This window comes from Vanessa tameamea, chromosome 20, assembly GCF_037043105.1.
Source record: "Vanessa tameamea isolate UH-Manoa-2023 chromosome 20, ilVanTame1 primary haplotype, whole genome shotgun sequence".
In the NCBI taxonomy this organism is placed as follows: domain Eukaryota; kingdom Metazoa; phylum Arthropoda; class Insecta; order Lepidoptera; family Nymphalidae; genus Vanessa; species Vanessa tameamea.
Genome location: NC_087328.1, coordinates 1,086,889 through 1,375,246, shown reverse-complemented (window position 1 = coordinate 1,375,246; position 288,358 = coordinate 1,086,889). Strand labels below are relative to the sequence as shown.

The 288,358-nt window shown below is 33.2% G+C and overlaps 2 protein-coding genes and 1 long non-coding RNA gene across 5 annotated transcripts; 2 read left to right on the top strand and 1 right to left on the bottom strand.

The window, feature by feature from the left end:
- The first annotated feature begins 29,064 nt into the window (after nt 1-29,064).
- On the top strand, nt 29,065-49,943 carry LOC135193847 (chitinase A-like). 3 transcript variants are annotated; one of them, XM_064218016.1, is made up of 2 exons: nt 29,065-29,158; nt 48,161-49,943. In XM_064218016.1, exon 2 carries the CDS (start codon nt 48,169-48,171, stop codon nt 49,837-49,839), a length of 1,671 nt encoding a protein of 556 aa, XP_064074086.1. In that variant the 5' UTR covers nt 29,065-29,158; nt 48,161-48,168; the 3' UTR covers nt 49,840-49,943. The 3 variants fall into 3 exon arrangements, with proteins under 3 accessions (XP_064074086.1, XP_064074087.1, XP_064074088.1); XM_064218017.1 differs by having other exon boundaries at nt 29,087-29,217; XM_064218018.1 differs by lacking the exon at nt 29,065-29,158 and adding an exon at nt 47,127-47,207.
- A 14,138-nt stretch (nt 49,944-64,081) lies between these two features.
- On the top strand, nt 64,082-77,522 carry LOC113403794 (uncharacterized). The gene is made up of 2 exons (XR_010309473.1): nt 64,082-64,289; nt 77,264-77,522. It is a non-coding gene; the product is annotated as an uncharacterized LOC113403794 (long non-coding RNA).
- A 37,215-nt stretch (nt 77,523-114,737) lies between these two features.
- Nucleotides 114,738-284,017, bottom strand: LOC113403826 (hemicentin-2-like). Its single transcript, XM_026644442.2, has 18 exons — nt 283,864-284,017; nt 265,269-265,467; nt 203,345-203,492; nt 173,300-173,508; nt 169,604-169,714; nt 150,193-150,399; nt 149,272-149,417; nt 147,930-148,077; nt 146,803-146,933; nt 145,270-145,429; nt 144,283-144,444; nt 142,897-143,031; nt 129,598-129,771; nt 128,299-128,451; nt 126,606-126,711; nt 121,177-121,316; nt 118,149-118,264; nt 114,738-114,921 (listed from the first exon to the last, which is right to left on the bottom strand). Exons 2-18 carry the CDS (start codon nt 265,366-265,368, stop codon nt 114,907-114,909), a joined length of 2,361 nt encoding a protein of 786 aa, XP_026500227.1. The 5' UTR covers nt 265,369-265,467; nt 283,864-284,017; the 3' UTR covers nt 114,738-114,906.
- Nucleotides 284,018-288,358: the final 4,341 nt, after the last annotated feature.

The following is a 288,358-nucleotide window of genomic DNA, read 5'->3' as shown; positions in this document are numbered from 1 at the left end:
AATATTTATATTTCAAAGAAATTTTTGAATAACAACAATGATACTAGCCATTCAGGCACTGAAAATTGTACGAGTACATTGAAAATGCGTTACAAGTCCGGCGACGATGAATAGGAAAGTTCGCCAACTGATATTGATACTGCTTGAATTACCATATTGTTTATTTTCATAGTATATATTAGACTAGCACAACCTGCGGGTTTACCAGCGCGAAATTTATGAAACACAAACTTTCAACCCCCGTTTTATCTCCTTAGGGATATAATTTCGTAAAATATGTTCTTAGCGGATGTCTAAACCCGATAAGGAACCTATCTGCCAAATTTCAACTTTGTAGGTGCTATAGTTTCTGAGATTTCGTGATATATATAGATTTACATATAATATAATAACAAGCTGAACCTTGGCTTAAAGCGCCTTTACCCGCGCGAAATTCATAAATATATCCCGATGGTACACAAACCGTAACCCAATTTTACTCTCTCGAGGGGTGAATTAAAAAAAGTAACTTGTGTCCCCGGGACTCAAACTATCTCCACACGAAATTTGGTTTAAATCTGTTCAGCAATTTAAGCATATCAAACAGAGCTACAGAGAGAGTATTTATGATATTAGTATAATGATATATTATTTATTATAGAGTATATACCCATTTTATTAGCATTATATATGTTACTGTAAAACCTCGAACTAAGGTAAATTTTAAGATTTTCCAGTTTACCGAAATGAGTTGGTAAATGTAAGTATTTATTATAAAGACGACTTTTTCGGACTTTTACCATTCCAACCTAATCTAAACTAACATTTAAATCCTAAGATTTACCAAGTGAATGATGGTAAAAGTTTGAATCCCAAAGTTTTATGGACATTTACCATGCATAGTCAGTAAATCTTAGGTTTTACTGGAAAATCTTAAGATTTACCGTAGTTCGAGCTTTTACAGTAACATATATATTACTCCGGGGTAGCTGTAGACCACAAAACATGCGTTCTTCAAAATCGTTTTTGGGTGATACTGTAATCTCAAAGCTAAAGATTCAATACAGTATTTACCTCGAACGACGTTTAATTAGAGCCGTATTTTAAGTGTAATTTTAAGTGTAACTAATGTTGCGACTATGATTAATTGTTATTAGTATTTGCTTAGTATTAACAGAATATCAAATAGTTTCACTTCTGCTGTTGCCGGAATAAATCTACCGCGTTCCGATGCTACGTTTATTTCCATTTCAATGGAACGAGGAGCAAAATATATAAACAATTTTGACATTGAATTGACACAATGTAAATGGTCGATTTCTTGAACAAACTGTGATACATTATGGATTCAAGAAAGAATAGCATTTTGAATATCGGCGAAATAGTTATTGGGACTTTTATTCGGAAGTAAAATAAAGATATAAGATTTTTTATTATGCGATTTATTTTTTATGATATTAGTGGAAAACGAGCAGGACATGCTCCCCTGATGGAAGGTGAAATTCAGCAGCCGGGATTAATCCATACCATTTCTCGGAAAAATATAGTAAACGATGCAGAACCACTATGCGTTGAATACGGTCAACAGGAAGAAGCTGATACTAGAGAGCACCCGACCAAAGATGAGAACAGTACTCCATGTGAGACTGAATTTGCGACTTGTATAGTTTTAGGCAATAGGCCGACGTGAACTACCGTCTTGCCTTGCTGAGCACACCAAGCTTTTTTTGATGCAAATTTGACTGTACCTTCCAATTGACCGCGGAACTGAACGAGGTTTGAAACATCAACGCCAAGTATTCTGATACTAGCTGTGGCAGAAATTTTAAAAGCGAAAAACGATTATTAGGCGGTCGGGCAAATAGGCCACCTGATGGTAAGTGGTCACCACTCCCCATATAGATTGTTCCCAAAACAGTGTTAGTGTATAACATGCTTACCTTGTCTACCATATAGTTCAATGGCAGGACGACTTAAACTAACTAAATAAACATTTATGTATATATTCCATGTAACTTAGTAATAGTCTTGCGATTTTATTCACTACAAACAGTTATTGATTAAGACTAGACATTAATGTTAAACAATAATTTGTTCTTTGTGCATGCCTCTACTTTTAGGTAATATACATGCATATTCCACCGACAAGCTGCAACACTCAGCATAATCGTGTTTACGTCTGAAGGGCGAATGAGCCAATATAACTACAGGCCCAAGAGACAAAACATCTCACTCCCTGAGGTTGGTCGCAGATTGGCGATGTAAATATCCATCGTATATAAAATTTCTAACGGCATCTATGTGGGTAGTTGTGATCACGTATAACCAGGCAGCCCATTTGCCTGTCCACTGTTCTATATGACATAAAAAAAGTTACTAAGATTCGAAAAATTGTTACAAATAAGATGTTTAAAGTGACGCATTGGAAAAAAGCATGGGCTTGTGATAAATATTTGTTTGAGACGAACGTTGCTGGTTTTTTGAGGTTGCTGGTTTTGACCGTTTCTGTACGAGTGCGAACACAGCTTATGAACTTAATTTATGTTTATTAACATATCTTTTTTGACGTTAGAAAACATCTTGAGAAAGCCTACACGTATCAGATAAAATTCTACCACATTTGTATGTACCAATCTTCTTTGAAATGTTGCATCCAAACTTTCTTCTTAAAAGGGAATAAGGCCCAAAACCAGCATTAGGACATTTACATGCTGTCCTTATGATAAAATATATAGTTCACTGTAACTGGGTACGTTCAGAGTCAGAGATCGATAGTCGTGATAGTATTATACTATATTACACGTTACGCCCTCGCTTCGCTGGGCATAAGCTGCAACTCAATAAGTAACGAGTTCGTTTCAAGAGAATTACCCCATACAATGTTCTGAAGAATATAAAAGAACTCAATTTTCAAACAAATTTAAAAAACGAATGCATATTTAATTTATATTTTATTTTCGAAATTTTTGGATAAGAGAACGTTTAAAGAATCTCAAGCGTTTCGCACTTGCTTAATATGGTTTTGTAGTACGTTAGTGGTGGCGAATACGTCAAAAAAGATAATTCTGGAATGACTTTTATTTTTAATCTTTACACTCGTACTCTTTTAACCGTATTCTGCCATTTATAATTACAAATTTCCTCTCTCATACATCTCAATCACTTACAAAAAAATTCTGTCCCCACATACATTACAGTTTTTGACAAAATCTCCTTAAAATTATAGGTGATAACCACCTATATATAAAACTACCAAAAGCATAAGCTCTCCAATCAAAATAAATTTCCCTTTTACTCAACCACATGGATGTGTTGAAATTAGTTCTTTTACTAAAATGTATGTAATGTCTTTTACAGCATTTTGTGGCACTAGTTCACGACAACTTTTCATTTTAAAAAATAAAATTTTGAACGTAAATTGTAGGAATTACGAAATTTCTTTTTTATCGTAAAATTTATCGGAAAGGAGATATCGTCGAAAAATTGTTTTTGCGCGTCAATTTTCCTATATCAAGTTTCCTTGGAATGATCCACAGGATACTGTTTAATCCGGAAAAATAAAAGGTTTCGTGGTACAGTTTTGTAATTCCATATTCAAACTAATAAGAAGTGTGCCGTAATCCAAATATGTATGTATATTTGATATTTAGACACAGGTATTTCAAAACGCGGCTTGAAATACTTCGGATAGTCAAATAAATATAATTGCAGTTTTGGTTTTAGTAAACTAATATAGTAAATTTATAACAGACGCTGCCGTGAATTTGAATTTGGTTGAAAAAAAAAAAAAGGTATTCTTGAGATATATCTGAAGATACATCTTAATACATTCGTTCATACAAAATTTGCAGTTTTTTTTTAAATCGAAAAAATCACGTAACGTTCACTTACACGTAAAAGCAAATGTTATAAAATTAAATTATTAGTGATCATCGTTTAAATGCACATACCTTGTACGTGCGTGTATGTTTTAGTGAAACAGTGCAATGCTCAGTAGATATGAGGTTTTAGTTATTCTAGTTTATTGTAGAGTGGATATGATATTTGAAATATGGAGTCAATTCTCAGTATTTATTAGACTGCAGATTACGAGGTACTGTTGATAAATAATTGGATTTTTCTGAAGATAAATTTTCTTAGCAACTCGAAGTTTGGAACTGAAACTGAACCCTTTCCGACGAAACTGCTGAGACAGAATTTGTTTTATAAAAGTGAGAGAATAGAGCCAGTCAGCCTGTGCTTGTGAACTCACTTGTGCACTATATTATCTTCCCAAGCCATAGGCGGCCCCGTCTTAAGTGCAACGAGCGTCCAGTTGCGTGAAGTGGCCCTGTGATCTCCTCTCCCGACAAAAATATATTTATGGGACGTAAGATTACTTTTGGCACTCTTTGCATCGTCGATTAAGATAAGATTGGCTTGCAAAACCTGACCTCTATTTGACAGCCTTCTAATATGCCTTTTTCATGGTGACATTTGACAGTCATTTTTAAATAAAGTTTTTTCATACATAATAGTTATTCTAGTTATTCTAGCCGAAGCCGAGTTTGTATCTAGGGTTTCAATATCTGCAGGCCTATAAATGGGCCACCAGATAATTTTATTAACCGCAACTTGTTAGATCATAGAATCCAAATAGTTTGCATACTGCTGCGAAGATAGTTTAAGGGAGATCAATTCTGTCCTTTCCAAAAATATATTTAATGAATAGTAAAAACATCAAAATAGTCGAAACAACTTTTTCCGTCAATCAAGTGTGAAACATGAAAACACTTGCGAAAAAATCACTATTTGAGGCAATTTTTATTTAATAAATTCGTTTCAGTAATTGAAGGTATCCTATTGCGAATGTCTACCTTACGCAGTGTCGTTCAATTATAATTAATAAAAAACTAAAAGACTTTTATTGTATAAAAACCATATATACCATACTTGGCAGTAAATATTCTACCGCTAAACAGCAATATATATAAGTTAGTATTGCTGCTAGTGTTCTGGTTTGAAAGGTGAGTGGGCCGTTCTAAATACAGGCTAAATACAAGGGACATAACATCTTAGCTCCAAGGTTGGTGGTGCATTGGTGTAATGTAAGGAATGGTTATTATTTCTTACAGCGCAAATGTCTATAGGCGGTGGTGACCACTTACCATCAGGTGGTCTATTTGCTTGACCGCCTACCTGTTACATCAAATAAATAATAATATGTATATTCCTGTAACTTTGAGGTTTGGGAGTAAGTAGAATTTATTATTTTTTGTTTGAGTCGTGGACGCCTTTTTGAAATATTTTAGAATCCGAGACCGCATGCCTGTATGTTATTGTCGCTTATTAAAATATGATATATTATTAAAACATTTTTTCTTTAAGATAAATTACAGTTAAGGAAATTAAAAAGTAAATAATATACTGGTATAATTGCAGTCTTTGTAATTAACACGTCATTTATATAATTATTAAGTAATTAATTGATTACGTATTTACATGACAAATATGCAAAATGATTCCCACTATGCAACTATATTATTTTAATGATATTTATTTCTATCTGACGTTGGATGTGAACACTCCTGCGCTTCAGAAAGCAGGTAAAGCCGTTTATAATGCGCCAGTATTCTTTCCAGTCGTGTCTCCCAACGGATTATGAGAGTGAATATGTCCTGCGTATTTGGTTGATTTTTTTATCTCGCTGGAAAACCGCATTAAGCTTTTCCACACGTGCTTTTTTTATATGGAGACTCGCCGCTGACCACTTTACACTTAGTGCACCTTAGTACACTGGAATTCCCACTACAAAACCAGCTGAAATATCTCCGTCTTTTCAGGGGCGCCACGGGATCGCTTTCGCATGCTGCCGTGACGGAGATTGACATCTATTATTATTTAAAATACGGATTTAAATATTTTTGAGAGCGTATGAGCCAACTAAGATTTTGTATGGTAGTGGGAACTGATCAATCCGCTAAAGCATTTCTAGGGAGTTTTAGGTTAAAATGGTCATTTCCACTTGAATACAATCGAATACACTGTTAATTTATTTATACCCCAAATAAAGTGCAACCCATAAAAGGGTTTTATATTTTATAAAAGGGTATTATTTGAATAATTTAATTCTTCGTTCATTGTTTAATTACTTAGAAGTTTTCATATAATATAATAGTTTATTATTATTTCATAAATCAGCTAATAGCCATCTGCAAAACAAATAAAGGCTTATATTAGACAGAACATACACATCAAAGTCATAGGTTATAATGATAAATATATGTGTATGCAACTGCACCATATTATGGTCACCCTACATAGTATGATAGTTAAGGCAAATTCTCATTAATGCTGGCGTTATGTAGAGCAGTGTAGGCATCTAACGTTCGCAGTTCCGCCAATTCCTACTGCTTTTATGTAAACATACGGGTGAATATTTCGGGCGTGGACTACGTACGTGCATCTTGCATTGCAATTGTTTTAAATACACATCCTTTTAATATACTATCATGATTATAAATGTGTACTTATAGATATATTTTATGGGTAATATATAATAGAAATTAAAAGATAAAACTATAATAATTGTTTTTTTTTAATTATATAGTCACGCGGCCGTGCAAATGAGCCTAAGAACTTGGTATGTGGTCATTGACAATGGTACACTTGTCAGTCGCGTCGTCGGTATTGCAACTATTTCTTTATTAATGGGAAGAAAATAACTCGGCAAAATACTTCAACAAAATAAATTGTCTAAATATAATTAGGATTTAAAGTTATTATCAAATGTAGATGCCTTCTATCGCCTCTGGTATTGTATCAATTAATAATTACAATAAAACCAATTAGTTTAATCAAAATCAAAATATACTTTATTCAAGTAGGCTTTTACAAGCACTTTTGAATCGTCATTTAACAAACTTTTTAAAGTAAAGCTACCACCGGTTCGGAATGTAGATTCTACCAAGAAGAACCGGCAAGAAACTCAGTAGTTACTTTTTTTCAATATACAAAAATACAGTCATGTTAGTTAAATACAATTATACTAAATTTGTATATTGATAATTGCAAATATTCATCAATAATTTAACAAGCTATAACAATTCTACTATATCACAAAATTATATCGTACCTTAAATGTTAGCAGCAATTTGCTGGTCCTGGAACAAAGTAAAAAGTAAAAGTCGTATGTACCGAGCTTCTATCACTTATATAAGCCTCACTACAAATCACGTGACTCACAATAATGAACAGAAAAGTCAAAGTAGCCACTTATTTAATATCAATGTTATCATACAATTAAAAAATAACTTAAATTAAATTATTATTATTACAGAATTGATTAAAACATACAATACATAGTGTAAGCCTTGTTTGTAATTGTCTAATTATTTATTTATTTCTTACTTCTGACACGTGCATCTTAACCAATGATTTCGGGTTTGAACCGGTTCAAAACCAGGCAAGCACTACGGAATTTTCATGTGCATAGTTTGTGTTTATAATTAATCTCGTGCGCGCGGTGAAGGAAAACATCGTGAAGAAACCTACATGTGTCTAATTTCAACGAAATTATACCACATGTGTATTCCACCAACCCGCATTGAAGCAGCATCTAAACCTTCTCCTTACAGGGAGAGGAGACCTCAGCCCAGCAGTGGGAAATTTAGAGGCTGTTAATGTAAATGTTATTACCAAATAGCGTTGCCGATACATAGCGAGCGAGTGATATGAATTTAAAAATAGTTATGAAGCTAATGAAATATTAATTCGTTCAGTATGAACTGTTCTTAGTTTTATTTTATATTATGAACCGTTTATTAAAAGTCATAAAAGTATTTTCATTAATTTAAAAACGACGCTATTTTCAATGTTATAAGTCACTCAATGTTTTCACATACTTAACGTCAGTTACGACTATTTTGGGAACTGAATATTATCCGTTATGACCACAAAACTAAATTACTAATTATATTGTTTGAAACATTCGGCCAAAAGATAAGATTTCAGCGAATTAATTTTATGCTTTTCTATTTTAAAATTATGTGTTTATAAGGCAATACTTTTAGGTAGCAATACAAACTGGCTTTGCCTAAGCATACAATCAAGTTAGGTTAAATGTCTCATTGCTGCTAAAGCCTCATCTTATTTTTGTGGAGAATTTTTAAACTTACCCCACCACACTGCTCCAATGCGGATTGGTGGGTAAAAATTACACACTGATCAAATATCCTACCGCTAAATAGGATTAATTCTTATAGCTGTGATCCTATCTGTATGTTAAGTGTGCCAGTGTAATTATAGTTACAAGAGATATAACTTTTTAATATACAATATGAGTTCAATGACGTAGTAAGTACTGGTGTATATTGTTTTGCAAGTGTGTTTGGACACAGGTGACCACTTATCAGTTGGTGGTTCGTTTGGTCGTTTTCTTCGTAAAATATTAATCACGACACAAGCTATGTTAAATGCTCAATTCCTGCTATGTTGTGAAATCAAATGAAAGTGTTTTATGTATGTATTTTTTTTCTGTATATAAAAAAATTAGCTAATTAGTACAATATAATTATATATACATCATATTACCTAGTTATTTATTTTATTATTTCTGTCCGTATGTATATTTATGTATAGGAAATTCTAATTACACAATAAAAATATACACAATAAATTAATAGATTTTATTTCTTTTCCTTTAACACCTAAATTTGCACACCTAACAATCTTCGAGTAATGTATATTAATAAACAATGAAATATGCAAACGAATTCACGTGCAGAACTAGTATTTTTTATCACAATTCAAAATGAATTCTAGTCGTAGCAAAGCAATTCGATAAACACTTGTATTTAATAGCGCGGCGTTACATCTTCACTACGTGAACGAGATAAACAACTGGCTATGAAACTCGCAACTACTTTATGGTTCCCTGGTACTTCATATGTAATATAGAATTCTACATACTATATTTAATATGAAACAAGTATGTGTTTGTTATATCTAGATAATAAAAGAGGATAGAAGGTACATATATGAGTTTATTTATAGGTTTTTTTTTATTTAGTTTTTTTAAAGTTTCCAACACAGTTTACAGGTTTACAGTTCAGGGTTCAAGCTAAGGGCCTATAAAAATCGAAGTTAGGAAGCACGTAAAGCACCTGGCTGCTTTAATATGGACTGCGTAAGCTGCTATGGATATTACCATCATGGTTTTTTTTTTATTGTCAATTAAAGATAGTTCAAAAATAAATAATTATAAATTATTTTCAATAGTAGCTAAATACAAGTGCTCCATATTTTATACATTTTACAAGATATAGGTAGTTAATTACTTTTTGTGGTTAGCGGTGACAAAATTACAATATTAATGTCGGAAAATTTCACGATAATTAAATTAATACTGGATTAATAGTAGAAGCATTTAAGATAACACTTAGTTTGATTTATTATTAGTACAAAATAATATCAAATAAAAGCAGATATTGAATCTGTTATTATTTTACAAAAGAGTGCTGTTCGGTCTTTTTATAATTTTGAAACTAGATACTTCTTTCCAGATGTTTCTAACAAAGTAGGAATACTCACAGTAGGATTACAATATATTTACAACAATGTATGTATATTCACAGTAACATTGATCACTATGATAGAATCAGTGATAAACGTTGTATGCACACGAGACGTAAGTATAAGCTTATAAGGCCAAGCTCCACTTTTTCGAACTCAATTACTCTGCAAAGTCAATAAACCCTTCTTGGGGCAAGGTATTCTTTTCTATGATAAAATTCCGCAGATATTTTTAACTTTGCCGATTCATAAATTCAAATAATTTGTTAAATAAACTCTAATAAATAAAGAATTTCATTCAATACAAGATTATATAGATGACATGAAAGTGTGGACCTAATACTTGTTGACTTTGAGACAGGATATACAGGGTTATTGGTAATTCGACGTATTTCCGTTAGGAGGTGATTATTTGCGATAATTTTAACCCCCATATGCATTCACGCAAAAGTGAACCATTTTTGAGTTATCACGTTTTTTACATTTTTTCAAAAGAAGTCAAAAATGCAATTTCAAAAATTTATTTAATTTTTTTAATCTCAATTAAAATCTATTTTTGTAAATACAAATTTCTACCAGCGTCTTTTGTGGTAATTTTATTTCGGTTGTTTTGAAATAAGATCCTAGTTGTTATACATTTTTGGAGAGCTGATAAAACAGTTATGTTTTTAAAATAATCTGCAGGACAAGTTTCATAACGATTTTTTTTTGTTTTTAAGGCATTTTTGTGGATAAAAAAAATTGAAATAATAATAAATTAATTCCGTTTCGCATTTTTAAATTTGGACCGATAATTATTGTTTTAATATTGAAAAATAACCAGTGTTTATTCGTTTTTATAAATCAGAAGAAAAAACAGATTTTAAATAATGCGTCACATAAAAAAAAAAAAAATTAAATTGCAATTTTGACTTATTTTGAAAAAATCTAAAAAACGTGATAACTAAAAAACGGTTCACTTTTGCATCATGCATACGGGGGTTAAAATTATTGCAAATAATCACCCCTATCACCTCCTAACGGGAATACGTCGAATTACCAATAAACCTGTATATGTCGGAGGGAATGAGATCTATTGTTACTATTATTGTTCATCGTGTGGGCGTACAGTGGGCAATCGTGGAAATAATACACAGAACACTTAGTTAATATTTATTTTCACTTTATTACACTATTAGGTTAACACACAAAATAAGAATGATAACACTCAGCACTTCAGCAACGGTAAGACAGTTCCTTGACCTCACTCGGCTAATGCTTTGCAGTAAGTGCTAAAAGCCTACTTGAATATTTTGGTTCTGATTTTATTGAACGAATTTTGACAATATAGGATCATAGCGCATTCGTATGAGTAACTAAAAATGATAAAGATATCTCATAGTTTGATATTGTCACAGTATTAGTTATAAGTAAATATTTTTATGACAAAAATATAAAAAAAAAACAACATAAAAGATTAAGACCAGTGTGCAGCGTAGCACCACCTTGCTGCTTCAATACGGGGTGGTGGATACAAATGTGACAGAGTTTCTTTGAAATTAGACACGTGCAGGTTTCCAGGTGGGTACAATGTTTTCCTTCACCATCGAGCACGAGATGAATTATAAAAACAAATTAAGAACATGGAAATTCAATGGTGTTTGCCTGGGGGGTTTGAACCCGCAATCGGTTAAAATACACGCGTCCTAGCCACTGGCCAATCTCAGCTCATTACATTATCAGTACAGTATAGTTTAGCTACATTCCCACAAACGCATTACTAACAATTCCCCAGTCGTGTAAGTACATTTAATTGACACTCACAATATGGTATAACTCAATAACTCTCCGATCAAAGTTATGATTACGCGCGGTTGATCAAAAAACTTTTCTCATTACTCCATCGCTCATTTGACAAGTTAGATCCGTCGAGAACTTTATATAAAACGGGGTTCTAATTTCAGAAATTTTCAAGTGTATATAAAATATCTATGTGGTTTATTAACTTATATTTTTAGTGGTTATAGTCCAGGCTAATAGTCCAGTGAATTATCGTGAACATTAATATTGTTAATTTTGGTCTGTTTCTCAAAACTTATAAGCGAATCATCAGAGTGTTTAACAATCGAAAAAGCTCAATGCCTCTATCTAAATAAGTTTTACGCATTTCAGCTACTATTTTGATTATTATATTTCTTTTAAAAATCTTCGAATTAGTCTACTTATCTGAAGTCATGTGAAGAGAAAAAAATGTTTTATTTTTTTTTAAATATTTTTTTGTCAGAAATCGTATTTGTCAGTTGCGTTTAATTATAATTAATAAAATACTTGTATTGTATATATTAATATAAATTATATATTTTCTTTCGTATAATTTTGATCTTTGACGATAAATAACATAGTTATATTAATTTTTTTGATTCAATGAACGTTATGAGTCGAGGAATTTTCAAATTTCTTACATACTTTATTTTTAATTTTAGTACACTCTGACTTGTGGTCATCGCATACATATTGTTCTTGTAAAAAAAAAAATAACATGTCTTGTATCAACAGTGCTCCACAAACATACGTATAATATAAGATGTGTGTGCGGTGCCTAATTCTACCACCAAGTTCATCATTAAGTTTGTTCAAAACAATTAAAGAAATGATCCCATGATCCCATCGGAGTCGAAATACAAATATAAATATTTAGACGTCATTGTCAGTCTCGGCTCCAAATGAATTAAAGTGCTATTTATAATTCATGATTATAATTCATTTTGGTTTCGGTAGAGAAGATTAAAGCCGACTAATTTCCGTTGTCTATATTTATATAACCGATCGTTTTTGAATTCGGAATATCGAACTATTGAAGACGTTCAACTACGTCACACGCACGCGACTTCTAAATTTAAACGTTTAATATAGGGATGCTTTTAAACAACGTCTCGTTAACAATTCTACCGTCCGTAAGTGAAGTTATTCGTTTATTGAATATATTAAACGGATATAAGAGACTTTTGTGAAGCGCGTACTATCCAGCATATGCTGAGCCTCAACCAACTTTGTTAACCAGTAACCAACCTTCCAGCAAGCGTATTCTCAAGGCGGTTAGCGTTAGGCAGGCGGCCAACCGTAAAACTCTGCCAAGTTCGAAAGATACTTGTATCCTGAGGGGGAACAGGGTTATGTGAAACTTTCATATTTGTGCGTCTTTGACTAGCTCTTCATGTGTGTTTGTGTCTCTCTTTCATTTCACGTGTATCTGTGTGTGTTGTAAAGTGTAAACGACTTATTATATTTTGAACTTGGCTTTTATTTGTCTACAACACCAATTACAACAAGCAAAATATGCTCTTGTCATTCATCAGATAATATAATACCGTCAAAAAACAATATGTAGTATTGGTGTAATCCTGTTTGAAGGGTGAGTGAGCCAGTGTAACATGCCCAAAATACATAACATTTTAATTACCAAGTTTCGTAGCGTATTGGCGATGTATGGAATGGTAAATATTTCGTACAGCGCCAATACGATGGTGATCATACCACCAGTTTATATTATAAAAAAACTACTAATAAATTTAACATATCCTCGTTTGGTACTCATATATATAAGTCTAAAGAAACTCATTAATAACAAATTTAAACACATTTAAAATTCTATCTTAAATAGTATTAGTTATGAGCTTTATGTCCCGTACATAGTACATAATATAATTTATATAACAATACGATATGATGTATAATGGTATACCGTAAAGCAAAGCTAATAGCGTTAGATTGTATGATACAATTATACATAATTTGTGTTCATATTGCCTGCTATTTACCGTATATATGCAAAGTCTATTGTAACCAAATATTCATTCATAAATTACCGAGAAACCCGAATAACGCGTACACGAAATATGTGCTTATGAAACATAATTTATGATTATAATGAAATTTAATGACAACTCATAACTCCAACTAAAATATTATAATAGAACAATTCTTAAAACTTTTGTAGAGTTTTAAGAATTGTTCTATTATAATATTTTAGTCGGAGTTATGCGTAAATTAGAAGATTCAACATATTTTAATTTAAAAGTAAAATATTTAAAAAAAGTATAACGTCCGTGAATAGCCCACTTCTGGACTAACGCCTCCTATCCTTTTTGGGGAGAGGGTTTGGACGATGGTATACATGGCAGATCATCCATTTACCTTCACCACCGAACACTAGATCATCATTACATAGTATAAAACAAAGTCGCTCACCGCTGTCTGTCCTTTGTGTGCTTAGATCTTTTAAATTACGCAACGGATTTTGATGCGGTTTTTTTTTAATAGATAGAGTGATTCGAGCGTAAGGTTTTTGTATATAATATATGAACATTACAGAAAAGAAAAACTGATAATTTTACAAGTTTCTAATGTGATGTCGTAAACACATACTGAGTTTCTTGTTGGTTTTTCTAGGTAAAATCTACTTTCCTACCGATGGTAGCTTTACATTTCATTCAACACTTTAACAAGACGATTCAAAACTGCTTTTATGAGCCTACTTTGAAGAATATTTTTATTTTGAATTTGATTATGTTTGAATAATGAAATGCACGAATAGAATGATTTCTGATTCTTTCTTTTTCACTTTATCTATATATGAATAGACACACAGTTTAGTACCTTATCTCCTCTGTTTGACAGCCTATTGAAAACCAAAACTATTGACGAATACCAAAACAGCATGTAAATGTCACACTGCTGGGCTATGGAATCCTCTCCCTTTGAAGAGTGAAAAAAATCAAGAAATTTGATGTTCCTGGCTTTTTTCTGCTATAATATGAATGTTATGTACATATAAAGCTTTCTCTTGAATCACTCTGTTTATTGATGAAGACCGTATTAAAATCCGGTGCGTTTTTTAAAAGATCTATGTGTGCAGAGGGCGTGAAGCGACTTTGTTTTTAAATTGTGAACGTTTAAATTTGTGTGATTGTTTCGGTACTGATAAAAAAAGGAATTTACATTTGTCACAATAATAATAATAATTTTATTATTCATATATACATATATTATTTTATTGTGATTAATTATTATTTGCATAAAATAAAAAACAATTTTTATTACGCCGAAGAAGTAGAATACTATATCTATTACATTTTTTAAAAATATAAACTGTGTATAAACGACAGGACTGCAATATAAGTTTTTTATATTGTTTTTTTTTTAATTAAGACGTAAAACCCGTTTTGTATATTATCATCACATAATGGCAACATCGGGATGCTACGGCAGTGCTGATAAAAAGTGGTACGATTTGTTTCCCAGGGTTGTCATGATGTTTAAATGTTATATCAAGAAAATAGAGAAAATATTTTTTCCAAAACTTTTCTGGTGTTTTCATTTTTTGGAACCAAGTCCTTTAACACGGCTTTTTTATGCAAGAGATGGTAAAATATTTTAATTATTTATTAAAATTATTATACTACGTATTCGTAATTATTATTATAGTGATTCCATTCCCCCTGAAAAATGCGGTAGAAGATGCAGAGAGATCCAACATCTCTACGCAAAGTCAAAGGATCAAGCAGGTCGGAAGGACTTGATCGTCGATAATTCGAGCCGCCTTGCGTTGTATACGGTCAAATGGAAGAAGCTGATACTGGAGAGCACCCGCCCAGAGGTGATAGCAGTACTCCATGTGGGGTGTGTGTTTTATATTCTCAAATCCTGGAGATACGACAACTTGGCTTACAGTACAGAAACACAGGCAGAACTCGATACGTAATGAACAAGCGTTTTCAATCCCTTGCTTGGTCATGTTTGTCGTTTAAAGCGATTTTATTTAAACAGGATTTTTAATAACAATTTTATTTCATGAAGTCTATTACTTAATAAATAATATCTCGCGTAAGCAACTTCGTTCCAACCAGGTGTCCCGTGACGCCTTCGTTTTTTCACATAATGTATATTATGACAAAAGATCAACAGAAAAATGAATCACGGGTTTTCATTGAGAGAATTTATAATTAAAGAAAAATAATAAATGAAAACAGAGTTTCATTGATTAGCTTAAAATATTTTTCTTGTTATAGCGTCATGCCGTTCTAAGCCCAAGGCACGTCAAAAGACTTTTCACCGCAAATTTCACCCAACCCCTGTGGGGTTCTTATCGTTTATAGCGATCTCTTACAGGCGACCTTTAGTGGTTAAGAAGTTATTCAAGAGAGGAGATAAGTTCAGTCAAATTAGTAGGTCTTATAATAATATTAGTGAATAAATATCTTTTATTTCGGACCACACGAATTCGTCGTGGTCGTAATAAAAAATAAAAATCACCGTCTGGGTAGGTACCACCCACTCATTGGATATTCTACCGCCAAATAGGAGTACTCAGTATTGTTGTGTTCCGGTTTGAAGGGTGAGTGAGCCAGTGTAACTACAGGCGCAAGGGACGTAACATCTTAGTTCCCAAGGTTGGTGGCACATTGGTGATGTAAGGAATGGTTAATATTTCTTACAACGCCATAGTCTATGGGCGGTGGTGACCCCTTACCATCAAGTGGCCCATTTGCTCGTCCACCTACCGATATCAACAAAAAAAACCATTAAAATTAAAATGTTGTCATGTAAAAGGTTATTAATTCTTCGCCTGGATTGTGCGTGAATTATCTTAGCACCCCTAGTGGATGGTCCAGCTAAACAAGCCCGCCTGGATCCCACCTACACATTATTTATTCAATCCATAAACTTAACTATGTATAGACGTTCTGGTTTGAAGGGTGAGTGACCTATTACATGCACAAGAGGACGTCTTTAGCCCCGTGACTGACAGTGCATTGACACAGGATTTTATATATACGTGTATGTTTGTATGTATCTCAGAGATTAATAAACTTCAACACTGTTTGCCGATCACCATGAACGTAATATTTTTTCATTGATGTGTTGATGAACTTTGCATTTATAATTCGCCGCAAGATGGTGCTGAAGTACGTCAACTTTTTTATCATTCAAACGATCATCACAAATAATTATATGTTACTATAAACAGACAATACGTACATATACGTAAAGTAATAACGTCCTACAAGTTCTGCTAAAAGTTTTAATGCCTGTGGATCGTGGTGATCGTTCGCCATCTGATGTAGATAAAAAATATTATTTTTTTTGGTAACTCTAATTCTACCGAACTTTCTGTCGGTGCAACAACGGTCCGGTCGAATTATTAACAACTATCCGTTCGAATAAGTAATTTCGTAGGTTAGGAATCTAGTATAATATACCTAATTAAATGAGAAAAAAATAAGAAATAACAAAGTTTAAATGATCAACCAATAAAATCGTAAAATAAAATCTGCTAGATAGTATAGAATAGAATATATATATTGGTAAATAGTGTTAGAAATACTTATTTATGTAGTTACATTTATTCTATAATTATATATTTAATAAACTCATATTCTGTTATTGTATCCGATTTCATAAAAGTGTAATCGATTTCAGAACGTCATTCGTATGGCTTTAAAAAAAATAATACAAGATGTTTTCCCGCGCAAAACGATTATCAAAAAATCAAAAGAGAGTTGCGCATGGAATGAGAATGGGAGATTTTTGTGAATGTGGATATTTAACTTCAGGACTATAATATTTATATAAAAAAAACAAGTAATAAATAAATATTCTGTATACTGGTTTATTTATTAATAGATATATATAATCATTAGACTGTTTACTTTATTTAGCCACAAGGAAAGTCAATTGACAACCTTAGTTTAACCCCATGTTTTATAGTTAATGCTAGTTATGGGAACGGATGGAACATAAACGATGGATCGATGCTTGATGACCAGTTTAACATCAAACAAAAAATCATACATGTAATTTCTAAGTAACAAATGCGCTAGTTCTTACAAGTTACCATATATGTTGAATTTTAATTTTCTTTATTTTTTAACCATAGTGAAGAGACAGGCTTAAATAGTGAGCTGTATTGACTCAGCTTTACTTATTAAAAACTTTATTATTTAAAGGCGCAACATGGCCTCCAACTAAATTCATCATAGGTATTATGGAACATGTAAGCTATTAATAAAACGTATCCTTTACCAAAACAACGTATTACAATATTTCAGTATTTTATTAACAAATATATTGAATCAATATTCTAATAATTAAATAAAATGCTGCAAATTACCGCCATCATGGCGCCGTGGTGACATTCCCTAATCAAAATGGCCGCCTCGCTACCACAGATACGGTGCTCCGCTAGGTGTCAGTAAAAAGACACTTTTCATAGACACGCCGTCGTATCAATATTACCATAAAAAGCATTACTGTTTAAGAAATGTTAAATGCTAAGTTCTGTTTAGTTATATGTTAATCATAATCATAATTTTAAAAATAGACCATAAATACCATTGATATTATAAAATCTATTAACTAATCAATTAATGAATAAGCAATTAGTTAAAATCTATCAAATTAACGATCAATCAACAAATTAAAATTATAAAGTCAAATTTAAAATATGCGCAATTTACTAATATAATTTCAAAACACAATCATAATTAAATGTTAAAAAAAAAAATAAAAAAAAAAAATTTGACGTTAATAAAAAAAAATTGAAACTATAGCATTTAATCGTAAATTACATATATTAATTAAAAATTTAATAAATTACATAATTTTTTTAGTTTATTTACTATTAATAGCGCCAATGTTTTTTTGGTGTTTTATAGATGGCATTATAATTTAACATCAATCTATTCATCGGAGAAAAGATTTCTTGATGTGACCGTGTAGGTTTTTTAACAAATGGTATAAAGGAGGTTACTATATATATATATATTTCGAGCTAATAAATAGCTAACACGGCGGTAAAAGGAAATGGTTAATACTTTTTAACAGCGCCGATTTTTATGGTCAGTGGTGACCACTTACCATGAGGTTTCACTAACATCGTATTATACGACGTAAAAACTAATCTAACATGTTGATTAGCGTTCAAAAATTGATCATAAAGATACCAATAGATCTGGTCAAATGTCGCTAGTTCTCTTGGAAAGAGAATCGTACGCCATAGTACTATCATACTTTCCTTATAACTTTGTATAATTTAAGAATTACAGGCCGAAACCTTACGAGTAGTATTAAAATTCATAAAAAGGAAAAAAGTTTAATCGAACTGAGTTAAGCTTGAGCTATATCCATTGGTCCGAAGATTACGGATGGAAACTCGAGCGAGAAACTCTTTATTTATAATTCATCTTGTGCTTTGCGGTGAAGGAAAACCTGCAAATGTCGGATTAAATCTTCCACAAATGTATCTGACAGCTTGCGTTGAAGCAGCTTGATGAAGTAAGCTCAAAACCTTCTCCTCAAAAAGATAGAGGTCTTAGCCCAGCAGTTGAACATTTAATGGCTGTTTATTTATCTCTTTATGATATAGGTAGGCGGACGGACAAATAGCCTACCTGATTGTAATTGGTAGTCTTAGACATTGCCGCTGTAAAAAATATTAACCATTCTTTACATCGCCAATGCGATACCAACTTTGGGAACTAATATTAATGTGCCTTCTGCCAGTTGTTTATTTTGTAGGCTTTGTAATTAATTACATTATCAATTAAAATAGTATTATGGTTGTACATGACAGAATTAAAATCGGCAATACAATACCATGTACGCCTCGAGGCCATCAGATACAATTGCAAATACGTGACATACACTTCCTGGGTAACCAAGCGTCCTGATTTCTTAGGACTAATGCTTCGATGTTCTGAATTAGATCTGAAATACCCTTAATTCAATTGTATCTCATGATATTTGTTTGACTTTAAAATATAAGCTAGACTTAGCATTATATAAAACTAAATACCCGAAATAACGTTTTAAAATAACTCGGAAATAACGTGTTCTACCGCCACACAGCAATACTCAGTATTTTTGTGTTCCGGTTCGAAGGGTGTCTAAGCCAGTGTAACTACAAGCACAAGGTACTCAACGTCTAAGTTACCAAGGTTGGTGGCGAATAAATAAACAAATGCCAATCGTGTCATCTTCTAAATTCTTTGGTTGACATGGTTGAAATTTTTTTTTTTTTTCTGTATGCAACGTTTCTATAATGAACGTGTTCGACTCTAATTTTAACCTTCAGTTACGTATTGGAAAAAAATTTCTTATATACATATATTTATGTTAAATACTGTTTATCTGAGAAAACATGCTTCGTTTCCCAAAATAGTTTGGTCAGAGGTAAGCTCATTGTTTTACTTACTCCTAATTTATTTTACGGTATATTTTAGACCACGAAAAAGTGGTTAGAATTTGCATATAGAGTAAAATTAAATTGAATATACATTTTCCACTATGTAATAACATACGGTCTTACTTATAAACAATATTTAACGGATGAAGTTAAACAGGATTCTGTTTTTCTAGACCAAGAGCTGGTAGACATTTTTGGACAGGTATTTCAGGGTCTGTGAAAAATTATCTTAAAAATCATCTAGTGACATGAGTACGAAAATGCAGACCTGAGGGCGCGACCATTAATTTTTTAAATAAAATATATATTATTTTGGATTTTTTTAATAAATTAGGATTAAGTCCTTTAAAAATTGTATATTTGTTGCATGTACTTATGTCCGCGCGTGAGTAGTTATACTTCTTCGTAAATTATATGTCACCCTGTGCGCGCATCATAAAAAATCCATCTCATCAATTTTTCATAACGCGCCTAAAGAAATAATTTCAAATAATCGAAAAAATATATTTTAGGTAGTAGATATTTTTACAGCAATGTTTTAACATTCGAACGAAGAATATAACGTTATGTACCTAGTATCCGTTAATTTATTTATAATCTAAAAAAACATTTTTTTAAACTATTAAAACGCAAAATGAACCACAAACGCATACAATTTATACGTTACATAAAAAAATATGTATATATACTCAACAAAAATAATTTCAAATTACGAATTAGTGATCACGACCGCTTTTAGTTACTGGTTACGTATAAAATGTTAATAATTCCTTATATTTATCAATGCACCAGCAACCTTGGGATCGAAGATGTTATGTCCCTTGTGTCTGTAGTGATACTGGTTCATTCACCCTTAAAACAGGAATACAGCAATACTGTGTTTTGCTGTTTAACGGTAGAATAAGTTATGACTTGTGTGTTACAAATAAACCAACTTCAAGCTCTTAAGCATGTTATTTAATTACACGACTGCCCAAACGAGGAGTGTATTTTTTTCAGGGTTCATATATATATATGAGTTGTTTTATTTATATATAAATTTTAAATACCTGAATAGGTTTCGATGTATGGGGTATCGTTAGAATCCTTACATCGTCCTGAGTGACACTAGCTACAAAATAATCTATGCAATAATTCCAAACAGACGTGTTTTATTTTTTTAATTTTTTAAAGTAAGAAATTATCTTTTTGATGTAGATTGCATTCAGTATTCTTATTAGAATAGATAGATATGTTCTGGTTCTGATATGTTCTGGTCAGCCTTATGTAAAATTTCGACCCCGTGTGTTTCCTTTATCGATTATAGTAAAACGTTTTTTATTAAGCTATCTTCGGTATTATAGCTCTGTAACTTGGATGCCATATCCTCGTACCGTTTTATGTCATATAACATACCCAATACAAACATCTTAAAAGTAATCAAATATGTAACTATTTTCCATAAGGTTATGTAAGCTGTTTTAAATGGGCTTGGTGAAAATTTGTATTAAGCCGTGAAATCCTTTTTTTTTTGTTTTAGCGTATAAGAAAATAAATTATTCAGAATGGTATATTGGGGAGTACTTCAGATGGGGAAGCAAGAGCTTGCTTAACCTTTATAAAGAGAGATATTTTTGAAGATTGTTCTTTGGAAAATGGTTAGTCTAGGAAAAAATATCATGTTTGTATACAAATTATTATCAAAGTAGAATATCTTTTGCGTATTTTTTTATATAACCTTTGTTACATATACGAAGATCAGTGAAGAAGAACTTATAATACCAAGTTTCCGACGTCGCAGTCACCAGTCAATACAGCCTTTCAAGTTGTCGTTTCTATAATCAAATCGCACAGATAATTTAAAATGTCAATGTCAAAAAATCGTTGAATAAATATGGCGGAATATTGTTTACGAGATTATGTCGAGGATAAAGAAGCTTGGAATTAAGATTTATATATAATTGTAAATACATAATATTTAGTTTTTTGAATATTATTTTGGACAATATTTTACAAATTTGCTTGCATGAGGCTTAAAAAATAATTTTGTAAAAATTTAAACACCGGGATAAACACAGACACGTGCTTACCCCGGTGTAGATATTTTGTTAACAAAGCTAGTTTTGTAATTTTCGTTGAACAACCTAATTTTAATGTTTTAATTTTCAAAAAATATAACGCAACTATACAAATATTCAGCATCGATGTATCTGGTGGTGCCATACCAAGTATTTAGCACTTTTTTATTATTCTGATCTAGAGTTTGAACTCAAGATACTGGAATCTGCCGCCTTATAATCGGGCCACAAGACCAACTGTCAATTATAAACATATTGATTGTAAAAATCGGTGCCTTAAAATGTTTTCCTTTGTCATTCTTTGTAAACAATTATACGGAACAGAGATGAGCACAGTTCCGCGTAATGTTACGCGAGGCGCATGCTAACAGCTGACAGGGCAAGCACCTTATTGCGCGGCTCAATAGTTGTGGCGGAGCTTAAAAAATATTTATATAATATTCTATCAATATTATTAAAATTTGATCTTTTGTCAGTTTTTGTAAGGTATTTATATTTCTGGCTCGTATAACAAGTGTTATTCATTTTTAATTTATTGATTTAGTTTTTTTATGGCATTGGTAGGTCGGCTTGCAAATGGGCCACCTGATGGTAAGTAATCATGGTTTTCTATAGATAGTGGCGGTGTATTAAATTTTATTAATTTCTTCCATAACATTTGCGCCACCAACCGTGGGAACTGAGATGTTATGTCCCTTGTGCCTTTAAGTACACTGGCTTGTAGTTAAATTGTCCTTTATTATAATTTTGATTGTCTATGTGTCAGCTCTACGTATGTATTTAGTGATATAATAAATGGAAAGTAAATAGTACCTGTATTTAATTGATGCTAGGAACTGTTCAGGATGTGGAGCTCCAGAGTAAATAAATTCAGAGGTTTCAAAGCAAATGTGTTTACTACAAATACCATAAATGATTTCGATGGTATTATTTTTATTTATTTGAGTAAGTTCCTGGACGGGACCCGGTAGGTTACGCTGCGATCGGGAAGTAAATAATTTTTTTATTTCACTCGGACGAAGTTGAGGGCGTTATGGATTACTTACATTTTTTGGGGATTAAATTTTATATATTTTATAAGTATATATAAACATATACTTCATTGTGGGAGACTTTTGTAACAATGGTCATGAGGAGTGGTAACCACTTATCATCAGGAGGCTCCTCTTTTTTTGCCATTTCAACAACCAATATGACATAATAAAATTATAAAGAATAGACTTTGTGCAAGCTCGTCTGGGTAGGTACCACTCACTCATCAGATATTTTACGGCCAAGAAGCAGTAGGTACTCATTATTGTTATTTCGGTTTGAAGGGTGAGTGAGCCAGACACATATCATTTTAGTTCCCAAGATTGGTGGTGCATTGGTGATGTAAGGAATGGTTAATTTTTCTTACAGCGCCATTGCCTATAGGCGGTGGTGACACTACAGGTCGCCCATTTGCTCCGCCTACCGATAACATAAAAAAAATAGATGAAAATGCAATGGTGCTTGTACGGACTTAAACCCGCAACCTTTAATTATATTACACGAACACAAGACCATCTCGGTTCATACTATGCTACCCATATAAGTAAACCATTAAAATAAAAATTTAGTCACATTGGTGAAACATAAAATCTCATTAAACGCCTAAAAAAATAACAAAAGTTTTAATATTCATAACAATTTTTGTGAATAGAATAACTATTATTAAAAAACAGATTTAAACGTCAACACAGTTGAACTGCATTAATATATTAAAGAGAAATAGGTCAAATTATTCCAAAGTTGCCTCAGCTTGAAGTCTAAAGTCTAGACTGTTCAAATAAAACGATCAAATATCGTATTGTGGCTCTTGATCAAATCTGCAACGAAATTATGGTTTTGAATATATGGTATTATTATATTAAAGTTTTCAATTATTAATCAACCTGAGTATAATATTAATAGTTAACTATTTAACCACTGGGGACGTTTATATCTATGACGACGTGTATCTACAAAGGAAAATTCAACTAAAATGAAAATTGTACATTATTTATTTTAAGTAATTATATAAATAAATAAGTAAGTTAGTTACTCTTTTCCAACATTTGAAATACAAAGTTATGTCAATCAAATACAAATTCCACATTTTCTAATCTAATATGGCGAGTAGGATTGCGTTTGGTTTAAATTTAAATTTACATGGACTGGCAAATATGCCATCTAGTGGTAAGTGGTCAGCACTGCTCGTAGTCACTGGAATTATAAGATACATTAACCACCCTTACATCGCAAATGCGCCACCAACCCCGGGAACTAAGATGTTATGTCCCTCGTATTTGTAGTTATATTGGCTCATTCGCCCTTCAAACCGGAACACAACGATACTAATTAATTTGCTTGGTGATTGGTTACGTGATGAGTGGGTGGTACCTACCCAGATGGGAAAGCCAGACCTGTCCTAAAAACTTTCCGTTACAAACAACTTACGAAAGTTAGTAACTTTATGTTCTCATGACTACTGTTATACTGAACCCGGACTCCCCGTACCTGGTATTCTATATTAATAACGATTGAGGTTGTTGAATTTGTTACATGTACAAATTTAATAATTTAAAAATATGATTGTTACAATTCTTCGTTCCAGATATAATAAATATATTTTAATTAATTACTAAGTAGCGGCTTCGGCTGCATGGAAAACAAATTGTTACGAAAATCTTTAAAAAAAAAATAAACCTCAACTACGAGACAGTCTTCTGATATAACAGACACTTGAAGTTTGTCTATTTGTATCATAAAATATTGTGTGGGTAGAAATATTTTTGTTTGTCGACGTAAATATACATTTATAAAAGGCAATTTTATGACATTATTAACGCATCGCCGTGTTTATTATAGATCTATTCATTCCCGTAGGCGCCTCTCAAAGTTAACTTAATGTTTTTTAAATAAAATAAACTTGAGAAATGTAATGCAATTTGCATTTTTGCTATCTTTACTTTTAGTCTCACGCACACTAAGACATTCTATAAGCACGAGCGTCATTCACTCATGTAAACGCAAGCCCATAGCGATAAAGTGGAGGGGCGCGCCTTCTTGAGTGAGTGGATCTATTTAATATAATAAGTTACCATCATTTTGGTTCCCTAGGTTTGTGGCGTATCGATGATGTAAGGAATTGTGAATATATTTTATAGTCCCAATGTTTATGGAGATAGTGACAATTTCCCCTCAGATGGTACATTTGTCTGTCCGCTTATTACCTAAATAACTATATAACATACTTCGTATTTCACTCGGAATTTGTTAAACAGTATTTAAAATGATGAATGTAATAAAAATAGCATTTATTATTAAGATAGTGTTCTGTGATGAGTTTCGAGTTTTGAAGTGAATAATTTCGTATGGGATGGGTGAACCGCTTCGTTACGTAACGCGTTACGGTGCCAGTCTGTCTGGCTTCCCTTTCTCTTACGCATACGGCAGCTATTACTTTAAGTTTGCCACTTCTGTTGGTCGCTCCGAGACACACGCATTATGCCTTGTATAACTATTAAATATTATGTTAATAGTACATTCACAGGCTGTTATTTTTTTTTACTTTTATATTGTTTAATTTCCAAACAAATTAACAATAGGAATTACCATTATCTAAAATTAATCAAAATTACTGACGTAGGTACTTTCTAAACGCTTTCCAATATGTCATTTATTGTTTAGACCAGACTAGTAGCAGATGTCCGCGTCGAAGTGTTCTCGCGACACGCATACTAATTCAGTGGACAAAGATTTATATTGTGTCACAAAAGTTGTGGCGAATACATATTTATTCGATTAATAATTGATTTATTTGTATAGTCTGTTATGTTGGTTTCCGGCAGCCGCCTAATCTCAGCTCGAGTGTGACGTGAAAGCTGAATAATTTAATTTATAATATTGTATAATGTACGATTATTTGTATCAATAAAAAAAATGCGTCATCTTTTCATTTAAATAATTAAATCAAAGATAATAATTGATTTACATGTGTTCATCGTTGTTTTTTATTTACAAGTAGTACACGAGGCCACATCAATTTCACCAACATGATGGTAAGTGGTACCACTCGTATACATTGGCGGTATAAAAACTATTAATTTAGAGCCAATGCACCAAAAATGTTACGATTACGTTATTTATATCTGTCACCTGGTTAAACATCCTTCAAAGTGAAACACAGTCAAAAGAAATGATTACTGGAAGTACACGAGGAATAAATATATTTATCGTGTTTTTTTTATACATTTGTAAGATCTATGAATTTCCCAAGTATAGAGACTATAATATATTTATTACCTACAATTATCAGTGGATGCCTTGTTTGTTTATTTAAATCAACAACTTGATTGAAACTGCATAATACTATTTTATATATCTCAAATCTACATGAAATGTACATGTACATAACATCTTAGTTCTTAAAGTTGACGATGTAAGTGACCACTTCCTATAATAAAATCATTTTTAGTTTCCTAAATTAGCTCTCTCTCGTATCTGCTGCCCTGGTGAAACTATCCTACTTGCCTGTTGGTAAATGCGCCACTGTTTGAGGCATTTGACCCAAGATCCATAATAAGGATCACAATCCTCCAAACAGTCTTAGATGCATACTGTTTCTGAATTACGTTAGATGGTGTAACTGTTGTTTTTTCTTGTCATTTCTTCTAAATAAAATCTACATTCCGAAGCGGTTGTACATTCAAATGTCTCGAATCGTGTGCTATGAGTCCACTTAATTAAAAACAATTGAAAATGAGGATCGGTTGACGTTTAGCGAGAGAAGTCAATGGACGAATTTTATTAGATTTAGATTATTGTAAATTGATTTATTTCGATTTTAAAATGGTTCATATGTATAAACCTACTTGAATGTTTGGATGTTTTGGTTTGTGATGAGTTTTATTTTGTACTTGGTAGGGTTTCGTGCAAACCTCTATTTTTGTTCTTCTGGTTTGAAGAATGAGTGATATGCACATAATATTTCTTACAGTGCTAATGTGTAGACATTTACCAGACTACTTATCTATAATATTAAAAATGTACCATTTTTTGACGGATTGTCTTCCTTGTTGACCTTTCGATATACAGTCGACGATTGTTTGACGAGTAGTTAAAACGAAATTTACCCTAAACGGTCATTGACCCTACTTTATCAGTAGGGATACAACAGTACGACTTCATTCACAGTAAAGCTGGCTTTCCATTATAAAATACAATATACATTATATCTCAAGATATAAATAACATTTAATGGTATACGTAAGGGTATTCTTTTTAAATAGGGGTGAGCGATATTCATTTATAGCTTGGGATATAATAAATAATTAATCAGAACGTTTGGAGATTATTTGACCAAGCAGTTCCAATACCGGCTACTGATACTCATATACATGCAGTATTTAAAGATACTTCAAACAAATAAATAGCATATCAATTCCGTTGTATTTTATGTTTGCCTAATGATCTGATTTAGAAAATGATTTTTGTTTAAAAGGATATACTTTTTGCTTTATTTCATTTAAATTCGAATACAAAAACCAGCCTTGAGGGCTTAACATTACATGATTTTCGAAGGCTCGAATTTTATTTATAACTTATTTTCTCAGAACATTATTTGAAGTCGATATTCTTTTTCTATGGCAGAAATGGCAAACTTGCTGGATTTCGTCTCACCTAATGGGAAAGTGGCTAGCTACCACCTCCCATGGACGTCTGCGGACTTCTAGGCTTGCAGGTGCGTTGCCGGCTTTTAAGAAATTAGTTTGCTCTTTTCCTGAAGGTTCCCAACTCATACCGGTTCGATTATGCGAGGCAGAAAATGCTTTAAAAATCGTGTTGCTGTAGATTGCCGGACATCGAGGTGGTGTGAAAGAAACTTGGAATTCCGACGCGACGCCCAAAAAAGGATTAATCCAAACAATTCCTCGGAACATTCCCCGTGAAAGATCTGATAAATGTTTTTATTTGGTTACATATTATATAAAATAATTAATATCTTTTAAGTATAAGTATTCGTGTATGAAAAAGGTTATGGCTGCATTTATCCAGATTATGATTTAGAAATCTCTCTTAGTTTGGGTTATCTGGAAAAGATGCCTACTTAGCCTTAAGTCTGCTCGTTGTACAATACATCAATTCTTTTTTTACCCTTAAGACGTTTCAATAATTATTAGTTCCTTACCGCCAAAATATTTATTAGGTACGTGAAAATTCACTGATGCATGTCTGGTTTGAACCTGAAGTATTGTAATAAAATTAACTTGTTCTAAACATTGGATAAATATTATGGCACCATATTTATTATATCATATAGTGAAAATACGACTTAACTGGAGACTGCTATTTAAGTAATAGATATAACATTATATACTTCTGTTATAAATGTTTCTATTATATAAGTACATTGTTACACACACATGTGTGCTCGCGCGAACATTCAGAGCGAGTCGATATTAATCTGTAATGTGTTCCAAATATCATTAATAAGGTAATTATATACAAGCATTATAAACGTATTATCAACATGAAGTTATTGTTATAAATTTTATTGTTTCTGATTTGAATTTTCCTCCTTTGTTTTCTTTTTTTTTAAATAAAATTTTTTTGGAATAAAGTTCTTTTACGCGGCTGTATTTAGTTCGTACAGTGATTTCTGCTAGAAATGGCGTGACCATTGACATAAGAATTTTTTTTATTGTATATACAGTTTTATTTAAAGTTATGTTTTTTTATTATCTCAATTCACACAAGTTTTGATAAAAAAAATAAATTATCATTTCACTATTCTTCGGAGAATATTCGCCTAATTTTTGGAGTATCTCTTAGTATTTATATTTTTCTTAAACGAAATAAATGGCTGGTAAGAAGGTTTGGAGTGTAGGCTATATATATGCTAAGGTACTTCTAATTCTTATACTTGTCATTCAAACATTTCAAAATATTTACATTACACTCAAACTTGATCGTAAAATTGTACTATTACTCCAACGGGGGTGAATTTGAATAATGATGTATGTTGCTCCAAAATATAACGCTTATAATCATTGATCCTGAAGTCGAACAACATGATAAATTTATTTCTTTTTATATCTTAGATGAAGAATAAATGTATTCATAAATTCGCTCGTTTATTTTGTATATACAATTCAAAATTACCGAGCTCAGTTTTTTACGCCACGATTTTTGTACCAGAGAGCAAGGCATCCGCGGATTCTATGCGCGTACGCAATACAAATGCGAGCCCTTGGGAGTGATTCAGTGCAGTTTTCCTGGACACCATTGTGGTCATAGCTTTAGTAGCTGCGGGCCTGCGCACGCGCAACTACGACACTCATAGGTGACTATTGTGTTAAAATCGATTGTTCGACATAAGTGTTATTGTTTGTGCCTGGTTTTGTAAGTTTAACTGTTCTTTTTTAATCCGGTTTAAACTAGTTTATTGGTTATATTTTGAGTGTAATTATAGTTCGTTGAACATTTCGTTTGTATTAAGGATTTAGCTGACTTGTTGATGGTGATTGTTTGTTTTTTAAAACCCGTAATTTATTTAACGATAAAATTGCTTGATATAAGAATTAAATTGAAAGAATTTATTTCATCTTTCATACCGTTAAGATTACAGTTATTTGTCCCTTCGATTGGGAGCAAGAAGGGGCCAACTGCCTCTTAAATCTGATAAGCGTTTTGCTATTCAAAATTCAACTTTATTACCAAGCAGTAAAGGAAGCAAGTATTTTCTTATATATATAAATAAGTTTGCATATGTATCGTTTAGATACGAAGTGGTCATTGACCTCGAGTGAAAATAATTTCCGTATAAACATGCGTTTTTTACATGATAATATTTATTAAATAACCAAACAGATCTTTTGATAAATATAGCTTTTTGTAACCGTTATAATGTAAGCTTATGCACCTTGCCTCGTTTGTCGTTTTTTTTTATTATAGAGACCTCATTATATCTGAAGATACTCTTAATTCTTCATAAGAGGTTTAATTCTTAACGTTTACATAAAATATATACTAGATCTTAAGTTTTTGCGTGATATTAAAATAAATATATATTTTAAAGTTTTATAATAAAATATATTTACTACATAGACCCCAGTAAACATTTTTTGTTTTAAACTCTTAAATTCATATATTATTAAATTCCACTAGCTCTATATGAATTAAAACAAGAGGTTCATCTCAAAATTTGAAGTCTATATTTTTATTTTTAATTTGTTTATTGATAGTCATTTCAAACTTTTGATATAGGTCATAGGATTTACAGATTGTACGTAAAATTAAGTTAAATATTATATTTAATTAATTCAATATGTTTAATTAAAAAAACCTTTTTTGGGGGGGGAGGAAATTGAATAGGGATAGAATAGGAAAGGAACGACGGTGTTGTTGTCCGGGCCGGATCTACCGCATGGCTTTTTGGGCTTCAGCCCAGGGCCCCGTGGATTCACGGGCCTCCCCGCTAAGTCAAGTCAAAGTCCATCATTTTATTAAATTAAAGAGATCATATGGTTTGCACCCTGCGGATCCTGCAATTAATCAAACCCATTCAAATAATTTAATTCAAGTTTACGTTCAGGTGTGTCTTAAGTTGGGCCCCTAATGAGTATTAGTCCAGGGCTCCCTAAACTAACGGTCCGGCCCTGGTTATTGTTGTCATTTGGAAATGATTTTACTTGGTGGTAGGTCTAAGAGAAAAACCCTTTGGGGGCTCATCCGTTCATTATACATTCAACAGTCAAATAGCAATTCTTAGCATTGTTGTATTTAGGTTTGTAGGGTGAGTGAGCCAGTGTAACTACAGGCACGAAATGTATTATAAGTTACTTCCGAAGTTTAGTGGCAAGTACCATTAGCGGTGTAAGGTTTAATATTCCTCACATTGCCAACGTTTACTGGCAGTGATCACTTACCATCAATATAAAAGAAATACTATATTTTAGTTTGTGTAATAGTAACTATGCATATTTCTTAATTTTGTTTCCTAATTTAGATATTTCATGATTTACATATTGAATTACTTAAAAATATTTACAAGCAATTAGGTTCTGTTAAACTTAACCGACTGGACTCGTGACATGACATACTTTTAAAAACGTAAATAAAGAGCAAAAATAAACAAAGAGTCGACTCAACGCATAAACGCGACGAAAGTTAACCTTTTTCGTAAACAACGTATGTTTTGCGAACGTTACGTTTCAAAACAAAAATGCTAGTATATTTAAATATCGATATTTATATATTACAATTGTCCTGCCAATGTTGTTAGACTTGAAAATTACTTACAAGTACAGGCTATATTCATATCATACTATACAATTACATTGGCAGCCTGTAAATATCCCACTGTTGGGCTATAGCCTCCTCTCCCTTTGAGGAGAAGGCTTGGATCATATTCCACCACGCTGCTCCAATGCGGGTCGGTGGAATACACATGTGGCAGAATTTCGTTGAAATTAGACACATGCAGGTTTCCTCACGACGTTTTCCTTCACCGCCGAGCACGAGGTGAATTATAAACACAAATTAAGTACACGAAAATTCAGTGGTGTTGGCCTGGGTTTGAACCCGAAATCGTCGGTTAAGATGCACGCGTTATAACCACTGGGCCATCTCGGCTATACAATTAATTTATTAGATATATTCGTTTTATATTAAACTACACTAGTTTTCTCCTTTTCCTCGCATTAATTTTACGTGATAAAATGCCGATGACCTACAAACGATACGCAAAACAATCACGTCGATCTATTGTTTTCGAGCCGTGTGAAAAAAAATACATTAAACACACTTTCGATTTGATATTATGATTAAAGAATTTAAACGGTTAGTTAGTGTTGCAGTTAATTTAAAGCTGGTTATAAAATAATGACCTCAGTCAGTGAAGTGATGTTTTAATACACAAATTTTGTCTGTATCCTGAAAACATCAATCTTGCTTCATAACAAATTTTATCAAACTCAAAGTCAAATTCCTTTATTCAACATAGAAGCATTATTTCTTATTGATGGTCAAATTAAACACTACCACCGGTTCGGAAAAAGGAACATCCTGACCTGAGAAGAACCGGCGAAAGAAACTCAGCGGGTCTTTTTTTTTTGTCAAATTAATTACATACATAATTGTATATGAATAGAAACAGCCAGGAGGCGATCGTTTCATTCCCAAGCTGTGCTATCAAACATAAAATCACTAATTGTATAGTAACCTTTCGCACACAAGTGTTCCTTAACAATTTTTTTTAATTTGGCAACAGAAGCATTTTGAACGCTTTCTGGGATCCTGTTGTAAAACCGTATACATTGCCCCACAAAAGAGTTACTGACTCTATGCAGTCGAGTAACAGGAGTAACAAGTTTGTGTTTGTTCCTTGTACCAAACATCAAATTCGGTAAAGTAGTTTGGCCGTGAAAGAGCAACAGACAGACAGAGTCACTTACGCACTTATAATATTAGTAAAGATTAATTAGAAAAACGCTAAATTATAAAATATAATAATACAGTTATCCCTTGAAAATGGCCGCCGTCTAAAAAATAAGAATAAATGTCAGAGGGTTCATTATTTATTATCTTAACTGTGACATTGATGCCTCTAGTAATAATAATCAATTAATAGTTAAATTCTAATTATAGATTATAGATTTCATATATAGTAACTCTGTTTGTATGTCCGTTACGCTTCCGGTACCAAACCACTGAAGTGAAATTGATGAAGTTAGGTATAAAGGATGTTTGAACCACAAAGAAGAACTATTAACAATCAACCCCTAAAACGTCAGCGAAACGCGTGCGACAATTAGAATTATTCTATGAGTAGTTGCGTTTAGTTTCATACGCTTTAAATGAAGACTATTGACGTGACATGAGAATTTCATGTTCTTGCCAGTACTGAATTTATTTAATTAAATTACAACAGTAAAATTACTAATGAATATTATTCACAGTTAGTAATTAATTCGATTTTTGAATGTCATAAGTCAAAAGTGATATTTAATACGAACCAATTATTTAGTAAGTAGTTCTATGTATATAAAGTAACAAATTGATCGAAGTTTAATTAAACGTGTTAAATTACATAACCGAAATAATTCCATTGTATTGTAGGAAATTGAGATTGTTCAAATTTATTTATTATTAGATAAATTATATCACAAATCCATTGGCTTTTTGACGGTTGCACGTCTTTCGAATAAAACATTTATTGTATTCGCACGTGACATTGGCAAAATAATCTATGCCCCCTTGGCACAAAAAAAAAATATATTTGACATTTAAAGAAAAAAAACTAGTCAAGATTTTATCGCTAACTGAAATTAAACATTTTACTCGAAATAAAATCGTATTCTTAACAAAATTAAAAAATAATCAACTACTAACCAAGTATCTAAGTAGGTATATAAAAAACAATCCGATTGAAATTACTGCTCCTCTGTCCACGGGTTTGCTAGCCACTCGGATTCTTTCATCACTGCCACCCGGCGTGCAGACGAAAACGGTTCTGGAATTGTTAAGCCACTTGCATCAAATTCGTCTTCGTTGAGCCAGTCAGTATCCTCAGACTTTTCATAACGATGCACAATGCAGAGAAGCTCATTCGCCCCTCTGGTAGCAAGGCGCTGTGGCCGTACTCTAGTTGCACAATGGTCATGGCAGACAGTCTTGCCATGCACGTAACGACAGTGCATTTGAATGCTTTAGTGAGATGTGAAATATATCCCACAGGTTGGACAAAAATGACGACCAGACTAATACAATCGAGGGATTCCTCGTAAAACGTAATTAAAAGTAGTTGCCAATTTGGGAGTTTTGATTCCCTAATTTTTTATTTAAAAAAAAAAAACATTGTTACGTAACGTGTTGTAAGAAAGACCCCCTCCCGCCCCTGTAACGCATCGTAACGTTTTACGAGACACCCTCTCCCCCCCAAAATTGCGTTACGTAATATTTGAACGCCCCCTTTTATTATTTGTATGTCTAGATAAACTAAGAGGCCAATAGTTGGTCACTAAGTAACAAACGCACACTAGTAAAGTAGTATGAGACGACCTCCGTGGTCGAGCAGTGTGTACACTGGTTTTCATGAGTACGCCACTCCAATGTCCCGGGTTCGATTCCCGGCCGAGTCGATGTAGAAAAAGTTCATTAGTTTTCTATATTGTCTTGGGTCTGGGTGTATGTGGTACCGTCGTTACTTCTGATTTTCCATAACACAAGTGCTTTAGATACTTACATTGGGATCAGAGTAATGTATGTGATTTTATCCAATATTTGTTTATTTATTTATTTATATTTGGCGAGTGTCAATTGTAACTGCCCCGCACACCAAGATTGGCCAATAAAGTTGGCTCACTCTATCTATATATATAAATAATCTTCGTCTAACATAAACATCTTAACTATGTAGTATATGGCATTTTAATATTTGTTATAATTATTCAATAATATCTTGACATTAAATAAATATTTATTACGTACTTGTAAGTAATATTGTTTACATGGATGCGACTTGGTTGAATGATTATTACGATAATCATCAGTTTTTTTGTATTGTTTGTAATTCCATGTCGGCATTGAATTTTATGACTATTATATGTAAATAATTACATTATATGACGACCATACTTTGCTCGTTAATTATATTTACAAGTACATATATAATAAAAGTAATAAATCATATACTTCTTTACAACTACAACGTAAAGTCCTCTAGAGCCGTTTCCCAATTATATGTCCCCGGATCCCTAGGGGAAGGTATTCGATGTTATATATGTTAGATATTATTCATAACGATAGGAAATTCTTGCGGTTTTTTAGGATATATTGGATTATAACTTACATTTTAAAAATAGACAAAACTGTCCTTACTTTTTGACTGTTATAATTTATGTATTTACTAATAAAAGAGCATATCATTTATATACATTGTTATCATTTATGTAAAGCGCTTTTTTATCATTGCGAACTTTTTTGTAAACCTTTTTAAGATGTACAATACTGTAGCATCATTTTGATCTATCACGTAAGGTTCAGCCACCGTTTTCAATGTAAGCGCAAAAAAAATGTTTTTATTTACGACATAACATTAGAAACCACTAAAATTATTAGTATTTCTCTATTATATTATGTATATATTATACATATACACCTTGCACATGAATCACTCAATTAATTTAAAAAAAAAATCATCAAAATCCGTTGCGTAGTTTTAAACATAGAGACAGATAGACAGCGGGAAGCGACTTTGTTTTATACTATGTATTGATATTAGTATTCACTATGTGGTCGAAATTGAATTGGTCTTTTGATAGTATAGTCTGGAAATTGGAAGTGTACACTCTCGCGAAAAGTGCGCAGAGTGAGGGAATACAGAGTGCTTCCCTGTTTGAACACACACTTGTGAGCCGTAATATGTCCTGCGTGGTTATCTGGTACCCCTTGACGATATTACCGTCATCCTCATGTCTATTTATATATAGATCTTTTTGACATGACTTTTTATTTGTAAACACAAGTCACTCTGACACAATCAGGTATGGTTACAAAAACAGTAACAGCCTGTAAATTTCCCACTGCCGGGCTAAGGCCTTTTTTCTCCCTTTGAGAAGGAGATTGGTGGATACACGAGTGGTAGAATTTCGTTGAAATTAGACGCATGCAGGTTTCCTCACGGTCTTTTTGAACCCACGGTCATCATGGTTAATGTTATCAAATAGAAATATATGCAAGCAAGGTAGATATAAGACACGATGTAAATATATTTAAATAACTTTTACGTACAGACTCCATCAGCATCGAGCGATTTTATTCAATAAATGTATTCAAAGTAACATTCCTGTCGGTAAGATCTTTGCTGTTCTGAATGTCAAGTACAGACACATACACACATATATAGATATAGTATATTTATTTTAAATGTTTTGTTAACAAATATAATATTTTATAATTGTAAGTATAATATGTTTATAATTTAATTTGGATTTTTTTGCTATCATTACTTTTAGCTGTCTCACGCACACTAAGATATTCCGTAAGCGCGTGCGTCACTCACACATACTAATACACGTCCATAGTAATTTAACGTGGAGGGGCGCGCCTTTGTAAGTGAATAGATCTATACTTTGTAAATTGCGTTAAGTACCCGATAACATCTTGGTTCCCAAGGCTGGTGCATATTGGACAAGGAATGGTGAATATTCCTTACGCCAATGTCTTTAAATCTAGAGTCAAAATTGTCCGTCCGGATATTACATAGAATTTACTGCTGCTGAACTAGAATCTGCCAATAAAACATTTGTTATTCCACCACGCTGCTCTAGTGGGGCTTGGTGGTAGTCGAAGCAGATTTTTATCCTCAACGTAGGTTTCCTCACGATGTTTCCTTTCACGTGAATTTTTATTTGAACGAGCGTCATTTGTTTATGATATACTCGTAATGGTTAATTAGGCTATTATTGACTTTGTTATGCGTCTAAATTTTATAACATTGCGTCATTTGATAACATATAGCCAGTTCCAACCACAAAAGGACAAATCCCAAATAAACAACATTTAACATCAAATTGACGTGACATTATTGGTTGAGCGCGCGAATATTCTTTGATATGCATTATAGAACTTTGGAAGTAAAATTAAAGTGAAAATTAGTCGTTAAGTGTAATTGTATTGTATTATATACTAGCAATCCCCGCTGGCTTCGCACGGCTGCAATGCTGTTACTAAATATACTACAGAATATCTTACAACGTTCACAGTTTTTCAGTCATTAGACAATACAAACCGCTATGTCCCTGCGTTTTAAATCTGTAATATCTTCGAATATATTCATTTAATTTATGATATGCACAATGTATTTAATGTACTTAATTGGATAAGGATTATTGCTGTATTACTTAAAAACGACATCACTTTAGAAACCTCTAAAATTATCAGTGTTTCTCTACTATATTGTGTATGTATTATAGATATAAACATTCCTCATGAATCAATCTATCTACTTAAAAAAACCGCATTAAAATCTGTTGTGTAATTTTTAAGATCTAAGGATACACAGGGACAGACAGCGGTAAGCGACTTTGTTTTATACTAATTAATGATATTGATATATTAATCAAGAACTATTAGTAGTTCACAATATAGTTGAGTAACTAACAAATCGTAAAGAATACGTACGATTGGAATAGACTATATTATTGACACTGCTTTTAGCATGTAGTCTGGGTAGGTACCTCATTAGATATTCTACCGCCAAACAACAGTACTTAGTATTGTTGTGATCCAGTTTAAAGGGTGATTGAGCCAGTGTAACTACAGGCACAAGGGACATAAGTCTTAGTTCCCAAGGTTGGTGGCGTATTGGCGATGTAAGGAATGGTTTATATTTATTACAGCGTCATAAATATTAACCATTCCTTATATCAGATGGCCATTACGTTCGTCCGCCAACCTATACCATAAAAAGGGGGGAGTAGCACATACATTATTTTAAATTGTAAGACGTCCGTTAATTATTATTTATATGTGAACACATTATTAACCAAGCTAAAGACAACACGTGGTTCAAATCATTAAAACCCGCACATACTAAAATCAATCATAACACGTCAACAACATAGTTACATTATTTTGATTAATTTAAATTTAGATTTTTTGTTTTGTTTGTTTTAATAAATACCTTCGAAGTGTAATATTCTCTTCGCATTCATTGGGAAACGAGGCGATTGACCTGAGCAAAGACGCAAATGAAAAGATTTTGTTTTTATCTTAAAATAATAACGTAAAAATAAAAAAAACGGTAAAACGGCAGATCTTTTTGTTGATTGTAATTTATTTTAATTATTTTGATATTTATTAAGCTTAAACAATAAATAAATAAATAAATAAATATAAATATTGGACAACATCAGATACAATACTCTGATCCCAATGTAAGTAGCTAAAGCACTTGTGTTGTGGAAAATCAGAAGTAACGATGGTACCACAAACACCCAGAGCCAAGACAACATAGAACACTAATGAACTTTTTCTACATCGGCACGGCCGGGAATCGAACCCGGGACCTCGGAGTGGCGTACCCATGAAAATCGGTGTACACACTAGTCGACCACGGAGGTCGTCAATACATATACAACTATCAAGACTTACAAATATGTTTCAAATTTTATTTTCTTTAAACTGTAAAGTCAAAAATTACACGTTACATAATCCTCCAAATCAATCTATACTAATATTATAAGGAGGTATGGGTCTGTTTGTAGGGTGTAATCTCCAGAAATAATAAATAAAATTAAAAAAATATTTGTTACTGCTAGAAAGACAATTAAAATGAAAATATTCTTTATTCGAGTTCTTCATAAACGCACTTTTGAATCGGCACGTTACAGTGATGAATTAAATTCAAAATTACCACCGGTTCGGAAAGTAGATTCTACCGAGAAGAACCGACAAGAAACTCAGTACTAACTATTCCACCATTTCAATTAAAGTATGTCAGTAAAGAACAACAAAATTTTTATATATCCTGCTTAAAAACGAATAAACACTAAGGCCATACGTTTTTTAACTTTAATATATTGTAAGTATTCAGTATTTTCGTATTAGTTGAATTGAGTAATATGCCTTATCTATCAATGTTATTTTGACATTAGCTTTAAATTGGTTTATAAACAATCAATAAAATTATTAAACAATTGAGATAAATTAATTTAAAAGTTACCGGCGCAAGAGCGGTCTCCATATTTGTTTCCGCGTACCGACTCGACTCCCAATCGTCGCATTCACGGTTACAGGACGGCAATTGTCGCACGCGGCGCGGGCTTACTTAAACTGTGTAGAACTGGAGTATTTAACTAAACGGACTATTGATTCGTTGTAAATTTTTTTCACAAAATTCATATATATACAGTGTAAACTCCATACGTCACTCGAGTTAACGACAAACTCCCTAAAGCGTCGAAATCACTCGACTTTGGTTGGTTCAGCTTGTCTTCCATACAATGATAAACTCTATATAGCGTCATCCACTCTCAATAACGACAAGAAATAAATAATAAAAAGTTCTGGTTTAGTCGCCAAAATTAGTAAAAACTGCGTAGAAGTTCTTTTGTCGCTTTATTATCCTAGCCCGTAATAAACTGTCGGCATCACACATACCGAACTTTCTAAGGAATACATTATTTAGTTTACAAATTATGATTGCACCGATATGCATTAGTAAAAAAATACAATGACGTCAGACGAAAATAACAGACTATACGCAATAGCGTTCAAATAAGAATTATTTTTAATTTAATTTCTAACACTAGTAAGAACTTAACTTTAACTTTTTGTAATACAGTTTTTCTTCTCTCCATTTAACGACAACTCTGTATCACGTACAAAACATACAGTTCCTTGAGTGTCGTTATGTAGAGTTTACACTGTATATATATATCAAAAAACATCATATCATATTTTAAAACGACTTGGATATGTTTTTATATTGCCTTGTATATCACCCATGAAATGCATTTACGATTTTCTTCCAATGAAGTGGGACTCACCGGCGTCAAGTGATTAAAATACATCACCAAAAATCCACAAAAACCTAATCCGTCTATTCGGTGGACTCCAATACCTCAAAGAAACCATTTCTACCAAACAAGTTTTATTGAACTATCATAATTAATTAGGAAATAAAATCGTAGCCCCAAATAGCTGTTACGGTTAGCACGATAACAAATAGACCAACGATTGTTATCTTAAATGAAGACATTCGTATAATTCGAAACAACATTATTGATCTTAATGCGTAGTATTAGTGCAGGGATGGTATTAACAGTTAGCGACGTTCCAACGGTTGTTCTAAACTAGATCTGAACGTGTTAGGTCGCGTACATAATGGCAACCAGTTCTTAATATATATTAATAGTAGATATGTTTTTTTTTTATTAATGTCTAATTGAAATAACTACTAAATTTATGCTAGATGCAGCGTATTTCGGTTAAGGTTATTTAATAGTAATATATAAGTAAATAAGTAACAACCGATTCAAATTAGGAATATTGACGTGACGTACGTGATATGATCTCGTATTTTTATATGAAGTTTAAATAAATATTTGTATGTACATATTGAAGTCTTCAATTCTAATCTTTATCCTTATCGATATTATAAAAGGCGAAAGTTTGTATGTATGGATGCTTTTTCTCTTTCACGCAAAAACTAATGAATTGATTTTAATGAAACTTTAAAAGAATATAACTTATAGATTAGAATACACATTAGCTATAATTTATAAAGATATTGTGTGAATAATACCTTGTAAACGTGACCGAAGCAGGAGAAGACGAGTGGTCCTTATTTTTATCTTGGAATACGACGACTTTTAACGAAAATTATGAAAAATTAAATCGTGCCTTTTATGACAGTTTTAATATCGATAAACGATCGCGAGACAAATATTGATATGGTGTTGTATGTACATATATGAGTTTAATTAAATATATATGCCTACCGTTTGTTTATAATAATAAAATGAAAATATTTCTGGTCCTAACAAATATTTATAATGATCTCGTTCACTTGATTAGAAATAGGCCAGAATAACTCCGTTCATAAACATTCGAATTTCAATACCTATCAATAACGTACAGCAAATTCAGCGCTGCAAGCAGACAAAGGATAGAATTCAATGTCATTTTTGTCAAAGTACAGTCAATCACAGAATCTATAGCTGTTCATCACTTGTGTCAGTAATTATACTGGCTCATTCGCCATTCACACTCGAATACCAATATGAGTTCCGTACGTTTGGTCTATTCAAGTTGCGTGTCTATAACAGCTTAACATAGAAGTATGACTACAAAGTGTAATTAATCAGGACATACATCAATTTGAACGTTGTGTATGATGGTTAATATTACTTATTACTAACGAATTATTAAACATACGATTCGTTTTGTTTTCGTAAGCAAAACGTTAATGTTTTAATTCGTGTTAATTCGTATTGTAAAGTCTACGAGTAATAACACAAAATTGTCCCAATAATAAACGTTTCATAATTGTAAAAGTCGTAATTTTTTTTTTTAGTGTCATGCAGATAGGCGGACTGGCGAATATGCCATCTTAAGGGAAGTCATCCCTTCCCTTAGATATTGGTACTTTAAGAAATATTAATCATTACAAATGCACTATCACATGAACAGCTTGTAATTTTCCCACTGCTGGTCTAAGGCCTCCTCTCCCTTTGAGGAGAAGGTTAGGAGCATATTCTACCACGCTGCTCCAGTGCGGGTTGGTGGATTCACATGTGACAGAATTTCGTTGAAATTAGATACATGCAGGTTTCCTCGTGATGTTTTCCTTCAACGCCGAGGACGAGATGAATTATAAACACAAAATAAGCACATGAAATTTCAGTAGTTCTTGCCTGCGTTTCACCCACAATCATCGATTAAGATGCACACGTTCTAACCACTGGGCCATCTCGGCTCAATGCACTATCAACCTTGGGAAATAAGTCGTTATGTCCATTGTTAATTTAGTTACACTGGCTCACTCACCCTTAAAACGGGAACACAACAATAGTTGATGGTATCTACCCAGGCGAGCTTGTACAAAACCCTATCAATTGAAAGCCGCTACTCGTAACTCAAACACGAACGGTTAACGTTTAACGATTCGTTAAATATTGGAATCGGGCATAAATGTCATATAGTTTAAACTGAACGGATGTTGTCAGTTAATTAATCTACCGAACCATTGACACAAAACAATGGTTTACCAAAGGTCGGATAATCCTCGACATTAAGTGATATTTATGGAAAATAATAAATTATTTGTCAATATCATTATAATCACGACTCATGAATTTTGCTCTAACGAAATACCAGAAGTATTCTATAAGATGAAACTCGAAACTCACCGCATAATACGAACGTGAAAAGCCGGAATATGATTTTATTTTCATTAGGACAACCGACAGTCCATACAATATTACATCCAAAATAAAAGACTAAATTACATTTCAAAATTATCTAGGCAAAAGTTCTACTACTTACAGGTAGTCTCACCATGCAACATTACACAATGTATGTATGTATTGACTATAATAGTTACAATATTTATAGGAAACAAGTATCATAATGGTGTACCTTAAATAAATTGTCAACAATTCACGAGCGAGGCACGAAGTGAATTCTTACAGAATCGCACTGCAGACGACAAATGTGTTAAAGACGATATGTTACGGATTATCTTAAAGTATCCATCGTTTAAATATACAGCGCAAAAATTTGTCTTTGTGTTTTGATATTTGACGCCATTTTTTTTTAAGAAATTTTCTTGTATCGAACCTCATATAATTACGTATCAGGTAAAATTAGTTTGAATTTACTGTAATTTAGTGAATTTCATTCATTAACATACGGTACGTACCTACGTATTATATACTCATTTATAAAAAGTAGCCTATGTCCTTCCTTGGAGTTCAAGGTCACTTTAAACCAAATTTCATCAAATCGAGTGGTTTGGCTGTGAAAGAGCAACAAACAGTCAGACAGATTTTCATTATAATATTAGTATAGATAAAAACCGTGATCTATAATAATCTCAAAAGAGTTATTTGTCGGAATAGTAACAAAGTACCTGAAGACAATTAGAAAAAAAAAAAAAAAAAACAAATATCGAGCAAAGTAACGCGTCCTAACTTTCCCTGCACTTTGTCGACCTCGTTCGCGGGTCAACGACACGAACTTGAACACTACGCCCACCACGCATTGTGTGCTAATGCAGGACAACACGTCCTAAATATTCGTGTCACATTTCATTGAACGACATATCGGGTATACGCGATTAAAATCGAGAAAGTAATCTTAGGTTAAGCGATGTTTAGCGCAGTTGGTAAATGGATGGGTGACCAAGTTACAATAAATTTATATATTTTGATATTTCGTTGCTGTTTTCTTAAGCGCGTTATAAGCAAAACGCTAATAAAAAGATATTTCGCCAAATAAACATAATTATTTGAAGTATTTTGTATTACATATTCAATTCAATAAACACAACAAATTTAATAAACATAAATAAAGATAACTTTATCTTTTTGAAACGGTGTAACGGTTTTTGTTTAAAAAGGATTCGACAACACGTTAATACAAAAAAAAAAAAAAATTGAAACATACATTTTATCAGATCTTTAGTTAAATAAAAATATGTTTCTTGATTGAAACTTTAATTATTTTATAAACTTGGAAAAATGTGTCCCATCGTCGGGTAAAGGCCTTATCTTAAGAGAAGGCTTATCGCCTTTTCCACCATCACTAAGACGAGATACTATAAATTGGACATATCGATCACAAATGTTATACGATGTCTTCTAACACCACGCATCAAATGACATACACACATCAAGCACGTGAAAACTTATTGACGCTTGCTCGGACTCGAATCCGCAATCTTCAGTTAAGATTAATTTGATTTAACAACCCCCTGGGCTCAAATAAATATTTAACTAGCTGCTCGTTCCGGCTTCAAACGGGCAAAATCCATGCAAAGTTGCTCCTCGAATTTGCCTTAAAGTTGAAATTCCCGAAAATCATTTCTTATCGGATGTCTACGTTATAAAATAAACCTATATACCAAATTCAAGTTTACTAGACTAATTGTTAGTATTTTAACTGTGCGTTGATTTGTAAGCAAGGACAGACAATTTTATGTAGTATAGATTTTAATAAGGATTTACTTGGTGGTAGCTCTTTGTGCAAGCCTATCTTTGTCGGTTCCAACCACTCATCAGATATTCAAACGCCGAACAGTAATTCCTTCTATTGTGATCCGGTTTGAAGAGTGACGTAAATAACAAAAGATAAAAGGCATAACATCTTAGTTCTCAACGTTGGTAACGCATTGGGGATGTAAGGAATTGTTAATATATATTACAGAGCCAAGATACATTTGTCCGTCCGCCAACCTATACCAAAAAAAAGCATACAAAGTGACGCATGTAGTCACTGTCTGTGACTGTCACTTTGTAGACGTTGACACATTCCATAAAACCACATATTCATCCCCAAGTCCCAAACATGGAATGTAACTTTGCATATTAGTTTATTGTTCGTAAGCTTGTTTGTCCAAGTTCACAATGGTTCATATAGTTTGTACAGGATATTTTTCAATTGAGAATTAACCATAGTTATAATCTAACTAGTGTCCCGTGGAAGGAGGTCCAATAGTTAGGTGACTTATGTCCTTTTCGTTGGGTTCTTGGAACCCAACTTGGAAGCTGTATGGTACACCTTTAGGACACGTTAACTATCATTGTTTTGTTTTGTTATTGTTGTTTTTTTGTAGATTAAGTTAGTTAGTAGTTATAATTAGTTAATATGTTTTTTTATTTTTGTTTTTTTAATTTTTTATACTTTTTATAATTTTCTCAAACATTTCATAAACATTTCTTTTTTTTTTCTGTAACTTTGAAAACGTATATGAATTTCAATATGCAAGACAAATAAGCCCAGAGAAGCTGATTAGACTCGTGCGTTAATGATAAATCAGACGAGTTAAAAGATAGCAAAATCGTTTACTGATTTTAAAAATGTCAACAACTTGAGTCTATATATAGCTTTGGAATAAACAATAAACTCGTGCAAAAATCAAGAATTAAATTTAATTTCATCTTAATATAAATTTATTTTGCATAAGCAAGCAAATATCCACATTATATGTATATAAAACATGACCGTGCTTTGAATAATTACTCGTACATGCTTAATATGAAATACTCGCGAAGGCACGCGAGGGAGTATTTCATTAATTACTTTTTAATAAAATAAACTTATAACATAACATAATCAGCCTGTAAATTTCCCACTGCTGGGCTAAGGCCTCCTCTCCCGTTGAGGAGAAGGTATGGAGCATATTCGACCACGCTGCTCCAATGCGGGTTGGTGGAATACACATGTGGCAGAATTTCGTTGAAATTAGACACATGCAGGTTTCCTCACGATGTTTCCCTTCACCGCCGAGCACGAGATGAATTATAAACACAAATTAAGCACATGAAAATTCAGTGGTGCCTGCCTGGGTTTGAACCCGAAATCATCGGTTAAGATGCACGCGTTCTAACCACTGGGCCATCTCGGCTCAAAAACTTAAGAAGTATTATTTAATTGTTCTTTCCTTTTCTTCCTGCCTTTACTATTGTCCTATCTTGACTGTTAGTCATCTCACACACCTTGTAAGTACAAACGTCATTGACTCATACTAAAAACGCCGAAAATAATTTACTATGGAAGGGTGCGCCTTTGTAAGTCGTGATATGAATGTATGTATATAATATATGTTTCGGTTTTTGAAAATCGAGCGTGGAATTATATTTACACTAAACGGCCATGCCATATTTTGAGTGAGGTGTTGTTTGTGAAGTTAAGCTTGTAGAGTTAGAAGCTTCGCTCTCTAGAAGATTTGATAACTTTTGGACAGTACGAGTCATATAGTGTTGGCGACATTTTTTTTTTTTATGTATGAAAAACCGCCGGCCATAGCTGGTTCAGAGTGGTTGTGCGAGGCAGAAAACGTCTTAAAAATCGCGCTGTTGTGGATTTTCGGACATCTAGGTGGTGCGGGTGATATTTTGAATTTTGGCGAGATGTCCAAACATTTACGTGAAATTTTTTTTCATGGAATTTATATAAACCATAAAAATAAAAATAAGTTATTAGGAAAGAATATTGATAAAGAATATTTATTGCGGTTTTTGGTGAATATAATTTTGATTGATCTGTTGATTTTTGGACGAAATAATAATTTAATTGTGTTGATTTTGAATTTAAAATCTTTCTAGAAATTTTGCCTATATATTATGTAAAGACTAAATTTCACTTAGGTATGTCCCGTTTCCGCGACGCTTTATTCGAACCGGTCCGAATTTAAACTAGCTCATAGTTTGACCGTGAGAATGTGGTCAAGGACATATATAATTTCCTTCATCAACTTTAGGAGTTATTCGATAAAATTAAAAATACATCATATTCTACTAGGCACTTATTGGAACTTATGAATCGTCATCTTACAGGATTATATCGAATGAATTGTCAAAACTGTCAATAAAATATGAAACTAATTCGATGTCATTATGGATTTGCGAAAGTATGGCGTTTTGAAAGAACGAGCTGTTATCGGAGTTTTGAAAGTAAAATTCAAGTTGATATATTATTTAGGTGCAATAGTGTGTATCCACCAAGCCACATTGTTGCAGCGTGGTAGAATATGCTCCAAACCTTCTCCTCAAAGGTAGAGGCCTTAGTAGTGGGAAATTTACAGGCTGTTAATGTAAAAAAAATAATTGTGTTGTTTGTAAATAAAGATATGTTAATCAAAAACGTTTAATGGTGTACAATACAGCTGAGCTCACAGCAAATTGCGTGAAATACGTAAATCTAAGGTTTATATATATATATCTGATGGTAATCGACGCATAAAGACCCCACACCTTTTTATCATATTATATAGTTATATATAGAAGAATTCATTAATATAATTGCACTAATTCGGATACAAAAAACATTTTTTAAATAATGCTAATACATAAATTAAATTAAATATATTGGACAACATCACATACAGTAATCTGATCCCAATGTAAGTAGCTAAAGCACTTGTGTTATAGGAAATCAGAACCCGGGACCTCGGAGTGGCCTACACATGAAAACGTCTGTAAGTCTATAGGGTTTTGTTTTCGTAGAATGACTATCGATTTCTCTTTTCGTGTTTGCGAGTTTTGACAATGAGTTGAGCGCTTTATCGTTTAGCGGAAGTATTGAGTCACGGAATGTTATTTTTTAATAGTATTCGAATAAAGTTTGAAATGTTTCATTTTGTGGGTTTGTATTTCGAATGCAATATAATTTTTTTTTTTTTTATTATTACTTTTGTTTTGATAATGAACTTTTTGCTTTATAATATTATGTACATTGATATTAATTGTGACGAATACACGTAGATGTAAATAACACTTAAACTTTAATTTCGTCTTCATTATTCGTAAAGTTCGGATACATACAAGAAAAGAGGTTTCATAGTTTTGTTTAATGAACGAATTATAAATCAAATAGCAAAAAAAAAAATATATTATGACGACAGTTGCAAAAAAGTCGTAGTATTGTACAACATTAAATTAAATTAGTACAAAATACTTGAATCATACATCATGGGTGTTATATTCGAAATTTATTTTAATCTAATCGAATATGATAAAATAAATCAGTCAGTCGTGACAACAGTTCCCTAGTATCTTAACTTAACATTATTAAATATATATCAACACTTTCTATTGAAATAGTGTGATTTGTTTAACGAACATTTGAATTCTAATTATAAATATAGAAAAGTCGACTCGAAGGTGAGTTTTATTATAAATATAAACAAAAAACTGATTGTAAACATATTTGAATTAATGAAATAAATTATTACTTTTATAATAATTTGTCTGTCTGTTCTGTTAAAACAAATGGATATATTATGGTTCTATAAATAGATTAGTACCGGGAATTTCAATTACTAGCCAGGGATAGTCGATTAACTATCTTAAGTCCATGCTAACAAAGCTAATCTTAAATCATAATGATCAAAGACCCGTTCTTCTTTAAATATATACTTAATATTATATAGTATATAGACTTTAACGAAGCGTTTTTTCTGCTTATAAAATTACACGGATGCTAAACGGTATACGAGTTGATAAAATCTTAATAAACATATAACAGCAATGTGATCTTTATTGTTTAACCCGTTAAGGCGTTGTTTGTTTATTTACGTACTGTATTTAATACCTTTTATATATTTTAAGGTACAAAGCAGATTATGGTGATTAAATTAGCTCGGTTTATTGTTTGCTTTCTATAAAATGTAGAACTAATGTCTTTTGTTGTCGAGATGTTATTTTTTAAATTCATCTAGTCCAGATATATTTTTTATTTCTTTCAACGTTTGTACTTTGTACCGTTAAACAGTATACATGTAAGTTTTATCTCAAATAACAGTTGGTTTAGTCATAACGGACTCAGCTAATTGTCTCGGAAACCTCCGAAAATATATATCATTAGGTAAAACAATTAAAAACATATTTTTCACCTTGACCGACCCACTAACGTGACTGGGACGAGAAACTGTGTTAATGATTTTATTGCGCGTCTCAAAATCAGTATCGTTTCAATACAGGCTCCTCCGTGTTAGCGGTTGGCCTACAATACACTTCATATATAAAAGATACCACTGAGATGCGTGTTCAGTACAGAGTCAACGCTTAGATGTAAAGTTCGCGCCCAACTTTTAACTAAATTATTTTCTTTTTAGAACCGGTTATGTGGCAACAGGCGTTGACTTTCGCCTTAGCTGGCCTCTTCGTGATAGCGGAGTGCGGCCCCCCTGGGAAGCCGGCTCTAGGATGGGGAGAGCGTACCTTCGCAATCGTTGAAGTCAACCAGGCGGCCACAGCATACAACCAGCTTGTCACACGAAAAGAAGCCGCTGATGTCTCTGTTACATGGAACGTTTGGTCTGGAGATGCTGCTGACAGTGCCAAGGTTCTGCTTGACGGAAAACCGGTCTGGACTGGAGCGTCAGGCGCTGCTTCGTCAGCTACCTTCCCTGTTAAGAAAGGTGGTAGATACCAGATGCAAGTGCAACTTTGCAATTCGGACGGGTGCACTTCAAGCGATCCCACGGAGATTGTCGTAGCGGACACAGATGGAAGCCATCTTCCACCTTTAGATTACTCAATGGGAGAAAGAAACAAACCTTTTAAGCAGACTTCAGGAAAGGTGGTAGGTGCCTACTTTGTTGAGTGGGGCGTCTATCCTAGGAAATTCCCAGTTGATCGAGTACCAATCCCTAATTTAACTCATCTTTTATACGGTTTTATTCCAATCTGTGGTGGAGATGGTATTAACGACAGTTTAAAGGAAATCGAGGGCAGTTTTCAAGCGCTGCAGCGCTCTTGCAGCGGTCGCGAGGACTTCAAAGTTTCTATTCATGATCCTTGGGCAGCTTTACAAAAGCCCCAGAAAGGGTTATCATCTTGGAATGAACCTTACAAGGGCAACTTCGGTCAACTAATGTCCTTAAAACAAGCGAGACCCGAACTGAAAATCCTTCCATCTATTGGAGGATGGACATTAGCTGATCCCTTCTTCTTCTTTACCGACAAGACTAAGAGAACTCGTTTTGTTGACTCCGTTAAGGAATTCCTTCTAACATGGAAGTTCTTCGATGGTGTTGATATCGATTGGGAATTCCCTGGTGGTAAAGGCGCTAACCCTGATCTTGGTAGCCCAGAAGACGGTGACGTGTACGTTAGTCTTATGAAAGAACTGCGTGAAATGCTTGAAGAACTTTCAGCTTCAACTGGTAAGAAATATGAGCTGACATCAGCCATCAGCGCTGGTTGGGACAAGATTCAGGTAGTAGACTACAGCAAAGCTCAAAACTACATGGACCACATTTTCTTGATGAGTTACGACTTCAAAGGTGCTTGGTCTAACGATACTTTGGGCCACCAAACGCCACTGTACGCTCCACAATGGAATCCTAAAGAGACTTACACAACTGATTTCGGTGTAAAATACCTGTTGGCGCAAGGTGTGAACCCGAAGAAGATTATTGTTGGTGTTGCTATGTATGGCCGTGGCTGGACTGGTGTCAATGGGTACACAGACAACAATCCATTCACCGGCAACGCAACTGGAGCAGTCAAAGGCACTTGGCAAGACGGTGTCGTAGACTACAGAGAGATCGCGAATGAAATTGCACAGGGTAAATGGGAATTCCATTACGATAACGTCGCACAAGCACCATACGTGTTCAGACCTGCCACTGGGGACCTCGTAACTTACGACAACGCTAGATCCGTCATCGAAAAGGGGAAGTACGTGAGAAATAATAAACTTGGCGGTCTATTCGCTTGGGAAATCGATGCTGACAACGGAGATCTCTTGAACGCGATGAACATGGGTCTTGGTAACAGTGCAGCTTGAAGGTCTCGTTGTATATTAAATGTGATGCTATAATAAGTTCGTTTTAAGAGAGGTCTCAACTAGGTTTATCAATACGTATTTATATTAAAGACTGGTAAATTTAATTGCAGTTTTATTAAAAAATCCTTATTTTGAATCTAATTTGAAAAGGCTTACATATTTGATATATTTGATTAATATAATATTAATTTTTAATATGAAAAACTTAAAGAAAATAGCTGAAATCGTATTCAAACTTAAAATTAATGATTTTGTAAGTATAAATCATATGTTTAGACAAATTTGCGTAGTGATGTATGGACTTATTCTGTAAGTATAAACTCAAACTCGACTTGGAACTCGATCATGAAATATTTGAAAGTCACATGACACATAAATTAATATTATAATATTCACTACATTAGCTATAATACTGTTTAAATGAAACATCGAATAAATTAAAAATCAATGAATTAGGTACTTTTGTATATTCATGTTACAATATTAAATGAACTTAAGCTTCTATCGGTTCGATAAAGTTCACTTCGATCGAGAAGTATAGTCCAGAAACAGAAAACACTTTCATACCAAAAGTAAATTTAATACAAATAGATTTATAATATGATCTACATGAAAATCAATGGGTAGAGTATAAATGAAAGTCAAAATTTAACATGTTACAAGCATCAAGTATCGACTGTTGGTTTTTTTTCTTCCAGAATAGCTTCGCTGGCTCCGACTACTGCGATATTTTTGTTTAAACGACATCGTTAAATATTGTTTACACTATGTATGAATCGAGATATCAATGTTAGTGTGGAGCCACGAACCGTGCGAGTGTGTAATATACTTTAATATTGTACGCATTTGAAATGAAAGTTTTTTTTTTTAAATATCCGTATTACAGCTTTTTATTTAAATATTTCATTAAATGTGAATGTGATGTAAGAAATATTCTATATGTAAACTTGAATTCCTTTAATAGTAATTATGAATAGTCCTTTAATTGACTTTTAATTCTCTTTAATATAATTAAGAGTACATATATTTTTTTAAATTACAGAATAAGAAATAAAACTGACATGCAATTGTTCCATTCCAACAAAGTTTCCATTTTTACGTTTTTAATATGGAATAAACTTGACAACATTAGTAATTTAAAAGGGACAAAAAGAAATAAAAATGTGTAGATATACAGTGTCAACTCTATATAACGACACTCAAGGGACCGTGTGTATGTTAACGTTATGGAGAGTTGTCGTTAAATGGGGAGAAGAAAAATCTGTATTAGAAAAAGAAAGAGTTTATTTCCAACTAAAGTTAGTAATTAAATACAACAATTCTAATTTGAACGCGATTGCGTATAGTCTGTTATTTTCGTCTGACGTCTTTTGCTGCGCCAGTAATATTGTTTTATTTTTTACTTATCCATATCGGTGCGATATTGAGGCATCTTGGTGATAAAAAAGTACTTTTTCAATAATTTTGCTGCTTTCTTGCAGAGATTCTTTATGCGTGCAAGCATTATTATTCACAATTTGTAAACTAGAGAACGGATTTCTTAGAAAGTTTGGTATGTGTGATGCCGACAGATTATTACGGGCTAGGATAATAAAGCGACAAAAGAACTTCTACGCAGTTTTTACTAATTTTGGCGACTAAACCAGAACTTTTTATTATTTAATTCTTGTCGTTATTGAGAGTGGGTGTAACGCTATATAGAGTTTATCATTGTATGGAAGACAAGCTGAACCAATCAAAGTCGAATGATCTAGACGCTTTAGGGTTTGTCGTGAAATCGAGTGACTTTACATGGGAAATTTTCATAAACATTTTTAGGTTTTTGAAAATTTAATCAGGTTTACAACGTAAATAGCACTTGATATGCAAGAAAATATTACTATTTTTTTGTATTGGTATTTAGTTTGTTAGGTTGATGATAAGCTGTTATATTTGCCTATAGAAGTAGACGTTAGCACTGTGACAAACATAAACTACTCGTAATACTGTAAGTGCACGGCGGACTACTTCTACTAATTTTGACGATTACGATACGTTCCCGATTCTATACTGATTCACATTCGAACAAACCGTAACTCGATCCACTTGATCGTAGAATTAGTAGAATAAGAAAATGGTTAAAAATCAACAATTGCGTTTCGAATCATTGCGATAAAGTAACATATTATTAGTAGAATTAGCCCTCTGTCTGATCGTATCTGTTAATTAAATTAAATTTAGAATTTAATTTCTTACTGCTTAGTAAGGGTTGCTTTTGTATATTTAACATTAAATTAAGAATATATTTAAAATAAATGTCTACAAAAAATAGTCTAAAGTAGGACAAGACCTCTTCATTTGTTTATGAGAGATATTTAAATGTAACTCAATAAAAAAAAAAGAAACTGTAAAATGAATACGAAATATTTTTAAATTATAAGTGATGAAATCGATAACTTCGTGGCCACAAGTATGCAACAAGTTCCAGCGTGTGGAATAACGGAGCATTGAACACGATCGACCACTTCTGTTTACTTGATAAAGAATATTTGCGATGTAAATATGGCTAAACTTTCATTTAATTTTAGAAGGAATAAGTAAAGAGCTTTTTAATTAAATTACTAGCCATCACTTTAACACGGTGAGGATTGTTAGTCATCCCTGTGCTGTGCCCACCATGACATCTGATATATTATGTATTTTATGACAGTAACTACACTGGGTCACTTTTATTTCCAACTGGGAATCAGCGATAGAAGACTCATCTCTTGAGTGAGGGTAGTAGAAAATAGAAGCTCAATATTAAAATATGAAAAGATTATATTTCACCAAGTCGTTATAAGAAGAAGCAACAAAGTATTTTTGATGTTAAATAAAAATAAAACAAAGGTCAATGACCCAGCGAGTCTGTTACATATCAATATTTGTGTATAAAATCTTATTAATAAATGTAAACGTAGACTGAATTTATAAGAATATTGAGTTCTCATTTGTATAATTCATTTTGTGGTTATTGTGGTTTTGTATTCATTTTAATTTATTATTAAAAAAATACGTGTGCGTCTCCGTACGCCGATAGAAGTGATGACTTCAAAAATATCTATAGCCGAAATTCGGCTGGCACCGTGGGTTAGAGTGACATAGAAGGAGCCTGCCTAAGAGAAAGGGAAGGCAGACTGGCGCCGTAACGCGTTACGTAACGAAGCAGTTTATCCTCCCATAAGAAGTTATCACTTCAAAACAACAATAAAATGAGTTAACAACGTTTAAAAAAAATTAAATGACAAGTAATTGAACTGTTATTAAAATCCAGAGCGAATAAAAAAATAAATTAAAGCCGTATATAATCGAAAGAGACAGTTACAAAGAGAAAGAGAGGAAAAGATCGTCTGGAATACTGCTTTTTCCTTTTATGGTAATTTCTGATAGTTCACTATTCTGTAAGCCGCGTTAAAGAACTTCGTCCCTTAAAAAACTTGACGTAACCTATGCGAAGTCGGGACGAGTTTATAGTAACCTTATATAATAATGATGATAAACATTAACTCATTGACAGTTATCAGTTGAGTACGTTGTTGTTTTTTCCTGAGCGCACAAGTACTAATTGACCCAGTGCACAAAATAAACCAATTAACGTAAACTCCACTTTAAAGTCAAATATATTAGTCAGAAAGTCATAGCCGCAAATGACTTCAGCGTACTTGGTCACTTTAGCCCAAGGGGAATATAGACACTATAATATCCCATACTTTCAATAATCTCCTTGCCCGTTAAGTTTTAGGGTTGGATTTTGGATTTTCATATGGTACAATATCATTCAAAACTTGCGGGGTTTCCTGGAGATGTTTCCCTCCCATTAAGAAAGTGATTTATTAAAACACCAATTATCGGTACCAACCCACGATTGTCTTTTGATATACACTGGGTCAATTTAATTAACTGTATCTATATTTGATTATTCGGTAGGTATAAGAGACTTAGTTGAGAGGACTAAGCAACAAAACTTGAAGGCCCCTCATATTCTGTGTCACTCTGAAAATATTATATTGACATTTCTGAAATGTCACGTAAGGGCGACGTGACAACTTGAAGAGTAGTGTCAATTTGTATTCGTATTTATGTCTAAAATTCAGTAGCACGTTATCTATCTGTAAGATAATAATAAAATTACTTTAAGGACTATGTAATTACTTAATTAAAGTCAATAAAACTAGAACTATGATAACCTGTTTTTTTTGTTGCTGTTAAAACCTGCAGAAAGGAAAAACTCCTGTGGTCAAGAAATGGGTTACGTGTGATTATTTTCCACTAAAACCTCTGTGATGGCAGTTTTTATTCCGGATCGGAGAGGCTACGAGATCGTATTGAAAACATATTCACAGATGGATCCCATGCTGTGCTCCGCTCGTGCTCGGCAGAGCTCAACTCAGGGTAAGTTGGTCTTGAGGATCCTAAGGGTACAAAAGTGAACATGAAATTTTTCTGTCCGATGTCGGCTGTGGCGGCAATTCTTAAAAAAGTTCCTTAAAGTCTATTTCATTTTTGGTACAATCCAATGGGATTGCAAATCCGATATGATCAGAAAGAATTTAGTACTAGGACCAAAACCGTAACGTACTTTCCGACAGAATGGGTTGTCACTGCTAACTTCAAGACTCCAGGCTGCTACGAAAAATTCTGACCTTAAAAATCCCAATAACTATATAATAACCTAGTTCGGGATATGTTTTGCTATCATTTCAATCAGTCACATAACCATACATAACCATATTAACAAATAAAGTCGAAAAAGTAGTGTCACAATGGTTTTAGATTTTGATAAACATTATAAAAGTTTATAAAACTACATTAATAAAATCATTCTAAGCGTTTTTTTTCTCTTGTAAATGATATTATTCATCATCCTCCTGCCCTTATCCCAATTTACTTGAGGTCGGCGCAGCATGTCTTCTTCTTCCATACTTCTCTATATGACGTCATCTCACATGTAACATTATTTCCAGTCATATTTCACACAATTCATCCATCTTTTCATTGGTCTTCCCCTTGCTCTATTTCCATCCACGTTCATGCTCAAGACCTTCCTCGCAATATGTTCCTCATTCCTCCGCATAACATGACCATGATATTATTATTATAGTTTATACTTTGCAATGAGTCTAATTGTTTATAAGATAATAGACAATATGTGAAAAATACACAGCGAATAGACAATATAATATAATTTTACCTTTGCAACGTCAGGATGATAAATGTTTCATCATTGTAATAAATACAAAATAAATAAAATACTAATTCAAGTGTAAAAATTATGAAAGCAATAAATCATATCTGCGTTTTAATAGAATTATTTTGTAAGGCGTTTTATTAAAAATGGACTATACCGCAAACATATTAAATTATGGTGTATTAATTAAAATAGGAATTGATGAGTTTTCAATTGATTTAATATAAATCATTAGCACTGTGAAGCTCGGTAAAATAAATTTGTAAATTGACCAAGCGTATGTCTATTCGAGCGTTTAAAGCACCGTCTGTCGGGATAAATAACAGCCAAATCAATTAAAATACTGTGAAGTTAAAACATGAGTTGTCGTTATCGTATATATTTATTTATTTGACTGCTCGTTGGTGTAGTGGTTACCTCACAAGGTTTTGTGTTGTGTTTTGTCTCGGGCCGATACAAAGTATGTCTGTCAAAAAATCTTGGTAGCAGCCTAAACTTTGGAAAGTGAAGAATGATAGTCTCCTTTTGTGAGATTGTCATGGTTCAGCGGAACGGAACGGAAAAGGGCCGATCCTGCTGTTGTTATCGAGGACGGCCATCGCAGTGGCTTAGGGATAGGAATCCCACATAACCCGGTTTCCCCCGGAAACAGTTAATAAAGCACGCGGGTGTTTTTTCTATTGAATGGTATAAAAAAATTAAAAACCTATGAAAAACTCACTTTAAGACAAAAGCTCCTGTTATTTTTAGGAGAAGACAAGAACTTATTCCACCTAGTTACTCCACGGTGGTGACACATGTGGCAGATTTACATCATACATATGCAGGTTTCTCCACGATGCTTTCCTTCAACGCCTCGCACGAGATTAATTGTAAGGGCAAAGGAATGTGAATGTTATGCTTGCTCTGGTTAGTTTGTAGTTCAGTTACGATTTACGTGTTTTAACCATTGGACCATCTCGTCTCTTTATATTCTATAGCGAGAGATATTTTATCTTAAGATCAAACGTAATATCTTATGTGGTGCGCTCAATCAAATAAGAACTCGGATCACGTCAGTTCTGTTAATTCTCGTCATATTTGTATTTATTTGAGGAACGTTTGCTAATTAACGGCAAGGAGAGTTTAACTCTCGCGTCTCTAAATAAATATAACTTTAACGTAAATACTATTATATATATTTAAGAATCCGTCGAGTCTCGCCAATTTTAGGCAGAATTTAAAATAATAATAACGTCCACGTTCAGATAACTAATTTGTTTGTTTGTTTTAAATTCGTTTGATTAAATAAAAATATAAAGTGAGTATGTAATTTTGTGATAAAGTCACAGTCAGTCAGTTTTTTGGCGGTTCTCTTTAGTAAAATCCACATTCCCATCTGATGGTATAAAATACGATTGAAAATTCTTTGCGCGTGCTTGAATATACTTATACTTGATACACGAATAGGTTTCCTAACGATATTTCCTCTATAATTTTTACCGCCGTATTAATATATATAAAGCATGTGAAAATATACTTGCCTAGGTACTTGCTTAGGTTTAAACCAATTATCATCGTCGAGATGGCCCAGTGGAGAGCTGAGATGGTTAGAAGGCGTGCATCTTAAGCGATAATTTCGGGTTCAAACCCAGGCAGGCAACACTGACTTTTCATGTGCTTAATTAGTGTTTATAATTCATCTCGTGCTCGACGGTGAAGGAAAACATCGTGAGAAAACCTGCTTGTGTCTAATTTCAACGAAATTCTGTCACATGTGTTCCACCAACCCGCATTGGAGCAGCTAGGTGGAATATGCTCCAAACCATCTCCTCAAAGGGAGAGGAGGCCTTAGGCCCAGCAGTGGGAAATTTACAGGCTGCTAATGTATTTATGTATCATCGCCTTGGCACTCAACAAGCTAGACCTTTAGATAATACACGTGATATTCAGTATCAAAAAACACAATAAAATTAATAACATTCCATGCTATTAACTTCCCATTTGAGATTTGAAAGACGACATTAACCTATTCACTGTGTTTTTATTTTATTTTAATGATCTTAATGCAATATGTCAAATCAGCCGAATTTGTATGTATTTTTTTAAATTTATATTGATAAAGCAGACTTGCAAATGGCCACCGGATTGTAAGTGGTCATAGATATTAGCTATATAAGAAATATGAACCATCATTTATATGGTCAATCGTAATAAATCTTCTGGGCCCAGAATATTTATTGCAAGAACAGACTTTTTATACAGAACAAAAATATTATTACTGTCAGCTACATCACCTTAATAGTCTTTATCTTTTATCTTTAATTTTATTATATAAGGAAATAATGCGTTAACTCTAGATCCTCACCAATACCTTTAAACATATTAGGTCAAAGTAGGCTTTACAGTATGCACAGACAAACATATTATACGCAATTTTAATACTATAAGCTTTAACCTCCAGCTACTCAAACTCAAATTCCTTTATTAAATATAGAAGCATTACACTTACTTATTGATAGTCAAATTAAACACTACCACCGGTTCGGAAAAGGAAACACCCTGACCTGAGAAGACCGGCGAAAGAAACTCAGCGGGTGTTTTTTTTTTGTCAATCTAATCAAGTACATATATTTTATATGAATAGAAACAGCCAGGAGGCGATCGTTTCATTCCCTAGGTGTGCTATCAACAATAAACTTACTAATTGTATAGTAACCTTTCGCACACAAGCGGTCCTTAACATTTTTTTTTTAATTTGGCAACAGAAGCATTTTCAACGCCTTCTGGGATCCTGTTGTAGAACCGTATACATTGCCCCACAAAGGAGTTACTGACTATGCAGTCGAGTAACAGGAGTAACAAGTTTGTGTCTGTTCCTTGAACCAATGCTATGAGAATGACATTTTTGCATAAAATCGTTAATATTTTTCCGTACAAACAAAAAATTACAGAATATATATTGGGAAGCAACAGTTAATATCTTATAAGGTTATTTTTATTACTATCAGTATTTAAAACGGGATATTTATATTATTATTATTATATATTCAGTCTCGTGAACAAGACATTCGTAGATAACGTCAAAATATCGAGCTCCACCAAATAAAAACAAAAAACATGGTAAATATCCCATTTTAAATATTGATAGTTAATATCTTGATATCTTTAAATTTATATTTGCATTAATGATTCTTTGGCTCCTAGGTTATAGTTATAGCGAGAAGCTATCTGGAAACCGGCTGTCTTGGTATGGGCATGTTATGCGGAGAAATAAGGACCATGTTGTGAGAAAGGTTTTGAAAATGGATGTGGATGGATATAGAAGTAGGGGACGACCCAAGAAACGATGGATGGATTGTGTGAAAGACGATATGGTTAGAAAGAATGTTACTTGTGAGATGACGTCCGACAGAGAAGTACGGAAGAAGAAGACATGCTGTGCCGACCTCAAGTAAAAAAGGGATAAGGGCAGGAGGATGAGGTTATAGTTATACTAATGGGTCCGTTTCACAGATTATATTCAATAACTCAAACTAAATTATTTATCGTGATAAAGTGATTAAAAAACTCAAAAAACTGAAAAGCTGAGAGTAGCAGCACAATTTAAAATCCAAAACGATACACTTCCATCCAACGGGACTGAGATCCATGTGCGATGTCACTAAAACTGGATCATTTACTGAAACAGAAATTATATCTTGACACGCCTCTTCGTGTTTATTGTTTCAAATGGAAACTCCTTGCTTTGCTTAAGAAGGAATTGACACGCTTATTTAACCAACGTTTAAATTTTGTCATTCGATCGATTTTACTTGACCTCGAATAATTATCTTACGTATGTTACTAATAACTAAGGAGCGAATGCTTAATTGATTTATTTGAAAAAACGATTTGTTGATAAATTAGTCAGTTTATAGAACGGCGTAAGAGTCATAGTATCATAATCAGAGGATATTTTGACTGAACCAGTCTTTGAGAAACTCAAGGATTTAAAGATTTTGTTATTATAGTTATTCATAGTGACAACGCTTAGAATTCCGTTGCAATAATTGGTACAAAAGCCACATCGATTCGTCTACTGGTATGATTTATTTGTGGATAGACGACGCCAGCTTCATAGTTAGAGTTTCCTTTTTAAAATAGTAATGATAGTAATCAGTCGAACAGATGGGCCACCTGATGGTAAGTGGTCACCACCGCCCATAAACATTGGCACCGTAAGAAATATTAACTATTACTTTCAACTCCAATGCGCCAAAAACATTGGAAATTCAGATGTATCTTGTTCCTGTAGGTACACTGGCTCAGTCACCCTGCAAACTAGAACATAAAATACTGAGTATGGTTATTTGGTTATAGATTACATGGGTGATAGATACCTAGCCAGACGGGATTACGGGCAGACGGGACAAAGCCCTATCACCAAATGAATAATATTATTATTTTATAAAAAAACTGTCCTCCGCCTTCCGTATCCAGTAACAATACCAAAGTAAAGTCTATATTTATATAAAATCGTGTATATAAAATTAATAATACCTAACAATACTTAATCTACCATTAACTAATTACGTCGGCTCTAATCGCAAGCATAGAGATTGTATCTCTGACTATAATAATACTCTTGATAATAACGGAAATCATTTAATTTTACGATATAAAAGTTAAAAGACATGAAGCATGCATACATTATGATTGAAACATCTTATTAATCCATGACATCCTTCCGTTTATATAATAAATACAAAAATATGTATTTGATAATAATTTCTCATAACATAACTACGGCCATAACAATAACAAAATTTCCATTTATTATAAGTAATTACGTCGAAAGTAAACCATGACGGACAGACAATGAAATTTCATCATAAGCATTTGTTTCACTTGAAATTCTGATAGGATTTTCGTACAAGAGAATTTCATTTAATCTGATAATGTCGAATATACAATAAAATAAATCAGTGTCTTTGGTTTTAATTCAATTTTATTTTGTATTAAATTAAATTAAAATAATTCCAGATTCTAAATATATATTCAAATAGGTGATGGTTGGCAAATAGGCCATCTTATGATAAGGGTGCACCAATGTCGATATGTTTATCGATAGTTGTGTATACTTAATGTTAATGCTTAGGCGAATATTTAAACACACTTTTTTACATTAACATCCTGTAAATTACACACTGCTGGGCTAAGGCCTCCTCTCCCATTGAGGAGAAGGTTTGGAGCATATTCCACCACGCTGCTCCAATGCGGGCTGGTGAATACACATGTGGCAGAATTTCGTTGAAATTAGACACATGCATGTTTTCCTTCACCGCCGTGCACGAAATGAGTTATAAACACAAATTAAGCATATGAAAATTCAGTGGTGCTTGCCTGGGTTTGAACCCGTAATCATCGGTTAAGATGCACGCGTTCTAACCACTGGGTCATCTCGGCTCCATTTAAACACTCTACGAAATATTAACCATTTCTCTAATAATCAAAGCTCTACCAACCTTAGGATCTAAGAAGTTACGCCCCTTGTGTTTGTAGTTACACTGGCGCACTTGAGAGGTGATTGGTACTTGTAAATTAGCCGATCGAAAACTTCTCATCTTTGTGCTCTGTAACTTCAGAGAAAAGGGGCATAGGTCCGTCCAGAACAACGTCTAAACCCCGGACTGATTTATTAGGCAACAGAGGGGATGCATCACAATTTTGATCGTATCGATTACGTAAATAAATTATTAAAATATATTGATATATTAATCTGCAAAAATAAGCCGAAGATTCCCCTAGTATTGTCGTTTAATATTTCGATGTAAATAAAAAACAATCCTTTGATTTATAGCTTAGGAAAAAAAGCTAATAATAACGAAATCAGAGGGTGATTTGCTTATCTATTTCCATTTCTTATATTGTTATGTATATTGGTATAGAATGTAGTTTAACGTAAATTAATAGGTAACTTTTTTTTTCTTCATGGTTTTGGTCTAAAGTCATTAACAATTTCATCTCAAGACGCATTTACGTCTTACCGAGGAGAGCTGGACACCCGAGAGCCGAGATGGCCCAGCGGTTAGATCGCGTACATCTTAACCGATGATTTCGGGTTCAAACCCAGGCAGGCACCACTGAATTTACATGTGCTTAATTTGTTTATAATTCATCTCGTGCTCGGCGGTGAAGGAAAACATCGTGAGGAAACCTGCATGTGTCTAATTTCAACGAAATTCTGCCACATGTGTATTCCACCAACCCGCATTGGAGCAGCGTGGTGGAATATGCTCCATACCTTCTCCTCAACGGGAGAGGAGGCCTTAGCCCAGCAGTGGGAAATTTACAGGCTGATTATGTTATGTAATAGGTAACGTCTCAGACTAATGGATTCGGCTCCCCACAAATTCGTAACCTTCGACAAATTTTAGACTATGACAACTTCAACCGTAGAAGAAGGCTAGGTTCCTAGATTTTCCAAAGGAGAAGGTATTGCTACGAGGTAGCTAGAGGAATTATTTTCTGAATTTAAGTGTAAACTTTATCAAAATCTAATCAATTAAAACAAAAAAGTAAATCCAACATAGACATATTAATACGATCTGATTAATTCTCTATTTTTATTTAAAAAAAAAAACAGAACACTTAATCCATTTACTATATCTGCACTAATATTATAAATGCGAAATTAACTCTGTCTGTCTGTCTTTTATGATTTCACGGCCGAACCAATGAACCGAGTTTGATGAAATTTGGTTTTATGCAATCTTGAGCAACAAAGAAGGACATAGACTACTTTTGTGTGCTTAATACCTGACGAGCAACCGAAATCGCAAGCGAAAACTAGTCATTACATAGTATAAAACAAAGTCACTTACCGCTGTCTATCCCTATGTATACTTATATCTTTAGAATTACATAACGGATTTTGATGCGTTATTTTTTAATAGCTAGATTGATTCAAGATGAAATTTATATGTATAATACATGCACAATATAGTAGAGAAATACTGATAATTTTAGAGGTTATATCTATCTGATAGGGATAGCCAGCAACAACCATTTTTTATCCTTTACTCTTTAAGAGAAATCATGGCTTATTTTGACGCGATTTAAAGCAATACAGCATAGATCAATATGGCTCTTTACAGCATGTAATTTAAATGAATAATTTCGAGTTTAAATAAATTTATTACTGATTTAAAATGCAGGGACCTAGCGGTTTGTATTGTCTAATAACAAAAAAGCTATGAACGTTGTAAGACATTCTGTAGTATATATTGTATCAGCATTGCACCCGTACGAAGCCGGGGCGGGTCGCTAGTATACTATAAAACGACCGTATAAGTACAGGTTAATAAAAATTCGATAATTTTAATATAACATCGAACTAATTTTAGAAGAGAATTTTTTTTTGTTTTTTGTATTTCAACTCATTTATTACGACCAGGTGATCAGCGCGGTTTTACTCATTAAACTTTACTGCTCAGCTTTTTATTAAATATTTAGGTGGACGGACGATGGTCACCACTACTCATAGACTTTGGCGCTGCGAGAATTATTCACAATTCCTTAGATCACAAATGCCCAACGAATCTTGGGAATTAAGATGTTATTTAGTTGGTCTCCGTAGTTATACTGGCTTAGGCATCCTTCAAATTGGAACAAAACAATATAAATTGCTGTTTGGTGGTAGAATATATAATAAGTGCCTTCGCAGGAATACTCACATTTTATCTCTTCTCTATTCTATTCTTTTTAATCCAGCGACACCCTTCTATCTTAAAGAGCGTTTCACTCTCCTCAGGGAGACTCATAAGCGCGCTCTTCGCTCGAATGAAAATTTAATTCTCTCCATTCCTTCCCACTCTTCTTCTTATTATTCTAAGTCCTTCACTGTTGTAGCTTCTCGAATTTGGTATTCATTACCCTTAGCTATAAGACGCGCGCAGTCGTTAGCCGTTTTTAAAAGTATGGTTAAGGACTTTCACTCGTCGCATTAAGCAGTCGCTGTCGTTGTTAATTTTTTTGTTCTGTTATATCTTCTTTTTTATTATATATATTTTATGTAAATATTTATTATAGTATATATTTATATTATATATATTTATTGTTATCTGTGTATTGTGTTAACATTTTTATATTATGTATGTATTTTATTATGACTTAAATTACTGTACCCTTCCCATATATGTAAATACTATGATCCTCTGCCCAAAGGTTGCCTGGAAGAGATCGCTGCTGAGCGATAAGGCCGCCTGTTGCACCTCATGCAACTTTTTGTTTCAATATTGTAATTTTTAGTTTTAAGTTTGGGTGCAATAAAGTATAAATAAATAAATAAAATAAATAAATAAGTGGTACCTATTGAGACGGACGTGTACAAAGCCCTACCACCAACCAAGTAAGTAGTGTATATTAAATAATATATTGTACTAGTCATGCCCGTGACTTCGTGCGCGTTTGAATTCGTGTCCCGATTGATGATGGGTATAGTGCATTCAAATAAACAAACATATATTTATTTAACATAGTAAAATTGAAATCAAAATATTCTTTATTCAAGAAGGCTGATAAAAGCACTTTTGAATCGTACAGTGTTGAATTAAATATTTTTAGTGCTAACTTGTAAGCAATTAATACTCAATAAAAATGTTAGTACTCAATGACTAAAAGTTATTTAATATGTGTCAGAGTATGTAGGTTCCAAAATTGTATAGAATAAAGCACTGCTTGTGCTATTTTCCATAAACAAGGGATACACTAATAAACAAGGGATATACTAATTGTTATTATTGAAAACTAAACAGAAATAAAATTATACGTCATATTTTTCAGTAACATATCTAAGCAGAAAAAATGATTTTCATGGCCAAAATATTTATAGAAATATACAAGAAAAAAAATATATGGAAAAACCACATTCGAAGCCGGGTGAAATAGTTAGTATCAAAATCTATATTTAAACCGCGCGAACTTGGAATAACCGGTATCAAAATTATTCTCAATTTATAATACAAACAGACATACAATATAAACATATATGTATATATAAAGATAAAAAACATCAATATGATGCAATCATAAAGGCTATTTAAAGTCGTACGTCCAACGAATCGTCTTAAATAGCTTCAAACCCTTGTATAATACGGTCGATCAAATTAACATTCTGTCAAAATGAAATCTATTATGATCTGGTGTATTTTGACATTTGTCGGATTAACATTGGCGGAGACCTCCTTGTATCCACGAGGATGTATTTATGTGATGGGAAGATGTAAGTACTTATCAACATATACTTTATTTTTTACTCTTTATGATTAAAAAAAAAACAAGTGACAACCGGTTCGGTATTTGAATTTTGTTGAGTCGAACCGACTGGAAAACTCCAAAAATCGTCAGTGAAGTTGCTTTTTTTTCTGAATATATTTAATATTAGATTAGAACAATTCAGATTGTTGTAGACTTTTAATGCGGTTGTTGACATTTGAAATTAAGTTCATCACAATTTCATATGACAATAACGTTTTAAATTAGCTAGATTTTATATACAGAGCATGTACCCCCAACGTTAACAAATGGACCCATAAAAGTCAATTTGTTAACGTTGGGGGTAACGTTTATAAATCGGCTTGTGCATTTTAAATAGTTTACAAACCAAAAATACTGATCCATAGTTGAGATTATCGGATTATAAATAGAGTACCCCAATAATATTCCGACTAGCTGAGGAGTCCAGAATTCCAAATAACACTCCTTCAAGGTTCCGAGTAAACGAAGATATCACCTGGAAACTACGACCAATCAAAGTCAAAGTCAAAAATCTTTATTCAATATAGAAGTGTTTACACTGGCTTATTGATCTTTAGCACACAAACGCTCTTTAACGATTCTTTTGAATTTTATAATTGAATAATTTTGAACGTTTTCTGGGATCCTGTTGTAAAAACGTATACATTGACCCAAAAAAGAGTTACTAAGCCTGTGTAATCGGGTACTTGGAGTAACAAGTTTATTCTTGTTCCTAGTGTTAATAGAATGTACGTCACAATTTCTGGGAAAATCATTTATGTTTTTGTGTACATACATAACATTATCAAAAACAAATTGAGAAGCGACAGTCATTATTTTAATTTCTTTAAATTTACCTCTTAACGAATTTTTGGGCCCAGGTTATAAATTGCACGAATATCCCTCTTCTGCAGTACAAAAATGGTATTAATGTCAGCTGCCTCCCAGAGTATGATGCCATACGACATTATATTGTGGAAATAACTGAAGTGCACAAGGCGAGCCGTATCCACATCAGTCAAAAGTCTATTTTTTTTACCGCATAGGCTGCAGAGCTGAGTCTATTCGCCAATTTATTTATATTGGGCCCCATTGGAGGTTAGAGTCTATTGTCATACCAAGGAACTCTGTTGATTCTAAAACATCTAATGCTTCCCCGTTTAAAAGTACACTCGTTTTGGCACATCTTACATTGGGCGTAGTGAATTTAATACATTTTGTCTTATTAGTATTTAACATAAAATTATTAACACTAAATAAATTTACTAATTCAATGCAGACTCATTAAAAAAATCTCACTATAAAAATATTCAAGCACCAATATAAATAAAAGATAATATTCACCAAAGGCAATGTCGAATCTATACATATAATAAAATTGGAGTGTCTGTTTGTAATATTAAAATGACCGCTTTTTACTAAATGCATATGATACACGATCCATATAGCAAAATAACATATTTTACAATTTTTGTCTGTCTGTCTGTCTGTCTGTTTGTTTTGGCTAATCTCTGGAATGGTTGGATTAATACACTATAATGACTTATATCCACTTTAATTTTAATAACAAAGTTTCGATAACAGCTTCGTTGACTCTCGACCAATGATATCGCGTCAAATCAATGTCAAATGTTGTTTATTTGGCTTCTGTCCTCTTGTTGTGGAAATATATTATATGTCTTAGAGTTTAGTAACATATATTAGTGACATATTGTCTATAAGCTTACTATTAATTATTATTATTTGGTTTACATACAAGTTATTGTAACTAAGCAACTCTTTTTATTTTTGTCTAAGTCGAACGAAAATTTTCAGCCATTATTCTAATTCGTGAAATAATTTATATAACTATTATTAGCTTGTAGCTATGTAATTAAGATATTTTCTTTCTTTCTTGTCTGTTGGAAGTAACATCTTTCATCTGAAAAATAATTTATAATTATATATACGTATAACTTTAACCACCTTTAACTTGCATAAAATACTTTTCTGGTACAGAAATAAATGATATATAAATATTATATATAATAATAAACTGTTAAATGAATAATATCTTGACTTCCCCTATGTCTAGAATAGATAAGATAATTGTGTTCTTCTGAATATCAGTGTTTATTTATTTATATAAAACGCAATCAATTATTTTATATTTATATTTTATATAATATTTAAAATACATGGACTGATGCAATGTGGTACACCACTAAAGGTACTTACAACACTATTAAATTAAAAGAATTACTCTCTTAAATTAAATATGTCGCATCCTCCGCACGTTCGGGCTCAGATCGCTCCTCCTCCATTGCTCGGTGCTCAAATAACCCCGTTAACGGACTTCTCAATATCTTATTTTACGGAATCAAATCGGTAATAATAAATGAATGAATGACAGCTCCATCAAAAATGCAGTGTTGCCGTATCGCAAAATCGATTCCATCCAATTGTCCACTTGACATTTCGATATCGAGAAGCAACACCGAGGCATAGTTCTTGATCGTATTAGCAAATGGCGTTGCTCGTTCCTCGACAAATATAATAAATAACATAATAATATAATTTATGGTAGATTAATATCATAAAATAAAAAACGGCTAAATGTATTAAAATAAACACAACCCTTTTAATACTCAAAAATAAAAATATGACAAAAACAATAATATAATTATTGTAACTACGCACTTACAAATAAATTTGTAATTTCTTAAACGCAAAAAGATTTCGTCTGCAGATATCGATGTCAACGAATATTCAACGCTATACTAATATAGTTTAAGTAGTTGGTGAGAATTTCCCTGTATTTGCACATATTTGTTATAGTAAACAAATAATAAAGGGCAATAATATATCTTTATGTTTATAAGCGGAATACCACTCACTGATTAATCACGAAATCTCAGAAACTATAACATTTATAAATTTGAAATTCGGCAGGTTCCTTATAGGGTGTAGACATCCGCTAAGAACTCCGAGTTTGGATGTTTATACTATTAACAATGTGTAATTGTTAATATACTTTATTGTAAACCACAAACATAAATACAGAAATCTTAGGATTCATAACAATTATATATATATATTATGTAACCAATTATTTTATGTGTGTCCAATGGGCGGACTTATGGGTAATTAGCCATCTCTTCCAGTCAACTCAAACTGAGAGAGACTTTTTTAAAACCATCGGGCTAGGCGGTGCCGTCATAAAATTACATACAAATGTTTACACACTCATACTTATTCTTAATACATATATAAATTATATATATATATATATATATATATATATATCTATTATACACTAATAAATATTTAAGATTTATTTATAACGAAATTAATTGAAGTCGTCTAAATTATTAATTATCGCAGGCAATCATAATCGGTAGTCCAGGCATGATCTCGAAGGTAGATTTATTAAATTTACCATCCGTTGAATACAGAGGCACTACAATACCCTAGTACTCCAACGTTAAAGATCTTGGTGTGTATTTAGACCAGACATAATCATGGTCAGTACAAATAAAAGAAATTAGTAGGAAAATATTCGCTGCGTTGAGCTCATTACGGCGACTCCAATTTGTACTTCCAATTCCTACCAAAATTATGCTAGGCATTCCATAACTGTATGGTATGTACAGTAAACGAGTTGTTTAAGAATTTTGTTTTGTGCACAAGCGTTTTGAGTATAAGCTACCGCTTAGATCTTAATAAAGAAGGGTCCCCAAGAAATTCAAAATGTGATCCGTACAGCACGGAAAACCGACACGTAAATTAATTCCGGTGGTTTCAGATGTATCGTCCCGTTAAATAATAATCAGTGTGAGCAAACAGACTGTTGTGATTTGTGCAGTTGTGTTTGTGTGCATACTTTTGCGTTACTATAATTGTACCTTGCACATTTGACCTTCGTTGAGAATCACCGTCGTGGCAGCAATCATTCAGGGGACACCAAAATAAGACAAAATTCACTTTCTACCTATTAACCTAATAATTTATCTATCTTCGTAGATGTCATATAAATACCTAGATATACGCGTAGACATCGCAAGGAAGAGAGTAGAAATCTCATAGTTTAATTGTATGATAAAATATTTGCAAAAAAAATACAGCTAAGGATAACTTGTACCTTTGGCATATGATTAAAAACATACATTAAATTTTCAAATATTTGTCGTCTATACGTATATTAAAAGTGATGAATTTTCATCACTTCACATCACATAGAATTTATATAAAGCCATTCTATAAGAAAAAAATCGAAATTCGCAATGAATATTATGATATACACTTAAAACACATGGTCTCTTAAAGTAGGGTTCAAAGACCGCTTAGGAGACCGTAAGATGTGTATTAGGGATCCGCAGCAGCTCAGTCAATTAGTTCCAAAAAAAGAAACAAATCTCGGTATAATAAGTGACCAGTGGTTCCCGCGGATGGTCTGGCATGAAGTCCTAACACCAAATAATTTATACTTATTTATCGCGTGTGACGTCGCAACGCATTGCTAGTATTTACTGACATAAATATAAATAAATTACTTATCTTAATATTGTTTCCATAACAAGTTTCTTATTATTTCTCCGTTGATAACGACAAATATACATTCATACATACATATACATTCATAGTACATAATCTTAATAGGGTTTGAGTGCTTATAATACTAGCTGAACCTACAGCTTTACGTTACGTATACGTATACGTACTATATTACGAACCACACTATCTCAGTGACATATTCCAACTAAATTCACCACATATCGAACTTGAAGTATCATAACATTATTATTAATCATTCCTTTCTCATTTACGTCATTTATCAGGGAATATACGACATTATATGCTTAGTTTATTTTGAATCAGCGTCGATGACTGTAGCCTCCTTCTATTAGACCGTCATAGTCCAATAAAAAATTAAAGAATAGAAGCTTGTATGGTATATGGGACAACCCTTTATTTTTAATTAAAATTAATGTTTTTTAAGTAGCTATACCGAGCTGATTTATCCGCGTTTTTTAAATTGATAGGCTTAACCGATTTTGTTGAAATAAAGTCTAAGCGGTAACTTAGAATACCCGTCATTATAATTATGTTATATATTTTTGTACTTTTCAATATTACCCTCAGATAAACACAGACAGAAACAGTTTCGATAACTTGCAAATAGCTGCATTCACTTAAAAAGGACCACTTAGTTAAATCAGAGACAAAACCTTCAATTTAATGATTTGAATAAATAAAGGAATGTTTTGTAGCGTTATTGTACTCATCACACAGAATAGAGAATATAGATTTGTCTATGCCCTTCGTTTTAGTATTTTCTTGGTAAAATCATGAATCAAGAATCCATGATTTGTACTTTGGATAAATCAGTTTGTAAATATAAAGATATGTCCAAGTTACTAACAGAAATCGAAACCTTGACATTTGGAATGAGTTCTAAACTTGACCCCGAATTTTCCTTAAATAAAAATCAACTCTAAAGTTAAAATCATAAGTACTAAAATGGATTAGTAAATATAATGGTCCATATCATATTGTTGACTTGAATGTTATTAATAATCTATGTGATTGTTGTTTAGGAATATTATAAACATTACTACAATTGTCTTGCAATTTTTTGTTGCAAGTGTTATAAATAATAAATAAATAAATATTGGACAACATCACATACATCACTCTGATCCCAATGTGAGTAGCTAAAGCACTTGTGTTATGGAAAATCAGAAGTAACGACGGTCCCACAAACACCCAGACCCAAGACAACATAGAAAACTAATGAACTTTTTATACATCGACTCGGGACCTCGGAGTGGCGTACCCATGAAAACCGGTGTTCACACTACTCGAGTACGGAGGTCGTCAAAGTGTTACAGTCGTAACTACAGGCTAAAGGGTCATAACATCTTAATGCCCAAGATTTGCGCATTGCTAATATGAGAAACCACTAACATTTCTCATAGTACTAATATCTGCGTTTATGCGCTAAAAAGAAAATAAAAAAACTATTACACTAAAACTTTTACTGTTAACATATAATGTAATTTCACATTTGACACAATTTATACGATATAAAAGTGAAACTAGATTTAAACTAAATAATTTGATGTAAATAATTTTCTCTATTAAAATTTTCAAACTAAGTAAATACGAGTACCTTAATAAGTTAACGGTAAAAGTTTAAGTGTTGAAGTTTATTTTTTTTTCTTTTTGGCGTTAAATAACTTCTAAACTGAGTTGCAAGATTTCACCCGTATATACTAACTTATTGCCAGTTAAATAAAAACTTGTAAAATAATGCATTTTTAGGTTGTGTTTTAAAAAAAAATACAAAATATATACAGTACGTACTTAAAAAAGTTAAAACTTACAATGTGTAATTACTATAACACAAAAATAAATTATTTTTCTTATGTATAAGTAAATAAAATCGCAAATCTGTGATAAATTGTAACAGTGTGATCAGCCTTATTAATCTCTGAATAATGGATAAGGTGTGTTCTAACAGACTATTCAGAACTAGAAACTAAATACAATAGAACATATTATATTAGAATTAAAATGAATAATAAATGAAATCGTAGTTCGCTCATGAGTTTAATATAAATATCTCCTCAAATATAATATGTCGCACACACTGTGTGTGCTACACAGTTGAAATGATTGAGTTTTTCAGTTTTAATAGATTCAGAATTTCAACTAACGCCAAGAGATTAACAGCCTCGCGTATACGTGGAATGAATTGTTAAAATTTATTCGGAGATTGCAAAATCAAATATTTTTTCAGCCAATGACAACACACGTCTAGACGAACTTAATCATAAAAAAAACGCGTATGTACATTTCTTTGGGTTTATTTTTGTTGTTATATGGAAACAATAACAAGGTACTGTTTTGCTGTGCCTCATTTTTCCAGTATTTCGAGTTCATTTATCTTATATTTTTATTAGCAATTAATTTCGACCAATGGGCGATCACTAGTACTATCGATTACGCCAATGAGGTTGTTCACAGATATAAAACATATTCTACACTGAATGCACGTCCTGACTCTGTCATATTTAATTAAGTAGTGCTTACTTATTCATATTCATTTATATATTTATTATTAATACAATAATTAAAATTGAAAAACATTGCATTGCATTGGATAAGGTACAAGAGTGATAGATTAATGTCGGAAATGCAAACACCAAAAAGATGAGAAAAGATTTTTTAATCCGTATGTTAATACATTCGAGAACGTTCCAGAAGCAAGTGAGAGATGTCAATCTTTTTTTTTAAAAACTATACAGCTACGGAACATTCTTTAAGACCCAATAATTAAACATTTATAGAGTAAACATTATGTGAGACCCAATTCATAATTATTTCACTTATGACATTGTGTTTATAAAGACAGCTCTAATACTACCCCTTAAACCGATGTCATAATAACTATAGTAGCGGCACGCTATGATGGCCGTTTTGACGTTTGCCCGCTCATGAAGTTTCGTATTTAATAAATAATTACATCAAAGGAACAAATTGTTGTTCTTTATTGTCAATAGTGACGTGCAGTTAGTCATAAAATTTATCGAACGTGATTTCTAAACTACAAATATTAGGGTACCGCGAAGATAACTTTTTTATTTATTTTTTTGCGTAAACGTGTACGTCGTCACACTCTCACACTCGACCTCGTAGTCGGTGTTATATTTGTGTTGACAGTAAATATTTTATATTTTATTTTTTATATTTTGATAGTAAATGTTTTTGGTTTCTTTTTTTGTATCAATTTATTTCTTGTGTGTAATGTGTTTATAAAGTTATTCATTCTAATTCCAATTTTTGATTTAAATTGATATCGTTCGAATATATTACTTAAACTTATTTTATATTTTTTTTATTAAACCTTTTTAATCAGATACTACTTGCAACAAAAATTTCAATTAAATTACTTGCAAAAAAACAAAGATTTGAATATATTATATCGATAATAAATTTACATTTCACATCATTTTTTTAATGTGTCAAAACGGCCATCGTATCTTGCCGCTAGTATAACTATAAGTAGTTACCTATCAGAATTACAATCAACATATATTTACTTATTTATGTCTATAAAACTTAAATACAATATCACTAAGTTAATGCAATTACATTTCAACACAACCAAACAAAAAAAAAAAAAATATACAAACAAAGCTTAAACATAATAATGTAAACATAAACCTTTCACAAATTGATCATGTTTCTCTTTTGTCAGAGGTTTTGTCAACAAATCAGCAATCATTAAATCTGTTGGCAAATACTTAACATTAACAATATTTTTCTTAATTTTTTCTCTAATGAAATGATGCCTTACATCAATGTGTTTAGTTCTACTATGATACATACAATTAGCAGTTAATTTTTGTGCAGATTGGTTATCATTATATAAAGTAACTTTACATTCAATATTCAACAATTCTTGAAGAAAACCTCTTATAAAAAGTGCCTCTTTACAACTATCAGAGATTGCCATGTATTCAGCCTCTGTGCTGGAGAGAGCAACAGTCTTTTGCTTTCGACTTTCCCAAGAAATCAGTGAATTACCTAGCTTAAAAATAAAACCAGTGAAAGATCTACGATCAAGTTCATTCCCACCCCAATCAGCATCTACATGAGCAATTACATCCAAACCACTCTTCTGAAAAACTAACCTATAGTTCAGCGTACCTTTAAGATAGCGAAGAACGCGCTTCAAAGCTTTCCAGTGAGTTTCAGTGTGACACTCATTGAATTGACTGAGCATACTCACCGCATGAGCGATATCTGGTCGGGTGCACACTGCTATGTACATGAGACAGCCAAGCAAATTTCTGTAATGAGAATTTTCACTTTTATGATCACACTTTGGTAATTTGATTCCTTTTTGTAGTGGAGTTGCAGCTGGTTTGCAATCTGTCATTTTGAACTTCTCCAATATCCTTTTTATGTATCCGACTTGATCGAGTGTAATTTTATTCTCACTTTTAATTACTCTCATCCCAAGGATATGGTGTGCAGGTCCAAGATCCTTCATTTCAAATGTGTTCATAAGTTCTCGTTTCACTTTATCCTTTAAATTTGAATTGCTAGAAAACAATAAAATATCATCAACATAAAGTGCAATTATTAACAATTCACTTTTAGTTTTCATGTAAAATACACATGGTTCTGAAGATACCCTTTTGAAGTGCATTTTCTCTAACAATACTTCATTTATCTTCTCGTACCACATTTTGGAAGCTTGTTTTAAGCCATAAATAGCCTTATTTAATTTATACACATAATCTTCCTTACCTTTTTCTATGAAGCCATCTGGTTGTTCCATAAATACATTTTCGTTTAGATCTCCATTCAAAAATGCAGTTTTAACGTCAAGATGATCAATGTCCATGTTGAATTCAGCAGCAATAGCGAGTAGAGTTCTAATAGTTGAGTGTCTTACCACTGGTGAAAAAGTTTCCTCATAGTCGATTCCGTACTTCTGTGAATAACCTTTTGCTACCAGCCGTGCTTTGTATTTCAAAAGTTTACCATTCATGTCTCTCTTCTTTTTAAAAACCCATTTGCACTTAATTGGTTTCTGGTTCTTCGGTTTCTCAACTAAAGTCCAACATTTGTTGTAGTTAAACGATTTATACTCATCTGACATAGCTTTAGTCCATTCAGTTGCTTCGTTTCCTGACAACGCTTCTTGAACTGTTTCTGGTTCATCATCATCATTGCACAACTTTTTAACTAACAAAACAGACATTTCAGCCTCATCGAGATCTTCATATTCTGATGAACTTGATGTCATTTCATCCAGTGTTGAGCTTCCTGGAACGTACGTAGGATCCGCAGAACTATTTGATTCTATAGTTGTGTCAATCTCACTATCTGAATCATTCACTGTAATTGTGGTCGACCGTGTTTTTGGTTGGTCATCAGAAAACTGCGGTCTTACGGTGGATGGTTCAGACTGGCTCGGCTCAGGCCGTTCGTCTTGCTGTGAGTACCTGTCACCATCCAGGATTGATTCTGGGTCATGCAAAACACTCACAGGTTTCTTCGAATTATCATTTTGAGGAAACTCAATTAACTCAGAGTCAAAATTATCATCATGTAATCTATTATTCTGAAATTTATTTTCCAAGAAAATGACATCTCTAGCTTTGACACACTTATATGATCTATCAGGGTCTAATAGTCGATAACCTTTAGTATCCTCACAATACCCAACAAAAATATGCTGCTTGGATTTCGAATCCAGTTTGTTTCTAATCGGTTTCACAGCATAGGCAGTACAGCCAAAAATACGTAAATGACTAACATCTACCTTTTTATTCTTCCATTTTTCTTCAGGTACTTGTCCAATTAGAGCCTTAGTTGGTGTCCGGTTTTTGAGATACACGGCGGTATTTACAGCTTCCGCCCAGAATTTGTTATCCAGGCCGGCATCCCTTAGCATACATCTGACTTTCTCAACAATGGTCCTGTTCGCTCTTTCTGCCACACCGTTTTGTTGAGGAGAATATGGAACCGTTGTGTGATGTTTGATACCCCATTCTTTCAGATAAGCCTGTAGTTTAGAATTGACAAATTCACCACCATTGTCACTGCGAAGAATTTTAATTTTGTGGTTAGTTTCATTCTCCACAGAAACTTTAAAATTCTTAAAGTGTTCAAAAACTTCATCTTTATTATGCAAAAAATAAACAAATGTTTTCCTACTGAAATCGTCTATAAATATCAGAAAATATTTTGCACCACCAATAGACTGCGTTGGCATTGGTCCACATAAATCTGTGTGTACTATTCCTAATAACTGTGTGGCTCGTGTGTATGACTTTTTAGGAAAGGGAGCACGGGTTTGCTTTCCTTCGATGCATGCCACACAAGGATTAAAAACATTTGAATTATATTTAATACCTGTGACCATACCTTTATTCATCAGTGCCATACTTCTGGAGTTCAAGTGGCCAAGTCGACGATGCCATATTTCCTGTGACTTCTCTTCTACTGTACCTTTTGAGCTAGATGAAGAAATCATTACAGTCATTTCACTAGACTGTACTTCTTTGTTAACTGTACTGTAAGAAGCAAAATTGTTATTACCTGCCCCCCCACACAAAGGCTGATCAATGGTATCAAGTTGATATATACCATTCCTAAGAGTGGCAGTTGCCAAAACTTCATCCTCATCAGATACAATACATTTCTGGTTACTAAATGTTACTGTATAACCTTTATTTACTAAACAACTAACAGAAAGTAAGTTTCCTGAAAGATTAGGTACAAAGTAAACGTCTCTAATGGTTCTCGCACAGTCTTGCAATTTGACACGAACATTACCTTGTCCAGCTGTTGGTAAATTATCACCGTTGGCAACACTTACTTGTGATGTATTTTCTTCATTAAAATCACAAAAAAGTTCTCGATTATTGCACATATGGTGTGATGCACCGCTGTCCACATACCAAACACCACGCTGGATACTAACTGAGAGTGCCGTTAACAGAGCTTTTGATGGTCTATCCTTATCAGACTTCTTGTCTTTTTCTGGCTTCTTATTAAAATTCCTCGGGCAGTCCTTTATAAAATGTCCTGTTTTCTTACATTTATAGCATTTTGGTGCTTTTCTAGTTGTTGCAAGTGCCATGGTACCTTCAGTATTATTCCTGCGGTCATATTCTTGTAATAATTTAACTTTGACCATGTCACTCGACAACTTTAAATTTGAATTTTCAAGTGCCATAATGAGTGGATCATAATTACTTGGTAACCCGCTGAGCATGATGACAGCCAAGAATTCATCATCCAGAGATGAATTGATATCATGCAATTGTTGAGATAGTTCCTGCAGTCGGCCAAGGTAGCTTTCCATGCTATTATACTCTGACAGTTTAGTACTGAACAACGTTCTCAACAGACCTAGTCTTCGGCACAGCCCTTTATCCTCATAGGCTTTGCTCAGGTTGTTCCACGCCTCACGTGCATCTTTTGCGTTCCTGACGTGGGGAAATGCACTCGTTTGAACCGACAAACATATTCTCGCTAGTGCCTTCTGCGATTTTTTCATATCTACATCGCTACGTGTTTTTTCTTTTTGCTCACCATCGATAGTGTCCCAGAGGTCTTCATGGATTAGTATCATTTTCATACAAAACTTCCATGTCGAATAATTTTCAATACCTTTGAGTTTCTCGATGCTTTGCATTGGTGAATTATTTCCAGCCATTTTTTCCGCATAAATACGTAGAAGTTATAATTAATTTTTCTTCTAATTTCGTATTTCACGTGAAATATTAATACAGCCGTGTTAATTTCGGCATCCTGGGCCCATAACCTGATAGATTAATGTCGGAAATGCAAACACCAAAAAGATGAGAAAAGATTTTTTAATCCGTATGTTAATACATTCGAGAACGTTCCAGAAGCAAGTGAGAGATGTCAATCTTTTTTTTTAAAAACTATACAGCTACGGAACATTCTTTAAGACCCAATAATTAAACATTTATAGAGTAAACATTATGTGAGACCCAATTCATAATTATTTCACTTATGACATTGTGTTTATAAAGACAGCTCTAATAAAGACCATACCTAGCGGTATGGCATATAGTATAAGCAGCGACGTCTGCCAGGGAAACGAAATTATAAAATATGCAGGAACCGCTAATGTTTTGATATTAACGTTTGGAACACTTATTATTTAATATCATCCCCCCCATTTTTCTGACCAATAGATATAAAAACTTTTTTTTTTAAAGTATACTAGCAATGCTCTAAATTAATTAAGGAATTACTGATATTCCTATTTACCCCTTTTTTTAAGTTTATTATCACTTGTGTTAGGAGTGGGGACGACAATAGCCCAAGGGGTCAGGATCGATCCTGCGACTTTTTACATCGCTAGGCCCGTAAACCATTGCACTATTGACGCTTATAAATATTAATATATTTTCTAATTTACAGGTCACAGAGAGTGTGAGGTCGGTACTCATGCGTATACCACCGGATGTGGTTTTTTGACCCCCGAAGCAACTTGTGATAATCCAGCCCCTGTAGTAAATGAAAACGGAAAAATCTGTGATTACTCAGCTTGCTATTGCGACCCTCCCACCGTCAGAGACACCATCAGCGGCAAATGTGTGCAGAAGGAAGATTGCCCTAAGTGAAAATGTAGATTGACTGACTTTTGTATTATTGAGCTTAAATAAAACACTGACGACTATATTGTATATCTACTTATTTTATTATAATTTTTAATTATCAATCTATTTAATGCCGAGAAAAATACTCAGAGACGACATGGCCCAGTGGTTAGAACGCGTGTATCGTAACCGATGATTGCGGGTTCAAGCAAATACCACTACATTTTCCTGTGTTTTTTGTTTGCAATTCACTGAAAGAGTATATCGTCAAGAAAACTGTACATATGTGTCTAATTTCAATGACATTCTGCCACTTGTGTATCCACCAACCCCCATCCTTAAAGGTAGAGTAATACTTAGCCCAGCAGTGATATATTTATGGACTGTTTCTTAATCTTTTAAAGAACTTAATATTTTTTACAAGCTTTTATTTTGTTTCAACTGTTGGTGTTTGGGGGCAAATATAAGAACCCAATTTAAAACCAGTTACACTGAAACGATTGAATTGAAGTTTTTGACACTTTTGGCGCTGGTTACAATGCAATAACTAAATTTAATTCGTTGAGCTACTCTGTAAGGACAAATCGAAAGCGGTTGGTTCTATATGGTTGATACATGTCTATGGTATTTTATGATCGTGTCATAAAATATCATAAGTGACATAAAACTGTTTACTTTGACATTGACCATAATAATTTTATCTTTTTGATGCGTGAGTGAATTCTTACAAAATAGCATACAATGCTATTAAATAATATATATTTTTTTAATTTATTTATTGCATTTCTAATATTTAAAGTGTGTGTCACACAATCTTACAAAACTGTGGTTTGACTGCGAGATCAATAATTTGATTTCGTGTTACAAACTTCGTGCTAACTTGCTAATTATAAGTATATACTAATACTGTATTGAGTTTAATAAGGCTGTTATATATATTAAAAAAAAAAAACTATTTAATGTTTTGACACATAGCTCTTTATAAAAAATTATACAATATAAAATAAAAACAAAAATCTCCTATGGATACATGTACATCAAGTTGTCATGATTTTTTAAATATACTTATATAATTTTAATTGAAATAATAATAATTAGTACGCTTTGATTTTTAAATTGAAATAACATGTATGAAGTATGATTATTGATTCGGTTATCGACACCGTGTTGTGGCACTCCCGCCACTTCCGTCTCGTGGCGTGGTGAGGCGAGCTGGTACTGCCTGGCACGGAGAAGCGCGGGATTTTGGAATCGGAGACAAAAACGGAGGACGAAGGACGGATTGGCTGTTAAAGTTATAAGTAATGTATTGACTGGTTTATTAATATAGTGGAAGTTAATGTGATGTGAGTTGTTTTATTATAAAGTAAACTAAGGTATTTTTAATTTTATACTAATATATAATACTATAAATGCTTAAGTAACTATCCGTCTATCTGTATTGCTTTTTCACGGTCAAACCACTGAATCAAATCTGTTGACAGATTGATTTCTAAGGAAAGACATAGGCTGCTTTTTGTGCCTATTACCTAATGTTAAAACGCGAGCAAAATGGTGCGACAGTTAATATATATTTCAGGTTGTTTTAATATTTTATTTATCCAGTAGTGACTATGTTAACAGTTAGTGTTTATCCGTCTGGTTAGGTAACTCCCGCTAACCGATGTCGAATATCTAATGTCACTAATAGTGCCAATATATACGGGCGTTCTAAGTTAAAGTAATAGAATTTCTGTTTATTATTATGATGAAATAATTCATCTCAACTTACCCATGGAAATTAAAGAATTCTAAAATACAACCGTTATATATAAAAACGCCTGTCAGACTTTATAATCTAAATTTCATTTGATTAATATTTAAAGCATAACGAATCTAGGCGTTTACCGCAAATGTAGTACTTATTTTATTTTATTTTATATTTATTGAAAAAGTTACACCATGAACTTATCACAAACACTTAAAATTAATATCTGATGTAGGTAACATTCAACGTGATACGTCTTTAAAAGTGTCTACAACATTGACCTTCAAAAAATTTTTTTGATATAGTGTTATATAAACCAAACTAACCTATATAGAATATAAAATCAAATTAGATTGTTAGAAGAAACAAAAAATATGTCTTCAGATTATTATTTTGATATCAATTCAGATGACAAAATGTCACGGCACCATTTTTGCGTGACAATATAATGAAAAAAATTTACAATAGTGCCTCGGGAATATATTCAATTATATAATACAGTAAAAAATATATCTCAAAACTATATAGTATGAGGATGTGTCGAACCTGCGGTTCCAGAATTTTGTAAATATATTCTCTCAGAATTAGATGTTATTCATTTCAGTGTATCTACTAGTTAAGGGAAATTATACGATTTTGTCTTCTTGGCTTTAATAGCCATAATTGTTTAAATAATTCAGTTGGTGCATTGCCGGCGTAAGGGAGGGGCGCGATGAGGCGACGGCTCAGGGCGTCGAATTGGGGGGGCGCCGAGATCTGTAGTCTCCTGCCTCCCGTCCTACATACACTCAATACTCTATGCATATCGTTAGAATCGGTCCTTGATCACAAAAAAATGTCATCCTGTGTTTTCTAAGGGCCGTCTTCGGCCTTCCCATACCGAACCTGATTCAACCTGTGGTGTCTAACTTGGAGGTAGGGCTTTGTGCCATCTAGGTAGGTACCACATCAGTCATATATTCTGTCGCTAAAATGACTTCTTGGTATTATTGTGTTCCAGTTTGAAGGGTAATAAGCCAGTGTAACTAGAGGCACAAGGGACAGAAAATAAATTTAATTGTTACCTTAAAACGAGAATGAAAAAATTAAAATACATCGGCCTATATTTAAAAATTTGTAAGTCTGCCATTACCCTAAGATCATAAAAGCTAGTTATGGTATATAAGTAATTAGAATGAATGGTTGCTTCAAGTATAATCTAATAACAGAACGATGACAAAGGTGCAGATCATTCAAGCAATCTCTATACACGAAGCTGTGAATGAGAGCACTACGTATGAACGCAGACTTCCTGAGACACAAAGGTAATGTGACGTCACAAGACAATTAAACCCCTTGGCGTTCCCTGGAATGGAATTTACGGTTGATGGAATTCACTGCATCCCTTCAATCGATACTTAACTTTGTTGTCGGTTTGTTAAAAATCAATGGATTTATTTTATCTTATATTTAATTCTGTTTATTTGTATATGACGTCGTAATCATTTAAAGAGAAAATATATTTTTATTTATTTGTGGAGCGATTAAAAAAATATACCTGTTTTTTTTGGGTATATTTTTTTTTTAATAAATATTGTAGTATAAAATAAATCTCCTCGTATAATTGAACCTGTATATGTATTTGCATAATAAATTTGATATTCTCAATTATCATAATTGCATATATATGTATACAATATATTACATACAGAATAAGGTATTTTAGCATAGTACGTACAGGGATATCATTGTAACTTTATGACTAATTTACCTACAAATTGCAACGCCATTTAAAATTTTCTCTCTCCCAATAGTAGCACACACTTGCCAAATAATAAACTTAACTAATAAGCTACTTGCTTTAATTGGTATAATAATCCTGCACTATGATTATAATTCGGGTAAAATACCATTAAATGCGCACGTTCGCTTCCATGCTTGAACTTATTAAGCCAGTGACATTATCACACAAGCCAGGGTCAAAGGAGTATGTTATGTTTTAGTTAGTTATATATTTATTAATGACGGAATATAATTATTATTTAGTATTTACTTATATATTATTATATTAGAAAACGATATATACGAGTGGTAGCAAATATTGAAACACAATTTTGTTCTACACATAAAATATTTTAATAAAAACTCCAATTGAATTATTATTCACTTCACAATGAATTTATTTGATTGTTAAAGTTATTTTAAACGAATATTTTGCATGTGGTAGATTCGAAAAATGTATGTGTAATTTTTATAAAACGACAAATTAAATTTACGTCAACAAATGCGTTACGCCTGATGAAATTATGTAAGCAAAGTTTATTACAAAGAATAAATTACGTAATAAAAAAAAAACAGGCGGTACTTAATTTATCAAATGAAAAAAGTAAGATAAGTTTACTTAAGCGAATTTTTACATTTATAGATAGCCTTACGTATTGTGAAACAAATGGTAGAACCAAACCGTTACCTTCATTGATTCTCACGATGTTAATTCGATTCTGCGGATTCGCTACTGAAGATTTAATCGTACAAACGATTTATTTTGTACCAACAAATTTGCTTGCAATGTTTAAGACAATTTTACGGACGAATAAATAAATATAATGCTGCTTTGAACAGAATATTTTAGTAATTCAAAACCATTGGATATATTTTTGTATATACATATATTTGGATGGGAATTCTTCAAGACTTGAACTTATTTACCAACCTCTGAATCTCTTTAACCGAGTCTTCTCAGGTCGGGGTATTTTATTTTCCGAACCGGAGGTAGTGTTTAATTTGACAATCAATAAGTAAGTGTAATGCTTCTATATTGAATAAAGGAATTTGATTTTGTTTGATTGATTTGATATGGCAATTGGTGGTAATATTTGTGTGCATTGATCGTCGTAACTACTCAACTGATCATCATGAAATGATCTCAAACAGAAATGATTAACTTTTTCGTCATATTTAGTATTTGAGTATATTTGGTACTCTGTTCGCGTGGTTTAAAAAAAAGTAGGAATATTATATGCTTGACATATCAGTGTATCTTTAAGTGTATTGTGGTATTGTAGTTCCCTATAAGTATTTGTCTAACTGCGTAATGTATATTACACGATATTACACGTGGTGCCGTCAGGGATTAAAAGTATAGACTTTTGCAGTTAAGAACACGCGACGGAACCACATAAAGCTAGCCGTGTGCACTGGACTTGCTTACAAGTAATCTATTTTTTTTTTGGAATGAAAAGGAACCTCGGTATGAACATAAAATAATGCGCCGTACCCATTTATATTTATAGTATATTTATTTTTAAATGCAAAGGGATGATGTAACACCACTGGAATTCTTTAAAAAGGTTTTAGTCTTATCACCCCTGGTTCCATAACATCTCCATTTTAATAAAACAATGTTATATGTTACCCCAAGGTTACTACAGTATAAATCAGTGAAAACCACATCCAAATCGATTAAGCCGATTCCGAGAATAGCGGTGACAAACGAACAAACAAACAGACAAAAATTCTAAAACTTACATTTTTTTATGGCATTGGTTGGCGGACGAGCAAATGGGCCACCTGATGGTAAGTGGTCACCACCGCCCATAGACAAAGGCGCTGTAAGAAATATTAACCATTCCTTACATTACCTATACGCCACCAACCTTGGGAACTAAGATGTTATGTCCCTTGTGCCTGTGATTACACTGGCTCACTCACCCTTCTAACCGGAACACAACAATACAGTGTACTGTTATTTGTCGGTAGAATATCTGATGAGTGGGTGGTACCTACCCAGACGGCCTTGCACAAAGCCCTACCACCAAGTATTATATATACCTATTTTGTGGTCTATTGCTTTAATAAATACCTACAGTACTATTTTTTCTCAAATATCTTTTATGTACAAATTTCGATTAGTTACGATTTTATTATATGCATAGATTCATATTTGATATTTGGTTAAAAATAGAATTATTATCAGAATGAGCCAGCGCAACTCAGCGACATTTGGTGGCATGTTTTCGTTTCCGGTGTTTAAATACAGAGGACGTTATAATGCAGGAGTTTTATAGTTTTAAAGAACGTCGGCGTTTGTTGCATTAGTATAATTGATGTATAAAAAAATTAAAATATTTTTATTAAGAAAATCACCAAAATAATGTGAATTCATAACAGACTAACGTCACCGGTATACACGAGTACTTGAATACAGCGGTACTAGTAATAAGACGAATACTTCCGCGGTACAGATGTGAATTCCACGGAAATGGTGCGCGGTGCATTTTCTTAATAAAGAAAGCATTATTGCATTTGTGAGGCTTTACATATTTCTATATTTGAAGTAAGAAATAATTTTTTGTTATAAATAGCAACTACTTGATTGAAAAAGTTCAAGACGCGACACGGCAAGAATATCTTAAGAGGAAAGTAAATTTGTGTCAGAAATTTGTTTTATCATGAAATCCAACTGATATTTTATTAGAAAGAAATAGATGTACAAATACCTATATAATCGGATTAGATTTAAAAGAAATATATATCCTTAAGACTTTCTGATTGGTGAGGACTGACAGCTCCGTGTTCAAATATGAAATACCTATTTGTTAAACGTGACTTGGTAGTGAAGCTTTGTACAAAACATAAGCGCTGTGAGACATTAATAACCATTTCTTAAATCGCACCAATGCGCCACCAGCCTTGGTAGCTAAGATGTTATGTATGAGGGACAATACACTGGCTCACTCCCCCTTCAAACCGGAACACAACAATACTAAGTATTGCTGTTTGGCGGTAGAATATCTGATGATGATGAGAACTATAAAGACAAATCAAGAACACGAAAACTCAGTGTACTCCGTTATATGGGTTGAATCTTATAAATCTACTAGCGACCCGCGCCGGCTTCGTACGGGTGCAATGCTGATACTAAATATACTACAGAATGTCTTACAACGTTCATAGTTTTTCAGTCATTAGACAATACAAACCGCTATGTCCCTGCGTTTTAAATCTGTAATATCTTCGAAAATATTTATTTAAATTACATGCTGTATATGACTATATTGATCTATATTAAATGCACAATGTATTTAAGGTACTTAATTGGATAAGGATTAATGCTGTATTGCCTAAAATCGCTTTAAAAATAAGCCATTATTTCTCATAAAAAAAAGGATAAAAATGGTTGTTGTGGGCTATCCCTAAGAGATAGACATATAACATTGCGGAATTTTTTGAAGGCCTTTTAAAGGTGTACAATACTGTAGTAAATTATTTTGATCTATCTCGTAGGGTTCAGCCAGCGTTTGCAATTTAAGCGCAAAAAATGTGTTTATTTACGACATCACTTCAGAAACCTCTAAAGTTGCCATTGTTTCTCTACTATATTGTGCATGTATTATACATATAAACCTTCCTCTTGAATAAAATCTATCTATTAAAAAAAAACCGCATCAAAATCCATTGTGTTGTGTGTAATTATAAAGATCTAAGCATACGTAGGGACAGACAGCGGTAAGCAAATTTGTTTTATACTATGTAATGATGATGAGGATTGACTACCCATCCCGGTTTCACACGGGTACACTAAGGATCTATACAGCTTTTATATTTAAGAACAAACATAAAAAGAAAAATTATTTTATTTCCGACAAGAAAAGTGAAAAATCCTTACATTTTATACATGTAAACCTTCCTCTTGAAAAACCATGTTTATTGATGAAAACAGCATTACAATCCGTTGCGTAGTTTAAAAGATCTGAACAGATAACGGCAATCGATTTTGTTTTATATTATACAGAGATCTTAAACAGGCCGTTTTTATTATATTATATAATTACGTTATTTGTTAATACATTTGAAAATTACAAATCATACGATTCCCGTCGGTATCATAAATGTCGGCATTCAATAAACTCACGCATAAGTCATGACAACGACACTCCAGAGATGACCCTAGTTTACACATATACGTCACGAAACACTCCAAGCGAAAATAGCGCTTAACATCATTCAAACAGACTTCACAACCGTACAAATATATAACTACCTATAACCGGATTGAGTTGTTGTACACAGTCAGCCCGGTAAAGTGTACGCCAGGGAATAAATTAATTAAGTAGCTAAAAGCTTTAAAAGTAGTTGGTAACTTTCTTAAAAAACCGGATTCAATGTACAAGTGTCCAAGTGGAAAAGAAACGTGTTTTAAAAAGTATTTGCATTAAATAAAATTTCAACCGCGTTCCGAATGTAAGTTTCGAGAGCTTTAATTCATTTTACAAGTGTTTTAATTTTTTTATTTATTTTTTTTAACTTCATCGTGAAAACTTCTTGGTTTTGATTTCATTATTTTTTTTAATACGAATATGCTTTGGGATTGGTACCATTTAAATTATTGTATCCTTTTGTTAGACGACGTATTTCATTGCAGCGCGTTTAGAACGCTTATGTACCAAAATTTTGTTTTATTTGAGAGAGGGTTTTTATTGGTCAGAAGTCGGACCACGGTGTCTTATAGTACTATTGATTGGCGGCAGTAAAAGAGGGTGATACTGATTGGCTTATACAGATTCAGAATCAGAAATAACAGTTCAATCTAGATTTTTCTATCAACAAATTCTCAGCAGGAATTAATCATTTGGCAGTATTTATATTATTGTCTTTACCTCGTAGTAGGGCATCGTGCAAGCCCGTCTGGGTAGGTATCACCCACTCACCAGACATTCTATCGCCAAACAGTACTCAGTATTGTTGTGTTCCGGTGTGCAGGGGGAGTGAGTACAGTGTAACTACAGGCACAAGGGACATAACATCTTAGTTCCCAAGGTTGGTGGCGTATTGGTGATGTAAGGAATTTCTTACAGCGCCATTATCTATGGGCGGTGGTGACGATCATGCATCTGGTGGTCCATGTAATTGTCTGCCAATACATGCCATAAAAAAAATTGAAGTCACGTAGATCAGGGTTCGGTCTGATCGCTCTACGATCGTGGTAGATTGTACCATCCATACCATCAGACTGTGAGATTAAGGGAACACAGAGGATACATGTATTTGCGCTTACATGTTTGCTTTAATATATCTTAAGGGTCAAATTTGTGAGATACGCCGCCCTTTTCAAAATTCGATCATTATCATTTTTCGAAAATATTAAAGTTCGCAATGTTTCTCTTCGCAAGAGTACGTGGTCTTAATATAATCTAATAGTTCATGAGAATAATTTTTTTTATGTTAATCAACTATTTTTATCTAGTATAATACCTATTTAGTTACATATGATGTTACGTATAACTTACTTATTACCTTTATATTGGGTGTTCATATGAGTTACTAAGCCCAAGTATAAAAATAGAAAAAAAAATCAGAACGAACAAAAATTGCATACAAAAACTTAAAAAACCTTAAGTATAAGAAAACAAATAAAGAGGACCTTAAGTATAAAATAACAAGTATACCTACATAAACGCAATCATGTCTGAAAATGTGTGTTCTGAATAGACGTACCTTTCAGTTTTTATATTCGTTCAGACCAAATAATATTGTACAAATTTTAACAACGCATTTGGGATACGTAACATTAAATAGTATTGAGTATAAAATTGGTGATGGTACTTGAAATGTCCGCGTTTTTAATTAATTCATCGAAAGTTTTAAGTTCACTCGATCAACTGGATAATTTCGACACGATGAGTTCGATGTGTGATAATTATATTTAAAACACGAAAACGTTATTAATTGGTGGGAATTTGTTTTTTTTAATTTATTTAAATGATTTCGCCTCTGACTTCTTCTACGGTTATTTGCAGAAGTTTGTACAATACGTACATAATCAGCCTGTAAATTTCCCACTGCTGGGCTAAGGCCTCCTCTCCCGTTGAGGAGAAGGTATGGAGCATATTCCACCACGCTGCTCCAATGCGGGTTGGTGGAATACACATGTGGCAGAATTTCGTTGAAATTAGACACATGCAGGTTTCCTCACGATGTTTTCCTTCACCGCCGAGCACGAGATGAATTATAAACACAAATTAAGCACATGAAAATTCAGTGGTGCCTGCCTGGGTTTGAATCCGAAATCATCGGTTAAGATGCACGCGTTCTAACCACTGGGCCATCTCGGCTCTTGTACTTATGTTTGGTGCCACATGGTCAGTGTCTATTAAGGTTTGCCTTTCGATTTACGAAAAATATTCCATGTTTTTTATGTTATAATTTTATAGTGGGCAAACGATTCCTGCTTGTTTGCCCCCAATAACTCACACGTTGCTCACTTGATGGAAAGTGATTACCATCGCCACTGCAACATCGGGGGGCTTGCAGGTGCGTTGCCAATGTCACACATGTTGCCCTAACCGACTTCAGTCAAGGGAGATTAGTCTACTCAGGATGTAATATATTGCACAAGCGTGTGTGTGCAAATATAGATGCACTCTCCCTTACTCTCATGATATGATGGGATGGGATGGCTAAGATGACACAACCGGAAATAATTCAGGCGCTAAACCAACGGCTTTACTTACTTTTTGAGTGTACACGTTTCCGACTTCCAGACCAGTTTTTTTGAGAGAATGACCGTAGTTTTTAGTCGACCTGACCGGGACTGGGAGTGGTATCTAGACCCACGTCATATTTCTTATAATATTATGATAAAATGCTTACATTACTTTATTGTGTACCAAATATATGAAAAACAATGTTACTAAGTATACACTTTAAAGAACTATTTAAAAAGGTTATCTTATAATAAAATGTAATTTCTAGCAGAAAGCTTAAGCGTAGATGTCATTCTAACATAAGAAAATAAAGAGGCAGGTGACATAACTATCAATAAGATATTATATACAGGAAATTTAATGTAGACAGGCATTAATTTTATATTTATTACAAGCGGACCTCGGTAGATAATGTCCTGCGCGAAAACATTTTCGTTTTCCATTTTGTCCCTGTGGAAACTTAATACTTTTTTTAGAATTATAGTAGTCTAAGTTACTCCTTAAAATATTCGCTATCAATCAGGGCAAATCTCGTCAGAATCGGTTCAGTCGTTTCGGAGATTAACCGATACGAACAGACAGACAAATTAAAAAAAAAAATTGTTTGAGTACTTTGTATAAATTATATTTATTAATTATGTATATTATTTTTACATAACAACAATTTTATTTATTTGATACACATCTGCTCCATAGAACATTGAATAAATATATATAAAACCATTACAATGTAAGAAACAGCAATAATCTGAATAGTTAGGGGTCGGTACCAATATTATTTAATGGAGATTGAATCCATATTTTTATTACGGAACAGATACAGGGCGCTGGGAATTGGGTGCAGTATACTCTAGTATTATGAAGATTTTAGTTAGACATTTAACAGGTTCCTTATCCAAATAGTAGACAATATAGCTAAATAATAAACATGAATCATATGTTCACAGGGCTAGGAATGGGTTAAAGATGCACTTTTCTGTAAACGTCATTATGAGGAACTGTACTAAGAGATCAATAACGTTCACATTTTATTAAAAATACCGCCTCAAATATTCGTGAATGCTGGGGTATTTGATTACTAGGATTATGCAGTAGATTTGCTGATATGTAAAAATAGGTCCTGACTCAGGTATCCCTTGACAATGAGTCAAATATAGAAATTTTGTACTCATAGATCTACCAAATGCACAAGCTTCACCAAAGTTTTGCCTGCGCAGACGGGTTTTTTACACGGAAAACCGTGCGTATGTTTGGTAAAACAGTGTCACACGCCAATTCTAAAGAGTGTCCTGCGTACTTTTCAATTAGCTTGAAATTTTGCCTGCGCAAGCCCGGTCTGCGCGTACCTGCGTTTGCGTGTGGTTGAGCGTTCAGTGTTCATGTAGTCGACGCTAGTCGTCGTATATTTTGTTATCGAATCAGGACTAAATGTAAAAAGACTCTATAGGAATTTTCATCCATTCGTAAATAATTCCACCAATCGCTTCGATCATCTCTTCATCCTTGAGTACATTTATATGTAAATATTTTTTTCTATTCAACAACCATTTTTTTGATCATCAAATTTGATTGTTTACGCTTTGACTTTTTCATTGTCGTATTTTTTGGTAAAAAACCTTGAGTAATAGAAGCAGAAGAAATAGTTGATTAATGGGAAACATTGTTTGCACGCGGCCGATTTCGAAAGAATGTGCCCTGCGCATACTTAACTGCGCCACGTGGTTATATCGCCGGTGTACAGTTTTTTCATGTGAAAAGCTTGTGCAGGCAGAAGTGTTATCAATTTTAAAATCATATAGTTTCTTAAGTAGTCCGAATATGCCTTGGAGGTGGTATTATCTAAATTTAAAGAATGAGGTAGGGATGTAATAAATTGTTATAAGTTTCGTTAATCGGTGTTTAAATTATCGTTTAGAACGACCTAATTAAATAAAAGTGTTCGCTTCGTAGTAGTAATTCAATCATAACTATTGTTGTATATTCGAGGGAGACTATTATTAATTTGCAATATAATAATTTTTCTTCACTCACTTCTTATTTCTTTTATTGATAACACTGTTGATTTGTAGTTATAAAAAATATTGTCGTTTGCTTAAAGGGGGGGGGGGGGGGAGGTAATATACTCAACAGTTTTACTTTGTCTATTTATATAACGGCGAGCCGGCAGTATTGTTTGGTTCGGGGTCACCATCTTCGTCATACATATTCACAAATAATACAATGGATCTGGATTATCGTATATTGATTTTTACAATATTTCATTGGCCGCGACCACATCTGCCTTATCCTGCTTGACAACTGACATTTTATGTTTTTCTAACGTGACAAAGAGTGATCGACTTCACTGGCCATCCAGAATGAAATTTCAAAACTAAGAGATTACAATCAAAGTATTTAATTATCTGGCGCTGCGACATATATATCTTTACATAGTATAGAAAGTCGCTTCCCATTTTCCTTGTCAGTAAACTTAGATCATTAAAACAATGCAAGGGATTCAATAGGAAGGTTGGTATGTGTGAAAAAGGCTGAGGATTGCAAGTTTCCAATCCGGAAACAAACAATATTTCTTTTATATTTTGTTTTTTAACCTAAAACTTGTATAAAGACCCTTATTGTAGCCAGGACGAATAGCTAGTAGATACTAATTGGAATAATAAAATCATACAAGATTTAAATGATGACTTAAATTTCAATTAATTCCGATATTCATTGTAACATGAATACATTTTATTTAGATCAAGGTGATACGCACATGTACATAAAATATTTTAAAATCTACAAAAAAAACGTGTTCACTAAATGCGTTCGACATTTTCAGAAACCGTGCCGTATTCGATGCTCATAAATTATTCAGTATTCGCGACCGACTTACCCGTCCCGATCGCTATTTCGGACTCTTCATTATTGCAAGGTTTATTGGCGTCAAGTGTAATTAAGATGCATTTAAAGCGATGCTGCTCTTCTTTGCATCCTCATAAAATACCTACTTAGTAGTTTTAAGAATTTTAACTGTTCACACTTCTTGTCTCTTACACACAGTCTTTGTTTTAATTGGATTTTTTAATTTAAAACATATCGTTACGGTCAATGGTATAGCTAAGAGGAATAAATTGGACCCCTGGCCCCTTTTCCATATAATCTATATTTATATATATTTCTAAGTACAATCAATAAATTAGTAAAATAAAGTGATTGCTTGATTATATTCCATCGTGATAAGAATTAAAACGAATTATGAAATAATAATAAATGTTAGTTAAATAAAAATAAAAAAAATAGCATATTTTTATGGTATCTTTTAATACCACGCCGCTAGATGGCGCTGAAGAAAATATACTTTTATACCGTTCAATTAATCATCGTGATTATTGGTATAAACATTACAGTAGGTAGGCAGGCAGGTCAACGTCTATGTGGTTTTGCCAGTAAGTAACTGAAAGAACAACTGAAATTGAAAAAAGAGATTTATCGTGGGATACTCAGTTCGAATAAAGTAGCTTTCAGTATATGTACTAGTTGTAGTCCGCGGCTTCAGAGGGTTTTAGGGGATTTGTTTGTCATGTGTTAGGCAAAAAAAGTAGCATATGCCCTTCTTTACAATTCAAGTTTGCTTCATACCAAATCTCATCGAATTCGGTTCATTGGTTTGGCAGTGAAAGAGCGACAGACAGACAGACAAAGTTACTTTCACATTTATAATATTAGTAGTACATTTATAATAGATTTAATAACAGACACAATTGTAAGCCTATGAATTATTTTAAATAAAATATTTATAAATAATTATTAAAGGTTGTATAGCTTCTAGCTGTTGAGTTATATCCAATAACGGAATTATATAAATGTAATGAATACTTTTTGGTTTGACATTTTTATAAATAAAAGTAGAAAAATAATATTTTCGAATTGGACATGGGAATTGTTATTCTGGGTTGAAAAACGGAAGATAATGGATGATTGTAACGAAAACTAGAAAAATAAATATTGTAAACTATATTAAATATTGTTAATTATTTGACGTTCCTGTTCACTTGAAGCTGGGTCTTCACAATGAAATAAATGAACGACGTTTAAGAATATATAAATGACAAGAAATGAAACAAAAAATGACTTTAAATAATATTATATAAAACCGTATACATTAGAAAGAGACAATAATAGAGAAGTACCTAAGAAGTAAAACGCTTTCTCCTCACGTGACGTTTTCTGTCAGTCACTCTACTGTAAGCCGCGAAAAGAACTTCGTTCTAGCAAAGATAAGGGTTCGAGATGACTCGCTGTGTGAATGTGGCCTAGACGAAGGTTCCGCTACCCACATCCTGTTCCTTTGTCCTAAACTTCTTCATCCCATTTACGACATTCTCCCTCCTAAAGTCCCTCGTCCTATAAATGTTGAATGTTTGTTTACGTTTGTGTTTAGTCCATTTTGTTCTTTTATGTCTAAATATATTAAAGGTATATTAAGTTGTGAATAGTCCAATTGAGTGTTATTAATTTTAATTTACCTTATTATTAACTCTTAATGTTTGTGTTGTTCTAGGTTAAGGATTAACAAGGAAATTGTTACTACTATGCTAGTCTTCAAAATTTTATTGAGTTTGTTACCTGAACCGACCGATCTCTTTCGTGTCTTCTCCATCTTACGTGACATTGGCGAAATAATCTGTCGGCGCAACTAAAAGCCATTAAACTAAGAATTGAATCGAAAAACTTCGTTCCCAAAGCAATTATTATAATATGTTTAGTTCATAACCGAGACATATAATCTAAAATAGTTAATATTGCTTAAAACAATGATAACTTTCTTCAAAAGAAAGATACGTGATCCTAAAATTTCCACAGAAACCTTTGCGTTGCAAATTCAGTACGCACCGTTTCCACTTCTATACTACTTGGAATTGTATTACTTATACAAATTAGGATCGTTCGAACAAATTTCCACTCCAATAACTTATAAAGGAACTATGTCTTTGAATTATATTTAAAAATTTCAAAAACTGAAATATTTAAGTTGCCTTTCCGTCTATATCATATTTTTGGACATATTCTATTTATTTAGTTAATACTGTTGAAGGACAAACGAAATATACTTAAAAAATATATATATAGTTTTCTATATGCACGTACTCAAAAAATATTTTAGTAGTTGCTAATTTCTTTAAGTAAAAAATCCATAATTTTATGTTCATACGAACAAAGCATCTTTACAATTTACTGTAATATTTTTTGTCAATATGATATTTACTGGGTGGTAGGGCTCTCTGGAAGCCCACTTGGATTGATACCACCCACTCATGGCATATTCTAACTGCATACAAAAATTATTAGTATAGATGTATTCCGATCCGACATGAGTATGCAAGTAACTACAGGCACAAGGCACGTAACATTATTTCCCAAGGATGGTGGCGCGTTGACAATTTAAGCAATGATTAATATTTCTGTTCATTTTCATATTCACATTTAAATCAACACTCTAACGATGATTACTATTTAAAAATGCTTTTATGAGCACATAAGTAAAAATAAAAAAATTGGAAATCAAAATATACTTTATTCAAGTAGGCTTTTACAAGCACTTTTGAATCGTCATCTAACAAACTATATTAAGTGAAGCTACCATCGGTTCGGAATGTAGATTCTACCGAGAAGAACCGACAAGAATTTCAGTAGCTTCTCTTTTTCAACATTTAAAAATACAGTCATGTTAGTTAAATACAATTATATATGTATGTAATATATCCTGCCTGGAAGTCTGGAAGAAGCTTTTTTATCATCTGTATAATCTTATATTTAATAATATGCCTTCTTAACCAATGTTTTTTTTACAACTGATTTGAATTTATGAAAGGGCAAAGTTAAAAATATTTTCTATTAGCAGTGATGATGTTTTTTTTTTGAATAGAATATCCCTTTATAAGAAATTACTATCGTTAGGCGGACCTTAAACTATTGCGCTATTGACGTTTCAAACTATTTCCTGTTAGTAGTTTGAGCCGTCCCACCTTAGTCTGAAAATTTAAAATTCCTTAATTAAAACAAAACATTGCGCACTATTTCACCAGGAGATAATAAAAAATACTGAAATTATTCGTGCGTGCAAATTGTTGATAATTGCAGTCGCAGCGACGCGCATTACTCTTCATTAAATATGATATATCGCTGATTTACACTCCGAGAGACATTAGTCACGGAATTGACCACAAACAAACAATTACCGGAATACCGAATATTCCATAAGTGAATTATTCTACTGCGTCACTCGATCAGGAGTTCATAGACAAGCAATAATCTGATAACAATAAAATCAAATCAAAGGAATTATAATTTAGAATTTAGTTGTCAGGTTTACATATTACAAAAGATATGGATATTTAAACCAGAGCAGTGCTCGTGCCATACCACGCCGTGATCGAATGTCAATCACCATCCTGTAATTTATGATCATCACCAACTGAAAAAACTGCACAAAATTGAAAAATTGACGGTCTTATAAATGGACCGACTGACTGCAGATGGTCACAACTACTCATAGACAATGGTGCTATAAAAAAACCATTCCTTACATCACCAATGCGTCACTAGCCTTGGTCACTGAGATGTTATGTTTTTTTATTGGCAACATTGAATCTCGCAATAAAGAAAATTGTTACAAATAATGTTCTGAAGTATTTAGATTGGTCTTTGCCAATTTTTTTACAGATAATCGTTTTGGCAGTTTTCGTTCGGAAATCGCATAGACCGACGATTCTCGATTACGTTGACATAATCAATTATACTTAAAAATATATGTTACATATAAATACACTGTGTTGACTTTGTCAGCGTCTTAATATTATTGAGATATTCAATCAAGTCAACATTATAATTTACGGCTCGTTGGTCTAGTGGCTCGCTTATGACTCACGTGTCCTGTTTCAGATGGGCGTAAGAAGGACGGCATGGCAGCCGCGTTGGCATCGCACTGTCATATGGACGAGGAGTTCGAGGGGGGGAGAGCCTCGAACGGATTTCATTTCTTGTTCTCGTAATTATATAGGTTGTTATGAACATTATTATTCTCTGTAAACGATACAATGCACCTGTTGGTGGTCCCGTATGTCGTTGATTTATTGATTTAATATATTTTTTTGATTCATACGCTGAAATTAAATCACTTCTGTTTGCGTGGATTTTATAATATTTGCCATTGTGTTACCGTTCATTGCGTGAATGTTTTATTTTTAAAGTCGGAAAGTATATAGAGCTCGTTGTGGTAATTCTCACCGTCCGTTAACATTGATGCTTTACGAAATGTTAACGTGACGTCACGCCAAAATAACCTAAGTGATGTTTAACGGTAGAATAAGTGATGAGTGGGTGGTACCAACCCAGGTGAGCTCATAAAATGTCCTACAACCAAGTAAGATGAATGTATTGGATTTAGACTTATTTTGCGTAAATCATCCCATATAACCTAACCAGTAGCTATACTTTAAATAGTTTGTCAAATGACGATTCAAAAGTTCTTGTAAAAGCCTACTTGAATAAAGTATATTTTGATTTTGATTATTCCATAAGGATTGTAACACTTATTTATATATACAAATGTATGTTTAAATTTAACTCGCACGTACGTTTACAAGTTGGTAGTTGTCAATCTGTTTGTATACAACCGAAGATTGAGATAGATAATTTATCTTACAAAAGGGATACAGAAGTATTCATGGTTAAAGAATCTTTTCTACGATAAAGCAGTCTCAGTTTAGTAATTTCTTGTAGACACAATTTCTAGACTGACAATAATGACAATTACTAGAGTAGGTTAAATAAAAATGATGAATTAAAATCGATTTTCAGTATGTATTTGGTATAAGTATTTGGAAAGATTGGTCTCCGACCTGTCTCCGTGTTTTTAACAATCTATTCAAAGACTATACATACGGGAAATGTTAAATTGACGACATCAGGCGTCTTTAGATGTGGTTTCCTCAGAAATAATTACATGACTTCTCATCAATGACGATTTATTAATTAGGAAGCGCAGTGAAGTTCTGTGATGTTCGAATCAATAGTTCTTTCCATGGCAACCACGAATATCTTTCAAGTTGTTATGACCTTGTCAACCACGAATGCAGTCGTAGGATTGACAGAAAACTGCCAGTAATATGACATATACTATTTAAAAAAAAATCATCTGAATACATAGTCGATTTTGCGTGAGAAAGCAATCAAGATTCATCAATCCACACACACTTTCCGGCTTATAATGTTAGTAGAATAAGCCTCGAGAAATTTGCAGCAAATATTCGCTCGGTGCGAACGGCAACGCGTCTTGCAACAGAAACAAATGTATGGAAATGTACCGAGATTGCTACAGGCGGCGCGAACTGCGAACGTTGCCGCGCGATTCAAACGAGCGTCAGGGGACGCGATAGGCAATAAAATAGTCTAGGAACCGAAACTTTCAGTTGTATTCGCTACAAATCAATGGGCATAGAATATATATATTTTTAGTAATGCATTTAATTGAATGTAAAAAGTAGATGGATAGATTTATACTAAAATTTTCATGACGTATCCTAAGATTTATTGCGGTTGCTGAAGTTATTTGTTATTTAAAGATTTTCTGAATTTTCATTCCGAGACAACTTTAATGTATAACTCTCGGTCTATATTAGGCGCTGCGGTGATCACAACTTCCGTTGGCTTGAAAACTACCCCAAATAGCCGCATCGCCATGACACCGCCGTTCGAACGCCCGTTTCCATGGTCAGGTGAAAGGTCGTGCAAACGGCCTGTGCCATATCATTTATATGCATGCGTTTCAGCAACTATTTTGATATATGTATCACAAATTAATACAGATCGTTTATATAGCTTTATATTATGAGAATAAATCACACGAAATACGAGCAACTCAATTTAATCCGTGAAAAATCAAGCGCTGCAGGAACGAACTAGAAGCGAAGATTAGCTGGACGATTTGTCTCAATATCGCCAGATGAGGATTATCACTAGCGGTACCATCTATTTTCATTTGCGGAAAGATAAGATGGTAACTGATGGTCATGTGGTGATAAGGGTCTGCATCTAACACACAATAATTCGAGTATATTAGTATGAAAATATATTTTTACTTATAACTGTTCCTGTTACTGCGTACAAATCTTAATAGGTTAACTTAAGTCTAAATTGATCTGTTGTCATGATGAAGTAACAAACAGATAATTAATGAAATAATTATTACTAACCCTGTGTAATCGGGTACTTGAAGTAACAAGTTTATTCTTGTTCCTAGTATTAATGGAATGTACGTAACAATTTCTAGAAAAATCATTTATGTTTTTGCGTACATACATACATAACATAAACATAATCAGCCTGTAAATTTCCCACTGCTGGGCTAAGGCCTCCTCTCCCGTTTGAGGAGAAGGTATGGAGCATATTCCATCACGCTGCTCCAATGCGGGTTGGTGGAATACACATGTGGCAGAATTTCGTTGAAATTAGACACATGCAGGTTTCCTCACGATGTTTTCCTTCACCGCCGAGCACGAGATGAATTATAAATACAAATTAAGCACATGAAAATTCAGTGGTGCCTGCCTGGGTTTGAACCCGAAATCATCGGTTAAGATGCACGCGTTCTAACCACTGGGCCATCTCGGCTCTATACATACATAACATTATCAAAAATAAATTGAGAAGCGACAGTCATTATTGTAATTTCTTTAAATTTAATCTTAACGAATCTTTTGGGCCCAGGCTATAGATTGCACGAATACAAAGACTAGACTTTCCTTGTAAATACAACAGATAGTTTATAGTTGTCGTAGATGAAGATAATTATTATTTGTGTATTATATACGAAGTACACAATCAATCAGTTTCTTAATAGCTTTGATAATTGACGTTGACTTTAGATAACGTGCGTATAGAGCTGCGTATCCAGTGGTTGGGAAGCTATGATGTTCCACGTTTTTAGCAATTGCTTCTATAATGAACACATTCGCTTCTGGAGGCTTCGCTAAGAGGCTCAACGTGTTCGTGGACACAACAAAGTAACTTTACTATGTACCCAAAATAGTACAAATGTCTGTACAAAGGCTTCTAGGCCAATTCATGTTTTTCTCAAAGCTACTGAGCGTAAGCGCTCGAGCGTGCTCAGTAGACCTTATGAAGCAGTACTAGAACTATTTCGGCATTATATGCAGCCGTGACAAATATATGGTTGCATATTATTGAAATAAAGATGCTTGAACGCTGTAATGAAATATTTACTCCCCAATAACTGTCTTATGGTACTCCAGTATGAACAAATGATTGGATGAAATTAATTGAATATCTGTGAAATTTATGGCTAATGATCACTCAAAAACTTCTGCTGAGGTTAATTCAGCTTCTCCGGTTTCCAGAACATTTACATCAATGGCAAAAAATATTTTTAGCCATAAGTTGTATATTTGGAAAAGTACACAAAATCTATATACATTTTGTGTACTTTTCCAAATATACGACTTATTGCATTCATAAACAATAATTAGTTTCTAAAACTGACGCTATTCATTTGTTTGAATAAATTTTAGCTTTAATTATACAATCTGTTTTAGGTTTATTTCGTTTGTTAAATGATATGAACAATTAATTATTGTTATTTCTACACGAATAATGATGAATTTGTAATGAATTTAATTTGCATAAAAATATATGCGATATGAATTATGCAGTATGTTTTAGAATATGTTATTTTAAACGGATAATGAGATATAGTTTTGAAATTAAATGTAAAAGTATCAAAATTTTTAGTCGAACTTGAGTTCTTTAATTTTCTTGCAATAATTGGTTTCATATGCGGTGTGATGTTTAGCGTTATAGTTTATTAACTCTACATAATATAAAATGGAGACACCTGCCGCCGTCTGTGTGCTTAGATTTTTTAAAATACGCAGCGGATCTTAATGCAGTTTTTATCAACAAACAAAGTGATTCAAAGGGAAGATTTTTATGTATAAAATGTGAATATTATGAACAGACAAAAATTGCAGAGGAAGGACGTGAATTTCAACTTAGCAGAAAAAAATTAAGATATTTTCTTTTTAGGTTATTTCTTCAATCTAAAACTTGTAGACTCTTATTGTATTCATGTGGCGCAGGGACGGACAGCTAGTGTACAAATCATAAGTTAAGTTAAGCGTTTTAAACGCGTCATGGTTATATTAATTTGCTACAACCCACTGTAGTCTAATATTCTGGACCCATATCACTTACGCTGTGTTCTCTTCTTAAGTTAATCAAAATCTCTTTTGGGTTCTATTTATATGATATATTAGCGACTCACCCCTGATTCGCATGGGTTCAGTATTTTAACAAAAGTAAATTAACTTAACGTAAATATAAATTTATTAAATTACTCAGGAATAAGGTTGATATTTACCAGTGATAACATTTTGTATTTGGACGATTAGTTCCCCCTACATAAAAACAAACAAATTTTACCTCTTTTTGATGTTCGTGTAATATATTTGATATCTTAATTTTTTATATGAATGAATACAAGTAACGCTATATCTATGTTGCTTCCTGATTTTGTTTTGCACGTTCGTGGTAAACATACAACACTAAATTTAAGTTACTTTAATAAATAATATATATATATATATTACTTTTTTCTACCTAACACCAGACGACCGACCACTAAATCGTGAGCGAGGACGCGGGCATCAACTACGTATATAAAAATACCCTAAATAACTATATACCAAGTGACAGATATTTGTAATATTAATATAGATTAAGCAAATTAATTTTTGCGTATATAACGTTCGCTACCTAATAAATAAAATATATAATAATAGGTAGGCTGACGGGCGAACGGGTCACCAGGTGCTAAGTGGTCATCAGCGTCATAGACATCGGTATTGTAAGAAATATTAACCATTCCTTACATAGTAAATGCGCCACCAATTAACTAAGACCCTTGGGAGTTAAGTCCCTTGTGCAATAACTAAGTATTACTGTTTGGTGGCAGAGCACCTGATGAGTAGGTGGGTGGGGGCTTGCACAAAGACCATCAAGTAATTATAAGTATTCCAGTGCAATAATTATATACGACTTCGTGCATATGCTGTACATGTTCTCTACTACAACATCGTTATGAGCCACCTTGATAGTAAGTGGTCACATTGGCGCTGTAAGAAATATTAAACACTCTTAACATTACACTAACGCACCACCGATCTTGGGAGCTGAGATGTCACGTCCCTGCAGAAATTCAAAACACTAAAATACTAAGTATTTCCATTTGGCGTTAAAAGCCCAACCATCGAGTAAATCTAACATTACCGTGACTCTTTCAAGAAGACGACAAGCTTGAAGTCCAGTGAAGATTTGCCGATGTTCAGTAAAAATATAAAACGCCAAATTGTATAAAAGTAGAATGTAATAGAATTTACAAAACTAAAAAAAACACGCTTTTAGCACACATTTAAAATTAGAATTAGCACACATTTAAAATTAGAAATGGAGCGTTTTATCCAAAAATAATATTATTTTCGTATTCCTGACCGCAAATACTTGTATTTGATACCCATATCGCCCAGTATAAAGTATAAATAATAAAATAAAATAAAGATCACTATGTTCGTCAGTATCGATCTCGTTAAAGTACATATTATATCGTTTACGTTTTGTATTAGTGTGTGGCTGTTGTTGCAATGTTGTTATAAAATTTTTGTTACCTATAAAAAAAGTTACATATATATTTTTTTTTAAATTGTTTAGTAATTAGTTGGTTATTTGTAATTGTCTTTTTTTCCCCTTTTTGTATAACATAGTAGAAAAGTTGTGTTAGGTTAATAGATAAAACTGTAACTGTTGTTTTGTAAGTTGTCCTTAATAACAATAAGAAAAAATATATCATGAGGATGCATTTCAAATATGGCGGATAGGCTCTATCCGCCATCTTGGACGTCCGCCATATTGGATTTGTAAGGACGTTTCTTAGCTAGTCATGTATTATGATCAGAACTCAGAGCGTGTGCAAAATTTCATTCTAATCGAAGACCGGGAAGTGGGTCAAATTAAGATTCCAAGATTTTCTTACATACATAGTTACAAGTGAACCTAATAAAAGCGTGTTAAGAAAAGGCACGGGCAATTGTGAGCCCGTGGATGTTGTAAATTAAAAAAAAAAAAAACATTACCGTTAGTAGATAGTTGCCAGTGTTTGGTCTCGACTACTCGGATAATTTATCTTACAATTAAATGAACTTATAATATTAAAATATATAACTAAAATTGATATTAATTACTCTTGTCATAAAGCTGATTTCAGATGTTTGATAATTGATCGATGGATTTCCACATAAATAATTATTATCAGTGAATTAATCAAATCTTGATATGTTATATCAATTACGGAATAAAATGGTAAAATAAAATCTTGGTATATCCACATTATTAATAATTATTTCTGACCTACTTTCTACAAACATATCAGCAGAGGTATTCTGTAGGAAGAACTTGAAACTCACCGCAGAACACAGGCGTGAAATAACTATATATATGTATGTATACAGTTCGGCGGTGAGTTTCGACTTTCTTTTTTTTTTAATTTTATTACATAGTCTTTTGATAGTGACAATTGGACAAAACCTGGGGGTCTTTCTAGTAACTTATAATGGCAATGATACGTTTTTGATTTTGTTCTGATTCTTGATATAGTTTCGACTATTTCTAATAAAAATTTACCTAGTTTTGGAGTCGCGACTTGTTAACTTTTCCAAAAAATAATTGGAAATACGGAACGCTGAATACTATCACCAAATTGTGACTATTTGCAAAACGCATTACAACCTTTATCTCTGCAGAAATCGAGTACGAATATCAACGGTATATAACTTTTACAGCCTCAATAAATTGGAATTTGGCATTAAATGATAACAATAATAGTATATCATAGTGAAATATTTATATAATATGTCTTAGGAAATGGCGCATGCCTCTATTTTAAATCTCTGCTCTGGTTGGATATGTATTAAATCCACGAGTCCGTTGGTCTAGTAGCTAGATATAGGGTTGAGGTCCTGGATTCAAATTCCAGGTCGGGCCGACAAAAAAATATTGAGTTTATCATTTTAAAAATTTTAGTCTCGGAATCGGGAAGTGTGGATAGTTCCGTGCTTTGAAAATAAGTAAAACAGGTTGCCGTGCGCCTGAACTCTTTTACGGTCAAGTTGCATTTGCCGTCTCATGAGACTATGAGAGTAAGGGGATCAAATATGTACTTGTGCTTGCGCACAAACTTGTGCACAAAAATAAGTCCTGCGTAGTTAATCTCCCGCGAGTTCGGCCGCCGTAGCTTAAATCTGTTAGGACGTCATTATTAGGCTTAATTGTAATATCTTTGTACAATGCTTTCTATAGTATCACTGTTACTGAATTTTATATTTATTACTTTAAAGATATGTATTTCATGGCATTATTTTAGTTATATAACATGTTTTTTATGGCATAGGGCACAATTGATTCAAATCAATCAAGATGCATTGCCGGCATTTAAAGAATAACTAGGCTCTCTTCTTGAAGGTTCCCAAGTCGTATCGGTTCGGAAAACCTGCCGGCGAAAACTGGTACCATAGAGTGGTGGCCAGAAAATGCCTTAAAATTACACTGTTGTGGTTTCCGGACATCAAGGTGATGTGGAAGAAATTTGACGTTCTGATTCAATGTCCGGCGGTGAAATTCAGCGGCCGGAATTAATCCAAACAATTCCTCGAAATATAATCGTGAAAGTTGTAGTTTTCTTAAATCGATTCGAAATTCGAATTTAAATATTTTTATCAAAATAGTTTTAAAAAGGTCAAATAACAAAATAGTGTTTTATTTCATTTTTCAGTTATTATTTTGAAGGTACTCCAATAAGTGTTTTTATTGTTTGAGATTTTTATTAATAAAGTAGGTATACTTACAGTTGCTTCACGATATGTTTACAACAATATAACAAACGGTAACAGTCATTGTAGAGATACGAGAAGGAAAGATAAAAGTAATAGCACCTATTCTTCGACTTCGAAAAGTTAAACATATTCCTTTTTGGGGCAGGGTATTCGTTTCAATAATAAGATTCCACAATTATTTTTGTAACATGACCAATTAAATAATTTAAAGCTCATGTTAAATAAATACTGATAGATAAGGCATATTACTCAATACAAGATTACGTCAATGATAACAAAGTGTGGACTTGTGTGACAATTTTTTGATTTCTAGGCAGGATGTATATAAATTTATTCGTACTTTTCTGTCATACTGTCTAATTAAAATTATGTAAAAGTATAACTACTTAGTTTCTTGCCGGTTCTTCTCGGTAAAATCTACTTCGACGAATCGGTAGTAGCTTGACATTTAATTTAATACTCTAACATGACGATTCACCATCTAACGTGACAGGTTTTAATTTAAAAAAAAGAAATCAAAAATTGACTCTAATTTTAGAAGGTTAAATAGTGACTATTTTTTTTTGTCAGTTATTCTCGGAAGAATCTAAAATTCCGAGCCGGTCTTTGCTTTACATTTTTTAACGATGCAAGAGTATTTGTAAGAGTTTACATCGTGATAGTACTAGTTAGCAGTCTCATCTATTCATGGGTATAATAAGGTATCCTTAATAAAAATGTCTATATTGTAATACATTTAAATTTTTTGGTTCGAGTTCACGCCAGTAAAGTTCCTAGTTGGATTGATTTTTTCCGACATATTTAAGTCAATTAATACAAAAATTTTATGAATTATACATCTAAACCATCCTGATGAATCATTCAAACACCGTCCATCGAAACGATGGAAATCCATTTCGGTAGTTTTTGAGATTATCGCGTTCAGACATACAGGCATACAGACAGACGCGGCGGAGTACTCTGTTTTAAAATAGTATTATCATTACATAGTCTAAAACAAAGTCACTTACCGCTGTCTGTCCCTATGTATGCTTATATCTTTAGAATTACACAACGGATTTTGATGCGTTTTTTTTAATAGCTAGATTGATTCAAGATGAGATTTATATGTATAATACATGCACAATATAGTAGAGAAACACTGATCATTTTAGAGTTTATATCTATCTGATAGGGATAGCCAGCAACAACCATTTTTTATCCTTTACTTTTTAAGAGAAATAATGGCTTATTTTGACGCGATTTATAATACAGCATAGATCAATATGGCTCTTTACAGCATGTAATTTAAATGAATAATTTCGAGTTTAAATAAATTTATTACAGATTTAAAACGCAGGAACGTAGCGGTTTGTATTGTCTAACGCCTGAAAAACTGTGAACGTTGTAAGACATTCTGTAGTATATATAGTATCAGCATTCGCTAGGGTCGCTAGTTTTGATATATAACTATCTTTCAATTTTCCAAGTCAACAGATATAACAAACACTCCAAATGTTCCCTGTACAAATACTAATTTAGACATAGTATTTTAATTATCAATCATAGTTTCACTCTGATTGTGCGTTAATTAATAATCTCTAACGAGCCTCGTTGGCTTCCTTCAATCAAAACGCAGGCAACAATTCAAATAGTTGTCGTCATTATTTAATATGGCGACACAGCATAGATGAATACAATTAATTTTAGTTTCAATAATATTGAAAAAGTTCCTAGGTGTTATATATGTTTGAACGTGTGACTCTTAAACGTTGATTGCGGGTTCAAGCCCAGAGAAGCACCTGAATTTTCATGTTTACGTAATCATAGTTCATTTCGTGCTCATCAGAAAAAGAAAATATCGTGAGGTAACGTATATGCAATGTCATTCTGTCAGATGTGTACCAACCAGCATTGGATCAAAGTACAACGTACTGGACTAAGGTACAAACCTTCTCCTTCAAGGGAGAGAAGGCCCAGCAGTATGACATTTACACGTATGTTATATATCAGTGCAATTGGAAATATTAAAATAAGTATTTTTTTCATAACATTAATATTTTTATAGCATGTTACATAAAAACAAAGTGTTAAGCGATGATTATTTGAAATTACATTTTTTATTGGGTCAGACAGGAGTATTTTGTGATTTATTTGTGTGGTTATAATATAGGGGAGGTAGGGGAGAGATGGACACTTTTTCACAATTCAATGCATAAAAAATTAGATTTCATAGATAAATCAACATTTATTGCCAATTTTTATTGCACCACACATTTGGCTAGATATCTTTGAAAGAATTTTCTTATAATTATAATCAGTCTGAATATTACGAGATGATTTCAGAAATTGAGACCAAAATCCCTATGGCAATGAGTTTTTGGACTTGCTTGTTCTAAAAATTTTGCTGTTGAATATCATATGAAGTCAACACGGATTGCATTGTATTTACACAATATTTTTTATTAATTATTATAACAAAACATAGTTTTCAATACGTATTTGTGAAAAAAAAACGTATATTATTTAAATACCCAATTAAAAGATTTACGATAGATTCATAAAATAAATATCTGCAACTAAGTATGAACTGATTTACGAACTCGTTAATATTTTAACATAACTTTTCCAATATGGAAAGTGGAAAACTTTAACATAAATAAGAAATTCATAAGAATGGAATTTTCCAACTTCTCGTTGGACTATTGATTTATAAGGATAATATGCAAAAATATTATAAAAGAAATTACCCCCCCAAGATATTAGTCTAAATAATATTAATACAATTAATATTGAGTTAAGCAACCTAGTATCTGATAGCAGCTGAAGATTCTGTACACTTAGAAGAGTGTATTTGTTACGTTTGTTTACAATTATCATTTAATACATTAAAAAAAAAAATACGTGTGCGCCTCGGGACGTCCGACACAAGTGATAGCTAAAAGAAAAAAAACGTCTGTCCGAAATACGACTAGCGCTGTGAGAAAGTGGAGTGAGAGAGGAGGAACCTGCCTACCGCTGCCGTATGCGAAATAGAAAGGGAAGCCAGACTAGCGGCGTAACGCGTTACGTAACGAAGCGGTTTATCCTTCCATAACAAGATATCACTTCAAAGTCAAAAATATTTATTTATTATGGAAGTGTTACACTTGCTTATTGATAGTCAAAAATCTGTCACGGGTTCGGAAATTAACACCTCGGACTTGAGAAGAATCGGCGAAAAAAAGCTGTGTCTTTACAACATTGATTTATATATAACCGTATACACAAATTATAGGAAAACAAAAACGAGGAAATGGACCACTTTGGTAAGTGGTCCTCGTAACCTGTACACATTGGCACTTAATGTAAGAAAGGCTTCCTCACTTCAAACCAGCATACAAAACCATGAAGTACGGCTAATTGTCATTTTGCTTTAATTACAATGATTATATTTTCAGTATTTATTTCTATATTACGTTCTGTTAAACTCAAGCAATTGGTTGTGATAAAATAAAAATCATAAACCGAATACCTTGAGCGAATATTTATTTTATTACTGTTTTTCGGCCGCGGCATTGCTCGCGTTTTAAGTGTTGGTAGTTAGGTGTTAGGCAAATTTGCCTATCTAGTTCCATCTTGGTGCATAACAAATTTTATCAAATTTATTTGAGTAACTTGGCCTTGAAAGAGTAACAGAACAGACAGACAGAGTTACTTTTGTTTTTTAATATTAGTATAGATTGTGCTGTGACCTTTAAAAAGACTGTCAGTAATTTAGGCAGACCCAGACTCGGCCCGGACTTACAGTCAAAAATCACATTAAACCGTACTTTTCAATATCACAAGTGTTTTGTTGATAAGTCCGCTTTATGATTTACTAGAAACAGTCGTTGATTAATATATCTTTATTTTTAATACAACAATATTTCACTTAACTACGTTAATTCATTTTAATTTTACTTCCAAAGTAACGAAAATAGTATTGCCGACATTCAAAACGCCATTTTTCGATGTACGGTCAATTAAAATGGCGGCCTCACTAAGGATGTTCGCTAAACGAATGGAGAATGAATAAATTTATACAGATAAAAAAAATATTATTTTAGTTTTAACATACATTTTAGATTTTTTTTTTAAATATGTCGGAGAATGGGTAACAAAATAAATAGTAAAACCAATTTATAAGTAAACAATGTATATTTAAAACGATAACAATAAATTATACTTATTCTTAAATACTAATTACAATGAATTCGATACAATATATAGAATAATTGAGTTTAATTACAGAATAAATACAAAGATACGCTCACCTGGTTTAATCACCAAAAAACAGTTCAGAGCACCGATTGTGCCGTGTTCAACACTGAACCACTTCTGATCTGTTGACATCTGTCGAGCCTTTTTATAGCAACTTGTCCTTTTGAGTCAATAGCACAACCGTATTATAAGATCGGAACTTGATTAAAAATTATTATCTCCCACAAATATATATTTATTTAATTGGTTATAATATGGAATATAATATAGAAAGTTACATAATGTTCGATAAAAATGTTATTATTTTATATAGTAAGGTATAGACAAAAAAATTAAAAGAATTAATTCATTTTAAAGAAATAAAAAAATCTCAAAATATAGATCAGTTTTATGCAAAGCAACACTCAATTTATAGTTTTGAAAATAATACAAGAGTAAGATATTATTCGGAGTTATCAAAACTTTTTTTCTTACGACCGATTTAGTATTTACGACCTATTGCTTTCGCCTACTGACTTTTGATTTGCCTTCAAATCAGACTACGCTGATTAAACATTACTTTTTCATTTTGAAGATTAATATAAGATGTTTTTTTAATTACACTTTGTTTTTTTTTTTCAAAAAATTTAATGCTAAGAAATTTATTTTAAGGTCATAGTCCTTTTAGATATAAGATAAAATAAGAATTTCTTTGAAAGATATATAAAATTTTATTTATTCAAAACCTTCGCATTATACAATACGTGATATGTCTTGAAAATGCCACTTTATAATTGAAACATACAATGTTTGTTTTTATTAATGAGGGAATAAAAATCTATTCATATAAATAAAATTGTGAGAGTGTTTCTATGACTTATCACTGAAAATAACTACCTCTTTATAAGTTAATAAAGTTATTTAATTGATATCAAATTTATTTAAAAAATAACATAACATTACGTAAAACCAATAAAATATATCGTTCCTTAGCATTCGTTACCCATTCACTCAATAATTTTCCCTCACTAGTGTAACTAAAATGTCTTGTCAATTCAAGGTCAAAGTTGTTTATTTACCTTCTTTCCTATTCCCATTGGAATAGAGTATAGTCAATTTGAATAAAGAATGCAAGAATTTAATAAAGAATTTTTTAGAGCATATTAATTTGTTTCTTTTGAAGTCGGTTTTTTTTGTAAAATTTTTTGTTTATTACAAGTTATCATTAAAGTAGGATAAAAGTTATATAATTTGTAAATTACTGAAACAAAAATTCACACCCGGGGAAAAAAATACCAAATGCTGGTATTACTTTATTACCAAATATATGTAAATATAAACATACAACCGGATACATGAACAAGATTAATTACTGTCGCGGAAATTAAACCATGAACTATGGTTAATAATTCAACAAATTGACGTTAATTGCTGACGGATATATTTTGTTTTTGTAAAGTTTGAAAATCAATTTCGATTAGTTACGCATTTTTAAAGTATCGCTGATCTGAAAATGTTATACGGCTATTTTAAGTCGCAATAATTACCTTGTTATTTGTTGTTTTCTCAGTATTCGGTAATCTAATACATACTTTTATTATTGGGTTATAATTATATCTAACATAACTGTCAACATCTAAATGTTGGCTGAATTTAAGGGGCTTCCACAAGATAGGCTCTCAAAATAGATCTATATTCTGGGAGCCTCTCTCTTTCAATAGCAATGATTTAATGTGTTTATTTAATAGAGTATATTAATATGGACGTCAGGTTATATACACCAACTAACTATACATATAAGAATAAAAAAATTTAAAAAACAAGTTGTACACATCAGGTTACAAGATATACTGAATGGATATTATATATATACCTAATATTATATGTTTAACAGTAGTTTGCTTTAAGTCAATATGTTTATTTTGTTTTTAATTTGATATATGTTATTATTCATCGCTATAGTTGTGGTGAATTAGAAAAAAATACTTATAAAGTACTTAAAGAATATGTAATGAAAAATAATTAAATATAATTATACAGACATGAACGGCCAAAAGTGTGCCATTGTACTCAGGATGCTGGCATTATAACATCTCTGAAACTGTTAATATATTTCTAAAAATAATTATTTATTTTTATTTTTCAACTCGGGGTTATGCAAACCTTGGACTTTGGCCTGCGAGTTTATAAGCTAGACTATAGTAACGACCCGTTGTTTAATATATATAAAATAGATAGACGGGCGGTCAAATGGACCACCTGATGGCATAGCGTTGTAAGAGCTATTAGCTATTATTTAGATCGCCATGCGTCGCCAACCTTAGGGACTAAGATATGTCCCTTGTGCCTGTAGTAACCCTGGCTAGCTCACACTTCAAACTGGAATACAACAGTACTAGGTATTGCTGTTTGTCGGTAGAATTTGTGATAATTGTGTGGTACCTACTCAGACTATATTTGAATGATGTAACGTTAAACAGCATTGTAACTGTGTATTTGAAAGAGCAACTATGTGAGTGTATTAAATATCGACGATTCAAAAACGATTCATTGTGATGTTTACTTGAATAAAATTGATTTGATTTGATTTGTTACAAAATCCACCCAATACATTCCAAACCGTTGAGGCATTTGAAAGTTATTTTAGAATAAAACAACATACATACTTGAATCCTGATAACATTACACAAAGCCACTTAGTAAAAACGTAAACCTAGTAAAATAAAAAAATCTTCAAAGCACAAATATTGTACCAGTTTAATTGCACAGTAAGTTTAAAAATAACACAAAGAAAAAAAACCAAAAAAAAGTTTATTTAACAAATTCGTTACGTCATTATAAGTAGGAAAATAATATGAAAACTAGTTAATACTAGTTTAGTGACTTTAGCGTAAACTTTTATCGGGTTTTGAAGTTAAATGAATATGAAATAAAATTTATAATGACCGAGTTATGAAATGGGTAGTTCATTAACACTTTCAGAATAAAAATTTCATATTTATATATTATGTTATTATTTGGCGGCCGCGGCTTCGTTTGCGTTTTAAGGACAAAATAATAATTTGTATCATTTATTTGTTATATCCTTCCTTGGAGCGCAAGCCTGCTTTATATCGAATTTCATCAAATTCGGTTCATTCGTTTGGCCGTTAAAGAGCAACAGACAGACAGATAGAGTTACTTTCCTATTTATAATATTCGTATAAATTGTAAAAACTATTTGATTAAGGTAAATTGATAATCTGTAATAGTCCTAGTCTTGGGCAAAAGCCAACATGAGAAACTTGGAGCGTATTTCACGACGCTAATGTGGCAGAAATTCATCCCGATGTTTTTTTTTCACCGCCGAGACAAATCATACGTAATCAAACGCACGTAAAAACTTCGTAGTACATACGAAATCTTTGATTAAGATTAGATATAAAATTCTCGTGTTGTTACCACTCAACTTTTAATGAATTGCTTTATTTTTGGAATTGTAAGTTAAAAATACTAGAATTATAAAAAAATATATATATGTTCCATATAGATTTAATTAAAAATAAATTATATTTACTGTCACTTTGAATAATGTAACGTTACAAAATCCACCCAATACGTCCAAAACCGTTCAAGCATTTGAAAGTTATGTAAGAACAGAACAACAAATGTACTTGAATCCTGATAACATTACCTTTTTGGGATAGTCCTTAATTAGACAAAAATGTGAGTTAAAATCTATCTACGGATTACAAAGTTCTGGGACTAAAGTTCCGCGTCGAAAAATAACTTTGGTTGATGCTACGCTCCAGTGTGACACCGTCTTAATGTGTGTTTATAACTAGTTAAAGAACAAATCTACTTCATACCAATATAATTGTATATTAATTAAAATTGTAAAAGTTGTTATGAATACATATAAAAACTATTTGCTTTGGTTGATAGTCTTGGAGTACGTGACATTGTTGACAAGCTCACAGGAAGCGCAGGTTTGGTCACAGCCGAGGGTGACCTGAAACCAAATGGACAGATGCGTTCAGAAAAGATCTTAGGTCCTGTAACGTTTTAGAAAACGATACGTCAAATAGAGCGAAGTGGAAAACTTTTCTAATTCTGTATATTGACAAAAGGTGTTGCAGACCAAAATTGGACTGCAGACGTCATGAAATGTTTATCATTATAACTGCTTCGTCGTCTCGTAGATGGCATGTAGGACTGCAGATCCCGGGATCGTAGGCTTAAATCCCAGGCCGGGCCAATAAAACATTACTAATGGTGATCCATTGTATATACAGTTTTTGTTCGTAATAGGCTTATCGTTAGTTTTAGATATATGTATTTATATGCTTGTATGTACAAACATACAAGCATATAAATACATATATATAATCTCTGTAATATTATACATTATACATAATCTCTGTAATGTTATTTTCTGTTTGAAATAAATGTCTTTGTTATGTAGGTGGGCGGACAGGTAAATGAACTACTTGATGGTAAGTCGATACTTCCACTTCAGTTATGCATTGGCATTATAATATTAATTATTCCTGACATCGCCTATGCGCCACCGACATTGGGAACTGAGATGTTATGTCTCTTTTGCTTATTGTTATACTGGCTCACACGCCCTTTAAACTGGCACATCACAATATTTACTTTTCTAACGATGTTCCGTTTACAAACACGAGATGGATTATAAATACAAATTAAGCACATGGTGCTCGCTCCGGGTTTGTACTGGACATTATCGGTTGAAACAAAATGAAACAATTTTTTTTTAAGACTCTTGTTTTTATTTATTGATTATGTCTATTTAATAACCGTCAATTTCATTGTTTCACGCCTGCCGTGACGCCATAATTATTTTAAACCTTTATTACTTCTGAAGTCATTCTTAACAATTCTATTAATAAATCTGACGACCTACGTGGTCGAGTAGTGTGTACACCGGTTTTCATGGGTACGAGACTCCGATGTTCCGAGCTCGATTCCCGGCCGAGTCGATGTAGAAAAAGTTCATTAGTTTTCTATGTTGTCTTGGGTCTGGGTGCTTGTGGTGCCGTCGTTACTTCTGATTTGCCATAACCACTTGTATTTTTTAGCTTTAGCTACTTACATTGGGATCAGAGTAATGTATGTGATGTTGTCCAATATTTATTTATTTATTTAATAATAATTATATAAATTTAAGTGTAAGTTAAAAGCAATCGAATAACGAACTCTTCAAATGAAATATAGTTTGAGAACGATCCAGCTCAGCGATTTATTGAGAATTGTATCATTGAAGCCACCTTCGGGTGTAAATAAATCATTGGCGGATAAATAAATCAGGTTTAATTGACGCTGTGTTTTTCCGTTTATGTATTAACTTGACCATTTTTTGATAAATCGGATATCAGTGGACATTAAACCATTATACATTGTAAGTTACTTCAACTGTTTAACCAATTTTGTTGTATGGTTTCAATTTTGAAATTTTTGTATTCAAAGGCTTTTTGCAACCCACTGATCACTTATAATACCACTAAACAGAAATACTTAGTGCTGTGTTCCGGTTTGAAGTGTGAGTGAGCCAGTGTAATTACAGATACAAAAGACACAGCTTTAGTTCAAAAAAATTATGGTTTTTTATAACATTGGTAAAAGAACGGGAGAATGAGCGACCTGAGGGTAAGTGCTCACCAATGCCCTCTGATATTAGTGCTGTAAAAACTTCAAGCCATTATTGATGCTTGGCTGTACGGTATAGGATGAGTGGTGAGTACCCAGACGGGCTTACAAAAAGTCCTAGCATCAAGGTCAATTATCAGGAACCGATTCTGGGTCTATAATTAGGTCATGGTTATTATAAAAGTGCCTTGTCATTGGAAATTTCAACTCCTTAGGATAAGAGAAAATTGTTCTAATTCAGCTTGTAAGATTAATTTGACCGAAACAAATATTGCAAATTCAATAAAAGTTTGGTAAAAAGGAAGGATCACCGAGGAGCTATATTAACTTCTTTAGAATTTGTTCTTTATATACAATGATAACATATAACTACAAAAAACCAAGGCAACATACTTGTCAAATTCAAGGCTGTAGGATATATCGTTGGTATGGTTTTAACTTTTAAATATTGAAACCCAATTTGTTTGCATTTTTTAATCTCTCGAAAGACTTTCATGTTGATTCATTTGTGATTTTCTTTCTTGTTTATAAATCTATGCAGCAGTTGCTTTATCTGTTGGTCAAGAACTCTAGGTGGTCGAGACCAGTGTTTGTGTACGTTTATAGTATCACTTACCCAGTTAGTCTGCAATTAGCCACTTTGGCCAAAGTTCGCTTCGAGAAGTCACATTGATTGACAGATACTGCTCGAATCTTGGCCATTGTTATTTGTCATTGTGGGTATTTTAGTTAAATTTTTCTGGGATAATAAGTAGTCTATGTGCAATTTGAGACTTTTAACTATTTATGTGTGCCTTTCGTTCAGAACCGTTTAAAGGTTTTGTCTTGATTGAAACTAAAATCCCATCCAAATAAGTTTTCTCGTTTATAATGTAGACAAGATTTTAACTTTTATACAGCTTACCATAGCTTACCTTTCTCGACGAACTGTTCTCTATATCTAAGGTTTGACTAGAAAGTTTTTTTATTTTAATAAGGCTTTTTCTCTAAATTTATATTGAATACCTATATCTGCAACGAACACAGCTCTTAAATAGCTGCGTTTCTCTTCGATTGTCTTAGCATATGGGCCACCTGATGGTAAGTGGTCACCACCGCCCATAGACAATGGCGCTGTAAGAAATATTAACCATTCCTTACATCACCTATGCGCCACCAAACTTAGGAACTAAGATGTTATGTCCCTTGTGCCTGTGATTACACTGGCTCACTCACCCATCTAACCGGAACGGAACAATACAGAGTACTGTTAATCGGCGGTAGAATATCTGATGAGTGGGTGGTACCTACCCAGACGGGCTTGCACAAAGCCCGACCACCAAGTATTGAATGATTATCGGTAAAGTTTTTGGGCATGTGTATGATCGCCATCCTATCGAAGTTTGAGAAATTAAATAATGAGTCAATGTGTTTGAGTACACAGTTGCTTTCGAATATCACCTGAACAGTCTGTTCTCCGTTAAGAATGGCAACTAAATCAATCAGAAACACATATTCATCTTCATCAAATCTGAAAGTTGAGCAAACAATTCTTCTAATTTATAACAGTTCCCAAATATATTCCGATCCAACATCCGAATACTTTTCACAAAATTAAACCTCAGCTAAATCGTCAATGTAGGGTTATTCTGTAACAAGAAACTCCAATCTCACCACAGAACGTGAGTACAAAATTTCAGAATGTAACACTGTAAGCATTTCACGCGTGACATACGAAGTGAATTCTTACAGAATAGCACGCCTGATTATATTTCGACCGAATCGTTACCAGTTATTGTAACCGTAACTAGAAATTGTTGCATTAGTAGATTAGGAAAACGGTTAACTGGCAACGATTACGTTTCCATTCGATTGCGATAAAGTGAAAACTTATTAGTAGAATTAGCGCCCTGGTCATAGCGCATGCGTACATACTCATATATGTAGGTTATTATAAAATACATTTATGTGAAGATAAATACGAATAATAAATGAAATTCATGTGTTATTTAAGAATCAACATTTATTTAAAGATATCATAGAATTTACATTAATTTTATTACATATTAACTATTATATAAGGGAAAGATCAATGGAATGAATACAAAAAATAATTAATTCATTCAAAATTATCATACAATATTTTATTGAACCAAACACTAAAACGTTCCAAAAATATGGAAAAGATCGAGTTAAATATGTTCAATAAATTGTTCAACTTTACATCGTAATAGTTATTTTCAAAATTAAAAAAAAAAAAACGAATTCAAACCGTGAGGATTCGAATCCAATATAAATCCTATATTGATTTCTTAGTTCATATATATTTTTTTTATAATTTCCATTGACCTTCCCGTCGTTTTACAATATATAATGATATGGAAGAATTCGTCTATATTCCCTTAAAATTAAATTCATTGGCAAACATTGAAATTTACAATGTATGTTATATTTACAAACGATGCTCTGAGTTCGTGTGTTATCTCTGCGGCATCTGAAATAGATAGTACGTATCAGTACACAGGAAACAAATGACTACAGCATCATTTTTCGGAACTATGGTCTGTGTTCACCACCCGCCCATACATGGCACAAGATATATTAAGGATAAACTTGGTACAAAGTTTACCATCAAGTAAAACTGAAAGTTTAACTAAACAACACACCGGTTTCTAAATACAGCATAGTCTATCAAGAAATATTTTTTTTTACAACTTATAATTGGCACTCTGTAGTTCATCCTAAACGGAATCCTTTAAGCTTCCCCGTAGTTTGATGTAACGCTTGATGGGTAAAAGAAGTGGTCTATCATTGATATCGTAATACGAGAAGTGATCTTTGCATACATCATTTCTTGTTATTGTGTTAAAAATTGATCCTCTTCACACCGACTGTTTGATAGAAGAAAAACTTAAAGGTAATCGTACAATCACATAAAGGACACAAGCGAATTATTAAATAAATATTATGTTTGTTACGTTTCAACTTTTTCTAAATTGCAATTTACGTGACCACTTGCTTTAGATATAGGAAGCAAACGTATCCAAAGTATCTGTGATTTAAATCTGCACAATATCTGTAGGTATATATTATATGTATATATAAGAACAAAATAGTTCATATATTGTTCAGTTATAATATAGTTATTGTTCCTGCGATATAGAACGTCTTAGAATATAATTGACGTTAGGGATAAAATTTCAACAAAAAAAGTAGAAAATATATCTTCGTTTTAAAATGAAAAATCGCTGGAATATTTTGTATTCGAAGTATTTTTCAATCAAATGAAATTTAATTTCGGTTCAACCTTGTTTGCTAATACGACGAATAATAAATGACAAAACAAAAAATTAAAAAATATTACGCTTTTGTTATGGATCTATTCATGCACGACGGCGCGCCCTTCCACGGTGAATTAGAATAGAATTAGAAATAGAATTAGTGACGTTTGTACACACGAGATGTTTTAGTTTGTGTCAGATGACTAATGGAGGGGCGCACCTTCGTGAGCGAACAGATCCATAGTGTTGTGTATGTAACTCGTCATAAGAAACGAAGTTAAATCAAACTCGAAGACTTTAGTTCAGTAGTCATTGAAGAATTAATAATAATAATACACTATATTTATAACAGAGAGTTTGAACATATTAATGATTACAAAAATATTTTTGTATCATTAAATTTCAATTAGTTGGGTGAAGTTCTATGCTTTAAGCTACGCTTTAAATTAATCTGTATTAAAGAGATTAATTACAAAACAATTATTTATAATATGTTTTCTCTATAAGGCTTTAATTCCATTATTTATATTTATCAATTTTGAAAAGAGTTTTGCCAGTTAGTTTTATTACAATTAATAAAACTAACTGGCGACACTATTTTCAAAATGAATAAATATAAATAAAGGAATTTATTTTTTACATAATTGTTTTGTTATTATATAATATTTATTAATACATATTAAATTTCTACTCAAAAATGCCTTAAAATTTGTAACATTAACAATATAAATATAATCGCTATATAATTTAATTTTAAAAATAATAAAATGTAATTTCTTGAATATCATGTAACTGGCGTCACATACTTTAATAAAAAACAAAATCTGATATCAATATAACATGTACCATGAAGAACTCAGGAATAATGTAACTTGCATACAGTTAAAGAAATTTTGTTTTAGGTCATTAGCTCACGACATTACACGACATACAATTTTTATAATATTAGTATACATATATATAACTGATATTATCGTTTCAGAACAGATCTTAACTTTTTGTATTTGTTTTTACCAAGTATGTTTTTATTTAATCCATGTAAATAAATTAAACAATACTCTTGTATTATTAACAAAACGAAATATGAAAAACATATAATCGATTATCTTGCTTTAATATTCAGGTGCAATATTGACCCACACATACGCATTCACGTAGGTGATGTAAAATAAAACTTGTATGGATTTTTTTAAAAATAAATAGTTGATTTGATTTCATCATAAACTTCAAGCTAGATAACATTTTGAAAATGTCGATGTGACGCTTTCAATTCAATAGAAATTAATTGAAATTTAATTACGTATATGTCTAATATTCTAGCTAAATTCACCCCGTGGGGTCGGGCTTTGAATCGCGCCACAAGACCGACTTCAATTCCTTTGTGGCGAAAGTGCGACCGATTTACTACCGACCGGTATGCGGATGGAATTTTAGCCGAGAGCTAGTGTTCCGGCGATTCCGAGACCGGCTGCCGGACACCGTGTCACACGACACCGACAATTCGTTTAAATTTGTGGTAAGTGTTAATTACTTATATATAGTATTCGTTGCTGCGGCTTCGCGCGCTATTTAAGGGTTGATCGATAGCCAATGTCCTTCCTTGGGCTGTGAGCTTCCAAATTTCATGAAATTCGCTTTAGTGGTTTCACCGTGAAAACAGCAGACAGACAGACAGAGTTATTTTCGAATTTATTATATTAGTATTGTTGTCTACTACCAATTAAAGAACTCAATCCCCAACAACACAACAATAATAATTGCTTTTGATATATTTATTTTTATTACTTTACTTAACTTTGACAGAGTAAAAAGAAATGTCAGTTAAATTATTAAAAAAACACTTAAATTTTTATTGTATGTTTTAATCAATACTGTAATAATAATCATTATTATTTACATTATTTTTTAATAGTATCGATAACAATGATGGTAAACAAGAAGCTACTGACTGACTCTTCCGTTCATTATTCTGAATCATGTGATTTTAAGTGAGGCTTATGTAAGTGGAGGAAGCTCCTTATAGAACACATTTTTTCTGGACTAGCAAGGTGTTAACATTTAAGTTATGATATATTTTTATTATATTATAATTTAATATTAATTAATACAATATTACGATTACTACAGCCATTCTTATGTTTAAATATATTAAATATATTCATATAATCTTTTATTGTCATATAAACCTTAGATATTATATAAACCTTATATAGTAAAGTTATGAGGTAATAGAAATTATTCTTAAAATATTCTAAAGTAATTTGTTGAGTAACTATAAATAAATCTAACACAACCATATGCTACGCACAGACCATTGCGTAGATTAAAAAAAAGATTTGGCCAGACTTTGCTAACTATAACTCGCGCCAAAGTTTATGCGATGGAGTCGAGGTACCCACTACTTGAAATACTAATTACTATCATATAAACAAAACCATACCATATCATCTTCAGAAGACGGATGTGGGTGGGACTTAGTGGGCTGACTCGGTGCCTCCTTGATAGTGTAGGTTTTGTTGTCACTGGATTCCAATACCACGCGTGGTGGCTCACTCTCTAAACAACATATTATGCATTTATTATATAATATATTATTTACAATATCTTAATATAATACCTTACTAAGCTTAAGACTAAAAATTATTAAAAAAAAATAATCAAATTATACTTTATGTTGGCTTTTAAAAGCACTTTCGAATTGTAATTTTACAAAACTTATTAAGTGAAGCTATCACCGGTTCGGAATGTAGATCCGACCGAGAAGAATCGGCAAGAAACTTAGTAGTTACTATTACAACATTTAAAATACAAAGTTATGTTAGTATATTACATAATACATATATATAATACCCTTATATGTATGTATAATGTAGGATATATTGCATGGAACTTAGCAAATATTAGCACCACGTTTTTATATCATCTATATAATCTTATATTGAATAACGCAATCTTATAACATAAAAGTATACCTCCACAATTAAGCAAAGACAATCTTTATCGTACATAGAGAAATAAAATGATCCGTGATTACAAATCAACAACGATCTTTCGGAGAGAGAAGTAGCTCAGACATTAATAAAACTGCAACTCAGTTTTATGTCATATTTCATAGTAATATGTCGTATGGCATCACTTTAGGGTAACGCTACAGACATTGAATCAGTCTACATTTCACAAAAGAGAGCTGTCCGGTCTATCAATCTTGGAGCTAGAGACTCCCTTCGGGATGTTTGTAACAAAGTAGGAATGCTTAAAGTTGAGTCACAATATATTTACAACAATATTATTTATATTCTCACTAACGTCAATCACAATATGTTTTTTAACTGTCAGTAATTTAATTACATTAATATTGTAATTTGATTACACATTCGTTTTATACATAGACCACCACTCCCCCACGGTCCTTTACAGAACTTCAATAATAGATCAAATCAAATCAAATTTAATTATTCAATATAAAAGCATTACAAATACTTATTGTCAAACACAACATTACCAGCAGTTCGGAAAAGAAGGAAGAACCGGCGAAAGTCGAAAGCAGGTTTTTTGTCAATTTGTAAATATAACCAAATATTCAATATAAAAAAATATATACCCAGGAGGCGATTGTAGATTGTTAGAAGCAGTCAATATCTTGATTTCTTTAAATTGATGCCTCAATGATATTCACTGCTGATTTGATCCGAGGGTTTCGCCTGAAAGTGGTGAGTGTACACTCCGAATTCTTCTTTTTAAATTCTTATTGTATAATAAATATATAAACTGATAATTAATGGTTCGTATTTTATTTTTACAACTACTAAAATTAAGTAAGTTCGTGTTTTAATGTATCGGATTTAGTTTTTAGTTGCTGTTGTTGATAGTCGTTAGAAGTTCATGAAGTTTTTAACTTTTCGCGTTAAATACAAAAAACTTATACAGCAGTATTTAATATCATCATTCACTTGCAAAGATCCTGTATTTAGTGGTCATTAAGAATAGATATAACTTCTCCTTATTTCGGTCACGATGACAATTGTCTACGGAGACTACCCAACTACGCAAGACATTAAATTCACACACTATTATTACACTCCAAGGAATCGATAGGATATTCAATCCAGTAGGATCAGAAAGAGTTTAGATGCATGATATTCCGTGCTCATTGAGGGACGGCTATATGAAAATATCAAAATATCACACACCAGACAGTCAATGATGATTGCTTGACTGGTTAACCCAATTAATGTTATTACTCCAAAATGAGGTGTCAAATCAGGACATTGGATTTGAATTCTTGGAAGTTAGCTACTAAACAACTAATTATGAAGGACTTTACAACTTTAGAATTATCTTCTAATTTGTAAAATCGTATCAAATTTAAATAAGCCAAGATTGCCTAGCGGATAGAATGAGTGCATATTAACCGATGATCGTGGGTACAAAGCTACCACAAAATTTCCATGTGCTAAATTTGTGTTTACAATTCATTTCTGCTCAGCTGTGAAGAAAAACATCGTGAGGAAACCTGCATGTGTATAATTTTAATGAAATTATTCTAAAAGGAGCAAGCAATTCTAAAACGAAAACTGTGGTGGAATAAACTCCGAAATTTCTGCTCAAAAAGAGATGAGGCTTAGCCTTTTGTTTTTTTAGATACCCATACTAATTTTCAAAGACAATCAGGGATAAATAAAAAACGTTAAATTCTCATATTCCATGAGACTTGCTAATGTCTTCGCTATATTGTGTCCTTGAAAAAGCTATTAATCTGTATATATTTAGTCTCCCTCCCTCCCAATATAACCCTAATCCATTTAAAAACATAGATCCACTTTAATTTTACTTCTAAAGTTCCGATAACAACTTCGCCCACATTCAAAACGCGACGATACGCGAATCCATAATGAATACCATTTATTTTTTTAGATCTTGACCAAGATTTATGTGTCAATTCAAAGTCAAACTAGTTTATTTTAATGATGCTATTGTAATCAGCGATATATGACAAATGATTTGATAACAGTAAGCATAGTTAAGATACATCATATTAAAAGTTTTTCAAAAGATTTTTTAGCAAGTTCGAAACCTATGACAGGTTTTTTTTTCATTTCATTGTAAGCTGCAAGTCACTTATTTAAATTTGGCGCCAAAATAATGAAACCTCTTTTAAATGAAATTTTTAATATCAAATTGTATACACTAGTTTAGTTAGAAAGCTTACGTTCATTTTTTTTTCTTATGAGGCCGTAGTACCGCTCTCTAACCGATTAATAACTTTTCCCGCTCTCTAAACATAATTCTTTGTTAAATCGTAAAAATTTACTAATTTGCAATCAAGATCCTCTTTAATTTTCTGCACATCTACGGCTGGAGCTCTTTAAAATGAGACTATAACCGACTTTTTTATATGTAGCCATCGTCCCATAATCACTGGGACAAAAATCGACTTACGCTATTAATATATAAGAGTAACTACTCACCGGCTTTAGGGTTCAATATATCTGGTTTTCTTTCCAATTTGTCCGATGCTGGATATGCGATCAGATATCTTCTACCGTTCGCGTCCACTTGAACCACGCTCTGTGATGGTCGCTTACTGCTTGTCGTCGTTTCGTTCCGCCTGTTACAAGAATCAAGAATATTATTTTTTTAATTCGTCTGGCAACATTTTAATTTTAAATTAAATTCTATATGCATTTTTTTTAAATGAAATAGTCCTGACCAGTGTTGCCCACGGCGAATCTTAAGGGAGTCCAGCCACGTGCGGAAGATTTATTCACGCCCTATTCCCTCTCCTATTCACTCCCACTGTCATAATCTGACAGATCGGCAAATCCAACATTACCGGAAAGAGTTTACCTGTAGAACCTTTATGAGCTTCATGAGGCACGGGATTCCCAGACTCAGGGTTGCTAATTGTTGACTAGATGATCCAGTGGTTAGAACGTGTGCATCTTAACTGATGATTGCGGGTTCAAACCCAGGCAAGCACTACTGAATTTTCATGTACTTAATTTGTGTTTATAATTCATCTCGTGCTCGACGGTGAAGGAAAACGTCGTGAGGAAACCTGCATGTGTCTAATTTCAACGAAATTCTGCCACATGTGTATCCACCAACCCGCATTGGTGCAGCGTGGTGGAATATGCTCCAAAAAGGAAAGGAGGCCTTAGCCCAGCAGTGGGAAATTTACAGGCTGTTAATGCAATTGTTGACTGAGAGTTTTTCGTTAGTAAAAACTCAATGACTTTTTTATCGGCCTGGACTGTAGATCCAGGAACTCGGGATTTGGGGAATTATATCTAGCTACTAGACCAAAGAGACGATCAGATTTTTTTTCAAAATAAGTATAATGATCTATTCAATTAGATGATTACTTTGCTGTAGAACTAAGATTTTTTGTTCTCTACGCCTGTACTTACAATATTATAAACTTAATATATTGTGAGTCACCCGCTCATATGATATTCTACCGCCAGCAGCAATGTATGTATTGTTAAGTTTCGGTTTAAAAGTTTTGGTGAGTGAGCCAGTGTAAGTCCAGCCATAGAGGGCAGAAAACAGTTCTACAACAACATAATAAAAAAAGTATATTTCTAGTTTTACCATTTACCCGTATAGGGATGCACAAAGCTTACCACCAAGTAAACACTTAATTTAAGTAGGCTCTTACAAACACTTTAGAAGACGAAATTAAAATTTAGAATAACAGTTGGTTCCGAATGCAGATTCTATCTAGAAGAACGCGAAAGAAACTCATCAGTGAATCTTTTCCAACACTAAAATCACAGTACGTTAATTAAATAGAACTTTTATTATTTATTCTGTATGAAAATCAACATATGCTAACTATATGTTTTTAAATCATCTATATAAAATTTAGATACCGGTTAGTAACACTCATTGAAATATTTTTTTATAGATTTGTTAAGTATCTTTGCAATATCCGATGTGTCAAGAGTAAAAATGGCATTATTTACGTGATACTTCATTCAGATCAATGTATAGATCTATTGACTCACGCGGAACACAACTTCCCCCCCCTTCCCTCAAATTATCGGCGTTCATTAGTATGGGTGACACTCGCGCCTACAAATGTCTTAGTGTGCGTGAGTTGACTAATGTAAGAATCAACCGAGCAACAGAAATACAAATCTGATTATATTTGTTAATGCATCCCAATAATTCAATATACAATAATATAGAAACTTCTGTTGGCTGGTTAAATATTAAACACATGGAAAATAATTTTATAATCAGGGTTTGGGGATGTTATTTCCTATTTTTGTGTTGTTATGAGTTCGTTGAACGTCAAGTGCAGGTAACGAACTCGATTTCAAACAACTCAATAAATGAGAAGTACCGTTCCTCTCTGTGTATCGCTATATAAATGAAACCTATTTACTAGCTTAATATTACCAGTTTTATATAATAAATTATTATATCAACTCCAGTTTTTAAATATTATTTACCCAAAGAAACTTTACACGGGTAGCTGACACAAGACAACATATATATAAAAGTGATGTGTCGTGGGATACCCGGTAGGAATGAATTTGGAAAATATTTGTCGTAAATATAATGTTTAAAAAAAAAAAATTTTTTTTTTTTTTCATTGAAAACGACTAGCTCGAAGTCCGGCGAAGATCTGTTGATGTTCAGTAATAATATAAAATATAAAACGCCAAAATGTATTAAAGTCGAATTAAAAAGGCACGGGCAACTGTGAGCTGGTGGATGTTGCTAAATTAGAAAAAAAATTGCCTTCGCCATATATTACGTATTAAATAAAGACACAATAACATAAATTCACAACGTCTCAGAATATATAAATGACATGAAATTAAATTGTTATAAAAAATCCCGTTTGAATTAAAACTAAACTAACCAACAGAACGAAGAGTTATATAAATAAGGGTATAGGAAGAGTTAGAGAAAAAGAGGGAAATGTCTCCTGGAAGGTCCATAGCGCGTTTTTCTTACGTGACGTGATTTCTGCCAATTGACTCTACTGTAAAATTAACTAAATGAAAAAAAAGAGTTGAGATACCTGTTGACTTCCGGGCAGGAGACACAACATACATATATAATTGTATTTAACTAACATGACAGTATTTTTAGATGTTGAAAAAGAGTAACTACTGAGTTTCTTGCTGATTCTTCTCGGTAGAATCTACATTCCGAACCGGTGGTGGCTTTACTTTAAATAGTTTTTTAAATGATGATTCAAAAGTGCTTGTAAAAGCCTACTTGAATAAAGTATATTTTGATTTGATTTGAGAAATCAACGAACATTGGTGTTATTTAAATCAATATAAAAACTTTACAAATATAATGATTATACTTACTTATTGATTGTCAAACTATAAACTACTAATGACAATTTTATTTCGTTATTTATAAGGGTATAAGATAATCCCCTAATCTGACCCGTGAAAGTAATAATTAGTAGGAGCGGTAAGGCTTTGTGCAAGCCCTTCTGGGTATGTACTTACCACTCAAAAAATATTCTACCGCCAAACAGGAATACTCAGTATTGTTGTGTTCCAAGTAATTACCGCGCAGATTATTTATAAACATAAATTAAGTTCATGAAAATTCGAATCCTCAATCATCGGTTAGATTTACGTGGGCCGTGTCGGCTTAAATTTTCTTTGTTATATTTAAATGCTCTAATTATACGATTGGAACAAAGAGCAGACTTAATGCCTAAAGGTATTTACAAGCCAATCTTTAAGGTATACTCCTATATAATATATATATTCATCCATTACCTGAATACAAAAACTGGTAACTATAAATAAGTAGTAAAATATTCAAAAGTATATAAATATAGAATATTAATGTTTCAACTTAAAATATATTTTATTACGTACATAGAAATATTTGTTAAGAAATTTTATATATAGAATCTTATTTGATTATTATTAAATACTCATTAGTTTTTTTTTTTGATTAAACGTCAATTAAACGAATTTTCAAGTTTTGTAATAAATTTTCAAGTCTAGGTTTTAAAATTATTGAATGGGACAAGTAATTAAATGGGATTTGTGTTAAATATTCGGTAAGCAATAAAAATATCAAAGGTTATTTTGACAGCATAATATCAAGGTATTACTGGAAACTAGGTCTAGAGGGGGAAGGGGGGGATTCTTGATACTTATATGTCCTTGGGGTCAAGCTTGCTTCATACCAACTTTCATTAAACTTAGTTCAGTGGTTTAGGTTTGACACTGTAACAGACAGACAGATTTACTTTTGCATTAATAATATTAGTATAGACATATGTACATCATTATTATTTGGTCAGCGGAATTATACAATCCGTTGACTTACTAGTGGATCAACCGCGAAACTTCGCGTCAAAAGATTTTCTAGAAATTTCGAAACCTATGACTATAAGGTTTTATTTAGATTTTATTTTATGATGAAAATTATAAAACTTATTTAAATGAAAATTGTCCAATAGTATACATCAGTTAGGTTAGAATTGGATTTTGGCGAAATTTATTTATTTTAATTTCGTTTACGTTTTTAATTTTTTTTTTTCTTATACATGTAGTGTCCTCTAACCGCCCAGTAACTTTTTCTGCTCTCTAAAATTAATTATTTTTGTTGGCTGGCTTACGCTATTAATATATAAGATTTATCTATTTTACGTTTGATTTTTATTTAATGAACAAAATCATATATTTTGATTACCCGCTGATTGCTAACTAAAATTAAATTTTCTGTGAAATACAATTTTGAGTGTGCCCAATATTATATTACTTGTTGATCAAAAAAGGTACTTTTGCTACTCAAAACATCATCCCGTAGCTTACTGGGCTAAAGATGACGTGTAAAATAAAAGCAAAATTTTCAAAATAAAGCAATTTGAGTATATCGTATTTTCATCACGGTGGCGCGGCGAGTCGCTGACCGCGACGAAACGATGCGGCGTTTGAAAAAAATGAATATTCTGAACTAAAAGTCTGGTCATTTTTGTCAATAATTTTATATCTATACTGATAACTGCGAAAGTAGCTCTGTCTGTCTGTTTGTTTCTCTTTCACGGTCAAACTGCTGAACCGATTGATGAAACTCCAAGGAATCTTTCTTAGGCTACTTTTTATGCCTTATATCTGACGAACAGCCCCTTAAACGCGAGTGAAGACGCGGTTGACAACTAGTATCGTATATGTGCCGCTTATTCCTAAAAATAATAAGTATAAATTTGGTTTATTTTTTTCTTATACAATTATTGCTACCTTTTGACGTATTTTGTGTAATCCTTATTATTTGATTGTGTAGTATTCATCTCTAAGGACAGACGGAAAGATGACAGAAGAAGACAGAAGGAAGGTGGAATTTGACTGCCTCATTGGTCTAGTGGCTAGATATAAAGCCATACATGTCGAGGTTCTAATTTCAAACCCCAAAGTCAATAAAAATAGTGGGTTGTCTATCTAAAAGTGCTTATTAGCCCCGAGTTTCGAAGTTGGAAGCGTGTTCCGTACCTCGAAAAGTAAGTAAAGCCGTTGGTCCTTTGTCTGAGTTCTTTCTTTCCGGTCGTGTCGAATACGCCGTCCCATCCGATTTTGAGAGATTGCCTACCGTGACCGAAATCGATCAGAAATCATCAAAGGTGAAAAAATACGGAGCTGCCTAATATTTAATAAATAAACTACAATGGTTTATTGTTACTTATTTATAAAGATACACAAATTAAAACCTTTTTTGTGATAGAATACCAACCAATTACGTACGATAATACGGAAAAGTAAAAAGTCGTTAAAGCAAAATGGTGTTTCTGATTGTCCTTACAAATTTTTCTTTGAAGTAATGAAAAATCTTAGATCTATAGGTAGACTTTAAAAAAGTATTGGTATTTAAAAAAATAGATTTCATTTTTTAAATTTGGACTTACTTTCGTAGAACCAACACCAAGATGACAGCACTAACAGTAAGAACAACAGCTGCGCCAGCTATTGCAGCTGCAGCAGGAATTTTTGACATCGCTCGTGTTGTGTCTTCTGTTGAAAGAGACAAACGTTACTTAAAAATACAAACTGATTCGATACTGGACGCCACATTTGATTTGTCATTGAGTTTTGCAGAGTTGCAAATGCCACCTGATGGTAAGCAAAATTGCCATTGACATCGACACACCCCTTACATCGTCAAGGAGCCATCGACCTTGGAAACTAAGATGTAGGACATCACAACATGTAATTACACTGAATATACACTGTATATACTCATATACAGACAGCTCCAGACCTTATTCTATAAAAGAGAGGAGGGTCTTTGCCGATTTTACTTTAAAAGGAAAAAAAAAACCAATAAACGCTTAAATAAGTTTTATATGAACTTTTAAGACCGTATATATTTTATTTATATTAAATGGAATAATATTGTAATAGTAATTTCAGATTACTTTAATATTTAGCTAAAGTTTTATAATTTTTATTGTAGCTATTAAAAATAACAAAATAATATTAATTCAGATAAAATCTTAGATTAAGATACAGTTAAAGAAACTGTCGCTTTTCAAAGTCAAGTATGTATCTGTAATGATCCAAAGCCAAAGTTGACTAAAGCCTATTTGAAGATAAAGCTTGGATCTTATTTCGCCGTGCTGATCCAACGCTAGTTTGTACATAACAAATTGGAACACAACCAAATTAAACCTAGACGTGACTTAAAATAAAACATTAAAGTTTTAATATGCATTTTGAAATCTGAAATTAATCTGACGCAAGCCAACGAAGTTACAAAGTGAATCCAATACTTATATTAAAATATACTGTAGCTTATCTATAAGTAGAACTAATTCAGTCCCGCAAGTACCTTCCCAGGCAGCAATAACCAAGCATACGTTATACGTCCACTCCCACGGGATACGGAAACAGGATTACTATTACACGATACAACATATTGCTGTATTGTTGAGTTGCAAATTGCAAACGAAATGGGATTACGCGAAACGTTAACGGATTAGTTTTTATTAGATTAAAATTTAGATTTTTGAATGGCGGAATTGAGAGAATCATATTTATAGGAAACCTTTTTGGGTGTTGGCTGAAATGGGGGAATATGAAATATGTACGTTATGCAACTTTGACTCCTATGGTACATGAGCAAAATTTAGATATTAGTGTATAATTCCATACTAATCTAAATCTTTCATTCTATTTATGATCAGATACTTGACATTTTAGTTTAAATATGATTTATCTAGGATATATTTGTGATATTAACAGAGAGGAAAATCTTCAAATGAAGGTCCTTGATCAACTCCAATGAAAAGTGCAAAAATGGTATCCGAATATGGAATCTATAAATTATCTTTTAGTGTTTCTGTTATTATTCTGGCTAAATAATCCTTTAACTGAAACGGTTTAAGAATAACTGACGAATGTAGTCTATATATATTGGCTGTGATAATTTTAATGGTCAATTTAATTAACAAAATTAATAAATAAAAATTGTAACTAAGTGCTCAACTACTAATTGCATTCTTAAAACAGCAATATCAATATACTTATAAAACTGTAAAAAATTATCAAGTATAATTAGTCGAGTAATAGTACAACTCTTAGTCTTGGAGATCAGCTTACCGATATGTTTCGCAGCGTCTTTATAAACGAGATCTCGAATGAGAACTGGATCGGAGACACCCTTGCTATTCCTGGCGCTGACTGTCAGCATTTCGTCTTCAGATAAGGCTTCAAGCTCCGACCAGCTCACGTTTAGCCATACTGTGTGGAAATCTGAAATAATTCGTTTCAATCACATATCTTCGAATATCTTTGCCATGGTTTCATGTTGTTAAGACAATTCTAATTTATAATTTTTTTTTAATACAAAGAAAAGTAACAATGCCCCAAATTAATGAAGGATTTAGTATTATATATAATTACTACAATATTCCTATTTGACCCTCCTTTTAAGCGTATTACTAGTGTTAGGAATGGGGACGACAATAGCACAAGGGGTCAGGATCGATCCTGCGAAGTTTTACATCGTTAGGCGGCCCGTAAACCATTACGCTGTTAACGCTTAAATTACTGTTATTATTTTTTATTTTAAAGACGTCGTAGTTCGTGGGTTTCGACGAAAACCACAAATTACATTTAGAACAATCCGAAGGATATGGATTATTCATAAATAAACGCCGAACACCGAATAGCTCTACCTAGAATTGCTCCAGCATTGGTTATATTTGGATACAAAACTAATCCATACTACAAAAAACAATGGTATGGTTCATATTATAGTATTAATCGTGATCAGAGTGATGTTACAACTTGTAGCCATTACCATAAAAGCGGTGCTGTAATCAGCAACTGGGCCATTCAGTCAAAATAATACATTATCAAAATGAATAATTTGCCGAAAAATTGTGATGCCATGGAAAATTTATCTGGAACACGTTCGAATTTTAAGTCATGTTTGGGACAACACTATAAGAATATTAACCATACTGATCCATGTGATGCATCTTTATTATTTATTAACATAAAAAAGTCTTAAGTAAGATCAGTGCTATTAAGCAGCAGTCTCCCAGAAATAAATTATCAGCCTTTTTAGTCTCAAGCTTACCTGAATACGGAGCTTTGATGTTCCAATAGCTACGAGACATGAATCTTAACCGCTGATACTGTTTCTGAGTTCAAACCCGGGGCAGTACTAATGAATTAATCAGCATTATTAGAATTTATAATTAATCTCGTGCTCGGCGATGAAGGGACACATCGTGAGGAAACTTGTACGTGATCGATTAGAATCTACGACTTGTATCCACTGAGCCGCATTAGAAAAGTATAGTGAAGTTAGTTCCAAACCCTCTCCTCAAAAGGAGGCTTTTGCCCAGCAGTGGGACGTTAACAGGCTGTTACTTCTTTTACATTACTAACCCGATTTCCCAGCAGTAGTATTCACGAGAATTTTGCTCGTGTCGCCAACAATTTCCAGCACAAAATGCTGGCTGAGTCCACCATCGTAGCCAGCTAAACACCGCACAGTTAGGAAGGTTTCGTCTTTCGTCACGGTCCTCTTCGCTGTGCAGTTTCTTGGCGGGGACGGACGAGCTGAAAGATTAAATATTTTAATATCTCTTAGTATAATGTTTCTAGTTTCTTGTTAGGTCTTTTCAGAATCTATATTTAAAGCCAGTGGCAGTGTTGCATTTACAGTCCATAAAACTATATTATACTTTACTAGCTACTCGTCCCGGCATCACACGGATACAATAAGGATCTATATATCATTTTTATATTAAAGAACTAACATGAAAAAAAAGAAAAAAAATCCGGCTAGGAAAGTTGAAATTCTCGGATTTATTTTACTACTAATTTTGTTTATTGATGGAAACCGCATTGAAATCCGTTGCGTAGTTTAAAAGATCTAAGCTTCGAATCTAAGCTATATCATATAGAGATTCAAGTACAATTTAACAAGAACATCGTCATTTTACACGATCATATTAAACCTTATATCACCATTGGTTCGTGAATGGACCAAAAGTTTATTTATAATATTTATTTCAAATAAAAATTTACATAAAAGTAAAGAAATAGGCTCATTCAAATGCAAATTTCTTTATTCAATACAGAGCACTTACTTATTGATAGTCAAAGTAGAAACAACTACTGAAAGAAGTTGAATCGCTTTTGTATCCAGTTTTAAAAAGTTGCCCGACTTTACTGAAAACTTTTTAATAAATTAGAAAATAAGCCCGGGACCAATCTCTATTAGAAACTTAAGCCATACACGAAGTAATATCATATAAGATGTTATTTATTGTGATTACTATGTTGCCCCATGGGTCATTAGATTTTTTCACATTACATCACATTTACAGCCTGTAAATTTCCCACTGCTGGGCGAAGGCCTGCTCTCCCTTTGAGGAGAAGTTTATTCCATCGCGCTGCTCACATGCGGGTTGGTGGCACACACATGTGGCAAAATTTCGTCGAAACTAGACACATGCTATTCACCGCCGATCATGAGATGAATTATAAACACAAATTAAGTACATGAAAATTCAGTGGTGCTTTCCTGGGTTTGAACCCGAAATCATCGGTTAACCCCTGAGGAGGCGCGCCCTGAAAATATACACGATGAGGCGCGCGCGAGCAAAATGCTCACATTACTTCAAATTATATTTTTTAATTAACTATTGATAAATCTTATACATTTAATAACATCAAAATAAATAAAAGACATGTAGTTTACTATATAAAGAGTTTAATTATCATTATATAACAAAGTCTTATGCTTAAACAAAAATTGTTAATCAACTTTGGCCTAAACTTTTTATTCTTCCATGTCATGTTGAGTAATGTTACTATCGTAACATGTATGGCACATAAACATAACGTGTTCAGTGCAGAGTAATTTTTTGCACAAAGTACAGGCTTTTTAGAGCGTCTGTTTTTTCTCCTGGGACATATTTCGCAAAAACCGCTCGTTCTAGCCCCAATGTCGGCATTGGGTAGTGGTACAAATCTTTTCATTATAAAATTCAGATCTGATGACATATTTTGCATACAAATTCTTCGTGAAATAGGTGGCTTTACTAACTCAAGAGCCACATTTTTTAGAAATATACGTCTAGGAATTAGGTTATCTGTATTTGCTTTATATATTATTTGCGCATTGATCCCAGCTATATTCAAAATTGAAAAAAAATAATCGCATTGGCCACCTAGCAGTGATTCTTGCAACGGAATAGTCTTCTTTCTTTTGATATACAACGTCCACACCGCCTTTTGTAGAATTGTAAAATGTCACCATTTCTGGTTTAGCTTCAATACCAGTCTCTTGATCGATATTGTCGTCATCATGAAGTGAAGATAACATAAGGATAAATTTTTTTGTTTTCTTTTTTGGTACATAAGACGCGATGACATTATTTTCACTGAATCCAAAAATAGTACTGCGCATTGGCCTGTCCTTAGTTGATAGGAATAGCGGAGGAATCTCTTTTTTGTTTTTCCTAAGTGTACCTACTGCTGTTGTTCTGTAGGTATTTTTCAAACTCGTCGAAGAGTGGCACTGAGCTGAAATAATTATCCATGGTAATATTTCTTCCCGTATTCAATATCGGTGTAGCTATTCTTTTAACTACTTCTGAAGCTGTATTACTCAAATCATGAGGTCCTGTTGGTTGTTTACCGGCATATATTTCTAAATTGCATGAATATAAGGTTTTCGCATCTCCAGTTCATCTGAGGACTGTTCAGTATCGTCGTCGTGGAGGCCTTCTATTACTGGACCGTCACTTTCAGCATCATCAGCACGATTCACGCCTATATCCTCAAGATCTAATGGCTCTTCTTCCTCCGATTCAAGGTCTTCTAGCCAACTAAGAATTTGAGCCTCCCGTTGATCATTCATCTTGACTTTTTATACTAAAAACAATTGACAGATATATTAACAATATTTTTACTGGGATAAATTACATAAATATGCATAAAAAACAAAATACACGTTAAAATAAATTTTATTACTAACAAAAAAATACTTACGTGGATAGGCGCGCGATGAGCGAAATGCCGCGCTGCACGATGCGATGCACACAAACACCTTGCTGCGCGGACGCTGCGGCACTGAGTGGCGCGCGACTAGCGTCAGCGGAGAGGGGATGGAATGTTGGGAAGGTACTGAGAAGCTCGTAGTGCTTGAGGGTTTCTAACATAGATAATAATCGCAATAATATTTTGCGTGAGCAAAATGCTCATAGCGCGCCTTCTCACGGGTTGAGATGCACACGTTCTAGCCACTAGACCATCTCGGCTCTATTCGTTTTTTTAGTATGGAAAATTTTCAATACATTCATGATATCTAAAACAATGACTCTTGTAAATGAGAAATCAATATAATTGGAAACATTTTTAGTGTTGGAACTGGTGATGTTATGGTGATGATTTTAAGTGTAATTTTATTTAATTACGCACCATATATTTTGAGTAAAACATCCTAATAAGTAGATAATGTTCTTTGACGTAATACTTTAATTTATAAATGAACAAAGCAAAAATGTCTGAATAAATGTAGTGCTCAGCTTAGAGTTCGAATTCGATTAAGTATAAGTTTTAATAATATTTTATAATCTGTCGAATTTGAATGTCGTGGTGATACGCACTTGTCAGATTAAGTAAGAAATAAATAAATAATTAGACAATTACAAACAAGGCTTACACTATGTATTGTATGTTTTAATTAATTCTGTAATAATAATAATTTAATCTTAGTTATTTTTGAATTGTATTGATAACATTGATATTAAATAAGAGGGTACTTTGACTTTTCTGTTCAATATTGTGAGTCATGTGATTTGTAGTGAGGCTTATATAAGTGATGGAAGCTCGGTATAGAACACTTTACTTTACGTTTAATTATCACTTGACCCTGGACCAGCAAGCTGCTGCTAACATTTAAGGTACGATATAATTTTGTGATATAATATAATTGTTATTGCTTGTTAAATTATTGATGAATATATGAATTGTGTTTTTGCAATTATCAATATAAAAAGTTAGTTAAGGTAATTGGGTTTTATTCTAATTATTAATTGAAAAAAAATCTAACACACTCAACATAATGTTATATTCTACGGTCAAGTAGCAATACTTTGAGATGTTTTGTTCCGGTTCGAAGGGTGAGTGAGCCAGTTTAACTACACGAGGGATTAACAACTTAGTTCCCAAAGTTGATGGCGCATTGGCGATGTAATCAATGGTTAATATTTCTCACAGCGTAAATGTACATGGGGAGTGGTCAAAGTCAAAATATACTTTATTCGAGTAGGCTTTTACACTTTTGAATCGTCATTTAACAAACTATATCAATTGAAGCTACCACCGGTTCGGAATGTAGATTATACCGAGAGGAACCGGCAAGAAGCTTAGTAGTTATACACCATAACATATTAACAACATATAACATTTATATAAAAATTTAATATTTTAGTTGAATACAAATATAATGAAATAGGTGCTACTGAAATACTTGCCATCAAATCATTTGCGCGTCCGTTTATTTTTTATTTTAAAATTATTAGAATATCTATAGTATTATGTTATTAAGGTATTTAATTATTTATTTTTTATTATTTTTAAGTGTTTATAATAAAAAAAAATCTATTTATTTATAGGAATCGCTTTAGGAATTAGATGTATAAACAAACTAGTTTCCTCTCGCGGCTCTCCCCACCATTAAGGAGATTGTGTCAAACTATAATCTATCTCTGTACTAAAATTCATTCAGTTCCGTTCAGCCTACCCTTCCAAACGTTCGCATTAATAATATTACTAAGGCGATGCTACATATATATGCCAACAGAAATATAATTTTTTGTTTAACAATTTGATTATCCAATTTATTATTGGTAACAACGTAATTTTAACAATTAATAAACCCGCTGATTTTAGTTTTCGTGGATTCTTCTCAGGTCATGTTATTTATTTTTTCCGAACCGGTGGTAGTGTTTAATTTGATAATCAATATGCTTCTATAAGAGCCGAGATGGCCCAGTGGTTAGAACGCGTGCATCTTAACCGATGATTTCGGGTTCAAACCCAGGTAAGCGCCACTGAATTTCATGTGCTTAATTTATGTTTATAATTCATCTCGTGCTCGGCGGTGAAGGAAAACATCGTGAGGAAACCTTAAGAGGAGGCCTTAGCTCAGCAGTGGAAAATTTACAGGCTGTTAATGTTAATGTATGCTTCTATTTTGAATTAAAAAAAAAAAAATTAAATATGGAATATATTTGATCGACTATTTGAACCTACAAGTATTATTTCTAGCATGAATGCGTAACAAACATCCAGCCATTCAATGTTCTGCGTGTATATGATTGTGCTATGATTAGTATGATGAGGCGGTTATTTTTCATATGAAACGTTAGGTATTTTATTGTACGTGACACAATTTGGTTTAAACGATTGAAATTTTTATTAAAACGAACCGAAACCGTTTTTAAAACACTGGCCGGTCAGGCCATTAAAAATAAAACTAATAAAAGATGGCCGTAACTGGACTTTTTAGAACGCGCGTTTTGAATTTTTCACCTTTGTGTATAGTTTAAATGTAACTTTTTTAGAGTTTTAGTTTTGAACCTTTTTTTTTTCAAACTCTTTATGCCAAAAAATTGTTGTATGAAATATATTTTCGGAATTCCTCTAATTTTATAAATATTAGCTCTTTTAAAAAAAAAAAATTTGCGCGTTTAAAATAATCAGTCAATATCTTTTTTTATGATATTTAGTTTCCGTACGCTTCACCAGCGAGTAAGGGTATGGGGGAAGGGCAGGTTCTACTGGCATCTGTTACCCTTTTCTGTACCAGAAAACGTATATGCAAAATTTCATAATTTTATTATCGTTTGAGTATTTTTTCGTGAAAGCATCAAGAACAAACTAATTTTCGTATTTATAATATTAAAAATAAAAATAAAAATATACTTTGTTCAAGTAGTTTACAAGCACTTTTGATTCGTCATTTTACAAAACAATATTAAGTAAAGCTACTACCGGTTTGGTATGTAGATTCTACCGAGTACAACCGGCAAGAAACTCAGTAGTTACAGTTATGTTAGTTAAACATTATTATTTAAGATAGGGTCGAGAAGCTGACAGTCGTGGAGTAATATTCGCAAATCTTAGTGAAACTCAGCGCCAATATCATATGACATCATATCATAACATCAAATGACAGATGAAGATATACAATTCTCTTTTTTTTTACTCCTAACTCTCACTTCCACGTGTTTTTTTTTTTACACTTTACTTTAAAACATTTTGTCGTTTTAAATTTTATTTTATTACTGAACATCGGCAGATCTTCGCTGGACTGGACTAGTCGTCTTCTCTGAAGACGTGATATTATATTTCTTATACGGTACTACGAGTATGTATGAAATAAAAATTACGTAATATTGAATTCCCTATATCTTAAAACAATTGAAAGCCAGGACACGGGGTTAAAAATAAATGTAAGTGTTTAAGTATGGAGTGAGTTTTCTAGTTACCCACTTCGTATTGGGGTACGATTTTGTAACGAAACTTTGATCGTATTTTAGAATGTACGCGGATAGTGAATAAGGCAACCCGCACACTATGCCACAGTACTCTCAACTGTGTAATTAATTTTATTTAACGCATAGAATATTGGCTCGCGACCAACTTAAGTATGCGGATATTTTATAGCCAAATAATACGGCTTATAAGCTTAATTAATATTTATTGCCAACCCCAACTGCACTGGCTTCGGCATTTAAAACAAAAAATATATATTTGTGGATTTTTAGTGTGAAATGTTTTTCATATCAAATTTATGTCTTGGTATGCTAATAACCAAGCACATAAAACTTGGTAGAGCTAAGTGCCAGCCCGTCTGAGTAACAACACACTCATCATGAAGCGCCGAGCAAAAATACTCAGCATTGTTGTGTTAAGGTTTAATGGGGGTGTCAAGGGGCGTCACATATTAGTTCCCAAGTTTGGTGGCGCATTGTAGATGCAGTTGCCGAAGAAAGACCACAGTGGCGTGCATTTGGAGAGGCCTATGTCCAGCAGTGGACGAATGCGAGCTGATGTGTGTATGTGTTGTAGATGTAAGCGAGATTTAAGTCTATAAGCGAAGGTGGAACTTACCATTGGTCTTTTTGATTCTACCTACCTGTTTTAAATTTATTTATTTATTTATTTGACAACATCAACAGGTAGTACAACAAGAATACACAATAAACCAAAATTTTTACAGGTGTTCTAAAATTACTTGAAAATTGAAATATAAATCGACATTATAAAAAATTAATTGATAAAATAAAATAAATGTAAAACTATGGGCGGTTATAAGTTATAAACGCAAGAGAAAAGCCGAAGACAATGTTTGTGATGGAATGTCGTATAACGGAGTGAGTGCAGATTAGACTAGAGAAAGAGACGAATCCGAGGATATGACACAAACAATAAGACAAGATCAAACCGATGTTGATAATTTGTTTTGAAATATTGTTACACATTTATATCAATACTTTAAATAAATTACAATACAAATAAATATACTTAATTTATTCAACCCAAAATTGTTCATATAAAGCTTGTAACAGTAATTTTAATTACTTCATAGAATGAAAACAAGCAAAACATGACCTTGAAACGTAATAACCGTTTATTATGTTAATATATCTGCGATGGTCCAACATATAGAAGCACAAATTATCTCTAGGACCGCTAACTTTACACGTGCATAATTTGTATGAACACTTTATTTTCCGAAGATGTGCCTGATGAACAAACACACATATGTCTGTATAGTCTTATTATTTAAATATAGCTACGTATTTAACGAAACAGTTACAAGTTTTCTTGTTTGTTTGTTCTTGTCGGTTCTTCTCGGATCTAAATTCTTTTTTTTATGCTATAGGTGGCAAACGCAGGATGCTCAGATTGGAAAGTGACTACCACCGCTCATGGACATCTGCAACACCGGGAGACTTGCAGGTGCGTTGCCGGCCATTGAGAAATGAGTACACTCTTTTCTTGAAGGCACAAACCCATTCTGGTCTAGTGTCTACGAAAATGACGATTCAAAAGCTCGTGCCTGACTTTAGTATGATTTGACAGTGATTTTGATTTTTAACCCACACTGGAACCGCAAAAAGGGAACGCTTATGCATACGCCCAACAGTGAAGCTTTTATTGGCTATTAATATTTCTCTGTAGACTATCGCGTTTCGTATGATCGGCCTTATTTCAAATTGTAGTCTCAACATTAAGTTCGGATATCGGTGAATGTTTTAATTAAGTTTAAAATTATTAATTTACACACTGAGTTTGACAGCCCGCCAGCTATCTGACTTCCGGAGATATCTTTTGATTAGAGCTAGTTAGGTAACTTCGTCGCTGAGTAATTTAATAAGATTTCACTTACTTAATATAATTAATTCAGTATCGTTTTAATATCAACTTGAAATGATAAAATTTATATATTGTCACAGATGTTAGATGATTTAAATTTTCGTAGAAAATTCGAAACTTAATTCTTGGATATATTTGATGTGCAATGTATGTACTAGTATCGTCATATCCGTCACGGCGTCGAACTCCATAAGTATCTCTTATGCCGACTCATGGTGCGTGATTTTATAACTACAAATAGTATAAAACAAAATCGCTTTTGTTTCCGTCTGTATCTTCGCTATTTCTCCTAAGCCGTTCCAACTTTGATGCGGTTTTCACTAATAGAAAGAGCGATAAATGAGAAAAAATTATTTATATAATATTTGTCGATATATTGTACAAAATGGCTGATAGCGTTTTACTCCAAAAATACTTTCATTAGATTAAATGAATAATAACAACGAAAAAAATCATTCGATCTGAAACGGACGGTCTACCTTACAGTTACCACATATACTACCTTATACCTATACCTATACATACTACCTTGGCAGTTAAAACTACCCATATTTAAATCTACAAGTCCCTGAGACATTTCGCCCTCTGTGTCAGCTACGATTCAAACCAATTTTTATTGCAATCATAATTCTCATTTGTGACTTACTTATATAAGCCAATAAATAAATAAACGTTATAAAATAAAGATATATACTTGATATTTTCTTGCTAAGCGGAATGTACATTTTATTTAATAATAAATGGCACCCGTACGGAAGGTGGGGCGGGTCCCTAGAACTAAATGTATATAACAATACCATATATGATGTGATATGATATTATTTTTATATTAAGAAATATATAGATAAGGTAAGATAAACATAGACGATATTTCGCTTCGTTTGATATTAACTATATACGTTTGATTTAAAATACTCATACCTAAATAGTAATTAATAATAATTCGACTCTTTAATATTTTTGCGTATATTCTTCTGGAGACGATCGGAATGACTATATAAAAATAAAAAATAATCTTTATTAATAAAATGCACTCGTGAGAAACCGGGTTAGGTCACTAGTATTATATACTTTTATATGATAAAACTTAAATAGTGGATATTTGGTCTGGTGATGTTTTTTAATGTTTTTATAAGACACCAATGATCGGAAATTTAACTGAAAAATTAGTAAAACAGAATACAGAGGCGGACTAATCGCGGAATTAGTACATATTTGACGACCTCCGTGGTCGAGTAGTGTGTACACCGGTTTTCATGGGTACGCCACTCCGAGGTCCCGGGTTCGATTCCCGGCCGAGTCGATGTAGAAAAAATTCATTAGTTTTCTATGTTGTCTTGGGTCTGGGTGTTTGTGGTACCGTCGTTACTTCTGATTTCCATAACACAAGTGCTTTAGCTACTTAAATTGGGATCAGAGTAATGTATGTGATGTTGTCCAATATTTATTTATTTATTTATTATATACCCACAGAATAATGCAATTTATTCACGAAATCGTCGATAGAATATTTTCGAAATGTGAACGTTTCGCAAGTAACTGTTACGTCAATAGTTTACAACTATCTAACTAACTCTGGTATCTAAGAAAGCTTAGACGTAGTTACTAGACGAGTCTAGTGTGGTAGTTGGCGTTCGAGAAAAACTAATGAGGATAAGACTTGACGGTGACTCGTTTGACAGCAAACGTTTTCCAGGCTGCGTCGTAAAAAATTCAAGTTTTATTTAAGAAAAATTTAGTGTGAAAAATTTAATAATAATCATTAACACAATTTTATTTTTGACAGTAATTTACTTAAATAACACAAGAATTACGATCATTATACTAAAGGCCCCTGTCCTTTAAGTCCTTTTATGTACATAAAATGAGGGAAAGGTACCAAAAAATTTAGACTTTGTATCGAATATGTACAAGGGAGTGAGTGAGGTTATCTATCATTTTATAGTTATTATAATAAGCTAGATAATAGTTACAATTACAATAATACCCATAAACATAACATAACATAATCAGCCTGTAAATTTCCCACTGCTGGGCTAAGGCCTCCTCTCCCGTTGAGGAGAAGGTATAGAGCATATTCCACCACGCTGCTCCAATGCGGGTTGGTGGAATACACATGTGGCAGAATTTCGTTGAAATTAGACACATGCAGGTTTCCTCACGATGTTTTCCTTCACCGCCGAGCACGAGATGAATTATAAACACAAATTAAGCACATGAAAATTCAGTGGTGCCTGCCTGGGTCTGAACCCGAAATCATCGGTTAAGATGCACGCATTCTAACCACTGGGCCATCTCAGCTTAATAGAAAATTTATATAATAATAATAATAATACCCACTAACTCTAAATTATTGACAGGGTGACCATTCTTAAAAGCTAACTTCAGCTGTATAGATATTATAGAGGACAAAGTGAACAGATGTACTTGGACGGCGATTTTTCGATTAGGAAGGTATTTGGTGCTACGACTTTGTACAAGCCCACCTGGGAAGGTCCCATTCACTCACCAGATATTCTCTCCTCGAACAGTAAAACTTAGTATTATTGTATTTCGATTTGAAGGGTATAACAAATGATATAACAACTTAGTTCCCAAGGTTAATGGTGCATTTTTTTATAAGGAACTTAACATATCTTACAGCACAAATTGTTAGTGCAAACAGAAGCACATATTACAAGTGCTAACCAGATAAGAAGATGATGATTAATCCCTTTACTAGAAGATAATCAGAACACGTTTAATTACAATTAATTTATTAATTAAAAACAATTAATAAATTAGTTGATTGCTTCTTTGTTCAATAAAGGATTTTAATTTGGTTTGTGTTTCTGAAGGTGAAGATTTGGTCATCATTCCATTAAGCTATCTACATGTGGTTTTCTCATTGTCAAGTTATAATTCCAACTGGGATATTTCTGTTAATACACGAAAGAAATCAACCTGGCTGTTCGGCATTGCGATAAAGACCGTTCTTGTTTCCAACAGTTTTTGTAACAAAGACCCATAAACGAAGGCATTAAAGAGTTTAACAGTTAAATTTGAACGCTTTCGCAAGTTGAAGCTGTTCGGCCGTTGTCAATTTAACGTCGATGCTATAAAATCGATTATTTTCCTTATTTACGATTGGCAATTGTTTTTTTTTTATGGCAAATTGAAGTTATGATTTGATTGAAATTTAAAATTTAGTTTTAATCGTGCTTATTTTTATTATTTTAAGGTTTTTAATGTTTTTTTCATAATGATAATTTGGAATTATATTGTATTTCAGACTTTTATAGATCAAGCAGTATGTTCTACCCTGATTTCTTAAACTGATGTTGCTATATCGTTTTGACTTGTAGCATATTTATACCTATCATTTGGCCCCTCCAAAATAATCAATAATTTGTAAACATATAACCATATATATAGGCCAACCTGCAGTAGAACAGTTCGGTAGCTTAAACTCCAAGTAATGATCGTGATCTGCCGTGTTATTCTGTAAAAACTCACTTCGAATTTCACTCTCACTGGTGAATCATTTAAATACCAACTTAAGGGGATACGTTATTCTGATGCGTCTATTACGTGTATTACCTACATCTATATTGTTTTCAGTGTTAAATAATATTTTATTAAATTCAAGGTCACGTTCACGTTGAGTTTCGTCTTTGTTCTCACAGAATAGTTCGACTGAACTTTTTTACTTGACTACGTCGTTAAGGAGTTGCAAAAAGGAAAATGCATCTTGATAACAAATGGAAGCCTTTAAAGGAATTTATCGATTTTCTGGAAAACTACGAATAGTTTATTTCGTAATCACTTTTGAGTACTTTTAAACTAATAATATATATCAATGTTTTTTCAAATCTTTGCACGTTATAATATATTAGGTACTTAATTTTATGTTTTGTTGGTCTTTATGCTTAGCATTTCACGATGACGGATGTTCATAAACATGTATCTAAAAATTATAATTACATAAAATACAATCAGAGATTAAAACGTACTCTAGATATTATGTATGGTATTATATACAATTATGTCATCTTTACTGATGTCATGTTCATGTTTTTTGTGTTTTTTTCTAATTTATTTTTCTAGGGATGCCAAATATAATGACACTAGGGACGTGGTGATTATTTAAAGGACTTTTGGACTCGAACCCTCCTTTTTATTTATTTATATTATTTTTTTAGTGCGTCAAAATAATAAACGATCTCTAAATTTGAGGTATTCATGCTTTATATGTTTATCTGTGCAGTGATAGTCTATATAAAATATTCATTCAAAACAATTGACCAATATTCGTACATAGCATATGTTAGTTTTCGTAAAAGATTTGCGAGAATATAAGTTAAAACGTAAAGTTGGCAAAATTCAAAAAACGCTTTTCCCAAACCAGAAATTACTGCTGTATTCGGTAACCGTGAAATTCGCTATAGTTTATGCTACCGTTATCCCCTGAGGGATTTCCAGGGATTCCATTTTTACCGGATCTTTACTATCCTCGATGGGTTAAATTTTTTCCTTTCTACAGACGAATAGAGCTAGTTCTGTCTTATCTTTGTCTATACGTTTATTAATACTTTAATGTAATGTTTGGACGTGGCAGATTAAAAAATGTAGGGTAAATAAAAAAAGAAGATTCACCAAAATTTTTTAAATTTAGTTATAGAAATACAGGCTTAAATAAATAACTTGTCGTAGTAATGACAAAGTTTTATTATGTTTTATGAATGTTTAGGTTTTGTCACAGGGTTCAATTATTAACTCTTGTTACCATCGACGACGGAATTTTTCGTGATGATGGACTGGCATTGGTTCCGAGAGCGGCCCCTGTGTGGGACACAACATGCGTTGACTCATTGGCCCCGTCTCATATCAGAGAATCAATGCCAAGAGTCGGAGCCGCCGCGGAAAAAGCTAAAGCGAACAAACGATCCAAATATTCGTCTCTTATTCTAAATAATGTCTTCATCCCGTTTGCAGTTGAAAAAATTGGACCTTGGAGTAGTAAAGCAAAAAACTTCATTAAAAGTAAAACACTTCGCTTTACTGCCTCCACTGACAGGAGGGCTGGTTCGTTTTTGCCCAGAGGATCGGAATTACGATTCAACTGGGAAATGCTGCTAGCATTTATGCCATCATTTCACGCGGTCATTATTTGTACGGCTACTATTTTCATTTTTTTATTCGTGTGTAGTTAAGGCCTTAATGTTTTTAGATCTTGTGTATATCTTGTGCATATATTTTATTTCGTGTTAGTCGGAAGTTTCTATAATGAATTAGCACACATACCTGCTGGGACTATCTGGAACACACATGGCTTCTTTTGCCTTCCGACGCTGTTGGTTGCGCGACACAATAAGGCTCCATAGTCGCGCTCACTGGCGGCACGGTATCGCAGCTCACTGATGGTACCACCGGTTGTTACTGTCAACAATTAACGCTTACCTTTATTATTATACATGTGGTGCTTATTAAATTTAAATAATTCACATTTCTGAATCGATTACTGCACAGGCAAGAGAATATAAAAAAAATCTCTCTCCAGACTTTGACGGCGTCCAATTTATACGGAGCACCTTTAGGTAACACCACATTTCAACGGCTTCTAGTTTTTGATGAGTATTAATTAAGCAATTCCCACAAACATTTCACAACAAACTATTCGTTTATATATAATTGAAAATTAATCAAGCAAATTACGACATTTTCATTATCAAACTGCTCGTTTCTTTTATGAATAATCAACGTTTTAAAACAGTTCTATGTCATCGTATGAACGAAAGAAAAACGTATAATTTGCATCTGTTCTAACCGACTTACGGTCACATGTTATTATCAACATTCAACATTGTTAATAGTAATCCTATCGAATCATTAAAATAATCTATTAAGTACAAATCTAACGTTTTTTTAATTTATGTACGAGCGCACTAATCAACGCTTGATACACATCAAGTCCGCGCACATTTAATTTTGCACCAATCACAATTATGGTGCGTGATGACACACATAACTGCGACTCGTGGACAGTTAACAATTATCGCGCGTAATTAGACACGTATCATAATTTATATCACTTGCCGTTGATGAGAAAATGATCGAATTTGCTACAATTTTAATATATAAAATGATAGTTTTCTATATGGGCCGTGATAGCCCATAGTGGTTAGAACACGTCAATGTTTAACGCTGATTCTGAGTTTAAGCCCGGGCAAGCACAATTAAATTTTCATGTGCTTATTTTGTGTTTATAATTCATCTTGTTTACGTCGTTGAAGGAAAACATCGATGGGAAACCTTTGCATGTGGTGGTTAAAACTCCGATTGCATACATTACAGCAGCGTGGTAGAGTATGCTGCAAAAATTCTTATCAAAAAAGAGATGAGGCCTTAGTCCATACGTGGGAAATGTACAAGCTTTGAGACGAATAAATATAAATGTTACTTTTTTTTGTATTCTTGGCAAATAGAGAACAATAGAAATTCCCTATTTTAAGGCATTACTAATATTACTATTTACCCCTCAAATTAAGCTGAAAGCTAGAACTAGGAGTATAGATGTCAATAGCCCAAAGGGTGAGGATCAAAGGTCAGTTTACTTGGTGATATTTACCTAGACAAGCTTGCACAAAGTCCTACCACCAAGTGAATATTTTTTTTCTATTTTGTACTTACCATATCTAGCTGGTGACACTTGAAAGCTCTCTCCACTGTTATTGAACTGCCAGTAAAATGCGACATCAGCGGGATCTGCGCTCACTGTACAGCGGACTCGGAGCGGTTCATCTAGTCGCGCACCAATGACAAGCGGCGTATGTTGGGCACAAACTGGTGCATCTGTTGATAAACTTATAATTAATTTTAAATAAAGAACGAAAAAAGATTTAAATGAACATATAAAAACAATACAGAGTCATACGAGAATGACGGATGAATGTCACGCGATAAAAGGAGTTTTATAACATTGTTGGAAAACAACCAAGAAATATTTGGGCAAGTTGTGTGAAAGGTGTATACAATAGGAGTGACCGAGACGACTGGCCAGAATGAATGGAGTATGAGGATGTACTGCGCCGACCCCAAGTTAATTGGGAATTGGTTGAAGGAATGAAGATGAACAGTTATTAAGCTTGAACAGGAGAATGTGATTTACCAAACAAAAGGAATATGTATTTAACCACTAGTTACGGACTATTCATTAGTATTATATAAAACAAGACTTATAAAACTTAAATAAATAAATTTTCTTCCGCGTCTTGGACCGAGTTTTATGAGAGGAGCGGAGGATACACCTATCACCTGATAGAGATACTATGGCACTATTTCAGATAGTAATCTATATGGGTGTCAAATTTCATTCAATCCGTAAATACGTTCTGTCGTGATTGGGTAACAAGCATCCATCCAAATTGTCGCATTTATGGTATTAGTAGGATAAATACTACACATATGAATGCTAACATATATTTTTTTTATTTTACAAATCGATCACTCATTTCATTTTGGTACCAACGTCAATTTAACAATTTATACATTAAAAATATTCGATTGTCTGCTTGAAGTATAAGTATCATTAAAAATGTCAGACTCTTGAATATTGTCGATGGTGCTGTAGAATCTCATTATTTTAGTTTTTTTTTTTTTTATATTTCTGTCACTTACATTGAACTCGAAGATACACAGCTTGGCTACTTGTCTCCCCCATTTGATTCGCCGCCTTACACGCGTACAACCCTCCATCCCTCCTCGTCACCCTCTGAAGCACCAACGACTTAGTGCTTATGAAAACTCCTGACGACATGTTTTGGGTCACTTGTTGATCCTGCACCGATATTTTTTAATTGACAACTGACAAGGATAAATAATTCGTACTCTCTAATTAATTGGTATTTTTTGTTTCTTAAATTAATCAGTGGTATTTAAACAGACGTGTGTATACTGAAGATGTCCAACTATGGCACGGCATAGCAGTGTCTGGGATATTAGGCATGTCCTAATTAAGATCTTAAGCATTGATAATATCGATAATATAACCAGTCTCCATCTTACGAACCGGGTCATTTGAACCTGACTTATATTAAGGCGTTATAGAATAATATATTTTCCCACGATCGATTTTCGTACGATTTTTCATTTCACATATATATATATTAATAAACATATGTCATATATTAACAAAATATGGGTCAGAATTTGGCAATGTCATTTATATATATATAGTACAATATGTATCGTATGAAAATAGCATCACTGGGATGATATAAATATCATCTGTAAAAATCAACGTAGATACGTGCTTCAATATTTAACATCATCTAAAAATTCTGTTACTGTGTAAAAGTTCGTAATTATACATTTTAATTCTGCATAAGGTTTCAATTTATTTATTAGTAAAGTTACAGTTTCTATTTAACCTCAATTTATTTTTATTAGTACAGCTATGTACTAAGTTAGGGTTATTAGTCACTTGACTTTGCCAAATTGCTGTCGACTATAATATCCAAGATATTGTGCATTGGATAATTTGGTTCATTGACGCTTAAATTTGGAATACAAGTATCTTTGTTAAAGTTTAAGCGTCTTTAACAAACAATATCATGCAGTTGAAGAAATTTTATTTATTTTATTTTTTTAGGGAAACAAACAATGATATGACACTTATGGCATAAAAATATACAATATTACATACATCAGTTAAGTTTCCACTGATATTAATTACACAGTTATTAAATTTGTTTTGAATTTATTTGTATCCTACTATTAAAACTGTTTTAATTACATAGTCCTTCATTTATCCATGAATATCCAATAAGCAATAATTTTTTGGAAATATCCAATAAGCAAGTTAATTTTCTTCGTACACACAATGCTACTATGTGAACACTTTTAAATATAGTAATATATTCAGTACTAGTACTGTACTACTACATCACTCCTCTATTCTTGATTCATACATATTATAAGTCGAATTAGCGGAGTAATTAGAAGATGTGGATCATAATAATGTGCCAGGTGATAAATGTAAGGATTGTAAGAAAATATATCACATGAGCCAACCAAATAGTGCCGCATTGGATCATACACCAAAGCTTCAAGACTTCTCCTTAAAATGAGAGTAGTGGAAGCCCAGTGGTGGAAGTGAGCCATTTGCTGTTTTATTTAAACTATAATATGTTACCAAATTAACTCACTCACGTTATGGTACCACGAGGTGCGATGTTCCTTAGGATTCGCTCTGATGTTGCACTCGAAGTAAACGTCGTCGCCTTCCTTGATGTCGTTAGGATTTAGTGTACTGCCCAGGGACATCGTTAGGACCGGCTTATCTGATGAAAATAAACCCTATTTTAAAAACTTTAGGTTTACTTTCGCAAAGCGACGTTTTATGACTTAAGACCTTTGGAAGAGTAGTTTGCAAATTGATCCCTCTTGCAGCCAATTTAAAACTTCTTTAAATTTGACAAAGCTGATTTTTGAATTTAGTTTCTATTACGAAATAATATGGTTGAAATTCGATCGCATCAAATTAAACGAGACACGAATATGAATATGGAATGGCAAAAATGTTTGTTTGGTAAATACTGAAAAGAACCCGAGTTCTGTCGGTGGTTTTCATTTTGAATTGTTTTTATTAAAACTATACTTTATCTCAGGGTTTTAAGGTTACTTTTGTTTAAATACATATATTTTTTTAAATATAATTTTTGTGTCAAGGGTTGTGATTATTATTAGGTTGATAAGTAAAAGGTTGGATAGTTCCTATCTCTTTGATCTCACGTACTTCAATTTAATACAAATTGTGAATATTTCTTATAATTTTCTTTGAACCCTTATCTTATCATAGAAAATTATGAATATATTATTTATACAAAATTTATGCCAACCGTGCTATTTTAAATGAAAAAAAAAAACATTAAAAATAACACGGTTGTAGATTTATGTATTTCAACTTTCAAAAGTTGAAATTATATATACCAACAAGCTATGTTTATAAAATTTTAAAGAATTGAAATTTTCGAATTTAAAATTGGAATTTAAGAGTAACTATGAATTTTGTCTTGACTATGATTTTTTTCTAAACATTCTTTTGTTTTCGTTAAGATGAAATTAAGTACTGTATAGATTGACTCATGAAAGTGCGCCCCTCCACGTTAAATTCTGACCATGCATTAGTGACGTTTGAGTTCACAAGATGGCCTAGTGTCCGTGTGACAGCATAAGAGTAAACACATAAAAAATGATATTATATTTGTTACTGAAAGAAAGAAATTTTAACGTGACGGGTCGCGCCTTCGTGCGTAAAAAGATCTGTAATAGCTTACAAACAACACTCATCCTAAAAGAGTCTTCCAAAGCCACTCTTAGCACAGGATTATCAGCTCGACATCTGATCATCACACCGTCATCTTCTGGTTGAGGAGACATGGTCAAGCGGCTGACTGTGGACGTGTCATTCGTGACCTCGCTATGCTGAGGAAATTGAATTGGAATTAATATTATATATAAGTTGTCGCCTGTTTATTCAAGTAGCATAAGGTTTGATTCACACCAAACATGCCGTATTTTACATGTGGTAAAAAAAAGAAGTGTCAACGTAATATTTGAAGTCCATATTTTGATACAGAAAGACAGGCTTCGCTCGTGTGTGTGTAAAAGTATTTTATAATTTTGATGTATTGAGACTCATTATAAATAGAAAATGTTTTAAAAATCTACCGGATTTGTTTTTCGAAACGAAATCACAGAGCAGCTAAGTAACTTGATTATAGATAACTTAATTTAAAGTCTTTTTTTTTTGTTTAATGTTAAGTACAGTTTTATAATTAAATTGTAAAACGAGATCCTCGCCATTATGTACAAAATCTTGGCTATTATGTATAAAAATTGGACTCTTATTTTAGTATATATAGTATTACTACTACCTAATATTTACAAATAAAAAGGATTAATATGGTACTTTGTAAAAATTCAATAAGTTAAAATAAAAAAAAATAAAAACGAAATCCGGAATTACGACTTAAGATTTAAACAAACGAGTATTATAAAGATTTAAGCAAACGATGCCATTTGAACTCATTCAACCAAATAAACTTATGAGATTAATGACCTCTACAAAATATTTTATGCTCGAGAAATACCCATATAAATAACGAAACTAGAAGATCTGATCTTCAGAAACTAGCGCAAGAACTACATAAAACCACTGCTTGTATACTAAAATAAGAGTCCCTGTCTTTATTTATCAATAGAAAACAAAATAAATTGGGAACTCGATTTGCCGATTCAAATCCTTTGTTAAAAAAACATAAATAAATAAGGCATATTATTCAACACAAGATTATGTAGATATTAAAAAGCGTGGAGCTAATACTTGTTGACTTTCAGACAGGATAAATTAATGTATAATTGTATTTAACTAAAATAACTTTGTAATTTCAATATCTTACCGGTTCTTCTCGGTGGAATTTATATTCCGAACCGGTGCTAGCTTTACTTTTAATATAGCTCTGAAAAATAACGATACAAAAGTGCTCGTAAAAGCCTACTTGAATAAAATATATTTGATTTTGATTTTAAATCAGATTATCTGAAAATAAATTATGAAAAGATTCTAAGGATCCATCTCCAACGTTTGGAAACTATTGGTGATTTATATTAACTAACCTTTCCCCTCGTATATCTTCGGTTCTCTCTATACCACGTGACCTGTGCCGAGGGTCGACTGCCATGCGTTACGCAGACCAACGTGAATTCCGTATCAGCTGACAGCTCACCAGGTTTTTCAATTATTGCCACCGAAGTCGGCCGTACTGTTTTATATAAAATAGTATTATAGAAACCAGATCAAAGATAGGAACTCGGAAGATGTTATTAAAAAAAAAAGTGAACCAGTCTTATTACAACAACTTGAAACAAGAGCTTGTGTATCTTATATCCTTCCGTCCTATTTTATTATTTCATAACAACATTGTTGTGTCAAGTAATCGCAGCGTTGTAAATTTCCAGACGTGACCATTTAGGTTCAGCGTGACAATTTAAACTATAATACAACAATATTTAACGTTTTATTTCTTCGTCTTGCAAAATTCAGGGTACATTACTTGGAAAATTTTGACGAGAGTAATTGTCATAAAGGAAAATATTTCAAAGGATAAACACTTTTATTTACTAATGTAAAATGTTAAGAATTCTATTTTTTAAAACCATGTTCGTGATTATGGATCAAATCTTGCAATTAATTTTTAAACAGGTTCTTTTGTTGTCAGTTTTTTAACTTTGATTTTTTAAATCGATTTCAATAAGAGAAGAATGACCTTCGTTCTAATTTATGTTTGTTACTTCAGAACTCGGTTATTTATGAACCGATTTGAATTTCTTTTTTTTTTGGATTAGTATACTTCATGCTTAAATCCCATCCCCGTTTAAAGTTAAAATTAAATACATTTCTGGTGAATTTTTTATGGTTTTTAAATTTTAATTGTTATTTATTTTCTTTGATTACTATTTTTAGTCCGTTGTTTTTTTGTTTAAGTTTGATGTTGTCTGATATTTTTAATTGAATGACGAAATCTTAAATTTACTTACAGTTCATTTCAACCCTAGCAGTTCTCTCATGAGGGCTTAGAAGAGCAGTATTTGTAGCTTGGCATTTTACGCTGGTGTTGAGCCAGCTCCTTTCAGCACCACTGACGCTGATCTTACTGATGATTATCTTGCCATCGTTCTTGAGGATGAGGTGGTCTTCTAAGGGCTTGTTGTCGATCAGCCATGAGAGAGTTGGTTGCGGACGACCTACAAATATAATTAGTAGATTAGGATAACCTTGGAATCGTACAATTATTTACTGTTACCGTAGATGGTCTTGGTGCACTGGCGCTAAGTTATTTAAATAGACATTACAAATATTATAATAACATTATGTATAAAGTTTAATTGAAGAATAATATTCTACCATAAAGATGTAACTTTTTTTATTCAAATGAAATACATTATTTCGATATAACTCCAAGAATCCTGGAATGGAAAAACAAAGTAGGTATACGAATTTGTTTAAATAAAAATTTTACTAGAAAATTTATGTGAAAAATGTTCGCTAAAATACTAAATTCGAATAAATATATTTTTTTAATTTGTCAAAGTTTTCAAAGTATAAAATCCAAACGGTAAAAATAAAATCTCCTAGCAATGCCAGCCGATTTCGTAAAATCCAATATGGCGGATGCTAAGATGGCGGCGTAAAATGCGGGAGACGTTTCAGTTAGAAGAAGTGGGAAAACTTTTAAGAGTCGCGTTTATAGAAATCCGATATGACATGCCATGAAGTTAGAATATATAAAACTTCTTTTTTATTTTATTTATGACAAAGTTTGTAATAATTGTATTTATTATAAAACGTTTCTTGTAAATAATTGATAGCAATATAATTATTATGTATTAACATTTTGATTAAAAAATATGAAACCATTGATAATAAATTAAAAAAACGTCGTGCGTCGTAGCCACTATGTTTGTATTTTTTTTTCTGAATGAAATTCTTATTTTCAATGGAAACATTTGTACAAGAGTGAGTGTTTATTTGTTTGTTACGCTTTCAAGTCTTAACTTCTCAAAGGGTTATCAATTTTCCACGCAAGTAGTTAGATACAGAAAAGTACATGAAGTACCTAACACCAATACCTGACTGACAGTCTGTTTTATAAATATTATCACTGGACATAAAATAGATTCAATCTCTGAACAGGTTAAGCGGGGGTTCAAGTTAGTATTTAGTCATTACATGAACAAACTATAACCCTGATAATTTAAACAGCACACAAACTTCTTGAAGGTCCTAATGTAGTGTAAAATAAATAACTTTCTAATATTATAATCTGAGAAGGTATAGTATGGTAAAGTTTCTTTGTAGAAATACGTATTCCCTTTAAGGACTAAACTGAACCCCTGTATAAGTATTCCTTATAAGAATTCCAAATTGGCCGTCTCGAGAGTTCAATGAGGCATTAAAGTTTCCAAGATAAACAGCTTACATCAATGCTTGATAGATGACGTTTGGCGTTTACTCAGGTAATATTTTCTTCGTATAAATATATGTGTGCTAATCACCGTGTATAATCTTTGAGTCCACCGAGCATTGTTATTATATTAGGGCTTTGTACAACCAATAACAAAACTCTTATGAGAAGAACTGTCAGGGACAGTCGCGGACAAAGACAATTGTTCGATACTGAGATATAGATCCGTTCATTCACGAAGGCAATCTCCTTCACGTTAAATAACTATAGACGTATTAACTATTATTGAATTTGTATATTTATACTGTATTTATTCTTCCATTAGTCATCTCACGCACACTAAGACATGCTGTAATCACAAGCGTGACTCATACCCATGCACACTATAATATAACGTGGGGCGCGTCTTCACGAGTGTGTGTATTTATACATACACAAGCTGTGACCGCGACTTCAATGCGCGTTTGAATTTAACAAAGTTATTGTAGTCTAATTTACTCCTTATTACATCAGCTATCAGCCAGTGAAAGTCTCGTCAAAATCGGTGCAGCCGTTCCAGCGATATGTACCGTGTATATACATTTAGTAAAAAGCGGTTATTTTAATATTACAAACATACACTCCAATTTTATTATATGTATATAATATATACATACACAATAACATAACATTCGGTTCTCGTACTCATGTAACAATCTTGGTTTTAAAAATGCATAATATTTATGTGAACCGATTCGATATAAAAACCGATGAAATATCGAAAAATCCACGTCCATTTTCATTTCCAATATCAAACAAGCGGGTGAGCATAAATTTCATATATCCGTTCAATTGACAATATCGAATTCAATTAATAGGATATCGAAGCGGTTATGTAAAAATTAATAAAAAATTTTATTGCAAAATATAAAATTCATATAGACTGCTATGTTCATATAGGCTCAGTGGTTAGAACGTGTGTAACTTTTGAAAAGTACACGTTCGAATCCGTTAAGCACCAGTATATAATACATAAAAGCCTTTTAATTACTCCACTGCTTTTCGGTCTTCTCTCCTTTTGAGGAAAGTTTGGAAGTTAATCAACCACGCTGCTCCAATACAGGCAGATTTTTATCTTACACATGCAGGTTTCCTCGCAATGTTTACCCTTCACTACCGATCACGAGATAAACTAAAAACACAAATTAAGCACGTGAAAATTCAGTGGATCCCAGGTTTGAACCTACCCTATCTCTTATCTGGTGTTTAGTTAAACAACGTCTCATTCTGACACTATTGATTTTACACCTGAAGGAAGAAGACAAAACATAGCTTGTTTTATCTTAGTAATATAAAGGAAAAAGTTTGGATAAATGGATTTTTGTATCTCAATTACACCAAAACGTCTGAAACTAAATGAAACGGCGATAGACTATAGTTTAGAATAGCACATAGGACCTATGTCATAGGTTACTTTATTCCGGTAAAATGTACTCAACTCCTGTAAACATACTCGGATGAAACGACGGTAACTAGGAAGGAATAACACAAGCTACATATATACATATAATCTGTATACATATATAAGCAAAGTACCACTTACTGTATTAATCACGGCCGAGATGGCCCAGTGGTTAGAACGCGTGCATCTTAACCGATGATTTCGGGTTCAAACCCAGGCAAGCACATAGTGAATTTCATGTGAACACGCACAAAAAGAATTTCATGTGCTTAATTTGTGTTTATAATTCATCTCGTACTCGGCGGTGAAGGCAAACCTGCATGTGTCTAATTTCAACGAAATTCTGCCACATGTGTATTCCATCAACCCGCATTGGAGCAGCGTGGTGGAATATGCTCCATACTTTCTCCTCAAACGGGAGAGGAGGCCTTAGCCCAGCAGTGGGAAATTTACAGGCTGCTAATGTAGTGTGTGTTTGGCAGGTAGGTTCCTTATAGGGTGTCGACATCGGCTAACAACGGATTTTACGAAACTCCACCCAAGGTATATTAAATTGAAAGAGATAAAACGGGAGTTTGAAGTTTGTATGAAAGTCCTATGTTGTTGAAGTAAGAGACTCGAAATTTGAAATGATGCTTTTTAGATGTTGTGGAGGTGTACCAATAATGTATCTTTAGAAATCAACAACCTTTTGGAGCTAAAGCAGGGGATGCCAGTAGAAGTATAAGATGCTCGAATACTATTATTTTTGTGAAATACTTTTACGCGGCTCACAGCAATAGCAGTAAACGGGGGTTGGCAGTTGGCAGTTTGTGTTTTATAAATTTCGCGCTGGTAAAGCCGAAGGTTCAGCTAGCTTAATTATAAAAGTACATTGCCAGACATAAAATAAATAAGAAAATATGAACGATAAAAAAGAAAACATTGAGAAACGCTTTCACGGTCCAAGGAATTATTTATCATTCTTAAGTGCGGATGTGTATGGACGAAGAATTACTTATCTACAGAGGACGATAGTCTGCCTTTCCCGAAGAAATAAAAATATATATAAACTATTTCATTTAATAATTCACTTGCTGGACTTTGTGCATACCCACCTGGGTAGTATGTACTCTCTGATCAGATACTCGACCGCCAAAAAGCAATTCTTAATATTATCGTGTTCCGGTTTGAAGAATGAACGAGTGTACAGGCATCTTAGCTTCTATTCTTGGTGACACATTGACAATGCTAGGAATGTGTTATATTTCTTACAGCGCTTATGTCTATGGAAAGTGGTGACCGCTTACCATCAAGTGGCCTATTTTCCCGTCCGCCTACCTCTATTATTAATATATATGTATATTGAAACAGTGCAATAAACCATACTTTATTTTAACTTGGGTTTAACGGCTGTAATGAATAAATAAATTAGGCGTGTAGTACCGTATACTCGATAGAAGTTTCTTTCTAAAATATGTATATATCTATCTCTCTCTTTCTCTCTACGTCATATTATCTTTCCTCTCTCTCGTGTAATGTCCTTAAGCGTGACACGTCCTTACAATTATACTCTCAATTTGGCAAATGTGTTACCTGATGCTATGTTGTCATCATTTATCAAATATATTGGGACTGTTAAAAATATTGCCCAGTGGTTAGAACGCGTGCATCTTAACCGATGATTTCGGGCTCAAACCAAGGCAGGCACCACTGAATTTACATGTGCTTAATTTGTTTATAATTCATCTCGTGCTCGGCGGTGAAGGAAAACATCGTGAGGAAACCTGCATGTGTCTAACTTCAACGAAATTCTGCCACATGTGTATTCCACCAACCCGCAATGGAGCAGCGTGGTGGAATATGCTCCATACCTTCTCCCTCAAAGGGAGAGGAGGCCTTAGCCCAGCAGTGGGAAATTTACAGGCTGATTGTGTGTTAAAAATATTAACCAATTCTTATCGTCAATGCGTTACCAATCTTGGGAACATCTCTTGTGTGTGCTACACTTTATCAAAACTCGTGTTGTTATTATGCTTCCCCGGATTAACCACTGAACCGAAATTGATAAAATCAAAAAATATACTTTATTCAAGTAGGCTTTTACAAGCACTTTTGAATCGTCATTTAACAAACTATTTAAAGTAAAGCTACCACCGGCTCGGAATGTAGATTCTACCGAGAAGAACCGGCAAGAAACTCAGTAGTTACACTTTTTCAACATATAAAAATACAGTCATGTTAGTTAAATACAATTATATATGTATGTTATGTCTCCTGCCTGGAAGTCAACAAGCGTTAACTCCACGCTTTTTTATCATCTCTAATCTTGTATCGAATAATATGCCTTTTTTAACAATGTATTTTTTACAAATGACTTCAATCTATGAAACGGTAAAGTTAAAAATTTCTACGGAATTTTATTATAGAAACGGATATCTTGCCCCAAGAATGATTTAAATTTGGTGTCCAACAAGCTTGAACCCCAAGGTATAAAAAAAGTAGCCCATGTACTTTTTCATACCTCAAACCTACGATTGCCTTCCATAACCTACGAGCCGCGGACGAATACTAGTTCAAAATATAAATGTTCACAGTCTCCAATAAATGTAATTAGTAAACTAATTACGTAAATTCCATTTACTTAAACGAGTCACTCAAAGCTAAGTTCAGTTAAACTTTCAGCTCGCTACTGTGTCTAACCGCAGGGCAGTGGCGCAAACAGCGCCTAATACGTATTTATCATTCCTTCACTTAGATAAATAAGGCCTAATTAATTAGTTACTTTATTATTTATATACTCATATGAAAATTGAATGGCCCATGAGATGGCCCAGTGGTTAGAACGCGTGCATCTTAACCGATGATTTCGGGTTCAAACCCAGGCAGGCACCACTGAATTTTCATGTGCTTAATTTGTGTTTATAATTCATCTCGTGCTCGGCGGTGAAGGAAAACATCGTGAGGAAACCTGCATGTGTCTAATTTCAACGAAATTCTGCCACATGTGTATTCCACCAACCCGCATTGGAGCAGCGTGGTGTAATATGCTCCATACCTTCTCCTCAAACGGGAGAGGAGGCCTTAGCCCAGCAGTGGGAAATTTACAGGCTGATTATGTTTATATGTATGTTATGTATGAAAATTATCTCAACCACCCTTAATAGCATGTCCTCACCCGGAACTCTATCTTAATACCAAATTTCATGTAAATTAGTTCTAATGTTTAAGCGTAAAGAGGTAACAGACAGTTAATTCCGCATCCATAATATTAGTATAGATTGATATCGGTGTCATTCATACTCTTCAACATCGTTTGACTGTTTAATTTTTTTCTTCTCACTGTCCATTCTGTAAGTTGTCACTAGATGGCGCTACAGAACATCGGGCATTTTGCATGACTTTGGGATTTGTACCTGTCTTGGACAGGAGCCGACTTGAAACTCCACGGACATCTGCAGTTGACAGCATGAGTATACTTCGTTTACGTTAACTAGTTAACTGTATGTAGTAGTAAAATAAAGCTACAGTTAGACTACACTAATAGAATCGGACCGAGCGATAGTAGTTCGAGGAACTTCAATGTTTTTTTGTAAAACATCTGTTCGCACGCGTTGTAATTAGTTTGAAGGTAATGCTTACTCATTATGCCTTTGATAAATTATGGAAAATCATAGAACAAATATAGTTGTTGTTATTAAAATAGTCCTGCTAGGGATATAATCAAATTAAAATTAATTATACTTAATTCAAAAACGCTCTTAGACTCGTTGGATTTTTTTTAATTAATAAAATTTTAATTAAATACCTTGCTAATGAAAATAAACGTTATTCAGGTAAGCTGAGACACTTTCGATTAAATTAGTAGTTATAATTATTATATTGATTGTTAAAAACGTTTCCATTACAATTTAGTGTAATCATTACGACACAATAAAGTGTTATTTTTTTAGAACGAATAATATATGTATATACATACATATATATGTCGGAGGAGCAGGATGCCGAACAGTCGGTGATTTACTTGGTGGTAAGGCTTTGTGCAAGTCCGTCTGGGTAGGTACCACCCACTCATCAGATATTCTACCGCCAAATAACAGTACTCTGTATTGTTGTGTTCCGGTTAGAAGGGTGAGTGGCCCAGTGTAATCACAGGCACAAGGGACATAACATCATAGTTCCAAAGGTTAGTGGCGCATAGGTGATGTAAGGAATGGTTAAAATTTCTTACAGCGCCTTTGTCTATGGGCGGTGGTGACCACTTACCATCAGGTGGCCCATGCTCGTGCCAACCAATGCCATAATAAAAAAAAGTTGGATTCGGGGATTGATCCGACATTTGGAAGACTATGTGGGCGTGAAATGGATATATTCACAAAATAAAACGTATTTAAAATATAGTCTAATCACTGTATTAATTGATTCAATAATCGTACATCACAAAAATATCAAATAATTACAATAATTAATCTCGATTAAGAGCAAATGGGTTTGCAAGCAACCATCATTCGAGGCGCTTGTACATAACGGCTCGCGTTGCCATGACACTTACAACTACATTCAGGGTGACCCGCTCATAAAAGTAAATCAGCCATCAAACATTATTGCCAACTACTCGATTCATTAATTATCCAAATCAACAACCATAGTAACCGCGTTCCGTTATATATATATAATTTTGCCTTTTGTAAACGTGAATTTTTACCCAACGTGGGATTCTAGTCCATTAAAACTACTGCAAAGGCCGTCTTAAAACTACTGGCACGGATCGCAGAGGCTACGGGAACGTCAAAGCTACGAACCCAGTACGAACCCGAAGTCTGTAAGTTGGAAGTGTGTACATTTTCTTGCCTTTTACGGTTGTGTTGAATTTGCCGTCCCACTTGAGGATCATCCGGCGTAGTTGGCCAGCATCCCTTGAGATAAGCTGCGTTACCGAAATCAGTCTGGAGGACATCATCATCAAGACCTTTATAAATGAATTACTGGCTTCTTTGTCGTGAAGAAGAATTATTTATCAATTTGATAATACTGCGTGGGAAACTTTTACCAAAGCATCACAACATTTACTAGAATTTAATACATAAAACAAACATAATTTCATACTTCAAGCATAAGTCAGCATTGTGTGGATACGCGAATCATAATTGGCTAGTTAAGTTTAACTTTTGCGCATTGAATCCGCCGTAGAACTGTAGCCGGGGTGAATTCTAACTAGTCGTCGTAAATATTGGTTTTAATCCCGGAATACAGGAACAAATCCTTTGGATAAACATTTATGAGGTTTTCGTGTAATTTAATAAAACTTATTGAATCTTTAAATCATTTCAAGTAGCAAGGGTATGACCGAGCTTATTTTGACGCTTTGTAAATATACCTTTTTTTAATCTTAAGTAGATAATCAGACTAGCAAATGGGATATCTGATGAAATGTGGTAACCCTACCCAGAAACATTGGTACCCTAAGATATATTAACCGTTCCTTACATTTTCAGTGCGCTACCAACCTTGGGAACTAAGATGTTATGTTCTGACTGTAATAACAATGACACACTTTGGTGGTAGAAACTGTGGTAACTGTCGTAAATCCCTCTGGCTTCTAAAATGACCGAACACCGATTCATAAAAAGTTTCTTTGATATATGTTAATGGTTCTATGAAAAAAATTCACAGAGTAACATTTCCAAATTTTTATACATAGAGCGGATATCATTAATATTTTAATGATAACGATTTCAAAATGAATGTACAACATACAAAACTAAGACGAAAACGTAAGCAAAGTCAAGGTAAAACTGCTAAATTTATTTCTGTTTATTGAAAAATCGATTTTCTGAACCAATGCTCATGGTACGTTTAACTAATTTTAAAAATGACGACTAACTAATGAGTGTGAGAATGTACTTAGTATGTTTTGATAATATAATATCCTACAATATCTGTAAAATGACGATAAAAAAGTGCTTGTAAAAGTCTACTTGAATGAAATATAATCTTATGTTGATTTTACAAGTAGACGATTAAAAAAAGAAAAAAAAAAAAAGCAATGAAAACTAAATTAATCGTAATAAAGCATAATTTGTAAAACAAAATGATGAAATTTAGAAGATCAATTTCACTAGAAATTAGTCAAATTATCTTTAATCACAAAAATAATGATCACCGTAACATCCTTACAGAATCCGCTCATTACTCTAATGAGCGCTCATAATCCGTGTTTTTTTATCATTGGGAGGAACGGACGAGATAATGGCCCACCTGATGTTAAGAGGTCACCTCTACCCAAAAAGATTAGCATCGTAAGAGGTTTTAGTAGTCCCACTCGTGGCCAAGTGTAATGAGAAAAATACTAGGGACGTATTTGATTTTAGAACTTTGAACAAAATAAAATGTGTTAAAATTGCACCGCAACGTGCATTGGCGTTAGATAAAATGTGATTTCTTTATTTAAAAATAGGGTGCTAATATTTTTTTCCGTTTCTTCAGGTTAGGGGGTATCTGTATATTGTACACTTTTCCGAACCGGTAGAACTGTTTGGTTTGACAATAATTAAATCAGTGTAATTTTTCTGTACTGAATACAGGAATTTGATATCATTTGATCTGATTTGAATAATAAAAGATAATAAATTGTTTTATTTTTTGGTGTGGTTGCTAATTTTAATAATCGAGCGAATACTAAGCGTAGGCTAACATAGTTTATATAGAAATTGAAAAGTTGAAAATCAAGCACTTAAAAAATAAATATTTAATTAAAAACAATTAAAAAAGAAAAAATATAAGATATAATACAATTTCGATTATAGGTACTTGTATTTCATACAAAGTAAGGAGCATGAGCGTGGAAGGAGGGAGGGGAAGAGGATGACCTAAGAAAACATGGGTGGAGTGTGCGAGGAAGGATATGAGAGAGATGGATGTGGATGATCAGCTGACTGAGGAGAAGAAAGAGGATAATAGAAAGATAAGACATGCTGCGCCGACCCCAAACAGATTGGGACGCAAGCAGGGAAAACATACTTACATTTCCATGTTACATGAAATCTAGTCTTTTGCTTGTTTCAAATAAGTAGACCAACTTGAAAATGATTTTAAATAGTCACCGGCGTCCATATACATTGGAACTGCAAGACGTGTCACCGACCTTAGGGCACACAAAGCGCACAGGAAAGTCTCGGAGCGGACTAACGTGGCGACAACAAGTGTGACGTAATATCGCAGGAAAGTGCGACGCGACTCAGATCGGATAATCTTGGGGTGCATTCGTGCGAGCTCGTACATATTTCGCATTTACGTGCGAGAGCCTAAACACTAATTAAACAACTACTTATTGCCAAATCACATTTTATCTCAATATAGGTATATCTAGTCTCTTAGATACTTTAATGACACTGACGAGGATAGCCATTCGCTATAGGAGACAAAACAATTACTGAAACGAATTCACTGAAAACTTTGAAATTTTTCAAAATTGACTCAATTAGTGATGTTCTCGCAAGTTGCAGTGTTTTCAGGACATTTTTTTACGTATCTATCACATTGTGATTTCACTTTTTGAAAAGTACAGAACTTAAATCCATTATATTATCTTTACATCGGTGTGCAAATTATCTATCTTAGTTCTGTAAACTAAAAACGAAAAGGGGCGATTTTAATTTATCGATCGTATAGCAGCTTCTGATGCTTGGCATCATGAATCGTGCAATATATTATATAAATGGCTAAAATGAGGAAGGAATGAAACTGATCAAATTAATTCAAAAGCGTCAAGCTCCGGAACTTCAAAGAACTAAACTGTGACACTGTGAATAAATAAAGAGATGGTGGAATGAATTTTGCATCGAGTCTTCTCGAAGCGGACATTTTGGTATTATGCCACCATTTTGAGGAGTTCGTTCGGAACTTATTAAAGTGGAACTTTGCACTAGCTTTATTGGAAGTTTTAAATTCGTCTTGTATATTTTATTTGACTTTATAATCACGTAATGAAATAGTATGACTACGGTCACCCACACTTGTGTAAGTTAGTGTATAGAAGGCATTCGATGTGGGCGTTATAACGGCTTTTGTTCATTAAACTCTCATTACTTAGATATGATTAAATTAGCAAATCCGTGAATGTGTGTTTGTGAAACCTTATTCTCACATTTGTGTAAATCAATTTAATTATTTCATAAGCGTGTAGTTGTGCAAATTGTATGTATGTAAGTACATTAATATATTATGTATAACTAATGCTGACTTCATGGTTAGTACTTTGGATAATGTATAAGACTGGAATCCAATTCTATAGTAGGTTATTAAAATCTACAGTTAAGTTGACAGTACCCAATACCTTAAAAAAGTAGTGATTGGACCTACCTGAAAAAGTAAAGCTATGAGGGCACCCGTGTTTGCAAACGCATTTGTGCTTTATAAAACATTACACAAACAAAGTATTTTAGATTGATGTTCATAGTTTTTGTGCCTATAGATACACGCAAATAAAAACAAAATATGTCATTTTTTATTTTCGTACAAGGAATGGATTTATTCACTATTGCAAAGGCATTCTATTTTAAGATTTTAATAAGTCTAGATATTGATATAGAACTGGTGGTAGAAGTCTACCATTTATACACTAAAACTTTGTCAAAACGCGGCCATTTTTGGAATTAGTTTTATGTAATCACTGAGTTTGCTTCTTTTCGAATCGTATCGTAATCGTAGAATCTACATTCCGCAACGGTTTAGCTTTATCTTTAATATAGATTTGTAAAATGAGGACTCGAAGGTGCTTGTAAAAGCCTACTTGAATAAAGTATATTTGGATTTTGACTTTTGATGGGTTTAATAGTTTTTTTTTTTCAGTTAGACAATGTAAAAAATCGTCTCGTCATTAATTACTACAAATTTTAAAAAATTACGTTTTTTGTTTTCTTTTTTTTATTTCTCAATCCGATGTTACCGATTTTATTCGGTGTCAGTTTTTAACCAATGAGCTATAAACATTCACCAACCAATCTATTCAACCGTACTTTGACAATACGTCGTACAACACTCCACGCGTTTTATAAATACCTCGTAATATTTCTAAAACTGCTCGTTTGAATTGCAAAGTTTCATATACGCTATGTGTCTACGTAAAACTTTTGAAATATATGTTAGTTATTTTGAGGACTAATGATTATTAAATGATTGTATTAAAATTGTTTTATCCTTATATCATTTTAGGTAGAGGTCTCTTGTATTGGAGTGGGCGTGCATTTGGGCAGATGGTAAAGGCAGGAGACATAACATACATATATAATTGTATTTAACTAACATGACTGTATTTTTAGACGTTGAAAAAGAGTAACTAGTGAGTTTCTTGTCGGTTCTTCTCGGTAGAATCTACATTCCGAACCGGTGGTAGCTTTACTTTAAATAGTTTGTTAAATGACGATTTAAAAGTGCTTGTAAAAGCCTACTTGAATAAAGTATATTTTGATTTGATTTGATTTGAAAATATGAATCATTCATTACACCTTGGGGACTAAGATGTCTTACTCCCTTGTGCCTGTAGTTACATTGGCTAACTTACCACGGCTTGCACGAACTACCAAAAATGTTTGTTTTAAGCAAATCAAATAAAACTATACTAATATTACAAATGTCCGTCTGTTACGCTTTCATTGCTAAACCACTGAACCCATTTTGATGAAATTAATTCTGGAGCAAGCTTGAACCCCAAGGAGGGACACAGGCTACTTTTTATACCTAATATTTTATTATATCTAATGTGCAGGTGAAGGGGGCAAAACTAGTACAATATATATTTAATATAAATTTAAATAAAAATTTGATATAACTCAATAATAGTTTTATTTATGAGATAAAAATAAAATAATCGTTACGTTAATACGTTTAACAATATAAATATTTCAATTCTTAATATAATTTCGCTAATTTTCCGCAAGCCGAAGCAGAAAGTAATTGAAGTTATTATTCCAGAGCTAAGCTGCTATTCCACAAAGATATCGTTGATAAACCGTATAAAAGAGCTCAAATGAAAATAAATTTCACAAATGTTTAGTATCATTTTAAGCAATTATTTTGAAACCATTCGGATCGTTGTCCACTGTAAGCTTTACTGTACACTCCACATCTTATAATCTTTCGGTTAGGAATTGTTACAGTTTTTATAATATAACTGAAATGTCCGTTGATAATACATTATAAAACTATTATATAATTAAAGTGTGTACAATATATATATATATGTATATATGTACATAAAAAAAATTTATCGTGTTCCGAGGTTGGCAATTATAATTTAAACACTATCAAACAGTTTATTTTTACAGTCGTTACGCAATTAAATCGATCTTTTATTTTTGAATAAAATAATAATACGTTTACACTAAATGGTTTATTGTTTAAAACGTGTCATTATTTTATTAATAATGCACGTGACAATTACGTCAAAACTAACCTTTGCTTCGAGCAGCATAGCGACAAACCAACTACAAAATATCTTTGAGGTCTTTTTTATACCATTTATTTTAATTGTAAACGACGTGTGATGTACCCAATATAGTATTTACTTACAGTATATACGAAAGGTACACATTTAAGCTGCTTTAAAGAGCTTCTGTTTTATCATACGTTCATTGTAATTAATTCGGATTACCTAAATTATAAACTATTAAAATGAACAAGCAGCTAATACGAGATGTATTTTATAGCATAACTATCAAATAAAACTATTAATATTATACATACACTAATTCCGAAGTCAGGGCTGCACAAATATAATATTTAACAAATGGTTTACGATAAAGTATTATTAATAATTTAATATTAGTAAGGATTTCGCGTTGATTTTAATCTGGATTGAATAAAACATAAAAGTATTTCGGTAATTACGAATTATGTTAACGATTCTACTTCAAATGGCGCTACAGATTAAAACGGAACGTAATTATGAATGGTATCAAAATTTTCGCACCTGCAGTCATTTAGAAGAATTGCATAATTGTCACCTTTAGTATTGGAGTTGCCATTACGAGTGCTTTTATATGGAGAGAATTTAAATAATTAAAACTTTTTAGTACGAAATACTTTTTGGTACTGATAATATTAGTAGAAGATTTTAGTATTATCATTTAAGCATTCTAAAAGATTAAAAGTAAATCAGAAAATAACTATTTTACTTAAAATGTAAGTAAAATGTGTTCAGTATCTTATACAAATCCCACTGCTGGGCTCGAGAAGAAAGAAAATCACACATTGTAAATAACCAAAAACTATTAAAAAAATCTTATGCCGCAAAAAGCAAAGGAAAAAATTAATTAAATTTACATGGATAGCGTAAATAACTCAACAACTCAAATAGAATAACTATATGTAAATATATAAAAAAAAAGAGGAATAAACAGAAATTGGAAAATGAGGCAAAACATGGGCATATAAATTTACTGGAAACGAAATGACATTAGGGTGCTGTTCTATTAGTGTCTACAACATTGATATGGTCCAAATAGGTAAACCATTCAGTACCAATTTATGTCTGTTAACAACCAACACGGATGTTTAATGGTACCCCATGGTTACGGCTGACAATGGCGATTAAAAGAAATTCCTTATTGTTCTTTATATATCCTGTATAAAACAGGTGAATTACTATCAATATTTAAGGAGAACACTCGGTACATGATTCTCATTAGAATTATGTACAAAAATAAGTACATAATTTTTGACTAAATTTCCAAAAAAATCCATTTAAGTAAATGGAGTGTGGACACATTGCCAGCGGCGCGTGCGGCGTGTATTGTACTGTGCCGCTTGCCACCCGCAACCCCCGCCCCCTTGGGCCGAGGCTAATTAGGTCAGTAGGGCGAGCGTCACCGTGACGTTCTTACGTCCGTTTACCCGCGCGCGCGCATAGCGGTCGCTCTTACGAGTATACCTAATCTGCCGCGTCTGAGTGTGACCCGTCATTAGTATTAGTACTAGGTATGGTCTATCAATACACAAATGCAGAGTACTTGGACATGGTTCGTGCTCATCCGCGTGCGAATGATAGCTTGTCGAGTGCTACCAATTTTTACCGGGAGATGTTCCCAAATCGCTGAGTACCTACTGCCAGCGTAATTATAAACGCCAATCAATGACAACGAGACTTCGGACAGTTCCATATTCAACACATGCCCAAGGACACGTCTCGTGTATGTTACAGAGTATGCAAACAGAGAGAAATTAAAATTCACTTGTTATTTTTACAATGATAAAATATAGTCGAGACCTACAATAAACTCCCACGTTAAATGTGGACTTATGCCCTGAGTATATTGTTGAACGGTGGAATTATTTAGAGAGATGGTAATTATAATGAATTCTATTGTGTAGTTTTATATCAACCAACTTCAAAAGCCCAATTTCAGAGTCAACTCGTTGATTCTCAAATTAGTCTTGTCAAGTATATATTTTTTGGCTCTGAACCGATTTTGAGGATTGACTTTGCGGTCAGTGACACTGACACCCCAAGATGGTCATCACAATTTCATTGGTATTGAATATTATTAAATCTTTATTTGAAGTTTACATTTTGACAAAATCATAAAGTTGATTTGATTTTTGTTTTGTTTATTATCATGTAATAGTAGTTTATCTCGTTCAATTCAGTTTTCATGTCAAATTAAACCAAATGAATTTTATTTAAATGAACTTCACAATTAAGCGTTTTTGAATGGTCAATATTTAAACACTACCACCGTTTCGGAAACCAGCCTCCTGCGAAAAGAAACGACAAGGAACTCGCATAGTTGCTCTTTCCAAATAAACAGATTTAAAATAATATTATTCACAATTAGTGTTCAATCAGTCCTGTGATGGGACCCGACCCTAAATCTAGGCGTTTTTTTCTAAACAGTATTCTTTTAACGAATTATGTGAGGTTTGTTATAAGCCATTTATATGATCTTCTCTAAATTTAATGTTATTTCTTTATGGCATAGATAGGAAAAAGAGCCGAGATAGCCGTGGTTAGATCGCGTGCATCTTAACCGATGATTGCGGGTTCAAACCCAGGCAAGCACCCCTGAATTTTCCTGTGCTTAATTTGTATTTATAATTCATCTCGTGCTCGACTGTCAAGGAAAACATCGTAAGGAAACCTGCATGTATCTAATTGCAACGAAATTCTGCCACATGTGTATCCAACACGCATTGGAGCAGCGTGGTGGAATATGCTCCAAACCTTCTTCTCAAAGATAGAGGAGGCCTTAGCCCAGCTGTGGGTATAGCAAAAGATAGTAGGGGTATTAAAAGTGGAGCATGTAAATTTGCAAATTTCTTCAAAGTATTAAATATTCAAGAAGAAATTATTATGGAGACCAGTGCGTAAAATGTCTTAGCAGCGTAACCCTACAGCGTTTTATTTAATCGCACCGTACGTATGTACGTACCGTTCAGTGCGTATGCTATTATTAAAAAAATAAAAGAAATTTTCCTTCACAGTAAACAATATTATTATATATTTTTTTTTATTGGAAACAGGCTATGGCAAATAAGTCACCTGTTGGTAAATTGGCCACCATCACCCACAGACATTAGCGTCACTTAGACTAAGATTTTATGTCCCTTGGGCCTATTGTTACACTGGCTTATCCACTTTTCAAACCGGAACACAATAATACTGAGTACTGCTGTTATGCGGTACTTACCCAGCTAGGCTTGCACAAAGCTTTTCCACCTAGAATTTAGTGACTAGACCCAAGATTCGAACCTGAAAACAGCTACAGCTATACCAACCAACCACTAGAACAACATGACAGTTAATAATCTGGTGGTGGTACTTTGATATATTTCCAAATGGCCTTCACAAAGCCCTACCACCAAGTATATGATGCAAATATAAAGTAATATTTTATATAGCATATAAGACGCATTGATATCGCTAGGTACCGCTTTTAACTAAGTGGATGACTGGATTAAAGACGTCAGGTTAATCTAAACAGATGGCTTATCAAGTACTTGCGTTGGTTCTTCCTACTGGGTATAATATATCATTTCATTACAAACTAAAAGTTATGTTTTTAATACGTTTATTATGAACAGAATCTAAGTTCTATAATTCAATTATCATTTTTAATTTGGCGTCATTATTGCTAAAAATTGCTATAACAAAATAGGTGAAAAAAACGTTGAGTTCGTATTCGTTGAGTTTTTATGACTATGTGTTTCAGACTCTAGTAGTTAGAAAAGGTGAATTTTAATCATAAAATTGTAATAACCCGAACGAGCACCTCTGAATTTTCACGTGCTTGGTTTCTGTTTATCAACCATCTCGTGCTCGGCGGTAAAGAAAAACATCGTGATACATGTATCGGATGAAAATCTGCCACGGGTATATCTACCAAACAGCGTGGTGTAATAAGCTTCTCCTCAAGAGTATACAGTTTGAGTATATGACGGCTAAGTCCAGCAGTGGGATACATACAGACTGTTACTGTTACGTTAGAACTACAGCCTCTGTAGAAAATGCATTACGAACCAGTGGCAGACTAGCATTCTTAAGGTTAGCATGTTAAACGAGGGTTGGAAGTTTGTATAAAAGTACTATATTTTTGAAGAACAAGACTTGAAATTTTAAATTTATGTCAATAGAGGGTGTGGAGGTGTACTGATAATATATCTTTAGAAATCAACCCCCTTTTGGGGCTTAAACAGAGGATCGTTTTTCGTCACAGCTAGTATACCTATAAATGCTTACTAGAGCAAAGGATATTTTGTTTTTGTCTCATTTCCCACTATCAACTACCCTTATACCCTTAGCATTTATTATACTTGCAGCGAAATTTTAAATACGTATTATAGATGTATTGCGAATGTGGGGCAACCGAGATTTAGTACCGATATTCGCAAAAGCTCTGCAATTTCATGTGTTATAATTCGCTTTACTTGCGTTGGTTTAAATGCAAATTTCCCCCATTGTTTATTGATTGATGCATTCGGTCTGGAAAAATAGTGATTTATATACGAATTTAAAGGATAAAGAAAATAATGGCATTGACTTCGTGGAGGTCGGTCGGAATTATTTATGAGATGTTTTTGGTTATATTTTTATTTGATTGTGTGACAAGATGTTTGATTCGTTTGAATAGTAAATATGGACGATTTTATGAAGCGAGTATTGAACTTGGAAAAGAGTAATATGTCGATGAAGCTGAGAAGATTTAGGTTTTCTTCTTTACTAATATTATAAATGCGAAAGTGACTCTGTCTGTTACAACAAAACAAAAATTGGCATCGAGATAGTTTGAGCCTCGGAAAGCGACATAGGCTACTTCAAAATAGGGGTAAAATGGGGGAGACGATTTGTGCGCTATAGGTACAAACCTTCAACCACCTGAAGGTACTGATGATTTCGCGCAGGTAAAGTCGTCGTTTCAGCTAGTAAACCATAAATAGCATTGGGTTGAATTATTTAAAGCTGTGATGAGAACCAGTTTGATACAGGTCCTTTCGTTTTACACAAAACATTTAAAATATTATGCTCTCAACATAATCCCATTGTTATCGAGAATGTGGTACAGCCTAATGCGTATAACAATTGCTACACTTCATCCAGACGCAAGATTTATTATAAGTTTCCTAGTTTTTGACGGTAAATAAATAACAAACGAGAACGCGATATCAATCAGACGGACAGCCGTACAAAGGTGGAAGGCGTAAATAAAACGTAGGATCCGAAAAAAATACACGAACTATTAACGTTACAAATTACGTTTCGTTTACAAACGGCGTAACGTATTTCATTTTGACGTAACTACGAGTGACGGAATCTTGCTAATACATGGATATTTTTGGTTTTCATCCGTTTCATAGCAGAAATAACGTTATTTGTGTATGCATGAAATTTTTAACTCATTTCTATGGCAATTTTTGAATTGTAATTTACTTTGTGGAGCTTTGAGCAAGCCCGTCTGGGTAGGTACCACCCACTTATCAGATAATCTACCACCATACAGTAATACTTAGTATTTTCTGTTATGATTTAGAAGTGAATGAGCAAGTGTAATTACAGGCACATGAGACAAAACATCTTAGCTCCCAAGGTTGGTGGTGCTTTGCCGATGTAAATAATAATGATTGATATATTTTCAGCGCCAATGTCTATGGGCATTGGTGACCACTTACCATCGGGTAAATTATTGGACCATCCACCTACCTATATTATAGAAAAATGTCTTCTCTGCAAATGCCATATATTAATTTTGTCTAGATAAGTCATTTTCGTAATCCAGCTACTCCTCGTTAAGCAACTCCTCATACAAATTTACTGCGTTACTGCTCTGTCAACTGTGATTGTACCGTCATTGCTTATAAGGTTTTTTAGTAAATGAGCTATTTAATGCAATAATGTTTGGTGTAATGCTAGATCCTACAATTAGTATCTAGATTACCTCGTTAGAACAAACTCATTCTTCAACTTTATAGAACAAAATATAGAAAAAAAATTATCCATGAAAATTAAATAACTAATTTTACTTTGAAGTAAAATTATGATTATTAAATTTAAAAAAATTGTTTGATCACTCACCTCCTCTAAGCTCGCAGAGTAGCGTGAAATTGCCACCTTCTTCCAAAGGTCCTACAACGCCCGCCACATCGCGACCAGCTTCATCATACAATAGTAGTTGGTGAGGTGGAACTGTTAGAAAAAATTGGAGATTTTTAAAAATGGAACATCACACAACTCTAGATACCGGGAAGTATTTTAAATCACAGACGTAATACCAATAGCATTCCTCCACAAGATTGTACATGATTATTTTGTGTTTATGTATTTGGAACTACCTCTTTCTTCTTGTCTCGTGTCGATCTTTATTTTATATTTTATCGGATATGTGGACAACTCAGTGTCTGACCGATCCCGTATTGAGCTTTGACAACTTAATCGTATAGACGATATGCAATAGGTGTACATACTGGTGCATCAATGTTTGTTTAGCATAGTTTTAATAACCTATCATTTTGTTTATTGCTTCCGATTATCGTCGTGATCCACTTTTGAATCTTTATTCAAAAGTGGATCACGACGTTAATCGGTAAAAAGCCTTTACATCCTCTGAAGTAGAAGTTTTGGAGCTTACTCCACTATACGTATCGAGGACGAATTGGTGGAAAAACTTATGGCAGAATTTCCTCCAAAACATGCAATTTACCTTGCATTGTTTTTTCAGTCGAAAAGGATATGGAATGAAAAATAAATTTATTTTCTAGATTTTATTTCTAGAACTCGCGATTTTCGGCTAAAATCTGTGTTATATGTCCAATGAGCCATTTCGACTTAAAATATTAAACACATGAATATAAGCATTAAGTGTAACGTAAAAAAGAAAAAATGTAGTGATATAAATACGAAATGAATGCTGTATTTATCTAACAAGTTCCTCGTTAGGCATCAGTAATAAATAGAGCTGACGAATACTCTTGATCCTAGAGATCGAGGAAAGATAAGCTCAACTTGTTAACCAACTAGTTGAGTTTGTTGCGATATTTTTTTCAACGCTGCAAAAGCCAAGACGTGACTAGTTGATCAACTTATCGAGTTTTGTACATTATATAAAAAATCATAGCACTATTCCAACAATACGGCAAGACCAAGTTAGAAAACAAATCGGTTGATTTGTTGAGCGATTTGTTTAGGTTATTGACGAAGGAAGTTATAAGTTGGTAGAAAATTTTAATGTAGTAGGCTTCTTGATCCTATTATATTTTTATTGTTTTAATTAATAATAGGACAGTTGGTGTTTTTTTTTATTTAAGAGCTCTATTGAAATATCGCTCTTATGAGCTTAGTCAAATGATATAATTTAGCAAATCAAAATTGAGCACTTTGATGCCTTGTAATAATGAAATAATTAAAACTCAACAACATTTTTGTAATTTTCATAATTTTATTTTGATTGATTTTAAGAACAACTCCAGCAGTTTTTAAAGTTTGTCTTTGTGATCTGTTTATTGTCATTGCTAAACATATTCCTACTGGAAATTTAATGCGTTTGAATTCAAAAGGATAATTATTGGGAATAAGAGAAATTCGAATGAAGACCCTTTTGTTATAGCTGCCATGAGGTTTATCCGTATTACATATAGTCTATCATTTGTGCAATCACATGTTCTAACTGTATACAAGTTTTTATAAAGATCGGTTCAACCGTTCTTAAGTTATAGCCGGACATACATACAGACAGACAGAGAGACAAAAATTTCAAAAATGGTAAAACTGATGTCAGTCGGTTATAATACAAATATTTATGACGAAATTTAACAAAAAAAATTGAGTGTTCAGACAGAGTCTACAGATTTATATAGTAGTATAAAGTATAGATGTAGAAGTCAGACCGATAAGAATTTTTTTTTACTTGTATCACGGCTTCAGTGGTGTAAATACGAGGCGGGTTGATGCATATTATGAAGAATAAAACTTTTTCAACTATTGAATCATTTATATTTCATGAACGTTCTAAGTAACTCTTAGGAGAAAAAGTGTATAAACAATTTTTATGGATAAGTCTAAAGTCAGAATAAAATTGTAAATCATACACGATATTCTTATGTTTGGCTTTAAAACGCTAAAACTCATATTCGCGAACGTTGAATTTGGAAACATATTTTTTCAAATCGATGGGGACTTTTCACGTTTCATTTCTACCGATGTTCAGAACAATCTTAAAAAAATCTGCTCTATGCGTATATTGGTAAGCTTGTATGTCTAATTTGACCGAACTACAAGAAATGCTTGAACGTAACGATCGTGTTCAGCAACCAGTCGAGTAGATATTAATTAAATAATTCTTAAAGTCAAGTTTATAAACTACCCATTAATTTTCATAGCTATTATAAAGTACAAGGGCGTAAAATTAATAGGGTCTCCGTGCCAAGGACAGGAAAATTAGTGATTCTTGATAAGGAAATCAACCAACAGATCTCGCAACCAGTTTACTGAAAAGGGAAAAATCTTTTAATAAAAAAAAACGAATCTTTCAGATTTAATTCCGTTCTATTTAATTTTCATGTATTGAATTGTAGATTTTTTTTCTGTATAAAATCAAACTTTTTGTTTACGACTTTCTCCAGTTTATAGTACCTGTATCGCCTCCGGTAAATCGTTAGGGGCAAGGTGAAATCGTGAAGGGCTTCTAAGAAGTCCCTCTGGCATTTTAGCTCTCTGTGTCGTAAATAGAATATTTTTAAGACATTTTAATCTTTCAAATATTATTTAAATTTGTATGCCGATAATTTTTAGACACACTTTTATTTTCTGATATTATTCAAATTTATAAAGAGTTCGAGGTTATTTTCAACCTTTAATTTCATTTGGAGTTTGTTAAATTAAGTATCTAAAGATACACGTTGACTTTTTGTATAAAGTTGATTCTACACACGATATTTAATTACAGACGAAAAGACAATTTCTTGAGTCTCACAGTTGGCTGCACATTACTTAAATTAAGACTTGGTGAATGTCTGCAATTATTACAGACAACTTTGAATAGGTATATACTTTTGTAACCAGATGAGTCTAGATGTCTAGCTACTGGATTATAAATGTTTGCTCCTAGACAATTTATAAATATTATAAAATAAAATCACTTTCTGTGACTTCATATTTTAATTTGTTACATACTCATCTATACATATAATAAAATTGGATTGTCTGTTTGTAATATTAAAATAACCGCTTTTTACTGAATGCATATGTATGAATACACGGTGCATATACCAAAATAACATTTTTTTCAATTTTTATCTGTCTGTCTGTTTGTTCCGGCTAATCACTGGAACCGCTGGACCGATTTTGACGGGACTTTCACTGGCACATAGCTGATGTAATAAGGAGTACCTTAGACTACAACAATAACTTTTTGTTAAATTCGAACGCGCACGAAGTCGCGGGCACAGTTTGAACTAATAAATAAATAAACATTATCAAATTAACATAACTTTTAAATATTTCCTTACAAAAAGTTACACACCTTGGATAAGAAATGATCTTTTCCTGGTTATTTCTTTGTTATATTTTTACAATAAACCCACTGAGTTTCTACTATCAATAAATAAGTGTAATGCTTTTATATGAAAAGTTTGTTTGTATCTGTATACTTGTTTATCCTAAATAAACGTATACTTTTTTTTTTATGTTACATGTGGCAAACGAGCAGAAGGCTCACCTGATGGAAAGTGACTGATTCTTATATAAAAGATATGTCTTGATAATATAAAAACTCACCTATAACATTGAGCCGGATCTGGAAATTTCTTGTAGGGGAGTTCTTAAAATCCACTCGGCATCGGTACACTCCTTCATCGTCTAGTTGTACAGCGTCCACAGTGAGTGAAGAAGGTCGAGACATTGTTACGAAGTGCGCTCGCTTCCCAAAGGCCAAAGGGTCGGACCAGTGTAAGGCTTTGTTGAAACTGCGACCGCGGACATCGAAGCTGCGAGAAAAAAATATGTCATTAAAATATTGTAAAGGTGATAAGGGTCAGCTCGTTAAATCACGCATTATACTGTGATACAAGGATAATGTACTAAGGCGCCATACCTTACGTCACAATGAATTATAGTTGCAATAATTCTATTAAAAAAATGATACACCAATTTGAATGATCAAAATATGAAATTTTGATTAATCGAAAATTTACCTGTGATACTGTTAGCTTTTGCACCAGTTTGGGGTCCATTTACCAGTTACAATAGAAGGTAACCCTAATATGATTTGGATAACGATGTAAGAAATTGCCTCCTGACACATGCAGGCCAACATATTCCTTCAACATATGAGAATTCATCGGTACTGGGTCACTGTCTGAGTTATGGTTTTCATCCGAAGACCTTGGAGTTTTTGTGCAAAAGAAGTATGAAGTATTAATCAGTTGTATTAAATGTTGCTATTAGATATGTTTATATCTAAATATTCGGAAATATGATTCAATGAAAAAAATGTTTTTAGCGAAATGGTTTACACGCCGCCTAGTGGTTCTAACACTTTGGCTATTGTTGTCCCCAATCCTAGCATCAATTTTAGGTTCAATTGGAGAGGTAAATAGTTATATTAGTAATTCCTTAAAATGGGGCATTGATGCAAACATTTTAAAAGAAAACAAAAAAAAAATCTAATTTATTCTTGCTACATAATAACTTCCCAAAACCATGAGATATTTCAATCGTCCGACTATTTATTGATTCCTTAATAATTTAATTTATTTTATTAATAAAATAATTATTTTTTAATTAGTGCCGACCAGGGATATTATGGATATAAAATTACGAATCCGGATATATGAATAATAGTTTACCGGTTTCAGATACGGTTATTTACATACGGATACGAAACTATTACGGATTTTCGTTTGTTTCGTTATTTTTCAGTATCGGATACTAGATTGTTTAAAATTTCGAAAAAGGGAAATATAAATAATTCTTAGAATTAATTATTTTAACAATTTGCCTTTTGTCTCTAGATTATTTACATGACTTCATACTTGTTGGTTAGACTGTGACAATACCGTAAGGGTCAACCATATACATGCATATAATTTTCTACCGTCAAACAGCAATATATAGTATTTTTGTGTTCCGGTTTGAGGCTGAGTGAGCCAGTACAGTTGTAAATAATGCTATTCGATTCATTTGTTTAGTATCAATATATTTTCGTGTGCATTTTGTTAATGAAATATTTGGGTATATTGTAATTAAAATTCTATAATTAATAATGTTATTATTATAAGTCTATATCATTATTTTTAAAATTATTGAACCTACCTAGGAATTGAGTAAATTTTGTTTTTTTAACGCCTTAATAAAAAACTGCTAAACCAATTTGCATAAAACTTTTTGAAGATGCACCGCGTACAGGAGAAGGTTTCAATATATAATATTATTGTACAATGCTGTGCTTTGCAGTTTCATTCGCTTTAAAATTTGACCATTGACGTGACAGCCCCGAATTTTATGTCATATTAGCTATACACATTGGCTGACTACTACCGACTACTACTACAAAGTCCTGGGTTAAAATCCTAGGTCGCGCCGATAAAAAGTTATTGGGTTTATCTGTAGAAAAATTAACAATAAGAACTCGATGTTTGGAAGGTGTGAGCATGCGTGAATCCGTTTCCGTTTCGTGCGACTTTTTCCGGTTGTGTCAGATTTGCCATTCCATTGGATTGTGGGAGTGAGGGAACAGAAAGTGCACCGGTTTCTGCGCACACATGTGCACTCTTAATTACGTACATATAAATACATAGATAAATACAAATATTAAATAATATTATTAACAATACTTACAATATCAGAAATTATTATGAGACTATAGGTTATTTTTTTTTCTATATTAGTTTTCAGGCGCAGCCTTGCCCACGTGTGAGTTTTTAGATGTTATAAGTAACCTATGTCCTTTAAGTTTTAAATTTACTTCGTAACAAATTTTACCAAATTCGCTAAGACAGTGGTTAACGTATATGGTTCAATGATTTAACCGCAGTGCAGTAAACGCGTTATTAATAGACAGACAGACAAAGTTACTTTCGCATTTAATAGTATATATACATACGGGTAATTTGTAATTTCGTTTGGGTAGAGGTACCGTCAACATAAAAAATATACGATTATATAAACCTTTTTAAGAATATAAACTCATACACAAATAACTTTCAAGTTTGTCTTTTATAAAGTCATAATTGGGTTGTTTATTTTAAGGATTCACACAAAAACTTTAGAATTATATAGTTATGGAACTTCATTATGATATGTTTAAATTTACTAAAAAAACTGAATTAAATTTTTGTTCTTTTATAATAGTTAAATATTTAAAATACGACTAAGTTGAAGATTAGCTAGAACTCTCCTGAATCGAAGATTCCGGGTTCAAGGCCGGGGTAAATGAAATGAATTTCATGTAGAAGAAATTTGAGACAAATTTTATGAAATTCTGCCACACCTGTATCCACTAATATGCGTCGGAGAAATGGACACTTGTCCCGCTCTGGGACATTTTAAGTCTGTTAAATTTTGTCATAGTAAATGAAAAAGTCATTCGGTCAGTCAGTTCATTCGTCAGTCGTTCAGTAACCAAGTATTTGAATTTATAGCAAATATTTAATTCCAAATTAGCACAATATATTGTCTAACAACACAAACATAACGTAACATTAACAGCCTGTAAATTTCCCCCTGCTGGGCTAAGGCCTCCTCTCCCTTTCAGGAGAAGGTTTGGAGCATATTCCACCATGCTGCTCCAATGCGGGTTGCAGGACACATGCAGATTTCCTCATGATGTTTTCCTTCAATGCTGAGCACGAGATGAATTATAAACACAAATTAAGCATATGAAAATTCAGTGGTGCTTGTCTGGGATTGAACCCGAAATCATCGGTTAAGATGTACGCGTCCTAACCACCGGGCCATCTCGGCATGTTCTAATACCTACTCTTAATTACATTAACCTACTACTAACATATTGTTTCTCAAATTTTCATTTATACTTACAACGATATTTCTTGTGTACATTTAAAATCAAGAACAACGGATGCCTTCACAATATTTTCTTAATAAATTATGAACATTTCTCATGTAAGTGAATAGTTTGCCTTTTTTAGAAACAAAATGTCCATAAAGCAATTTTTTCACTGAATTTCTTGCTTGGTTCTCCATTTAATTTCCATTAACCAGCAGAACGGTTCATTAAAAATATATAAAATACCCACACAAAATAGTTTGTTGGATTCTACTTAAATATGTGACTAAGTGACTTTAACTAGGTCATAGGAACTAATTGAAAAATACCGTCGTAGAGGTTCACTATGAAAGAATTTTGCGAAGTCTTGATATTAACGATATTGCACTGCAATAATCAACGTGTCACTTAACTTGCTATATCACATCAAATTAATGTGAACGCTTATCCCAAAATATTAAACAGTCAGGTCACACTAAATAATATTAATATGAATGATGTTTAGATATGAATAGCCGGTAAATATTAATTTCTAGCTGTGCCCGCATCTTCGTGCGCGTTTGAATTTAACAAAAAGGTTATTGTTGTAGCCTAAGTTACTCCTTATTACATCAGCTTCTTGCTAGTGAAAGTCTCTCCAATATGGGTCCAGCCGTTTCAGAGATTAGCCGAAACAAACAGACAGACAAAAATTGAAAAAAATGTTATTTTTGTATATGTACCGTGTATATAAGTTACTTATGCACTAGGTAAGAAGCAGTTATTTCAATATTACAAACAGACACTCCAATTTTATTATATGTACAGATAATATTTATTTAAGTAATGGAACAATAAAATAATAATAAATTGATTTAATATCACAACTAATACTACGACTACAATACACTGCTCTAAAACTTTATAACAGTGGTTTATAGCTGTGCAATCTAGTTTAATCTAGCCTAGTCTGTTTACTTGGTGGTAGGACTTTGTGCAAGCCCGTCTGGGTAGGTACCACCCACTCATCAGATATTCTACCGCCAAACAACAGTACTCAGTATTGTTGTGTTCCGGTTTGAAGGGTGAGTGAGCCAATGTAACTACAGGTACATGGGACATAACATCTTAGTTCCCCAGGTTGGTGGCGCATTGGCGAAGTCAGGAATGGTTAATATTTCTTACAGTGTTATTGTCTATGGGCGGTATAACTTACCATAACAAAAGATCATATTCAAGATTTCATTAGAAGTATAATATTATTGTATTAGTTCCCCACGCTTAGAAGTTATGAATATATTTATAACATTTCGTCGAATTTTACCCTCGAAACGCCAAACGCAAATCATATGGCAATACTTAATGTAAGCGAAATAAATTTTGAATTAAGTATAACTTAAGTTGTACAATATCCGATACACTGAAACAAAGTTAACAATTCAATTTTGTTCTTAAGTTAGTTTATTATTCTTTACTTAATAGCTGTATTAAGTTGGAATAGATATAACCACTTTTATTATTAATAATTATTGACTGTCATGTTGTTCGAGTGGCTGCTTTGTATAACTGTGGTTTTCAGGTTCGAATCTTGCGACTATTAATATTATTATTTTTTTAAATAGTTTTTATATATCTTTACCAGACTTACTATTTAAATGTACGATACTAAACCGAAAGCTTAAAGTAATTACACTAGTTCCCTATAAGTTAAAGGTTAAAGGGAAGAATTATAGAACTGGAACGTTCTTTAGTAATACAAATAAGAAATAATTCAACTTGAAAGTTTTATTGGCGAGGCCGGTAATAAAAAATTCACTGCCTAATTTGAGCAAATTTTCCTCCAGCATGCGCCCTGATTGAGCAAACATTGTTTTCAAACGACAAAATAAAAAAATATTTTGATTCAATCGCGTGTAGGGTTGCCATACTTTTTTTGTAATGATAAACAGAAAAAAAAATATTTTCATACTCATAATGATAAATTGCCTACCCCATTAGTATAGTAGTTGCTTATAATAATTCCAATCCCGATATCCTGGGTTAGCCTTTAAATTATGTTGTTTTTCCTGATAAAAGCTTTGCGTCGAATCACCCGCCAATAGAATTATGATCCTGAGGAAATAAAGTGTGCATCTGTTTTTAAGCATATAAAATAACTCTTAAAATGCCATTTTAAAGTCATTTTAGTGACTTTTATACATGATAGCATTATACTGGCGCTGTCTTATATGGAATGCACTTGACGAAACGATTCCTATTCACTCTTAGTTTAGTTCATTATTTAAACCTGGTGTTCAGCTTAATCCTTACCAAAAATGCTGCTATACTCCATACATGAACAGACTTAGCGTACTATTAAATGTGACCTAAAAGAGTAAAACTACAGGTCTGAAGTTTGAAGATACTTTTTCCTGGTTTAAGGAAAAATTGTCACAAAATAAGAAACTGTAATACGTCAATAATGATAACAACTTTGATATCAGACGTGCTTTGGAAAATATACCGATGATAAAATATCGCATGGTGAACCTAGCCGTGATCCGAATACTTCCCTCAAATAAACGTCAGCGCCTTTCGGTAAAACGGAATGCCAGATTTCAACATATTGCCTGATATCGCTTAAAACTTTTGGTCGTCTTCGACAATTATTCCATAATTCGAGGAAAAATTGCAAAATTGAGTTAATTATTGGTGCAGGTTATATAGAATTGTCCATAACCTTATTGAATCTTTAATAATATATATTTTAAATGTCCTCGCCTGTACGCGATAAACCAATCATTGTTTTTGTACGCCTTTGTAATATGGTTATTCAAACAATGTGTCGGTACGTGCATTTAAAAATTATAACATGCATACATAGTAAATAAAATTAGATATATTTAATTAAATTTCTATACGTTCTGTTTTTATTTTAAACTTGATTTATTCATGTTTTTTATTATTAATGTCAAATACATATATAAAAAAATAACTAACGTGGAAATCTTTTAAACATAGACTTCAGGAAAACAGTTTAGAACTTCTATAACTTTATTTCAATCGAGTTATCGATGAAGAAAGATTTTAAACTATCAATTCCTTAAATATTTGATATATTTATTGAGGATTGTTCCGACCCGTGAATTACAATTCGTCCGATTGAAAATTAAAGATAACAGGCGATCTGTCAAAATGTCCGCAAGCAAAATTGATATTGACAACGATATCTTGCAAGGTTGAACTTCGATTGACATTGACAGTTGTTAAGCGTAGGGTTGTCATACCGAAAAACTAGGGTTATCCCAGCTTATTATAGAATGGAATTAATCCAATCTTACTCATCATTTTGGCATTTTATTTGAATGATTAATGACTTGTGAAATTAAAAAAATATATGTTGAATTTGTTTCGCCAGATTTTCTCAGTTCTGTATAATTTCTATTCTGAACTAGTGGTCGATTTTAAGACTCAATGTGTAAGAATTAGTGACTCCGATAAAGCATATATATTTTAATATGCTATATACATTATTTTATCTAATATAAACAAAAAATAATACTATAATTTTTATTTATTATATTATTCTTTATATATATAACGAAGGAGTATTTATCATCAGGATTTCTGTGCGTAGGTATAATCTTCCTAGTGACGTTAGATAACCGAAATAACACACAGCTGTAGCATCGGTTGTATAATTACATTTTCACTTAAGAAACGCGTTGATCTCAGCAGAAGGTAATAGCTGTACGACCGCTCAAACTGTTCCGCTTTCCAATTCGACTCACATTCATTCAACTCATTCACATCAAGCCGCGTTTAACATATATACACTTCATTTGTTGTTTCTCTGCTGACTTTAGCCAATTGCTTTGAACTACCCTCTATCAATTTCTTCGGAGCGTTAACTTAAGTTGCTTAACGACTAAAATCTTTACTTAAATATATTGTTTAGAAGGTGATTTGTTAAAAAATGCCGTGTCATAATAGCAAGATTGGAATCTATGTAAGTAATCAACGTTAAAAAAATATTAGTTTCCTTCCTTCCACGTGTATGGGGGGTTTGGGTTGGCTGTAGGTATTAGGTTTATTTTCCAGACTATAATTTCTGTGCCAATTTATTTGGAATTTTAGCTGTTAGTGTGATTGATTATCAATCATCCATTCATTCTGGTTTCACATTTAGAATATCAGTAAGATTCTATAACTAAACAAATCATACATAATTTAGAAATTCAACAACCATCTCTGTCATTTCTGTACGAAAAGACAAAGACAAAATAGTTAAATATCTTTTTCTCTTCTATTTGTTATCCGATTTTTTAATCTTATCAATAAAAAAAAACAAGAGTAAAACACGGCCATACAGCCTCACTTATGATGTAACCTCTGACATCACACCGTGGGTATAAGCAAAATTAACATCCGGCTTCCTGTTACACACTTCCGTCCCTTTTCACGAGGTCACTTCCACAAATTGCAGGAAAGCGACAGGATGTTACACGAATGTTTCCTCAAAGTTTCTTTATTATAATTATATGCATGTATTAACACTAGTATATAATATAATATTGTCACCGACTACATTGACATAAAACGTTCAAGTACTAAAGGAATCCCATTTGAAGTGAATTTCTTTTTAATTTTCACAATACAAACTTCTTGAAGATATTAAAATATTTTTTGTTTAATAAATTGTTCTTTTAATTTATCTAAGCGAGATTACATAACGTGTTTACGTGGAAAACGTTCTTTTTTTTTAAATCCATTTTATTCTAATTCGTTGGAGAGAAGAAAACATTTCACGTACACACTAAACAGTAACGGTATGTAATTAATTAAATGCTATAGACAAATTCAACTTGGATAGAATTCTTTGCTTTTGTCTATACATTGGATAGCCCAATATTTTAAATATAATGTACTAGCGACCCGTCCCGGCATTGCACGAGTGCAACGCTGATACTAAATATACTACAGAATGTCTTACAACGTCCACAGCTTTTTTGTCATTTCAAATCTGTAATATCTTCGAAAATATTTATTTAAATTAAACGCTGTAAATGTATTTAACTTACTTAATCGGATAAGGATTAATGCTGTATTGCTTATCCTTAATCTTCGAAAATAAGGTATTATTTCTCGTAAAAAGTAAAAGATAAAAAATGGTTATTGTTGGTTAACCCTGAGATAGACATATAACATCCCGGACTTTTTTAAAGACCTTTTTAAGGTGTATATTACTGTATCACATTATTTTGATCTCTCGTAGGGTTCAGCCAGCGTTTGCAATGTAAGCGCAAAAAATGTGTTTATTTACGACATCACTTCAGAAACCTCTAAAGTTATCATTGATTCTCTACTATATTGTGCATGTATTATACATATAAACCTTCCTCTTGAATCGACTTCTCAACTTATTGTATTAATAGTGGTTTTGGTTAGGGTTTAAAGAAACGTCTCCTCATATATTGGCACATACAGTCCGATTTTGACTTCGATCATACTTTTTTGTTATTTTACCCGACGTCCTGATATTAAACATTGGCAACTCAGATGTTATGTCCCTTGTATATCCCTGTAGTTACACTGGCTCACTCACCATTTAAAATGAAACACAGCAATACGAAATATTGCTGTTTAAAGGTAGAATATGTTCTGAGTGGGTGGTACTGGGATGGTCTGGTACATAAGCGTACTAAGTAAATAAAATGCGTTAGATACGTCATATTTTCAGTACGTCTCAGTAATATTATGTATTAGTTAGAACTGAGATGGCCCAGTGGCTAGAACGCGTGCATCTTAACCGACGATTGCGGGTGCAAACCCAGGCAAGCACCACTGAATTTTCATGTGTACAATTTGTGTTTATAATTCATATTGTTCTCGGCGGTGACGGAAAACGTCGTGCTGAAACCATGCATGATGTGTCTAATTTCAACGAAATTCTGCCACATGTGTATTCCACCAACCCGCATTGGAGCAGCATGTTGGAATAAGCTGCAAACCTTATCCTCAAAGGAAGAGGACGCCTTAGTCCAACAGTGGGAAATTTACAGGCTGGTACTGTAATATTATTATTTTTTAGTCTGTTTTCACTGTTAAGATTAAGACAAGAGACAATAAAAAAATGAGTAGAACTCTTCTGGAATCGAATCTATACCCTCAAAACAGTCAAGTGTTAAACCAGTGTGGTATTGCTTCAACTATATGCGCCAAATATCACGGAACTATTATTTGTACTTGCTTCATTAAGCCACGTAGCAATTTAATCTACTGGAGCGTAATAACTTAGACGTGTACATGTTCTATCTAAACCGTGATTAAACAATTCTTAGATATTAATTAAATGGATATAATACTGCCAAATTAGGACTTAAGCTTAGAGATAACATTTTCTAGTATACTGCGTGTGTATATAACTTTGTGGTTTTTAACAGTGAACCAAGAAATATGTATTATAAAAGCTTGTTTGCGTAATAAGCGCTTTATATCGCGGTTTAAGTCGTGTTTGAATTATACATCTTAAAAGCTCACGTTACGAGTATGTTTTGTTTATTATTATAGTATGTTTGTTTTTAATTTTATGGTTTTTTTTCAATGATATATAGGTCTCTGGTGAAGGTTAACATTGTTCAGGTATATTAGGACTGTTAATTAATAATTAACATTGGGGCAACAATCTTGGGAATTGATATTACATGTCCCTTGTGCCTGTAACTACACTGGCTCATTCGTCCCTTCAAACCGGGACACATATATATTAAATATTCATTTTTGGCGGTAGAATTTATAATTAATAGAAAATGCTAATGTCTATGAGCAGTAATCACCACTAACTATCAGGTGGTAGCCTTAGCCTATCTTTGGTATATATATGTATAAAAAAAGCATAAAGGTTTAACTTACTGTATTCCTTATTTACTTACACGACGACGTCACCGTTTATATACACGAACATATGATAATTACGACGCGTTTTTTTTTAATATTATAAAGTGTATCTTACATGTGACTTTGGTCTTAGAGCGATTACATAATGATCGAATTACGCGAGTATGAAAGATCGAAACCGCGGAACATTATACATTAGCAGCCGGTAAATTTCCCACTGCTGGGCTAAGGCCTCTTCTCTCTTTAAGGAGAAGGTTTAGAGCATATTCCACTACGCTGCTCCAATGCGGGTTGATGGAATACACATGTGGCAGAATTTCGTTGAAATTAGACACATGTATGTTTCCTCACGACGTTTTCCTTCACCGCCGAGCACGAGATGAATTATAAACACAAATTAAGTACATTAAAATTCAGTGGTGCTTGCCTGGGTTTGAACCCGAAATCATCGGTTAAGATGTACGCGTTCTAACCACTGGGCCATCTCGGCTCGGAAGATTATAGTGTTGGATTAAAATCGGATACAAATTCCCGGCAGCGTCTACGAGTCTTTTAATTGATCCGTATTCTTCTATCAGCCTTTTACCTTATAAAAATGTATATTATAATATTAAATATTGATATATTAAATCGTTAATTAGTCCACACACTACCGGGAAGTTGCGTTCGCTTTTTATTGCTTTTCTGTAATGTTCCGCAAGCCTTTTGTTTTATAATCTGAGCTGTCTAAGATTAAGCTATAGCAAAACATCTTTGGTTCACCTATAGGTTATTAAAAATCTGTACAGAAACAGGACAATGTATGGGGCTCAAAAAAAAAAAACAAACTGGATCATATTCTAGTAATTCATTTTGTACTCATTAAAGAGTTCTTCTATCCATCCTGGCCTCATCATCAAATCAACTCAAAAATTCTGTGTGTACACCGGTTTTCATGGGTACGCCGCTCCGAGGTCCCGGGTTCGATTCCCGGGTGAGACGATGTAGAAAAAGTTCATTACTTTTCTGTGTTGTCTTGGATCTGGATGTATGTGTTACCGTCGTTACTTCTGATTTTCCATAACACAAGTGCTTTAGCTACTTACATTGGGATCAGAGTAATGTATGTGATGTTGTCCAATATTAAAAAAAAAATAAAAAAAATGTTGACTATTTATACTACCATGAATGTATATCGCCATCAAAATTACGAAGATATACATGCACATGCAAAGTTTCAGATCGATACGCCAATTAGAAGTAGGTCAAAATCGTGTTCCTAGACATACTGACATATCAGCCGTTAGTTTATAAATGGAACTCATCCAAATTGTACAGTTGCATGACAGAATGGACACAAGTGTCAGGATCAATTCGTTCACGACACTGGCAATACAGAAATAAAAAAAAGCCATAAAAATGTTCCTTCTTCCTTCTTTGTTTTGTTTATTTATTTTGAAAATGGCCGTTCCATTTTTGAAAATTTAGAAACATCCGTAATTAGTATTGTTGTGTTCTAGTATGATGGGCGAGTACCAGTATAATTAAAGGCACTTAGAGCGTTTTAAGAGATCGTTGCTTTTCCTGATAGTGCCGATGTCTTTGAGTAGGGGTGAATTCTTACCCAGGTGTCCCATTTTCATACTGCTTATATATACAACTAGCGACCCGCCCCGGCTTCGCACGGGTGCAATGCTGATACTAAATGTACTACAGAATGTCTTACAACGTTCACAGCTTTTTTGTCATTAGACAATACAAACCGCTATGTCCATGTATTTTAAATCTGTAGTATCTTCGAAGATATTCATTTAAATTACATGCTGTAAGGCCATACTGATCTATATTAAATGCACAATGTATTGTAGGTACTTCATTGGATAAGGATTAATGATGTATTTCTTAAAATCGCTTCGAAAAAAAACCTTTATTTGTCGTAAAAAGTAAAGGATAAAAAGTGGTTATTGTAGGTTATCCCTAAGAGTTAGTTATATACAATCGCGGACTTTTTTGAAGACCTTTTTAAGGTGTACAATACAGTAGTACTTTATTTTGCAAGAGCGTTACAGCGTTTGCAATGTTAGCGCAAAAAATGTGTTTATTAACGGCATCACTTTTCCCTTTCTCTTGAATCAATCTATCTATTAAAAAAACCGCATCAAAATCAGTTGTGTAATTTTAAAGATCTAAGCATACATACATACAGACAGCGGTAAGCGACTTTGTTTTATACTATGTAATGATAAGAAAGATCATCAATCTGTATATAACGTTATATAGTATATTTAGTCAGAATAGGATTGAAATGTATGACTTCGGGTCATATAACGTTCGTGGGTATCGTACAGAATGAGAAAACTTTTCGACAAAGTCATTGTATTCAAAATCAAAAATTGTTACATCATAAATCACAATAAATTACTACTAAACTTTGAGCAGTTTCTAAACAGGTAGTGTCTCGTCAACGTTTGCTTAGCAAGTGTACTGAAAGCACGCAAACCACTCACCACAGTGACTGCTCAGCGCCACCTGGTGATAATATATAGAGGACGCTTTACAATATCCATATTAATGACAATTTATCCAAGAATTTTACAAATCAAAAAATTCCTCGAATTCAATTCTATATTGCAAATATATTTCACGCAAAAGAGCATATTCTCTGTGAGAGCGAATCTTAGCTCGTTTTATATCATGATAAAATTTGAGAATACCACTTTTAACTGAAGTCCATGATAAAGGACGTGCTTAGCGGCAGGGAAAAATCTTTAATGCTTTCTGGTATCGTTTATAAAATGTTGCTAGTTTTATTTTCATTGAAAATACGGACGTGGACTGTTTTGTTGAGCGAATGCTCCTTTGATTTTTATTTCATTACAATTGATTGGCAAAGTTTTCAAAGTAACTTTCTTCTGCTTTAACTATCAAGAGTTCTGTGTGCAATGTATCCTTAATAATATTATTGTAAATTTGTTTATTTTTTGTTATGCTTTCACGTCTATCTGATCGTCATAAAACCTCCTGACGACCTCCGTGGTCGAGTAGTGTGTACACCGGTTTTCATAGGTACGCCATTCCGAGGTCCCGGGTTCGATTCCCGGCCGAGTCGATGTAGAAAAAGTTCATTAGTTTTCTATGTTGTCTTCTGATTTCCATAACACAAGTGCTTTAGCTACTTACATTGGGATCGGAGTAATGTATGTGATGTTGTCCAATATTTATTTATTTATTATTATTATTGTTATAAAAATTTGCGCGTTATAAGGGATACAAAAAAGGACGTACTTTACCCACACCTTCCCGTCCTCACACGCGAGCAACTAGTATTTGTGTTAGAGAGTATAGGCATTTCTTAAGACATTTTTTTCGCTGCTGTATTTCAAAAATGGGTAAATACATAGTCAGTAGATAATCACTATTATAGTCTCAAAATTAACAGTTATATAAGCACAGATAGGAAGAAATTTAGGGAGTTTATTAGAAGGGCAAGAATAGGGATAGTGCACTTAGCGGAGCGAAATAGGACGTGCATACGCCGTAAGTATGCGAAATGGACTGGGTGGTTGACACGCCGCCGCCGAGCGCTGCGCAGGAGTAAATAATATATAATACTCGAACATAAGGGCGGTTACTTCACGATCATAATGCTTATGGTTTTCATACAAAAATACGAATATAATTTTGTTAGTCCTACTAAATTACGTTAACGCTAAAATACATACGTAGATACATTAAATGAAAAGAAAAAAAATGGTTATATACCTATTTAAATATTAAAATATTTATCTTATAACTTGTGACACACGAAAGACAACGAAGCGTGCGTTAACCGTCTAGCAAACGTTCAAATATTTCACGTGGCGTTTCATGTCACATAGATTGTACTTTCAAATACTGACAGAATAAGTAGCATTACAAATACTACTAAATAACGAGAGGGCGAAATAAATAGATAGAATCAATCGCGCAATAGTTTACGGGCCGCCTCGCGATGTAACATGTCGCAGGTTCACTCCTGACCCTTGGGCTATTGTCGTCCGCACTCGCAGCACAAGTTTTAAGCTTATTATGGGAGGGATAAGTAGGAATATTACTAATTACTTAACATGGGGTATTTTGTTAATATACAGTAGCAACATACAGACCTACCCACCAGGATTCAAAACTACTTGTAAAATTGTACCTGAATAAAACTTCTTTCTTAATAATAATTCTTCAGTTGATCGATAAAAAGGTTAATAAGGATCTATGGAACATATTATGTCATTCCCTTTTAAATATAGTAAATATGTATTTTTTAGTTAGAACACCGGAAATTTGTTTAACATAGTTACTACTTTGCCTGATCACAAAATTAATATAGGTAAAATTTAGATACATTCGAAGCGTGTTTAAACATATTTACTTATTTAAATAACAGTGAATTTATGCTTTAATGAATTTCAGTTTATTTATGTTGTAATAAACCAAATATATTTCGTATGATTTTTGCAATGTTAAACATAATATTTCAATTTTTGTGGTAGAGCCTTGTGCAGGCTTTAGGCGTTTAGGTTAACCACCCACTCATCAGATATTCTACTACCAAACAGCAGTACTTAGTATTGTTATGTTTTGGTTTGAAGCCTTGAAGGCTGAGTGAGCCAGTGTACAGGCACAAGGGATATATGATACCTTTTTTCCAAAGGTTGTTTGTGCAAGGATGATGTAAGGAATGATCAAGATTTCTAATAGTATTATTTGTAGTAGTCAGTGGTTCTAACTGAATTTTTAAAATTGGATCATGAGTTCCGTAAATTGCCCCTGTACATCACCTCTAGAATATTAGTGTAATTTCACATAACACACCGTCATATAAATCTACACTCAAATCAAAGAGCACTCTACTGAGTTTCTTTGTTCGTCTCAGTAAAATGTCAGTCAAAAGAGCCTACTTGAAGAAAGTATAATGTTTCGGTTATGACTTATTGAATCAGACAGTTTATTGTAATTTCAAATCGTTGATATTTTTTGAAAATGCATTACAGAATGTGTAATTTCATGCAGTAACCTCTTTACTGTTCTACTTTAAAATCATTTGAAGACATTTCGTTACTAAAATATAACAAATAAATATATAACTGCATTATTACAATATATACCTGAATATGTCATGTCTTTTTAGCTCTAATTTAATGACAAAATTGTTTGCTACAGAAGTAGTTTGACCCAAAACGAATTTTAGCTCAACTGTTTGTACATATTTATAATATACATTACAAGAGTTCGAAAAGAAAAATTAGGTGACAATATTATACTACACTTAGAATGGATTAAAATCAATGAAATTATACAAACAAAATATTTTTTAGAATATCACACAACGAGCTGATTGGTTAAAACTGTCGAGTGGCATTTACTAAAATCATTGTGATTGGTTAAAACTGTCGAATGGCATTTGCTAAAATCATTGTGATTGGTTAAAACTGTCGAATGTCATTTGCTTATAGCTTGGACCCCAAGTGAATCTAACGAAGCGGTAAGACTCTCGAGTCTTCTGCTTCAATGCTATTTCAATATAAGCAATATTGTTCCGCTGCTATGTGGGAAGAAATTGAATTGTCTTATATACTAAACTTTTTATCAGACAACGGCTTAGTTAATGCTAAGTTCTTTGTTTAAATTGTTCGCGTGTTACGATTTAAATTCTTTACTGTTTGAAAAACGAACATATTCGTTTTTTTTTTTATAACGGATTTTTTATAACGTCATCTTCATTCGCTTGATCTATTAGGAATCGGTGCAGTCATTTGTAATGATAAAATGTAATTAGTAAGGTAATAAAAAAGCAGATTTAGTCGACTTTCACGACTGTAGGTATGTACCCGGTGACATACCTACGAATCAAATCATAGTCTACTTTAATAAAGTCATTTTACATGATTAAAGTAAATTTCTATCTACCAAAGGTTCGGAATGTAGATTATTTAGTGAGTTACTCTTTTCTGATAATCAGTTACAAAGATTATTAAACAGCAACAATTGAATTATTACGCATCAAACATCAATGAGTATTACCTCCACATTTAGCGTTATTAATCAAAGTTTTCTTAACATGTAACTTATATTTTTTATTTGCCAAAGCAAGAAATTTTTGAGAAATTTAATTATATAAGCGAACACAAGGAAGGATAAATTGACTGCATAGACGGAAACCAGGTATTACAAATTATTCTTAACGTGTTTTTTATGGCATAGGTTGACGAGCATATGGGCCACCTGATGGTAAGTGGTCACCACCACCCATAGACATTAACGCTGTAAGAAATATGAAACATTCCTTATATTCATAAACATTGTAATGCGTCACCAATCTTGGAAAATAAGATGTTGTGTCCTTTATGCCTTTAGTTAAGCTGGTCTTTCGAACCCGAAAACAATAATACTTTACGATGATACAAATACATACAGCCTACTACAATCGAAGGATAAACAAACCTTAGGCTGCGATTTCCTAGGAGATCTGCTGCTTTCGCACTACAAATAGTCGATTAATACATCTTAATTTATATTACAGCACCAGTCCAATTAACTACATCCATTTCAATTTTACTTCCAAATTCCGACAGCAGTTTGGTCAATGATTCGCAAATCTTATATACTAGGAGCGTAAGCCGACTTTTGTCCCAGTGATTATGGGACGATAGCTGCATATAAAAAAGTCGGTTATGGTCTCATTTTGAAGAGCTCCATCCATAGATGCGCAGAAAGAGGATTCTTGATGGCATTTTACTGAATTGTTACGAATTAACAAAGAATTTCTTTTGAAAAAAGTTACTGGCCGGTTGGAGAGCAGTGCTAAGAAAAAAATTGAACAACGTAAACAAAATTAAAGTAAATTGTTTTCGACAAACTCCATTTCTAACTGAACTAATGTATACTATTTGATATTAAAAAAATAAGTTAAAAACGGGTTTTCATAATTTTGGCGCTTAATGTAGAAAAACAAAGTATGTCATACATAGGTTTCGAAATTCCTGCAAAATCTTTTGAATAAACGCGAAGTTTCGCGGGCGACCGACTAGTACTTAGTATTCTTTTACCAAGCGACTGGTAGAGCAAATCGTATCGCGTCAATGCGATGTCGAATGTCATTTATTTATCTTTATTTCTCCTGTGGTTGTGATAGATTATACATACGTTACTCTAATAGTCTCCAATAATGACATTTCTCTGTCGATCGAACCCCTTCACTGAATTTTGCATTTGCCAGTGAATTACAATTTGTGTTTATAATTCATATCGTGCGTGGCAATAAAAACGAACATTCTTAGGAAACCTGCCTGTATTGGACGAAAAGTCAGATGTCTATCCACAAGTGGTGGAATAATCTCTAATTTTTGAAGTCTAAATTATATACTTTAAATATTATTAGTCGTTGTCAAAACATTTAATGAAGGAATTTCTAAAAAAAAAAGTCACCTATTTTAGAATTGAATTCGAAATAACGTTAAACGTTTCATCAAAAGAAAATATAATTAACAGAAATCTCGTTACGTTTCTACCGAGATTGTCAACGCGTGTAAAGGTTGCCGCGCACTTCACCGCTCAACTTTAAAACATTTCTGATAATTTAATGTTTATTGTACACACACGAATGTATATTATAATGTATAGTTATTTATTCACTAACTAAATTATGTGGTCAATTTAAAATTAATTATTATAACTGCGGTTGTTCAATTACTGTTATACGTTGGTATTAAATGAAAGATAGTCACTTGACTTTATTGTAGTAATATATTTTATTAGTTTAGGATTCTTTACAAATGATAACTAAACTATTTTAAGATTTAATTTAATAATAATAAGTTAAGAGACTACAGCTTTATCATTAACGATTTTTTCCCGGTTTAGATATCAAGGTCAAAAAAAATCAGAGCATTTCCGGATTTTAATTTGAATGAACTCATTTAATTGACTTCGTATTTAATGAATAAAAATAATACTTGTTAAGTAAAAAATAATGTAAAAGACTCATATTATCGTATCACATAGTATATTACATAAATTTTATAAATGAGTAAACATTGTTTGAAATGATTCAAATCTATGAAAATTATATGTATATATACTAAAAAATATTATATAAGATATATAATATTTTTTAGTTTTAATATTATTATTTAATGATTCGTAGTTCACTCGCTTAAAATTTAAACTATTGACATGACAAACGTGAATTTAATATTCTTATATAAAATAAAAAATAAAGTGCGCGAAAACCTTTACCGATTGGTTCCCCAGAGCGCGGTGAACGAAATAACATTCTTATAATACGCCCCACGGGAACATTTCCTTAATCGTGACTTTTGTTTAGATACCGCTTCTCATTACTTCTCCGCCATCTTACTTTCATGTTTTTTATCGTTTCGCTTGTGAAAAAGTTTAAATTAATTTCGACTTCTTGACGTAAATGCGTCTAGAAAAACACGCAAAATACTAAAACAATCGTAACTAATTTAATAAATGCGATAGCGAGTTTTTTTTTTTCTTAACTACACTACTGATGATCATGAAAATTTGCAAAGAGGCTGTTAGGAGAACAGAAACGGACATAACAGCGGTAACACGCGGGAAAAGACCAATGGCGGAAACGAGATCTAATAAATCCTTAAGAAAAATATAAAAATGTTACTGTACTCCACTTGATAGCAAAATGTTAATTATATTTGATTATTTTGGTACTAGTTTTCGCTCGCGACTTAGCCCGCGTGTTTGGAAAGAAGTAAGTATAAAAAATGAAGCCTTCCTTTTTGGGGTTCAAGCTCGCTTCATACGAAATTTCATTGAATTGAGTTTAGTGCTTTAACCGTGAAATAGTTACATACACACAGACATATAGACAGAGTTACTTTACATTACATACATAAATTAACAGCCTGTAAATTTCCCACTGCTGGGCAAAGGCCTCCTCTCCCTTTGAGGAGAAGGTTTGGAGCATATTCCTCCACGATGCTCTAATGCGGGCCTGTGAATACAGATGTGGCCGAATTTCGTTGAAATTAGACACATGCAAGTTTCCTCACGATGTTTTCGTTCACCAGCACAAGGTAATTATAAACACAAATTAAGCACATGAAAATTCAACGGTGTTTGCCTGGGTTTGAACCCGCAATCATCGGTTAAGATGCACGCGTTCTAACCATTGGGCCATCTCATCTCGAGAGTTACTTTAGCATTTATGATATAAGTATACATTATACAGTTACTATTTTTCCTTATACTCGTATCATTTTAGTCTAAAGCATGTAGAGCCGTTAGTGCTACGCCGGAACTCTTTCCGGTCGTGTCGGCTTACGGTTCCCTCGGATTATGAGAGAGGGAATAGAGAGTGCACCTGAATATATCATGTTCAGCTCTACATTGATAAGCACCACAATTACCGACATCTTACAGTTTCTATCTAAGTCAAATATCATAATGTATTTTATTCAAGTAAGCTCTACAATAAATCATTTTCGAATCATCAATATTTATAATCTGCTACCGTTTCGGAAAGCAGCCTTCGCGAGAAGAAACGTCAAGAAATTCGCATAGTTGCTCTTTTAAATGAACAGATTAACAACGATATATTCACAATTGTTGTTTAATCAGTCATTTTAACTATCATACTAAATCGCATACACTTCCAGTTCTCTTAAATATTAATACTCTAAAGATTTTGGGCGTATTGACAGTGACCTTGAATTCGCTAATAGCGGAGCGTTTATTCCAGCTAATTTATAGCTGAACCTGCGGCTTTACCCGAACTTCACCCATAGCAAACAAACCGTGGACCCCTATTTTACCCGCTCGAAGGGTGAATTAAAAATGTAGCCTGTGAATGAAAAATGTGTGTGTGTGTTCAGCATATATGCGAACGCTTCGTTACTCGGTAAAAATTATAAATAAAAAAATATGAATCTACAAAACATTTTTACGTCGATATAGTTATCGTACAAGATAGTGCTATTTATAAAAACAGTTTTTCACATTACAATAACAGTAAGTAAATGTTCCAGTGCTGGATAGAACCCCTCCCTCTTCCCGAAGAAAGAAGTACAAAGATTTTCCACCACTCTATTTCAATTCCTCATAGCAGATACACATGTGGTATAATCATTCATTCATGCGAAAAATGGTTTACAATCAATATGTTCCTTCACCGTCGAGCACGTGAAATACCAGTAGTGCTTGCCAATTTTTACCCACAATTTCGCTTAAGGTTCACGTTTTCTAGCCACTCGGCCACCTCAGCTCTATGTCGAATTAGTAAAATTTAAGTAAAACCACATTAAATTGATTGGCATAATGACAGATGTCAACGAGAATTCAATGATAGGGTGCATTGAACGTGTATTTCCGATCCATTACACGAACGACGACATATTTGTGGAGGAAAGCAATTTAGTATCCACTAATATGCACCGTGTCAATCATTTGTGGCACGGGTATGGATAATCTACTTTATAACACGCTTCGTTAGCCACAGGGCTGATACAGCGCTGTATTTCGGACTTATTTCCATAAGCAGAAATATTGATACGTTTAAAAAGTTCTACTGAAACTAATTGGTAATCTGGTGTCGTTCCAGTTTTAGTATATGTGCTATGGACTGGATAAGAGGTAATCTTTTATAATGGATGAGTATTTTGGCCATACCAGAAATTGTCCAAGAAGTCTAGTCAACTGCGCAAGACATATTATTGCCAGTACAACAGTCTATTTCTCACTCTCACTGAGAATGGGAAGACAAATCCGACTTAAATAGAAAGAGTACAGATGCCCTTTGAAAAAATGGTCGACTTGTATCTGCAAATACATTGTTACATGAACCTGGACCTTTGCATTACGTAACTTGTACCCATAATAGCAGATGCTTTTACGATTTTCAATTTTAATTGAGGTCAAAACACTTCAAACAGCCGCTAATTTTCATGTCAATCATATGTCAGTAATCCACTTTGGTGCACGCTTGGTTAGGTGCTGGAGAAAATTTTATTAATAGCTTCAACTTTTATGAGCTTCCGATAATTTTAGCTATTACCATATAATACGCTGGGACTCGATATCATAAATATTGAAGTATTTTTTTTAAAAATTCTGACAATTAAGGTATTGGCGTCTGATGTCAGAAACGATGGCTTTTCTTAAAGCAGGTTACCCAGCTCCATAGGAGGTCTCATATTAGGCAAGTGACTCCGGGATCACAAATTACTCTCTATCCATTTAGTTTCAACTCGACAGCACTGGAGAAAGTTCGAAGACTGTCCTTGTTTTCCGAGGCATGAAAATGTAAACACTGGGGACTTTCTATCTCCGGTCTGCTACTGAAAACTGTTTGATCTGAGAATTCAGCCCAAGAACCCATTGAAGCTTTAGAATCTGGGTAATAAATTAAGAGCTATATACAAGACCATGGACTAAAACTAATACTAAGGCTTGTAGTGGGGTCTTAATTATTAATAACATTTATTAAAAAAAAAATACTCAAACGTTTTTTATTTCCTCATAAGGCTTTTAGTATTGATTTTCTAGTGCATGCGGTACGAGTTTTAAACGTAAACTATTACGTTTGCGTTAATAAAATATGCATTATGCTATAGAGGAAAGTGCAGCGTCCCACGCGGATAATTTTGAAGTTACTCCATTTAACTTTTTAACGCATACGTTTTCGTTCAAAGCTTGGACTAGTATTAGCGAACGGAACATACAGACAATTGAACTGTATATGTTTTAAGTTTTGTTTTTACAGTTATATTTTTGGACAATGAATATTTTTGAGCCAGTCTAACTACAAGCACACTTGCTAACTACTTAGATCCCAAAGGGCGGATTGGAGATGTAAGGAATGATTAAAATTTCTGACGGCGCCAGTGTCGATAGACGGTGGAGTCCACTTACCATTAGACGGTCCATTTGCCCTTCCGCCTACTTATTTCATAGAACGTAAACGTTGTATAAGCTTTCATAATAATATTCCTCTCGTTTTCCGTTTATAATAACATAAAATCGAATTCAAAATCAATTTAACCTATATTTTCAACATTATAATAAAAATTACCAATTTTTATTCACAGTGTTCAATATAAATTCGAAACATTTTATAAGTATGACAGTTTTCGTAACATAATAGAAGTTATTATTGATGGCTTTTAACGCAAAATCTTACCAAGTAACATTCAGGGAATAATGTCCTCTAAATTGGTACAAGCAAATGCTATTAAGCAAAGAAACGAATTGGATTAAATAGTCTATGACAATCGGGACAGTTTTAGCTTTGAAACCTCTTTTTTTGTCGTAATTTTTCATCTGTAGGCTTGGAAATTTATTATCTTTATTATTTAGTTTATGTTAACTCAGTTTTTTTTTAAACAAAGTACAAATTTCAAATCATTTTCAAGTTAGAGACGTTGCTCTTTCTAATTGAAGTTCGAGAATCTACCCTGGCTTGAAACGAGATGCCTAAAGAATCCTGCCTGCCTGAGAAAAATCTAGAAAAATTATGTTTTACAAAAATAACATTATATTTTTATGTGAAATAGTTTAACTGATCGTTTTATTTTCAAGGCCATCTAAAGGCTTTGGTTTCTTAATATCGATTAAAAACAATTATTCTTTAAGGACTCTTTTAATGCATCTATTATATCTAACCATATTTATCATCACATCTGCTCTCGTTTTCAAGGTCATGTGTTTCTAACAAAAATAATAAAAATTGCGTTTTCATCAACCTCTCATGGATTTCACACATACATACATAAATTCAATATACTCAACTTAAAATGTAATTTTTACAGAAAATTCCAATCGAAGAAGCAAAATATCTATTTATAATACAATATGTCACTGAACTACTTATATACACTTTTAATTTACTTCCAAAGTTACGAACAAATTCTCTAACGTTATATCATAGATTTTTCAAGACCTCGATCAATGAAATCACGTTAATTCAATGTCCAATTTGTTTATTCATCTCTATTCTTTCTACGATTGGAAAAGGCTATAAAAGGTTGTATGAAATAATTTTATCAACTATACACACCAAAACACGTATAAAGTTTGTATTTCGTAATATCTCGTTAAGGTTCTTTGTAAGACACACTTTTTTAAATTCAAAAATGAAAAAGGTCCAATATCGATTCGATGAATGTCAGCCCTGGCGACGTTAACGAGGTGTGCAGAGACAACGTTGCCTGAACGCCTTCCGCAAACTCGAATATTCGCCACATCAAAGGCGGGCTTTTATTTTTTCATATACCAGGTCATTGCACCCGATTTTTAATTAATATATAACATTCATGACTTAAGGCTAATTATTCTACTGGAATCGCATGTGAAATGGATAAATCGTCGTTTCATTATTTGCTTGCCTTGATCCCATTTATTTGGTGAGCTCAGTGCGCAAACTGCATGAAAAACTAGTATGGCATATTTTCACAGATGACTGCTTGTCTGACAGCAAATATAGATCAATGACCTCAACGATAATGCCTTACGTACTTAAATCGTTTCTTACGCTATCTGCGATATTAGATGAAAACCTCTCCATGATTTCATCTATTTTGACAGAACTATACTTCACTATCTGTAGATAGTACCGGCTTCGAACCTATAGGTTCGAAGCCGGTAAACGACTACTGAATTTTATGTGGTTGAAAGGAAAATGTCATGAGAAGATATTCTTCCACCAAACAGCAATGCTTAGTGTTGCCAGTGTAACTACAGGCACAAGAGACATAACATATTTGTTCCCAAGATTAGTGGAGCACAGTAATTAATGGTTTATATTTTTGACAGCTCCAATGTCAATGACCGGTCGTGACCACTTACCATTAGGTGGCACAAACACTGAACCTATTCCGATTAAGGAGTTTCTTTGTCAATAACTTTCTAAAAAGATCACGTCAATATAATTTCGCGTTGTATTAAGAACGATTTCGAGCAAATTCAATATTCGGAAAAAATGTTTCATGGCTTAGCATCCGTAACACAATATCTTATTATACAAATATTATAAAGGGAAATAATTTGTTTGCAGGGGGAAATCTTCGGAATTATTCATCCAATTAAAATATTATTTTTTCACTGTTAGAAAGCTGTAGTATACCTGAGTTCTTTGAGGTACCAATTATATGATTATCTTTATTAAAATATTATATGCCATGCAAAGCCAGGATAGGTCGCTAGTATTATACTCAAAAAGGTGTTGAAACTCAAATTACAGATTAGATTTTAGTTTATTTTAACACTAAACAATCTGTTTCGGTTTACAGCAGTATCGGTAAGAGAAGCCGTTGGCTTTTCGGTCAGCTAGTCTAAATATAGGTACAATGTACGTAGCGCCTTATTTCTTACGATCTGTCCTCCAAATAAAATTATGAAAAATTGTCATGTACTTATTAACAAATACACATACAAACAAACCTACGTTAGAGGTAAATAACTTTTCCTTTTTTAAATTGGTGAAAGTATTCGAGACTGAATAGTTTTCTTAAATATTTGTAATAATAGCATAATTTATTATTACAAAAACAAAAAAACCAACACCATATTTTATAATACTGAAGAAATCTTTTAACGTCCGTTGTTCCAACTCAGTCTGTGTATACGTCATTCTTATTGAAAAACTGACATAATTATAAAACATACCAGCCCGCAGCTAATCCAACAGACAGTGGAAACTAAGCGTTTGTTCTCTTTACACAAAAGAATAAAACAAAATATCTTGCCTTAAAACTAAATGAAGAAATGTGCATGACATTTAAATTTGTTCTAATAAAAGATATCGTCAAGTTAAATAGCAATGGATGATAGAACTGAACTACTAAAATAACTCTATAAAATAAATTAATACGTACCCTTGTCATCAAATCTGCGTATATGTTTTGACTTTTATGAAATGAATATAAGTCGTTTTCAAATATATTGTTTGTTAATAATGCGATTTGATGTTGATAGTTTGATTTTATCGATACAAATGCCTTTGTTTAGCTTTAGCATATAAAGCCCTTAGTCTATTATTATATTCATAATTATTTGTTTACTGGTAGAAGATCTTCTCAGAGCCAATGGTGGACTATATTATAACCATTACGTCGATTAATTTCTGATAAGTCTGATATCGATATCAGTGTAAGTATGACATAGATTTTCGACCTAATGTGAATCAGGTCCAGGGCTATCGAGATTTATTTAAGACCATAACAAATTCGTAAATATAAAAGGTAAAGTCACAGTCGTTAAATGCCACATACGGTTCAAATGTGGTAATAGAAATGCATGGAACTTATTTCAGCAAGTAGCTTTACTGGATACACTTGTGGCAAAATTTAATATAAACAGTTACAGATAACTTCGCGATACCCTCATTTTTCTATTGAATCAAGCACGGGATAAAAAACAGTGGTACATTATGAAGTATTATATCCCAAGATGGTCTGTCAAGGTCACATCATCTGTATAAATTTAAGAAGAAAAAAACATTACATTTTCTAATATAAATTATCATTACTCTTACTTATAAAAATTCAAAGAAAAAATTACCGAAGAAAATAGAAGACGAGAAGAACTAACTGCACCAAGAAAGCAGATATTGTGTCTTCTCGATAATACAAGAGGTTAGCCTATAAAGTATATTTTGTCATTTAGCTCTATCTAAATAATAAGTATAATAAATCAAATTTACTATAACAGTAGCGGCATGTTAATGTAGCTCTGCTGGGCCTCCTCTCCATTTTGAGAAGAAGGTTTGAAGCTCCACCACGCTGCTCCAGTAGGTTAGTGAAACCACACATGGCAGATTATTATCCACCACGTGGGGTTTTCTCACGATATTTTCCCCCAACGCCGAACACGAGAAGAATTACGAACACCAATTACATTAGCAGCCTGTAAATTTCTTACTGCTGGGCTAAAGTCTCCTCCCCCTTTGAGGAGAAGGTTTCGAGCATATTCCACCACGTTGGTGGAATACACACGTGGCAGAATTTCGTTGAAATAAGACTTCTCACGATGTTTTCCTTCAACGCCGAGCACAAGATGAATTATAAACACAAATTAAGCACATGAAAATTCAGTGGTGCCTATCTGACTTCTAACCACTGGGCCATCTCGGCTTCGATTAAACTCATGGAATAAGTGGTGCTTGCCCATTTACATCACGGTTCTATCAAATTTACGGAGGAAAATTTTGTATCAACTCCGAAAAACCCAGCAATAAATCGTATTCAATTAATAGCCAAACTGTAATCATTCGGGCACATAACAATGAATCATTACAGCATATTTTGTCGATTACGTCATTAATTTGACGATAAACGGATATTGCTTTGGATGATTTAAATACAACATTTGCCATAATTAATGGCGTGTATCCTCTAGAACTGTGCTCTATAATAAATAATATATAATACATAAAGCAGACATAATTATTAGCTATTTATTAATTGTTATTACGCCAAACATAAGATTCGTTTTTGGTAAATTGGCAATATCATTACTTTTCTCGTTTGCTCAATTTGTATGTGTAAAATTGTGTTTGGCTGTGATGGCAAACAACGTGACGGATGAATTGGACTAAAATGGGAAACTTTCTGCTTAAGAGGAACGGAGGCCCATTCCCGGCGGTGGAATTTTTTTTATATAAAATTTATATTTATATAAAATCAATGATCCTCGTCAACATTTAAACTCGTGATTTTCTATTAAATTTTAAATGTTTTATCCATTGGGTCATTTCGTCTCTTACACTATTACACCAATAATAATAACTTCATGAAAAAAACAAAATGCCTACAAAAAATGGACTTGAAATTATAAAACTACCACGATTTTCAATATTAAGCTTACTGTTTTAGTCATTTTCTAGATATAATTGTCGTTGGTCTGCTCACGGTTCAAATAATCATTTTAGAATTTTGCAACGAAACAATAGCACTCAGTGAAACTGCCACTAGTCCGTAATATGGTTTCTAAGAAGAACCAACAAGAAACTCACATTTACAAGTACACCACATGAACGCACACATCAACGTATGTGAACATAAACTTACATCTACATCGAAAGTATACACACACACACGTATACGGTAAGAGCTTGAAACCAGATACCTCATAAATGTACTTCGTACATTCATAAAAACAGCGCTAGAGGCACACGACTGAAATATGAATCTATTCTATCGGTATATCAGTTATTATAATACAGACATAACATATAATAGGCAATCAAACTTATTCATGAATTTCTGAAAATAGGTAGATTTATTTCTTTAAGTATTTTTTTTTCGGTATCATTTACAATACAGAGTCAATCTCACGGTACAGTCTACGAGCGACTTTTTTCCTTCTTCGTGAAACATCGTAATTGTTTATTATTGAAATTATAATAAAAGAAAATCAATGACTAAATTTGGAGTAAAAACTTACAGTGGCAGTGTGTAGGACCCACACTCTCACGGAGAAGCGACGACTATCTAGAACACGCGCCACTCGAATAGTTAGGAGTAGAAAGCGGAGGCATGACGGACATCATGACGTTTGCCGTCACGCCGTACGGTTTTTTCTTATATGTACAAAAAACAACAATGGCAAATAAAAAACTTAATTTTAATTGCATCCTGTCAAGTTACGTTACAAAATAGACCAAAAAATTATCTGCTCTGACTGCCTCGATACTCTAGTGGCAAGATGAGGCCAAGTCTGAGGTTTTGAATTTAAGTCCCAGATAAAAAGTTATTAGGTTTTTCCGTCAAAGTATTCTCAGCAACAACGTGGAAGTTGGGAAAGTGTACATTCCCTTGCCACGGAAGCACCATAAAACCGTTGGTCATAGTCCTGAACTCTTCAGTTGTGTCAGATTATGCCTGTATTTATGTACTACAATATTATGTCCTACGTAGTTCATAGTGAAATCGTTGATGAGGACATCGTCATCATTATTATAGAGAAACTTTCCTCCATGTTCAATTCCTATTCATTACCTTTTTTTATATTTTAGGTGGCAAACGAGCAGGAGGCTCACCTGATGGAAAGTGACTACCACCGCCCATGGACATCTGCAACACGGAGGGGCTTGCAGGTGCGTTGCCGGCCTTTATATATATATAATTCTAAAATAAAAGTAGCCCAAGTTATTACATCAGCTATATGCCAGTGAAAGTCCCGTCAAAATCGGTCCAGCCATTGCAGAGATTAGCCGGAACAAACAGACAAAAATGGTAAAAAGTGTTATTTTTGAATATGTACCGTGTATACGTACATATGCATTTAGTAAAAAACGTTTATTTGAATATTCGAAACAGACACTCCAATTTTATTACATGTGTGTAGAAGATTTAAAAGATACATTCATTGAGTGTTTCTTTTACGGGTCACCAGATAGTAAGTGGTCACCAGCGCCTATATATTGGCGTTGTACGAAATATTAACCATTCCTTAGATATCCAATATGCCACCATCCTTAGGAATTAAGATTTCATGTGCCTGTAGTAATACTCACTCTTCAAACCGGAACACATTAATACAAATTTTTTGCTGTTTATTGTATTGTTTAGAATAATATATTTGAATTAAGGATATTTTATAAGGTACCCAAAACATAATATTTTTTTAATACTTTATGTCCCCCACTGGGCGCCATATTGAATCAAGTGTGGCTTTCCATAGTCTATATGTGGTGCACAATCAAGATCGTGCATCTTAACCGATGATCACGGGTTCAAACCCAGGCACTGAATTTTCATGTGCTTAATTTGTGTTTATAATTCATCTCGTGCTCGGCGTTGAAGGAAAACATCGCGAGGAAACCTGAATGTGTCTAATTTCAATGAAATTCAGCCACACGTGTATCCACCAACCCGCATTGGAGCAGCGTGGTGGAATATGCTCCAAACCTTCTCCTCAAGAAGAGGCCTTAGCCCAGCAGATGATTAGTGATGTGATAAGTTTAGAAGATATGCAAGAAAAGATAAACATAGTTGCTGATATCAAACATAAAATGGAATCTAAATATTTCAATGTTTTTATTAAATATCGATGGAAACTAGGTACTTCAGTAATGTGATTACAACTGATCACAGGGATTACAATAAGATTATTAAAAGATTAACCGGTTAATGGACGCGATCTGCGCTACTTTTAGAAAATACATTGTCTGTAACGTTTTGTATTATTTGAATTATTCAACTTAATCATAGTTTAAAGCCAATTGTAGTAGATGGTCGTCGCCCTACCTTTTTACTTTTAACAATTTCTATCATGCCAGTAATTATACTAACTCACTCACGACTTAATTCATGGTTGTAGGACTTTATGAAAGTCTGTTTGGATACCACCCGCCCATCACATATTCAATCGCGGAACAAAATATTTAGTACTGATGTGTTTCGGTTTAAGGAGTAAGTGTTCTAGTGTTACTTCGAGCGCAAGGAATATGACTTTTCTTAGTGGCACAGGAATGGCTAATATTTCTTAGACCACCTGTATATAGACGTCGGAGAACACTTGTCATCAAGTGGCCTATTCGTCCGTCTGTTTATAAAAAGAGATGAATACGATATATTGCTATTGAACACTATATAAAGATGAGTTGATGCCTAACGAAATGTGTTTGCTGCGTATCAGTAAATGTACTCCAGAAGAAACATTAGGAAATAGAATTAGCTAGAATAAGTAGCCAACCATTTGTAAAACCAAGCACTTACCGACATGATCTGGCTTCGAACATCATATGAAAATCAATAATAAAACTCGACTAGTAAGTGAACAAGGGTCAGATCACCAGATCCCTTGCTATTCTCACAACTGTATCCTAATAGCTTAGGACTAGAGCGACAACGGCAGAAAGAGAATGTTCAAACAATTTTAACGTCATGTCAAAACTATAACCGTCGCATTCCGGAAATGACAAAATACGGAAGCGAAGAGGAAGATGAATATAAGTTTGTTTGTCTTACCTGTAAAGCGGCTTGCCACCCGCGTGTCTGAACCAGAGCACCATGTAGACTCTGTCTTCGTTGGAATCAGGTTCAATGTCGCAAGGCAGGGTGGCGGTACGTCCCACCACTGCCTCGACGTCCACAGTCGATACTGGAACAAAGTCGACTAAATTTTAATTGATTTGAGTACTTTATGAAACATTACTTACTATGCATAACAATTTTTAATTAAGACATTATAATTTAATATTTTTAGTCCTCTTGATACTTTTAATAAGTAGCGAATAAAACGAGTCAGTAATTATTTTTAATAAAACCAGAATAGTACCTCTTTACTTGTAGTTCCTTGGCTTTCCTAGCAATTACATTTCAATAGAATTTTAAATGCTCGTTTTCTATTTCTCAAACGACTTCATACAAATTCTTCTCATAAAAAATACTATTTAACCGCCTGCCAGTTTTATCAGGGCAATATATATTTTTGATTATCTAATTACTTTTGGATTTAGAAGAGCGATAGAAAGAGATCTAGTATGCTTATATAGTTGACACTAAACTAAACTTAAGGGAAGAAGCTTTATTCTCAAATGATAATGATATAATAATGAAGTTGAAAGCCTTTGTTAAGTCCGATTATAGACTTTGTTAATTCCGGATTAATTAACCTATTTAACTAAAACGTATCAAAAAGAACCCATTTTTAACTGACAGAAACAGTAATGTACTCAAAAATTACTTTTAACTTGGTATATTGTACTTTATAAATATATTTTTTGTGAAGTATCCATTGCAAGATAATGTTGTTAATTTAACATTTATCACAAGCAAAATAATACTGCGTACTACACCAGCGGTAGGGCTCTGTGATATGCACACGTTTGGGTAGGTACTAAACTCTCATCAGATATTATCCTGTCAAACAGCAAAACTTAGTATTGTCCTGTGCTGATTTGTAGTGTAAGTGTAGTACCTTTAGAACCTCAAATCATATAACGTGAATCATAAAAATAATATTAATAAATATCCACACACAAACAAAAATTACATATAACACCTAGAAACTTTGAATATAAAATAAAAGCATGCAATTGGAGTTCTTATCACTAAAGCAGTGATCTCTTTTAGACAACAATACACACATACCTACATTAGCAGCCTGTAAATTTCCCACTGCTGGGCTAAGGCCTCCTCTCCCTTTGAGGAGAAATGAAATATAATAATAATAATAATACCGCCGAGCACGAAATTAATTATAAACACAAATTAAGCACATGAAAATTTGAACCCGTAATCATCGCTTAAGATGCACGCGTTCTAACCACTGGACCATCTCGGCTCATCAGACAACAATAACTGGTAAAATATTAACGAATATCTCCTGTATTATATAATTTTAGATAGCCTATTTTGCAACCTAGAATTCTAGATATTTTACGAGATTCACTGCAATGCTACAGCGTGGCATATAATAATTGATTGCCGACGATCACCAATAATCGATTTGTGGATACTCATATTTCTTAGTCAGCTTACCCTATTTTTATCATTGGCAATTCAATGTAGCGACGCTGGCAACTAATTTGTGGAATATTTATTCATGATCTACATATTTACCTCTATACTAGGATTTTAATAAACACAAATAAGAATTCATATTATTTTATAAAGTTGCTTTTTAGATTTACTGAAAGACTGCAAACATTATGAAAAATTGCAAAATTTTAAGTCTTTGATGTCTAGATCAAGCTATGCTCATATTATTAAAATAAAAATCATGATATATTTTTATTTAAGGAGACTTATAAGCATTTTATCGTCATTTTAGAATAACATACTATTCTTCCTTTTTTATGATATAGGCGGACGAGCATATGGGAAACATGATGGTAAGTGGTCACCACTGCCCATAGGCAATGGCGCTGTAAGAAATATTATTCATTCTTTATATCACCAATGCCCCATCAACATTGAGAACTAAGATGTTATATCCCTTGTGTCTGTAGTTACACTGACTCACTCACCCTTCAAACCAGAACACAACAATACTGAGTACTCCTGTTTGGCGGTACGAATTGTAGTTTTCAATAAGGTTCACCTAGAAGGGGTAAGATTCTTATCCACTTAAACCACTGCGGTGGCCATCTTCGACACGAATCAAAAAGCATTGGTCGATATAAGAGACCTCCTGAGGCTCGGAGGAGCTCTCTTCAGAGGCAAAGGCTATCTCGACCAAGCCGCTTCATCGCTTCGAGCGCTCTTAGAAAGGGCACGATTACTCTGTTCTGACGAAGGTCTGCTGATAGTTTCTCGCGTCCATATCCACCAGAACATCTTCGCTGCGATAGATCTTAGTCAACAATTATTCTATCGTGACGATTCAAAAGAACTTATCTAGTGTCCTCGAATCGCACGACAATAAAAGAGAAATAAACAAAATTTGACATCGAATCGACGCGATATCATTAGTCGAAGGCATGAATAAAATCTATGATATTCATTATGGATTAGCGAAAAAAAGCTGTTATCGTTGGACGAAAAATTAAATTAGTTATAAGTAGTTATGTGGAAAAGTGTTTCATTATTCATCATCCTCATCCTCCTGCCCTTATCCCAATTTTACTTGGGGTCGGCGCAGAATGTCTTGTTCTTCCATACTTCTCTGTCGGACGTCATCTCACAAGTAACATTCTTTCTAACCATATCGTCTTTCACACAATCCATCCATCGTTTCTTGGGTCGTCCCTACCTCTATATCCATCCACATCAAGCGTTTCATTATTAATAAAGATATATTAATCAACAACCTTTAGTAGTGTGCATTTCAACTGAGCTATGAGCATAGAATACGTATTTTAAGGTTTGTTTATCTTCATTCTTTGATTGGTACAGGCTGGATCTATTAGTATTACTAAGAGCTTACTTGAATATAGAATATTTAGATTCATCTCCATTTTGATTTCTTCTATTGTACTCTATTCCTTTCTATACTATGTTTTATTCTTGATCTATGAATAAATGTCAATAATAATTATTCAACCGAGAAGAAATGGAAATAATATCAGTAGTTAGTCTTTTTCTTTAACTATATACAATTAAATGTAAATGTCACGTATGGATCAGTGAATACGAAAAGCTTTTGTATCGTCTATCTATGTATTGTGTATTGTGCAAATCGATGTGTGTGATAATTTTAACGTGTGTTTCTGTATTTCGGTCTGCTGCCTCGTAGTCACTACATGGATGAACCAATTTTTTTTTTCTTAATGTGACGTTGTCGTAAATGATCTTAGCTATGATTAAAGGATATTTGTTTAACTGTTTGAAGATCGCCATCTCTTTTCTAGTGGGTGACGGAACCTTAGAAGCTTCTACTGATCTGATTGATTAAAAATGGAATATTATTATTGTTATTATTTCAATGATATTACAATAATTCAGTAATCCTGAGTTGAGGCTGCAGTATAATTTAGAATCATCAAAATTAAAAAAATATTCAATGTATTTTGGAAATTCATTGAGAGCCGACAATTTTTACTTATGTTGTAGACAGTTCTGTTAATATAAGAAAAAAAATATAAGTATCAAGCTGGATATGTCCTGTCCCTGTTAGAGAAGAAATATTGGAGATTATTCCATCAGCTTGAATGCGGGTTGGTAGATAGATACAAATGTGGCAAATTTTCGTCCACTACTTGTAGGTCTCCTCACGATATTTTTCTCAATCAACACGAGACGAATTATAAACACAAATTAAGCACATGAAAATTCAGCGGCGGGCTTGTCTGGGTCGTAACCTGCAATCATTGGTTACCCACAAACATTAAAGTGGTCCAAGTGGATTTCCTCAGCTCATTTATTTCAATTGTATCGTGTATTTTTGTTTTAATTGCTAGCTTCCCCGTAATACCCATCAATGAATCGACTGTCTGTCAATACATATATTTTACAAATCATTTTATAAATGCATAACATAATAATGTATTGTGACTTTGCTTATGTGTGTGCTAAATTCATGTATTTTTTTCCATTTTGTGCTCAATGGTGAAGCAAAACGTAAAGCTACCACCAACCTATATAGTGTGGTGGAAAACATTCAAACCTAAATTACTAGTGGTGAGAAAAATAGAACTTTGATGGTTCAGCGGTTAGAAGACATGACTCTTAAACAAGGTTCTAAGTTCAAATTCCGGCAAGCACCACTGAATTTCTTGTGTTCGATGGTAAAATCATCATGAGGAAACCTGCATGTGGCGTATATCTATGTATAAATCCAAGTGTACCGACCAATCCGCATTGGAGTTGCATGGTGGCGTAGGCTTCTAACCTGCTCAAAAAGAAGAGAACACCTTAACCCAGGAGTGGGACAAACACTGGCTGCTACGGAGGAGGCTTTGGCGCAGGTATAAAACATTTACAGACGTTTAAAATATAAGAATTCGTATTATTTTCTAGTAAAAACATCAAATCTTTTAGTCCATTATTACGTAACTTAGAAGGGTCTGTAATTTATTTTATTTTATTCGCAAAATTACGTACAAATGGAAGTCATTTGGTATGTAGGAAACCTCGAGTAGAGTGTTTAATGAAAATAAAAAGTATGTTAACAGAACATTACCCAAGTGCTACGTATACATTCGTACGAAGTCTTTTCCGATACATTAAAAATTATTATTATTAGCGTTGTTTAATTAATCAATGTGATGTTTTCCAAACAAATGTTCGACGTCGTTTATGAAGATTCACTGGTATTTTTTTACTTGCCACGATTCGCCACAGCAAAACGCGTATATGCAATAAAATCTGTATTGAATTTTTAAATATTAATAATTCCTTTTATAACCAATGCACCACCAACCTTGGTAACCAAGATTTCATGTTGTTTTGCGGTATAATATAATGAGTACTTTGTTCTTACGCCGTTAGACTTGCAAAAAGCTCAACAATGTAAATTACATTACTTAAGTTTATTATAATAATATATCTTATAAAATATTAATATTATCCGCCAAGTGGGAGTCTAAGTCGCACACAAAGGGTTCCGTAGCAATATCTATAAAAACGGCAAAAAAAAACCACTTTTGTCGAATGGATCAATATTTTTTTTCTGTTTTTTAGTATTTATTGTTACAACAACAACAGACATACATCATCTCTGAAAATCCCACCTATCTAACTATCGCGATTCATGACGTGTTTTGTTACAGACGAACAGACGGACGGACGGACAGCGGAGTCTTAGTATGAGGGTCCTGTTTTATCCTTTGGAAACGGAACTATAAAAACAACTAATTTAAAGTTATTTATTTTAATGTAAGGCGTGACATCGCCATAAACTACTAATCAAATTTTACGTGTTTTTTTTGCACGGCAGTGTATTACTGCCAAGTTCATAGCTCGTAGCAGTTACTAAGAATTTGTCGGACTAACTCAATAACTTATATATCCCACCGGGGTATTGCTAACCCAAAGCGAGAATTACATACATAATATTTTCTTAATAAATGAATGTCTTTGTGTTTGTTCTCTATACAGAAACGCATTATTTTTTTTAATGTAAATTGTGGACGGGTGAGCAAATGGACCAGCTGATGTTAAGTAGTCACAACCATAGACATTGATACTGTCGGAAATATTAACCATTCCTTATATCACCATTGCGCCACCAATCTTGTGAACGAAGATGTTATGACCCTGTGCCTTTAGTTACACTGACACGCTTCAAACTGGAACAATTCCATTTATAAGTATTGTTGTTTGGCGGCAGAATACCTGATCAGATTATGATGAAACTTTGTCAAAGCGCTCTGCGTATACCTCAGTCTAAACATACTTCAATGTAAAAGTTTTATGTAGACCCTTAACCTACCTGCAGCCGGGACGGTTAGCTAGTCTATTTGTAAGTGTTATGCATTTATAATTATATACATAAATATGAACTTTGATTCCGTTATTAAAAAATACTATTTTATGTAAAGCCTATTACTCCGTATGAAAGTATGTCTGATAAAAATGCATGGAATATACGATTACTCTTCGTATAAATAAACTAGACGTATGTTTTTGTACGTACATTTTTTTTAATAGATACATTTTTTAAAATATACATACAAATATTTGTTTTCAAATTTCATTCGTGTTATATAAAGCCGATTATTATGAGCCGAGATGGCCCAGTGGTTAGAACGCGTGCATCTTAACCGATGATTTCGGGTTCAAACCCAGGCAGGCGCCACTGAATTTTCATGTGCTTAATTTGTGTTTATAAATCATCTCGTGCTCGGCGGTGAAGGAAAACATCGTGAGGAAACCTACATGTGTCTAATTTCAACGAAATTCAGCCACATGTGTATTCCGCCAACCCGCATTGGAGCAGCGTGGTGGAATATGCTCCAAACCTTCTCCTCAAAGGGAGAGGAGGCCTTTAGCCCAGCAGTGGGAAATTTACAGGCTGCTAATGCTGATGCTAATATAAAATATACAAAACAGATTAGGTTAGATAATATACTATAAAGTTGCATCCATATACAACATTTCGTTTTACACATTCTTAGAGTGTATAGTTTATTTTTATGACGCCACTTTTCCACTGAATTTGATACAATAATATCAATGTATCCTATACATTGATATATTGAATATTAATTAATACATTTATAGCCGATACCTTAAAATGAGGTATTATTAATTTTCTCTTTAACAAAAATAATAATAATATGTGGTATTTGTGACGGATTCGCGCAAATGACCCTTAGAATGTCGACGAAGTTGCTTTCGGAACATATCGGAAAATTAAATATATATTAATACAGAATAATTTGTTTTGCAAAGCTGTTAGCAAAACATATGGAAAACGTAAATCTCAAGTTTGTATATCTTTACACCTCCTGCCATTGAAATGCGACAAAAAGAAAATTCTAAATTTAAATCGAAATGCAGCTTGGTAATAAAAACAACGCAAGGCGTTAAACCTTCCCAAAGTAATGAATAAAAATTAAAGATACTCCAAAGGCACGGAAAACATCTCTGTTAGGATAGAAATGTAACAATAAAAACCTCAAATAAAACAAGCTTTTTTTATAATTCAAATTAAGAAGATTTTACCACAACAAATGGACACGATGGAATTACAAGTTAAAAACTTGCAAACAGTTTTTTCCCCTAAAATAAAAACCGTTGAGAAGGAAAGTATTTAGCAAATTCATTTTAAAATTACAACGGAATTAATAAAATGATCCGCTTTCAAACAAACAACCGCCTTTAAATCCGCTTCCGTAGTTTTAAAAGTCATCCGTTTATTCATAATGAATTCTTTGTAAAGCTGAATTTTATATCTATCGAAATGAAGATTTAAAATTGCCCATCAATTTTAAATTTCAGTATGTTTAAAGAAAGCCAATCACTTAGTAGACATAAAATGAATTATATTATGAAGTTTTACAAGACTATCTGATTCTATATTCTATATAAATTACTGTATTCTACATTTAAACGATTTCAAAAATAGAAGGAGGTTGTCAAATCCGTTGTATTGTTTTTTATGTTTGTTACCTCAGAACTCCGTCATTTATGAACCGATTCGGAAAATTCCTTCTTTATTGTTTGAGAGGTATATTTGCCGTTTGATTCCATTTAAATTTGAAGTCGTTTTTTTTTTAATTTATAATTTTTAATAAGAGTCTATTTGTGGATAAAGACTATTATGGATTATGGGAGAACAGGACTGCAGATTAGTTCCTAAATTATAAGTACACACCACACGTTACCATTATTGACCGCTCACTGTGATCTCTAAGATGTTATGCTCTATATGTTAGTAATAACACTGACCACTCACTTGTCAAGTGATATAGATATATATTACAGTATAACAAGTGATGCTTGGTTACCTATACACTTAATCAGGTAGGTACATGTATGCAAAAAGTTCTAAAACTCGAAACTCAACGGGAAAGAGGAGCGTGAAATGACAGAACGATATGCGACATTGACGAAAATTATTATGAAATTTATATGATACGTGTATCAAAATGGCGTGTCATCGTAAGTAGATTGACAATATTTCACGATTATGATATGAAGTGAATTCTTACAGAATAACGCTGCAGAAATACATTCACGTTAAAACAGTTTGAAGGATTGCATTCGGCCTTGAAATTAAAGTTTACTTGGACTTTGTGCAAGCCCGTTTGGGTAGGTACCACCCACACATAAGATATTCTACCGCCAAACAGTAATACTTAGTATTGTTGTGTTCCGATTCGAAGGGTGAGTGAGCCAGTGTAACAGGCACAAGGGACATAACATCTTAGCTCCCAAGGTTGGTGGCGCATTGGCCTACATATTACATAAAAAAAAAGTTTCGGAATAACTAAAACGTACTTTTTTCAAGTTGTTTCTTACGACAGTTTTAAATGTAATATTAAATTGAAAGCTCGCAATGGTGAGATGATTATGTCCTGATTGATTTTGGCTACGGCGGCCGATCTCAAGGGAGACGAATGAACTACGCAGGACATATTATAGTGCACAGATATGGATGCACTCTTCATTTCCTAGGTCATCTACAATACCCGAAAGAGTTCAGGCGCTGGACTAACGGATTTTCGTGTTTTCGTGGCACGGGATGGGTTGATGGATAGACATGTGGCAGAATTTCAATGAAATTACACACATAGGAGACATAACAGTGGCCAAGTGCTCATATTATATAACCTGCATGATTATCAACGAAGCCAAATTCCACGCTTTCTTATCTACGAGTGAAAGGATCTCTGAATAAGTCCGCCATTGCATATTTTTTTATTAGTTAAGTTTACTTCTTAAAACAACTAAAAATATAACTATTATTTAGCAAATAGAAATGAACAGAATAGAATTGAATGTAACTATGTTTATTTTAATGTGCAATGTCTATTTATGAGTTTTAAGACTTCCGAACTTATATGTTCCAAGTCATATAATGTTCAATAAAATATGTAAAGGCAGTTCTGAAGGCTTTATCGAATGGTAGCTCGTTTGGACGCTGGTGGTCGTTACATTTTACGATAAATGAAAATACCTTCACAGAACATTTACTCATAGAAATGATATCGAGAATAAGCGATGAGCTATGGACAAATTTAAATGTTTGATAAGATTTTTAAAGTGGAATATTTTCTGCGTATTGTTGTTCGGTATCCTTATATCCTTTTTTGACAAGATGTATGCAAAGTTTCATAATAATCGATTTCCCAATTATTCGGTATATCAGGGTTTTTAATTTATGAACAGACTTGACATCGATATTCGCAAAGAAATTTTTTATACCTTTAAGGAAACATTAGTATAGTCGTAAGTTTATTTTTTATTTTATAGGTGGCTAACGAGCATGAGGCTCATCTGATGGAAAGTGACTACCGCCTGGACATCTGCAACACCAGGGGACTTGCAGGTGAGTTGTCGGCCTTTAGTAAATGAGTATAAATATAATTAAAGTAAATTGTCATCGACAAATTCCAACTGTAGCTGGACTATTTGACATTAAATTATTAAATTTAGACCAGATTTCATCATTTCGGCGCTAAATTTAGATGGGCGACTTGCAGTTTACAATGGAATGAAATCAAAACAAAAATCTTTTGAATAAACGTTTCGCGGGCGACCCGTTAGTTTTTATTTAATAGTCTTTTAAACACCTGTAGTGGTGTATCACACTACATCAGTCCGTGTATTTTTGATATATAAAATTATATATTATAGCAGAAGAGCATATGGCTGCTTAACCGTAAGTGGTCACCACCAACCCTTGGTACTAACATGTTTTGTCCCTTGTGTGTGTAGTTACACTGACCCACTGAAACACTGTCTTTTTTTTACAGTACCAATGTATACGTTGTAATAACTTACAGGTCATTTGTAAGTCTGCCTACATAATTAATATATGTTTAATCTGACTGACTATTCGTGCCACTTCCATCATAATCCCTGTTTTGAGGATACCGCAGACGTTCGAACATTTTGTTGGTAACTGCGGCCTTTATGCTGTCGTAACTCAGATATTTCAGTAGTAATTCATTCGTGAATGTTGATACATCTTTGTTAATTAATACCGCATGAACGACATCCCTTTGTAAGTTTCGTACATTCAATTAGTCGGTCCACATATTTCCAAAGATTTTAGATCAACTATTTGATTATTGGTCCAAACATTTGATCATTCAGACCAAGACTGATCTATAGCTCATGATTGCTTTAATTATTATTAATGAACGAGCTTTGAATTTTGTGTGAGAAAAATTGTGTTCCAATAAAATTAAAAAACAAAAATATTATTTTTCATATTTTTATCGCAAACATAATAGCGCGAATCGTTTATTATCAGCATCCACACATTAATATTATATACGAACATCCTTTTTTAATTTGTTTTTCTTTTTTTTATTTATTTAAAGGAAAACAAATAAATGTCATTTTTATTCACCATTCACTCATTCTTTTCATTCTACAAGAGTCTACAGTCCTTTATACATTTTTAACGATTGAACTTTACGATTTCTCGTTCCATACTGACGATATAATCGCATTAATGGATTATTATTGCACTGAATTAACTATCTCCTCCTCCTTATAAATATCAATTACATCAAAATTATACTATGCTAAAATTATTGCTCGACAAATTCAAATTCATAGCGTCAATAGTTTTCTTGACCAAAAAATCCCAAAAAATTTAAACTTGCCTCTGTCGCTAAATAAAAAAAAATGTTAACAAAATTTTATGTGCCAGAGGTGACTCAATTAGTCACTTCATATCAATATATTCGAGTGATTTAAGATATTCTAAGCTATCTTGAGATGGCCCAGTGGTTAGAACGCGTGCATCTTAACCGATGATCTCGGGTTCAAACCCAGGCAGGCACCACTGAATTTACATGTGCTTAATTTGTTTATAATTCATCTCGTGCTCGGCGGTGAAGGAAAACATCGTGAGGAAACCTGCATGTGTCTAATTTCAACGAAATTCTGCCACATGTGTATTCCACCAACCCGCATTGGAGCAGCGTGGTGGAGTATGCTCCATACCTTCTCCTCAGCGGGAGAGGAGGCCTTAGCCCAGCAGTGGGAAATTTACAGGCTGATTATGTTATTATGTTATGTTAAGCTATCTTACTATTGCACTAGGAAAACTGGTGTGTAAGTCAAGAAGTACTTTTTCAATTCGAAAATACGTTACTACACGTAAAGATGTTAATATCACAGCGTATTTGAATAAACAACCCCAGGGGAGTCATTTCCCTCACCGCCACATTCGCGTTTAGGCGTCAATTTTGCGCCGGATTTCCGTTCAGTGTCTTGGGATTCTAAATCAACATTAGCAGATGGCCCTTGTGACTTGTGTCTTTAGTGAAAATTTAATCTACAATTTTGTCTTCGAGACTAAGGAAGTCTAGATGATTACTTTTTGTTATGTATGAGTTTGCAGTAATAGTGGTTATTATTTAATGGATTTTGGTCTAGTGACTAATTTAATTTTCTGCGAATTCCAGGGACTTGGAATTGGAATTAGTTTTTGGGATTGTCAAGAAACTCTTCATAGCAGCTCTTGGTTTGGATGTTGGCATTGTGATACACAATGTTGGTGGGCATTGTATATTGGCCACATAGATAAGGTCGCAGGCCGAAGCCCTAGGTTCAAACCCAGCTCAGTGCGATAAAACGATATTAGGATTTTCTGACGAAAATTCTCAATAGCATTCCGAAGCCTGGAAGTAGAAAGTGTGTATAATCCCATGATGTAGAAAGTACGTACAGCCGTTGGTGCTGCACCTGGAATCATTTCCGTCCTTTTACGTTTGCCGTTCGATCGGATTACAAGAATAAAACAAATGTGATTGTAACATGTCCTGCCTAGTGAGATGGGGCGCTGTGACCGAAAACTGTCAGAAGGACATAATTATCATCATCATCATGTATACACTTTCGTGCCTCGGTGAGCACGTAAATCCCTTGGCTTTGCGTCTGATTCTCTTGATTAGATTAGATCGCTGTCACATTCGAATATGAAATCGAGAGAATATAGAAAAGTATACCCATGTTTGCAAAAACGGTTAAAAACATAAACGTAAATATGGATTCATAAGCTTATTACGATGGTATTTGTAATAGTATGTTACTATATAAATTACACAATTTAAAACTATACCCTATCATGATCTCCACGCTCAGTGTCAAATTAAATCAAAATTTAATTGGTTTATTATATGCCAATTTGGTTTTCATGGGTACGCCACTCCGAGGTTCATTAGTTTTCTATGTTGTCTTGGGTCTGGGTGTATGTGGTACCGTCGTTACTTCTGATTTTCCATAACACAAGTGCTTTAGCTACTTACATTGGGATCAGAGTGATGTATGTGATGTTGTCCAATATTTATTTATTTATTATTATTTTATTAGGTAAACTGCCTTCATAAATATATAATCACAAAAATAAAATATATTTTCTAATCAATTGATTCGAATTTTATATAAAATTTTATCGATTTTACTTTGTGGTGTAAGCCGTCTGGGTAGGTGCCACCCACGTATCATATATTGTACCGCCAAACAGCAATACCCTAACATTGTTGTGCTCCGCTTTGAAGGATGACTTAGCCAGTATAACTGCAGGCACAAGGGACATCTTAGCTTCCAAGGTGGTTGGCATATTAGTGATTTAAGGAATAGTTAATATTTATTACAACGCCAATGTCTATAGGCGGTGGTGACCACTTACCATTAGGTAATATACCCATACGCCTACCAATTCCACAAAAAATATTATATTTTCTGTATATTTATTTAAAGTCCCACAAAACATAATGCTGTATATATAAGAAGGCGATTAGGCAACAGTTTCAATGTTTTCAGTCAACACTTCATTCTAGTAATTCTCTATATATGCAACATGCATATAAATATGGTCATGTTGATCCCGAAGATGTTCACACATCGTGTGTTAAACGTGTTAATCACCACTGATTAATGCACATATGACCTGAATGTACACAACTTAATCCCTAGACCGTTTTAGGTATTGTAGTGTAGCTTACACACAAGCACTTTACTATATTAAGATTTAAGCTGGCAGCTAAAGTTATTATATAATAAAAAAAAAAAAACAAAAAAATATATTGAAGGATAGTACAGAGGGCATTTTTCGTAAGAATTTCACAGACATTTTTGTCAGTGAAAACTCATAAATTCATGTTAATTTTTTTGTGTTTTCAATTAAACTTCGTTGACAGCCAAGCAAGAATTAATCACATGGAAACTCAATGGCGTGTTTTTGTTCCACGTGCTCTAACCAATGGACCAACTCAGCACAACCAATACCCTAAATCAAATTTGTTTGAGAAGATAGGTAAGTTTAAGTTCAATACATGTACGAATGACTTATAAAAATTCAATCAAACGAAACTATTCATATTATAATATACAATAAAGTCGCTTGGATCTTAAATTATATTAGAAAATTCACACTTTCCAGTTTCTTTATGCCCATATTTTCCAACGAGACTTGGGTATTGGAGCGGTAATACATACCAATCGGGGAAGCAACGTTGGTTACGGTCCCGGCGACTTCCGCCCCTGTTCCGTACACGATAAGTACGATAACAGCGTGCTTTATTTGCCGTGGCACAGATTCCGCCACCGGCAATTTTCATCCATATATCGTTCGAAATACGGTCGATTATGGCATAATAATTGAAAATTGTATGAAGTTACTTATTTTTCTAGTTTACATTTTTAAGCTTCCTGATTGAGTCAATTATGTAACCCATGTTATTATTGAGGGTAGTTACAAATTTTGCGTAAAACGTGCTAACGAATTGTTCAAGTTGACATTTTCGTTGTTTCAAGAACGAATTGGACTCTTTGAGTTGTTGCCAAGTTGAATTCTGTACATGTTTATTTGGATCGTGACTTTTTGAGACAGAAAATAAATTTCTAAGCTTTTCTCAAATTTTCCGTTTGAAAGAAATATTTTAAGAGAAATAAAATACAGAGTCATCGTTCACTGATATTCAATCTTCTGTCACGTAATGTTCTCATACAGGCAAGTTTAAACATGACCTCGAATAATATCGAATACATTGAAATGCATGCGTTACGTACAATATTTTTTTTTACAAAGAGGAAATATCTAATTTATAGTCGACTGTATCTGAAGAGAGAAAAAAAAAGTTCATGATATTGAAGAATTGTAAAATCCTTGCACTTTTATTCTACAAATGTGGCAAATCGGCCATCTGATGGTAAGTGGTTCTTCGTCTTCACAGCTATTTCCCATAGAATAATAGTTTGGTAGGACATATTGTATAATATAAAAGGATAAAGCCGAGTGGTTAGAACGCGTGCATCTTAACCGATGATTTCGGGTTCAAACCCAGGCAAGCACCACTGAATTTTCATGTGCTTAATTTGTGTTTATAATTCATCTCGGGCTCGACGGTGAAGGAAAACATCGTGAGGATACCTGCAAGTGTCTAATTTCAACGAAATTCTGCCACATGTGTATTCCACCAACCTGCATTGGAGCAGCGTGGTGGAATATGATCCAAACCTTCTCCTCAAAGGGAGAGGAGGCCTTAGCCCAGCAGTGGGAAATTTACAGGCTGTTAATGTAATGTAATGTCATCGATTTCAGTCACTTCAGCCAATCTCGAGACTAGCCAACTACACAGGAGGCATTAAAATGCACAAGTATGGATGCAAGCATACATGCACTTTCAATTCCTTCACCCTCATAATCTGAGGGTTTGTGCGATTTCCAAGATCAAGACCCTGAATCGCTACTAAGAATTTTTCGACTGAAAATCCCAAATCGGGTGCGTATGGAGATTGAACCCGGGATCTCGAGATCTGCGGCATTATATATCTTATATTGCACACGCTTTATTGTGTTGTATTTTTTTGCATTAATTGTTACCTATTCACCGATCAAAGACAATGAGATTTAGACACAGACAATTTTACTACTTTTTCAAATTTTTCAAATTTTATTCCTAACAGAATTGTTAATAAAAAATTAAAATCAAACGTCGCGTTTCATTAGTTTAACACAATTCGGATTTGATTCACGTTAATTCTACGATAAGTTTAATTAAATAATTCATATATAATTACTGATGGCTTATTATTCCAACCGGTTAGACATGGAAATTATTATAAATAATAGATTATTCATCGTACAAGCATGGGTACGTTTCACTCGCTTAACGAATGTTCTGCTACCAAACAACAATTCCTATAATGTTTATTTTTGAAGGGAGAATGAGCCAGTGTAACTAAGGTCATAAGGGACACGTTACATCGTAGTTAAAGGCTTGGTTAATATATTTAACATTGCCAATTGTATGGACAGTGGTGACCACTTATCGTCAAGTACAAGTGTCAAGTACTGGTAGTATGGTATACCGTTCTTTGCAGGAGTAGAATATTATGAGATTATGAGCCAGAGGTGGAATTAATTTCAAATTTCCATTGTTTTTTTTTAAGCTGCGCAGTACCAGTCAGAGTCATTTAACAACAAATTGTAAGCGGTCGGAAAGTAAATAAAATAATTTTGCCAACCGGACGAAGTCGGGACGGGTATCAATATAGGTTATAAATGTAGATTCTACCGAGAATAATTGACGACCTCCGTGGTCGAGTAGTGCGTACACCGGTTTTCATGGGTACGCCACTCCGAGGTCCGAGTTTCGATTCCCGGCCGAGTCTATGTAGAAAAAGTTCATTAGTTTTCTATGATGTCTTGGGTCTGGGTGTTTGTGGTACCGTCGTTACTTCTGATTTCCATAACACAAGTGCTTTAGCTACTTAAATTGAGATCAGAGTAATGCATGTGATGTAGTCCAATATTTTATAATCGATAAGAAACTCATTAGTTACTGTTTCCTTCCAATCAAATGACGTATCATGGCTGACCATCAAGAAATACTAACTCCAACTAAACTATAATATAATACGTCTCAGTGAATAATGTTTTTTAACTTGGCATTTATTAATTGGAAAAAATAATAATTCCATTAGAATTTTACTATGGAAAGGAATTTCATTTTCCAGAACGCAATTAATCAATTCAATTCAAACGAATGAAGTGTATAATTTTGAATTCGTATTTAATTTAATACACAATTTATTTATGAAAATGCACCTAATAACTATGAATTGTAACGAAGAAGGAATTAATATTAACAAATCTTAGATAATAGCATAGTTAAGTTGTGCACTACTAACTTTTTTTTTATGATATCGGTAGGCGGACGAGCAAATGGGCCACCTGATGGTAAGTGGTCACCACCGCCTATAGACAATGGCGCTGTAAGAAATATTAACCATTCCTTACATCACCAATGCGCCACCAACCTTGAGAACTAAGATGTTATGTCCCTTGTGCCTGAAGTTACACTTGCTCACTCATCCAAACCAGAACGCAACAATACTGAGTAAGCTGCTTGGTGGTAGAATATTTGATGAGTGGGTGGTACCTACCCAGACGGGCTTGCACAAAGCCCTACCACCAACTGTTCTTAAAACTGTTCCACCTACTTTCATTTTATATCTAAAGTTCCGATAACCGCTTTGTCGACATTCAAAACGCCATTTTTCTCAAATCCATAATGATTTTCATAGATTCATCAAGCTCACCGATGTCTGATCAAATGTCAAATGTTGTCTATTTAGCCTTTGTGGTAGATTCACAATAAACCTTTTCTTAAAATTAAATTATTAAAAAAAATAAGTACGAAAATGGAATAAAATACGTCAATACGTCAAAGTTAAAACATATTTTTGTATTCATATAAAATATTATTAGATTAATACAAAGGATTTGATCGAATATTTTTCGCATTATGTTCACACAAATATATTAAAGATTTTTTTTTATCTTGAATTGTTAAGAAATGAATATTATTTTGTACACAAAATGAGTTCATGTTTTAAGATCGATTCATACCATTAAGTGTATTGATCACAGTCTAGCTTTCTGATCATATCGATCAGTAAATATTTCTTTAAGACTAAACATTACTAGAATGGGAATTTACTTAGTAACAGAGTTTAGTAATACGGGTAGTATTACTAAATCTCACCAAACTCATCGAATTAAATCAAGAAATTATGAATTCTTTCAAAGGTTCGGCGGTACTTCAGCTCTGAACAGTTGCTTAATCTTTACACTGCCCAAGTTCGATCCCGCATGGGGAACTGCAGTCATATCTTGGACGGTGCAGCCAAATATCATCTGGAAGCTTTGGACTCAGTTGACCGAAGAGCCCATAGGTTAATTAACAATGAAAAGCTCTGAAATAGTAGACTACACACCTTTGAGCATCGTCGTCGAGTTGCCAGCTTATCGGTTTTTTATAGGATACACTTCGGAGAGTGCTCGAAGGCTCTTTTCGAACTGGTTGAGCCATTACCATTCCTTTATCGGACTACTAGGCGCAGGCAAAAGTTTCATCCATACGTTGTTGACATACCCAAAATTCGAACTAAACGGTTTGACAGCTCTTTTTTGTCAAAGTTGCCAAAATTTGGAACGATCTGGGTCAATTTTTCCTGATAAGTTGAACTCTGGAGCCTTTAAGAGTAGAGTGAACAGGTTTCTTTTGGATGGGGGTGTACCTTCGTCTTCATCTATATACTTTCCATCAGGTGAGATGGAAGACAAACGCCTATTCCATTACAACTATAAAAAAAAACATCTATCGCCAAACAGGTTTGTTATATATTACTAGCGTAAGCCGATTTTGTCCCAGTGGTTATGGGGCGATGGCTGCATATAAAAAAACGATTATGGTCTCATTTTGAAGAGCGCCGTAGATGTGCAGAAAATTAAAGATGATTCTTGATTGCAATTTACTAAATTGTTACAATTTCCATGAATGACTTGCAGTTTACAATGAAATGAAATCAAAACATAACCTGTCATACGTTCCGAAATTCCTAAAAATATTTTGAATAAATGCGATGTTTCGCGCGGTAGACCCTCTAGTACTGAGTATTCTTGTGTTCAGTTTTGAAGGATATGTGAGCCAGTGTGACTGCAGGCAGGAATTACGTAACATCCCATTTCCCAAGGGTTGTGTCGCATTTGCGATGTAATGAATGGTTAATTCAGGGCCAATGACTGTAGGTCGTAAATATACCTAAATCAAAAAATATAATAATAGATCAGAACTCGTAAGGTACAGGTAAACTGTAAATTAGTTTGAATTGAGGTCGATGTTATAGTATGAATAGTTTTTAACTAAACAAAAATATAATTATTATAACACCAACAATTCAGAGCCACTTCCGCGAACGAAGCGTAGCCCACAAAAGGGAAAAGATGGGAGTATTTTTTGGACTTTATCTTATATTATTAGTGGCATAATTTTTTAATTTCCATATATATATATATATTTATGTTTAACAATGAAAATGAATGATGAATAACACGAATTATCTGTACTTGTATGTCTGTTGCTTTTTCAAATCAGTGAGCGGAATTTGATGAAATTTGTTACGAAACCCTTGGAGATAAAGGTTGCTCCATATAGACTACTTACGTACTTCTACTTTAAAAAACCTGACAACCAACCACTAAAAGGCGACTGAAGCCGCGGGCGACAAATAGTTCAACATACTTCTTTTTTTTTTTTTAATACCTTATTTTAAGAATCTGTGAACGACTTATTTTTTAAACATGTCCAAACTCGTCTGTGTACTAGTGTAAATATATATTAATATAAGTAGTAATATACGTACATATATACTATGATAGCATAAACAATAATCTGATTATCGTACAAATATACTTTCCCGTACACAGAAACACGTGTAGAAAACCGGGAAACCAGGAAATACAGAAAAATAATGCCATAACAGGCAGACATATCAGTAAAAGGATGATTTCATTTATACAGCCTTTGAGTAGATGACATTACATAATAAAGTTAAGCTAGAAGGCTTACAGATGTTAAGCAATAAAAAAATAGAGGTGTTCTGGGACACTCGGTTGGGACGAAGTTGCTTACTCTATATAATGGTATGTATTAAATGGCAATTCAAATTATAATTATAAACTCGTGTGAATTAAAACAATAACAAAAAAATTGTTGAAATAATATGATATAATAGAATGAGATAGAGAGAAAGAGAGGGAAGGTCACCTGGGGGGGATAACAGTTTTTCCTTACATGACGGTTTCTGCCAGTTCACTCTTATATATGTTCAAATATATAATATATAATATTTTTCGGAACAAAGTATTTTATATATATATTTATATACTAGATGCCTGTTCCGGTTTGAAGGTTGCGTGAGCCATTATCACTACAGGCACAGGGGACATAACGTCTTAGTTCCCAAGGTTGGTGGCGCATTGGCGGTGTAAGGAATCGTTAATATTTCTTAGAGGGCCATTGTCTATGGGTGATGATGACCACTTACCAGCAGGTGGCCCATTTGCTGGTCCACTAAACTGTACCATAAAAAATATCTAAGATCACCCAATAGCATAAAAAAAATCGGTCGGTTAACAGGATTTCAATATAATGGATAATAATGTAAGATGTAAATGCCTATAAGTGTCCAACCGCTGAGCTAATCTCCTCCTCTTCCAAGGATGAGACGATTAGAGCTTATTCCACTACGCAATTCCGTGTAGATAGAACGATAGGTTTTCTTTTCTCAAAATATTTTACTTCACCAAAGATGAATCGTACACACAAATTAGGCACATAAATATTTAATATGGTGGGTAATTCCCGGGACTTTGCTAGAAATCAGTTAAGATGCAAGTTCTAACAACTAAACCTTCTCGACCATGATTATATTTAGCAGACGGATCGAGGTTTGAAAAGATCGTGTAATACATTTCAAGTGAGAAACCCTAAAAAGGGTAATAACACACATTTCCTCATTCCTTACATAAAATAAGGAATGACCTTGACACGACGGTATCTAAACGCGTGACGTACCTTGTAAGTATACCTACATTACATTATTGTTCGGTTTCTTTTGTTATTTAAGATTTTAAATTAACATGGTTATTTTTTTTACTAACAGTATTTAAAACGGGATATTTACCATGTTTTTTATTTTTATTTGGTGGAGCTCGATATTTCGATATTATCTACGATCCTTTGTTATTGTTTAATGTTGGGCTTTATGAACATCATAATATACTTTATTCATTTTTCGTGATTAAATCAAATGTAAAGTTAGTAACGGTTAGAACCGGTAAGAACGGCAACGCATCTACAAGCCCCCCGGTGTCGCAGATGTCCATGGGCGGTGGTAGTCACTTTCCATCAGGTGAGCCTCCTGCTCGTTTGCCACCTATAACGTAAAAAAAAGAAACTCGAAGAAATAGTTACTCTTAACAGCAATCAGTTGAAATTCATTTTGATAATGACAGTTATCGATGATTTACTCAAATAAATATGAAGAGCCAAATGGCTTAGAGAACAGAACTTGGATCTGAGCTAAATATTGCGGTTTTGAAATCCAAGATCGCAAATGAATTTTTATGTTCATTATTTAGTTTTTTAATAATTCCTTTAGTCAGATGTAGGATAACATCGCCAGGAAACCTGCATGAGTCCAATGATATTTTTAACCGACTTCAAAAAAGAAGAGGGTCATATATTCAGTTGCATTTAATTGTGTGTAATCTCAGAACTTCTTTGTTTATAATCCGATTTGGACTTTTTTGTGGGACAGTCCCATTTCGTCCTATTTAATTTGAAGTCTTTTTTTTTGTCAAAATTGTTTGTATTATGTTTATCCACTATATCACACTAGAGAATCGTGGTGGAATGAGTTCCAAACTCTGGTTCAGAGGTGATGGGTTCTTAGCCCAGTGGGATGTTATTTTAAAGTGTATTTACAAAAAAAAGTATGAAATTATTTTTTGCATAATTTTATTTACTATTTATGTGTTCTCGTTTTTTTATTATGTCTGGATTTTCTAATGTGTCAACCTCAAAGAAGACTGTGCATATTATAGTGTAAAAATGTGTGCGCAAAGACAGGTTCACCCTCTAATACCTATAGTTTAGGCGCAGGACCAACGGTTTAACGTACCTAGACACTCAGTACACTTCCAACTTCCAGGTTCCAGGCTGGTACCGAAAATTTTTGACGGAAAAATTCAACAACTTTTTCGGTCTGAACTGGTGTTTAAAGTACCATATATCGAGATCATATATCAAGCCACTGGACCAACGAGGCAGTATAAAGATTTTTCATATAATCCAGTATTTCGTAACCGATATTTGTCAAGTAAAAAAAAAAATTGAAACAAATGATCCGAAAAAACCCCTACCACTAAGGTTTTATACATAATGGCGGACACAAAAGGTTCTGAACCCCTGTAAATGATTTCGGACGAAATAGCGTATTGAAGCAAATTGCATGCATGATCGCTTGTAAGAACTATAAAAAACTCTATTCTGCTTAAAAAGCACTATTTTTAAGTAGAATGGAGGTTTTAGAATATATTGCTCGTTTAAAAAAAAAACTTATTTTCAGGTAATAACAACATTTTTATCCGACTACGTCGCATAGGGGAGTAATACATTGACTGTGTACGTATGTATATTTGTATTACTTTCCTTCAAAAATTGTTTATTGAAATATTTAAAATAAATAGATTCGTTTAATTTAACAATACGAACATATATTATAAAATTATAAAGAGGTATGTTATGTTCGTTTGTTATACAAATGTATATATTTTTATGGCATAAAAAGAGGGATGTAGAAGGTGTAATCGGTTCAGTCGTCTTCGTAGTAAACACTGCTAATGATATATGTATATACTAATTCATGGGACTTTTTTTTTGTAATGTCTGTAATAGAAATATAAGAGCTAAATATACGTATGTCTCAACAACCCGTGTAAATAAATAATAATAAATATTGGACAACATCACATACATTACTCGGATCCCAATGTAAGTAGCTAAAGCACTTGTGTTATGGAAAATCAGAAGTAACGACGGTACCACAGACACCCAGACCCAAGACAACATAGAAAACTAATGAACTTTTTCTACATCGACTCGGCCGGGTATCGAACCTGGGACCTCGGAGCGTACCCATGAAAACCGTTATACACACTACTCGACCACGGAGGTCGTCAATCATCGTGTGCCTGTGCAACTACACGCACAAAGGACATAATATCTTAGTTCTGAAGGTTGGTGGCGCATTGGCCATATAAGGGATGATTAATATTTCTTACAGCGTCATTGTCTATGGGCGGTGGTAACCACTTAACATGAGATAGCCATTTGTTCGTGCTTCACCTAATTAAATTATAATATATATATTTCCTGAAATCACCACGCGACAGTTTCAAGGATTAAAACAAGTCAAACCGTAACATAATGGCGGACAGACACGTATTCCTTACATAAAGATAACGCGCCTCAAAACAGACACCTAGCTATTATTTATTCTTAGGCCTACAATTCATAGGCGATAGCGATTTTAAATATTAATTAGATACCTGAGTTAAATTTTCCATACCATATCACTCTTAAGATGTTGTGTCAATATACATAGATGATTTATATGTTTATCATTTATTGTTTTTAAGAATATACTTCTTTGGTGCGTTATGAAAAAATATGTGTGAATTTATATGACAGGCTCACACATAAACAGCCTGTAAATTTCCCACTGCTGGGCTAAGGCCTCCTCTCCCTTTGAGGAGAAGGTATGGAGCATATTCCACCACGCTGCTCCATTGCGGGTTGGTGGAATACACATGTGGCAGAATTTCGTTGAAATTAGACACATGCAGGTTTCCTCACGATGTTTTCCTTCACCGCCGAGCACGAGATGAATTATAGACACAAATAAAGCACATGAAAATTCAGTGGTGCCTGCCTGGGTTTATCGAAATCATCGGTTGAGATGCACGCGTTCTAACCACTGGGCCATCTCGGCTTAGGCTCACACAGAGTGATACAAAAACTACCTGATGAAGTTACTCGTTAAGTCGCTATTATTATTGTCAAGTCGCTCGAAATAGAAAACTTCACGTCTTATTACGAAATTATATTGTGAATGTTTGAATTTGTGAGTTATTGTTAAATAGCAGTGGTAAAAAAGTATCAAAACATTTATTACATTAATGATTATTATGTTATTGGATTTAATTTAAAACTATTTTGATTATTAATATCTAAATTTAATATTAATTTATTTAAACGCTCTTCTCGTGAAAATATAAGAAACCTTAATAAAACAATCACAATATGATAATAACTTGTAAATATATTACTTTTTCCTCTGTCATCAAAGGTACAAGTTACGTTAAGTTGTTAGTGATTTTTACTTGAACGAGTTAACTTTATTTATTCCTAAACTATTAATATTATTATTTTATATTACATTTAATCATTTTGATAACGTGACTAAATATATACAATCAAATTGTGTAGGGCGATATACGGCCATGTGGCCTGAAGAGGGTGGAGAACTGAGAACCTTGGCGAGTCTTGTGATAGGTCTATGAACAGCAGTGGTTGACGACTGCCTGATGCTGGGACTGCAAACCAACTTCAAAACTTCAGGATTCCACTGAGTGTTTAATGATAGAAAACCTCTAAGCATATCGAAATTATGCAACTAAGGCGAAATAAATGCCATCGCTTAAATCCTCTAACTTGTAACCGATAGGTCGAAAAAGTGAGGCGTTTGTTAAATTCGAGGGAATATTTTACGCTTAATGTGCACTTTATCAGACATGTCTTATTCTTGTTTAAGAGTAATTGTATTATATCGTATGAAAGGAAATTTTTATGATCGTTCTGTTAAATTAAGTATCTTATTATGACCATTATCGGCTCTTTATTAAACAGAAAATCCTGAAAAACAGAACATTGGGCCGTCATCTTTTCAACGTACAGTAAATATCGAATATATCGAATGTATGTATTTTTTTTATCAAGTAATAATTTAATTACATACCAGTTTTTCTCGATAGAATTTACATTCCGAATCGTCTAATGCTTGACGATTCAGTATCTGTGACTGTCCATTCTTGAAAGATTTAAATAAAATGGCTATCAATTCGTTCATATTGTTTTTAATATTTTTTACGTCATAAATGGTGGAGCATTTACAAAACAATTTGGAAAGATTTTCCTTTGTTTGAGGAGCTATACTTCCTGTTTCAATTTGAATCTGGTTACAGCTTTGTTAGTATTTTATATTGTTACCAAAATATTTTAATTTATTTTATATAAAAGCTTTGTTCCTTAAGTTTACGATCCGAAGAACAGTAGGTAGCAAATATATTAGATGTACTAAAATATCAAAAAATAAAAGTTTAGGATATATATGTACCTTTATATTTTATAAAATAGTCCAACTGGTGGGCAAAGGCCTCCTCTCATTTAAGAAGAAGATTTGAAGCTCATTTTACTACGCAATGGATCACCATTGTGGATAGCATACAAATGCGGCTGATTTTTATCCGACACACGAGATGCATTATAAACACAAATTAAGCACATTACAATTCAGTGGTGCTTGGTTTGGATTGAACTTGGAGTCATCGGTTACGATGCACGTTCTAACTAATCAGTCATCCCGGCGGTATACTACTAAGATATGTAAATTATGTCCTTTAAGAGTACATGCAGAAACTAATAGATCGATTATTATAAAATTGGTTTAAACGATTATGGAGAGAGTTTATATAGAGTTTATATAGATATTTATTCTATCTACGTCGGGAACCAGAAATTATATTTATGAAAAAAAAAATCATAAACGATAACTCTATAAGAGTACTAGGTTCCTAACATTGTACAGATAAAATGCAAGGACATTTGTAATACGTTGAACATTCAAAAAACATTTCCATATCGCATCCTTCGTCACTACGTATTATAAAGTCATCCCGCCGCGTCTGTACGGGATAAACCCAAAAACCTGCTTTTATTGATGGACCTCGTCCATGATGATTCATAAAGGTTTAAGGGTTTCATTATGATCTTGTGAAAATTAGCTTAACTTTGATGATTGTTGAAATAGAATTGAAAAGTATATGCGTATGCCGTGTGTGTCCGCACGTGTGTGTGTGTGGTGTTTGGTACTTCTACACTCAGAAGTTTTGGCTCATCTAGATAGGAAAAGATTTTAGGAATAGAGTATAAGACAAGAAATCAGACTATTAATCGTCTTACATAATAAATTCGCAATTAACTGCTTTTTCAGAGCTTATAACGTAGCTATAAAGATCATGTCCCGGCTTAACCTGCGAGCTCGCTATAAGCGAGTCGCATATTATATCTGCATGAAAATTTATGATCAGTATTATACAGAGTAGATATGAACACGTGTATATCATATATTTTAAACATTATTGCGAGGTTAAATTGTTTTACGCGTTTCGATTTTCGTGACTTGTTTATAATATATATTTTATTATTTAAGTTATTCTGTGTTACTTTCAGAAAATTATAATTACTAACAGAATATCAAAAGTGACTACTGACCCATTGACCTTGATACGTAAAACTCGCTTGTCGAGTAATAGACGTATGCGCTCATAAATGAATAAACGTAAGAAAAATACTTTTGTTCATTTTTATGTTACTTGTATCATTATCAATAAACTCACATTATTTATAACACCATTCCTCATGATCTGACAATAAGATCAAATCAGATGTTAAAAAATATATATAAATATCGCCCGAGTAAAATATAGTTTGTCAAAACCTTTACAATCTGCCATTGTGACATATTAAAATTATAATTAAACTATTCGAACTTGCTTCGTTCTAAGTTTCATCAAAATATGTTCAGTTGCTTAGCTGTGATAATGTAACAGATAAGCAGATGAAGTTACTTTCGCAATGATAATATAGAATATTCGATGAGTGGGTGGTACGTATCCAAACAGGCTTGCATAAACTGCATTATATACATAATATGCATTATATACATAATATACATTGCCCTACACTAAGGTAATGAAATACCGAGAATTCCAAAAATTGTTTGAAAACTTTGGAGGTTTTACTATGATCGAATAAAACACTTTATGAAAATATTGTATATACTGAATGCATACACTACTCTACCTATCTATAAAAGCGGCGCGCATAACATCTGCATGAAAATTTACGACCACTGATTAGTGGAACATAGGGTAGTTTGAAACAGAGGCAATTTTTTACATTTTATATGAAACGTTATTTATGTGATTTAATATTTTTAGAAAATTACGTTTGCAAATTTTATTTAAATATATTTTTTATATTACTGTAGTTGCTCAAATTCTTATATCTATAATCTTACGGAGACGTATTGGAATTCCACCAAACTGCTCCAATGAGCAACCGGTTAAGAGTCACGTTGTTTAGCTGTCAGCAGCAATCGGTAGATATTACAAATTAATTATTCATTACTATATTACACGGCTAAATTATTATTAATTAATTACATTAATGAATATTACACGTTTACGTCCTACAGCTAAGGACTCCGAGTCAACGATGCTCAACCAAAAGAAGATAGAAGTCAGAATGCAAATCAATTCAATAGTGTAATTCTATGTATGTAGGTAACTGTATGTGTGTGTGTGTAAATAAACGTGTGTTGGCGTTTCATTTAACAGGATTAAAAAAACTTTTATTTACTATACTGAACTAGTGTTTAATAATAATAAAAGACTCGTTAAGTTAAAACAATTATTCGGAGTTTTGTAGTAGCATTTTTTCTGTTGAGTCGCCTGGTATACTTAAACAGAGTTTCAAGTTGTTCACAGTTGTTTCAAGAAATTCACAGTCTTTATTAGCTTTAAGATAGGATGATTGGGTTTATATGGGATTCTTACACACTGCAATGGCCGTCTTCAACCCAGATCAGACAGCGCGGAATCGTGTTGATTTAACGCATTCGTGCTATACTCCATTCGGGGCTCGGCAGAGCTCTCGTCAAAGTGCGGAGGAAGGATCGCCCCCTCCCTACACGCCTCGTTAGGCAGTTGTAAAATATATGTAAAAAATATATGTAAGAGAACTATTTTCCTTTTCAAGGTAGGATGAGGATCATAGACGGTAATAAAGATTTAAAGGCTATTCATCTTCTTGCAGGTGATCGTAAAACTGTCGCGTGTTATTTTACAAAACGCTTTAAATTTGAATCAGAGCAACGTAGCTTCAGGCTTATTTTTTGAACAAATTGCTGTATGTATGTTATTTTAAAAAATCTAATCAAAGTTTTATTTCCGTGTAGTTCGTGACTGGGTACAATAAATACACCTCATTTAAACCCATACACGTCGTCGGACTCAGTTAAGGTATATTTTGCCCATCAGTGCTATTAGCTCTAACTCTACTAGTCAGGAGGAAACTAACTCACCAAAAAAACAAAAAGGTAGGTTAATATCGAGGCAGGAAGTCTGCCAAATACGACCTTTTTCTGTCATGGGTAGCAAAAGAATAGGAGGCTCATATGATGGAAAGTAACTGCTACTGCCGATGAACATCGGCGAAACGGAAGAACTTGCGTTATTAAAAATATACGTTACCTTCCTTAAAGAAATAAGTAGTTCTTTTCTTGTAGGTTTCCAAATCATATCGGTTCAGAAAAACCATCGGTGAAAACTGGTTTCACAGAATTAAATTTGGAATGGATGTCTGAAGATGAAATTCAGCAGCGGGATTAATAAGCCATAACTCTGAAAAATATGGTAGATGATGCAAAGTGATTTAACATTACTGCGCAAAGCCAAAGGATCAAACAGGTCAGAAAGCTTGAACGCCGAAAATTCGAGCCGTTCTACGTTGAATACCGATAATTGGAAGTACCTTGTACTTGGAAGCTCCTATGTGAGAGCATTACTCTGTGTGAGACCGAATTTAGGCTTTGTAGTTTTAGGCAATGGGCCGAGGTGAAGTACTGTCTCGTCTTGCCCACGTTTTTAGATGCCAATTTGGCTTTACCTTCTAATTGTCCGCGGAAATTAACGACGCTCAAAATATCGACGCCAAGCATTCCGATACAAGCTGAATCAGCAAGGGGAATGTTATATCGTACCTTATAGGACTCTATGAAATCAAGAGATGCAAGTTTAATGAGATCTCTATACAACTATAGTAATACGTTTACGATAGTCAAAAGACAACAGGAAAGTCGACGCGGTTTTGACGTTACGTAAATTTTAATAAATCTTTTTATAAAAGACGCAACACAAGGCACATAAAATTTTTAAGCATTCAAATTATATCCTGGTATAGAGCTCAGATTGTCAAATAATTAATACTAATATTATAAATGCGAAAGTAACTCTGTCTGTTACCTCTTTATGCTTAAACCGCTTAACCAATTAAAATTGATATGGAGATGCATATCCTGAGTCTCGAGAAAGGACTTAGGCTACTTTAATAATTCACCCTTTGAGGGTGTAAAATTTGGAGTGACGGTTTGTGTGCTATATGTAAAATTTATAAATTCCACGCAGGTAAAGCCGTAGGTTCAGCTAGTAATTAATAAAATTAGTAATTGTTTGCCGGATTATTATTGGACATTCTAATAACTAGGTAGAAAAAATATTTGTATGAAGAATTAAGAATAAGATAATAATACATTTATTTCGGACAAACAAACATTACATAATATAGATTACGTAATTATACAAGAAATCTAGAAAAAAGTTGATTATTATTATTTAAAAAAACAATTATCATATCAAATTATATTATGTACGTTGTACACATTCATGTATTGATATACCGTATTTTGTGTACTGTGGTAATAAATCTCAACTCAACTCTTATTTACACCGACGGCATTTTAGTACCCACTAGCTCGTAACAATGTATTTACACATTAACACTTTTAGAGAACATATAAATCTTATTCAAGTCAAAAATAACAATTTATGAAACAAAAAAAAAACAGTTCCTTTTTTTATTGAAAATATATTGGAAGAACTGGCAAATAGGCACCTTATAAATGGCCCATACGTATTGGCACTGTAAGAAATGTTAACAAACCGCCAATACAGCGCCAATGCGCCACCAACCTTGGCCACTACCAAGTAACTATTTAATAACTTTATTAATATCCTTGCCTTCGCTTTTCGATAGAATGAACTGTGATCTACATTTGAATAGTCGACTCGATTCAACATATTTCATAAGAGGGATAAAGATGTCTTAGGTAGGTTGACTGACTTAAATATGTCATTTCATTTTAGTATAAAATCGAGATCTACATGCCAGATATCCATTTTCTAGAGTAGTTATCACAGAGTAAATATTTTAATATGATATCCTTTTCAAGACGCTTCCTACACAAAATTTATATAAAAAAAATTAATTTACTAAATTTCAACCATCACCGCTGTTCTCAGCTAAGGAGTATCTCCTTAGAAGAGCTAAACACGGAGTATAATGTATTCGTATATTTATCGCGTACTCGTACATAGGTGTAAGAAAACCCAGCGGGTCTTTCATATTCCAAATAGTCTTTTATTAATTCTCTGCTGTGTAAGTAATCTGTACTTTAAAATTATTCTGGTCGCGTCAACACACTGCAGACATACCAATATTATCCCCGATTGTCTCCTCTTCCTTTCTTTCTCATAAAAAGAAACATTTTTATTTCTGTCATATTACATTCGTGGCATATACGCTATGTTATAATTCACCGTGAAATGTATAACTAATGACGATAGATGATTTTAATTGAATTGAACAAATTATTCAATTAAACAAATGACATTTCCAGTGTGATGTAATTATTTTAATGAATGCCTTGAAACCATCTAATAACACAATTAAATCGTGTTAGCTTCGTTGATGATGGGAGGTTCAAGACAGATCAATATAATTATAATAAGACCAGCTCCGACGTCTAGAACTAAAAATATAGGACGTGACCCTTGGATCATGGATACATTGGTTCCTTGCGCGTTCTGTTTCAGACGGCAGCCGGGATGGCCTCGTGGTGCCATACATAATACCAAGTTCAAGGCTAAGATCACCTTCAACCCCTGACGAGAGCTCAACCCACTCACGAGCGGGTGAGTCGAGTCACTCAACTCAAGTGAGTAAGAATCCTTTATTATGTAGCCCCTGGGGCTAAGATTTTTTAAGGTTTCCAAAACGTGGATAAAAAAGAAAAAAGTATACATTTAAACGGATTGAAAAACCGCCAGTCTACGCTGGAGGGGTGTTCCGCGTGGGACGTGGAGAGGCAGGGCGAGGTCTGCGAGAGAGATGTTGAATAAGACCTTTGAGTTCTTTTTCATTTTTAACTACATTTTTTTTAAAGTCTTTTTCATGATTATTTTTTCAGATATTTTATGTATATATTTATATCAGTGTTAAAAAAATCATAATTTATAATTTTAATCTTCATATAATTTTAATCATCTTGACAACATGCAACTTAAAAAAAAATATCTTAGAAGTTAAAACTAAAAGAGATTTCAGCTTCAAAATCCGTTAAAAACTATTACAAACGATGTTCCTGTCCATACCATGGTCGCCATCTTGTTTTGACGCGAGTATAAATGAACTCAACTACAGTTAGCTGAATTTATTTGAAGATTTCTACTTTTCACATATATTTTTTCAATCAAAATAATATTTTAATCAAAGTTTTGATTACTATTGACGAAGTAGATTTTCTTATGTATCTCAATGTATGAGTCATTCTAACATATTTTAAAAATGCGGAAATCAATTAATTTCATTTCTTGCACAATGACACGTCTTAACTATTAGCCATACTTATTCCTAGGAAACCCAAGGGTGGTTAGATTATACTGATATGATTTATTAAAAGTCGTTAAAACGTACAATGCTCTTTTGAATTTGTATCTTATAGCTTTTTTTTTGAAGCTCTCTATTTTATTAGATGTTTTGTTTTATATATGATGATTTACGACTTTATAAACGACACACAATAATACGTACACACACATTGTTGTGTTCCGGTTTGAAGGGTAAGTGAGCCCATGTAACTGTCTGTAAGGAATAGTTATTATTTCTAATAGCACCAAAATTTATGGTTAGTAGCGACCACTTAACATCAGGTACTTCATTTGCCAGTCTGCATTCCTAAATTAACTCCTAAACAACTGATAACGATACTATAAAAATATAGTATTTAGAAATATATAAATTTATTTAATCACACTTTAAGATAAATAAAAAAAAATACTTTGTAAAATAAGTCTTATAAGAAAAGTCAAACACGGTATGGATATTAATAATAATTGCAAACGGTTCGTTTGTAAAATTATACAGCATCTAAATCCAATTTTGTAATCCAACCAATCGGAATTAAAAGTCAATTTATACATTGAAACATTTTTAAAAGCATCGACTTCGAATGTTTGTCAATTTGTTCCAAGTCACATTTTGCTTAGAACCAGTTATCCTATGCAGTAAATTTTACATATTGGTTCAGTCTGACGACTATGTATTTTTAGCCAGACTATATATATTACAATATAGGTAGGCAAATCGGCCACCTGATGTGTAGTGATCACCACAGCCCATAGACATTAGCGCTGTAAGAATTATTAACCATTCCTCACGTCACCTCGGGAGCTAAGATCCCCTGTGCTTGTAGTTACATTGGCTCACTCACACTTCAAACCGGTACACAACAATACCAAGTAATGGCGATAGAATATATGATTTCATAGATTCAAGTCATTTGTAAAAAATAAATTAGTAAAGAAGGCATATTATTCGATACAAGATTATATTGATGATAAAAAAGCGTGGAGTTAACGCTTGTTGACTTCCAGGCAGGAGACATAACATACATATATAATTGTATTTAACTAACATTACTGTATTTTTAGATGTTGACAAAGAGTAACTACTCAGTTTCTTGCTGGTTCTTCTCGGTAGAATCTATATTCCGAACCGGTGGTGGCTTTACTTTAAATAGTTTGTTAAATGACGATTCAAAAGTGCTTGTAAAAGCCTAATTGAATAAAGTATATTTTTATTTGATTTGATTTGATGAGTAGGTTAAAACCCACCAAGTAAAAAAATATACGTATATTCAGAATTGTCTCCATGAAAACTCAACTGTTAATTACAGAGACACAAAATGTTATACAAAAAAGCATAATTAAAAAAAAAAAAAAAAAATTTTTTTAATCGACCTGTACATTAATAAAGTATTTTTTTTTTAATTCTCGTCAAATGACGTAGATCACTTCTCCATAATGACAACGAATATAAAAGAATAAGATTGTTTTTTGTTTAATGTTTTTTTTTTTGTGTATTTATAACATTGGATTGGTATTGAAACTCTTCAAGAAATCAATGAATTAATTTATTTTCTCCATAGAGTAAATTAAATCTTATCAGCTCGGTACATTATCATATTCAGTGGCGACTGGAGTTCAAAAAAATGTTGATCCTGTACATCAGGTCACCAAGCCCTCAACCGTCATATACAATATTATTGGTTCATATCATAATATCTAAAAATCACAAGAATCAAGAGTGAAGTTGGCACGCTTGACCGTCTCGCCAGATGTTCGTGCAAGTCGATAAAAGTTAACAAGCCAATTAATAGCATTATCCGACATTGTGCGGTCCATAAATGTTTTATACATTCTAAGGTTGGGATATTGTTTGGTTAGGTTTAGTCTTTACTTTTATTATCTTGTGATATAGCGATTCATACATGCGTATAAAGAAGCTACTGGAGTAAAGTAATTTACCTACTCACCAACCACTCATCAGATATTCTACCGCCAAACAGCAATACTCCTTTGTGTTCCGGCTTGAAGGGTGAGTAAGCCAGTGTAATTACAAGCACAAGGGACATATCATCTTACTTCCCAATGTTGATGACGCATTAGCGATGTAAGGAATGGTTAATATTTCTTACAGTGCCGTTGTCTGGGTGGTTGTGACCACTTACCATCAGGTGGCCCATTTGCTCGTCAGTCTACCTCAAAAAAAATATCTCATTGTTTCTATTTTTCCACACAACCCATACCAATGTTACTGTCTTTGAATCTAACATTACCTTAATATATCAAAATATTCCAAATACACGTCTCTCAAGGACTCGTGAATCTTAACTGAAGATTGCGGGTTCAATCCTAGGCAAGCGACTCAGTTTTCCTCGGCTTAATTTATGTTCATAATTTATTTCGTGCTTAAGCGATATCCACAAACACAAGATGGAGCAGTGTTTTGGATTATGCTCCAAATGTTTCCCTCAAGGGAAAAAAGGCCATTGGCCTGCAGTCTACATGAAATAAAATGAAAAATGATTTGTTGAACTTTAATAAAATATTTAAAAACTGTATCATACTATTTGTCGCACGCGGCTTAACTCGCGTGTCAGGGGTTGATCGTCAGGTGTCAGCTGTAAAAAAGTTCTACGTTTTTCCTTGGGATTTAAGCGTGCTTCATACCCAATTTCATAAAATCCATTAAGTGTTTTAACCGTGAAACAGACGGACATACACACATACAGTGAAGATATATATATATATAACAAATAGAATAAAGACTATTTATAAATACTAGTTTCATATGTGTAACAAAGGTTTAAAATGTTGCAACGCAAGGCAGTATATCAATGTTTCATACGCGCGATAAAGTTGACCAGTCACAAATTAGTCACAGACTATGCAGATATAGTTTTTAGGGACAAAAGCGAGCGTCGACTTGAGCCCGGCTACTAATATATAAATACACAAAGATAAAACAATACAGTACAATTTTCTCTTCAAATTTACTTTCAAAAAACGAGACGTGTCGGCGGACATCCGGTTAGAACGAAGTTTCTTTCATTATTTATTACTAGCTGTTACCCGCGGCTTTGCTCGCGTAGAATACGAATGTTTTTACAAATTAACTTAAAATATTACGTTAATGTATGACCGCTTTGTATACCACATCGGTGTGTATTTCAGCCCTTAAGGTAAGAATATTCAGAAATGCTTAAATACGTATCAGCTCATTTATAATCAGTGTCACAAATATAAAGTTTCTTGCTTCTAACTTAAAAAATGACCTTCCAGACTATCCTATACACAAAATGTAAACCCAATTTCTCTCCTTAGGCATAAAATATCCAGAAACGCTTAAATGCGAATCAACTCATTTTTAATCGATAGCCCAAAAATAAATTTCGAGCTTCTAACTTCAAAATGACGGACTTCCAGACTAACCTGTATACCAAATGTCAACCCCTATTTCTTCCCTTAGGCGTAAAATATCCAGAAACGCTTAAATACGTATCTACTCATTTTTAATCAGTAGCCCATAAATAAAATTTCATGCTTCTAACTTCAAAAATTTCGGACTTCCAGACTAACCTATATAAGAAATGTCAACGCCTATTAAACCCCTTAGAGGTAGAATATCTAATAACACTTAAATACGTATTTAATCATTTTTAATCAGTATCCCAAAAATAAAGTTTCATATTTTTAGCTTAAAAAATGACGACTTCCACAAAAACTTTCAACCCTTATTTCACCCCCTTAGTGGTAGAGTATCTAGAAACAAATTCTTTTTTGAAATCATTTTTTATCAATATCCCAAAAATAAAGTTTCATGTTTCTATCTTAAAAAATGACGAACTTCTATACAAACTTTAAACCCTTATTTCACCCCCGTCGGGGTATAATATGCAGAAACACTTAAATAATCCTTTTTAATCAGTATCCCAAAAATAAAGTTTCATGACCCTAACTTAAAAAAATACGAACTTCCATACTATCGTTCAACCCCTATTTCACCCCTTTAGGGGTAGTATTTCCAAAATTCGCTCCTTAGTGGGTGTCATGATATGTTAGTTTATAAGTGTACAGCCTAAAATATAAGTTTTATGCTTCTAGTTCTAAAAATGACAATACTTTCAACAACTTACAACCTTTCATCCCCCTTTTCAACCTTTAACAGGACTATTTTCCAAATAAAAGGTGTCCTTTCTCAGACTCGAGACTATTTTTGTACCAAATTTCATTTAAATCGGTCCAGTAGTTTTGGCGTGAAAGCGAGACGGGCAGACAGACAGAGTTACTTTCGCGTTTATAATATTAGTATCGATTTGCAATTTGAACAAATATTTAAACACTACCAAAATAACTAATACTACTATTTTATAAAATAACAACAAAAGGAATCTAAAAATAAATTATCAGACTAAAAGTCGCGCTATATATATAAGCATGGTTTGTTAATATCAATTAAGTATTGTCTGTCAATAAGGTCGAACGCTCTGAACGTCTATTCGCATCAACAGGCAAAAATTGTATGAAGCTCGATGGCGGCGACCGATTCGCGAACGTTCGAGAATGGTCGTTTTACGAAGCTACTCGCTAGGTGACTCGCTAGCCTCTAAGCGCCGAGCAAGACGCCAGACTGTGCGTTCGCGACCTTATACAAAAATATACCTTATAGCATGATTCAGTATTCACGTGCGATGGCTTATTATTAGCGTATTTCATGTATAACTTTGGTGTTTCTATACCGATTTCTATGATTCTTTTTTATGGAATAGTTAATACTGTTAACTTTTTTAATTAGGGATGACTGAGTGTTATAAACGTAGGAGTAGACTCATATAATCAAAAAGCTTCGAACTGCTAAGCTATCGGGAGTTGCACGTGTTATTGTGAGTCAACCATAAAAGATAGACATATGCTGTCCTAGGATATTTTTTATACAATTTTATGGAGAACATTTCCGTCGTACATGATTTCTGTGTAGCTTTAACCAAGAAGGTTGTACACGCGACGGAAGCTTAAAAAATGGAGTAACTTCTCCCGTTTTCCCAACATTTCCCTTCACTGCTCTGCTCCTATTCATTGTAGCGTGATGAAAAGTATACTATAACCAGTTCAGGATTATGAAAAATAATTGTACCAAGTTTCGTTAAAATCCGTCGAGTAGTTTTTGTTTCTATAACGGTTATACAGACAGACAAAAATTTTCCTGATTGCATTTTTGCCATCAGTATCGATCCCTAATCACCCCCTGATAGTTATTTTAGAAATATATTTCATGTACAGAATTGACCTGTTTACTCGGTTCGCACGCGAAACTTCTCGTTTATTCAACAGATTACAAATTTCAAATTCTATGAAAGGTTTTTTTATTTAATTTCATTGTAAACTGACGACGTCTGTTCGCACGATTTTCATTTGTTTTTTTTTATATACAGCCATAGCGCCGCTCTCTACGCGACCAGTAACTTTTTTCCGTTCTCTAAAATTATTTCATAACAATTTAATAAATTGCAATCGTGAATCCTCTTTATTTTTCTGCACATCTACGGCCGGAGCTCTTCGAAATTAGACTATAACCGATTTATTATGCAGCTATCGTAACATAATCACTGGAACAAAAATCGGCTCACGCTATTAATATATGAGATTAAATAACAGACAAATTGAAATAAATTAACAAAGTTAACAATTAATTAATAATTGTTTTCATAATTAAATGATGAAAAATAAATAAATAAATAAATATTGAACAACATCACATACATTACTCTGATCCCAATGTAAATAGCTAAAGCACTTGTGTTATGGAAAATCAGAAGTAACGACGGCACCACAAACACCCAGACCCAAGGCAACATAGAAAACTAATGAAGTTTTACTACATCGACTCGGCCGGGAATCGAACCCGAGACCTCGGAGTGGCGTAACCATGAAAACCGGTGTACACACTACTCGACCACAGAGGTCGTCAAATTAATATTATTATTAATATAAAATTGTTGTTAAAATGAGAAAGTGGTAAAGATGCCTGGAGCGCCCTTCCCTTTACCTCGCGTGGGAAGTCCTGTCAGTTCACTCTATGGTAAACCGCGTAAAAGAACTGTATCCCAAAGAAAAAGTGTTATAAACAAATGAGTTTTTCACAAATATTATTCAAGATTTTTAGCAGACTTTCGACCACAGATCAAAAAATAGTTAATAAAAAAGGTAACGACATTAGTCCAGGAGCGGTACCTGCTATCCTTAAATTCCAAGACAGCCCGTACGCCATTGAACTATTAATCCTTTAGTACTTTCATATCTATAACATTTCTAAGTGAACTCTCCATGAAATAAGTCAATTTGACATTACATTCCGAAGGACCCTCAGGTACAAAAGACGCTCACATAAAATGTCAACGAGATTTGAAATAATTCGCTTCGTTACATTTTGCTTACATTCTTTATTCTTATTCGTAAAATTATTATAAACTAGCTACCCAACCCGACTCCGCCTGTGTCTATAATAAATTAACATTAAGTCCTTAAATATATACAAATATGAATTACTACTCTGATCGAGCACGGAGCAGGGCCCGCTGGATTGCAGTAATTAGGATGAAAAAAAAAACTACTATATACAGTATTTTTATATACTATCATATATTATTGTTTATTTATATGTTATTTTAAATGAAAAAAAAAGTCAGTGTGGGCCACGTTTTCCATGAAGACGACAAGCTCGAAGTCCAGCGGAGATCTGCTGATGTTCAGTAAAAGTATAAAATAACGCCAAAATTTATAAAAGTAAAATGTGAGCCCGTGGATATTGTAAATTAAATAATAGAAAAAAAAAAGTTGTTACTCTATCAATCTTGACCGCGTAGAATGATGAAAAATATGATAGCAGCATTTCCCCTTTGAATCGAAATATAAAATAATATATACCTATATAAAAAAGTTTTTTAACGCTACGATTTCATACAATTCGTTGAAAATAATATAATAAAATCAATATCTAAATATTATAAATTTGACTGGTCATTTTACACGGTTCGACTTTTAAATAACGATCTATTTTCAGTGTAGGTTCTACCACAAAAAACAGACAAGAGAACTAGTATATACCCTGTTCCAGCTAAATTACTCGTATGTTAATTAAATACAATTAAATTATTATACAACCTACATGAAAATCAACGAATAACTTTTTTATCATCTATATTAATATCATAACGATACAATAGCGACACGAACGGGTGAAATTTATTAATAACTAGCGACCCGCCCCGGCTTCGCACGGGTGCAATGCTGATACTAAACATACAACAGAATGTCTTGCAACGTTCACAGTTTTTCAGTCATTGCACAACACAAACCGCTATGTCCCTGCTTTTTATATCTGTATTATCTTCGAAAATATTCATTTAAATTACATGCTGTAAAGGGCCATATTGATCTATATTAAATGCACAATGTATTTAAGTTACTTAATTGGATAATGATTAATGCTATATTGCTTAAAATCGTTTCGAAAATAAGCCATTATTCATAAGAAGTAAAGGATAAAAATGGTTATTGTGGGTTATCCCTAAGAGATATACAAATACTATCATGGACTATTTTGAAGACCTTTTTAAGGTGTACAATTCTGTAGTACATTATTTTGATCTATCTCGTAGGTTTTAGCCAACGTTTCCAATGTAAGCGCAAAAAATGTGTTTATTTACGACATCAGTTTAGAAACCTCTAAAACTATCAGTGTTTCTCTACTATATTGTGCATGTATTGTACATATATACCTTCATCTTGAATCAATCTATATATTTAAAAAAAACACATCAAAATCCGTTATGTAATTTTAAAGATCGAAGCATACACAGGGACAGACAGCGGTAAGCGGCTTTGTTTTATACTATGTAATGAATAATATGATTTGATATCTTCTATACATATAATAAAATTGGAATGTCTGCGTGTTAAAATAACCGCTTTTTACTAAATGCATATGTAGGTACACACGGTGGATATACCAACATAACATTTTCTTCAATTTTCATCTGTTTGTTCCGGCTAATCTCTAAAACGGCTGGACCAATTTTGACTGGACTTTCACTGACAGCCCATGTAATAAGGAGTAACTTAGTTTACAACAATAACTTTTTTTTTTAAATTCAAACGCGCACGAAGTCGTGGGCACAGCTAGGGCATAAATATAAATTATAGCACTCAGAAATAATGTAGCTTACTACGAATAAAAGAATATTGAATTATATTATTTCCGAAGATTGCCAGGGGGCAATCTTCGGAAGTTTCTTATTAGTAACTACTGAGTTTATGTAGGGACATACAAACAAACTAACTTTACATTATAATATTTGTATAGATAACAATATTTGCATATATTATAAGACAACCAATAGCGAGCTACAAAGATGTACAGATAATATAATATACACACATATATTTATACAAATACGTTTTATATCTTGTACCTTTAAAACTAAATCTCATGTCCATTGTATAAAACATTTATTTATATATAAAATATGACGTTTTTTAAATAAAAACTTTGTTACAAGTTTTACGGACTGATGTAATTTATTTACATATATTTAAACATTATTAAATAATATATATACGTATTCAGACTTTTTGGTAGAAATAGTAAAGATCTACAAATCTTATATAAAAAGTTTTCATGTTATTGTTATTGTGCTATCAGCGTTTGGTCGGGTATCGTCCGTCGTCAAATATAAAACATAACATATATAACATATATTTCAGCTAGAACATTTTTTAAGTGGTTTCCAGGCGACCCAGTAGTTATAACGCGGGCATCTTGGTTCAAACTCAGACAAGCACCGCTGAATTTTCATATGCTTAATTTGTGTTTATAATTCATCTCGTGCTCGGCGGTGAAGGAAAACATCGTGAGGAAACCTGCATGTGTCTAATTTCTGAAACGAAATTCTGCCACATGTGTATTCCACCAACCCGCATTGAAGCAGCGTGATGGAATATGCTCCAAACCTTCTCCTCATAGGGAAAGAAGGCCTTAGCCCAGCAGTGGGAAATTTACAGGCTGCTAATGTTCCAGGCGACTTCTGCCTTGACGAAGATTGAGATGGCCTTACAACCCTTAATGGAGTTGTTATTTATTTTTGTGGGATTTGTGTCATCTGTAAGCGGACACTTTGTTGCTACCAATAATAAATAACTAATTGTCGCACGCGGCTTTGCTCGCGTTTTAGGGATTAGTTTTAGGTGTTAGGCATAAAAAAGTAGCTTGATTTAATTTCATCAAATTCGGTTCAGTAGATTGATCGTGAAAGAGCAACAGACAGACAGAGTGACTTTCGGATTTATAATATTAGAATAGATTAAAATATTGTTTAATTCAATTTAATACTTTGTGACAGCTAATAAAAAAGTAATATTGATATAAAAACAAATAAAACAAAACTTACCTCTTTATAATGTTAGACTTAAGTTATTCTACTTTGAGTAATGACCCTGTCATATGTTATCTATAAATGCATGCAATGGATAAGGTTTCCCTTAAGGGTTGTAGCAGTTAAGTGATGTTATTCCTACAACGCTATTTAATATACAAATTCAACATATATACAATTTTTTATAACCGAAATAGTAGCTTTAAAAAACCTCAATATTAGAAACTACTGAGTTTATTACAGGTTCTTCTTGGTGAAATCTACATTTCTGTAAAGTGATGATTCAAAATTGAACGTGAAAACCTAAATGAGTAAAGAATATTTTTATTTGAGAAGAATGTGATTGAATTAAAATAAACAAAGTGTCTGTGTATGTGTGTGTGTTGTGTGTGTGTAACTGACCCACACAAAAATTTAAACTTAATTTATTATTTTGTTTGTGTGTTTGTGTTTCAAATCGAATACTAAATCTAAATTAAAAAGATTACATTAATAATAAAACGTCCCGATTTCTATCTTTTTTAACCACATTAAATAACATTTTACATTGAAGTAACTATAGATTCCATTCCTTAAATAGAAATCTACTGATTTCAGTCCCGACCACGTCCCGACTTTTTAATTTGTATGTTTTACCGTATCAAATAAGATTTTATCTAAGGAACCCAACCAAGCGGTCTATCGATATTAAAAGAGCAAGACCTCTTTGAAGTCATATCCACATATTTAAGACATACAGTTTTATTAGACCTTTTTGGCATTTAAAATGAATATATGATTAATATAACCTTAGCATATGAATCCGGAGTAGAACCTTATTTACATATTAAGTAAATTGTAAACTACGTTGAAATGATGAATCTTTTATGGGCGAGTGTATTTCGCCTTCACAGACGGTTCCTGGAATGTGTATTGGTAATTGAAAATTGAAAATTTCGTCAGTTATTTTTAGGAAATATTTTAAAAAGGGGGAAATGGAACCTCCATAGTGTACTGTAAGAGTGACTACTGCAGCATAAATGAGCACAAAAATGACAAGAACAAGTCGACTGAGGACCTTACAAGAAGTAGGTCTATATATAATCAAATCATATAATAAATATTAAAAAAACAGTCAGTTAACATCCCTACATACAGCCTGTAAATTTCCCACTGCTGGACTGAGGCCTCCTCTCCCTTTGAGGAGAAGGTTAGAAGCATATTCCACCACGCTGCTCCAATGCGGGTTGGTGGATTCACATGTAGCAGAATTTCGTTGAAATTAGACACATGCAGTTTTCCTCACGACGTTTTCTTTCACCGACGAGCACAAGATGAATTATAAACACAAATTAAGCACATGATAATTCAGTGGTGCTTGCCTGTGTTTGAACCCGCGATCATTGGTTAAGATGTACGCGTTCTAACTACTGGCCCATCTCGGTCAACATTACATTACTGGATAAAGCCTCTTTTCTTGATAGGTAGGTTTAGGCTTAATCCATCGGCTCCCATGCAGGAAAAATAGCAGAAATACATAGAACACGTGCAGATTTTCTCACGATCTTCTAATAAACTGTCAGTCACGATGAGTTATAAGCAAACACTATCAAATGAAACATCAGCGATGATCAGTTGATTCGATCCGATGATAACCGGTTCATAGTCATGAACATATAACCAGTAGACTCCGTCAATAACAAAAAAAATCACATACAAAAAACTACAATAGTTACTCAAAGTTAAATTACCTATTAACCGATAAGTATTTTATTTAATATTTATAACTAAAGTGAGTAGTCTTCTGGGATCATTGTTCCACGTAATCGTAAGAGGGCACCACCGCCCATAGACTTCGGCGCTATAGCAAATATTAACCAAAGCAAATTTTTATATTCATTAGTTAATTGTGTAAATATTTTGTTAATTACAGTACAATAAACTATAAAAAAAAACGTGTGCGTCTCGGGACGACAGAAGTGATAACTTACACTAACCTAAGCTAAACAATGTAATATTTATAGCTCAAATAACGCCAATAGTCTTGAAATTAAGATGTTATTTCCCTTGTTCTTGCAGCTACACTGGCTCTCAACTGTACAACTACGCATTGCTGTTTAGCGCTAAAATATCTGTTAAGTGGGTGGAACCTACTCATATGATCTTGCACAAAGCCCTACCCCCAAGTAAACACTAAAATTTCAAGGTCGAATTTGAGTGTTTACACGTAACGTAACTAAAAGGAATTTCACATCTGTTACGCGGTTAGGTCGATAAATACGTAAAGCGTTCACGAATGTGCAGCACTTCAGCACCAGCTCTGAAGTGCCATTAATGCCATATTACATGGATAATGAACTCCGATGGAAACGTCAATGACGTTCGTTTTGATATAAAGAACCTGGTAACATCTGGTCAGCGATATTTCATATCGATTTATTTCATACAGTATTTTCGGCTCTTGTAAAATTACAGATGGTAAAGCTATTATTATTACTTTGAAAGCCCTACCGCCTGTATATGAATACTGGAATGAGAATTGGATAATATTTATATTACGGACAGAAATGTATTGCAAACATGAATTATAATTGTACATATAATTAAATGGAAAATGAATGCAAAAACAGACAAAAAACGAAACCAAAATTAGATGTCATCCTCGCCGTTTTCGATCACGAGTGACTAGTCAACTACGCAGGAGATGTTATAGTACATAGGTGTGTTTACATTCGCAGGTCCACTCTCATCCCTAAGTCATACGATACGATGGGATGGCAATCCTACACGAACAGAAAGAGTTCAAATACCGAACCAACGACAAGCGTAACGTAATATCCAATTGCCAGAATCCGTGCTGTTCCTGAGAAATTTTCAAACCGAAAAACCCAACAAAATTTTATCGGCCAAACCTGGGGTTTGAACCACTGGTATGGGCCAATACGATTGCAGGTAAAGGGCAGCGCAAAACGTTATAAAATACGTGATATATCTTACAGTGCTAATGTATCTAGCCAATTTCAAAAGCTGGATAAATATTTTAAATAAACAAGTTAACCTTGAATTGACGTGACGTCATTGGACGATATCTTCGATAATATATGATATATAAAAAGTAAAATTAAACTTAATAATATATATATTTATGTGAGTTTGTTTATCTCAAGTCCTCATGTAATTGGAACATCTGTACTTAAATTACAAAAGCGAATATGTATAACTCTTTCCATCTGTCTGCATGTCTGTTTGTTACCTTAAACCACTCAATCGATTGTGATGGGTACTAAGCAAGCTTCTACCCCAAGGCGGACATAGTAACAAATTTGTTCACCATTTGAGATGTTATGGATAAGGGGTTGTAAGCAAGTTCTTAAAGCATTTCCGTCACAAACGAAATTCCGCGTAGGCGAAGCCGCGCGTTCAGCTCGTATAAAAGCAAAAGTAACCATTGAAAAATTGCGCTTTCAGCCTTACTAAAAAAAAAAAATCGTCGTATGCAATTACAAAGTTTCCAATGCCGGGCTTTTTGTACCCTTAATACGAGTAATATAAAAATTCACCAAAAATATTTACAATTTAAAAAAATGTATTTTCGAAACAAAATATCTACCCATTAATCACAGCTATCGTTCACGCTACAATAAATTATGTTGCAGAGAACATTGGATGACAAAAATATATTTCGTTATATAAATATCTGACTTGATGTTTAAGAATTTACTTGATGTCGAATTCCATTCAACACTTAAGGTTAATCACACTTATTTTTACATTCGTCCTAAAAAATCTCCCGGAATAAATAATCTGTCTTTAGACATTTTCATAGTAATTATAATAATGTATATTTTTATTATATATGTAGCAGGTGGACTAAACGCCCTGATTGTAGTGGTCACTACCCATATACATTGGCGCGGTAAGAAATATTAACGATCTCTAACGTCGCCAATGCGGCACCAAAGATGGAAACAAAGATCCTTCGTATCTGAAGTTACACTGGCTCACTCACTCTTCAAACTGGAAATCAACAATAATTAGTATTGCTATTTGGTGGACGAATATCTGATGAGTGGGTGGTACCTACCCAGATGGGTTTTTACAAAGCACTACAATCGGGTAAGTATTTTAGTATGCAATTAAATTGCCACCTGTTTTACTGCAAAATAAGATTATTTGGTGATTTCGGTTTAAAGGTGTGAGCCAGTGTTAATAATAACTTAATTTGAGATACAATTGAAAAAAATAGTATATACACATCTGACAAAAATATTAACAAAATGTACATTACTTAATCTAAAAAAGAATAACTCAAGAAAAAAAAACGGATTGAGAATCAACGACTACAATGGTGTACCATAGTATACCTATTCCCGTTCAGCTTTCAAGTCGGGTTCCAAAACCCAACACAGATTTTCAATGGTACCCTTTGTAGCTGTGACGAATTTAATACTTCTCGGAGTGCCTTTACGAATTACACTTGCAAAACACAATTACAAAAAGGTGAGAATGTTATTTTAAATATTATTGAAATACTCGATTGGTTTTAATTAGAACTAAAAACTGTTATTTTTCTTTAGATAATCTCAATCTCGATCGGCAGCGTGTTGTCCGTGCCTTTGATGTATCTTGTCTTAAATTTGTTTTTCTAATTTTAGTATGCCTGCATGTTTTTATTACGTCAGCAGTATCGCAATCTAAATTTAAAGCCGGGAAGAGATTAGAAAAAATAAATAAATAAATATTGAACAACATCACATACATTACTCTGATCCCAATGTACGAGTAAGTAGCTAAAGCACTTGTGTTATGGAAAATCAGAAGTAACGACGGTACCACAATCACCCAGACCCAAGACAACATAGAAAACTAATAAACTTTTGCTACATCGACTCGGCCGGGAATCGAACCCGGGACCTCGGAGTGGCGTACCCATGAAAACCGGTGTAGACACCACTCGACCACGGACGTAGTCAATAACTCTACACTTATCATACAAGTAGGCTGGAAGACGTATCTTTCAAATTTTCACATAAGGCGTCCTTATAACTGGCATAAAAGATCAAAGCCATGGAAAATGCAGATCTTCCGGATAATAACAAGCTCGGTCCGAGCGCCGAATTTGCATAATAGTAGCCAAAGCTTATGTCACGCATTCTTGATTGTCTCTTTTAAAAACCAGAAAATGGTCACGGTATTTTTGGCACGGATCGTTGTATGGACTTTCGTATTTTAAAATATCGCTGTCATTAAGATCAGCTTGATAGAGATCAAATCAATAGGCCAGGGAATTTATTATATTATCTTCTAGCTGTGCCCGCAACTACGTGCGCGTTTGAATTTAACAAAAAGTTATTGTTGTATCCCAAGTTAGTCCTTATTACATCAGCTAACTACCAGTGAAACTCATAATTGGTCCAGCCGTTCCAGAGATTAGCAAGAACAAACAGACAGACAAATAGACAAACATTGTAAAAAAAAAATTTTTGGTTTATGTACCATACATACATATTGCGGTTATTTTAATATTACAAAAAGACACTCCAATTTTATCATATGTATAGATATAGATAGATGAATGTGTCAATTACAATGGACTTGGTATTTGTTGATTTCTAGACAGGATATATATAAATTTATGTGTACTTTGGATATAAAATGGTGGAAAGAGTAACTACCAAGTTTCTTGCCGATTTTCTAGGTAGAGTCAACTTTCCGATCCGGTGGTTGCTTTACATTTAATTCAAGACTGTAAAATGACGATTCAAAACTCCTTTTATGCTTTCTTGTATTTTATTTGAATAAAGAATATTTTGGTATTGAATTAAATTTAAAAATATTTTAGCTATTTTTGTATAGCTCAAGATGGTACCGAATAGCTAAATTTAACCATCGTGAGAATACGTAAGTTTTAGATACATTCGTCCATTTTCCAAACGTTATCTATAACAACAATATTGACAAACACTCATGTAAACTTAATGTATTTGGTGTCGCGTCAATATTAGCTTTATTCGGTACATAATTTTAGCCGGTTTCATAAGTATTGCGTTGAGATCAGTACTTTTCGAAGGTTGTTCCATCTCAAAGTCATTGGACTCCTTTAAATATTTTTTGGAACGAAGTTCTTTAACGCGGCTCAGTAGACTGAATTGGCAGAATTCGTCGCTTACGGCGAAAGCGTTATTTTCCCTCCATCCGCACTTTTTCTTCCTCTATTTCCCTCTCTCTCTTTCTTTTATGTACGGTTTACAAAAAAAATATATTGAACCATAAAATTTGTTAGTGTTCAAATTTTAAACACAGCGTTTTAATAATAATTTTATTCCTTGTCAGTTAATTATTCTCAAACTTTGTTAATTTATTTCGTTGTGTCTGTTATTTAAAACATAATATATAGCGACAGGAACTTCGTTCCGACCGGGTGTCCCACGAGACCACTCGTTTTTATGCGAACATGCAAACAAACTTTTCAGTTCGATTTTTTGGTAAAAATTGGTTTTTCCTTCAGATTTTGTTTCGTTTTCTTCTGTAATTATAACTATGTTTTGTTAGTAATTGCAAGATTACTGCAGAAAAGTACTGCAGTAACGGCCTTAAATAGCTCATTTCATCTATATAGAAAAAAACCTTCACCTGTTTTAAACAGAGAGTTTGTAAAGTACAGTACAGTTCACCACCTGGTTCAACTACGGGTTAGTGGATTTAGCCATAATTAAATTCAAAATGACCGTCTACTTCACGATATTTTCTTTCCAAGAATACACAAACACTTTTTAAGAAAAAAATTAAAATTAGTTTCATTGATTCCCCATATAAACCCCCTTTTCACACCCTGGGTATGTAATATACAATCATAGGGTATGATTTCTGCCATAAAAACTAACCTATGTCCTTCAACGCGAATCAAACTAACTCCATAACTCTCTTTTGTTGTTGTTTAAAATAAAGAAAATAGCAGGTAACCTAAAAAAATATATACACAATTAAAGTACCTAAATGACGACATGATTATCCATTTTTCATATTAAAATATCTCAGCTCCGATGCATTTTAGAAATAAACTTTAATGGAAGAAAACAAATATCTTATTATGTTCTTCCTAATAGAATACTTTTCATGAGTTGTCGCAAGTTAAAAAAAATCATGCCAATTTCATCGAAATGGTTTCAGCGTTGAAAGCGTGAAAAGTAACAGACAGAGTTACTTTCCCATTTATAACATTATATATATATATTTATATTATTTATCATTATACATATATAATATTAGTAGGATCTTTTTAAAATTACATTACTGCACAATGTAGTTTGTGAATCTAATATAAATACAATACGGTAAATATGCATTCGGTCCCTACATATTTGCTGAAACATCGAATTGCATATAAGGTTTTAGCTCCATAACATCGCATCCACTTGACGCGGGAATGTTTACTTTAAAGATTTTCACATAACAATACGTAAAAGCGAAATACTCGTGCGGTTAGATACGAGTAACCATTCTACTTTTAAACAGCATATTTGTGTTATTTTCGGGTATTGTAGTCAATATTAAAGTATAACAGAAATTTAGAAAAATTGATTTGTCAGTTTAATGTATTAAGGGATATTTAAAGGGCTTAATAACCATAGGTCACCAGTAACCACCCCAGCTTTTTTTCAACGGATCTAGATAGTACCGAGTAATTTGCTATACGAATTACATTTATTTCAAAATTATTAAATCGTCCAAGATTGGTTTATTTAGTAGATCTACCATCTGGTAAAATTCTGATTCATATAATTCTGCGACCCTAAATAAATTAGATCAGGATAACGTTGGTGATGATAAACCCAGAGCATATGCTATTTCTTTTTTCATAGCTTGGGTAGGGGTAGACTATCGTGTTAATGATCCATTGTAACCATCTGATGGTAAATTGGCACCACTACATTGACGCTGTCATAGATTTTAACCATCCTTTGCATCGTACATGTGCCACCAATTTTGGGAACTAATATGTTTTATCCCTTGTCTGTATTAAACTGACTCACTCATCCTTCAAATCAAACAGAACAGTAGTCACCGTTTGGTGGTAGGATATATTATGAGTGTGTGGTACCTACCCAGGCGGGTTTGCACAAAGCCGATCAAGTAAAACCAACGATAGCTATAATTACGTAACTGTCCGTCAAGTTTAATCTCGAGACCTTATAATATAAACTACGGCTAACAAGTAACATAATACAACTTCGGGGCTAAGAAATAAACTTCAAAACTTTACAAAGAAGTCTAAGCCGAGAAATATGGCCGACTAAACTAGTTGCATAGAAAATGAAGGAACAAACTTCTCCGTTAAAAATCAATTCATCTGATGCATTCAGGTACGCTCTGAAAAATATTAGGAAACTTTGTATATAATTATAAAAATGAATTATATACTATCGTGTTTAGCGGCGAATGGAAGCATCGTGAGGAAACCTGCATGTGTCTAATTTCATGTGTATCCAATCCGCATTGGAGTAGCGTGGTGGTATCAACTCGAACCTTCTCCTTCATGGGAGAGGAGGTTTAGCTATGAGAAATTTATAGACTGTTTCTTTAGTACATAATAGGGTACATGTTATAAGGTTTCTATTGAAGGGAAAAAAGTGCGTGTACTTATGCACGCACATGAGAAGTTTTACTTCTTCGGCGTAATTAAAAATACTCTTAATTACAATAAAATAAGATTATTAATAGTGATACTACTTGCAATTAAATATATAATCTTTGGATTAGGTTAGGCTGGAGTTTTTACAAATCAACCGAAATTCAAAACGATAGATAACAACCTACAGAAAAATACTTTAAATTGTACACAATGTTACAGTTCACAATGTTTGGACAGTTTACAAACTCGCGAGATTATAATCTAGTATTTACAATTTTACGATAACTTGTTACATTACAAACATAATTCAAAGCATACATCGTATAATCATTTCTCCCGCTTAGTAATGGTCTTATAAAAATCAAATATACTTTAAAATCCACAACGGCATCTCGAAATTCCGAATAAAATATATGCATCGAAGGAAAACATAGTGAGGGAACTTAAATGGTTCCGCATAATTCCGAGATCTAAGACCGAGTAACCCGCAGCGAGGCAGGTAAGCCAACCTCTTAGCTGAGGAACTTATTTGATTTTTAATACATAAGTTTAATTTAAAGTTTTTTTTTTTAAACTATTTGTCGCCTGTGGCTCAAAGCATCCTATATTCTTCCTTGGAGTTCGAGCATGTTTCATAACAAATTTCATCAAATTCGGTTGAGTGGTTTGGCCGTGAAACTAAACAACCGATAATTCAGAAACTATTAAGTTACTCAGCAGTTACGTTTAGTTTCTTGGAGAATATTGTTACCAATTAAACACATAAGTTTATTTAGTTCATATCTTCCGTCTATAGGTATCAAAATGTACTAATATTACGACCCGGAATAAACAAACTTCAATACGAGGCAAAACAGATAATCCCATATATAATACGATAACCTCGTAAAGACGCCAATCCCCAGGAGTATAACCGCGAACGGAATCAGATATCGCTCTTTATGGCCCAGCATGTCTTACAACCTCTTTGATATCTGTCGCAATTTTAGTTACAAGTCAAACTCAAAGTTTCGAGTTGAATTTTTAAAAACTCCCGGGATTCATAGGCAGCATGATCGATGTATTCAAATCCATCTCTATGTCTCACGTGTGTCGTAATACACATATGTATAGCCTGTTCCAATGACTGAAGGAGTAAAGATATATATACAGTTCTGACATTAAATTGACATTCATCATTGGTCGAGATCATGGATCTATTAGAATCGATGAAGTTCATACGGAACTTTGGAAGCAAAATTAAAGTGGATACGAGTACATACATTAACATTACATTAACAGCCTGTAAATTTCCCACTGCCGGGCTAAGGGCTCCTCTCCTTTTGAGGAGAAGGTCTGGAGCATATTCCACCACGTTGCTCCAATGCTGGTTGGTGGATACACATGTGGTAGAATATCGTTGAAATTAGACACATGCAGGTTTACAAAGCACATTTTAAACACAAATTAAGCACATGAAAATTCAGTGGTGCTTCCCTGGGTTTGAACCCGCAATCATCGGTTAAGATGCACGCGTTCTAACCACTGGGCCATCTCGGTTCTTATGATATCGGATATGAGTAGTTAAGTGGATTAATGTTATATTATAAATAAATACCGATACGACTTGGGAACCTTCGAGAAAAGAGCGTACACATTTCTTAAAGGCCGGCAACACACCTTCGGTCGCAAATGTCCATGGGCGGTTGAAGTATTGGTACTTTCCATCAAGTGAGCCTCCTGTAAGTTTGCCACCTATCCCAAAAATTGTTTATAGTGGGTACGTCTGAGGTTTGTTCATGTATACTCTTTTGAATGGAATGGACTATAACAAAGTTCAATTTAAATTATCGCACATTATAATCTAAACTCTTGGCAAATAAATGCGAGGCTGTAATAAGTTTAAGACTTTAAGAGTTACGACACTTTCGTTACAAGTATGTGTTTACATCGTAAACATAAAATATAAGTTCCCAATGCTGCACTAAGGCCTTATCTCCATTCGATGAGGTTACCAGCTAATTCCATAGCGCTGCTCAAATGTGGATTGGTAAATACAGGAAGATTTTCATCTAACAAATGCACATTCTTAATATGTTTCATCACTGAGCACGAGATAAATTGTAAACACATATTAAGAATATGCTGTGGCGTTTGCCCGTATTTAAACACATAATCATCGGTTAAGATTCAGGTGTTCCAGCATCTGAGCTCCAATATCTGTATCTATATTATAGTCAACGAGATATTTCGCTCCATGAAATTCAATGACATGTCAGTTCAACGGACGGCCATGTTTGACGTTTACGGGCGCGTTCAGAAAGCTGTGTATAGAATGTGTATTGTTAGTTTTCACCACCCTAATAGAAAACATAGATGTTTTATATTTGCAACATTATATGAAAAGTAAATTATAAACCGTACTCGTTTAGTTTTATTTATTTCAGCCGAACCGGGTTCTCATCTATTTATTAAATAACGTTATTAAACTATTACTATTAAATAATAAATATAACCGCCTGTCAAAAAAAAATATGATTAGGACAAAAAGGTCTACCTTGGGACCCTCGCGACAGGCAACTCGTAATTCAACTAAATCACATATCGGGTTAGTTGTCGATAAATCCCGAGGGCTCTCAAAAATTCCTACAAAGCATCCGACGTCCGCGTCGAATAAAAATTGCGAGGAACCCAAAGATTATGAGGTATACATCGGGGCATAGAGAGTACGATGTGAGATTCTGTACGCGGATGCGAGTGCCCCATGGGGCACGATGTCTTACTAAACTTATAGTAGAAGATTATCTAGTTTTCTAACATTTTATTTCTGAACTGTATGCGAATGAATTTTCTATTAACGCGATATAAAAATATGATATAAACAATCCTACACATAATCTGTAGTATATCTATTTCAGATGAATACATTTTGATACGGTTTGACAGATTAACGTAAAATTTGGTTCATATACAAATGCACATACATATTTATGGTAAAGATTTTTGAAGTATCCAATCTCTACATAGCGTAAAACAAAGTCTTTTCCCGCCCTCTGTACAGTTAGAGCTTTTAAACTACGCAAAGGATTTCATCAATAAAAAAGTGATTCAAGATGAAAGTTTATATGTATAATATCTTATAAAAGGAAGTAACAAGGTTATTCTATATGTTTGTTCTTAAATCTTAAAGTTTTATATAGCGTTATTGTACCCGTGTGAACCGGGACGAGTAGCTCGTATAATTGTAATTTGAAACTAGAAGGTGATCCACGTGCACTTTTGTAACGTTTAACCAATCGCCTTGACTATTGATATATCTGAAGCGAAAATTATTAACCTATCTAGATAGTGTTTTTTTTTTATTTTATAGGTAGGTGGACGAGCAAATGGGCTAGGTGATGGTAAGTGGTCGCCATCAGGTGGCCCATTGAACCCTTGACGCTGTAAGAAATAATAACCATTCCTTACATTTGACGACCTCCGTGGTCGAGTAGTGTGTACACCGGTTTTCATGGGTACGCCACTCCGAGGTCTCGGGTTCGATTCCCGGCCGAGTCGACATAGTTAAAGTTCATTAGTTTTCTATGTTGTCTTGGGTCTGGGTGTTTGTGGTACCGTCATTACTTCTGATTTTCCATAACACAAGTGCATTAGCTACTTACATTGGGATCAGAGTAATGTATGTGATGTTGTCCAATATTAATTTATTATTAATATATTATTTACTTACATTACACCAATGCGCCACCAACCTTGGGAGCTAAGATGTTATGTCCCTTGTGCCTGTAGTCACACTGGCTCACTCACCCTTCAAACCGGAACATAACAATACTAAGTATTGCTATTTGGCGGTAGAATATTGAATGGGTGGTACCTACCCAGACGGGCTTGCACATAGCCCTACCACCAAGTAAGAGTGTCTACAAGGAACTAAAACAAACAAACCAATTTTATTAACTCGGTGTGCGTGATAGCTGCATTAAAACGTCACTAAAACTTTTCTAGTGTGCGTGTACTTAGAGCCAACTATTTTTTTCGATGTGCTTTCAGCTTTGACAGTCTCTCTGGATATAAGATAGAAAAATTTAAAGTAAATTAGCCTATTCTATGTAGGGAAGATTTATTGGATGAATTCGCTCGATGCTCGATGAAGCCGCTGCAGCGCTGATTGAATGGCTACGTTTAGGAAAATAGCTAGACGAAAATCAAAAGGCGAATTAAAGTAAATGACTGCGATACAAACACAGACAAGACAAGGACGTCTGGTGTGCTTTACAAGTAACTAATAGGTAAATTATTAATTATAATGAGTAAAAATTATTTAAATTTATGTTGACCCATTGAACGATGTAGTTACTGGCTAAGTGGTCGATGATTACGGCTTCAAATGCCGGTCGAGTCTGATTAATAATAAAACTGATTAGATTTTTCCATCAAGGAATAATTTCTATACTTATGATAATATATTTTTGTCAGTATCCGTCCGGAAATCGGAAATTAACCGTGTTACCATTGAGAACTATTATCATTATACTAATGAAAGATTCGAACCGAGATGGCCCAGTGGTTAGAACGCGTGCATCTTAACCGATGATTTCGGGTTCAAACCCAGGCAGGCACCACTGAATTTACATGTGCTTAATTTGTTTATAATTCATCTCGTGCTCGGCGGTGAAGGAAAACATCGTGAGGAAACCTGCATGTGTCTAATTTGAGCACCAACCCGCATTGGAGCAGCGTGGTGGAATATGCTCCATACCTTCTCCTCAACGGGAGAGGAGGCCTTAGCCCAGCAGTGGGAAAATTACAGGCTGATTATGTATGTTTATGTTATGTAATGAAAGATTTTCCTATAACTTAGGGATAGCCTTCAAAGTATATTTTATTCAATAAAATTATGTTGTTACAGTCTTTGCCACTTCCAAGACGGCTTTGCTCTTTGCATGTTTCTATGCATCGCTTTGTTAATCTGTTCGTCTCTTTTGATAATATTTTTAAAGATTACCCCCATGCATATTAAAATTTAATTTTTACTCGCAATTATTATGTAACTTTTACATAATATTAACTATTACATAAGGCAGGAACTGAGCCGTTATATTTCGAAAGCGGTAAACAACAACACAAAGGGCATCACTGTTTTAACAAAGTTAAGCTGTTTTAGTATTCGTTAGCGAAATATTTTGCATTAAAATACATTTACAATCTGTCAGATAGACTCTTTGTGCGAGGCTAAAGTATGAACGTTACTTTGTGTACTTAAAAGTAAATTTTGTGACGGCATGAAACGCTAAATAAGTAAATGTTAATTATAGTGGCAACTAAAGTATCAAGAGTGATTTTAGTCGTACGAAACGTTTACTATTCGGTGTAACAGCCAAGTCTGGAAGCTTGTAAGGATCGCGTTCGACTTCAAGTCTATGTATTCGTGTAATCGTATAACGTCTTCGGAAGGGACTAGGGTTTGAGATACAGGCTCGATCTAGATCAGGAGCTTGTACTTATAAAATAAGTACGCAGTAATTGTAATATTATTCATAAGTTATGATACATCTATATATTGTTTGTTTTTGATTTCTAGTAAATAAATAATTTGATTAATTAATGTATTAATGAACGAATGATTAAATTAATGAATGACTGAATGAACGAATGAAAGAACGCACAAACGAACGGATGAATGGACGAGAGAGTAAAGGAATGAATGAATGAATAAAATCTGGGGTCGGGTCAGTAAATAGTAGGTAGTACATACACCCCGTGCCTCGGAAAGCAAGTAAGACATTGCCCCGTGCCTGATATGAGTATGTCCAGTCTTGTAAGATTGCCGTCACCGTACCTGTTTTCTATACATTATAACAATGTTTAGGAGTTGGTTTGTTTGTTACGCATTCACGTTTGAACTACCAAACTGATAATTATTAAATTTTGCCCACACTTTGTCATGGATACAGAAATAGTAGTTATAGGGTCTAAGTAATCCTTTCTCAAAGTTTTGTCTTGGATACGTTTAATTAAGATTTATTTTATCTCTTTATAATGTAATATTTTCGTACATTTTTTATATTTGTATATTTCTATAGTATAAGCTGAGGTAAAAGTTATTATTTTTATTAAACCAACTCCTATACCCTAGACGAAGCCGCGTTCGGAATCTAGTATCTGAATAAAATAGCGTTATTGAAATATATAATAAAGAAAAATAACAACCGTTAACAAGATTATAATAAAAGATTAGAATTTTTTATTTTTTTATGAACTAAGAACCCTTGGCGGGATTTATTTAATCCTCTCGAGAAGCGAGCAACGGGTGTAACAAGTGGAGCAAACAATTTTTATGATCGACGCGTTTTCTTTATTAATTCCAGTAATTTATTTGTTAGAGCTCGCTTTAATTTCAACTTTTAAGGAACTGTAATGTTTCGGTATAAATAAAACGAGATTTTCTTGCATGCTTCCGAGATCGAAAACGGAGATGACACACACACTCAAAGAATTTAATTAGATGTTACCATAATTGCTGGAACACAAATTAATGTACTCAGACATAAACAAATATACGTAGTCACACGCTAAACGTGAAGATATGTTCCTATGTTTTTCTTTATTCTTGTTCGTATAAGCAGACGGCCGACGCGAGGACGGGCGAGGATGGTCAGTGGTGACCATCACCCATAGACATTGACCATACCTTGCATAGATAACGCGCCACCACTAATGTGTTATGTTATTTGTAACTATAGTACACTAGATTACTCAATATTTAAACTAGAACACAAAAGTACTGAGTATTGCTGTTTGGGTGGGTGCTACTTACCATCAGGGCCTACCACCAAGTGTTCATTTAATACTATATTTTTTATTCCTGTAAAAATTTCAACGACAATGTTAAAGTCCCAATATAAGGAAATTACGCACACTAACTCAAATAACTTAATAACGTACTAATACAATTGCACACAAATAAACATAAACCAATAGAGTGTTTTGACTTCTATGACAACAGAAAGACAAAGTTTATCGTGGTACAACATCGTATTAAAAGGTTAAAATTGTTACATTTCAGGATCAAAGACAGCAATTACATACACACACTTGAATATTTTAACTACATATTATTACACGTGCTGGTAAATAAATTAACGTCCACACATTGACAAGCATACGTTCTCACGCACACATACAAATGTGTCTTCTGTCTTTATACTACGAGGGCAAAGATTAGTGAGTCATTTTGTATGTCTATTAAAATATAAACCTTTATAGTCAGGGCCGGACCGTGAGTTTAGGGGGCCCTGGGCTAATACTACTTAGGGGCCCCACGTGAGACACACCTGAACGTAGACTTGAATTAAATTAATTGAATGGGTTTGATTAATTGCAGGATTTGCAAACCATACGATCTGTTCAATTAAAAAAATGATGGATTCTTTCGCATTATGGCCTATTTTTGACTTGACTTAGCTGGGGGCCCCTTGAATCCACGGGGCCCTGCCCAAAAAGCCATACGGTAGATCCGGCCCTGTTTATAGTTATATATATCTTTATAGTAATATAGTTTCATTATTAATATTCGTTCATTGTAACTGAAGTTACAAACAAAAATTGACACAATGTTGTTTGTTAATTTCCGACACGATTGCAATTAGCTGCACATAATAAATAAATTTTAATGTTTAGCAAATCTCTCTTTCACTAGCTCTCTTTCTCCCTCGCTCCTCACAAGTTAGTGTAAGTTAGAGCGAGAGCCAAGATTATTTTAAGTAAGCTTACGACTGTTACAATGTTTTGTTTTTAATACCATTTCTTTTGGAACAATTATTTATTGTATCAGGTAAGACGAAATAACGTCAAAGAAAACCAATTCGTAAATCAGTTAATTCACAAGTGAGCAGATGGGGGGGGGGGGAGTTACAGGTGCTAGGGATAAAAATAACCTATGCAAACTTACTCATTTAATATCAGTGAGATAGTTAATCATTAAACATTAGTAATTATTTAATTATTATAAAATTAATTAGTAATAATTTAGCAGGAATAGAAACAAAAGCTTTTTTTCAAAAAAATCCACCATTTTTCTTTTCTTGTTAAAAATGTTATAGAACACCTACTTTTCACTTGGTCTCGCCTGGGTAGGTATCACTCACTCATCATATAATCTGCCACAAACAGCAGCACTCAGTATTATTGTAAGGATGAGTGAGCCAGTGTACCGCTTTGGCGATGTAAGAAATAGTTAATATTTCTTACAGCTCCACTGTCTATATTTATTGTGTCTAGGTGATGACCTTTTAACTTCGCCGTTTCATAAATTCAAATCATTTCTTAAAAATACATTGGTCAAGTAGGCATATTATTCGATAGAAGATAATACAGATGATAAAAAAGCGTAGAGTTAATGCTTGTTGACTTCCAGGCAGGATATATAACATAAATATATAATTGTATTGAACTAACATGACTGTATTTTTAGATATTGAAAAAGAGTAACCACTGAGTTTCTTGTCGGTTCTTCTCGGTGGAATCTACATTCCGAACTTACGTAGCTTTACTTAATATAGTTTGTTAAATGGCCATTCAAAAGTGCTCGTAAAAGCCTACTTGAATAAAGTATATTTTGAATTTGACCACATACCATCAGGTGGCCCATTTGCACGTCCGCCACCTATATCATTATCAAAATAAATACAAATATACAATTCCCATTAATATGGCAGTATAAGACAAAAGCAACAATTTAAAAAAAAAAAAAAAAAAAACACTTTTATAACTATAATTTCCTTAAGCAAACTTTTATACTATTAAATGTTGATAAAATTATAAACTGCTTAAACGTAGCTTCGCTCTCAAAAATCCTAAATCGTTGGAATTAGTCTAATGCTGCAGTTGCACCAAGAAAATTTTCAATCAACCCATTTTGCTATAAGGACACGTACAGACTTAGCAGGTCCATCGCTTCATAGGTTTTTAATTTGCGAATAATTCGAAACGGCTGCAAACCATATCAAAATATCAATGAATTATGGCAATTTTTCAATCCTCATATAAGCAGTTAGATTAGAAAGATAAAAAAATATTGCAATTATCAATCGTGAAAAAGGCTATTTCTATTTCGTCAATAACTGGGGAATAAATCTAGCTGACTAACAAATCTATATACTTATAATAAAATTGGAGTGTCAGTTTGTAATATTAAAATAACAGTACGTATACCGAAATAACATATTTTTCCATTTTTGTCTGTCTGTCTGTTTGTTTCGGCTAATCTCTGAAACGGCTCGACCGATTTTGACGGGACTTTCACTGACAGATAGCTGATAAGGAGTAACTTAGGCTACAATGAGCCGAGATGGCCCAGTGGCTAGAACGCGTGCATCGTAAGCGATGATTTCGGGTTCAAACGCAGGCAAGCATCACTGAATTTTCATGTGCTTAATTTGTGTTTATAATTCATCTCGTGCGAATACCAAAGTATTTGATGTCCTCCTCTAACATACATTAAAATATATGCTCGTTTCTCGGTCATACAAAATTACCGTGAAATTTGCAACTAAAATTCACAGATAACTGTTACTTTCCCATTGAAAAATACAATAGTATATTGTCCTTTTAATAGTTAGATAAATTAATTCGCTAGTAACCTATTCGCTAGTAACCTAGTCGGTTATTCGATGGTTGAACAATCCCACCTAAGAAGCGTAAAAATAATTCTAATATAAGTCAGAACATAATTATTTGATTAATTTTTTATAAATTTAACCTTAAACACATTTTTAGTGTCCATGTTTATTTTCATAAGAGTGTTAAGCAGCATCCCTTGCCCGTGGAAGGATTTATGTTCATTGCAGAGCCGGAAACTTTTCGTTATCCTCAGTTCTCGTGTTTATACAATGAATACCAATTCTATCAATGCTATTGTGAATATACACAACATTGTTATAAACACATTGTAACGCAACTGTAGTTCCTACTTTGTTACAAACATCCTAAAGGGAGTCTCTTACTCCAAGAAGACCGTGAGTTCTCTTTTGTAAAGTGATAACTATCTTCAAAAAATGTTTTTTCCGCTCCATGTGTAGACGGCCTTATTTTTAATCTAAGTCAGCACAAGCACAACCCCAGTTTCGCTCAACATATTAAATTTGATTCGGGCGATTTCTACAAGCTAATCAGTAAATGTGAAATATTTTCAGGGAAATCCCCGTCTGCATACTAATTGTGAGTTTTAAAGCAAGCAAAGGGATTAAAAAATTTTTAACGCATAAAAAAGAAAATAAACTTCCCAATTAAAAGACTGATTGTACGTTTAATTTTCCTTTTAGTTTTTTTTTTTTTTTTACTTTGGTTTGAAGTTAAAGTGACTCGAACATAACATATTGTGTTTTTTTAAATGTATATCGTGATTCTTCCTTAAAAAACACGCACATGAAGAAATAATAATAATAATAAATATCACAACATCACATACATTACGCTGATCCCAATGTAAGTAGCTAAGGCACTTGTGTTATGGAAAATCAGAAGTAACGACGGTACCACAAACACCCAGACCCAAGACATAGAAAAATAATGAACTTTTTCTACATCGACTCGGCCGGGAATCGAACCCGGGACCTCGGAGTGGCGTACCCATGAAAACCGGTGGACACACTACTCGACCACGGAGGTCGTCCGTCCGAATCCGAATAAAAATATACCCATATGTAAACAATCGCCAAGATACACTTACTTGGTCTTAAGGATTTTGTGCAGCGCTGAGTTCACACTATGGCCACTCCGGGATAGTGCCCAGTGCGGCAAAGTTTCCAGTTAAAATATAAGATATTGAGAATGAAACCTTCTGCGCATTATTTAAAACATTTTTCCTATCCGACATTCATACTACGCGCTGTTTTTTAAAATTCAGCTACGGAAAACCCCGATAACATTTTAACGGCCCCACCTGAGGTTTGAACTCAGGTTAAAAATTTCAATTCTTACGGGATAATAAGCAAATTTCGAAATCGAAGTTTATTGCAAAATATATTATATAATTAAAGATAACCTATAATAAGACATTGGAGAAAAAACTGTGCAGCGTGTGCAGTGCACAGTCGAAAGAACAAGCAACGGTTATGTATCTGTGTATATGTATAGAATACTAAGAAAAAGAGGTTCAAATGGAGGCATTAGAGAAAAATAAAAGAGATTCATAACGTTTGTCGGCACGACATACGAGTCGGTCTTAACCCCTCGCCAATAATTTTCACATAAAAATGGTTCGTGTACACCCTCATAAGAAGTTTCACTTCTTCTGCGTCATTAAAAATAATTTAACAAATTTATACTTTCATCATTTAAATTTCGAACGAAATAAACATTGTAAAATAGATAAGGTGTAAAGTTGTCTCTTTCGAGCGACTTGGCACTTAATTGGTGGTTTAACGAGCAACTTCATCGTGTAGTTATCAGGTCAGCCTGTGCGCTAGCATAATAAAAATACACTCAAATTTTTTCATAACGCGTTAAAATAAGTATAACTTCAAAAATATTGAGTTAACGGGGCTCCCTTAGCACTTACAAATAAAAAATATTATATCAAATACGAAATAACGATAGCCACATCAATGGCGTAAATTTATAGGAAGCGAGACTGCGAAGCGCTGCTTCGTTCGTGTGGAGTTTATTAATAAATAAAATTAAAAGCGTGATTAGCAAGTAGATATATTTATTTGATCTAAATCAATATATATTAATCTATATTCATGATCACTAACATATTTATCTGTATAAGAATTAAAAATATATTTAAGAAAAATGCTTCGCATAAATCTATCGTTTTTTAGTGAATGTGATAAAAATAGTCATTATGAGCGTAGTTTAGATGATACAGCTGTGGAAATGCAGATTTTTCGTTAGCCCTTTTTAAGACCAACAATTTTCTAGTACATAGTTTTGATGTATCTTCTGGGGTTAAGCCGTCGTTAGCCATATTAACGTACGAATATAGTTTTTTTTGGATATAACACCGTTACACTTCGGCCATTTTGTACAACATATTTAAAAACTATATATAAACTTCTTTGTTTATCGGCCTTTCTTTAGTGTAACCCGTATCAAAATATATTTAAGATACAGACAGACACAGAAAGCAATTTTTTTTTTTAGTATATATATATATAAAGAATTTATACTTAAACTATATATATATATATATATCATATTGTATTATATCACACTCAATACATTACACAATTGCAATATTGCGTCTGCTATTGAACATGAGATAAATTCCTAAAGAATATAGGAAAAGGAATTTCTTGATATCTGGCAACCCTAGATCTACCATATTCCTGGCAATAAAACACCCGATTCACTTGCACGTACGGACAAAACTTATTAAGAATTTTATTATATTTTTCAAGATTTATATTGTTATATAAGTTAAACTGCGTTCAAATATTTTAAATTCAAATTTGAAATTAATTTACGACGTAATTTCATTTCATTTATATGTATTAATGTAATATTTTTTTGAGGATACTAATTATTCTATAATAAATATATATTTACAGTAATTTCTTTTGTAATAGTAAATGTACTGGTTTCTAGCGAGTGAAGAGAGGGGGGGGAGTATTAAAATTAAAATATATTTTATTCCAGGAAGCCCTTACAATCACTTTTGAAGCGTCATTTAACATGACTGTATTAGAAATAAAGCTACCACCACACCGGTTCAGAATGTAGATACTACCAAACCACCGGCAAGAAACTCAGAAGTTACTTTTTTCCAACATTTGAAATAAAAAGTTACGTCATTTGAACACAATTATGTATAACATATTATGCTTGAAAGTCAATAAGTATTAGCTTCAGGCTTTTTATCATCTACGTAATCTTGTGTTGAATAATATGCCTGTTGATGTCCTATATCTTTTTTTGTTCCCTAGATGTGATGTAGATGTTATGTAGGTATGCAAATTTTCGTAATAATCGTTTGAGTAGTTAAGATGTTGATGATGCAAACCAACAAATCAATAAACAAAAGTCACTTTCGTATATATAATATTAAACGCAGTTTCGATATTTAACACAATATCGACTAATATAAGACACTAATATCTAAACGAATCTAATAAATAAGATAAGTTAAATGAATCGAACCCAGGTCCTCGCTTTCACGTGCCATCTGACAGAAAACGTTCTCGACGAGAAGTAACAGCAGCACACGGAACGCGCTTTTCCCGCCAAAACCATCCGCCATCTTGTTCACATTAGCGCCACCATTTCGTGAAACTGTCCAACATTATTTTTAATGTTCTCGCTTTACGTACACAGCCAACACATATTTTTAAGTTTATATCTGAAACAAGAGAAAATTACTCGTTATAAATTTAAATATTTATAAGTACGTATTAAAATAATTTGATGAATAATTAAATGGGCGAAGAATTTCAAATTAAAAATTATTTTATAAGCATTTATTTAAATATCGATGATAATTTTTTTATTATATTAATACAGACTAAAAAAAACGAGTAAAAGATATATACAAGGTTTCAAACATGATAATGTACTGAAGTCACACAAATGCTTTTATTCACCTGAGTTATCCGTATGAACATTGCTTACAGAATGTATGCTCGTAACTTTTATGACAATAGAATCTTTTTTAAGTCACAAAATTAAAATATAAACTCAAATTCAAATTCTTTTATTTAATATAGAAGCATTACACTTACTAAACCAATTTACTATATCAAAGATAGCATTGTTTACATCGTCATACTGTACCTGCTATTAATTTTAAAAACTAAAGTGGTATCATCAGCTAACAATATTATATCATGTTTGTTCCCAACAAGAATGGGCAAGTCATTTATATATATGAGGAATAGAAAAGGTCCAAGAATTGATCCTCGAGGTACCCCCATACCAACTGAGACCCCAGGAGACTATTTTTTTTAGTTTGATATGTTTGGCAATTTATTAACTTCTTAACAAAACGTCAATAAACAAATATGAAAATAAATAAAAAAATAATATAAAAAATATTGCCAATATATATTTCTTATAAATTTAATAATTTAAACATGAAACAAAGCCCACACAAAGGGAATATTAGTATTCCTTGCCAGACATTCCTCGTATTCTTTATAAAAATGTCATTACACTGATAAATACGCCTAATATAAACAATTTACATTTGTACTATGTCTAAAGACATCGTATGTCGAAGGACCGATTATCGTTGGAACAGACAAGTTCTAGAGTGGAAACCGGGGATCGGCAAACGGGGAGCGCCCTGCTGAACCGACTGAATTATCTTTGGTTGATCATTGATTTGTTTGATTGAAAGTAACTCTGTATGTTATGGGTCTGTTGGATACGCTTTCGACTACTAAACTTGTTTGAACCCCAAGGGTTATATACTCATAGGCTTCTTTTTTAACCTTTGATTATTACCAACGTAAAATATAATAATGGTTTGTGAACAAATTCTTAAAGCATTTTCGTCATAAACTGAATTCCAAGCGTGGGAAGCTGTGGGATCTGCTAGTTTGTTTTACATAGTTCCGGATGCTTATCGTGCCTTTGGTGTATGTTTGAGTTTATCTTTGACGTGCCCGCTTATTTTTATTTAAAGGCAGCATCTAAATCCAAATTTCGTATTACTGATATGAACGTACAATTTTATTTGTCTTCTGGTTTTATACTTTGTCTGCTTTGTTGATCTAGTGACTATCTTATTTCCGCAACTTCTCCGATCGAAAGACGGCCACCGCAGAGCTTTTAGTAGGTTGGACTCCACTGAGACGCATGCTAGTCCACTATGATATATGAAATAAATCGGGAAGACGGACATAATCATTGGTCATATCATAAGTGTCCATTGACATCTCTTTTTTTCATTCACAACTAAAAAAAGATATAATGTTGATAAAAATAAAGCAAAACAAAAACTCAAAACGTGGTACTTAATCGGATATGACACTTCTATCTTCTGTTAAAAAAGAAGTGTCCATTGGACCATTCGGCTTATCTTATCTTTACTTATAAAATAACATCTCCTGACTGACTGACTGACTGATTCATCATCGCCGAGCATAAACTATTAAAGTTAGTCATGTATGAGTCAATTTGATGAGTAGGATCGTTTTATTGTATAGACACCCATAAGGAAGAAATTTCGGAAATTCTACCCCTTAGGAGTAAAATAAGGGTTAAAAAATTGTACGGAAGTCCGTCATTTTTAAAGTTAGAAGCATGAAACTTTATTTTTGGGCGACTGATAAAAAACGAGTAGATACATATTTATACGTTTTTGGATATTCTACCCTAAGGGGTGCTATACAAACCAATGTATACAAAGCTATACAAAGAGGTTAAGCTTGACGTAATATTTTAAGTTAATCTGTAAATATTTTCTTCTTCCACACGAGTAAAGGCGCGAGCAACATCTATTTATAAGATAAAATGGGATTGTCAATATTTTATTTAACTAGATATATCCGCTTAAATTCTAATACCAAACTCCACATGACCATTTTGTTCAAAATTGTCAACGAATGATACAAATTATTTAACACGTTAACGAAGTTATTCATATTAATGATTCGTTACGAGCAAAACATATATAATAATTATTAGGATGTTTTTAATGCCTCACTGCAAAAACTAAACCAATATATATAAACTTATTTATTTTTTTATATAAAATGTGATGTTAATTTTCGTCCTCGGTACACCTCACGTTTTAGGGGTATTAACCAGACAACCTAAACTTCCCCCCGCCCCTTTTCACACACTATCTTCATAAATTAAAGCCTTTGTTATGCTGAATTAAGGATTTTATTGTAATCTTTCATTGAAATCCATTCAGTAGTTAAAGAGTAACAAACATACAAACTTTCGCCTTTATTATACATATAAGTAAGTCTAGGTGGCCCATTCTAACCGAACGCGTGCATCTTTACGTATGATTTCGGGTTCAAACCCAGGCAAGCACCACTAAATTTCATGTGCTTAATTCGTGTTTATAATTCATCTCGTGCTCAGCGGTGAAGGAAAACATCGTGAGGAAACCTACATGTGTCTAATTTCATCGAAATTCTGCCACATGTGTATTCTATCAACCCGCATTGGAGCAGCGTGGTGGAATATGCTCCAAACCTTCTCAAAGGAGAGGAGGCCTTAGCCCAGCAGAGGGAAATTTACAGGCTGCAAATGTAAAAAAAAATATAGGTATGGATATATGACAGAAAATATGAATAATATTACAATGGAAAGAGTCATAGTTGTTTAAAAATCACCATTTCCTCTGGCTGAAATGACCAGTTCTATTCGATCTAGCCAAATTCAAATACAACTGACAATATACAATTATGTAAATCAACCCTCACATTGGCACATTTTTCTACCCCGCGCAGATTAACACGAACAGGCGAATATATGATAATGCCTGATATCACTGTCCACCAGCGAACCGTATTTGCATTGTATTGAATACTAGTGCGTGGTTCCAGTGAAGGCGTTTATTGCTTTTATAAGCGACATGTTTTATTAAATGTCCGAACACGGAATAGTTTAATCGCTTATGATTTTTGAAGATTATTTGTTTGTTGCTAATATTATGTAGAATTTATTCTGTCTATTAATGTATCCCAAAATAAAAATAAAAATATATTGAGTTTTCTGAAAAAAAACTTAATAACTCTTTTTTCTTAAGTGGGCTTGCGCCTTTACTGTTTCTAAGTGTGTCAAAAAGCCAGACGAAGTGTCACCAATTCTAGCGCAGCTAATATCTGATGAAAATAACTGTCATGAACAAAATCTTAAACTCGGTGACAGAACTATGTACGAGCCAATTCCGTGTTGCTAATTCAAATCTGGGCTTGCTATTTTTCAACATGAACACGTTAACGTCAAATTCGTTTCATCTATGAAAAAAAATCCTTTTCGGGACAGATATTTCATGCTTCGAAATATTTACAAACAATGACAACCCTTTATTGCGAAATACCAAAATTTACGAAAGGTCTAAAAATGTATAATAGATAATAAAATATACAACTATAGTACCAAAGAGGAAAATATGTCTATTAAACTCCCTTCCTATCACTGCGCCCATCTAGCCGAGGGATCGCTTTATGCGAGTAATAAAATATTAATATCCGCAAGGGAATGGATTAAACTATTTATCTCATGGTAAAATAAGCTACCTAACCAGTACGATAAAATTATTATACTTATATGATTAAGTCCCCTTGATCGATATGACAGGACATGCGATTACAGAAACACGTGTAACATCTTAGGAAATACCGACCGGCAAATTCAGCAGTTCATCTCGTCCCAAATCTTTTATATGAGCAAAATATTGTACCACCGATTCATCAAAACATATATCTTACAGTCAAATAGCAGTATTCAGTACTTGTCGCCCGCGGTTACGCTCGCGTTTTAGGGGTTGTTTGTCATGTGTTAGGCAAAAAAGTAGCCTATGTCTTTCCTTGGAGTTTCAAGGAAACTTCTTACCAAATTTCGTTCATGGGTTTGATAGTGAAAGAGCGACAGACAGACAGAGTTACTTTCACATTAATAATATTAGTGTAGGTTTTTGTGTTCCGGTTTGAAGGGTGAGGATTCCAGTGTAACTAAAGGCACAAGGGACATAACATCTTAGTTTCCAAGGTTGGTGGCGTGGCGCATTGGCAATGTAAGGAATGGCTAATATTTTTTACATCGCCATTGACTTTGGGCAGAGGTGACTTACCATCAGATGGCCTAATTGCTCGTCTGCCGACCTATATAATAAAAAAGGATGAGATCTCCGAAACTATACATCCAATTGACTCCAGATTGAACATATTAGGCGACCTAGCTTACCAAAAAATTTTTTGGAAATTTCAATTTCGAAGGGGGAAAATCGGAGAGACAGCTTTGTATGAACTTTGCTCTCACAACGTCAAGACGGACATTCCAATATATAGTCCAGTTTGTAGAATAGCATTTGTATGATATTTATGAAATATAATAACGAATACATGCTTGAAGCTTTACCATTGTCTATAATATATTCTCGTTATGTGTAAACATCCTTATTTATTGTTCGAGGTTTGTAAAGGCTTACTGCCTTTGACGTTGCAACTGAAAGTATTTGGGGTGTCGTATTTACTACAGCGCGACGACAGCTGTGGTTAGGGAGATAGGAATGGAATTTCCTTAAATGATTTGCGTTGTAGACATTATTAATAGTGATAAAATCCAATACTAATATTATAAATGTGAAAAATAGTCTGTCTGTCTGTCTGTTAGTTGCTCTTTAACGGCCAAACCACTTAACCTAATTCAATGAAATTCGGTATGAATATCTGAAGACCAAAATCGAAATTGCGAGCAATACCGAGGGCGACAAATAGTATTCCGTGAGGAACACTGACTGCGTCTACTACAGTGGAAAAGATTCGTTTCCAATTGATTATGCATCGAATTTTATTTAAAAGAGTTAAATCCATATGGCTTCTAAGATACTTTGCTTCTAAGGCTGTTCTGAATCTTTATAAAATCGAAGAATATCGAAATAACTGTCATTCAAGGCTAGATACGACTACGTCCAGAAAAAACAGGCATTAGTACAAATTAGTGTATGACATCTTCACTACAATAACGGATTCTAAAGAATTGTGTTCTAATTTGGCTGTTTTGAATCGTGTTCTAGTTTTTAAGCGACAACGAGTATTCATTCTTTTGTTTTTTATTAAAGGGATGTCGCGTATAATATATATATATTTTTTTAACAAGTGTACGTCTAATTAAATTGTATTTGCGACCTTTTTTTTTGCAAACCGAATTTAAATACCAACTTCAAACTGTCATTTGGTAAGTGACATTTATCAACAACGGCCGATAAAGGCAAATTAACATACTCAAGCTTTAATCATACTTGACGGCGTGTCTTCGCAGTGAGTGGAGTGTTACTGGCATTCTAGTAAAGCGTCGCGTCGATGTCAGCGAGGCGGCCTTTTGATTATTTTAAAGGAGTTTACTCACTACTCCGTTTCATACCACGACCTGCTTGGAACGTGTCAGGCAAATGCAACCAGCCGTGTCCTGGGACATCCGGTTATATTAAATAACAAACAAAGTAAAATAAATTGACATGGTTTGAAAGTAATCAAACGACAATAATAAAATTGTTTTAATTGTATAATCTCGTGTGAATTCAAACAATAACAAAATATTTTAATTACGTAAAACCTGTTCGTGAATGCAACGATTCTGTATGTAACGTTGTGTGAAACATTTCTGAAGATAGCGTTTCACTTATGTCACGTGTGCTGATATTTTCAAAATATCGTGACATATTGGATTGTAATTAAATTACTGTATAATCATTATAAATCTGTGATCGAATACATATATGTATGTAAAAATATCATAAAATGAGTTTTTATATAAAGATTTTTTCTTTTATCTATATTTAAATAAAATATATTTATATATTTACATTTTTTCTTCGACCCTTTCGTTAGGGTGATTCTAAATAAAAGCTTTATATATTATGTTATAAATACTTTTTAAACAATATTATGTTAATATAATAAGAATAGAATCGAGCTGTTTTATTTAAATTGTAATTTTTAAAATTATAATATTTTTAAAAATAGAACTATTTAAATTCTAATTTTAAAAATTATAATATTTTTAAAAATAGAACTATTTAAATTATAATTTTAAAAATTATAATATTTTTATAAATAGAACTATTTATTTTATAATTTTAAAAATTATATATTTTTAAAAATAGAACCAAGCCAAGAGCCATTTATATAACATGTGTTTTCTTCGTTCATACAATAATAAAAAAAAAACTTGGTCAAACACGATTGGACGTGACACGACACGATATAAAGAAGAACCCCTCATAGGCAATTCCATTTGAAAATATATTTTATAAAAATAAAAAATATATATATTATTCATTTAACTCGATTCAATAATGTTTCGAAATTTTCTACTAATATTAACCGACAAGGCATTACACAAAAAAACCGCCGAAACGTGCACTTCATTCTTTTCTGGAATAAGCTCTGTTATAAAGCGGATTAGATCAGTTAAATCTTACATTAAAAAAAAAATGATAATGTCTCGTCATATATTTGCATACATTTGACAGTTTCAAAGTAATATCATTGTAGACACACACACATTATATTGTTATAAATACACTGGTGCTACTGTCGGTATTCCAACTTCGTTAAAAACATCCCAAAGGGAGTTCCGAGCTTGGAGATTGCAAATAGGTCGAACAGCTCTTTTTTGAAGAACGAAATCGAATAAACGTATATGTTATGTATGTATGTCCCAATATCTATATCATAAAAAACTATATATTTATATATAATGGCCGAGTTGGCCCAGTGGTTAGAACGCGTGCATCTTAACCGATGATTTCGGGTTCAAACCCAGGCAAGCACCATTGAATTTTCATGTGCTTAATTTGTTTTTATAATTCATCTCGTGCTCGGCGGTGAAGGAAAACATCGCGAATAAACCTGCATGTGCCTAATTTCAACGAAATTCTGCCACATATGTATTCCACTAACCCGCATTGGAGCAGCGTGGTCGAATATGCTCCAAACCTTCTCCAGCAGTGAGAAATTTACAGGCTGTTAATGTAAAAATGTAAAAAATATATAATTACATGCATCAAATTATACATTAATGGTAATAATCAAATCTCAAACGAAGTCATAATAAAATATTTTATAAAAAGCAACAGTTCTCTTTATTAAGAAATCTATCAAGAATAAATCGTACCTACACAATTACAGGCACAGAGTTAAGAATAGCGAAAGAGTCCCAGCTGCTGGATTAAGTAAAAACGCTTACAAAGGGACCACGCTTATGACATCTGGTATATCTTTTAGACAGTTCAATCGCTGCAGTGCAGGTGGTTACTTCATTTTAACGAAAGCGTGAAACGCTGTAACTGAAAATTGTGCAGTACCTTTATTATGAAGCATTTACTTTTTATTTTATTTCACCGAATCATGGATTCACAATACGCTGATTGGATTTCGAAGTTTTATTCAATTCGATTTACAAGCTTTCGAATTTTCCTCCAATCAATCGTAGAACAATGACAAACGCTTATTTTGTCAATGCTATATCTAGTTTGAGGAAGATTACGTTACAAAGGTCTATCCACTCCTAGGGTATGGTTCTGTACAAAACAGCTAAATAACAGATTTAATAAGTGCATCTGTGGGTTGATACATATATGCACAATATGATCCAATTCATCTCCACGCTCCACGGAAAAGGAATATATCGTGGAAAAACCTACATGCGTGGAAAAAAATCTTGTGTAATTTCAGTAGTTCGGGATAGCAAAATAAAATTATGTTTTTTACAATCATGCTCCAATCTCTCTATATGTCTTTACAATCCCTCACAATCATCCAATTGTTTTCCTTATGACAGCTCAATCATTTTTAAAATAAGAAATAGTGTTACATGCCAGTATTAAATGTTATCCCATAAAATAATATTAACTAAAGGTGTACAAATTATTGATCAATTAATTACAATAATAATTGTATATATTTATAATATCCTATGACGTAGCTCCGTATGGGGCTAGGGCTAGTCTCGTAACACTTGCGTATCATCACCGGTATTGCGTGGTGAAAGCTCCCAATTGTGGGAACATATAATATATATGTTTGGTATTGATTAGTTATTATTGGAAGAATATCTACAGTACCGACCCTAATTAAACCTTATAAGGTCAAGTAAATAATGGTAATTATATTAATTACTTAAACAATATTTAATGGCGTTAAACGGTTTTTTAATAGCTTATTAACATCATCAACATAATTTGGAACATCAAAGGAAATTTCATATAAAGTAATTTTCCCACTTTTGGGATAGGCGTCTTTGGCAACCACGCTGCCCAAAGCTATTTTTTAGAATTTCCAAGACATCACCAGACAAATGAAAAGCACATGAAATCTTCCATTTGATTACTTAACCTTGAACCCGTTATTTTCGGCTACGTTTCGCGTTTAGTTACTCGACTATGTCAGATGTTTGAATAAGGAACAGACTTCGTAAAACCTAAAAGCATTACAAATCTCCAACAATTTAAAGCGATGTGGAGTTTACCCAATGGTGCATCCAGATATTATATACCTAAAAGTGCTATTTACATTCCCGGAGCTGAACCAATATTTCACTGAAATCCCCAAATCTATTTCATATGTCTTTCGTACAGTTCGTCCGTGTGGATACTATTAGAATTATTTTAAACCTACAACCGTATTACGTTAAACATTTATAAAATTTATGATATTTTGTTTTTCAACATGTATCTAACATAATGAAATGACAAATTAAAACCAAGTCGCAAGTGATAAATAACCAAACAAGCGGATCAAGAAATCTGACTGCTAAAGCTATCCCCGATAATAATGACAAGTAAAGATTTTAAATGTCTTATAATTGTGTCAACAAAAAAGGTTCTAAGATACTAGAAAGGTATAAGATTTAAAAAGGTTATAAGACGTGATTCGAGTTTTTCGAAATTTTATATTTTATTATTCATCTGTGTGTGACCTGCTTGAAGTTGAAAATTTGGTTTACAATAATTATATTTTTTGGGTTCAATTAGATTGTACTAGGTCTATACCGAATCGTACCACGTTTAAAATCGTTTGTACCCCAAAGTGTTAGAGATATGGGGAAACGATGTACGAAAATATGGTCACCAAAAGGTAAATCTTATTAATAGGTCACATAAAAAATCCGGTTATGGTCTCATTTTAAAGAACTCTAGCCGTAGATGCACAGAAAATTAAAGAGGATTCTTGATTGCAATTTACTAAATTGTTACAATTTAACAACGAATTAATATTGGAGAGAGGATAATAGGTACTGGCCGGTTAGAGAACGGGACTACAAATAAGAAACAAAATGAAAGACGTAAACAAAATCAAACTAAACTGTCATTGCCAACTCCAATTCTAACAGAACTAATGTACACTATTTGACATTAAGAATTTCATTCAATAAAGGTTTCGTCATTTTGGCACCAAATGTACATCAGTGATTCGCAGTTTACAATGAAATGAAATAAAAAACAAAACCTGTCGAGATTTCGAAATTCGTAAAAAATCTTTTGAATAAACGCGAAGTTTCGCGGGATACCCACTAGTAAACAATAATTACCTTTTCACTGCTAAGTGTATCTACAGACCCACATTGGAGTAGCATGGTGGAATTAATTTGAAACAATGAAAGGAAACCTTAGACCAATGGGCTATACAGGCTGTTACTTTAGTTTAGTTTCACTCAATGTGTGAAGATTATAAAGTACACTAAGCTGCGTTCAGTATTTGACTAGTAATGACAGTAATAACAAATGATATACACAAACTAACACAAATAAAGTTTGTAAACCAGATGAATAGAAATACAGATATCTCTCTCATCATTATTATACTGATATTTGAAAGACAGAGATAAAACATTGACTAACTAAACAACGGCTACAGATAATAATTAATGTGTACATTTTGTTCGAATTAGAAGTTAACTGCTAATTTATATAGCTGTTATCTTTAATATCCTAGGTACAGCCTCTAAATTTCCCACTGCTGGGCTAAGGCCTCCTCTCCCTTTTGAGAAGGAGGTATGGAGCATATTCCAACACGCTGCTCCAATGCGGGTTGATTTACATTGGATACACATGTGGTAGAATTTCGTTAAATTAGACACATGCAGGTTTCCTCACGATGTTTTCCTTCACCTCCGAGCACGAGATGAATTATAAATAAAAATAGGCACATAAAATTCAGTGGTGCTTGCCTGGGCTTGAACCCGAAATTATTAGTTAAGATGGACGCGTTCTAACCACTGGGCCATCTCGGCTCTAAATTTATAGTCATTTACAGAGCCATTCGAAACAGATTTGAATTTAACCAAAGTAAATTACGCGGTGGAAATAATCGGGGTGTAAAGGTTGAGCAACAATATGAAACTTAATTCAATTTTACGTCTTAAGTAAATAAAAGTTAACAAATTCTTTGATAATACAAATTTACTTTCAAAGAAATTAATAACGAATTATTATTGAACTCGAAGTATTGGGGAATTTTTGCTGTATCGATATTTATGATATGGACGTTATTCTGAGAAATTTTAGATAAAATACAAAATATGATAGGTCCTATCTCAAAACGATCTGTTCCAGGAATTCATCTAAAAACATGTTCTATTAAATTTCGAAATTTATGTTTATGTTTCATGTGGCGATCAGCTAAACTTTCAAACATATTTTAGTAGCTTCCCTAGCTTTGCACGTGTAGGATAATGGTCTACATAAAATATTTATATCATACATGTAACTCTATTGGTTTAGAAAGCGCAATACGATGTATCCGATATCTGCAACCATCATCGTAATATTTCATTCAATTTGCCAAAACCTTACTAAATTATACACCCAAAACTTTCCTATAAATTAATCAACTTTCATTTATTTAATGCCGGGAACGCCTCTGTAAGACTTCCGGTGCTGCAGATATCCATAGCTGGTGGTGTTCCCTTTCCAGAGAGGCACACCTGTGCCTCCAGCTCATTTGCCATCTATACAAAAAAAAATCTCCACCCAATGTTGAAAACCGTACAAGGTTTACGTTTTTTAAGTTTTTGGTTTTCTCACTTTCAGACAGATAGATTAAGCACAGCGGGGAACTTTGTTTTATAAAATGTGGTCACTGGTCATATGTTTAATTTACTCACTGATATGATTCAGTGCACATGAAATATTCAAATTAATCAAAATCAAAATATACTTTATTCAAGTAGGCTTTTACAAGCACTTTTGTAGCGTAATTTTACAAACTATATTACGTAAAGCTACCACCGGTTCGGAATGTGGATTCTACAGAGAAGAACTGGCAAGAAACTCACTAGTTAATCTTTTTTAACAGTATATATGTTATCTTATTAAACAATGATGTTTTATTGCTTCGAATGTAAAATCAATGACAAAAAGACAAGAAAGAGAAATCTGTTCAATTAACCAGCCGCTAAACTTTAAAGTCAGACTGTTAATGATTTTGATGGGGACCGTGTCCTGTACTGTGTGATAGGAAGCAACCCAGAGAAAATAAATTAAAGGGTGGAATGTACTAAATTGGCTTATTACTACAGTTAGAGCTAGCCCGGCCGATTAGCGCCCAAATCTCGCACACGCTGCTAAAATACGCAAATATTTATTCACGCACTAACATCAGATGCCAACTTGTCTTTCAAGTTTTCTCCACTTTCAACCATCAATTTCAAAATTATTTTAACTGCAATATGTAATATATGGAAATCGTCTTCTCTAAGTATAAGTAATCTCTATTTAATTTAGAAGATCACATTATTGATAGCCGAAATTCACCAACGGAAGTGAAAATTGTTATTTTGTTCCCAAACACTATTGCTTAGAAAATTCTTGAAATGCCCTAGAAACGATCGTTTCTTTCGATTCCAGACGTGCGTTATCTACAAAATGGTTAATTCAATAGTAACGCTAAGAATGTATATACGTTTCTAGAGTTTTATTTTTCAATTGATCCTAACTACTAAATTATGCTAAAAGAAAATTTCTAACCCTTTTTTGTTTCCGCTGACAAAGTATTTACTCGTTAACTCCGCTTCACGCATAACACTAAGAGCCAACGGTACCGTCTCTGTCTCTTGAGAGGTACCACAAGACACTGTGCAGTCCCAAGTATAAATATTAGGTACGCAACAATTTAAAAAAAAAATGCAATGCTTTTACAAGCATCTCATGTAAGCAAGCGATAGACAATATATATTTTTTAATATTATTGATATTTATCTATAAAATGTGTTGGCTATAGCACCAATGGTTTCGGGTTTGGTTTCAAGCATCACTAAAATTTAATGTGCTTTTTTTTTTTATTTATCTCTTGCAATACGATACAGGAAAACATCGAAGTTAAACCTGCTTGTTTCCGATAAAAATCGACCACATGTGTATTACTTCAATCGGCTTCAAACTTTTTATAATTCCTAAATCCTACTCAAGAAGAGTAGGACGGAGGGATCAGGAATTAGGCAGTTACACCATAGATTACTCTTGCAGTCGATATCAGAATTTGTTATCAAAACATATTCTGTCCGAAGATAGAAAAAACTAACGAGTATGTACATACACTTAAACACACACTGACATCTTCTAAAAATACAGAATTGAACTTTGGAAACATGGACACGCTGTTAAAAAAATAAGGCTGATGATAACTTACGGGGATACTTGCACGGCTCGCTTGGAATGGTTTGTTTATTTCCAAAGTGTAATGTTCTGAGGCATTATGAGGCAAGTTAAGTACCAAGTTAATGCACTCCCTTTGGAGGAGAAGATTTTCCTATTAGATCAATTCCTAGTAAACTTCTTCAATTTACTGCTATCATTTACTGGTATTGAGTTTAAATTTTATAAAATCAATACGCGAAACTCGTTAATATGCGCTGGGGGATACAAGACTCGATTATACCTGGAAACAATACAGTAGTAGCATTTTCGTCTTGTAATAAAACTTCTAATCCATTTTGTACATCCAAATGAAGTGGTCTTTACTAATTTGTTATTCAATTTTGGTTTGAGATGGAGTAACTGATTGGCAGTAAAATATGTTATGATGATAATACATTTACAACAATATTATATATATTAAGAGTAACATTGATCACTTTGATAAAATCAGTGATAATCATTGTATCTGCACAAGAAGTAAGGATAAGCTTATAACGCCAAGTTTCCGAATCCGCAAAGTCAATAAATCCTTCTTGGGGCAAGGTATCCGTTTCTATAATAAAATTCCGCAGACATTTTTAACTTTGTCGTTTCATAAATTCAAATTATTTAAAAAAAAAAATACATTAGTTAAGAAGGCATATGATTCAATATAAGATTATACAGATGATAAAAAAGCCTTGAGTTAATACTTGTTGACCTTCAGGCAGGATATATTACATACATATATAAATGTATTTAATTAACGTGACTGTATTTTTAAATGTTAAAAAAGAGTAACTACTGGGTTTCTTGTCGGTTCTTCTCGGTGAATCTACATTCCGAACCGGTGGTAGCTTCACTTATTATAGTTTCTTAAAACACACGAAAGATTCAAAAGTGCTTGTAAAAGCCTACTTGAATAAAGTATATTTTGATTTGTTATAACGTTGAATAACCGTTTTGACTTAATCGTTTTATTTAAGAATGCCTAAACTAACAATAATGTTATATTAGCTGGGACGCAGTGAAAATGGCGTGCGGTCAAATTAAACTCAGTGGCTCCATTAATTTCTGATTTTCTGAATTTACTATTGCGTGTCACTGCCCCTTCTCTGTTCAACCTTAGAAGGTCTTGTTTATATCCTATTTAAATGCTATAACAAGTATCGATATAACAAGTATATACAATAAGAATAAGAATCGGTAAGAGCCGAGATGGCCCAGTGGTTAGAACGCGTGCCTCTTAACCGATGATTTCGGGTTCAAACCCAAGCAGGCACCACTGAATTTTCATGTGCTTAATTTGTGTTTATAATTCATCTCGTGCTCGGCGGTGAAGGAAAACATCGTGAGGAAACCTGCATGTGTCTAATTTCAACGAAATTCTGCCACATGTGTATTCCACCAACCCGCATTGGAGCAGCGTGGTGGAATATGCTCCATACCTTCTCCTCAACGGGAGAGGAGGCCTTAGCCCAGCAGTGGGAAATTTACAGGCTGATTATGTTATGTTATGTTTAAATGCTATAACATGCAATGGCTATAACACCAATGGGTTCAGGTTCAAACCCGGGCAAGCATCACTGAAATGTAGTGTGCTTTTAAAGAAGACACTCATAACAAAACTTTAAACCTCCAAATCCTAACATATACGGCCACCAAGAGACGTGTAAGACTATGTTTCAACCCTGAAACAGTTCAATATTGTCGTAACCACTTCTAGCTAAAGTTTTAAGCTAAATCGGAATGAACAAGGTCGAATCACGATGCTGAATTCACATGGGCAAACTTCAAACAATAAAAAGATTTACATTTAAATCTTATGAAGGGTGCATTGATTAACTAATCTTGCGTCTTCTTCTTTCAAATGAGAAATCACAGGTGACAGAAGAGATACACAGTTTATGCTTGCAATGATAAATTCCTTGTTTTAAATCGGTGTCAGTGAAAAAAGAAATAACAGGGATATATATCAAGTATATATTATAAGGGTATTCTTTATTAGTTGTATAGTTGTATGTTAGTCTTATATAACTCAATATAGTATCATATAATATGATACCTAATTATTGATCTCCCAGTCGAACCAGTCATCTGGTAATGCGGATCTTTGTACATGACAACATCTGTCATAAATAAATGAATATCTCCTAACTTCCAGACTCTGGGATATTTTCGACGGAACCTAATATTTTTTGTCAGCTCGACAGGAATTTTGGTACCGACCCTAAAACTCTGGTACTTGTGACCTTTCATCTAACAAATGCATTAACGAATTAGTCAAGAATCACGACAATTTATATAAATTTGAATCTGAGTAGAAAATGACTGTTAATCTTTTAAAAAAGAACAATAAGTCATATCTTTATTGAAGACTAGCGATCCGCCCCGGCTTTAAAAAACATTATATGATATAAATATAATTTATACCATATAGCACTCAAGAGTTATGTAGTTTTCTACCAGTGGAAAAAAATAGAAAATGTCTGTGGTACCGTCGTTACTTCTGATTTTCCATAACACAAGTGCTTTAGCTACTTACATTGGGATCAGAGTAATGTATGTGACGTTGTCCAATATTTGTTATATTTGTTGTTATAATATGTTATTCCACGAATGTTTTCTTGTTTTGTGCAGCTTGCTATATTTGGTAGATATCACTAAAGTACATACATACATCAAATTCTAAAGCATTTAAATGATCATTATGACTACTGCTTCATATACAGGCTTAAAAGCCACAGAGCATAGACCAAAGAAACAGCCATAAAATGTAATCTGCATCTGTCCTGGGTCCGTCATAAGCACAACAAGCGCCCGATTGCTAGAAGTGTTCTGGATAACTCCCCTCAAAAAAAGGTATTTAAGTTTCTGGGGCGCCTTATCCGTGGTCCAAGATTGTATCATCATCGGTGAGGCTCCCCCTAATGTACGGCGCCCGGGCTTTTCGCACCCCTTGATTAAGTCGGACCTGCTAAGCCCGCAGTAATGTAACGGACAGATAAAAAACATTTTTCACGGCCAGCTTAAATTATTTATACATGTAGATAGAACGTCGCACAAAAGAACTAAAACAAATGAATCAACTTTATTATCTTTGTGTGCGTAAGTGCTACGCTTGACACTCGTCATAGTACTTTACTAATGTGTGTGTACTTAGTGGCCATAATTTTTTTTCGACGCGTTCTCAGCTTTGACAGACTATAAATACTCAAAGAGTGACAATAACAAAATAAAAAAAAATACATATTTTTGTCCTTTTCCTCTATAAAAATGACCGATGGTAAATAAAATGTAAATATAAACAAATTTATTTCATGGTAAATGATTTACAAACGTCTTTGATCTTTTCAGAAATATATTTTCTACTCGTTTATTTTTTGTCGTAAACTAAGTCTCATCATATTAACAAACGACTCATAGTCTAAAAATAACATAATATTAAGACTCCCCCTTAGTCGTTTAACTTTTTAAAACATATAATCTGTAAAATTACCATCTAATAACAGACTAGTAACTAGAATATAAACAAATCAAACCAGTGGAAAGGAAACGAACCAATTTTGCGGTTAAATGTTTCTACGTTTCAAATTACGATAATATACTTTATCGAAGTAGACTCTTATTAACACTCAATCGTGCTATATATTTAATTGGATTTAAATCATCCACGCGTAGTGTAGATTCTACCTAAAATAACCGGCAAGAAACTTACTCAGTCATTCTACTGGCAAACATGAATAATTCGTATTGCTATATTCCAATTTAAGGGGCGAGTGAGCTAAAGGATTTTAGAGCTATGAGATTTAACTTCTTCGATCCGACTGAGCTCGTCTGATGTGGTTTACTTATATGTTCGATGCTCAAGAGTCGATGTGAACTTACTTCTAATTCAAAAAATATATATATTCCCTTGACTGATAAACTGTTATAGCTGAATAAGTACAAAACTGAAATCATACATTTCTATGATTTCAGTATTTCTGCATATGCACCAATGACCTAAGTTTAAAGTCCACAAGTATACAATACTGTTTTAATACTGTGTAGTAGTAATATTATAACTATGTAGATGTGAGTACTCAATGGAGGACCTTTTTGTTGCCTGAATGAATGAACTACTAAGCCAATACAAAACTTATACAAGAAAATGCAGCGCGTAGAAGAAGGTTTTATATATAGTTATATAATATTTGGCATATAACTGTCTGCCCTTGTTTTTTTTTTCTAATATAAAAAAAACATTCTTTTTTGTTAATAACTTTTTTTGCACTAAACTAAAAAGGTTGAAATTTTAATACAAGGTAAGTTATAATCACACCTGTCCAATTTACAACCATCTAACAATTTTTTTCACAAAGTTATAAGCAAAAACGCTTTTCACCCTCTCAAACCCCTAGCGTTCACCCCAGAGGGTTGAAAATTTTAATTTGTTATTATTTTAACGTCCGAAACCACATATCAAAAAATCATAATGATACTAATTACTTGACCTTCACGGGCTTTATTGAGTGGCCTATAGCTTAAATAAAGTATACTGTAATTAGATTTGAGTTGTTATATTATATTTGTCACCCGCGTCTACGCGCGCGTTTTTGGGGTAGGTTGTCATGTATTAGGCAAAAAAGTCTATGTCCTTCCTTGGAGTTCAAGTTTGCTTCATACCAAATTTCGTCAAATTCGGTTCATTGGTTTGGCAGTGAAAGAGCGACAGACAGACAGACAGAGTTACGTTCACGTTTATAATGCTAGTATAGAAGTATAGATTTGAGTAAATATTTTGTAATCATATATTCGGAATGAATTTCTTTTTACAGAGTAAGTTTTTAATGAAATTGGATACTGAAATAATTTGAAAACATTTATTCAATGAATTTTGAATTTTCATTTTGGAAGTTGGACATAAACAAACAATTATTCTGATTTAATAATTTTTGTTTATTATCTATGGGCATGGCTCAAGATTGCTTAGGGTTTTAAATAAGTCTAGATTATTCTGGTTTTCAGCTTCCAATAGGAGATGATAGTCGAAGAAAAAGACCTTGTAACACAATTGCATATAAAGTTTTTTTACAATTTATTTGTTATTTTAATTCCGAAGAAACCTACAAAGTTTTAAGTAAGAAGCGAATACATTAAGGAAAAACCAAGAAACTATGTCTTGAGTTTTTTGGGTTATATGACATACAATGGTATATTAGCAAGAAGCATAAATTCCTTAACTTGCCATTGCGTTGCTAACAGTGGGATCCAATGTAAGCCAAAATTTGCGAATAATCCAATTATATATTCTCAAACATCTCATAAATTAAAATAAATTACATAATAGCTGAAATAATATAAAATATTTCTTCCATAATTCGCCCATTTATAATAAAACGTAATAATATATTATGAAACAAATCTACAACAAAATCACCGGTAAATCCTTACCTAATCAAGGAAACTCCGAGATCAAACGTCCATTTAACACCGAACTAATTCATAGTCATAAAACTCTCACACAATTATATTAAACCACTGCGTAAAAAGTTTCGTTGCGTGCGGAAAACACCGAGGAAAATGGGAGCGACACGTTCACCGCCTACCACATTACGAAGCTCACTGAAATTATATGAGATCTGTTAGACCGTTACCTCCATACCGTAGTATTACCCGACTATATACGGAGTGTCAGCCGTAGTTCCCAGTAAGGACTTTAAAGGATTAAATTCAATTCGGACGTATTATATAATGTACTTTGAAATCGTAAAGCCAATGGAAGCATTTCATATGCCCATGGCTCGTTAGGGCGCCGGGCTGTAGAATTTTTCTAACGCCCTATAAGGATCTAGAATCACTTATACGTACAAGGTATGCTTTCAGAGGAGTAATGAGCTGTAAAGTCTAGGAAAAAAATGTTGCTTTGTCGGTCTTTTCAGGATTTTTTCCTGTAAGGCTGCGATGTTAAAAGGTACCATTTTTTTTTTGTCGAGTAATTAAAACATTCGAAGGCTAATTGTGTGAGTTTTATTTTTATGTTTTTGAAGCACTATGCCTCCGGAGTTAAGTCTATTGACTTTAGATGGCACTTTTGGATTTTCTATGGACGAATTTAATTTAATTTCAATGCTTAGTAATAGTGCCTTAGTAATTTTTCTTCTTGGCCTATTAAGATTTTTAAATTTCATGTCAAAAAAACATTGATAAATAAGGCATATTACTCAATACAAGTTTATCTTAATAATTGAAAACCGTGGACTTAGCATTTGTTGATTTTTAGGCTTAATATACATATATAAATTTAATAATTTAACCGGTGGTAGCTTCACTTAATATAGTTTTGTATAATGACAATTCAAAAGCACTTGCAAAAGCCTACTTCAATATATATATTTTTTTTATGGCATTGATTAGTGGACGAGCATATGGGCCACCTGATGGTAAGTGGTCACCACCGCCCATAGACAAAGGCGCTGTAAGAAATATTAACCATTCCTTACATCACCTATGCGCCACCAACCTTGGGAACTAAGATGTTATGTCCCTTGTGCCTGTGATTACACTGGCTCACTCACCCTTCTAACCGGAACAGAACAATACAGAGTACTGTTATTTGGCGGTAGAATATCTGATGAGTGGGTGGTACCTACCCAGACGGGCTTGCACAAAGCCCTACCACCAAGTAAATAAATAAATAAATAAATATTGGACAACATCACATACATTACTCTGATCCCAATATAAGTAGCTAAAGCACTGATGTTATGGAAAGTCAGAAATAACGACGGTACCACAAACACCCAGACCCAAGGCAACATAGAAAACTAATGAACTTTTTCTACATCGACTCGGCCGGGAATCGAACCCGGGAACATGGAGTGGCGTACCCATGAAAACCGGTGTACACACTACTCGACCACGGAGGTCGTCGTCGATTATCGAGATTTCATTTGTACTTTATTGACATGCCCTGTAATTAAAATGGTAAATAAGAGTAACTATTGAATTTCTTGTCGGTTCTTTTCGGTAGAATCTACTTTCCGAACCGGTGGTACCTCTTTACATTTACTTTAAAACTGTAACATGACGATTCAAAAGTGATATGTGAGGCTACTTGAATAAAGAATATCTCGATTTTGACTTTGAACTATCTTATCAAAATCATCCTTTTGATTGGGTTGCCTAATGACAAAACTATTAGATCATCATGATGGAATATGAAAAGGCTTTAGCCCACCAGTGGGACATTTACATGCTGTTGCTGTTGGCATTTTATATTTAATTTAAACAAAACAAATACATTTATAAGTTATACACGGTTATGGGATTAGAGAAACGGTCCGCGCTAAAAACTTACTGATTTATTTTTTAAAGCTTTCCGCGGCAACGGCGATTAGTAGCCAGTATATGTTATATATGTATATCTCGATACTGCACGATTAGTATATTTTTATAATTTTTATAGTATTATGCTACGACATACTTTCAGGTAACGCTGCATATATTAAAACTGTTTTCATTATGAAAATACCTTTTTGATATTTTTAATCTTTAAGCTCAAGAAGCACTTAGAGAGCTTTTTAACGAAGTAGGAATTTATATTTGCGTCACAATATATTTACAACCACTTATCCACCAATTTGCATACGAGCAACGTGGTGGAATAAACTCTACGACTTCATAAAAAGGAGAGTCGATTTTACCCCAGCAGTAAGGAATTTACAGGGTGTTAATTTTTTACTTCAATTTTACCTTTACTTTAAATATATTAAAGAGAAAAGTTACGATACAGGGTAATATACGAAAATAAATAAATCAATAAAACGTCGTAAACGTACGAAAAATGTTACGCAATATTGATTATAACAATAATAATATCTAAAGACTACAGGTGTCACAATAGAGTATTGCCCAAAGTCGGTTAACAACGTTTCACGAATGAGAATCGAAGTGACTTAGTATAAAATAGCGGCTGATGCTTGTGAATTTGTTTAACGATGATATTGTGAGCGGGGAAGATGTTATAAGAGGAGTGAAGTTTCGCGTTGAAGAGAGGGAGGAGTGGGGTTTGGTTAGCGGAAGTGACAATGTTAAAATGAAAATAAAAATAATTGAATCTTGCTTCTGGAATTGCACTTGTTTAACTAATACGGAGATTGGTGTATTTTAATAAGTGCATGGTGGTGAGCCGAGATGGCCCAGTGGTTAGAACGCGTGCATCTTAACCGATGATTTCGGGTTCAAACCCAGGCAGGACCAACCACTGAATTTTCATGTGCTTAATTTGTGTTTATAATTCATCTCGTGTTCGGCGGTGAAGGAAAACACCGTGAGGAAACCTGCATGTGTCTAATTTCAACGAAATTCTGCCACATGTGTATTCCAGCAACCCGCATTGGAGCAGCGTGGTGGAATATGCTCCAAACCTTCTCCTCAACGGGAGAGGAGGCCTTAGCCCAGCAGTGGGAAATTTACAGGCTGATTATGTTATGTTTATGGTGGTGCATGTTTCGTTGAAAGATCGACTTGTATTAATTTCTTATCAAGTTGTGCATTTCTGTTTAAAGTACTCCTAGTAATCGGTTAATCAAACTTGAAAAACAGTGCCTTGAGTAGCAAAATTTTAGTTTAAAAAATATGTGGGCCAGTGTAATGACAAGGGACAATTATATCTATTGCCATATTGTACTCGCTTCTTAAATGGCGAGCATTCTCGTGTGCGTATCGAGTAAGGGCGTACCAATCACACGTATCCGCCAGCTTAATACAATTTACGTACGCAAACGTTCACAGCCTGCATAAGTTCCAACAATTCGATATTACGTGCGCGATGTGCTGTTTGCTTCTTTTTTTAAGTTATAGGTAGGCGGACTGGTAAGTCGGCCATCTGATAAGTGGTCACCAGCACCTATAGACATTGGCACAGTAAAAAAAACCATTCCTTACAATAGCAATGAGCCACCGACCAAACAAAGATGTTATGTCCCTTGTACCTGTAGTTAGTTACACTGGCTCACTCACCCTTCAAACCGGAACACAACGATACTAACTATTGCTAATTTACGGTAGAATATATGGTGAGTGGGTGGTACCTACTCAGACGGGCTTGCAAAAGCCTTCCGAAAAAGTTAATTTTAAATTATTTGTTAAACAAAAGTTTTTTTTTTTTAAATGATTGCCATGTTTTATTCACTGCTTATTGGACTACAGAACTATGTTGTATATAATAATCAAGTTTGAAGTATATTGAACTACACAAAATTGATCTAATTATCGAATTACATACTAAATACTTAAACATGAAAACATCCATACGATAGCGCGATGCAATGTACTACTAACGACATCTATTATTAGATTGCGTAAACAAAATAAAAAATATTTTTAATTAATTATATAAAACATCGTAAAGAGAAGGTTAAGAGTCAATTCCACAACAACGCGGATACAAATGTGGATGAGTCCTTCAAAACTTCGGTTAAAAATCAAGCGTTTCAATCACTGGGCCATCTCAACTTAAAATAAATTTAAACCAAAAATATTAACCAATCACGGCAATTTATTTTCATTCTAATAAATTGTTGCACGAATCAGGGACAGAACAGGAAACCAAAGCGATTGGTTCATTGTTTATTTATTTAGGAACACCTGGTTGAAATTCTATTGAAATAAATCTATCGAAAAGTTGTACTTTTACGATGCAAATCAATGTCTGGTGTAGAGGTCAACGAACTTATACAGCTAGTGATGGTGAGATTTTAATGTTAATAAATTTTATACATTTTTTTTATTAAATTATTAAATAATATTTATTAACATAAGAATTGAAGCTATAACATGAAGATTTTTGAACCATTTTTTTTTTTGGTTCATATAAATTTGAATGTCAATGTTGTTTAATTCTTAAAAGACATATCACAACATGAGTTTCTATTTTATTTTGGGA

What these genes read in the sequence shown, in the direction of transcription:
- LOC135193847 (XM_064218016.1), top strand. Translation starts at nt 48,169, where the DNA reads ATGTGGCAACAGGCGTTGACTTTCGCCTTAGCTGGCCTCTTCGTGATA.
- LOC113403826 (XM_026644442.2), bottom strand. Translation starts at nt 265,368, where the DNA reads ATGGCGGATGGTTTTGGCGGGAAAAGCGCGTTCCGTGTGCTGCTGTTA. An exon ending in TACTACTGCTGGGAAATCGG is followed by an intron (nt 128,452 to 129,597) that starts GTTAGTAATGTA and finishes GAATTATTTCAG; the next exon opens with ATTTCCACACAGTATGGCTA. An exon ending in TTGGTGTTGGTTCTACGAAA is followed by an intron (nt 121,317 to 126,605) that starts GTAAGTCCAAAT and finishes TTCTTGTAACAG; the next exon opens with GCGGAACGAAACGACGACAA.